The sequence below is a fragment of the Tyto alba genome, unplaced genomic scaffold (genome assembly GCF_018691265.1).
Source record: "Tyto alba isolate M040663 unplaced genomic scaffold, T.alba_DEE_v4.0 Super-Scaffold_38, whole genome shotgun sequence".
In the NCBI taxonomy this organism is placed as follows: domain Eukaryota; kingdom Metazoa; phylum Chordata; class Aves; order Strigiformes; family Tytonidae; genus Tyto; species Tyto alba.
This window is the reverse complement of record NW_024881313.1, coordinates 27148762-27437119: the sequence shown is the minus strand read 5'-3', so window position 1 is coordinate 27437119 and position 288358 is coordinate 27148762. Positions and strand designations below refer to the sequence as shown.

Genomic DNA, 288358 nt, shown 5'->3' with positions numbered 1-288358 from the left:
CCGCTCCACATCTGAGACTCTATGACAATTCTGCAGCACAAAAGCAAAAAATCCAAAAAAGTATGCTATAAAATCCTTTCATCTGACATCTTTCTCCAGAATACTGCTATTGTTTATGTAAAGATTGCCATTTTGGGACCAAATAAAGACCATTTTTATAAATGCTTAGTGTATAAATATTTTAGAACATCTGCACACAGGTGGTGGCATAGTCCTGACATTTAAAAGATCATAAAAACAAAGCAAACAATACCCCCCTCAAAAAAAAAAAACCAACCACCAAAAAAACCACTGAGCTGGATTTCGGTTTAGTTTGAAAAATTTTTAGTCTTTGGAAGCATCCTCTGCAAAGAAGTACAGAGAATCTAAAGCTTAAATATTTTTCCAAGCAAAAGGAAAGAGCACACTGTTGCTAGTACACCATTAGCTGAAGGTTGCTTACAGATGAGAACAAAGTTCAGTCCCTTGGAAGAGACAGCCCAAGAGCAGTCATACTAGAGCCAACTGTACGGTCATCCTGCAGTGCAGCTCACAAACAAGTCAGGGCAACACAGCTAAGGGATCAGACCCAGGTCTAGTTGTAGCTGTAACTGCTGGAAACATTATTTTCCAAAACAAAACTGAAGTAAATTATCAGCTGGAGCAGAGGGCCAACTACACCAAGAATGATTAATATTTTCATGTGTAAAAAGCTGAAGGAAAGTTCCCAGAGTCTGCTAAAGACAACCACTTCTTATGACTGATAATATCAGGGACACAAAGTGCAGGAAAGTATTTAAGGAATTACTCTCATGAGGCCAAATCTACACACCTTTGCCCTCCACATTTTTATGAAACTTGTAAGGAGCTTCTGCTGCTTTCAAGGTAAAAGCTCTCCAAAGGCTCTGCTGTTCTCTTGGTAGATCCTCCATAACCACAGGCTCTTGCTTCTCTTTAGGGGAGATTTTCTGAGTTACAGATGGGAGGTACATGACCAATTCCCATTATCCCCCAAAGACAATTACATGTTTAACTGCTCTCTGTGCCTTTTATAACCTTCCCATTTAGAGTCAGTTGTTCATGATTACATAGATTATCTACAATAGGTTTCACAACAGCACTACTTTGAGTTACTTCTTCAAAATGCTATTGGAAGTTTTGACAACATACACAAAATATGGAGTAATGATCATGTAGTCTATGCATTGTTTGTTTTAAGAAGCTGAGATTTTCGTGCTAAAATGGGATACATTTTTAAGGAAACATACCCTCAGTCTAAAATACATGTAATTATGGTTTATTCTGTTGCTCCAGTGGATTAAAACATTCATTATACAAGCCACAGATAAGATATAATCTGGGAGGTTGATGACTTTTTGCAACATCACAGAAAATTAAAGGGGAGATTTTGTTGTATACTTGGTGAGTTTGCAGTAGAAAATTATGTCCACTATGTGGTAAAGGGGTTGCCGTCACTTTTGGGTCTGGCCTTGCTTTACTTTATTTTTCTTAGTCTAGCTGGCTGTAAATCTTTGAAATTGCATAATGCCAATTAAGAAAAATAAAGAGCAAATTGAGATACCAGAATTCATAGAGGAGTGCTGTTGGCTGGGGACCCAGATATTTTTTATGTCTCCAGTGATTTGTCTGTAACTGTTCCAGGAAGTTTGGGAAAAGCTTTGCATTGACATCATGCTGCAAGTGCTGGAAAATCTTTACCCTGGGAAAGATTTGAGGCCTAGTTCAATGTCCTGGGTAAACTATCCTATGACTTCTATAGACATTCTCAAGGTTAATGAATTTAGCAGAAATCTAACCCATCTCTCCTGCACCATCCCCCTAACCCCACCACCACTCTTTTCAAAGCTGTTTTACTGAAGGGAAAGTTAACTAATTATTTCTGTGTTATTTTTCTCCCAATTTCTCTCTTCTCAAAGTCTTGGAGTTTTGTTTTTGATTTAGTTTTGTTTGTTTTTTTTTTTTTTTTTTCCTCTCAAAGCAGCTGCTCCTATGAACCACTTAAAGGGAAAAAACTTAGTACTACCTTGTTTTTTTAAAAAATAATTTTAATGCCCACAGTAGTTATTCTCACTACCAAAATAAACAGAATAAAGATGACTTTCCATTTCCTAATTCATGGGTTTAGGACTTGTTTCTTTCCTTCTACAAATGAAAAACAGGAAACAAGACAACAGAAACAAATAAAAAGTAATCCTGGAAAACAGCAAAACCAGAAAGTCATTTAACTTCAGTTCAGGAAGGTGATCACTGCAGAAGGATAAGCCATGTAATTGTTAGCTTCTGATAGGGGCAGAAAGCATCCAATGACTGTTATGTTCAGCACTTAATCCCTCAGTAAAAGATTCAGTGGAATTACTGTTTTGAGTGAGGTTTTGTTTTCTATGAATTCATGTATGTACTTTCACTTGTCAGCGACTGGTTGGGCTCTTCTGACCTAGACTGAGTCAGAAGTTGGGTGATCCAGTCTCCACAGATGTATCAAAGACCTGGAAGTTGTACTGCTCTTCTCAAGGTGCTTGTCTCTCTCTTTGACTACAAGAGCTAGCTGACTAGTTTGAACTAGAATCTTTATTTTTAGATGACCAAACTTAGTCAAAGGAAAAGGTCAACTAAATAAATTCTAATATTTGTATTGCTCTTCATTTCCAAGTTAAATCTAGCAGTACAAAACATGTATAAAAGCTGTAAAAAATTTTGTGAGAAGCAGCAATCATTTTTTTCTGATAAAGACTGGGAAAAAACAGGAAATAGAATGACCTTGAATGATGACAAGAAATGAACTTCTATTGCATTTGTTTCTAAATGTGCCAGTTTTTCTGACTTCTTATTCTTGAAGTACATTTTCTTCATAAATATGTTGTATGGGAAAATTGTTTTTATAACCTCTCACATTTGGCAAATTGAAACCTCAGTGTCTCATTTTGCTTTGCTGATATTTCACAGACAAGGGTAAGTAACATCTTAGAAACAATACTAAGACTGTGTGTACTTGTTGTTTTTAATAAAACTGTCAAGTACTAAGACCCTGTGAGTGCATAGGTATATTTATAGGTTGTTTCTCTCCAAATGGATAGGAAGAATTATTTTTAAAACCACATTCCCAAAGGTAAAAAAAAATAATTAATTATATAAAATATTATAAATAAATTAATGCATATGTCGGATAGAGGTAGAACAGAACACAAACTATTGAGTAGGCTCAATAGAAGTTATTCATTCAAAATTTTATTTAAAGAAAACCTGTAAATTGTATTCTAAAAATAATTTCATTCTAAGCAAGAGAAGTAAAAAATTAACTATTAGAAACTATTTTGTTTCATTTTGGTTTTGGTGTAATTTCTACTGTTGTATCAACTTTATTCAAGACACATAGTCTACTATTAACACTTCAGAGTATATCATAACCCTTACTGGACTTCAAAAATACAGATAAGCATTGCTTATTTCTTTATACAGGTAAGCAAACTCAGATATAGACAGATAATGCCCAATACCATAAATTCAAGCACTTCCATCTAGCACACAAGCACTTAAAGTCACTTTCAGAGGTATAGACTATGAAAATCTGAGTTATTTTAGCCAGGAGGAGAGTGCAGGGGTTAGATCTGCAAAAGTATTTAGGCCACTAAATCACATCAGCTATTTTAGTGGAAGTTGGATGCTTAAATACATTTAAGGATATGACAATAAAACTGGAAGAACATATTAAGTACTGTATTTCTTAAGCATCCAGATATTTTGTAAAAATAGCTGGTCCTAATTAGTTAGTCAAATTTACTCTATAAGCCTGCAACAGAAGAAATACTTTGGGACAGTTTTTAATAGATGTACAGAAACCATCAAATTAATCAAGCATTACCTGAAACTGAAAGTGTCAAAGAAAGGTCATTTCAGTCCTATCCTTGAAACAAATCTAGCTCATATCCTCAGAAAGGATTTTAAAGTTTGGGTAATATCTTAGAGTCAGAAACCCAAATCAAGTTAGCCCTTTTCCTTCACATAATAAGGTAATTTTCTGCATTTATCAAATCTGAAACCCTCATACTATGATCCTTGTAGACAATCAGTAAACCCATACATCTTACACAGAGCCCAAGACATGCTTTCTTGCTCCATATCAACTCCACAAATGCTAGGAGTCAGGACCTAAACCATACACTTCATTGTGGTTCTTCTGAAAGGTTCAACTAATACCTCTATCTGACCTTCATTTAGATATTGGTGGCTATAAGAAGCTTACAATGCTCAGCTCAAGGCTGAAGATTCTCATAGACTTTAAGGACACTTCAGCTTTAAGAGTAGAAATAATCTGGTTTATTGTAGATGTCAACACAATTAATCATCCTGGGTTCCCCTGACAGTCAATGGAGATCTATTCAGTGTAGACAGTGGAGTTCAGGTTGTGATTCATGTCATCCTAAAGTACACACTTAAAATAGGTCAGAGAAACCATGCCCTAATAAGGCCTGTTTCTCTTCATAGACTACAGATGGATCTTAAAATTATGAACTCAACTGAAGATAGCTGAAGCTAAAAATAATCTGTGCCTGTATTATGCAATGCAACCTTTGTGGATGTAGTCTATCACACTCAGTGTTCTGTTTTCCAAAGAGGATGAAGAAAAAGAATATTCAAGTATAAATATATCTAAGCCTAGACTCTTGCAGGTTTACCTGTAAAACATATCCCCAAACTTTAACTTATCTATTTTAAGGTTCTAGTAAAAATTACTGTAAAACAATCTGAAGAATCAAGGTCTTCAAAGAAAAAAATAAGTAGAAATTAGACATGGGATTTCAAAAGCAAAGGGATTTGTATGTCTGATAGAAATTGAGCAAGCATATCCCTTGGGTTTCTTTGAAAGCCTAAATATTAGTAAAAGGAAAATTAGATCAAGAAAATGTTGGCATTTCTTACCGTTTTTTTTACTGAAAGGGGAATGCAGCAAAAATAGCTAGCTCTCTTTTAGCAAATGTGTTAACGTAAAGTCGTTCTTTCATTCGTTCCATCATATTTTATGCCTGGAGAAAGAACATTCCAGTAGTCACATTTTATTCACTTCAGATTCTTTCAGTGCACATGAATCCACATTTATGCAACCTCTGACCACTGATTTTGAAAAATAAAACTCACAGGAATCCTGTGAGCATAGCTCTTTTTCAAAAGCACCATTTAAAACCTTAAAAATAATTGCCTGTGTTCCACTCCAACTACACAATATTAGGCTCTGTCCATTAAGAAGTTTCTAAAGAGATTTTGATAGGAATACTTATAATGAATACCTTGACTAATAAAAACCCCAAAAAGCATATGTATTTATCTTTACATTAGTCTGTCTCTTTCAGCAGGAAATGTTATAGAACTGTGATTACCAGGCACTGAGGGGTTTTTTAACGGGTAAAATAGAGAAGAGAGGGGACAAGCTGTGGTGAGGAAAATGCAACCATTGTACAACTCACCAGACCTCCTGTCCCAGAGAGATTTATTTATTGGAAATTATGGCAAGAGGAAAAAGACTAAATAACTCTAAGTCCCTAGTTATTATGTCATATGTAGCTCCATAGTACAATATAGCCACAATGTGCTGTTTTGTAAACTGAGCTGTCAAACACTTGTTATTTTAAAGCTGCAGCTTTTCAAGGTCCTCTGACAGCCAGTGGTCCCAGCTCTCAGCCTGATTCATGGCTGGCTCTGAGACAGAGGAAGTTCGCGTCTGCTATAATCTAAACACTTTGCAAATGGAGCACTGGAACAGTGGTGAAAGGAGAAAATAGCCTAAACCCTATAACCCAGACAAGAATCCTGCAAAGCTTCTGGGGAGAAGAGAAAGGAAATAAGTACAACAGCATAGTCTGCAAGATCAGCAAATGTATTCACATGATTTTATTTCAAAAACTCTCAGACTTTCAGGCAGGGGGAAGAAGTTGATTTTAAGCCACTTAGCTGAAAAGCAGCGAAAATTAGTCTCTCTCAAAAATATGGAAACAATGTCCCAGATGTGTACTTCGGCAACATCTGTATTTTCCATTTCAAGTGTAAATACAAAAAGGTTGGCTGTAAGAGGATTTCTCCTTCTCCTCCCCTCCCTCCCACCCCTGAGAGTTGTGTCTAGCCCTTAAATCCAGATCAGTGGAGGATTATAAAGCATAAAGAAATGTGGATAATTTCCACTGCACTGAACTCTAGATCTCCTGTTTCAGAGGCATTATGCAGACAGTAAAGGGAAGATGTATTCCTGGGCTGTGATAATGAACCCCTGTAATACTGAGATAATGAAATCAAGACACATCTACTGCTTATTCATTCTTAAAGGAAACAAATGTCTAAATCCAAGGAAAAATATTTTTAAAGTTCAATAATTAATTAATGAAAAGCATTGTATGATATATCAACCTAGAATTAATTTCCCGTTTTGCCCTAATTACAGTTCTCCCACATCTGCAGTCTTTCTTATCTCCAGTATACGTTTGCTACCTGTCTAAGCCTCATTCTCTGTTCCTCTCCTACTAAGTTGCATAAAACAACCTTCATCAACACATTCTGCCAGGATATAAAAGAGGCCTTCCATCTGTCCCTTTACAGACTGATTTGATCAAGTGTAGAAGATGTTTATATTAATTACTTATATATTCCTTGATAGACATATATGTAACATCAGGATAGCATTCTAGCTACAAGTTTCTCTCAACTGTCAGGAAAAAATATGTTTCTAGATGAAAACTCGGTAATTCTGTCCTACCAGACCTCATGACAGCATAAATCAAAAGTATTTTTGTAGTATGGTGACTTACAGCTCACTGCATTAGCATTCATTTTATAGACAGTAACACAATACAGCAGGAATTGCTGCAAAAGGGAAGAATTTATGAGAAGAAATAGTAGAATAATTTGTATACATTCTGTGCAGAAAGACACCATACTGAAGATTTTGGCAACTTTCTTGAAATGTTTATAAATAACATAATACTTGCCTTTCAAAAAAAATATTTATGGACAACTGGAATTTACACACATTTTTTGGAATCTGTGGAAGAATCTATATGGTGGTTCATGGCCTTCAGAAAGCTGGATGCCTTAAAGCTGAGCTATGGAGAACGTGGAAAGTAGGCTCACAAAATATCTGCTAATTCATGCCAGTATTATTGCCTTTGTCATCAAGCAACGGAAAGGCTTTTCTAGTTAAACTGAAGTAATTAAATCTCCCCGCTCTCATTAAAAAAAAATACAACTGTCTGCTCTTGGTCTGAAGAATTGCACCAAATGAATGTAAATTTTAATTTCATGGTGCAAGTGTTAAATTATTGCCATCTAAGCTGCCTGCCAATATTACATGAAATCCCACCACATTTTAATAATTCTCCTTTTGTTTTGAATGGAAATACCACGTGTTATGATTTGGAAGTTTTTATGTGCAATTAGAGCCCTGAGAACTACAACAACATAACCACATTCAGTTCACCTAATTGGCCTGAGAGGAAACTATCATTTCTGAAATGGTTTGTGTCCTTTTGTGCATCTGTGAGCATGCACATGTGCTAACAAAATGAAACTTATTTTCTCCTTCATCCTGTGTTAAAATATGAGAAACTCCTTGAAATTTAAATTGAACATATAGCCGTGTGTTCTAAATTAATCTCAAAACAATTGTTGGAGTGCATATAAATACAAATCTGTCCTTCTGAACCCCAGAATTCCTTCCTTTCATTTTCTTTGTTATCTCTGATGACACTAATATGGATTTGTTATTGATTCCCTCTCTTTACAGTGCACTGGATGAGATTTTTTCAGATTCCCAAACTATACAAAATAGAGTCATCCTCTTTACTGCAGAAATAAGTACTGATTTTTCTTTCAGGAGTGCAGAACTAATGACAAACCTGACAATGTTCATAAGATCACATTGCTGTAAGTTGTATTATCAAAGATAACCACATAGAGATGTTTTCAGTTCAAATGCTTTTAAAGGTATTTATAAACTTATAGAGAGAAATGAGAAAAGCAATAGGTGAGTCTGAAATCCTTATGAAACAATCAAAAATATTTCTGTGAAAATGCACATAGCATGAGGAATAAACAAAAGGAGTTAGAGACATACGCACGCCTGCAGGGCTACAATATTACTGGCATCACAGAGATGTGGTGAGATGGATTCTATGACTGGAGTGTTGGAATGGAAAGATACAGCCTTTTTTAGGAAGGACAGGAAGGGGAGATAAGGAGGGGGGGGTCACCCCTATGTCAGTAATCAATTGGAGTGCATGGAGTTCTGCCTGGGGATGGATGAGGAGCTAACCAAGAGTTTATGGGTCAGGATTAAAAGGAGGGCATGAGAATGAAGAAGCACCCACTGTAGAAAAAGATCAGGTTTGAGATCATCTAAAGAACCTGAAGGTACAAAAAGTCCATGAAACCTGATGAGATGTGTCCTGAGGGAACTGGCAGATCAAGTGTCTATGCCACTATCCATCATATTAGAGAAGTTTTGTCAGTCCGATGAAGTTGCCACTGACCGTAAAAGGGGAAACATAGCACCCATTTTTAAAAAGAGAAAAAAAGATGACCCAGGGAGCTAAAGGCCAGTCAGTCTCACCTCTGTGCCTGGCAAGATCATGGAACAGATCCTTCTGGAAACTATGCTAGGGCATATGGAAAATAAGGAGATAATTGGTGACAGTCAACGTGGCTTCACTAAGGACATGTCATGTCTGACAAATTTGGTGGCCTTCTACGATGGGGTTACAGCATTCGTGGATAAGGGAAGAGCAACTGACATCATTTACCTGGACTCGTGTAAAGAATTTGACACTGCCCCCCCACACAACATCCTTGTTTCTAAATTGGAGAGACATGGACTCGATGGATGGACCATTCAGTGGATAAGAAATGGACTGGATGGTTGCACTAAAAGATTTATGGTCAGTGGCTTGATGTCCAAGTGGAGATTAGTGATGAGAGGTGTTTTTCAGGGGTCAGTATTGAGACCAGCATTGTTTAATATCTTCGTTGGCAACATGGACAGTGAGATCAAGTTCACCCTCAGCAAGTTTGCCAGTGACACCGAGCTGTGTTGTGCAGTCGACATGCTGGAGAGAAGGAATGCCATCCAGAAGGACTTTGACAGGCTTAAGAGGTGGGCCTATGCAAACCTCATGAAGTTCAACAAGGCCAAGTGCAAGGTCCTGTACATGAGTCAAGGCAACCCTAAGCACAGATACAGGCTGCACAGAGACTGGATTGAGAGGAGGTCTGTGAAGAAAGACTTGGGGTTAGTAGTGGATGGAAAACTGGTTATGAGCCAGCAATATCCACTCACAACCCAGAAAGCCAACAGTATCCTGGGCTGCATCAAGACAAGTGTGGCTAGCAGGTCAAGGGAGGTGATTATCCCCCACTATTCTGCTTTCATTGAGACCCCACCTGGAGTACTGTGTTCAGATCTGGGGCCTCCAACATAAGAAGGACATGGATCTGGTGGACCAAGTTCAGAGGAGGCCATGAAGATGATCAAGGGGGTGGAACACTTGCCTTATGAGGACAGGCTGAGAGAGTTGGGGTTGTTCAACCTAGAGAAGAGAAGATTATGGGGAGACCCTATAGTGGCCTTCCAGTACTGTAAAGGGGACCTACAGGAAAGATGGGAAGGGACTCTCTATCAGGTAGTATAGTGATAGGACAAGTGGTAGTGATTTTAAACTACAAGAATGTAGATTTAGATTAGATTAGAGAATAAATCCTATATTGTGGGGATGGTGAGACACTGTAATGGGTTGCCCAGAGAAATTGTAGATGCCCCCTCCCTGGAAGGGTTCAAGACCCAGCTGGATGAGTCTTTGAACAACCTGGTCTAGTGGAAAGTGTCCCTGCCCATGGCAGGTGATTTGAAAGTAGATGATCTTTAAGGTCCCTTTCAATCCAAACCATTCTATGACTCTATAATAATTTCTATATAGGATTTTTCTGAAACGAAACAAAAGAAAACACAGAGGGTTTCATTTTTCTTACATAAAGACCACTAAGGTCCATTTGATAATATTGCACTAATATTTCTACGTGGCCAGTGTCTCACTAGTTCAGCATGATCTGTGGCACTGGACACCCCTAGTCAACAAGTTATTTAGTGTATTTATATCATACATGCTTGAACAAACAGGCCTATTCTCTCTGGCCCCACAAAATTAAAGCTGGCACAAATGTCATTGAGTTGAAATCTAGTCAAGACAGAGAGATGCCACTAACTCTGCTCTTCTCTGACTTTCTGATTTCTGCCCAGAAGGTAAGCAAGAATTGCAAATCCAACCAGTTACGTTTCCAAGTCCTGTTTCAGCACCTAAGCTTCCCTCAAAATCCATGAGCTGGGAACACAGAGGAAATTTAAGAGCTCATCTACCTTTGGGAGTCTGACCTTTCTTTCAAGAAAGCAGAAATGGAGCCATTGAGTTTTTCCTTTCCTTTTCCCTCCTATTGGTGAATAGGAAAGTTACCTAGGCTGTAGAAAAGTAGGGTTCAGCTCCCTCTTTTGCCAAAGGAGTTTGAGTCCCACACTGTATGCTAATAATATACCTTAAATCATCTGGCATCAAAAGGTCACCAATGGCAGCAGACTCTCTTGATAGAGCTACTCCACTGTTTTATTTTCTAAGCAAAGACTGAGAGTTACGTTTTTAAGCATTATATCAGTGAATATTTTTCTGAGAGAATATCCCCTTTGTTTCCCTATGCAGATTTTATTATTCAGCAATACACTGACAGCAGCTGAAACCTTGAGGTTTGGAGAGTCCTCTGACAACACAGAGGAAATCACCTCACTGAAAAGCTACTGGAGAAACATTGAGGTACCACAATCCTCTCTTCCAAATCACTGCAGACATGGACAGTTCTGTGCATGCTTAGCAGCTCACTCTTGGAGAAATTTAATGACATAAAATTAAACATTGATGGGATAAAATAGAAATTAGGAAGGAATCTTAAAAATCAGGAAGACCCAACAAAATCCTGTTTATCTTACCTAGACATCTGAGATGCCTACAAGTATCCAAGATTTATGTCTTTAACCAAAATTGTTTTACTAAGCCAGTCTTGCCCCAATCCCTTCAGTTGCTAAGGTGACTGAACATATAACTCCCGTCTTATCTTTCTCTGCAATTCCTCTGACCACACATAGGTGCCCACTTTATAGTAAGCCAACCATCTCTCTACTCTCTTGTTAACTATCAGGTTGATACTGTTGTCTAGACTTACATTCCTAGTGCCATTTGAAGCACATGTAAAGCTGACAGAAAGAACATGGGACTCTCTCTAACTGAGATTTCCTGGTGTGGCAGCTGGAGGCAAAGGAGGTATCTTAGGACATTTCAAATGGTCTTGTGATTCAACAGCCCATCTGAACCCTGCATGGGAAACAATCCATATATAGACACCTTAGAGGTGTACACCTAAATTTTGTGTTCAGTGAGTGGCAATGAATACTACTCAAGAGTCACAGACTCTGAATCTGGGACATAACCCAGACGAGTCCCTCGGGATCCACTCAAGACTCCTTTCTTCCTTTACAGGGGCTGTTTATGGATTCAGTAATTGTAGGGAGGAAAGAATAAAACCCCAAGAGAAGATACTTGGAAAGTTATTCCCTATCCAGACTGCAAGAGCAAAGTGGTAATGGTAGTGGTTCTTAATGTTTTACATCAAATAAATTACCTTGTTAGGTTTAAATGTTTTAGAACCAACATTGGCAGTGATTTCACATGTATAGCCTGAAAAATCTGTCTAGTCACAGAGCATATTGCAAACAAGGTTTACTAGTGAAGGCCTAACCTTGTAAACAAGCCTTGTTTACACAAGAAGACAATTGGACTCTTCTTTTGTTTCAGAGTTTACATGTTCAGAAGCTGAGATCATTATTTTTGAAATGTGATGATGGGAAGACACAGTAAGTACCCTTGTGAAGTTTTTACAATGAATCCTGTAAATAAAGCCCACAGCAAAAATGCATAGTGTCTCCAAAGAAACAGTTATGATGTATTGTGTTTTAGTAATGACTCACAGTGTTTTATCATCATCTGTTTACATAATAAGTCATAATAACTTTTCAAAATATGGTGTATGCGTTTTTATGATTGTCTTAAGTGCACAGAGGGGAATTGCCAGAGCCTAACATCATAAACTTTGTAAACCTTTCCTGGAGACTGCTTTTTTATTCCCATCCTCTTCTGCTCAAACAAAAATGTGAAGGAAACAGAACACACAAATAAAACTGCATTAAAATAGTCCCATGTGTCTGGCTAAAACAAAAGACAGGAAATTCTTAAAATTGTGGTTATAAACTGGAAAATGCCTGTAAACATGGCTTCCTAGTGTCCTAGGTTTGTGTATTCATAATTATTTCACTATCAATATTTTCTTTGTTTATATATATATAAATGGCATTGGTCTAAGTGCCAAGACCACATTTTTAGTCTGAGATCTGGAACACAAACCCCACTGCTGCTGGCTTCTACTTCAGCATTAAAGATGAAACTGAATGAAGTTCCTAGATTTCAGCTCCTGGAAGCTTTATGATTTAAGCATATTTCTAACCTTTAGTCATATTTCATTGTGAAGACTGAAGTCCAGATTCAGCTTTCAAGAATTACATGGTAAATCTCAATGAACTCCAGAGGTGTCAGGAAGACAAAAGGCACTGAAGTTCCAGCAAATGTGCTCAGCACTTTCCAAGTGCTCCAACAAGGGACCTTGTTGCCCACAGGAAGATCCAGAAAGGGGATGAAGTACTCATAAACCCAGGCAATGCAACATCTGTCTAGATTTCGGGCATCTAATCCATAAAATAGAATCCAAACACAAGATTAGATATTTGTTACAGAAAACATATGCCAGCTTAAGTGTCTGAGGGCGCTGACTCAAAGAAAATGCAATCATTGCAGAGGTATCTAACTCACAATTCTGAAATTTATGATGTCACCCTATCGAGTTTAGGCACTCAGTGTCACAGCTGAAAACTGTGGCTGTTCCATCCAGTTAAGATCCACAAATCATTAGGGGCATTCATCTGTTCTTCAGAGGTTCAAGCTTTTTGTAAAACTGTCAAAGATGAGATGGTAACAATAATACACAGGATTATTCCTAGTTCTACCATTTAATGAAAAATAGACATAAAAGTTTTGTGGGGTAAAGGCCACAAACCAACTTGCTTCATACAGTTTCCTTCTTATCTATCTTCGTGAATCTTAGTCACTTTTGCAGCTGGAGTGCACACCACCCTCCCAGCTAGGTAGGCTAGACTGAAAGCCTGTAAGGTATGTTCCTCAGAAATGAAACTTTTAAATACCTGAGATCGAAGCAGATGTAAAAAAAAAAAAAAAAAAAAAAAAAAAAAAAAAAAAATCTACTTCTGAAAAGTTCTCAGTTTTATTGAAGCATATTCATAGAATAGCTTGAGTAGGAAGGGACCTTCAAAGATCACCCCTCTGCCATGGGCAGAAACATCCTTCTCCAGATGTGGTTGTTCAAAGCCCTGTCCAACCTGACTTTAAACACTTCCGGTGATGAGGCATCCACAAATTCTCTAGACAACTTGTTCCAGTGCCTCACCACTCCCATTGTAAAAAATTTCTTCCTTATATACAATCTAAATCTACCCTCTTTCAGTTTAAAACCCTTGCCCTTTGTCCTGTCACTGCAGGCTCTGGTAAAAAAGTCTTTCTTCATCTTTCTTATAAGTCCCTTTTATATACTGAATGGTGGCAACAAGGTGTTTCCAGATACTTCTGTTCTCCAGGCTACACAACCCCAGATCTCTCAGCCTATTAAATTATATGGGTCTGAGCACATTTCCCAGGTCTCAGCTATAAGCGAGACACCTCACTTATCTTCAGGATCTCCGAAGTGCTTAAATCAGATGGCATTACCTGCCTGGTTAGTCTTTCTGCGAATGGCCAGAAACAAAATATTGCATGCCCTGGAAAAGCTTCAGAGCAAACACAGAAGTCTATAATTTTTAAATTACACTGAGGTTAGGCACCCAATGAATGCAAAGTTTTGAAGTCACAAGTTCAATGTCAAGCCTTAAACCTCACTGTGTCCTATTTTAGTTTAGTTTTATTGATCCTAACCTGTTACTGATTTGAGAAATGGGAAAGTATGCAGATATATTTCCCATGTCTGATGTTGCTTCTGCATTACTTATGAAAACATAAGCAACTACAATTAAATTTTGCACTAAATGAACACAGCTACAGCTCAAAGCCTGTTCCAGTTCCAAAAGGGCCTTTTAGTTTTCATGGAACATTTCTGAATTCTTCTTTTTTTTTCTTTTTTTCAGAAAGACTTTCTGACATGTATCCTTTGCTTTAAAGTTTATTAATGTATTTCTCATGCAGTTGCATTCTTAAAGCAAAAAGATCAAAAGGATAGATAGGTTCAGAGCACAAGCTGTAAACTAGTTAGATTTCAAGATGATTGACAATATTTGAATCCTGTTCTGACAAACTATACAAATTACTAAAGAAGAAGGATTCTTCAGTTGAATCTTTTAAACAAATTTCTAACACAGGACCAGACATATCCTATGACAAAGGGGAGGTTTGGCCTCTGCACAGCTATACATCCATGATTGTGTCTCACAAAGCAAAAGCCTGTACACCACTTTGAACACAGCTTCTTTTTCTTCCTTCCAGTAAATACAGGTGCATGGTCCTACAACTACTCTTCTACCCCAGTTCAGTTTCTATCCACTTGGCCTTTGTGTGGATCCTTTCCTCCAGCCATGTAATCTCCTGATATTTCTCCAGCATAGTTAATGTGGGAATAGAAATACCATTCATGGCCATATAAGTGGAGTCTATGCACAGTGTTGGAACACATAATTTATGTTTCTTATATGATGGCAACTGTCTTGATATAGAAATTCCTTTTGCTTAATTATTAAAAGCTCTACAATGCATCAAGACATGCAGCAGTTTGTCAGTAAACTTTTTTCTCTGGCCAGCAGTTACTTAGATGCTTGCAGAGCATCCGATTTATACATGAAAAGGAACTAGTTTGTCTTCTTAGGTTAACAAGATGATCACTTCACCTGTCAGGGTCTTTCATAATGGTATATTTTATTTTATTGTGGGAAAAGAAAAAAAATTCACAAAAACTAAAATCCCTCATCTATTTAATGTTGAGTGTGTCATATTATTTTATAGAATTTTATATGGTGGTTCAAAAGGTTACACAGCTCTTATCATTCAGTATTGAAACCTACAGTGTTTTTTAACAATTTCTGTGAGACTCTTTTGGCTTCACGCCTCTTACAATGTATAAACCTTACCTTTCAGCTTCAGTTCTCTAGTAGCATGTAAGTCTTCCCTGGCAACACCAAAGAAAAGTGATACATAGATTTAATGCCAGAATATTTTCCCCATTGAAATTTACCCAAATATTAATTTCCTCTCTATTATTGGTGTTTACATACATGAAATATTTGAAGACAGTTATGTTCCTTCTTATATATCACTAAGTTAACTTACAGTATAGATATATTTCTCCTTTAATCTTTCTTTATAAATCAATTTCTCTGTACCCCTTAATCATGCCTGTTAGCCCTCTCTGAACTCCTTCAAATATCAAAACCTTTTGTTTATTCTTTCAGATCCTTTGTTTCAAAAAGTTCATAATTTTAAATTTATTTAGGCTCACAAGAGAAATGCCAAAAATAATATAACAACATTTGATACAAATTAATAATAATATTTCTTACTTTCCGGTGTGTTTCAGCATATAGCAAACATACCCAAATAAAGCTAATGTATATTACAAATTATTCCCCCTTTTCTTTTGCAATTTGTGTTGGATTTTCATAGTGCAACACAATGTAACTTTACTGCACTAAAAGACAGAATGTCATTTATTTTACCTAACATTCAAATTCTGCAATTTTCTAATCTCAATACTTAGAGCCCAATTGGCCTATTTTAGATTGCTACTTCATAGCATTGACTACACTGACTATGAAGAGTATAAGACACTCAGAACCCAAGCTCACATGAACCTACGCTATCAGAGGTCTGCATAAACAGGCTTCTGTATTTAACCAGATGAATCCCACCCTCATGTCATCTTCACATCACATTACTTGAAAAAATATGTGAAAACCAAAGGAAGTTCAATAATCTATTAGCATGAAATAGTTCTTCCTCTGAGTCAGGGTAGTCAGAATAGTGGTTTTATCTGGGAATCTCAAGGTTTTTTGGTGTAAAATGCAGCTTTGTGTCTAACTGCAGTCTAGACAATGCAGAGATGGGAAAGTTCTCAGTAATTAGATATCAAGACCCCCAAGGCATTATATCATTCTCTCAAGGAACAGAGTACTTGCAAAGTTAGCATCAGTCAAAATTTACAGAGACATATACAATATAATTAGAAGATTAAGGTAAAATTAAGACACTGCGCCTTTGGGAACATCTTTTCTTAATCAACAGAAAGATGATTAAACCTGACATATCAGATACTTTTGTTAAATTGGAGATCTTAAGAGGATGAGAATTAAAAATAGAAGTTTGTTTTCTTGATTCCTAAAGAAGAGCCAATAAACTGGTAAATTTATTGTCAAAAACATCATGATCAAAAAACTGCTGCTTTTAATGAGTCCCTCCAAAAATCTTGAGGTAGGTTTTCCTTCTTAATATAGCACATTGCTCCTTATAGAAATAGGTACTTCTTTGGACCTTCTGTCAAAGATACTTTTTCCTAACTGAGGAGCATGAGAATTCCAAATGGAAGTGATCTACAAAACATTTACATGTCTTGTAATGAGTGCATGTCCATTAGCTGTAATTAGCGGAGACACCTCATTCCAACCTCAGCAGTTTGGAAGAGCTGCTCCTCTGCAGGGTTGTGCTCCTGGAAGCACAGGGAGACTGGAGAAGTCACCAAACGTCCACAGGACTCGAGAAGTAGTGCTACCACTTCTCTGGAGCTCAGGGTCAAATACAGCACTTCCTTGGAAGATCTTTTGAAATATCACTGTGAGCTTCTGAGGGAACTGCAGCAACATAATGAAAGATGCTCAAGTCATGCCTGTGAACAGCAGGGAGTAAGCTCAGTGAGCAGTGGTAGGCCTTACTTTCCTGGTAAAGTATTTTCCTCAAGAAAAATAAAGGGTTTTTTCCCTTCAACAGTATAAGACTATGAATTCTGCACATGATAAAGCAATTGGTAGTACAAAAATATTCAGTGTTCATTCAGATATTTGTACATCTGATATGTAGGTTTCAATGTTACTTCTTTTGTTGGACTTTAAATTATCCACTTTTCTAACAGTAGAGACAATCAGCTATTGATCTCCACATGTAAGATACTGCCTTTTTCTTCTTTTTTTTTTTCTTTTGTAACCAGTGAAGCTATTTATGTAATAAATGACAGCAAGTTAGACCATTTATTTGAAACAAAATGTCAGTTTTAAAGTTTTTCATAGATAGATAGGAATAAACATAATATTTTGAAATATAGACTTGTGCTTCTTTTCCATGTCTGCTTTAAGACTAAAGAAAAACAGGCAGAAAAATTGAGACAAGAAGTACAAATGATAACCCTCCAATATTCATAAGACCATGGAAGTTTTAAAAAAGTTTCACAAGAACATTCCAGTTCCTATAAAAATAAAGCATAGTAGCAAAAAAAAAAAAAAAAAAGTAAGAGAAACATAATTAGCCTTACTATAGATATTTCCCTTTCTATTTTACTATTTTCCATCATAAAATCAGGACCTTTATAATAACTTAATTTCTTTAAATTGTCCCCTATAAGTTAGCCTTGAAATATTCTTTCTCACACAGTTTCAGAACTGAACAATTTTTCACCATATCATCTGTTGTCAGGCAAGTCCTCAGTTTCCAATACTTTAAAGATGCTTAATTTCCCTCCTGCATTCTTTCATCTGCAGTTTTGTTCTTCATTCTAGTGTCACAGTGAGAGTTGTGCTCTGTGTCAGTGCTGACTAAAGTGCCATCCTAAAGAATGGGTCTGTCAGCACACAAAATGTCCTACACTGGGTGTGTTGCACCATGCAGTGAATCTGGGTTTGTACTAACCCACCAAACAACTTGATTTCACCTGCCACTATTTGAACTAGATAACATTTCAGATTCTATGTACGACTGGGACAAACCAAAGAATTGCATCAAATGTAGCTGGTGAATATTAGAATATACAAACACAGTTTAGAAAAATCTTTACTTCCCATTTTCTCTGCTGTGGCAACACACATGAATTAAAAAACACAAGTATGGCAATCAAGTAGTGGTTTGATACAGAGAAAAAACTGACCCTGAGAGTCAGGAATTTGTTTTCTTTTCTGCAAGGACATAGAGTCATATATAAAAAATAAACCTTTTAAAGAGTTTTTCATTATCATCATAAAAAGGTTGGCAAAAATAAAAGCACACTTTGCTTTTGAACAGGGCAGAGCTAGCAGTTTACAACTGGAGTTATGCTGTAGCATAGCATAGAAATGCATACTACAGTAAAGAAAGAATAAAGTGAGATAAAAATACATGTTGAGCGTACATCAAGAACACTTAGAACTTTATCACACTTAATTCTAAGTGTTCAAGAATAGTAAATAGTTAACAGTGATGCAGAAGGAAATATTAGAAGAGCAAACAAAAAGGACTCCTAAAGGATTAAACAAAAAAATAAATAAATCAGAAGACTAAAAATCAGATAAGAGCAAAATAAAGATAATTACAGATTATGAAATTACAAAATGCTTTCAAATATATAAGAACAAAAGGTCACTGAACAACACAGTAATGACTAAAGAGGATCATTTTTTAAGGGATGAGGCAGATACTGCTAGAAAATTTAAATAAATTTTTCACATTGCTTATCAGAAAGAAAAAATATAGGCAGATGGCAGACCTGTACACATACAGGTATAACCTTCCTGCGGCACAGAGAAGGAAAGAAGTCTGATGTAAACAGAGAATGTATCTGACATATTACAGATGACAATCTTAGCATGTATCAAATGAAAGAGTTCCTCAGTGTTAAGTCATATCCACTTCAGAATTCACAGAAAAGGACAAAACCAGCACCACTCTTCACAAAAGTAATTTAAATCATTTCACTCTTCAAATAACTTTTTTCTTCTATAAGACATCACTTCAGAATCAACAGGGTTGTTCACATAAGTGACAGCAGTGGGAGTATGGAGAAAGGGATGTTTTAGTGGATTTAAAGAAAAACTAGTGGAGCTATGCAAGAAAGGTTCTGGTGTAACACTTCTCACAGTATGTCTCTAAAGAAGCAAGGACTATATTCAACGCTGATAAATACTGTCTCTTTCCGGCATATTTTAGTGATAATCTTTTATTCAGGAAAATAATTTTCTTTAAACCCAAACATAGAAATACATGCTTATAGGACTGTTATAGTACAAAAACAATAGACCATAACTAAATTCAGTAAATTATGGAGCTATTGCTATCACAGTGAAAGTGAGAGAATCTTCTAATGAAAACCAGAAGTTTCATCTCTGAAAAAAGTGAACTCTTCTAGCCTGGATTTGAGAGTAAACTCCTACAAGTAACCACCATTCTATATTCAAGGTAACCATCTGTCATATTTTTAGCTACAACTATATAGGAGATCTGTAACTTCAGTCTAAAACATTCAAAACATAGACATATTTTCAGCCAAAACAAAGCCAAAGTCAGCAGTAATGTTAATTGTCTTCACTAAATATTGTTTTGGCCATGAGAGTATGTGTAAAATGGATGTGGTTGTAGCCACAATGGCCCAGGGATGTATAGGGTTATAGGGTGAACAAGTTGCTGAGGAAGAGTTCACATATCTAAAAGATTGTGTTTTCTTCCAGCTGTAGTGTTTTCTTTAGCAAAAGTATTTCTCTCTCCTTCCTTATCTTACTCTTACCTAAAAAGCTTAGGTTGGGAAGCAACAGGACAGATCTGAAGTCCTCCATGAAAGAAGTTCCAGCAGAGTGTAAACTAGAGCAATTCAACTTTGGGTCCCTGAGGAGACAGGAGTTTTGGAAACCCCTCCCTGCTCTGCATCTCTGCCGGAACCCTGCTATCTCCTGGCCTGGGCAAGAGTCAGCTCTGCTTTCTGGATGAAGACAGGTCAGGTAAGGCACATGGATGTTTGCTTTCTGCTTGTTGCCTGAAATCCTCTGGGGAGAGGATGCACATGTTGGCTGGATGCATCTCTCTGCATCTATGGAGAGACATTGAAAGGGGCTGCCTGGAAAATGCCTGCATGCTGGGAGGTGGGAAACTGGCTCAGGCTATTTGATTTCACCTCTGTTCAAAGAAATATGGCTTTGAACTTTCTTATAAGCAGAGTTACTTCAAAGAGAGATGACTCCACCATCAATCTTTCCACCAGAGGAATAACCCAAACTTCCAAACTTTTAACCAGACAATTGTATCAAGAGCAGTCCAAAAACAAAGGGTAAGGCGGTGATTACAAACAACTATTAAGATATTAACTGTACACAAGGTCTGCCACCCTATAGGTCAGTTTTAACCTAACACTTTTTAAATCCTTGGTGTTGATCAAAATAACTTGCAAACACAATCGTTGCAGAGCAAATAAATACCTATGAATAACTGTGTGTCTTCTGTCCACTCAGATGCATGAAATATGTGTTTCTAGTCTGTGAAGTAAAACAGTGATAACTACAAACTGTGTGTTTACAAATAGACAAACATTATTCAGAGGAAGCATTGTTAAAGTAGTCTGCATTATTATTAAAAGCCATTCCCAATTAAAAAAAAAAAAAATCAAGTCAACAGCTCTACCTCCAGAGCCATCTGAAGACGATAACAAAATTTTTAAAGATCAAACTAAACTAATATTTCCCTTTGCAGGCTGTTAGCAAGTCAGTTGATCTGTAAAGGATAACTGTATGTCTAAAAACTATAGCAATAAAAACTACCAAGACAAGGGTCTTTCATCAGCCTAAGCCAAAAAATTCAGATGAAACATTTCTTAATGATAAGTGCTTGAAACGAAACAAAATTAAAAGCTGACACTATCAAACAATCCATTTTGGTACATCTGATATACTTTTTTTTTCTATATACTTTTCAGGACAGATTCACAAGAGGTCTAAAACACCATTTTAGAAAACTAAGAAAAGGCAATTGCCTCCTTTTACTCAGTATATCCCAGGAGTTACACACTTAACTGAATAAATTCCCATGTATTGCATTCCCATGCATTGGAAGTTGATGCTTGAAGCTAGCTCCACCTCCTTCATCTGAATACTACTCGGTTTTCAAAAGTAAATTTCTCTGTATCTCACGCACTGCAGACAATTCTTTTCATACAAATAACTAATGGAGTAGAAAGATAATGTACGTACAATAGGTTGAAAATTCACCTCACCAAGAGACTACTTGGCTTTATTCCTTAGAATCATCATTTTTATTTCTATAGAAATTCACTTCTGCACAGGGACTGAAACTCACTATTTCTGTGGAGGGAGGACAAAGAAATATTTGATTATTTCTTTTTGACCCAGACTTTCTGTGAATGCCCTCATTACTGAAATAAGAGACTACTAGCTCTTCCTCCTATGCCAGTTAGTGAAATTTTCTTCATCCCACCCCATTTATACACCATCTCATTGCTATCTAGTTGTATTTTCTTTGATTTAATACAATAGTTTCTGCTAGAATTTCACTTACAGCTTGATTATGTTGTTGTAGGTTTTTTTTAATTTGACAAAAATCTGAGAATAAAAGACATTTGGGGTCACTGTGTAAATAGTTTATGCAACTGTCAATGAACAGAAAAGAAACAGATGCTCTATGGAGAACTAACCTGATCTGTACCATACCCCTTTCTTCATCTTAATTGTTCTTCCTGTTCTACTGCAAGTTTTTAGTAAAAACACTGTTAATATAGAATGAGTATATTGCATTATGAGCAGAGGTAAAAGTTTGTTCAATTAGAAAGCTGTTTCTTAACTCACCTGTTAATTAAGGCTACTAAGTAGCTCTTCATGAACTCTTCATGCCCTGCTAAAAGGGAAGGTTGAAATTGGGAGATAAGTTGCACTTGTTAGTGGGCATTTTTGGTTTTTCCATTGGTTTAAAAGCTTTCTGTCTGCCTAATTGTATCTAATTAGTACCATTCAGGGGACACAGCAAAGAAGTCATGATTTTCTCCTTCACTGAATGGTCACAGAGTTTGTGGGGAAGACCAAAGCCTGGAAAGATATTTGTGATTGTGATCCATTCTCATTATCTGTTTCCATTATAAGTAACATCAGTAAATAGTTTCATATTATGTGAATGAATATTTAAAGTGAAATTATATCTTTCATTGGCAAATTACAACTAGATATGACCAAGAGAAAATTAAGCCCATCATTTTGCTTAAGAGCTTAGATGGTTGGAGTAATTGGATGATAGCTGTAGGGCATCCTTTTGGTCTATAATTAGGTCATTTCTTTCTCATCCCCTCACAATGTGTATAATTACAAATTAATTTGAAATCCCACTGTGAGTAAAGAAAATCAGTTTAATATAATGGAAGTGCAAAAGCCATAGGATATTATTTTTTAAAAGATTTTTAGTCTGGCCCAAAGCCATATCCCTACAGAGGGCATGACTCTTTTGGTTTCTTTCTTAACTTTTATATGGATATGGATAAATTTTCTCCCTTAAAATAAACGATATTTCATAGCTCCACACTTTGCTTCAGGATCTGTCAGCAGGTGTCAACAGCACAAAATGTTGGGGGGGAAAAACTGACAACCAGTCATAACAGTTTTGAGAGGTAACGGTACCGTCAGAGGACTTACAGGCAGTTCCAAACAAGGTGGTGTAGTCAGCCATTTTATTCTTTAGGCCTGCCATTATTTGCTTGCCATTTGGAATGTTCTTTTCTGCTTCTATCGTGAAAGCATTAAGTGTTGCACCGCCCCAGCTAGCATACCTGTGTGCTGCTGGAACTCACCCGTTTCATCTCCCGGCTGAGGTATGCTGCTGGCAAGTTCCGCTTCCCTTCCTTTATCACGACACTGTGGTCGGATGAGTTAGACCTCCTGCCTGCCTTAATGCCAATACAGGTAAAAACATGCACTCCTGACAAATGGATAACCCCAACCAGATCCACAGAGACAATGTTTTGACTTGCTGAACTTCCTGTTTTACTCAAGGGACAAATGTGTTTTCATCTCTTCCCAGGAATCTTGAAAGGGGTCGGTAAGAGGGTCCCAGGTGTGATCTGAGCACTGGGGATGTCGCCAGCAAGCCAGGGGCCGCATGGGGTGTGCAATTAGGGGGAAGAGAAGAAGAAAAGACTGTCGGTGCAGAGAACAAGGGTATTAAGATTTGATCGTATTTGTAGATGTGTTGTAAAAACTGTAGAACATCCCATGCCGTTAGCATGATAAGATTAGACTTTTGGCAGAAAAAAAAGAAAAAAGAAAAAAGACAAAAAAAAAAAAAAAGTAACTGCTTAGATATAAGTTTCAAAGTTCATTAAGAGGGTTCTTTATTGCATAGCTCCAAAGCTAAGATGTGCTGGGGCATGTGGAAAAAGAAGGAGGTGTTTAAAAGCTACTGAACTTCTTAGTTTTCAAAAACAGTTCAAAGTCCTAGTCTTGGATTATTCATACTGTGACCTCCAGGCCTATTTGAGATGCCATAAAAACTGTATTCAGGAAGGAAGGAAGAGATTATCAAAAAGGAAATAACTTCTTTTTAATCTAATAATGTCTTGATAGCAATGATCTTTTACATAAAAGCTTTCATTTGAGGATCTCTACATATTTTTTAGAATAAAATGAAAAATAAATAAGAATTGCATCAACACGGGAAAAACCTGGAGCAACCAGCTAGAAAGAAGAGCTAGAGAAAGACACTTGGATGCACTTACTGCTTACAGGAGAGATATGAGAAAATAAGGTAACCTAGACTTCTTATCCAAGAAAAAAAAAAAAGAAAACATGCTAATAGGATATATCCATTACAGTGTTTCTGTAATGTTCACATCACTGTAATTTTTGAAACCAGAAGTAGTTTAAAATTTCCATATGAAACTGAATAGGTAAAACATTTATTTTTACATTTTCATTAAAAAGTATTCTTTTTTAATTCGAAGAAAAAAAATAAAAATTATATTTTTTTCAAGTAAATCTCATTTTCTACTTAGAAAATTTTCAAATTCCTCTACGTAGCTTCTAGGCCAGAAGGTGCACATGAAGGTTATATGGAAAGCAGATAAATATGTAGATAAAAAAATTATCCACTCTAATTGTACTTTTTCTTGCTATTATAATTAAAACACTATATTAATTAAAAATAGATTTTATGTCTGCCATACAAATAATATATTTGGGTGATTAGTCTTCTATATGGAAAAATGTACCATACAGAACTATTACCTATAGGTATTCACTTGACTTGCTATGACTTTTAGAATAAATTATTCTGATTAACTGGAGGCTATCAGTGAGAGTTCTTATACAGAAATAAATACAGGGGCCAAAACAGAATAATTATTGGGTTGTTCAAACTCAATCTCTTAAGAATTTTTAATCTCTCTAAACCACAATTAAAAAATGAGTGGTCTCAAATTAGCTTCTAGATAATAGAATTTAAATTATGTGAGTAGTGAATTAACACATTTCCCTCTAAGCCTTTACAACTCTTTGTTTGCTGTGTAAATAATTCATGACATTTTATTTAGATCAGATCAGTGGGAAATAGAAACCCATAATATGGTATTTTCCTTCTTTCCTATTATTCTCTATGTCTTAATGCTAACAACAAAAAATATTTCATTGACATATGCAATTTAAGATAGAAAAACATTTATCCCTACTGTAAAACTGCCCTATAATCATTCTCCTGTTGAAGAATATACAAATGCTCTTAGAGCCAATAAATCCTCCTCGTAGTTTGCCTGTACTCCACCCGTGGGGATGCTACCGGAGCAGTGCAACATTCACCTCAAAGCTCAAAACCACTCGAATAAAACCTTGGTTTGATGTATTCCTGACCCTCAGGCCATGCTTACAACAGTTCATGAATGCAACTTGAGGTTTTGTATGCATCTGGGAAACCTGTGTTCCCTCAACCCTTAAAGTTTCCCAGGTGGTATTCTTCCCACTTCCTTCCACCTTTGTTTGGTTCAGATGCCTGGGGAAAAAGGATGACTATGGTAATTTAGAAACACAGCTCCTAAAAATGTTCTGATGTGGTAAGGAGTAAGAGAACTTCACAAAAAAGAGATGAATGGAGGATAGCAATTCCATTTGCAGCAAATGTAAAACATGTTAAATACCTTTGTGTTCCATATTAGAGTTAAAAATCCTTATGAACGTTATTCATAAAATACAAGATTGTAGTAGATATCAGTTTTCTTTTCAACACCTGATATAAGGAAGCATATAACCTGATATAACGAAGGAGGTCTAAAAGTGCAGGAGGCCCAGCTACAAGTCCCTGATCTGCTTGGTATGAATGGTTATCTTCAGTGTATATCTGTCTGAACCAGGATTTTTTCCATTCACAGCACTGTCTTAAGAAACCACTGTAAATCCTGGGCATTTGTCCTTGCTTCAGTGGAATCCCTTTCTCAGAACTATTTACCTTTTGGTACATGTTACTTCTCCAGACACTCTCTCTATTCTGTTATGAGGCAGAATTTCTACAGCATTTCTAGCTGGAACCATTTCAAGAAACTACTCAAAGAATTAAACCAGATTTAAAGAGAGTGAAGTTGATTTTCCAGCTTACAAGTCATGATAGTAACCTCTGTGATGATATCCTGAAACCTCATTAAAAGTTTGATTCCTTAGGAGTGAAACAGAATTTACTGGTCCAGCATCACAGATGCTAGAGGTCATAACACTTTCCTAGGAGATGTGAGTTTAAACACACATTTAATTTCAAGTGCTTGAAATTAAATATTTCTCAATGAGCTAGGTGGTCAGTTCCTGTTAGTGTATTTTATGTTCAGTTTTACATTTCATTGTGGGAATGTTATTCTCTTTCAGTAACATGCTATTCATCTTTGCCATGGGCCCCTTAACCTATTATTCTATACCAGGAACATAAAGGAAGAGATCCGCTCCTTCTGTCATCTTCTTGCAGGTGGTAATATGGTAAAATGTATGTGATGCGATGCCTCGCTATGCCTTACAGAAAGAAGGATCTTTGCCCATTATTGTATTTGATCTACTCATAAGAATATTGGAGGTAGGTAATGAACACTTGTAAGTTTGTATGAGTGCAGAGTACCCTCAGAACCAATACATATTTGATACGGCTGATTTCCGATTAAATAAATCTAATGTCAGATAAAGCTACTATCCTTGTCAATGTCCCATATGATTAATACTCAATCTTTGCTCTGAGGTAAAATTTTAGGTATTCTAAAATTATTTTTAAAATTATGATTCAAAACTGATACTCAGACCACCTCTGCCATTTCCTCCAGGCTTAGATCTATCAAAGTGTCTTTTCATAAGCATGAAAGTGGCATGCTTGTGTTTGCCAACAGAAACACTTCCCTGTATTCTATATAGAATGTTCTCTATAGAATATTCTATACAGAAGCAAGAGCTTCTATGTTCTTTTTTTCATTGTAGAAATGATTAGTAGAGTACCTAGACATTCTTGCTTTTCAGCTGTAGTAATATGTAGTAATTTTGACTTCAAGCAGGAGTGACTTCGGTTTCCAGATCTTATGGCTGCAAATGAACATAACTTCAATTGTGATCTTGGGATTAGACAAGGTTTGGGATGCAGCTAAAACTTAACTAAAAGTTTTCCTAAGCATATTCTTAATCTCCAAAGAAGATAAATAAAAAAGAAACTACTAGAAAAAGCAGGCTGGATTGAGCCTACCACTATTGTTTAATGAAGTCCAATTTGTAGATTTAAACTCAGAAATGGCCATCCTGTCTGACCTCAAGTATATCAAAGGTCATAGATTTTCACCCAAGAATTTCATCCCTCCAGTCAGTAACTCAGAGTTGAGTTGATGTGATCTTTTACAAAAACATGCAGTCTCTATTGGAAGTGATGAGGACTTTATCCCTCCTCACCAGCAGCCTGACAGATAATATTGCATACAAGCGGTTGTCACACTTCTAAGGTTACTCAGTCACTGACAGGAAAATCCATTTAAGAAACAAATCTATCCTGAACAAACAGGCCTTTAATCTCTTGCATTATCTTCATTGAAGGTGATTTTATTCTGGGATCCTGAGGAAAAAAGGCTTCTATAATTACACTGCCTGCATATGAATGTCTGCTCAATGACTTTTTAACCCATTAACTAGCCATGGGATAACAATCTCAAAGAAATATATTTCCCAGAAATAGGTAGCTAGATAAAAAGAGTCTACTAGTGTCCTGGTGGACTTAAATATTAGACACTGGAAAATCTGCATAGGAAAAAGAGGTTATAAATGTTCCAACTACAGAAAAGCTCCATCTGAAGACTGCAATATCATAGGCACCACAGAATTTCTAACCCACCAACTCTGTCAATGAGAGTGTACAACCATTCCTCTGAAGAACCTAGGAAATGTGGATCACCATCAGAGGATGCTGAGAAACCCAGCTCACTTTGGCTGAGTCATTTGGTTGCTGAGCTTTTGGTCAGCTTGTCTTTGCTTTTCTTCCAGTTCTGTGAATCTGTCCTTCTTTTTCTTTTATTTTTTCCTCCAACTCTCTAAAAAACACTTCCTACTTCAGTAAATGGAAGCATCCTGCTGAACAAAATATTTTTTTTCTTCGTTTTCTTTCAGTGTAGAAAAAATAAAACCTGTAAGCTTGATTTAATTTCAACTAGGTTTTGCCTTTATGGCTCAGCTGCTGGCCCAACACCAATCATTAGTTGCATGGTTATATCTCAGTGAAGGCACATTCTCACTTCCCCTGTGAAGCTGGACACTGAACTAGTGTCAGATAGGGACAATCCCTGCCTGAAAGACCTAAGAAAAATTTAATCATGCATGGAACTGAATGTATAGAGAGAGCTAAAGTAATATATGAAAAGCCACTTATGGATGAACAGGAGCAAGGAAATGGTCTTCTAAGTCCAGCTGCACCTAATCCCCCTGTAACTGACATGTTTAGCAGTAGTATAGTTGGATTCATTTTGTAAGGGTTTATTTCAGCCAAACCAGACAACACACAGCTCTAAATGGCAGAATTCATTCTGCAATAGCAGGAACCCATTTTGAAGATGCAAGGCCAAATGCTCTGATGTCAGTTGTGTGGAAATCAAAGAGTAGGATAAATTGTGCTGTTTATAAGGAAGAACAGTATACTGAACTATAGAGAATTATAAGCAGGACAGTAACAATATCAAAAGGATTCTAAGTAAATAAAAATAATTCAGGAAAGCCTCTTCCCCATTTATTCATGCCTAGTGAAAATAACCAAACCTACTGAGCATGGAGTTGCCATCATGGGGCTTCCCCTCCTCATCCCATGCCAAACCAAGACCCATACATATAAAGGAAGCTGAAAATAGTCCTCTTTATGTGAGGTGATCCATTCTATAGGCCTATATCAAAAGTTCGAGATTTTAATGGGTAATCAGCCAGATTGAGAAATTCCTTTGAGGTGCCTGCATATTTTGATTACAGAAGAACTCAACACTACAGTTCTGCTTCTCAGGCTGATCTCTCTGTGTCTAGTACCTTATATTATTAGACATATATTTTGTATTAATTTATACCTTGGGGAATTACGGCACATTAGTTTCCAACTTGGAGAAATCACCTGTCTCTTTGAATTGACATCAGGTGAGGCTCCTACAGTCACATAGTAAAATCTTCCTCACATACACATATAAGAAACGGTCTCTCTCAGGGACCAAAAGGTGACAAATATGGCCTTCCACAGCTGAAGCATTGCCAGCTCTTGGCATTCAGGTGTCACAATTAAAACTTTAAAAATGCATGAAAACAGGCATCAACCTTGCTTGTCTTCAGTTCCCTCCTTCCCTTCCTTCCTTCCCTTCCTTCCCTTCTTTCCCTTCCTTCCCTTCTTTCCCTTCTTTCCCTTCTTTCCCTTCTTTCCTTCCCTCCCTTCTTTCTTTCCCTCCCTTCTTTCCTTCCCTCCCTTCTTTCCTTCCCTCCCTTCTTTCCTTCCCTCCCTTCTTTCCTTCCTTCCCTTCTTTTCTTCCCTCCCTTCTTTTCTTCTTTCTAACATTTCCTCTGTCACCATGAGGACTTGAGAACTTCAAATCCTTTAAAACTAAACACAGTGCTTTTCATTCAACCACATTACTCTAGTATATGATGTTTTAAGAAAACCTTCAAATATTGCAAGGCTCACTAATAAAATCATAACAGCTGACAACATGGCTGAATGAACAATTCAACCTTGTTGAAACATTGTAAGAGAGCTTCTCAAAAACCTGTTCTCAGTCCTTAGATTTCAGTTCCTTTCTTAATTTAAATCCTCAGAGGATTCTTAAATATAAACCTGAAAATACAGACCTTATGTTCATGGATATTCTTGTAACATTTGCTTGAGCCTGATAAATCCATTTGCTTGAATTGATCCAAACATTTTATTGGTAGATATTTTAATTTTTTCTTTGGTTAAAGGAAAAGTTATTTTTTTTTTTTATAAAACTGGTATCCTATTATTAGTGAAATACTCAGAAGTGATTTGTACTTGCATTTGCTAAACATTATGGGTTGGTTCCTGATACCGAATTAAAAGTATCATGGAAGACTTTGGATCTAATATTACGAAAAGCTCTTACTTCATAAGTCTAGTAGACATATAATTTAATAATATGGGGAAAAAAATATAAGATTTTCCTATTTCAAATGGAAGTTTTATTTAATTAATAAACTTCTCATGGCTATTTTGTGTCATCACCTCTAGAAAATTAATTCCAAATTTATTAAAACACATATGAAGATTTGAAACTCTAGACCACTGAAGAGTGGAAAATTTTAAGCACACTGGGTCCTGAAGGCAATTTTTCCTACAGGAAAAGCAAAAACAATACAGAGGTGGAAACAAGTTATGACAGGCTGTGCATCGACATTGCTAATGATGTGTGCCTTTGACTCTCTACATTTTCTGAAATTTGTTTAGCCTTAATTTGTCAATTTATTTTGGTATATTCAAGTGGTATATTTTTCCTCTACACTACCAAAACTCTGACAGATTTATGTAATACCTGACTTTTAAAAAAATGTTTTCTGGGCAGCTAATAGCTCTCTACATTGAAACCCTATTCAAAAGCTGCCAGAGTGTCTCTGCAGACACATCTGTCAAGGGCTAGCCCCTACAGCAAACAGACTGTTGCTGGTTTGAGAAAGCAGGCACACTCAGGCTTAGCTATTTTCCCCTACTCCCAGGTAGGCACAGGCACGGTCATGCTTCAAGCCCATGCCACGTGTTGTCGCAGGGCCCTGTAGACTCCAGTGTGGTTACTGATGGTGGGTGGTGCATGTGGATGTGCTGTTTGAGCTGCAGCTAAGTTGCTCAGAGAGGTTACTACCTCTTCTGCTTCCCTTCTCCAGCATGCTGAAAGAAGCTAACCTCTCTGTGCAGTCACTTCCTAACCTGCCAAAATGATCTTGCTTAGCCTAACTATGTTTAAAAGCAGTGGTGCTATTTACAGAACCTGCTTAGAGAGCAAACATGTTGGAAGAACAAGAGCGACAGTATAACCAGATATGGGGATGGTGAAGCTCCAGAGACATGGAGACTTCCATGTCTGAAGGCAGCTGAGCTGTGGTTGGAACAGCAAATTGGATTGCAGCTGGAGAGGTCTGCAGCCATGCAGATAAATAGTAGCACATCCTTATGGAAATGTCTAAAACCACTCAATTTCAAAATAATCCTAATGACCTGTGATTCCTCCTGGGGACTTCTGTGCAATTTAACTGTGGTTATAGTGGACTGGCACTGACTACGGATGGCTGATGTGTGGTAATACCTGTTTGTTTGTGGCGAGTGGTGGTGGTGATTCAGCCTGATGTCTAGCGTATGCCAAATAGCATTAATCCCACAAATACGGAAGGAAAGCAACATTTGGAGAATAGGTTTAAAATAGACAGGGTAGCAGTTTTCTAGAGGGAGTGTGGTACACAGAAGAGGAAATCTGAGGAATGGAATACAAAAAAAGGTAATCTGGTGAAAGCATTTAATTCATAAAAGAATATAGTCTCAGCTGACAACTATAAATCAGAGATGGGAGGAAACAAAGCAGATTGAAGAGGAAAAGAAAAGAAAGCAGGTGACAGAAAGCCTGTGGAAAGCCTGTTGACCAGACAGCCTGCCATCTTCAATTCCACCCCACAGCTGCCTGTCAGCCCCATAATCTGCTGACTGAAATGACTATCTGATCACACTGTCACAACCACACTAACCTACCTCAGTCAAAATGAATAAAATCAGCCTAAATAGAAGACCTTTGCTGACTGAAACTATTTCAGAACTATTCACAAAAGCAGTTTACCTTCTATTTTGGAAAAGGCTAACGTATCCCAGAAATAATAAGATAATGAGGGCAGTAATATTATTTGATATAAATGCAACCACACAATGATGTGTGTCTAATCACAGCTGTCATCATTCAGCAGATATCCAGCTATGCCTACTTAGTGGGGTGTGTCTGCGCAGTGGTGCTCAGAAGCACAGCCAGATGACTAGACCAAATTGGCCAAGGGCACAGTTTTTCACAGCATTGCTCAAAGCAGAAGCACATGAGCTTGAAATATAAGTCCTCTCACTAATATGTACTGGAAAATAATTAATATGTAAAGAGAAAAGAATACTCCAGAAATTCTGACAGATCATGCAGAAGAATGAGAAAAGGAAGGATCACATCACTTATGCCATCCTTTCCATACACCTACTTAAGCAATCACTTCAGACCACTTTCAGAAATGGGATCTCAGGCCAGATGGACTTTGCACATGAGGAGGATTGCAGGCTTTGAAGTTCTTGAGGGCCCGTATACATTCATACAGAAATGATCAGCCATAGTCATGCAGCAGCATCCACAAGCTCCTCATAACTCTGATCGCAAGTGTTTCCACACTGAGGTTCCACACTATTTTCCTGAATAAGCTAAGCAAGGACCTTGTTTTTAGAATTGTTTTTGAGAATACTTTAGCAGTGGACAGTAGACATTAACAATAGATTGGGCAGGCAAGAAAGGATAAAAAACCTGGGCAGCTAAACTAGGTGAAGTTCCAGAAATGAGTCAAACCATGTGCATGTTCCAGAAAGATGGTTGTCAGACAAGCAGAGGCAGTGGGCAGCCACACAAACTATGTGTGATATACAATACAATACAGTAAGTTAAATTGCTAACACATTTTGAGAGATGTGAGGGTGACATCCTAGCATTGCTTCTACCTGCTGCACCTCTGAATTTTATAACTGGCTATTCCTCTTAGAGATGGGCCATGAAGTCAGCCATCAGCATAAATAGCTAGTATGGGCATAGAACAGCAATGTACTAGCTACCTTCTTTCTACAACAGATATTTAATGAATTTAAACAGTAATTTCTACCTTTGCAGTAGATTTTGAATCACAGTCTTCCATCTACCCTCTCGCACATCTGTAACATTTTGGTTGAGGTCTGCCTAATTTCTTATATCTAAATAAATTTTATCTATTCGGAGGAACAATAATTTATACAAACAAACAAACACTCAGCTTCTGTCCAAGGGTGTTATTTTCATTGACATTATAAAAGAGTGAAAGAACAGTAGCAAGAAACTGCAAACATAAGAATACAATCAAGTCAGCAAAAAGCACTGATGAGAGGGACTATGACTGCTGCTTATAAATACATCAGGGAGTAAAGCTGCAGTAAGGGAGACCAGTACCAGGTCTCTCCAAGTGCTGACAGACACCAGCTGGTAGGCTGTGCTGGGATATGACCTTGCCTGTGGCAAACGAGACCCATCCTTCAACCTAGTAAGTTAGCATTAATATACTTCCAGCAAACAGTCTGCACTGTATACCAAACTGTTCACTAGGATGGCCAAAGTACAATTGTGCTTTCTGCAGTATATGATGTGTGGACAGGGCTCATCAGCAAAGGGTGACGTGAACATCTAGCCGCAGCTGCCTAAATCATAGTGGCAAAATCTGGGTATTTGTCATTCTTATCAAAGTCCTTTGTTATGAGCATGTGAGGAGAAAAAGGCCTCTCTGCTCCTCTTAGTTTTCACCACCTTTAGGTTTTATACACAAAGGTCTTAAGCTCCCTCTGTTTTAATTTTGGTGGGGTGTCCTCTCCCTGCTAATATCTACTGGCACCACCAGCACCAGCCTCCTCAGTGAGAAGTATTATTAGAAAAAATCTAGGAAAATGCAGCCTGCATACTAAAAAATGTAAAACTAGGTACTCAGGGTCATTGAGTCTAACTATATAGACATCGAAGGGGTAATAAACCTTTAACTAATAAATACTAGTAACCTCTAAACATGACTTAATAGCTTCAATGTAATGACTTTGGGCTATATTCAATGACAGAGTTAGAGTCCCAAAAGTTTTAGGTGACTGGTCTCCAGCATGGAGTCTGATTTATGTGCCAATATTCCCCAAAGGGACAGCTAACACCTCAAAATGGGACCCAAAACAATCAGCTCAGCAGGGAGCTACTGCACTCCAAGAGGAGCTGAGAGGTGGGTTTCTGTCTTCGTGAGACACAGAGCCCACAATCCTCTTCTAAACTTAATATTTTTTCTTTGAAGGAACAGCATGAAGTTACTCTTTGATTTTCACAATTGTAAAGGAAGCAGAAAAAACTGTCTTAAGGTCTGGTGATTGCCATCTTCATGAAAGAGGTGAGGGTCAATTTCTTTAGAGCACACACATGCTAGGAGGAATGCCTGAACATCAAGGCAGAGAAAGAAGATGGAAATGTTTTTCTTCAAAAATGTGATTTAGGGTTTTGTTTTTTTAAAAAAATAATGGTGTATGTTAGAAGCAGCTAAAAATCTGACTGCTAATTAATTGGTTCTGGTGAAAACAAACTAGTGAGAAAGTGCAATTCAGACAATTATATGGCTCTGCATTATATTACATGGCTCTCATAACTTTATATGATATATGTGTGAATAATTAAAAACTCGAGGCTGCTGTGTTTAGGTTAGAAACAGGATATTTGAATCCTGATATATAATATCTAAAAGCAGATAGTTATCAGTCACATCAAAAATTATTTGTGTGTAATCTATGTAAATGAAAAAATTAAGAATACAACATGTAATTCCCAAAAGTGAAAGGCAAGCAGGCTCAAGTCAGCAATTTTATTTTCTCCTTCATGAGTGTAGTTGAGAATACAGTTAACTTAGTCAAGAATCTTCTTTGTTATTCACCTTTTTTTCTGACGGGGGTTTCACTCCCTCCACTGAAGGAAACTAAACCCAGAGAACTTTACAGGCATTTCTATTGACTCTATGAATAATCTTGACTCTACAGATTATCCTCAAGCAGCTGTGGAGAACACAAAAGCTTTCCCCAGAACACAGGAAAAAGAATACTGATGTAGCCTGGGGCAGGTTTTTTTTTCCTCAGCTCTCAAGTGATTTTTAAGAGCCAGCCAGTCTGGAAAACCATGAATTTGTTTGTATGAAAGGTAAACACTGCCAAAATCAACAAGTTCCTTCCTTAGGGGCCTGTAGAGCAAATTGGTCCACAGATTAAGACAGTTCAGTCAAGTCATGTTGGGGCTGACATGAACCCTTCAGGCTCCCTAGCTTTTACCCCAGAAAATATGAAGAGAAGTGATAAATTTCTTATGGAGGAATTGTATATTGTAGGCTCAGAAAAATGAAATAAAATAAAATTGATGTCCTCTATAAATATCCTGACACAGGATTTGGGGAGCTTAACTGAGACGGCTGGTAGGTTTCCTAGTAGTTTCCTTTGCACTGGGTCAAATAGGCTCTGTCTTGACTCGCTAGACTGGTATCGGTGAAGGATTTAATGGTGATTAGAGCTGAGTAAAATGATCTCATATGTTGTCACCTGCCAAAGAAATTTCAGTAGGTAAAGCCTAACCCTATTCACAAGTAATTTTTCCAACCTAAGCCAGGAAATGTGTTAAAGAAGCAGAGCCACAGTGTCTTACAGAGGTGGATTTCATCTTCATGAATGCACAGGATGTGTGTGACAGACAAAGTGAGATGGGAAAACACAGCATCTTACAATCAGCTTTGCACTTTCCCAGCACTTTCCATTTCAAATGGATTAAAGAATTAAGACAAACTGTTTTTTTTAATTCTGGTAAGACACAAAAACATTCATCACTTCAATTTCAGAGACCAAGAAAGAGAGGGAAATAGAAACTCAGTGCTCACGCCAGTTCTGGTGCAATAAATCATAAGAAAATTTTATCAGAAACAGTGTAATAGGAAGCTAAGGCAAAGTTTTCAAATTATTCTACAAAGCAGAGGTGCCTGAAACTTCAGCAAGCAGTTCTGAATACTTTGGCTGGCTGTAGCTGACATGGCCAGGTCATGCACAGTTCAGTCAGACTTTATTGGCATGACAACATCTTCACACACAGCTACAGGAAATCAGCAATACAGCTGGGAGGGAACCCAGGCCTCCTGACTAGCAATTCTGTCTATTAACGACAGTACTCTGCTTCCTAGTCCCTTATATCCTCACAGCATTTTTCAACCATTAACTAATGCATCAGTGAGGTTTGTTTGAGATGGAGATGCAACAAGCAATCTCAAAATGAAAAGCATGTAGGGCCACTATTTCAGTGGGAAAAGGTTAACTCACTCTAATTAAATCCCACAGAGCCTCTCTGTTCAGAAACCACCACATTTTAAAGGCAATGAAGGTTAACATCTCATTAATGGGGAGACTGGTTACTGCAAGGCTACTATATAAAGATTTTTGATACTTAGTTCTGCTGGAAATCAGTGTAGGGGAATATTATATTCAAAAGTCTTTGTCAGAACGGTTAAAGAACTGTTAATCACTGCAGTTAGTTACACTCTCATTTTGACCTACATTAACATAGCTCTGCAGACTTTTCCTTTTTCTGCACCTCCATGCATGAGATCCTACACTCTGTGTGACATAATTGAAGGGAACACGCACAGGTACATCAGGTCATATGACAGACACCCTCTGTCTTAGGACAGAGCTGTTGTGCTTGCTGACACCAAAGTGAAACATCAAGCGTGCCCACAGTGGATGTAGTGATGTATTACACAGAAGCCCCTCACTGTGCAGTCTCCTGTGAACCCAATTCTCTGTCCTGCTCCAGAAGTGCAGGCACCAATACTAAGCACCAGCGGGTATAAATACCATGGATATTCCTCAGCTGCATGAGACACAGATACCACAGTGTCAGCACAGCCTGAGCCTTGTTCACAAAGGGTGCCAAGTATGGATCTGGCATGTAGCAATGATCCCTGCCTTTTACTGAACATAAACTACTTTGCATTGGTCCTACCATCATAGGACCTCTCCTGACTATGTTTTCCATTTATCATTGCCACAGAGAAAAAAAGTTTTCTCATGTTTGGTATATGTGGATATAGTAAAACTTTGCCTACTCTTTGAAAGATCATTGATTTATATTAATGAGGTGCTATTTAGGTAGTGAGTGACTGAATAAGAAACATTAATTAGGTAAAGTGAAACCCAAGGAAATATGCACCTCATATATGACTCATAGCCAAGGAAGAGGGAGAACTTATGCCAGATAGAAGAAAATTGCAAACAAACAGCCTATGAGTTGTTAGCAATTCAAAAATATATTCCACAACCTTACCCACTGAAGGGTAAATTCACAATGTCTGCCATGGTTAGATGAGAGCAGAGCTTATTTCTAACATAGCCATAAGTAAATAACTTTAGATAGCTTCTCATACAACTGAAAGGCAGCAACAAGCATCATTGTTGTTACTGCCACATGGTGGTAACAGAATTCAGTGGATTCCAGAGAAAAATACTTAAAATGTCAAAACATAAGATTAACTGAATAAAAAGCTGAAGTGTGAGCCCAACCCAGAGAATGGAAAAGTACTGGATAAAACATTGGAAAATATACTGCAGGAAACAATCCCACTTTGGCAGTGGGATAGACTAAATGACCTAATACAACTTTTCCATCCCTAATTTATACAATTCTATGATTCAACAAAAACAAACGGTGATATTAAAAACTGAAGCAAGTCTATAACCTGGCTACTATATTTTATAAATGTATATATACACAATTCTATAGGTGTTTAAAATAGTGACTCTCTTGGCACTAGTACTACAGAAGATATATGCAGACTGTCAGATTTCCTCTTAAAACATTCATCTGGCTGCCAGGCTGAACAGACGCCAGCAGCCTAAAAGATAGACCTAAGCATAACCCTGAAGACACTCTGAAAAGAAATAATTGCTAAAACTGAAAAGGTCAATTATGTTGACCACTATGGGCTAAAACTCTGGTTTCATTGTGAAAATGAAGGCAAAGACCAAAAAAAAAAAAAAAAAACAGGAACACCAGGAAAGCTGGGTCCTCAATGGGAGTGTCTCTGTTTGAGAATGGATGCTCTTAGACACTTACTGTTATTTAATATGTTGCACTTCTCCTCTGTGGAAACAGGAGCAGTGTTAGGTGTTGTAGGAAAGTCATTATAGTGCATTGTTCATAAAAATACAGCTCAAGACCTTTACAAATGAAGTTCTACAGCTGAATTGACAGTTAGTAAGTAGGCTGATCAGAACATATAACATTCAATTCTTCTCCTTACTGTGTAGATGCACATCATAAAAAAAAATAATAAAATATGGAATACATCCAAGACACTGCTCTTTTTTTTTTTTTTTTTTTTCTATGATCTTGCTTTAAAGGAAATCACTACTCTCAAAAGGCTGCAAAGTGAGATTTATATATTTAGGTTCTCTTAGCTTAATATAGAAGTATTCCAAATGAGAATATGCATTAACAAAGATTGTCCTGTTTTCTGAAAAGGGAAATACTGACTTTCAAATGTGCTTCCTCATGCAGAGAATCCTGTGACCACAGAAATTCCTGCAGTTGTAAATAATTTGAGACCACCTGGACATGTCTAATACAGACAGCCTGGGGAAATAAGTCATTCAAAAAGAAAAACTAAGTCTTCTTATTTGAGTCCCTCAGTACAGACCTGTAGCTCTAAGGCTAATCAATTAGCTCCAAGAAGAAGAATGAGTGGCTCTGTTCTGGAATACCAGCCTCAGTGCTTTCCAAACAGTGGAAGATCCCTGTCATCCTGCTTTATATAAGGAACAAGCTTCACCACTGAGGAGGACAAAAACATGGTTTAAACAAATAGTTTATTAAAGGAGCAATTGTAAAATAAGAGATTCATCCTTTTCTTTAAGGCGTATTTGTTCCATCTGAGAAAAATAGCTACTGTGAATTGCTTTTCCACAACAGTGAGCTTTCAATTATTAAAGATTTCTTTTTTTACTCCAAAAAAAAAAAAAAATAAAAAACATGAGAAGTGTTGAGAAAAGCAAATGCTGGACAGACCATAGTCAAGGAGATGATTACCACTGGAGCTGGATAAAACAAATTTACCTGGGAAGGTGGCTTAGCAGTTTCCTGTTGGTAGAATAGGTCCATAAAACTGCAGGCTACTTCAGCTGCTTTTAAACTTTTAAACTCTTTTAAAACTGCGTTATTCTTTACCCTCCCACTTCTCACATCTGCTTTAGCCTTTATTCTACAGCAGATGTTAACATAGCAGTCAAATCCTTACAGAATCTCACATCTCATGACATAAGAATATTTTCAATAGCCTCTGAGATATTTGGAAGGCAATACTACCGATTTTCAGTGAGGTTCGGGCTCCCGGGACAAGATTCACAACTTGGTTTAGAGAATTTCTATTCTAAGAGTCAGAGTTCCCACTGCTCTGTCCCAGCTCAGTAGCCTGAAACAGGCTGCACAAGACCAGCAGAATCCCTGAGAAAGAATTTGATGTGAAAGGTGGAAATGTCATAGCTTGTCCCCTTATTTAAAGTTAGCTTGGTTTGTCTATCTGCAACCCGTTGCATTTGTTTCATTACGGCAATAATATTCAGTTGCAGATACGTCAATACCGTAAGTTATACCTAGCTTTACAAGTTTGGATTTATTGACTTTCACGGATCTGTTATCTATTAAATAGCTTCTCAACTTGAGCAATTCCTTTGTACAATTCATGGTACGGTGCATAACACAAACACCTCCCCAGTAAAACTGCAGCCACATAGAAGAGAAGTGCTCCACAAAGATGAGCCAGAGGACATTTTGTGGGTTTAGCTCTAACTCACAAGGCAAGCTAATCTCCTGGCTCCACTTGTGTTTCACAGCCATGAACTTTGCAGAGCTCGGGAGCTAAGTCTTCCACAGAAAACTGAAGGGAAAGAACGGAAAGGTAGAAACAAAAAGGTTCCCTTTTAGTGTTATGATTAGGGCATTTATTTCAAAGATCTACAATCATATCCCTCTTTGGGTAATTGAAGCTGAGCCCAAGCTTCTCTATGCATATGCTTTTGGGTATCTGGGGACAATGTTTCTCAATTCCTCAGATCTTTTCCTTTCCATTAATTAAGTAGTCTGCACTTTAGGGTAGAGAGAGGAAAGTGAGAAATTAAGTGAAGGAAAAAATACCCTCTAACGTTCCAAACAGAACATTTTCCTGAGAAGTAGGACACCTGGAGCTGAAACAAAGTTGGATGCACCCCAATCTCCAGAGCTACAATCACTAACCAGGCCATTCTGCTGCAGCTGAGAGATGATAGAAAACATATAGGAAATTTGAGACTGGACTGAGCGCATCTACCCAGCAGAAAAAAATAAGATACATTTAAGGATGAGCTACATGGACCAAAGTACTACTACTGCAAGGATTTTAAATAGTTCTATACACCAGAAGAAAAACAGAGAGGATTTTAATAGTGATGCACAGACAGCTAATATAGCACTTAGTCTTCGGATTTGGAAGAAACAGGCTGGTGATGTGGATCTATACTTTAATCGCAAGGGTTTAGATAAGGTCCCTTTGGAAAATGAGCCTCCAGGAATCTAGAGTTTTTTTGAAATGGGACATAGGTGCTTCTGAGCTTGCCATCATTGTGTAGCAAAACAGTGTGCAGAGATAGCACAAAGAGTACTAGACCTGGAAGTGCTATAGATATGCTAAGAGGGTCCAAGGGTCTTTGGCTCCAAGAACACTGGGCTTCATGGATGCCCCAACTTGGGCCAACATGGCTCAAATTCTGTTTTCTGTTTATGATGATTAATTACTACTTTTTATGCCTATATATAAAATCTAGCCCTCACGTACCTCTTAGTTATGCTTCACAGTATGGTTTTCACACATGGAAAATATTAACCACAATCCTTCTTTAGTCTTTCATATCCATCTTCCCTATAAGTTGCTTATGGCTATTTGGTGCAATACACACAGATAGCCTGAGTAACTATAGTAGGAAATTTGGAGGAACATGCAGTTCTTTTGTAAACAAAACATTTGGCAAAAAAAGGGAAAATTCTCAGTGTTGCAATATCTTATTTTAAAAAAAATATTTTTTGTTATTTATTATCTTAAAGGATAAAAAGTTTATAATAAAAAACAACAACACTTAACTGACTTTTTCCCCTCAGAAAAATATTAAACTCTGGGAGTTTGGCCCCACTTGGAACAATGCCAAATTTTAGAAAACTTGAGATATTTTACAGAATGGAATGTCAGTTTTCCTTGTACTTATAGCAATATGCAATTTAGGCCCCTAGCTGCAGTGAACTATCTGGTTTTATGGGATCTGCCCAGATAGTCTAGATTCCTTGGTTCTGAATCTGCAAATGTTTTTACCCATGCTCAACTTTCCTACTGTGTGTGGTCTCACTGAAATCAATAGGACTCCTCATAGTGGTTAAATTAAACATGAGTGTGAGTATTTGAGTGTGAGTGTCTCATGGCCTGAGACTGCATATTCCCAAGGCAAAGCGCATGTTATCTGGGAAGGGGGAAGGTCATCTGAATTACCTTACACACCTATCATTCTGTGTAAACAATGCTAATGAAAATAATAATGTCACGTTTTCAAGATCAAACTCCAGGTCTTGGGGACTTCCCTATATGATGCCAAGAATCATAATAAGTCAAGAACCTTAGACTAGGCAATAAGTGTTTCAAATTATTCCTTTATTTTCTTAAGTAGACTGGACAGGGATTTTTTACATGGCTTTTAATTTATTAACTTTCATAATAAGGAATGGTACTGCAGAAATATACCATTATGGAATATTGCTGAACATATTATTAAATCTAAACATGGTAAATGGATTTCCTTTCCAAAATCATATGGTTCTGTCTATCTTTCTCCAAGATATTTGGATAACTGGTAGTTTAATTCTTCATACATTTCAAGCTCTATTAATTATGTTATGAAAAGTTCTTTACAAAATAGGTGCTCTGTTGTGTTGGCACTGCTTCTGGGTAGAGGGGGGTAACTAATGCTGAAATAGAGGGACCATACTGCTGCTGAGAAATTCCAATCGTTCAGGCTTTTATGTTCATCTCAAATGAGACAAAAAGTCTACTTTTTTAAGAATTATTAGTATCAAGAATACTGTTCCTTTTTATTAGTGTTTGGGTTTTAAATAGCACCAGCTTTAAAACAGTCATCCTTTTTATTTTACCATTGGAAAAAAAAATCACAGACTCACACAGAATCAAGTTTAGTACAAAGTAATGACTGGTCCCAAACCTCGCATTATACAGAGGAAAATTCTGTAGTCAAATAACAGCTGCCAGCTGTGACTCTGAGCCAAAACAACAGCTTTTCTCAGCACTGTGCTGGAAGGTATCTCCGAAGTGTGTGGGATGGTGTACGGCACTCAACGGGAATAGGCTGTCACTTCTGTGATGAGCTGAACACAGCAAAGGAAAGTAGAAGCAGAACGACAAGGACAAAAATAAGTACCTGTGCCCTGGATTGCCTTAGTGTAACCCAGAGAATCTAAATCATCTGCATTGCAGACATTTTTAGGATTTTTACCCTCTTTTCACTACCAGGATGGAGTGGCAGTTTAGGCAAGTGTGTCTTAGGTCCAAAAGGAGAGAGGAGAGAGAGCAGGGGCAGCCGTACAGCCCAGCCACTAACAAAAATGCTTCCAACAGTCCCTCACACAGACAGCTGTTCAATATCTCATGACATGTGTTAGGCACTGCTTTCCTGCCAACCTACTAGACTGCACAGCACATTCTCCTCAGCTTACTTTAGTTTATTAGATTGTGAATTAGGAAGCATTATTCTCTTTGCTCAGCAGACAACTTCCCTTACCAGTGACTCACTGCTGCTCTTGTAGCCCTCAGGTACCCTCAGCACCACCCAGGCCATAATTTGTCTTAATATATCAAGTAGTGCCAGGTGCCTGGGAATGTAGTCTGATATGTTATATCCAAGTAAACCAAACTTTTGTCTTATGCATATATATGTGCTAAACAGATCACTCCCAATGATGACAAAGCTAAATTTGTCACCGTTTTGTTTGGAAATTTATTTTGTCTGCTTGCATGGAAAGTTTCCGTTTGCTGCTATTGTGACTTTCAGGGATTTAAAGCCAAGTGAAAAAAGTAGATCCTGGATGTCTCTGCTCATTGAGAGCAAGCCCCTTGCACCCTGACATAGCCCCAGTCTGTTTGTGAGATGCTACACAAGCACACAACATGCAGAAGAGTGCAAGTCCAGCAGGATCCAAACAGTATCAACAATTGTTAATCTGCAGGGTGTTTTAATAAAGTAATGAAAGACAAACAAATACTCTATGTGATCAAGATGAATATACAAATAAGATTCATGAGGAATAATTCAAAGGAAGTTATCAGTAATTTTCTGCTGTTTGGATTAGTTAGTCCAAATAAAAATTTCTTTATTCACAGTCTTAAATCCAGGTTAGCACTGAAGGCCTGTTCCACAGGGCTCAATCTCCCATATAACTGAAGTTTGGAGAATGGGTTCAACATATCTCAGAGAAAATTTTTTTACTCACCCTTTAGTATGCAAAGCATCATTACAGGCCAAATCTGCAAACTCTTCTCTAAGTAGCCTCTTCTTTTACTGACTTTAATGCAGATTGTTTTCACTCAGAACACTGAAAATAGAAGGTAATAATTCCTTGGTTAGTCAAACTGAAACTCTCTGAATTATTAAACAGTCTCTTAGCCAAGGTCCAAGACCACCTATGAGTCTAACAGAAGCTCATACATAACATGGAGGAAGGGCGTAGTTTTGGAGATCTATGACCTCCAATTTTTAGCTTATGGTGTAATAGTTACATTTACTGGTAATGGGGAAAATGAGTGCCCTGAAAAATATGGACGGCAGCTTCTCTTGCCTAGGCTGCAGCTGCTCACCATCTCAGGTTGTTGAGAAGGAGTCCTTATTTCTGCCACAGCCACAATGAATATGGGGAGACACATACCAGTCTCACCACACAAGCCAAAGCATTAACCAAAAGATGACTATAATGAATGTCAGGAAGATCAAATTAGGGTCAAGATAGCTTGATGTCCTGCTTGCTTGCTACTTACCCAGAAATAATTTCCTCTTTATGTAAGTTATTTGCTCAAATGAGGTTTGTAAGAGCCCTTATCTGACTCAGCCTTCAGGCAATGATGTCTGCCTCTCTGGGTCAAATCACGCAGCCACTGAAATCAATGGGAACATTCCTTATGATTTCAAATGGAGGCAAAGCCTAACTTATCATATACCATAGTATATATTTTCCTAAAACCATATCAAGAAATTGATGATTTATTATATTAACCAGATTGATTCAGGTTTCGAAAGAGTTCTGCTGAGTTTTCAATCCCTTTTAGACTTGCATTTATCTATGAGTTTTGGTTTTCCTGTCTGAGTTTGGAGCCACTCACAGAAAGACAGAAGGAATCCTGTATCTAATGTGACACATGACATATAAATAAACTTCCATTTGTATTGTAAACTCATAGTGTCCCACTTTTCCATCATCCTCAAGATGATTTTAGATTAGTTTGTTTATATATAAATTCCTTTTTTAAAAAACATTCTGCTTTTCTTTCTCCATTTCATTACTTTTTGGGTTCTCCATTAGCCTTCAGATATAAGTGTCTTACCTAATTTTATAAGACTATGGAATAAGCATCATCTGAACTTTCTGATCTTCGTATATATACCATTTTCATTCATTAGTAGATGTTGACAATATGTTCAATACTTCATACTGAAGCCTGCAGTCTTTTAGTTTTGCTCACAAAAACGCCCAGTGGTTTCTGCAGTAAGCCTCACTGAAGCAGTTATGTCAGTGGCACCCGAATAAATTAAGCTGGCAGAACAGCGCCCCAGCTGAGAACCCTGTTTTCTAGCTTGAATCTCCATTAACAAGGTTGCTTTCTCTTCATTACATTCCTTCTCACATTCTTGATACATGCCTATCTTCCTTCCACACACAAACCTTGCTCACATCAGATTAACTCATAGATCTTTCCTCTTCCTGAACAGACTTTGTTGATTTCATGCTGTTCTCTTCCACCATCTATGCAATCCACCTTTTGTTATTTTGTGTTTTAAAAGTGCCTTGCTTTTACAGTAGTCATGCATGGTGGAATTCTTCCTTGGGAGGGACTGTGCTGCAGGATCATTGACAGGACAACAGCAGAAAGGAAAGCTGCAAGTGCTGCTACTGAAAAGCTACGTACAAAATGCAACCTAAATAAAAATTCTCCTCCTCCAGGACAGTTTTGCATTTCTGCCAAGGCAGAGATAGTGGTACCAGCCCAGTTCACCTGGTCCAACCAACCTGGTTTGATGCAGTCCAATGCTTATATAAATGTGCTTTACTAATTTTTTCTTTACACAGAGACATAAATAATGACCACCTATTAAAACCTCAGTCCCTAAAGAGTTAATAAAGAACAGATACCATAGAATTCTGCTTTTTTTTGGGGGGGTGTGTGGGGGGGGGTGTGCTGTTTTTTTTTTTCACTCAATGACTAGCCATCACTGCAGGAAAATCCAAATTCCTTTTAGCCTCAGAATTTAATTCTTTATTCACCCTATGTTCCTCAATAAATATGTTCATTTGTAGTGCTAGTTTTATCCAGCCAATACCCAACTGCTGCTGAGTTAATCAAACAGAAGCAGCAAGGAGGCAAAGGCAGAGAACAGACCTGCTACTTACATGCTTTGCAGCCACTGATGGGCAGGCACCCAGCTTTGCTTCAAATAAACAGCTCAAAAATTAGATCCTTATCCAGACTACATTTCTGTCTTTCTGTCTGGAAAAAAAAAAAAAAATAATAAAAGGACTAAAAAACTTGAGTAATGAGACTTCAAAGCAACATTTTGGAAATATAAAAACCCCACCAAAAACACTCACAAAAAAAAAAAAAAATCCAGAAAAAAAAAATACTATCCATTCCCAACAAAGAGATGCAGAGGCATAACGCACACTTTTATAAGTTTCTGCTTTGCCTCTCCCCACCTTCCCTTCATTTCTATCCAACTCCTAAATTATTTTGTTAGAGGTAGAAAAAAGGTGAAATGAATTTTCCATAGAAACGGAATTTCTTAGAGAAGTGATTACACACTGACCTAAAACATGTCACAGAAGGACCTCTCTGTGCATGAAATTCAGTCTGACTATGAGCATGCTTCTGGAAGGTTTGAGGCTTCCTGAAGCTCTGCTGAGACTCACAGGTTACAGTGTTCAAGCAGCCTTATTCAAACTCAAGACAGAGCTTTCACATTCCCTGGCCATCTGATTCTCCATCCTGCTCAATTTCTATCACTCTTTAGAGAAGAAATGAAAAGGGCACTATTTCATTCAGCAGTTTCTACAATCAGATAGAGTTTACAGAGGCAACTTCAAACAATGTTGCTGTCACTATTGTTGAAAGTACCTCTTTCACAAAAGTCTTTTTTGTAATTCTCTTCCATATAGTCCTGGAATAAGATTTCCAAGTACTGAAGCTTCCTCTGGACCATAAATTCTAATTTTTAGTCATCTGTGGGTAAAAGTGATTCACAGTCAAATGCAAAATCTGTCTGTTCTAATTAAGTGATGGAGTTCGCGTCTGCCTGTTTCTCACCCTTTTTCTATTCAGTCCTGTGCAAGATGGAATAGAAAACTTAACCCTAGATGTTGGAGACCAGTAAACTGAATAGCTGTTAAAGAAATCAGGCAGTCCTCTTAAAGCAATTTTCCTTCCATGAGACAAAATCTTATGCAATGGAGACCCACTAAATGAATACCTGAGGAAACTGGACTCTAGTGCATCCAGCACAATGGATAAAAGATCAGTGTTAAATTAATTTTCAGCAAATCAAACCAAAATATATTTCATATCATGTGATAGCCTGTTTAAATTAATATCACTCACACAAGAGAACGGCTAAAGTATTTTGGTGCAATGTGGATACATATTTAATAGTTTTATACTTCAGATGTAATAACCCTTTAGAGATTTACCATGCTTATGGCATCAAATTCAGACCATAAGACTACTGACTACTAATAGGGACTTTATTCATGTCTTTTCCTGTGCAGAATAGTAGTGTAGTACACTGGTATTGACACTCACAGCTCTGACTACTCTATGTACATGTTTTTTCTTGGTTTTGGGGGACTTCTAACATCATTGTATTTCTTATACAAAGCCAGTAGAGCTGTCACCGAAGGGACTTTGGGAAGTCTAAAGGCTATTTTAAAAAGAAACTAAGTGTCTATTAAAAAAAATTTTTTTACACTTTTTCCTTTCTGAATGAAATTGTTTGGGATAAAAGCATGATTCTAGTGTGAATGGGACTTCTGTAACATTGAGTGTACTAATTTTAAAAAATTTGTAAATTACAAGTTCCCTAAACTCCTCTGTAATGTCCAAAGTACTTCATATCAGTCAGTAATCAATATATCAGCTAACATTCCATCTTCTACAAATTATGTGCATATCTTTTCTGAAGAAAGTTCTTGAAAACAGAGATTCTCTGAACAGGATTACTCTCAGACCCGCTGGAGGACAACATTCAGATCCTCTCCTGGAGACACCCCATCACAGTCATCTGTAAAGCCAATCACTCAGATGAAATTACGTCAAGTTAGCTGACCTCTCCTGTCAAGAAGGAATGAAAAAGAGAAGCAGCCTCTTAATTAGGAAGGGTCCAAATCATATACAAATTCATAAATCAATGGCAATCACTCAGAAGCTGATAGGGAACCAGACACTTATCAGTAAATTAACGTAACTTACTTCATTCAGCTGCCAGTCTCAAACAATTTCTGTCACACATTTTGCACCAACTTTCAGGTATGAAGCATATTGCATGATGCAGTTTGGAAATCCCAGGAGTATGGATAACTGTAGCATCATTAGAGATTGCAGATGACTTTCATATTTATATTAATCATTCTTTTCCTAACCTTAGCACAATTAAAAGATAGAGCAGTCTTCAAAAGGTACATCTCTCCCACACAAAACTCACATTCTGAAAAAAATATACAAACCTGATTTAGAGCAGAATTACATTTTGAAATATTTTCACAATAAGGAATTTCCTGAAAAAGAAATAAGGAAAAAATGTGTCTTTGTTTTCTGGTTGATAAAAGTTTTCCATAGCAAATGAAAATGGCAAAGCCTGTTCATATGGGAAGTCAGAGAATTATGAAATTCTTTTTTCTGTGAAAAAATATTGATTTTGAAAAAAGAAGAATTCTCTTTCAGATAGTCACTTCAACAGAATATTAATGCTCAGCCCCTGTTAAGTACAATAAGTTATCCAGATTCTCTAAAATGATGGCATGATTTTGTCCATTTCATTGTAACACAAAATGTCTTATTATTGTTCTGTAGTGATCAGCAGTACATTCTTGACTTAGAGGAGAAAGGCAATGTAGAAGAGAATGTTCAGTAAAACATATTTAGGAACTATGGATACCATGAGGCAATGTTTCCTGGATATACTGACATAAAATATAGTGAAACTTGCTATTTCAGCAATGTCAGAACTTCTTCCCTCACAAAATGCTGAAATCTCAGCAAAATACATAGGATTTTGAAGTGTGTTTACTTTTCACTTGAAAAATAAAATGGATAGGATAAGTGTTTCGAGAGAAGTTCTGCTAAAGAATGGAAATGGTTGCCAGAAGTTCAATTCTAAGACTGTTGCTTGTCCCTTTGGGACACATATCTACCATTACAGAAGCAGACATTCTCCAGATCTGATCTGCGAAAGCAGTAAAAGCTCATCACAGTGAGAATAATCTGACTTTGCTCCCAAAGAGAGAAAACACAGATTCACCAAGCTATATACCACCTGGAAGGGCTTTACAGGTCAAATTTCAAATATATTCAATGAGAGAAGAGTTTATTTTCTTTTTACCTCCAAGAAGCTCCTTATTAAAAATAGCTCTGTTTGTGAGATTTATTGCACCTATAACCATTGACAGAGTCTACACAAAGCTACTTGTGTGTTGTGAGGCCATTAGATATGTTGTTAGATTAAGGTACAAAGAAGACATCATCTGTGCAATACATTTCTTCACCCAACTGATGGTATTTCATTGTTTCCCCATTTGGAGACAGAATGAATATGTCAAGGATCTTAGGAAATAACCCTATGAGATAAGATATAAGGGAGCTTTTTCCAGCTTAAACCAATACAAGGTATGGTGATATTTTCCAGCTGGAAGTTGTTTTTTCTGCCTCTTACATGTGCACTCGTAGCCAATGTGTGAATTTGTCATCAGGCTCTAACGAATTGTTATTTGTTTTGCAGACTGCCTATGTCATCCCCAGCAGGAATAAGCAGAGTGCGGAGCAAGAGGCATTGCAGCTGGTGCGGCAGGCCCCACTGACAGACATGAGACAACTGCTGGGATTTAGCATCCCTCTTCGCCCCACACAGGCTGATCCTGCATTACAAACTTGCAGCCACATCTATTCAGACTGTTTTGCATGTATGTGCACTGTAACCCTGGGTTTGGGAGAGATGCCTTGTTTATGGCTACAATTGCTCAGTCCTAGCAGAGAGCCAGGCAGCCTATCCAGAAATAACCTGATATTACCAAAACCCTCATAGGTAAAACCATCTTGCATGTGACAGAACTGTGCTACTCTACCGACACACATGTAATCAATGACAAATATTCATTTTTTTATAAGGTAGTATTAAGAGATTGTATTACACAGGTTGTAGAGGTGTTGTCATTCTTTCAATTTCTCAGACTACAATGGGAGTAATCTCCATAGAGCAGCAAATTATGATAGATGAGTAACCTAAACCAGATTTCTGTTGTTTCAGGAAGATCACTGAAAGGGCTTTCCCTAGCTATAAGAGCATAGGTTGTTTTTTGCTTTCTCAAGAAATACATATATATTTGTCCCTTATATATCTCAGGAACATCTCCACAAGGAGGAGGTCCTTCTGTTCTCTGTTGCTTCCCATTCATCTGGCAGTCGTCAGCAGTCTTCTCTCCCCTCCTCCAACTCAGTATACATATTCACCTAACAAGACCCCCCCCCCTTCCATTTTTTTCAGCTGAAGGCAAACTTTATCATGGAGGAGTGGAGATCTAAAGGGAGCCATAAATAGACTCTCTCCTTTTTTAAATCACTAGCTTCTATTTCACTTAGGCGAGCCATGATGATGTCCCAGTCCAGTCTCTCACAGGCAGATCTCAGTGCCTCATATGGTCTAAACATCACCAGATTCATCTGACAGACCAAGAATGAAATAGTGATGCTTTACCATCTCTTTCTCCGTCAGAACTATAGACCAAGCGCTTACATGACAGAGCCATAGGAAGAGGTGTTCTCTCTTTCCTTAGCATTTTAGAAAATGCTGAGTCCACTGGAAGAAATAAAAATTCTGCAGTGTAAGTTTCCTGGTGCTCAGTACAAGATGAAATTAGGTGACCCCATAAGCACAAACATACCTTTACCCACCCTGACTATAAAGAAAACACAGAGGGAGAAATATTTTTCTGCTGCAAAATAAAATGTCCCATACATCGCCTTTTACATTAACAGTTTACCAAACACAATTATGTGGCAGATCATTTCAATGATTTTCTTAGTGATCCTTAAAGGAAAGAATTAGTTCTGTAAAATGAAATTAAAATCTTGCATGCATCCCTGAAAACAGTCTTCCTTCTCTCAAGGTGCCTCTCTACCTTCCCTGCCCAGCCCTCAGGAAAGAGAGGAAGCCTCACCTCATGTTTGCATCACTAGGCAATGAAGCTGTATGGTAGATATGGGATTCTGAATCTCAACTCTCCGGTAACTTTCTGCAAAATGAACCTATCGGCAAACTCAACAACATATTTTGAGAAAATTCTTCATAGCAGTCTTTATCCTGAAAGATTTCCAGGCAGACATAAGAACAAAGGAAATCTTAACTGAGCAGCTAAAACTACCTTCAGGAAACTACAAGGTACATAAGCAGCTTTCTTCTGGCTGTCCACAGGTACTTGCAACTCCCCCGAGTTGCAATTTATTGCTATCAGAGAACCGAGCAGCAACTGGGCCCAGCTGAGTAAACGCTCTGTGTAGGAGTAACCTGCATCACATCACCAGAGTGGACAAAATGTAAGGTGTAGCCTGTCTGCTCCCCAACTAATGCAGATTGTAGCCATCAGTTTTACTGTCTCATATCCCACTCTAGAGGAAGGGACAAGAAAAATAACAGTCTGCCAGGTAAATATCTCATGTTTCTCCTAAGAAGAAACTACTGAAACTTGGAGAGGAGTAACTGAGTTCTGTCATCTGCCTTGAATGTGACTATTTTTGTCTCTTCATCTTCATCTTTTGGGGTTTCTTTATCATTGCAAGCAGTCAGAATTTGCCTTGGGACATGATCAGTTTCAAGTCTCTGGGTTTTGGGGGATAAGAGGGATCAGAGAAACAGAGTTTAGGTCATTGGCTACTGTTGACTAAATCTTCCCATTGAAAACCAGAGGGGAATTTGCCTGGACATAGGACTGAAGGTGAGGGGGAAATAAAAAGTATATGTGTATCTACATGAGTTAACAGGTAGGATTACCCCCAGATGTGAGCCTGCATACTGACCAGCTGCCCTGGCAGCCAAATGGCCCTACTGCAGCCAGGTGATCCTTTTTGCAGCCAGGGGAGAGAGGAGGTCTACAAATTAATTTCTTTTAAAGCCAGGACATCCTTTTACCTCGGTCAGGTGAAAGACAGCAAGGATCTTATTGCTGTTCCTTACCCAAGTTTTTCTTTTAATTAACCAGGTTTTCCTGTTTCCATCTTGCATTTTACAAATTCTCCAAATGAAGGAGAATGATTTCTGCCTTAAGGCTCCTTCCTGAGTTATACAACATGAATTTAATGCAAGAAAAAAAGTTATGTCTTGTCAAAAAAAAAAAGAAACAAGGAACATCAGAGATTCAGACAATGCAATGTATTGACTTTATGACTCTTAAAATAAAATAAAAAATCCAGACAGCACATTGTTTCTTGGGTCATTTAAAATCAGTGCCATTTTCATTCTCAGCTAAGCATCCTGCCCTGAATCTACAGTAACTGCTGTCATGACTTTTTATTCTTAAATCTCTGTGAATAATTACAAAGATGGAAGCTGCTCCACTTCTCCAGCCTTACTACCTTCAGATTTATTCCATTTCCATCACTATTATCTCTCTTCGTTTTGTTTTGTTTGTTTTTTTTTTTTTTTTTTAATCCACTAATCTACTCTTCTTTGCTGTCCCCTTCAGCTCCCCACTTCCTTCCCAATCACTTTCAGATCTGCCCACTGGTCTCTGTTCCTCTCAACTTCATGTTTACATCAAATGTCTTTCCCTTTCCCTGCCTTCTTATTCTGCTCCATGTAGCTCACCTGTGTTTTCTTGCTCCACAACAGCAACTTTACCTGCTGGATTAGAGCAATATCTAACACTGAACTATGTTTCACATTGAGTGTAACACGATGTTAGACCTCACAGAGATCCTAGGACCTCTGTTATACGCACAGGCTTGAACTGTTCATGGACATTTTTGTTCTGATATAGTGTAAGTGGAAGAACAGTTAAAAAGGAGTAATTATAGTGTGTCAATGAAAAAATTAGATGTGAGATTTAGAAAAAGTGTGGAAGGAACAGATATAAATAGAATATCTGGACATCAGAAAATAAAATAAAAATAGATTTTATAAGACCGTCTTTAGAGAGTGGTAAAAGGATGGCAACAACAACAAAAAAAAAATAGAGGCAAAGGGGAAGAAATAGAGACAGAAGAAAAAGGTAATACTAGAAAACAATTTTTTTTTTTTTTTCAGACCAAGAGAAAAATCAACAAAAGAGAGGAGTCTCAAGAAAGTGTTCCCCATAGCATCACTATAATAATTTGAAAATACTCGGCCTCCTTAAAGGAAGCAATCTGGTACAGAGCCAGCATTACTAGTGTCACAGTGACAGAACCAAAGAAAGAAGCTGGAAACCCTTGTAACAGATTGTCTGATGGAGACAGGTGAAGAAAGGATAAATATTATTAAATACAAGTAAGAAGACAGAAAGAAAAGCACATCAAAAACTAGGTCTAGGATTGATTTTATGGGACATTGTCTTGAATTTGTCAGCTATGATTCTAAAATAATAATGGGGTTTCATCCTGTTTGTGACTTTTAGGGTCCAACTACTACATCAGTTTCTGAAGAACAGTGATAACAGGCAGGGTACAACAGTAGCCACCTGATCCTCACCGACATTCATTGAAATCAGATGCTTTTCCACCAACTTCTACATGAACTGGATTGGACCCTAAAAGAAAGTAATCTGTGGTAATGGCAGTAATGCTGGTTGGGTATTTTGCAGGGAAACTGCTTTTTTCAGAGAATGGTGATTCATCAGAACAGACTCTTGCTGCAACTACACTGAGTATTGAAAAGGTGGCATTTCCAAGATCAAAAAGAGAGAAATCTTAATAGACTGTTTGTTAAGACAAGTGACCATTCCACTGATCCAGACTCAGCTCTTGTCTGGCTGCCTAAAACAAGTCATTTGTATCCTCATATTCACCATATCAGGAGCTTGAACCTTCATTTCCCACATTTAGGTATGCCCTGGTAAAGGTGCTTATAATATCTTGCTTCACAACTTGAAAGAACAGACACTTCAGGTGGCTTCAGGAAGAGTAAACAAAGGAAGAGGGACAGATAATCTATGGTTGTATTTGGGCAGATTTCAGGGGTAAACATAGCAGAAAACTCTTGCTGTACTGGTATCTCCTAAAATTTCAGGTGACTGAAGTTGCAGGTTAATCATCACTTGCTCGAAGGTTGTGCTGTTCTTGTTCTCAAACCAAATGTTTATATAGTCACATCTTTGTCATGACAGGAAATACTCTCAAGACGTGTTTCTTCCCTTCTCTGATTTGTCTTGGCAAGAATACTAAAACCACCTCATTATAAATATTTTAATTATTCACATTTTCCATTGAAAATGTATCTTTGGAGTTTTCCTTATCATATGAAGGGGTGCATGAAAGCTAACAGCATTTCTTGCTGGCTAGAAGAGTATTACAAAACAAAATAATCTTCTCTAATGAATAAGCTGCCTGACCTTGTTACTGTAGTAGTGCCAGAAGCACGGCTGGTTTAAAGATACATTTTCTCAACTTTTCAATGGAGTGCTATGGTAGATGCCAAAAGGAACAACCCAGAGGAAGAAGCTCTGTTTACCTACCATCAAGAAGGCACAGGGGATCATAGGCTTCCCCACAGTGTTTGGTAACCCTGCCCTTGGAGTATTACCTCTAGATACAGGGTGTCAAATCAGTTTCTGTGCTCATTAATTCCATGACCTCTCTGCTGAGACAATACTTTGGGCGTACTTACTCTAGGAACATGCTAGCATGCATCAAAAACCTTCACTTCTCCAGCTTCAGATGAACTGTAACCAGTAGGTTGATGTTCCTCAGTGATGAGATAAAATGTCAACAGCAAGAGCTTTAAGGCTCTCTGGCTGATAAAGGGCTGGTGCTGTGAATACTTCCCACAAAGGGCTGTGCAGCCCAAGTGCTCCCTGGCCTCAGTGGGAAATGACTGTGCAGATCACCAGTAGAATGAGGTTTGAAAAGCAAAAGTGTCTGTTGGAGCTAAGAGCACACAGGGCGCTTCTGCAGCTTCCCTTTAGCACAAGATCCTTCCTAGGATTTGATAATACCATGAAACACTTCCTGAGAGGACCATTTAGTTAAATTGTACATATTTTTAACTGCAAAATATTCTCTCATTGCCTAACCAGACAAGATTTTAGCTGCTCATTTGCCCTCTCTGATTGAGTGGGAAGGTGCATTGCATGTGGAGTCTCAAGTTCAGCAAAAAGACCATAAACAGCAAAGGATACCTTTTCCCATCCTCATAATAAAAATCTGCAAATGAAATTCTGTGTGTTAGCTGTGTAGTGTTATGTTCATTTTTTAATGACTGACATTTGACCAATATCTTCATCCTGCCAATCCCACTTCTCTTTATTCAGTAATAAAATGCACTCAGCATTTTTGTTTAACAGGGATACATTCTGGAAAAAAAAAAAAAAAAAAAAAAAAAAAAAGGCTACATTTTGAATGGAAATATTTTTGAAAACACTGCTTATTTTTTATTATAAAATGTAAAGGATGACATTATCAACCTCACTGTCCTGGGTTGAGTGAGTGGTGGAGTTTTTTGGTGGCAGGGGAGGGGGCTATAGGGGCGTCCCCCTGTGAGAAGCTTCTTGAAGCTCCCCCAGATCCAAGTCAGCTCCACTTCTGTTTGGAAACTGAGCCAATCAGCTGCGCCTCTGCGATAACGTATTTAAGAAGGGACGTGGTGACGAGCAGTCGGACTTGTGAGGAGGAGTTGCTGCAGCTGTGTGAACACCAAGGTCAGTGGAGGAACGGAGGAAGAAAGGAGGGGGGAGGTGTGCCGGAGCAGAGACCCCCCTGTATCCTGTGGTGAGACGGCAGGGCGGACCCCTCTGCCACACATGAAGATCTACGGTGGAGCAGACAGTGATTTATGGCCTGTTGCTCCTGCTCCACTGATCAAGGTTCTGTGCCCGAAGAAGGCCGGGGTCTCATGCGAAAAGGTAGCCCTGCTTCTGTAATTCAGTGCTGGGAGGATTGCAGCATGCGAGGGAGTCCCACGCCGGAGCAGCTCGGGAACGGCTGCAGCCGTGGGAGGGAATCCAGTCGGAGGAAGTTAGTGACCCATGACAGAGCAGTGTGGGGAACGCTGCGGCCCATGGGAGGAATTCAAGTCGGAGAAAGTATGTGGAGGGCTGTCTCCTGTGAGAGGGGGACCACGATGGAGCAGGAGGAACAAGTTTCGGACACTCCCCTCACCGAAGATGAAGGAAGTGGCAGAGCTGACTGCACCCCCCACTCTCTGCCCCTGCGCCACTGGGGGAGGAGGTAGAGATATCGGGAGCAGAACTGAGCCCGGGAAGAAGGGAGGGGTGGGTGGAAGGTGTTCTCAAGATGTGGCAGTGCTTCTCACTGTCCTACTCTGTTATGTGTTGTGTCTGTAATAAATGTCTGTTCTTTTTTTCTTCCCCTAATGAGTCTGCCTTTTGCTCATGATCATAAAGGGGAATTTTTCCCCATCCCAGTCCTATCTCGAACCCCAAGCCTGGCTCTCTGTCCCTTCTTATTGCCGGAGGAGAAGGGAGAGAGAGCTGCTGCATTGTGGTTGGCTGCCAACCAGGCCCAAACCACGACACTCACTTTGAATTAAGTTGGCGTTACTTTCAGGAAAACAGTTCGGTCTTCAAGTTCATTGTATGACACGGATGATGATATCACTGGCAGAGTTTGTGGAGAGGTACAACCCTCTCAGCTTCAATGTTAAATCCAGTCAGGATTTAAGTCAGTTAAATTCTTTTGATATATATTCATCATATATATTCATGCTGGACCACCCAAACTGAAATTAGTCAATATAATATTGTATGCACATGAATGTTGTTCTGAAAAAAAAGCATGCTATGGACAGCAGCTATTTTTCTTAACCTAAATCCAGCATTTTTGATGAGTGACACATTCTACCTTCTGTTTACTGAAATCAAACATGGAACCTAAACTTTCCAAAAATCTCAATGTGGTCTGAATTTCATGACTCAAGCCATTTCTGATATTAACTGATCTTGAGGAAAACTCACATCCACTTAAAAAATAATGTCAATTCATGTCAAATTATTGACATCCTTCTCAAAGAACAAGGAATGGCTCTGAAGTTCTGAGACATATATATCACACACACCCCAATATAATAATTATTGGGAAATTTTACAAAACAATTCTACAAAATCACCACGTTCCCTATATTTTCTTCCAAAAAAACCACAGCAAATGATGATATTTCCTTTGCCACTGGCCTTGGTTCATACACTATGGTTCAAATTTTGCACTACTAGACATAAGTGCTATTGTGCTAACCTCATTTTACACTAGCAGAGACTTTAGCTAAACACATTAGAAATTCTTACACTTTGATCAAACTTTCTGCTGCTCTTAGAAAAATATATTTTTCTGAATAAATACATGCATTATGCCATGTAAAAAATATTCTTTCTTGTTATTCAGTACAGAAGGAGTTAAGCCAGGACAAAAATGTACTCTCTGAATCAGAGAAGTATTTTTGGAGACACAGCTTTGGAAAGGAGAAAACTTGCTTGGTTTTTGTTTAAACTAAAACCAGTGTTGTATTGACATGTCTGGATTTCAATGCATTTTTCCAACCTGTTGGACACCTTCCACAAATTATAAAAAGACACCACAAACAGAAGTGAAGAGAAAGAGAATGTTATTTTTGTGCACAAATTTTTCCCTAGGGCTTTTTAAAGAGGGTCTGTACACATTTTTGTGTAAAGACACAGGACAAATTTATTACAAGAGAGAGGAGCAGTAAAAACAAATTTATTATCATTTTTATAATTCCTGGCAGCTATTCCAGCAGACATCCCAGGTCTGTGAACTGTGTAAGGCTTTTCTGTGGCTCAGAACTTCTACATCCAAGCAGGCAGGAACTGAAATTTACTGCTCCTCTCAAACTAGTCTATAAGAATCAGCCACCTCTTCTAGCACATGTTGTGTTCCTGCACACAAAATCTTAGAAAGAGAGGATCTGGGGGAGGATTGCTTTGTCCAGAAGCAAAATAAATTTCCTTTCCTAGTGAGTTTAACTGAAGAACTAGATAGTTTAGTATGGGGTGGTTTGTTGTTTTGTTTTGTTGTTTGGGTTTGGTTTGTTTTTTTTTTTTTTTTTTTTAATTCCTAGTTGCCTTTCCTTGGATTGAAGATTCTTTTCCTGTCTGTTAACTCTGGCTCATTTTTATTCAGTGCCACTGACATAACAGCTCAATGTCTGAGGACAGGTGTTGGGAGGTAACAGCAGTTTCACAAAAAGCAGGATCCTCTGAGTCAATCATTGTTCCAGAAGCAGCAAGCCCAGTGATTCGCACTGTTGTCACACAACATTCCTGCAATATCTTCTTCACTCTAAATAAGCCAGTCACAAATTCGCTAAGAACTGAAGAAACACCCTCTGTCCTTGGAATGAGAAATATCCAGAAAAAAAAACAGCATTCTATTATTATCCCTGATCTGATCTGCAGTAATTTCTGATCTATTCTTCATGGATCCAACAGAAAACGTGTAACACTGAGTATGGCGGCTCATAAAACTGTGTTTTTATGCAATTCAGGAGTGAGGGGTTTCAGTAAAGAGTTAAAACATATCTCTATTAGAAAACAGTATCTTTCTAAAATCAGCATTGGTTCTGTAACAGATCAGAGGATTCAGTCTCCTTTTCCATGCTGACCAAATTCTGCTCTTTTATTTGGAGTATAAGATTTACTTGCTCTTTACCGTTAAATGACACCATCCCATTTCAGCTTCAGTGCTCCTAAGTAACCACAAAGAATTACCCAGCAGATTCAACAGTCCCCTCTCATACCTCCACAGTGCCTGGGGAATGATGTAGTAGGTTTATTCCAATGACTTTCCTTCCCACAGCCACACAAAATGAACACTTTCATCTGGGACTTAACCCTAGAAGAGATACAAAAGGGCCCAAGATGTTCAATTGCTACATCCCTTCCAAATTAACAAAAAAAAAAAAAAAAAAAAAAGCCTTCTTTCTGTCTTTTATGAGTATGCCATATTGTAACACCCCCAATTTGGTGCTCAGATCTCAGATTCCATCCATAGCTGAAAACAGACATGTCAGGTGACACTTTAAAAAGGTGAATTATAAAACAAATGGGCCTAGAAGGAAGGAAATGAACATGACTAAATATAACTAACTAAACTTATAATTAAAATCTGACAATTCCAGAATTTACCCCAAACTCCTAAACTTAAGAAGTGCTTTCCACTTGGCTTCAATAATCTTTGGATATGACTGTTTACAAAATTTATTAAAGTGAGTTTCATTACAGTATTCTCCAGCTTTCCTACAGAGGAAATATACACAAGTGAATTGCTTCTGACTTGAATCTTCACCAACACTGTCTATCTTCTGGTGGTCTGGGAATGCAACCATAATATTACACTACTGTTTTCAAACTCTCTCTGAATTCAGAAACTATTATTTTTCCACAATCTTCTAAATCATCGACAATTAAGTAAACTCTTATTTTTCAAAACAAGCCCTACTAGAGTTCACTTAATAACATAAGTAATGAGACATGACTTTGAAACTTTTCTACTTAGCAAAGAGAGAGATGATGCTGGCAGGAAAATCAAAAAGCATCAAGGATGCCTGAATATGATGGCATTTTTACTTCAGCTACGAAACCATTAAGATCACAGATCTCTTCTGGATTCATAAGTTTCAGAAAGCATTTGAGTTTTCTCACAGGGATGTGAGTCCCTTTCACTGAGGATGAAACTGAAGATACAGTGCAGTACCTATCTGCAGTATGATACTTAACTGTAACAAATTGGACTCCTCCACTCATTTCCCTGCACCTGATAAACATCCTGCATGAAATCTGGGGCAACAGAGCACTCCCCATACATGAGACAATGCTTGAAAACTTCGATTCACATTTTATTCCTCCTTCAGAAAATAACCTTTGTTAAGAATTACCGTGTCTGTGAAAGAGAAAACAAAACCAAATAAATAACAACGTCTGCATCAAGGATTAAGAAAGTCCATGAGCAAATTAATGAGTTTCTTTTGTACTGATCACCATGATTACATGTTAGTGTATGCACTGGATATGAAAATAATTCATACCAATAATTTTTTGAGAACATTTGCAAGGTCTTTAGAGGAACTTAGAAACTGGACTAAATTCAGAGAACAGAAAAAAATGCCAAATTTGAAGGATTTTTACAGGCAGTTCATGCATGGAAGGAAAGAAAGCCTCCTACGACTTGCTGAAAACATTCAAGGAGAATCCTCATTCTAACTAATTGCTATTTTTGTTAAAAATGTAAGCATTTGTCATGACACATCATAAATTACTGATAACATATCACCAGTGAACATTTGTGAGATAAATGCAGAAAGTATTTATACTGCTTCTATACCAATTAACACTCTGACACCATTCACCACCCAAGTTTGTTGGTATTTGAGTTATTGACAAACTGAAGTTTCTTCTCTTTAAATAATCTTTGCTGTTGTAGGGTATTACTATCCCAGACGTACTGCAGTATTCAAAATTCTAGTCAGTTATGAAATTCTCCCTTGGCTCTCTCAAAAGGGGCCCTTGTTGATTTCTCAAGTACTTCGGCAGCCAGCGCCCGCAGTTGCTCTATGGAAAGACGTGACTCATGCCCAATTCATTCATTTAAAATTCTCTCCAGCTCAATAACTTTTGGCAGTCATTACAGCCCATTCTCTGGGCGTCAGAAAAACAGGCTGTTTTAGCTGGATGTTCTCTCTGACTTGTTAAATGGAGGAGCTGGATTATCATTACATTCCTATCAATCAGGTGCTGTTCACCAAAGATTACAGATGAGCCAAGAAAGAAGTGTGGGTTTATTTAACACTGAAAAGCAGTACACTGTTTTTACTGCTGTAATGTTGTTTTATACTAGCTGACCATTCAGCCATTATGCAGTAATTTACTGGAAATGAGGGAATTTTAAGGCACAACTTCAGTAAGTTTCTATAGCACAAATAATTTCTGAACTATTCTAACCTAGGGTCACTCAACTCAATCCTTGAACTTGTATTCCAAGAACTCTCCCTTTTTTAACAAACTCAGAAAACCCATCAAATATTATTGCCTGAGACTGCTTTTTGGAAAGGTAAGTCTGTGTCCTCCAGCAACCACACTGTTTCTTACAACTTCCTTAATGTACACATGGCTTCTCCTGAGAAATGCCAGGCAATGAACAGCTTTATCATTAATGTTCAAGCACAACAGCCCTTTGGCTCTGGAAGAATCTATGTCCACAAGACTGCAGACTGAACTGTCCTTAAAAGTCCCCTGAAGATAAAGGCGGTGCAGACGAGTCAAGAACTGAAAATGGAGTAAGACATGTTTTCTGCCATTCCCACTCACATCCTGTACTACCAGCCTGCAAAACTGCTCACTGGTCCAAGGCATATCAGAAGCAGACGTCTAAAGATGGGGATACATCTGAATGGGGAGAGGACAGCAAGCCAGAGCTGCTAGATCTGATCCAGCTCCCACTGAAATAATATTCTTATTCTGTTCACAATATTCATTGAACTAATTCAAAACCAATCTACCTCCTATCATTCACTGCAGCAAAATGCCATAACTTGCCACTGTCTTCTAGATAGAGAAAAATAGTAAGATAACATTCATCCAAATGGCATGCCTTTAAATTTTCACAGCCTTTGAGACAGAGTGTCCTAAAGTGCCTTCTCAGATCCACAGACAGGGAATGTTTTGACACTAATTTGAATACATTAATAACACATTACTAAGGCTGTGGAAAAAATACATAAGCTGCAATTTTATTGTGCTTTCTATTTCCAATGCCTCTGCTCATCTCTCTGCTAAAAATTTTTAATGGCCCAGGCAAAACTCAAAAGCAGGACAATCTCCCACACTCAAAATTCAAGACATTCTTTTAGGTTTTTTATAAGACCCACATATTTTTAATTTTTAAAATAATACTATTGGATATACAGAAAGAATACTGATGATCTTTGTCCACTTCTTTAATATTTTTTTGCAAAAATGACAATGCACTCTAATCACTTAGGATTATCCTGAAACCCTACGCAGATGGAAGGACACACATCTGACCTACACCCATGCTTAACATAGTCATCTATCTGAACATAATTTTGACAATTTGTCGTCCGCACCTTTTTTTATTATTTGTTTAATGCTCATATGGAAATGGTTCATTAGTGGATTCCAAAGTTAATTGTAAATGGCTCTTTAAAGATAGTTCAAGTGAGAACAAAACTTGCAAAAAATTTTACAAACTTAATTTTTCAAAATTTACAGTTTAGCCCTCTTAATACCTTTTAGCTGGAATTCACCATACCTGTCTCTAGCCATCCTGAAGTTGACTGCTTCACCTAAGCTAAGTATCTCTTCTTTTGGTCAATGAAAAGATACAGTCAATCTACCTTGGGCCTACAATTCAATTAAAGATTTTGTATTCTTTCTGAGACTGACAATAGAGTCAGAAGAGCTTTCCAGAGGATCGCAAGGCACCTGTGATTCAAAATCCCTATAAAACTAAGTGTGAGCTGGGACACAGCTGTATTTATTGGTGAAGTGACTCAGGCATTTAAAGGCCAGTGCTTCTTTTTAAAATATTCCCTTTTTGTTTACTGTAGTTTTCACATTGTGATATCAGAAATTGCACCGCTAAAAGACATAACTTTTTTAAAGAAAAAATGCATTCTCTTAAAAGATACTTTTAAAAGATACCCAGCAAAGCCCTTTCAGAGTGCACGAACTCCTTACTCTGGATATAGCCCAATAACATTACATAGAAACAGCAAGATCCGAGTCATGCAGTTGTCTGCAACTTTACTCATTTCAGCCACAACAAAGCTTTTTATCTATGCAGGAGTCACTCAAGCTCCACTCATGGCATTCACAGGGAACAATAATATTGCACTTCAGGGTATTGTTCAGGTAGAAGTAACGTGCAATCAGTAAGTAACATTCAATAGTGTTTTCTATTAAGCACTGACTTCCTCTTTGATTGTTTCTCATAGATACAAGCTATTGATTGCCACCAACAACTCAGATTAGTGTGTAGATTTTTGCTTGGTATTAGACAGGTGTTAACACTGCCTAAGAATCAGAGCATTACTAATTAGGAAATCCTGGTATGTGGACTGATTTCGATTCCTATTGATTTTGGTTTTAATTTTCCTCCTTTTAGAAGAAACCTGGGTATGCAGCTTGGGCACGGGTGTGTTATGAAAGGCAGGGAAAAAAATTAAGTAGTGAGTGTTTATTGTTGCTTCTGTACTTTCTCAAGGATGAACTTAAATAGATTGTTTGGAGGAAGGTTAATGAATTTAGATCAGGGTTTACAACAGCTGCCAGCAGATGGGGAGAGACTGGGGTGAACAATCTGCCTGAGGTGAAGAGAGGCTCTTAGAGGAGCAGGAAAGCACATGCTGAGAATTCTGACTTTTTGACAGGTCAAGTAAAGTGCAATTTATGAGATCAATAAACAGACCTGCCATTATTATGGATTAACCAGGCTTTTCTTTATCTAGTGACTTCTGCAGTACTGGAGAAAATATATAGGATTCTTGGACCTTCTGAAATAGGCAGTTTTAGGGGGGAATGTACAGGGAAAGGGGAGAAAGGAAGACAGAGAATCACCACAGAAATTCAGTTTTTCCTACCCTCTGTTTCATCAAAATATTTCTATACTTAAGCCTTGATAAGAAGGTTTTCCTTTTTTCCAATACTAAACTCATTCATCACACAAAGCTCCTAATGTGACCAGCCCACAGGAAAAACAAAACAAAACAAAACAAAAAAAAAAAAAACAAAAAAAAACCACAAAACCTGAAGGTCTGTTTTTTTATCCTTAGAGAGAGTTTTCTTCATGACCTCTCCATTAAGTTCTATCCCACCTAACTCTTAGACATGTGTCAGCCTGTTCAGCTCTACATTAAAATGATGAAACAGGTGAGGGCCTCATGCATCTTTACTTTTGATGGTGCTGTGCCCTCCTGCAGGTCTCCTATTGTCTGGCTGGGACTGGTTAGTATGCCCTCTCAGAGATGCAATCATGTTCCTTGGCAAGCCTAGGACATGGTAGTACTGGAATAATGGAACTGGCACAATAGCAGTGTTGAGCAGCCAAATGATGAACACATAGCAAGTTCCCTATGTGAGAGTATGATAAAGTTTACAGGAGGACATTATCTTCATTGAGAAGTAGTATATAGGGGTGTATGAAACCAATTACCACTAAAATTACAAACTTACAAGAATGGCATATCTTTTGCTCTGTATTTGTGAAACATTAAGAATCACACAGCATCAATCTTGACTGAGATTTCTAAGAGCTACAATAATACCAATAATAAAGAATCTTATTGCTTAATTTTCTAGAACATAATCCCATATGAAAAAATAGTGCTGCCTTTCTTGAAATCAACCAAACAGTTTAGATTTGGAGAATAGATATTATCAACAGAGATAGAATAAACCAAAAATGACAGCTCTTGCTTCAGACCAGAAACCAAACCATCATTGCTTATAAGTTTGTTGTTAGGTAGGACAAGGCATGAACCTCATGGCAGTGTTTGATTTCAAATATAAGAATAGGAAATATTTTCTTGTGAAGATTTTGGTTCAAGCAAAAAAGTCTTCTGTAAAGAAAAGAGAAACAGAACCACTTGAAATCTCCTAAATCTTATATTATATTTATATGTACATATACACACATTTAATTTTGTGCTACAAGATTCTTGTCCATGTGTATTTATGGGGAAAATTCTACTACCTGAAAAGTAAGAGAGAGAGAAACAATATGTAAATGTCAGTAAACATTTTTACAGCTATTTTAAGTAACTATTCTGTGTTGCTGAAATGTTAATTATTTGTTTAAGGAAAATGAAAAATAGTAAATTTTTTAATTAAATAAATTTTAGTTTCAAAAAATATCAAGATCACACACACCATCTGGCTTGACTTATTCAGGTATACTATTCATTTACTTTCATCCAAATTTATCTGAGAGATCAGATGCCACCATAATCTGAGTATAAATATGACTATATAAGTATTCTTGTGTATTTACATATTTTCACAAGTGCCGGTACAACTATTGTGAACATTTTGTGGCCTAAGCAGTTCTTTATTTTTGGCCTGTCTCATTGAGCACTTCAACAGACCAAACACCAAGAAAATAAAATATGCAATTTGAAAAAGTCACACGATTTTAAGATGTAGTATTTTCTTGCTATTTTTGCAATGGTAGGCATGCAGGCTACTACAGGCATCATAAGATGCTAGAAGGAGTTTTCCAAGCTTACAGCCAGGTGTTGTACTTTTATTCTCCTTATACTCCTAGCCCCAAGGCTCCGATCTTCACACACTCATATTCCCATATCTGCAATACTGGGTAGCTACTTCCCTTGCCTAGTGCAATATTTATATGTATCTTATTTTCCCCACAATAAAAACCTCTACCCAAAAGTCTTTCCACATTTCAGTGCCCAACATTGTGCTCTTTAGCTCCCCATCAAAACCCTAATTTTTTCCCCTACAGACTCACCTCCATTCACAGAATCCCAGTTTACATCATCTAGAAAGGATAAATTTTTGACAAGAATAAATATGCAGAATGGAAGACTCAGATGGGTTTCTGTCCCCAAGTCAGGTACAGTTCATTGTTGTTTAGACAGTTCTCCAGTGTAGGAGGTGTGGTGGCAGATTTAAGACAGCTTTAATCTTATCTCAGTATTGTACTGACAATGCAGTGACACAAAATTGAGTGCAAGCTGGCCATCAGCTAAAGGTCTACAGTTTTAGTGGCTACCACATCCTTGTTTTAATGATCAAGTGATACGAGAGCTATCTCCTACAGACTCTGCATCATATTCTGTTTGCAGCGTTACATGCTTTGCAAAAGGCAGTCTGCAGACACAGTGGTGGTGTTAAGTCACTTCATCTTTCTGCAGTCCAGGTTGTGATTTCTGTGTTACACCACTTAAGGTATGCCATAATGCATTCAGAACAACAATATACTTGTACAGATGTTTAAATTAACTTTAGTCTTGGCACAAAGCTAATTGTGGTAATGTAGATCTCAGCAGGATAGTAAAAACCATCTGAGAATTATTCTGGGCTATTTGCCTGTCCTGAGTCCCAGATCACTACACCTGCTGCAAGTATCCCAGGGAACTAATCACTGTGAGTCAGGCCCTGTACCATGCACAGTTTGGAAGTTACTGTACAACAGAAAAAAGCACAACATATAATACTTCTCAATAAAAGAATTATCAGGAACAGTGCAATAAGAAAAAAATATGTGATCACAACTAGCTCTGGCCTCATTATTAGTCTAGGGGACCGATGTATCCTGCAGATTTAAAAACTTGTTTTTAAATGTATTTGCTATAAATGCCACATCTCAGGTCACTCAACAATAAGCTCAAGTGTAGCTGCAGCATGGTATATTGTCATCTGATAGACAGGAAATGCTGTGAGGAAAAAAGCTGTACACTTTTTAAAAAAAAAAAAAATAATGTAAGTTAAATAATTCCCTACCTGTGCTGGTATGTTATTTCTTTCTGGGATTTTTATGGGCTATTTTCCCTCTCTTTTCTATGGAGCTATTTTTAAAGTTGAGTCACTTACATACCACATTGTTTTAAATGCAGAAATATGATCTCAGTTATGAATGTTTTCCCAAGTGGTAGATAGTGTTGCTCTTAGTTATTCATGCATGTGTTTTACAACAAGTTTTTGTCTGAGGCTGAGGACTACAGGCCTGTTTTGTTCTTCACAGTGTAAAGCTGAAATTCTTCAATGAATGATCTTATAACACAGTTTAAAAGGCTAATGAATGGTGAGGAGACAGTGGGTGGTGTGAGAAGAACTGGACTATCCTTCATCTAAATATGCAGCACTGCCTATCTAATAGATTCTTGTGTTATCTATTCACGCTGTTACTTCAAACCACCTTGCAAAAATCATGTCAGTGTGTGTACTTTCACCAGCCTATGGATTTTGAAACTGAGAGAGAATGAGAGGGAGAGCCTGTGGAATCTCAAGACAGGCAGCAATTCCTTCAGAGCTAAAATTTGCTGGTGGAAGTAGTCTTACAACACTTAGATGTTAATGAACTGAAAACAACTAGTTGTCACAGGCTGCTCCAGTACTAGAACAGCCACCATGAAAAGAGCCCAGCTGCTGTGCAGTTAGATAGCAAAAATGTCTAACAGTTAGAAGGCTAGAGATCCTTTCCTCTCTCTTCCACTGTTGTTTTACTCCGCATTTTGTTTCAACTCTTCCAAAAGGAAATGTTTCAGCTTCATCATTTGAAATGGTTTTCCATTTCATAATTATGCTGTGTTATTATAAAGGTTAAAAAAGAGGAGAGGAAAACTGTCAGTGTTTCATTCAATCCAAAGCACTTTTTTCTGGTTTGATGTTATGTCATTACATTGAGAAGAGTTGTAAAGATTTGTTATCCAAATAAAAAATCAGTTACTAATGAATATAAATAAATGCGTAACTAAAATTAACTAAATGCAAGTAAGCAATAATCTTTTTGAGTTATTGAATAAAGTAAAAAAAAAAAATTTTTCAAAAGTTTGTTACATAATCCATACTTAAAACTACAGCTGCAGATAAAATTTCATAAATTTAGGTACCTAGAAGAGGACTGCCCTTATTGATCTACTCTTATGTGCTCCTAGAAGCTAGTATGAATAAAGTTTCCCAACTCAGGGAGCAGGGAGTTGTTTTTCCATGATTATTTCACCCTACAAATTTGGATAGTCTGCTTCTTTAATATTCATAATCTTCCTACCATGCATAGTCTAAGATGTATGATATAAAAAGAAGGAGGAGTTCCTCGCCAGCAGAGAAGAATGTTTCTCCAGGCTTCACTTATTGTTAGCATCTGAAAGTTCACCATTCAGTCTAAAGCTACTCGATAGGATCCCTCAATACCAATATAAACATCTCTGGAGTGAAATTCATCCACCTGAAGACATCCAAATCATGTCATCTGAATTACCCACAATTCATTACAGAGGAGCCTAGCTAATACATTGTGAACTTCTGGAAATCAAACTTAAGGTGAAACTAATTGTGTCTCTTGCTGTGTAATGTTTGTCTTCAGCAACATGAAAATAAGCATGAGATTCAAGCAGCAAAATCCCTTCATTTTCTATAGTTGCTTAGAGTTCCTGGGTTAAAATGTGTTGACAAAAATTAACGGAAGTATATATCAGTGATGTTCAGAAATTTCTTCATATACACAGTTAATGTCAATGACCAGGTTTCTAGACTGCAAGTATAGATTAAACTATTCCCTTTATTATTATACTTGATTCTTAACTGTAAGATTTTTTTCTACAGCTCCAAGAATTCAAAAAGTAACACTATCTTGTCAGAAACTTAAAACAGTTTTTCTGTTCTTACAAACTTTCAGTGACAGGATCTGTGTGATGCATCTTCTTATGGTAAACAAATACACAAAAAAATAGTCTTCTAGTACTCCACCTTAAAACATAGACATTGCCATGGTACTTCCTTTTAGAGGCTGAGTTTTCATAGTCACACTTAGATCAGTCATCCTGTGCAGGTTCCACATTACCTCCCTGCCTTCTTCCACTTAAAAAAACCTGATGTGCTCATTGAATTATTAAGATTTCCATCCAGATCAGTCCACTATACTTACAACAATATTACATAATTGAAAAATGGTTTAGAAACAGGCTATGAGTAGAAAAAATCAACAGACCTTGATAATGAGATCTGCCCTACATGTTCCTAATCAATTATTTAAAAAAAAAAAAAAGTATATTACAGGAGGTGCTGCACATGTTGCTAATCTTGCAAGCCGATGTTTTGTATTCCTATTTTAATAATAAGGTCTTGTGAGGAAGGGTGAACTCTGTTTAAACTATCATTCATCTTCATTTCATATCCTGACAAGTTCCTAAGCAAGGCCAGAAGGGCATGAAGCTTTTGTGAAATAATAAACTATTCCTTAGTCAGAACACTGATTTTATTATCTCCACTGGTAGAGTATCTGCTTTCTACCTCATTAATTGCAAACATTAAAATGCTATAAACACTGTTCTTGAATCTAAAAGAAACAATATTTAGCTTATTTTGGTCTTATCTTTTTGACAAGTTCTGTTCTGCCTACTGTAATGGTTGAATTGTTTTCCCTTCATGTCCTTATAATTCAGTATATCTACACATAATTCAGGAATATATACAAAGTAATTTTTGACTCTTCTTTTGATCAGATTATTTTGCTTTTGAAGAAACAAACTCCATTGACATGCAGATTAGATAGATTCTCTGTGACAGTAATATTCTTTTTATTTTTACTAAGTCTTTTAATACACAAGAAGAACACCTGGGGTAACAATATGCCATGCAGACCTTGACCTGTGCTGGATGTATTAGTATTGTACTGCCTTAAGAGAAGCAACATAGGAGGAAATTCTGAAACCTCAACCTGAAAGACATGTTTGATTCCCCTTTACTCTGGTGTCCCCAGTAACAAAGTTAGAGATACATTATTAATTTCTGCAGTCCACAAGATAATTCATCTTCCTCTCAAAATGATATAAAGTAATTTACTTTCTAAATGTAGTCAGAAATGCAGGTAGTTATCATCATGAATACAAAGAGAAGAGACTTTTCTAACAATTCAGCACATTTTTCTCTCAATTTTTTAGTCACATTTCAACCGTACAAGACTTCAGGTATAGTAAGTCATGTGCGATATCTGACAAAGAAGTAACAGAGATCATGGCAGGTTTCTGAATAGGTGATAGCATTTATTCAGATGCATCATATGATTTACAAAGTTCTGAGTATGCTGAATTTGAAGCTGTTATTCTTTATCAGCACAATGATAAATATTTTTAAAGATTCCTTAGAAGGTTAGTGGTAGGGATTTTTAAATGCCTTGAAATGTCTGTTAATTTAGGTTATAATCCAATCTCTAGAAGTACTGATTACTTAACTGAAAGCTATAACTACAATAAGAGTCCAGTTGTCAGCGATCAACTCATTCTTCTATGAGGCCTATGTCTTTTATACAGGAAGGCAAATGATTTATAATAAAGGTGAACAGTTGGAGAATGAACCTGGTCCTTTTTTCGACTTCTCTTAATCCATGTTTCTTCACATTTGTTATGATGTCAAAGCTTTGGATATAAAGGTACACCAACAAAGACATAAAAAATATGGAGTGATTTGCAATTAATGGCAGCCATAGGAAATGCTATGAAAGAGGATACAAGATCAGCCTTGAGAAACAGAGAGACTCAATAAAAAAAAATCCTAAAATTGTAGCTGATCAAGAAATTGCAAAATCACATGATTAATGATGCATGTTTTGGAGTGGTTTAATGGCAATTTCATTTTATTTTTGTTCTGGATTCTCAATTATTAGCATGGATTTGGATGAATCTTTCAAAACTTCTCCACAAGAGGAGGGCTAGAAACTAGCTTTGCTAACAGTATCTGCAATTCAGCATCTACCACGGGGGCTTGTAAAAACCATCAAATACTGAGGAGACTGGTAAGAAAAGTCAAATGAGTTGGCAACACCACCCACAAAAAGTTGTTCTCCAAGTGACCAAAGTTGATACCACAAAAAAAAAAAAAAAAGAAACATCGAATTCAAAAATATAATTTTTATGGAGTCATTTTCACACACTCAAAGTTTTACAGCTAGCTCTTATTTCATTTGAGTGAAGTCTGTTCTTGTCATTTTGACTGAAATGAACTGACCTCATTATCTTTATAATCATCAGTTTGCGTACCACAGCTTGCAAAGTTCACAGCAGTGCTCATGTCAATAACTAAGTTGATTACCAACTTTTAGAGGTCATCTTCCTTGTGCTCTTATCTTTCATTCTGAATGTTGGCTCTCTTGATTAAGTAATTAGGAACTTTATGTAGTCAGTGATTGAACTAGCCAGTGGTAAGTTCTTAAAGCAATTAAAGATGACCAGGAGAGGCTAAGTCATTTTTTCAATGCAAACAATTCTGTTACTGAAAGTCAATCCAACCTCATGAGTTGAGTCAAAGGGACAATTCAGACAGAGCTAAATATGTATTTATTTGACCATCTAATGTATTAGACATAAGCACAGTAATATATATGGAAAACTGCATCAATTATGAATTCAGAATAATTCTCATACAACCCAGACAGTGATAAGCAAGACTTGTTTCTGTAGCACAGTCATAAACAGAGCCCAAAGTGCCATCCATGGTAAAGGCAATTCTGTTCCAGTTCAGATTCTCATCTCATGACCAGCACTGAGCTTTATACGAATCATTTATGCTGATATCAATTTCTGCAGTATTGCCTCTCATGTGCTGAGTTGCTGAGTCTGTGCATGGGCAGACCAAATAGGCCTTCATGCAGGATTCATAGCATTCCCAACACTTTTCAGCAGAGAGCATGCAGGTGCTATAACAATGCACTAGGATGAACAGTCTAAATTTAGGTGAGCTAAAACAGCTACCAAACTGTTGTATAATATTATGTGGCCAAATGAGTTATAATGAAGAAAAAGGGGGCTCCTTTTCCTGCCTATGTGGAAAGCAAATAGAAAGGTATAGCTCAAGTTAGAGTTCACTCGTAGTGTTGGACCACACAAGTCCCCTGATCAGATCATAAATTATCAAAACTGAGCAAACAGATGATGATGACTTCAACCTCAGAATCTTTAAGTAAAGCACCAGACACCTTATCTTTGGCCTTCCTTTCTGTTTATGTCTCTGTTGTTAAAGTTTGGCATTTTAACCTCATGATGTCATCTCTGCTTTGAGGAGGGCCACAGTAACACACCTGTCCATGGGCTAGGAAATCCTGGTCTGGTTGATGATTACCATCCTATTTTTGCTTTCTCATACCAAAGTTATACCCAAAAAGAATTAGCACATGAACAACTGCAGGGATCTTGAACACATTTTGCTTTGCTACGCACATATTAATTTGGCTCAGTAGCCCAGAGCTGAGATAACACTTTGAAAATTGCTGAGTGCTCTAACCTTGCCCTGTGATACAGTGAAGATGATGGAAATAACTTTTGCTGATAAATTATTTTGATTATCATTCTCTTCAGCCAAGTACCCAAAGTATTGGGGACAAGAATAAGTTATTACATAGGGAAATCATTTTTCAATTAATTATAAATCCAGATAGAAAGATTAATTGAGTTGATGTAAATATTTGACCAAGGCCATTTAGAAAGCCCCAAGGTATCTCTCAAACCAATAGCTGGGTATCACAAAATTAAAACTGCAGAGTGCAATTGATTTGGTTCTGGAACTATTCCCAGCCCTGCCTTGCATAACAAATAGGTGTAGTTAATAGCACATGTTTACATAATGTTTTATATCTTAGGATTACAAAGTAATATGAGTTAGCCTTTCCAATAATCCAGAAATGTGAGCAGTTGTTAGACCTGTAAATACTGAGAGATTGAGAGGATTGGCCAAAACCCTTTGCAAGACATGGAATAAAGAGCTTGAAAAAAGTCTCATTTATGACACTCGAGCATGGAACTTTAATATAAGTTCATCTTTTTACTCAACTAAATGTAAATACACACTCCTTTTGAAGCAGTAGTATATTCTAAAACTCTACTCCTTTAGGCCTTCTGTTAGTCAACATTTAAGAATGTCTTTGAAAGCACTGGGTTTGACCATAAACTGCAGGGACAGCAAGGCAGAATTGTGTGTTCAATTCTGCTCTAGAGCTGTATGGCCATGTTAGCCTAGCAGTACACCGTAGCAAATGTCTCCAGTCTCACACAGCTTTGATAAAGTTGTGTGCAGACATACATGCTGCCAGCAGCTCTCACTGGAGGGGTGCAAGCCTGCTCTGATCCAAATGCTGTTCAGCCACACTGGCTTGACCCAGCTAATCTTCACGTCCTCCCAGCGCTGCCTGAGGAGTAGGCACAGCTCTATGCAAACCTAACAACAGAGTTTGTAGCTCAGTACTGCCTTGTGTCCTGAGCTGCCTGAGCAGAGGTCTACACAGCTGGGTGATATTTCTGCTTTGGACAACCAGCTAAGATAGTGATAACCACAGGGACAGTGGTCCCCAGATCATCCTTTAAATTTTCATACCCAAAGTTTGCTTCTGTAATTAATGCTTTCTACACCTCAAAACTTTTCCTCTCTCATTTGTTAAACCAAGGTGCCATTAAGGAACTGTGTAATGCCCACAACCAGTATCCTTGGATTCATAATGTATATTATATTCTTTATTAAGTAATGCTGAACATGTCTATAAATGTAAACTCATGAAAAGGGAAGCTCCTGCCCCACTGCATATTTCCAGATTTCTGCAAAGCTATCATTATCTCACAGAACATTTCACATCACAACAAATATTTCTGGCTCATAGGAGTTTCTGGAACAAGAAAGAACATGTAGGTGTTGTGAAAGTCTCTCAGTGTTCTGTACAACTAACAAAGAAATGTGTCCTCTTACTGAAATCTCTGTCCCATGGCTGGACAAATAGTGCTTGCACGCCAAACATTGCAACAGTTGGAATCCTGCAGTATTCTTGTCACCACCAGCTCTACAAACCAAAACCAAAGCAAAAATGAGGCTCCTCCTGGCTAAACTGGTTGGAGTTATGCTATGCTGTTCTCAGTACAGAACTGACAATCAGTAATTCCCAAATGCTGATAATAACAGCAATAAAAAGAGTGACAGTAATCACAATAGAAATAATAATAATAATAATAATAATAATAATAATAATAATAATAATAATAATAATAATAATAATAATAATAATAAGTAATATATATAATAATAATAATATAGCTACATACCTCAAGCTACATTTAAAATAGCTTAAACAGAATAAAACTGATAAAACCAGATTCAGCATGTTAGAGTCTGATGCATCCGCCCAGGAAATTCAGAAACACTTAGCTCACCGCAAAGCAGAGAGACAACAATGAAAACACTTGCAACAGATTCTTGTTAATGGGATATTTATGAGCCAGTGCTTAAACTGGAAAAATGAAGAAGCCAGGAGTACTGATTATTGTTCTTTAAAAGTTAGTGTTGTTTTTCAGTGTTTCAAAATTATGACACTGAAAAGTTTAGTGGAAGCTATAATCTAATAGTAATCACATAAATGGGACATTAAAATAAACCCGCCAAGCTGAAGGAAAGTCTCAGCCAGTGTAAATTAGCAAAGTTATACTGACATCAATGGAATTATATCAAATTACACCCACCAAGCATTTTGCAAAAAGAGCAAGGAGGAAATAAAATGCAATTGTATATACAGAGATGCCTGAAAGCTAAAGAAAGACAATTTTAAAATACTGTATGGGATATATAAAACCAGAAAATTCATGATTATTTCAAACTGGAGGAGGAAAATGTTGTAGAATAAAATTTACGAAAACAGATTTGGTACCTAGGACTGTTAGACAGAATTCAAGTTCTCACATTGGCTGCTGAGGTATGGATAATATTTTCTATTACATGGAAGTTATCTAGTCATTTCACTTCAATGTAAGAAAAATTTCACCCAGATGAATCAGTGGAACTATTTTTTTATTATTCTGCATTCAAGCTTCTGGCTCCCAGGATTCCTGAGATCCACTCTTATAGAACATACAAACAAATGTTCAGGAGAATTAGAAATACAAGAAAAATAAGCCATTCTATTAAGCTACTTACGCAAACACTATCAAGAAACAGTATCTCTTAAGCTTGAAAGACAGCTTGTTCTTCAAAATGTTTTTGCCAACAATTTTCAAAACACTGTACGTTCACTTAGTTGTTTTATTACTAGATTTTCATCAGGGTGAGATTCATGTCATGTGACTTTCGATGTCTATAATGTATGTATCTAGCTTGCAGAGTGTTTCACTCAGGCTGACATGGTCAGTCCAGAAGAGCATGGTTCTTCCAGAATATCAACCAGCTTCATGTGGATGTCCCAGATACCCTACTGCACCTGAAATAGTACCTAATATTTATATTTAGCAATCTAAACTGCACTCCCATGATCAGATTCAACTCACAGATTCAGACACCTACCTCTGGGGGGGAGGTGAGTGAGTTGTGCACCTACGCCATCATGACTGAGGAGCGGTGAGTGCTCTCGAATGGGATTTGATAATTAAAGATATGCATCTAATACTGTTTGAGATGGTATGGGATACCTCAAAATTTCCATACTGGAGTGGCAGATTTGACAAAGACATCAGGGTGAATAGCTTTATTTTTGGACAAGCACCTGGAAATCAGCTAAAACATCCTTTTTTTGTTTTTATGTGCCATGGGATGCTAGTCTTGCATGTCTAAATCTCAACTCAAGCAAATGCAGTCCGTAGAGACTTGAAGGCAGTTCAACTGCCAGCATGTAGGAGTCTGTCTTGTGGTGAACCAACTCCAAAGCTCCATATGCTTCAGATTAAAATTCCACTGTCTGTAACAGAAGTTTATAAGCCCATTTTACAGGTGAACACACTCATGCTCCTACATTTAGGTGTCTGAATCTGCAAGATCATTCTTCACTCCATGGTCAATGGAAAAAAACAGGCACTACCACACAGCATCTATCTGATCTCCTTTAGACCATAAAGCAGCATTACAGTGAACTTTTTTCAAGCAGAAACATTTTAATGGGAAATTATACTCAGTGTCGTGGTTTGAACCTGGTTGGCAGCCAACCACCACGCAGACACTCTCTCTCCCTTCTCTTCTGGCAATAAGAAGGGACAGAGAGCCAGGCTTGGGGTTTGAGATAGGACTGGGATGGGGAAAAATGCCTCTTTATGGGCACGAGCAAAATGCAGACTCGTTAGGATAAGAAAAAAAGAACATACATTTATTACAGACACTAACAACACGTAACAGAGTAGGACAGTGAGAAGCATTGCCACATCTTGAGAACACCTTCCCCCCACCCCTCCCTTCTTCCCAGGCTCAGTTCTGCTCCCGATATCTCTACCTCTTCCCCCCAGTGGTGCAGGGGCAGGGAATGGGGGGTGCAGTCAGTGTTGCCGCTTCTCCCATCTTCGGTGAGGGGAGTTTCTGGAACTTGTTCCCCCTGCTCCATCATGGTCCCCCTCTCACAGGAGACAGACCTCCACAAACTTCCTCCAACGTGAGTTTCTCCCATGGGCCGCAGCATTCCCCACACTGCTCCATTGTGGGTCACTAACTTTCTCCGACTGGATTCCCTCCCACGGCTGCAGCCGTTCCCGAGCTGCTCCGGCGTGGGACTCCCCCGCATGCTGCAATCCTCCCAGTGCTGAATTACAGCAGCGGGGCTACCTTTTCCCATGAGACCCCGGGCTTCTTCGGGCACAGAACCTTGATTATCCGAGCAGGAACAACAGGCCATAAATCAATGTCTGCTCCACCGTAGATCTTCATGGGTGGCAGGGGGGGGCCGCCCTGCCATCTCACCACAGGATACAGGGGGGTCTCTGCTCCGGCACACCTCCCCCCTCCTTTCTTCCTCCGTTCCTCCACTGACCTTGGTGTTCACGCAGCTGCAGCAACTCCTCCTCACAAGTCCAACTGCATGTCACCACGTCCCTTCTTAAATATGTTATTGCAGAGGTGCAGCTAATTGGCTCAGTTTCCAGAGTTGGAGCTGACTTGGATCTGGGGGAGCTTCGAGAAGCTTCTCACAGGGGGCTGCCCCTATAGGCCCCTCCTCTGTCACCAAAAAAAAAAAAAAAAAAAACACTCACTGAACCCAGGACACTCAGTTAAAAAATTAACATTTTCTTTTTAATCCAGAATGGAGACAAATTTCTAATTCTAAAGCCCTTTTCCAAAATGGAACACCAATCTTAAATGTTCAGTGCATTCATTTTCAATATGTGTTCATTTAAGCAATATGCTTAAATGTTCCGTACATTATTTGATCAGTTTTCTTTTGTCTTCAACTTCCTTTTCATAAGGGGGCATAAGTCTACAGAAATGTTGAAAACAGCTTTCATTTTTGTGGACACATGACTTTCAACTCTCCCAGTAACTGTAAGAAATAAAACATATTTTCATAGGTAATGGGCTGGTACTGTGAGGGGGAAGTCACTAAGGAAGACTGAAGCGCACAAACACTATGTCTCACAAAAATATGTTTCCACTTAGATGTGACTGAATATCCCATTTGTCTGCTCTTTTTCTCCTGAAATATCAAATTCTTTACTGCATCTGAATGCTTTGGATCACAATATCTTTTAGCATTAAAAATAAAGGGTCTCCACAGCTGGCTTTTCTTTTGTGCCTTTCTCTGAATTCTCTTCACTTCCCTCATCCCTCTTCCTCATTTTCCCCCAAACCAAATCCCACCTAATGGAGCCTCATTTTTTTTCAAAGGCTGACTTCAGAAATATGTTTCACTCAGAAGGTGAGCAGGAGCCAAGTGTAGGTATCTTCCCCCTTTACACAAACAATGGCATAAAGGCAAAACTCACATGTTTTGCAGTGCCCATGCATCTCACACAGTTCCAGCCTCAATGAGGTGGAGTTCCCCATCCCCTTGTGCTTACGCCACCATTTCAACGACACGAAGCTGATAATTTTCAGTACTGCAGACTGGTGCCTGAGGCTTGTTTTAGTTTCTTGATCACTGCCACACAAACTCATTCTGTCCCTTGCAGTCGTAGTACTGTTTTCTGTTTTGATGACACTAATCCTCTTGGACCATTTTGCCTGATTTCCTCTATATCAATGCTTCTCCATGCAGAGGTCCTTATCCCTCCCTGAGACTGGGGGCAACAGCTTGCTCAGTGTTTCTGGTGGCTGCCCCAGAGGCACCTGAATCTGCCAGGTCACCAGTGTGGCAGTGCTTCTCCATCAATCTCCATACTGTTCAGTGTCCACTCACCACATTGTCTAAGGAGCCCAAAGGTGCTGCAGAACCAGACAAAAATGTAATGGAGGAGATTCTTACATTAAAGTCTCCCTAGTGGAGTCTGGGATAGACTCCTAAGTCTACTCTTGTTTCATGATTCCTTTTCATCAGATACAGGATCTAAAGATCTTATTGTATAACAACCAAACAGGCCTTTGCGCAGTCACTCTTTTAAGTCCAACTCCACTTCCACAAGCCCCGTTAAGACTACAGGTGATTTGCCTAAGCAGAAGAAAGATAAAGAGAGAGAGAAAATTCTCTCCTTTTTCATCTGCTTTGAATTGCCATTACTGCTTGTACCAGGCATATTTTTTCCTCGTGTCACCACTTCTCCCTGGTAGTTTGTAGCCCTTGTAACATGTAGAGGCTTAGTATGAGCACTCTCCAAAATGATAAGGTGAGATGAATTGACTCCTGTTGTTGTGGTTACACACTTGAATAGAAAATTGTAAGTAAGACTTTCTTGTAAATATACTTGTATTTCCTGCTTTCAGTCTTGGCTGCAACCCAGAAAAACAGAGATGTATGAGAAAATTAAAAAAAAATATCTTGTTTAGTGAGAAGAAAGGATTACTTCTCTATATCTTAAAAAAAAAAACATCATTATTCTCACATTTTACTTTTTTTTCAAATTGTTATACAGTTCTTTATTGGACGTTAGCTTGTTTTTCTCTCAGGACATGCCTCAGAACAGAAGCAATGAGATTTGGACCACCACAGTACTTAGAAGCCACTGTCCTGAACCAGCCTCCATTTGTGCTAGGTAATGCAGAAACACTTTCAACACGCCTCACACCAAGATTTTGTAATCTAAGGACTAGCAAGGAGTAGTGTAGCCAGCTTTGTTTCAGCTGCTGTTTTAGCCACTCCATAAAGTAGCACCTCTTTGACAGTAATTGCCAAATTTTAATCACTTAATAGTTGTAGAGAAGAACTAGGGTGACAAACCAGTTCTCAGTCTGCGCTGTAAAGGTGAACACACATCTGCAGAGCCATTCCTTGTTTCATGCCACAGAGTATGCACTATACCAGGTGACATTAATGCATGAAGCTTCATAGATAGCCAGATTGATTAAATTCAACTACTACTTTTCTGCTTTAATTTACCCCAAGCAAATTAAGCATGTGGCCAATCATCTTTGATAGAAGTTTTTTTCAATTTGACCATCTAGTAATCTGTGTAAAAGGTGGGCAACTACAATATTTATCAGCACTTAACCTCAGAGTTGAAGAAGATGCAGCATAAACCAAGAAGAGGCAAACAGATCAGTCTCTGTTGAAGATTTATCCAAAAAGACGCTACATGCTGGAAAAAGAAGTCCTGTCAAACATTCTGCAACTTACAGTAATTTTATTTACCATTTTTGATTCAATGATCTGTGTCATCACTCTTAAAGCTTCTTCTGCTGGAGCTATTAATTTTATTGTCTACTTACTAATGGAATTTTATTTAATCATATGTTCAGTCACATTATTTTCCTTTTGGGGATAGGCCTTAAACTATTTCACCTTGGTCTCAGGAAACTAAGTTTGTGCAGATTCATTAATTTAATATCTTGGAGCAGAAACACTTTTTTATCATTTTTATAATTTCTTCTTTTCCTATTAACAGCTTCTGTGTTCCTGCGTATTTCCTATGGCACTCATACCTTCTTGTACTGCATAAATCCTTCTTTTAAATCCTTTACTCTAAATTTATTATATAAAAAAATATAGAAGAGCCCACTAGATATTTCCTTTTTCTGTGTGAGTCTGGTTTTTGCTAAAGTGCTGTAAGAGGAAGCATGAAGTGCCTAATCTTAGTCCCAAATTACACATTATGGAATTCATTATGGGATTTATACGGGAGAAGGTTTTATTACTACATTAATAGGCCTCATTTTCCCTCCAGAAATTCAGTGTTCTTTATTAGAGTTTGAAGAACAAAGTGCACAGAAATTAACATGAACAATGAAAGAACTGCAGCAATAGAGAAAAAAAATATTTTCATCTAAAAATTGAGTACCTTACTTTGCCAAAGGACTGTACTGTTTGAGAAGCAGAGGCCTCAGAGAGTGCAGAGCAGTTAATGAGAAGCAACTTAATACAAATCATCCTTTACAAAATGTTTATAAATATTATTAATTTGAAGCCTAGAAGAACTGTTATGATTATCCTATCTGATACTTGCATATCAAGGGAGCAGATCTTCACCTGGTAATTTCTGCAGCAACTCCATAGTGTTTGTCTGTATTAAAGCCTTTATTAAAAAGACACCCACTCATAACTTTAAAATATTCCTAGTGATAGATAATCTGCCACAACTCACACAATATTAACCAGGTGTTTACTTACTCTCACTGTTAATATTTTCAGTTCTACTCTAGTTCTTTCATCAATCTTTTGATTTGAGGAAAGTTTCTTACCCTTAGTTCTCTTCCCACTATTGTCACCAGACTTGGATATTTCTTATAACTAGATTTCTCCTCCTTCATGAAAATACTGGTAGATGCAATAAAATAATCTCTTCCCCTTGTTTTGCACATATAGATCTCATGTGTCTTATGAGACAGAGGATCACCATTGTGGCTCTTCCAACCCCATCCTTCCTTTTAATTTCTTTCCTACAACATAGATGCACTAATGGGACTCAGAATCACGGCAGGGATGCTACTTATTATATTTGCCGAATACCATTCCCTGTTCCTGCCTAACTTTCTCTAATCTTATTCAATGATATCTTTTTCCTTGTAGCATCATGGTAAAATCATATTCAGGCAGGTCTTTACCCAAGTCTGGAAGGCCTTTCTTACCTTCCAGAACGTTGGCAACATACTGTAAAACTGATCTGTGTTTTTTCTCCCCAGATGTGTGACATTTCATTTGGCAGTATCAAAAGCAATATTTTCAGTGTCACTTAGCCAAATAATTCACATTGATCTGTATTATTTATTTATCCAACCTATTAATAACTTCTCTACTAGTATTTTTGTCTTACTAGCATTTATTTTGTAATTTCATATTGTTGACAGAAGTATTAAATAGTATTTGGCCTAAAAATGCATCACAGGATGATGAATTCCCATATGTAACACAGAGATCTATCAGTAAACAAGTTTTTTTATTTCATTTATAGAGTACTATAGTATGTTAATCATTCATTTCTTCTTGACAGTTTCCATACCTCCATGTACTGTCTACATCACTTTTACCTTCTTTTGTGGCTGAAAAAAAGCTATAAATAACTTCTGTTTGAAAGCCATGAATCTAAAAATAGAGTAGAGTGTAGTTGAATATTTTAAGACACAACACACCTTGTTATTTTGCTAAGTGGGTGTAGACGTGGAACATAAGTCTAAAATGTATTTGAACATTTTCTCAAAACTTCCTGATTTAAAAGAGATCTGAAAGGCCTGAATGATTTGTGAAATATCCAAATGTCTAATCTACTTAACATAAGATTCCAGTTTGTGTCTAGTAACCACTACTTCTACAGTGTCTTCATAGTTATAGTAGAGACAGTATCTATGAAGGAAGGGAGATCCTGCCTAAGTCAGGAGCTAAATTTCTCTCTTGAAACTGGATATCAAGACTAAAAGAGTTTTCTAGGCTCCCTAGGCAAGGAAGGGGAGATGTGTACCTTCAGACCATTTTAGATACCCTACTTCAGATAATAATTTTAGAACGGGATTAATTGTCTTCTGAAAGCAACCATGTCTCTCTGTAGAAGCCTAGACCACTAGGTTGTATCAAACAATTGTTTATGAATGTTGAGATGAATACAGATGTAGGTGCTTAAACTTTGATGCATGACAATTTCTATTAGAGCCTTAGAAAGGATCCTACCTCCTTCCGCTATTACATAGATAGAAAGGTGCTCACAATCTTCACCAAGTACTTCACTAAAATATATGCACAACTGAGACGCCTGCATTAGACAAGACATTTACTTTCATCCGGTATCACTGCAATGTGATTAAATAAATTTCAAGTTTTACATCTACTATTTTTCATCTTGCCAATTGCATTATTTTTTACCATCATTTATTGTTTTCCAGTTTAACCTTTCCACAGTTTTGCCAAAGATCAGTGACTTCTCTCTCATAACTAATCAATATCAGAATGTTTCACTGATTTCTGAAAGATTCTTGAAGTTCCTCAATGTTGCAAGATTTGCAGGCAAGTGAAACAAATTCAATCTCCTCACTTTGATTCCTTTGGCACACAAAGGTGCCAGTCCTGCTGATTTCAGAAAAAGTATTTAAATTTAATTGTTTATGTTTATGTTTATGGTCCTCCCTATCTGCTGGCTCAGTAGAAAGTATTTCCTTAACACTTTATCATAGAAATATAACATCCTGCTTTCCTTCAGGAACAGAACAAAAAATATTTGTTGAACAATTCTATGTAGTGATTACTACTCTTATCTAGTGTCAAACTGGTACAACTGTTGAATTATTGTTTGTTCCTGACACATTTAAGAAATTTACTGGATTTCTCTGGTTGTCTGCTTTTCCAGTGATATTTATTAACATTTTATTAATATCAGCTTAAACGTCTTTTCTTAACCTGTCTAGAATATTTTGAAAACTAGAATACTTTGAGCTGTTGGATCTAAATATCTTTATTGCATTGGTGCAGAAATGGTAATGTGGGGAACCCCTGGTAAATACAGATATAACAGTCAAAGAACAGACAAAACACAGAAGAGACAAAGAAGGAACCTGTCTTGTAACTCCGCTCCATTGCAATTTTGTGTAACACCCCAACTGGATGGGTTCTCTCGTTCTTTTGACATAACTCCTTGTGACTAAGATTGCCTCCCTGTATTTACAGCATCTCAATATTTGTTGCATAACTACAGTTGAACTTTAATTGCAGTTATAAAATATAAGTAGCACAAAAATATCAGCAAAAATATGTCTTGATGCTGAGCCTCCCTTAGTTTCCTCCTGCTGCTTTACACCATCTCTTTCCTGCACTCTTGTATATTACAAACTTGTTGTCATTTTACTTTTCAACTAGGATTTATTTTTTCCTTCCTTCTTCCTTTCATTCTTCCTTTCTTCCTCTTCCTTTCCTTTCCTTTCCTTTCCTTTCCTTTCCTTTCCTTTCCTTTCCTTTCCTTTCCTTTCCTTTCCTTTCCTTTCCTTTCCTTTCCTTTCCTTTCCTTTCCTTTCCTTTCCTTTCCTTTCCTTTCCTTTCCTTTCCTTTCCTTTCCTTTCCTTTCCTTTCCTTTCCTTTCCTTTCCTTTCCTTTCCTTTCCTTTCCTTTCCTTTCCTTTCCTTTCCTTTCCTTTCCTTTCCTTTCCTTTCCTTTCCTTCCCTTCCCTTCCCTTCCCTTCCCTTCCCTTCCCTTCCCTTCCCTTCCCTTCCCTTCCCTTCCCTTTCCTTCCCTTTCCTTCCCTTTCCTTTCCCTTTCTTCTTTCTTTCTTCTTGTGGCCATGGCTGCAATATATCAAAATGTCAGCTTTCTATTCAGAAAACAACCAGAAGTTTGCAAAGTTCCTACTGTTTATTTTTCTTAAAACAGATTTTGCTGTTATAACAAGCTGGCACAATGCTGAGAAATAATGTCAGTCAGCAGTCTGCATTTCAGTTTTTTCCTTTCAGTTTATCACAGCTGCTCACATGTCAATCAAAACCACTTGTTATGAATAGATTTGATGCCTACAGAGATTTACAAATCCAGACCCCATGATGCAATCCAGAGACCCCAGTGGAAGGATATAACATATGGAAGCCAGGTTTTGGTGAACCATAACAGCTCTGCCTACCCCATCCAGATGTTTGCAGGGACACAGATATGTCAGACTCTTCCATATCTCAGCGTATCATATTGTCAAATAGAAAAGTCTATGAGAAAAACTAGTCCCATATGCCTGTAACCTTTCTGAAGCCAGATAATGCCAAGAATACACAGATTTACAGTCCACTTTCAAATTCAAATATGAGTCTGCCATTTATTTACTCTGTAAGACTACATGAGATTCTGACTTGTATATTCCAAATGCAAAAGAAAATGTACATGTATTTTTACAGGACTTACTTATAAACAACTTCTAACCCTCACCTCAAGAGTTGCTTATCCTGCTAACACCCTTACTCCTGTATATATATGATATGACTTTATGGAAACTTTCATATTCAGGGAATCAAAGTGAGAGCAGGGAATGAAGTGTAGGTTCATTACAGAAGAGGAGAATTAGGAGGATTTTCATAGTACTAAAATTTTTAAAAAGACCAGTTCTTTTCTAATTGTCACAGATGTTTTAAGTTTAAAATATAGTAAAAATAAAAAAACTGAGTGAGATTATTATACATCCATGTCTGTGGTGAGCAGCTCACGGGTCCTCCAGTTAATGGAGACAGAGAAACACCTCTAGAAGGGTAATTCTATTTATTCTAACAGGGAAGTTCAAGATTATATTTGCCTCCTGTGAGTACACAAAGAAAGTTTAGGATAACTCATTCAGAAAGATGCATCTATTTACAGGCAGACAAACACATTCAGCTTTAGCTGAGATGAACCTTACCTTTATTTTCCAACTTTCCATTACTTTTATCCTATTTGTTTCCCTCACATTTCTCTTCCATATTCTTGGCTACCCTCTGAATAACCCACATTCCAAAACAATGCCATATATTTGACCTTCAGTCTCTTCTTGGGGTGGTTCCCTTCCATTCCAGAGCTTTCCCCAAAGACATTTTAGTCCTCATATCATTCATTCTTTCTTCAAAGCAGGAGTCAGTTCCACCAAACACATACCTACAGAGGGGAGGAAGACATTACGGAGCAGTCACCCTATTAGCATTGGTTCCTGTTGCGCAGATACTCTTCCTCCCATCTACATCACAACTGTGGTATGAACTGTAAAGTACTGTACAAGGAATTTGTTCTAACAATTGTAAGTGACTAGTATTGCACCATTCTAAATAACAAAGAGGTAGAGAGTTTCTCCATCCAGTTAACAAAAGTCCACATTCTATATCATACTGGCCTCAAAAACATGAAAAAATTGAAACCAATCCCTACATAGAAAGGTCCTTCTAAAATATTAGATAAAGTGCTGTCTGGGTTGCATGCAGGTACAAACTCCCAAGAACACTTACGAAGATGATATCACTGTTTTATTTAATAAGCTTCTTTTTAACTGTTAATTTTGCTGGTTTATTTTATTAGAAAATTGTCCAAAGGAGAGCTGGCAACATGTTAGCTATTATTGCCTCACCTTCTCAGAAAAGTCCTATTTTTCTGCTTATGACTTTCCTGAACTTTACCACACCAGCCAGTATTTTCTATGCTAGGAGTATACATTCAGATGCATGTGGAATGGAGGGAGAGCACAAAGGAAGGAGGTAGGAAAAAGAGAAGTCTCTGCCATCGCTACATATCAATTTCCTTGAATGAAGGTAAGAGAAAAATAAGTTCTTTTTGCCAGGTCAAAATGCTCATACAACTGATTCCTTGATAAAGGTTTGTGCTTCTGTACTTTGAAGCAGTGTTGGGAAGTTTGCAAGAGGAGGAGAGATCAGTATGTCAGGTATATAAACCTGCCATCCCTATAAGAAAATCTCAATGCTGAGTCTTTCTAAAATGTCAATATTCACACACTATTGTTTTTAAAACATGGAAGAAAAAATATTGTAAGGTTCTGTTCTAGTCTGTGTGTGCTGCTGCAGATAGTCTAAGACTTCAGGTAAGAGCAGGGATGGTTCTGCAAACAATATTCAGTCTGCTGATGGTGATGTGAGCCTCTGTAGGGAAGTAGTCTGTGCCTAAATACCTGCCTTTCACCCATCATACACACATTGAAACGCAGGCAATGTGAAGCTTAAGATGAAAAATCGTTGTTAATTAAACATCAATGGAGTGATAGGAGTCGACAAGAGGGTGGTAAATTAGAATCAGATGGAGATTTACTTAAAAAAAATATATATATAAATGTTGCTGCCCACCATGATCTTAAACCCAAGACTAAACAAAAAATATTGAGTTTGGTAGTAATCACATGGAAATCTTTTGATATAGGCACATCTTACTTCTATTACCTCCAGTGAGACCTTATGGTGGTCCTTATATGAAGGGGCCTTATAAGAAAGATGGAGGGAGACTTTTTACCAGGGCCTGAAGTGACAGGAGAAGGGGCAATGGTTTTAAACAGAAAGAGGGTAGATCTAGATTGGATATTATGAAAAATTTTTTCATTATAAGGGTGGTGAGACACTGGAACATCTTGCCCAGAGAAACTGTGGATGCCCCATCATTGGAAATATTCAAGACCAGATTGGACAGGCTTTGAGCAACCTGATCTAGTGATGCTGCCCATGGTGGTGAGGTTAGACTAGATGATCTTTAAAGGTCCCTTCTAACCCAAGCTATTCTATGATTCTATAATTTGATGTCTGGTCCAAATGACAAGCTCCTGGTAGACCTGTTGGTAATGGTAGATTTACCAGATTGACCTGTGTTGCCCACCTATATGTCTCAGAGCTTTCAGTGATCAACAGCACAGTTATGGAATTTCTGTTTCAGGTGCCTATTCTGCCTCAATTTGCTGCTCTGCATATATGTCTGCTGACAGAGTCTTGAATTGTATGATTATTTTCCATTCAGTGTGTGAATCAGCAGGATAAATGAGTCAATATTTTAATTTTCCTCTCAGCATTCATGGTGCAGTTTTAAGCCCCCTTTACTGGGAATCATCCAAACCTTGCACAGAAGATAGAATCAGTCATTACCTTATGAGCATTTCTATGGGAACGCCTATACCATACAATGAAGAGTGGTGTTAAGACTCTTTGGAGAGTGCTACCTGAGCCAGCTCTTGAACCAGAAGTTGTGTTGCCACATCAGCAGGGTGATGCAACTGAACTAATTATCTTCATTGAAGCCAGAGCTAACTAGTATGGGTGCAGTATGGTATCAACATGGCTTTTTTTTTTTTTTTTGATACCTGCATAGCTATCCATGGTATGAATATTTTGGCAATCTCATAGCTAGCTGGAGCAGCTTTTCTCCATACTCTATTGTGACGTAAATATGTCTAATGATTCTTATTACCACAACACCAAGTAAGATATACACATATACAGGGGCAAAGCACTTTCAAGATTGAATCTTGCCACTTCACCATTCTTTTAAACTCATTTTTAGAATCACTGGCCAATTCTTTGCAGTTGCTCCTTCCCACAAATGAACCTAAAAGCACTTCCCTTCAGAAAAATTAAATTAATTTAGAAAGTTTAGACTAAGCTATTCTGGAGACTAAAGAATAAGTTAAAAACATTTTCAGAAATGATCAAGCAAATTTTCAAGATATTAAGCTTCCACTAAAACAAATCTTTGCTTTCTTTATTTTTTTTTTTTTTGCTTATTGTGAGATTAATATACCTCTCAAAAATTTTAGTGATATCATTTCCTTTCTGAAAAAAGTTGAAGTTCTAAGGACTGTGGTGATTAACGCTAGCTTTAACTATCACTACACTATAAGAAAACCATATAGGCAAATATATGAAGATATCAATTATTACAGACAACGTCTGTACTTTAGAATTTAGTATTTATGTGGCAGTGTGACTAACAGATAGATTGTGCCCATGCCATATACTACCAAAACACATTAGAGCTTTTCTATTAGAGACAGAAATTAGTCATGAGCCAGCAGGTTTGAGAAACACAAAGAGGTAAATTACAAAGCAATATGCAAGGATTTAGCTGCATGACTCCCATTAACATCAATGGGATTTAACTGTGTGACTCCCTGTGCACCACTTTGCAAATTTACCCTAAATTGACTAGCGTAGTAATTCCTGGACAGCATGTAGTGGGGAAGTGACTGCTTCTGTAAACACAAAGGATGGTTGATTCTCAAATATCTCTATGCTGCACTCAACAAAGAAACATTTAAAAAAATATTTTATTCCCTACATCACAGGAGGACAGGAAATAAAGACACAAACTCAGAACTGCTCCATAGGGGACTCCAGTTCCAAAAATGTCATTTAGGGAAAATAGAACTCTGTTAATGATCTCTGATACTGTCAGGTTCCTGACCTGCTGAGCCTAAAAAATCTGATCCACTGGTACCACATAGGAACTGAGGCAGCAAATACAGGTAATTCCTTAGTACTAAAGGGGTTCAAAAATGCAAAAGAACATATGATTCAAGTATTCTCTTTAAGATTGTTCAAACTTCTTTTATTCTTTCATTATTAGGTAGCTAAAGGTTTCATTATTAGGTAGCTAAAGCTAGCTCACATTTTATTATCTTTGCATACTAGCTTGAACAGTTGTATTCTTGTCTGAATAAAAGAGTACAGATCTTGACTGTATCATGTATTTCCCAAAGCAGAGCACACAAGTTAAATAAATACAAGAAACACACAGTATGTGGGACAGCAGAATATTAGCATGCAGGTGCTGTTCATTCATGATTTGAAGGGGATGGAGATACTCGATGGAAGCATTTGGAAAAGTGTTAGAAGTCATATTGGAAGCAAAACTTATATCCCTTTGTTCTAACTGAGAAGTTATTTTTAGATTTTCAGATTTACCTTTAGTTTTCTGTTCTATAAAAACAAAACCGTATCTCTCCTTGTTTTTTCATTCACCTCCAGTAACACAGACAAAAGCAGTCTCGCGGCTGTTTCATTCCTCTGGCTTTATGTTTTCCAAGTGTTCAACAGTAGCTGGATTTTTCAGATCTGGCTGTTGGAGAGACCTGTGAAAGGCCTACTGGCATGGTGAGGGCAGTCATACATGTATACGCCTATAGTGTCACAGGAATATGTGTATATTCATCTGTGTAAAATTTAAGTTCTATTGAAGATTGTGGCTTTGCAAATCTGAGGTGGAAGTGACCACAGCATCCATTCAGTTCAGTATGAGCCATGGAAAATAGTTTTCCAAGATACTTCCTGGACCACAGTTTCTCTTAGAAGAAAGTAGTGTTTGAAAGTCAAGGCTGAGTCCTGCAAATTTTTCCATCACCCCTGTATTTGACCCACAGCTCATGCCAAATCACTGTGAAAAAATCCACCCAAATATCATTGGCAACCTGACCATATCAAATTTGTTTGAAATCAGCCCTCTAGTCAAATCTTGGTCCCAGCTAACTCTAGCACACAGGGCTTTTAAAAGCTACCTCTTCAAGAAAGATAGAACTTGAAGACTGAGGAGTCAAGTAGACAGAATTAACTCAGATAGATAGCATGAAAATGCCCTCTTTTGCTCTGAAATTATGGGAAAATAAGTAGATTTTGTTTCATTATTTGAAACAGAGTTTAAAGCTTTTAAAATTACATTTTCAAGCATATGCAATTTTGTTTCCATATGTAGTCTTTAATTTGTTGCTTGGCACCACCCAGGAATTTCAGAAAAAAATCAAGCCAGTACCTACTTTCTCTGAGGAAGTCTGGATCTGAATTTTCGTCTTCAGTATCTGAGTCTTTGCTGTGATACAGAAAGAATATGAAGGAAAGAAAAATGTCTGAGTGAAGGGGATATTCATTGTTTTCATGTGTATTTCTGACCATTCCCTAGGACATAGCAGAGATTTTCAATCACCTTAATCTGATTCCATTTCAAACTTATTCTTCTGGTCACCAGTAAAACCAGTGATTAAGAGCTGAAAGAGAGTAGAAAAGGAGAAAAAAACCCACACTGAATATGAAAAAGAAAATTACTGCTGCATAGTTTGTGGTATTCAAATATTCTTTTCTTTTGACAGAAGAAAGAAGACATTGATGACATCTCCCCATCTTTTAACATATAATTCATCTGATTCATACCAAGGACATGCTTTACACAAAGTGATCCAGATGTGCTCTTCTACTGTATGTGTAAATGTTGTTGCTGCCAATGACCCTACTCCTCAATAGGCAATCTGATAAAAGTCAATTTGAAGATAGTAATGTTCTTGGAGAGGCAGTACTGTAAATAATAAATAGGACTGAATCCAATTGTCCCATTATTTATTTTAAGAGAGTAGTTTCAATTTTCTTCTGAAATGTGGGATTCTTAAGGCCAAACATTCCTGAAGAAAGTATCAGAAGGTTTTTTTATATTTTTTTTTTCTTTCTTTCAGGAGATGTTTTTTTCAGCTACTCATGCAACATCAATATCACTGCCATAAATCTCATTCTATATAAAGCTTGCTGAGCAGTTCTAAACTGTGGCAGGTACTTTTCAGTACCCTTGGTAAGAACCAGCAGAGGCATATGAGGTGAGATGAAGTACCTCACAGAACGATGTTGTAAACCTCTTGCACAAATGCAAGAACAAAGGAAAGCGGAGAAAAACAAAGCTAAGATATTCTGGTTGCATTACTCTTTCTGGTAAATTTTCATTATGTTGCTGCTTATATCGTACCAGTTTCCAAGAGTCCCAGTAAGAATCTGGCCAATCTCTTGGTACAACATTAAGATGGATATGAAGCCAAAAACCCCAAAAGAAGGGGCTTAGAACTGTGTAATAAAATGTATAGATGTAAAAAGCCACAGACACAGATACGTACAAGTTATGTCTAAGCATGCATCATTACTAGCCTGTTGCACATTTTGTAGAGCTCTCCACTCTATAAAATAATTGTTTCAACAGGAAGATCCAATTTCCTCTTAAAACAAATTTTCTAGTCCTTCAATATTCTCAGAGTGAGAATATGGAGTTCAGGTCCACTGAAATGAATGAAAAAAAGCTGATAAATTACAGACTTATATGGCATCAGCTTCCTTCCATGCTCTTCTTTCAGTCTTTTTTGGAGCCTCGGGGAAGATCAGCAGGTATCTATTTCCACCCTGTATTATCTAAGGATTCTCATTTTCATCTTCCCATTTGAGAAGTAAGTAATACTTCTGTATCACTTAGCTCCTCTATTAGCACTGAATCTCCTGAGCCCCTTTAAAGTGGATTCTCAGATTAAAATCAGCTGTCCTCACAGTCTCTTCATTCAAAATGCACTGAAAAGCACTGAGAGGGAACTGTATGTTGGATAATTATCCTGATATCTCAGCACAGTGAAAGGATACACGTATCCCTTTCATGTCTGTGTCATTCAAAGGGGTTAGCAGTTCAAGACTGCTCACTGATTCTGATGCTAAAAGCGAACCTATCCCAGACTTGCTGTTTTTCAAAAAAACTTAAAAAAAAAACCCAAAACTTAGTGTATCTTTATTAGTATAACATCACTGGGAAAATATATAAAAACAAAAACAATTCATCCACCACTCAAAATACAACTCCTGTTGAAAGAATATTCCTTTTTTCCCAAGCATCTTCCTTCCCCAATAAAAACACTCCAGTTGACACTGGAATGACCAGTATAAACCCTACATTCACTTCTGCTGATAAATTGGTGTGATGCAGCATGTGCGTAAGCACATGCACACACGTGTATGGGTATGTGTATACATAATCAGGCACTTCAATGTCACTTTCCATTCTGAAACTTAAGGTGCAAGAATGTATGCTGTGGATATTTAGTTACGCCCAAGGTTTTCCATAAATCCAAGCTGATTTCCATTGTCAGCAAGTCCTTCTACTGTCCTTTGTCTGGCCAGTGATGTGTAGCCAAGTGTATTAATTTTAATGGCAAGCCTCGTTATGACCAGCTTTGTACTTAGAGCCCTCATTCCTGGATTAATGCAGTTACAAAAGACATTCTGCTTTATTTCTTTATTTTTCCTGAGTGTTTCTAGTCTTCATGCAAAGAGCAATTTGGAGGGAAAAACTGAAAATGTGTTTCCAAGAGGTTGAAAAGCATAAATATGAATATCACCTACTTAGCTGAAAGTAGTCTTTGAAATGTTGTAATTAGTTGCTATATCTAAACAATTAGCTTGTTGTATTGATAGTCATTCTTTAGCCATGCTATGATCTATTGAAAACCTGGCCTCTGACTTCTGAACACTTGCAGCTGCAGAATATGTATAAAACCATATGGAAGTCAAATCAATCCAGAACATCTTATGTTTAACTGCAAGCAAGAGGATTCCTGGATTTCAGCTTTTCTCAGCTAATTGATTAAAAAATTCTATACTTGTTTTAAATGTCCCCTCTTCTTTGCTGTGACTTACTATACCTTTCTTGTGTAAGAAATACATTTGTTTAAACCTGGCCATAGAAGAATGACACACTCAAAATTTAGTTTTCTGTACCATCAGACAGGTGCCTTGTTTCTTGTGGTAGAGAACTCACACTGCTTGTTCATAGAGCTGGGTTACAGTTAATGAATACTTTCTCACCACCTGATCAGCAGTAGGTACAAGAGAAACTGGCTCCCTACCAGCTTCCTCATTTTTATTTCCTCCCTCCTTCCCCATTGCCTCCTCACTGTCTATTGTCACAAGGAATTAAGTAAGTTCCAAAAAAACAAGCTCAGCAGTCTCCAGCAGGAACTGAACCCAGTCATGGGCAAGAGCTTGAGCTCCCAGGGATGCACCAATCTGCAACCCTGTTGCAGCAGGAGGATGCTGGGGACCTTACCCTGTACTGATAACAGACAGCCCATCCACTTGACAAATGACTTTGAATATGGTGGTATAAGCATCATCTGACTTATAGAAATATAAACTGAATATGTAGTTAACCCTTTTATGGGCTGGGATTAGCAATAAAGATACATTGAGATATACTCCTAAACATCACTGTTCCTAGATCTCCAGACCAAAGGCTTATTTCTCAGTCAAAGCCATTGGCACCTAGAAACTACATATATTTTTAAAATGTATTTTGGGAAAGCAAGACTGGATTTCTACAGCCAGTCACAAAACAAATATAGTATGATGGAAACCCATCCTTGAGCTGTTTATGTATTATATATGCCTCATTTTTCACAGAATATATCTGCTGTCAAAAATCAAGAGTTCAGTCTATTATAAACCTATTGAAGTATTCTGTCTTTTCCCTAGTAAGACTACCACGAAGTACTGTACACCATGTGTGGCAACTGTTTTGAGACATAGAGACCTGTTGACCAGAAATTCAAGTAAAATATTTCAAATTCACCAATTTATAAATTTCAGATAAGAACAAAAATTAATGATAAAAACAAGTGAACACTATTGTTAATAGATTCAAATCTTCCACCATGGATTTACATATCTTTTTATTATAGCTGTGCCAATTCCTCAACAAGAACTTAGAAATTATCTTTCTTTTCAGTTTCTGGAGTCTTTCAGTAGCATCATGAAAACTCTAAAACAAGGACTTCTGTATCTACTTTATAAAAAGTTATTTGGCAAGTGTCTTTCAGTAGCAGGAAATAACTGTTAGCTGATAGCAGAAAATCAACATGCCTAGTGTTCTGGTCACAAAAATTACTATGGTATTCATCAGGTAGGAGAAAAAGAATTCATTTGTGCTAGTAACTATGCCAAAAACAGTTGATACTGTAAAGTCTGAAGGAGCACACACTGTATGCATAGCTTTTATTTCCCTGGAAAAGTTACAATCAGATAAAATATATTCATTGGCTTTAAATCTCACAGAAAGCTATCCAAGACAGTCATTGTAAATCTATCATTCAGTGATGTCTGTTATATTTTACCGAGACTTTGATTTTCATATCCATATACAGCTTCAGGTGGAGACATTTTGGCTAGCATTAATGTGATAACATTAATAGCCTTCTTGCACCATTTTTGACTGCCTAACAAAATAATTTATTACTTAACTTCAGGAAGTTATAACACAGAGAACAAACTTGTAAGTTACAATCCATTAAAGCTTTGTACAAGTGTTTGGATTTCTCAAATCATGGGCTGAGTATCCAAAGCAAGGAAAAAGACAACAACCTATCTGCTTGAAACAAGAGAACTTTTATCATTAGAATGATGGTGAAACTTCCAGCACTGACATCACAGATCACTGCTGCCTTCATGCATTTCAATCAAAAAAAAAAAAAAAAAAAAAGAGAGCACAATAGGAAGATAAACCAGAAAGTAACTTGCCTGACTGACACCCATAGTAATGAAATGATAAATAATAATTCACCGGGTGTGTTGAAAGATTACTGTAATATTCAGTGCCCTATATGCTACCTTCAGCATAGAAGTGGGCCAAAAATTATGAGGTGCAGTATATTGGTAGCCAAGTATTTATGTCCTGTGCTGTTGATGGAACTTTTGAGCTGCCTCCACTGCTTTGAGACAAGCTTTGACAGATGCAAGCCACAGCTGTACACAGAAGTGCTGCTACTGAGCTTGGAAATTTTTCTAACACAGATTCTGCCAGCTTCAAAAAAACAAGGTTCATTTATGGAGAAACAAAGCCATCTGTGTCATACAGTGTACTGGGGCTGGTCTGTAAAATTTTCTTCCATCAACTACCTCAGTACTCTACAAGTTGTAAACTAGTCTCTAGAAAGACTAACCTCTTTGCCAAGGTTACATCTCTGAGCTTTATGAGAGAAAGAAAGATTCCTTCCATTGTGAACTGTCATGTTTTGCAATTGCTAATTTATGACTCTTCTGGGTATGTTGCCATAATTCTCCCATCCCATATTTGCCTAATTTAGCACTCCTGACTTAAGCAAATGTTCATTCTACTTCCTGTAGTAGTTCTGCCTGAGAAAAGAGGCCTGAGTAGGTCCCAGGAAAAAAAAAAAAAAAAAAATAGCAATAACGTAAATCTCACTATGATGGAAAGGCTACATTCCTTCCACACTAAAACTAATCAGCTGAAAACTACTTTAGTGTGCATTGCACTTGAGAGTGTTTCATGTGTGAACTTGAAAAGCTGCCTGACAGTGGTCAGAAATATGTTTTGAGACATCAGCTCTGTGAAGTAACAGAATTATGTGAAATTGTGGCTGGAACAGCAAAGCAGATAAGAATACCCTTGAACTTGGCTAACTTCTGAAGTAGCTACTCATGCCAAACAATCCCAGCTGGTTTTACTGCTTCAGAACTATTGTAAAATATATATTTTGAAAAATCTTTATTTAGGGAAAAAATCCAACTAGACAATGACTTCTGCATTTCAAGAAGTTTAAATCTTCTGGTGATGCTCCTGGTCTCTCAAATGAAGAAATCCTCAACATATTTACATCTAAGAGAGAAGATAATCATGAAACTGCCAAATTTTAAGTTCATTTTTAGTTAGTCAACAGTTTTCAAATCTCATTTTTACTAGGACACATGTTTAAAAAAATTTTCAAAAGGAATTCAAGGAAAATTAATTGTATTTTAATTAACTTAGTTTTGCCTCTTCAAGACAGCTATAGCGTAGATAAAAGTTATGGATTTATTCTCTAATTATAAGACTGAAGACAGAACTTTTGTCAATTCTGGAGAAATATTGGAAAGTTTAAGCAAGCAGATTTTCAGTGAAATATTCACTCTTTGTTAGACCCTTACATCTCAACGGGTTACAAGCAGACAACAAATACAGCCTCTGCCAAACAAAACTTAAAAGCCACAAAGTCACATTTCAAATCCAACAACAGCACCCTTTGCAGGGAATTGTTCCTGTAATAGCCTCTAACATCAGCCAGTTGGCACAGGCTGAAACAGTATGCAATGGCTTATTTTACACAATTTTGAATGAAAAGACAGCACTCAGACTCCATGACTCTGAGTGATTACTTGTGGGCTCAGGTTAAGGCTGTCTGGTCCTCTAATAACTACCAAAAGCTTACAAAGTGCTAGAAAATTATTTCTTACAGCTTGTGTTACCATTAACTACATCTCAGGATATGAATAAAACAGTAATATTGAGGCAAAATAAAGCTTTGTGAGATGGATCATGCAGAAAAAAAAGCCCTGGAGAAACTAAGACATAACAACATTTAGTCCAAAGTTTAAGTTTTGTTGCCATTTAAATCAACTCCTCTGAGCAAAAGACTCATTAAGAAATTGATACAAAATATAAGTAAATTCAGAACAAGCCCACAGTGTATCCCATTAGTCTTTTAAATGCTTAGAGATTAGACTAGGAAAACTTCAAATTTCCCCTTTTTTTAAGGGAGAAAAAAAAAACAAATGAGGGCCTACTGGAGACCCTATAAAGCCCCTGATTTCCACATCTATAGTTACAGCTGGTGACAGCAGTGCAGGTGAGAAAAAAATGTTTGGTTTGGGGGTTGTTGGGTTGTGGGTTTTTTTCCCAAATGCTTTCTTTTATATCTGAATAAGATAACTTTTAACAAGAAACCCTTTTAGAGACAACATATTGGTTACAATTTACTATTTATCAGTGAGGATTGTCAAATCCAGAAGGAAACTCCACTGAAGAGTGAGAGACTGCAGAACCGGCTAGCATGTGAGAGCATGTTTTTCCACATACTCACACAGTGTGCACCTTTATTCCCATACTTTTACAGTATATTTATGAAAAAGCCTTTGCAGCAGACATTTTGTTCTTGTAAATCCTGAGGAAAATAAGAGATGTTTACTCAAGCATTCTCCAAGGCTTTACTTTCCTCTCTTCTCATTGTCTTCTTTAATTTAAAATAAATATTTATTGTGAGAAAATGTAACAGTGTATCACAGATTTTGCAACAGATCTGAACTACATGAAAAATTTTTTTTATCATAACACTAACGGCACTTGTCTCTGGTTAAGGAAGTAACTGATGTCTCTGTGGGATCCATATAATAGAGATCCCTCCAGGAACAACTGGAAGGCAGGTGACTACCACTCCAACTGTTTATGACAGGTCATAATTATTCAAGGAAGGAAGATAGAACAAGAAATCTCTTCCTTCCCAAACTTGTCCCAGGAAAAAAAAAAAAAAATTAAAAAAAAATATTGGCTATTATCTTCAGACAGGAGCAAAGATTTGGCTTCAGATAGGCAAAACACTGCCTGTCACCCTCACGAGGAATAATGATTGTGCAAAACCACCTACATGTCTACAGTCATTTTCTGCATAGTATCAAATGATGCAACACACTGAGTTTTTGCAAGTTCTTTTCTCAGGGACCCAAGAAATCTGACTCAGTAAATTGCTATTCAGTTAAATCAGTCAAAATCACAACCAGTGAGTGCTAAATAAGAGAGCTGTCTAGGAACTTCTCCATATTTTACCAACTTTTCCTTGCCTTTCCTTGCAATTTCCACTGTCACCATTTTTATTCTTTTATAAAAATCCTTGAGAATGAAACCCCACCTAAATTCATATTTTTGCATGCTTATCTCTTCTATGTAACTGGTTTTAAGCAAACTTTCCACTGCAAGAAGGTTTTAATACTGACAGTCTTTCTGAGGATGGACACTGTGACAGGAGGGTAGATAATAAGTTGGCTGCAAGCCCACCCTGTCTGGGTGGTGAGAGGCAGAAATGCTAAGCAAACACGCCCTGCAGTGTGATGAACAGGAATACATGACATAAAGATAAGCTCAACCAGGCAAGTATGCAGGCACTTGGGCTTTCAGGATTTGTTCAGCTGGGGTCAGAATCATGACCTTGTTCAAAAGTACTCAGATGTCAATTCACCGAGAACAGACACATATAGAGGACCAGACAGTGATCTGTCTGTATAAGAATACAAGAGTGTAGAATTTCTCATGGGCATAGAGACAAGTCATTATTAAAACAGAACTATCATGATTACATGCCAAGAAAGGAAATATTTGGATGTCTTAAAGAGTCTAGCACTTTTTCACACATACAGAAAGAGCCATTTTAAATAATGCTTCCAGTAGCTGTTGGACATCCACAACCCCAAGTATCGGTCTCTCTCATCTGTCCTCTGGCCTTACAAAACATCAGTTACCTGAGGTTGCACCCCCTACTTTTTATCCCAAACTTGCAATACTACTGTATAATTCTCCTCTATCAGTAGCATAGAAGAGCAGATATAGAATATCCAAACAGCAAGACCATAAAGGACATTAGTATCAAGGAACATATTTATATAGTAATTCTAATGTACAAGTCTTGAATACATGACAAAGTTGTATCACCTGCTGTGTTGACTGCCCCTATGTGTATTCTGAAAACAAAATAAATAATTAAGTTTGCCATAGGTCCCAGCATGTTATGCTCAACTAAATCACCTGACATATAATGTAGGTTTTGACTGTACAGACTGTTTAGGCTGAAGCATCCTTACCTCATGTATTAGAGTTTGTTAAGCCATGTTAACTTCATCATGAGCCTAAAAATCCTGGGTCCAGACCATGTTGTGAAGAAAGCTGTTTGCTTACAGTATTTAACACTGTATTCATAAAGGCCTTGTACTGACACATTTAACAATGGCAATCAGATTTTTGTTCTGTGATTAGTCCCTAAAATTCATTAAGGCAGAGCATGGAGCAAGATACTACAGATCGCAAAGTGTAGCAGAATCTAGCTCACTTTGATAGATAAATTGACCAAATACAGCATCATTGTAAGTCTGCTCCCAAGTCATCTTAAGAAGAGTTGGATTTGCTGCAGTATGGCAGATGATAACTTTTTACACTCGTGAACATGAGTCACTGCTCTTTCTGCGACACTCTCTCTCACCAGGAGTTGCTGAGAGCACTCCCAATCTATGCTGTTAGCTGATATACATCAAGCAGCAGCCTGACCTTTTGTGCCTTTTCCCTCCCCCAAGAAGCATTCTGTGCCCCCCCACACAAAGAAACACAGGAGCCCAAAGGACAAAAATAACAAAACATCCCAGGGAAGAGCAGACAAGAACCTCACACAGTGATCACCTTACTTTGATCAGAGCTTCATGCACCACTTACAGATGCCTAAAGCCAGTGTGTGTTTGTGACCCCCATATCTATTCACAGTTACTCAGCAGCACACAGTTTTATCCTGCAGTGGTCAAGAGGACAACACGTATTTGCCCACTTTCTCTGACTTGGGCTTTTGCCTTTATTGATTATGATCAGCTGTAAAGCCTGTGAATTCTGGGTGCTCCAGGGGTTTTCTTGACAGCTAACTAAGCCTGAGGCAAACACAGACTCATGCAGCTCCAAACAATCCTACCTGGGTTTCTTCCTCCTCCCCCTTCCACCATGCACTGCATTTAATGGTAATTGTTTATGATAAGGAGATTGTAATTAGGAACATGCACTGGCATAAGTGTCCAGCATTGCATATGCCGAGCATGTGCCACCAGCACAGTCAAGATACCTCCAAAGATTCTTTTAAATTTTTATGATTTTCTTACAGCAGATAAAGAATGCCCTTCCCCCTATGCACAAATACATTTATGCAGCTTAACTCCACTTTCTTGTGACAGCTGATTCAAATACATTCCAAGTTACTAATGCTGCACAAACAAACAAAGTTGTTGGTTCTTTCCCAGTACATAGGAGACAAATGTCACAGAACTCAGCACAGTGAACTTTTAAAATAGCAGTCAAGCAAAGAAATTTAGGGCTGAGCATATGCACAGACAGCTAGCCAATGTCTCATTCCCAGCTCAGTGTTCATCTGTGGATGAGAGACAGTGTGCTGATCTTGCCTTTGTAATTGCTGTACATGCTGCATAGATCATTAAAGGATTTCAGAATATATATAATATAGGAATATAAGGAGAAGATATGCAGATTATAGCATTCCCTTACAAGCAGACACAAAGAAGACAACACCCCTGTAAGAAGCGGAGTTTCGGGTTTATAAAAGACAGAAGTGGGAATGGTAATTTGAGTTTTGTTAACACTCTTTCTTTAAAAGTTGCTTATTCATTCAATATATCAACATGTTGACTCATTCCTGCTTGGCTAGAGGTAATAGCTGTACTCTCCCATGCGTTCAGATTTCAACCAAATTAGAGCGCAAGTTAGGAATCTTTGCCCCTGGCTGACAGTCTTACACAGCTGTCAAGACAGCAGAAGGCTTTCTCCAGGTAAATGAGAGATCTGAATTGCTATGGCACAGTTCCTGCTAATCTTTTATCTGATGCTGCCATCAGTGAGACCCACCAAGGAAGAAATACATGCCATGGCCACAATTATACATACTCCGTTATTTGAGTTTCCTTGCAAAATAATAAGCTTCTAGGGAAAAAAAAATGCTTTATGCAACTGACAGAATTAATGCCTCAGCCATTTGGATCTCACTGTAAATATAAAGAACAAAACCACTCCAGTTGCATATTTTATGGGATCAAGAGAAGAAAAAAAGCCTTTTTCTAAGCTACAGGCACTTGTATAAACATTTTTTACAGTTATTGATTGATCTGAAAGATGGCTACTCCCCTCCATCAAACAGATGCAATCACCATTTGGAAGAGGATGGATTTCACAACAAACTATCAGGCAGTTACAACCTCAAAATTTTGTCATTCTACCTAACTAAATGTAGCTCAGTAAACATACGTGTCGGAGAACCTCAAAGGCAGACTGTGCATTACTCAGTCTTTATCTACCAACCTATTCCATGTCATATAGAGAAACCTAGCCAAGAGCCTAGAAATGCAAAGAAGCCTTTTAGGATTTCCATAAAGATCAGGAGGCTTGTGATATTTCAAGTCCACAAAACATAGAGAAAGATCCCAGAAAGGTTTCTGGGCAGTACTGCACAGTCTTCATGGCAATGTCTGAAATAGCAGGTGAGCACACTTCTGTACAATATCATTGTCCCAAATCTATCCCCAGCCAGGAGACATGACAGAAGAGAAGAATTTGCACTGAAGCTTCAGATGATATGCTGTAGTGGCCAAGCAGTTGGTTTTCAGATGGCTTTTCACCATGTGTGAGTTTGGAAAATGCTGAAGCAGAAGAAATATATCAAGAATATGTTTATTAACTACATTATGATTACCTTTTTCCCCTCTAGCAATGTTACTTAATTTATCAATCAGCTAGTGTGCTCCAATAAAATGTTCATTTTCAAGATAGCAGAAAATGCATGCACCTGTTGAAGGTTATGAGAAGAACAGTATTTTGAATTTACTTAGATACAACTCAAAACAGCATGAGAGGTGTATGACACTTACATTGAAGTACCAGTTGCTGTCATCAAAACAAAAGTTTCTCCTATCTGCATATAGGATATTTGCTTGAAACAAAGTGAATTGATCATCTTGCAGTGCAATGTCTGAGAACTAGATTTCATCTCTTGAAGTGCTCTGTTGTGGAGATTAAAGTGCACATAGGCATAGATTCACCCCACAATTTCAGGCTCTTAAACTATGCATGTAAATTGAAAGCTCAGTTGCCCACAACTTTTACTAAGAAAGGAAAATGCCAGAAATTAATTTTGACCTTTTGCTAGCTGACTTCATCTTCTAGAGGTACCTGTATTCTAGCCTAACAATTAGACCTCTAATTTAGGCATCTTGTGTTTGGAAAGTCATCAAGCACCTGGAAAGAAGGAGGATGAAACTGGTCTACATTGAACTTATGTTAAAATACTACAAAACTTCTTCCAGCATGCCTTTTCTGCTGTGAAGATCAGTAAAGAATGATTTGGTGCACATCATACAACCTTTTGCCTCTGTGTTTCCCTCAACTACCAAGGCATTAACAGTAGTCATCTCTCACTTCAGAGCAGAGCTGTGGTTCCCTGCTTCTCTCTACACACTAAGATAACAGTTTCAACCAATCCAGCTCTTACAGCAGAGTTTTTCATCAAGACAGTCAATACAGGTTTGCCTTCCTTGGCGGGGGGGGGGGGGGGGGGGGGGGGGCAGAAATCAATCTTAGCTATTATGAGAAGTAATGTCTAAGCCATGATAAACAGCATTACATAATAGAAGCAACCTTAATGTTTAGGTTGCTATTCAATTATGAAAGATTATGACCTTTTCCTGAGATAGCTTTACAATGGAAGCCTTTGCTGCAGACCTTTGAAATTCATCAGAGAAAGCCTTTGAGCTGAAAAAGTGCTTTCCCCTCTGTCTTATAAATTTCATTCAATCTTATCTGCAATCTCAACTGTTAAAAAAAAATAACAAAAATCACATTTCCTTTCTTTCCCTTGCATTCACCAGAACATAAGAACAGCTGCACTAAGTCAGCCTAAAGGTCAATCTAGCTCAGTTTCCTGCCACTCTGACAGTGGCCAGTAGCAGATGTTTAGGGAGAACTTATAAAATACGGGACTTACAAACAGTGATATTCCCCTGTAAACCTCCCAGCTTCTGACAGTCAGCAGTTTAGGAACTTCCTAAGCCTAATTTAAAGCCCACCATTCTATATATATAATTAGACAGTATATTCCCCATACAGTTTGCATCTATCAACATGAATTCTGTTTGCCCAGTCATTCAGTTCTGCAGTTCTTTAGACTCCTTTTTTTTTTTTTAATGACTCTGAACAATTTTGTAACATCGTCAGTCCTTGTCAAGTCACACTTGTCCCTTTCCCACACTATTTTGTATAATACCTTAAGTGCTACAAGTTCTGGAACAAGTCTCTGCGAGACTCAACCAGTAATCCCATGCCATTCTAAAAAAAAATGACCATTTATGCTCATTCTTAACTTTCTTGATAATTTTCATCCCATGATAGCTTTATTTCTTTAACAAGCTTTAGTAAGGACTCTTGAAAAAGTTTGGTTTTAAATCTTCATACACAAGATCAACCAGGGCAACCCTATCCACATGATCCTTTCACCTTCAAAGAGCTCAAATGGATTTGTGAGGAGACACTTTATTTTTTCGAAGGCTGTGGTGGCTCTTTCCCATTGAATCTGTGTGTGTACTCACTCTTCATTTTGTTATTGTTTACACCGGTTTTCCTAGTACAGAAAACAGACTTAATGACTCTTAACTGTCTAGAATCCATTTTAGATACTGCTGCCATGTTTGCATTCCTTATCTGAGATCCTTTAGAGCTTGTGAGTGCACTGTTATGACAATTTGCTACCATTCTTTGTAGTATTCCACAATGAAACGTCTCCTGTTAACACATTATTTTCAGATATTTCCCCCAAGTCACTCTACATAAAAGATCTCCCTTGTGTCTGATCAGTGTCCTGCTCTCCTCTAACTCATGGTCAGCAGGGTCCCAGACTGCACACATGCCTCCACCTGAAGATTTTCGTAGGTGAAATAAAACAGTGACTAGGTTGTGTCCTGTGAACTTCTATGATTTATCTCACTTCTAAAGTTATCACTGGGGACCAGTTTAGGAGCACTAAGCTCTGAAGGGTATTTAAAAGCTTTTAAATGTCATTATGAAATACACACTTTGTGATTTTAAAGTCAATTGCAAATTAAACACTTTTTCAAATTCTGCCTAATTAGGGGATCAAAAAACAGGGATGTCAGTTTTCTAAGCTACAAATAATGTTCATAAACTACCAGCTGCTGTTTATACCCTTTACACATTGCAAAATTACTCTAGCCGTTTGTTTCAAGAAATACCTGCACAACTGTTTTGTGTTTGAAAGCAGCTGGAGGGTGAAAGCATCTTTGGTTTGAGCATGGCTGGCTTGTTTACTTCTGCTGCCTGATCAGTCTGTAAAGTACTATAAATTCTCTCTTTTTCACTGATACAGCCTCTGGACAGTCATAATAAGGTGTCTGCCAAACAAAAGGATTCCCTTTGGCATTTATTGCAGGGGACACAAGACTTGAGTGTAATAAATAAAGGGGATATTTTTATTCAGACTGCTGAGCTGAGGCACAACCTACAATCTTCACTGGCTCTTTCATTTCTAGACCAAACAACACAGACTGCACCATAACTAGTGAGCTGATGATTAATCTTCATTTTAATGTGTTAGTTTTTCAACACTGAATTCATGCACACGGATGACCCCGCAACCAGAATAGGAAAATAAATTATTATTTGGAACTACATGTCAGTGAGTGCCATTAAAATTCTTATTCTATCATTCAATATTTTCAGCTTACTATATATCCTCATATTGAAAAGTCTGTTTGTATACAGAAACTGGCTAGGTAAAGCTTGCATGTTTGAGAAAGTCGACAGAGATATGAGGCAGCTGAAACTCTTGATTTAAAGAGCACATGATTATTTTTGGCAACTAAAAAATAAAGCTTTTTGGCAGAAATAGGGGCAGCTGTGACCAGCTTTAAATTTAGAGGAGAAGCACCCATATGTGCTATATCTTACATGTATGACACAACATATTAGCCTGAGAAATCTACTAAAATAAGTAACTATGGATTTTATGAAGTCTAGAAGTTAAAAATAAGAAATAAGCACTTATTTACTAAAGTGTCAGCAGGGTGGATAACCCAGTACTTCATGACTCTCAATCCATAGGCATACTGAAAACTATATCAGTCTTTGCAACATTAAGTTCCGAGCATACAGAGTTTGCAACTAAGGCCTGGATTTTGCTCAGCTAACACCTCTAACCCAGATCCGCGGTCTTGGATCACACCTATCAGATGCAGACTTTGAACAATAAACACATAGGTAATTACGATTTTTTATTCCACACCAGTGTTGTTAGGGTATTCAGCTGAAAACTGTAATGTCAATCTGGTCCTTGTTCTAAATTGGATAAAACTTCAAAAACCTCTGCCCCTTCACTGGTGCAGGATGGTGGCAGTGCTTAGGCACAGATGGGCAAGAGAACTTTTTTTTTTTTCTTGGAAAGGAGCTGGTCTGCTTTAAGTCCTTAAAATCACCAGAAGGGTGAGGATAGCCCAGATTGCAATCTTACATGGAGGTGGGTTCACAAAAGTCTCCACAGGTTCTGAAAGAAACTTCGTAGCTAATTAGCACATTGTAATAAATTATTAATATTATCCTTAGCTAGGAGATATTATTTCTATAACTCCTGGTTTCCTTGGTAAAGATTTCACTGGCAAGCAAGGCAACAGCTGTACAGTTCATTTGTCAATGATTCCTTATGCCCAGTAGGCAGGTTGAAGCTGCTGGGCAATCTGTTGCCCCATATTCAAAAACCACAGAACAAAAGTCTTCAAGAAATTCAGGTGAACACTCAAAATCCAAGCTGAATGAAGATCTGTCCAAATTATTCCTTATTAGGCACTGCAAAATTAGAGAGTTTATAAGTAAATTTGGACTATAGAGTTAAGAATATATTTCTCAGTGTTTAGCTTTATCATCTTTACCTGGCTGTGAAAAAAAATCTAGGTCACCCAATTCTACAACCATGATCTCTGAGATAGCCACATGGCACAATTTGTCTTTCTAGTCAAACCCCAGCTGTGTGCAAAAGAAGAAAGGATGAGACAGCAAAAATGGCATCATTTCTAAACCTGGTTTGAGTGATGAAGAAAGATCAGGTTTTTTACCCAAAATCTAAACCATTTATTTTTTCTCAAAATATTAAGTAAATAAATACAAATATTTAGCTTAGTTGCCGATGCTCCTAAATTTATCAGCATTATAAACTTACCTGAGTGTAAACCGTAAAAATAAGTCAAAAATGTGCTTACTCCAAATGATGATCTGCTCTGAATTTGCTATGTTTATATATTGTAAGTTGCAACTGTCAAAATACTGGGGTGCTGGAAGTTTTAACAAACCAGACATTTAATTTGTGTTATTATTCACTGTGCTTAACTATTTGAGAGACAGATTCAGTAACAGAAATCAGCGAGCAGTACATGAGCAGTCAGCCCTTGCACTATACCTTGCTCACCTCAGAAACACTTCATGGACTTTACGTACCAAACATTCACCAAACCCACCATTCACATGCCGGACTCTCTGTGCAATAGTGAACAGATCATCTGTTGCATTTAGGTTATGTTTCACGAGGGCTGGACATCTCTATGGTTAATGCCCAGTGAAGCCTGAACTGGCACCCACCACCCTCCCCCAAGCTCCTGGGCTCCATCTACGTGTGACACCGCTGCAGTTCCTGCTCCCTTCCAGCCCCACTAACACTGACCACACCACACCAGCCCCTTAGCTGGTCCCCCAGGTAGAAGTTAGCTGAAATACAGATGCTATGCCTGTATGCCTCTCCTCAGAAGGGCTATTTTAGGCAACAACACAGCTCCTTTAATCCCACACTGAATCACAGATTCCCCCTTGGACAGACAGGGGGTATGTATATGGGGGATTAAGGTACCTAATTAAAAACTAGCATTCATACAGCACAGCAACAGACATGTTATGGGATGCCCAAGCTTACAGATTTAGCTTAGTGTCCAAATTTTACAGTAATTTTATCATGTTTTATATTTCATATGTATTTGATATTAAATATAAAGTAATTGGATTATCTAGTAGCTCAAACAGGTGGCACTGCACAACTACACAGTTCAAAAATCACTTTGGATCCCCAAGGTTAGAAAAGATTCCACTCAACTCCACTCCCCCTTCAGTGAAATCCAAGTTGCTGGAACACAATTACGTTGCAAATTCAGAAGAGCTACAATACATGTTAATGTGTATTCAATACATAGACTTCCTTTAAACTGAACTATTTAAAAATAAATACTAGAGAATTATTTACATTTTTTTCACAACACTAAAGAGAAAAACTTAAATATTCATACATTCCATCCTCATTTTCCATGGAACTCTTCCAATCTTCATTTTCATTCCTTCTTTAATGTTGGCAAGGAGAAATTAATTGCATTAATTCCCTAATTCTTCAATGAAGGAATCTAACTTTGATTTTTAAGATATGGCAGGCAGTTTCCTAATTAATTTTATTTGAGAACTTTCTTCCTTGAAAAAGAACTTCAGGCAAGGTTATATGTAACTACATATTTTGCCTTTGTTTAGAATCCTTATAGCACTAAATTTTTTTTTAGCACTTTCAAAGTAATTAATGAAGTCAAAAAGTCTCTTGTGACATCACATTCCAGCCATGCTAAAGCCTCCTGCTTTAATCTCCACTCTGAGCCTGAAGTAAATAAGTGGCACTTAGCTTAGCTCAGTGAAATAAATTAGCACTGAGAAAAATCATGTCCATGATGTGTTTTATTCTATAGTCTTACACACTTTCATGAAACTTCATGCCAGTGGTGTACCTCTCCCAAGATAAATGTAACAGTATTCTATAAAACTGCAAAAATGTTAAAGTGAGGCAAAAAAATCTGGCTTTTTGCCAATTTCAAACAGCACAGAAATATGTTATTCTCATCCACTCCAAATTTACAAATTTTGCTGTGAGCAAAACACATTTTTGCTGCATCCTTCCCTAAGTAATTTTCCCAGGGTAGAATAGGGTTCTTCCTTGAAGAATTCTGATTTGCAAAAAAACTGCTAGAACTTTTTTTCTTATTAAAAGCAGTTTTGTGGAGTATATTACAATGAAACACCCTCTCCTAACCACCTAATTATTCCAGCATTTATAGAAATCAGAAACAGGCAGTGGCAAAATAACAGTTCTAAATTCTTCCCTAAAGGTTTCTTTTCTCTGCACTTCCTCAGCCTGCTGGAGCACATGCTAGCCAAGTTGCTCAGAGACATTCACCTGAAGATGCCAGAAGATTCTTCTTTTTGGACTACAAGTGAGTGAACAAATCATCATTCTTTTTGGTGAGATATAAAAATTCTCAAACCACCTTTCTAAAGATATTTATTAACATTGCACAGTCCAAGCTATTATGTTATTCTTTAGCAACACTGCGGCTAGCTCAATGGTCTGGGAACACAGAAAAAAAAAAACCTTCTGTCTTCCAACTGCTAATTCACTGCAACTGGAGCACCTCCTGGAGCAGGCCAATTACATGCCATTCCTTACACAAAATAGGAGCAGATGCTTTTTCTAGTCCCATGTGAATGACATGAGAAAAGACTCTTCTTCATGCTACTGAAGGATGTCTATACCACAGGTCATGTAGTTATCTTCAAGCTAACTAGTTCATATAGCCCAAGTATCACAGGCATAGTAGCACAGAGTTCAACATGGGCAACAAAAGTCCCTAAAATAGAAACTGTAACAAATAAAGTAAATATTCAACAGTTAGGGAAAAAAGAGCTCCTGTAGCTGCTATGGACAAAGTGCTACTGGGCCTTAGGCTAGGTTACTTAAAGGTGCTGAAGAATGTCTTAATTTATAGGCCACATCCCTAGCATTCCTCAAAAGTTCTTTTTCTTTTCTGCTCCACCCTGACTGGATGCAGATCCAACAAGGCACTGCAGATTTACTTTTTTGTATGAAGTTGGCAAAATCATGTATGTCCAGTAGCTAGATTCTTCCTCTATATCTTGTTCCTTCCACACCAGTGGGGAGGATTTTTTGTTCCCTCATCTGACATTCTGTAATGTTTACTTTCTTTGCTTTTTTGTTTAGATTACACAAATTAAATGCAATCAGATCTCATGCTTGTGATCTAAAGTGCTCACCAGTATATCCTACTTTGGTGTGTATAAATCACTTTACAGATGCAGAGAGAACAGAGAGTGAAAGGGGGCGTCTTCCTCTGTAATAGCTGTTATGGAGGCTGGACTTGGTAAATCAGTGGCTTAATCTATTATAGTAAATAAGATGCTTTTCTATGCAGTCCTCAGAACACAGACTTAAAAACCTAATGCAGGAGAGGTAAATAAAGTATAAAAATGGTTCTTCTCAGCAGAGCCAAGATGCATTTAAAACCTGCTGCATTTAAAAAAAAAAAAAAAAATCAATTACTTTTTCCCAAGTGATCATAGAAAAATAGCACATGTTAATGCATCTCATCAGATGAATAAACATAAGGAAACTGTGGCTAAAAGAAGAGTTGAGGGCCAAGGCTCCAAAGCTAACACTGACTCCTGGTTGTCACAAAAATAATCAGTGCTGGTACAGGAGGATCGAACTGCTAGAAGAGAGTTTAAAGCTGAGCTGTTTTGTGCTTCGGTACTGGTCTCACAGACCTCAGAGGGTGTGTCTGGGTTATTTCAGAGTCCTCCTTGTGAGCTGTGAGCCTCCTAAGGATTACTTTTACCTAATTCTACCTCCAGCACATGATTTCAAAGGCTTGATCTCAGGCCAACACAGCTGAATATGCCTCTGCACTCACAAATCTGATGGCTTTTTATCTTAGATTTAACCTGAGGCCACCAGAACAGCAGGCATGCATCTATACAGTTAGAAGGACTGGCAAGGTTATGAGGTAGAGACCATAATCAGCTTACACACCTTGTACAGTCAGAGTGGAATATTTAGCACATACTCGTTGATGGGTTACACATGACCCGTTGACTTCAGCCTAACTCTACACTTACCTGGGAGACCACCCACACATGTGCAATGTATCAGAACTAAAGTTTAAAACTCATGGTTGACCAGGACAATTTTGTTCTTTTATATAATGGAAAACTAGACATGCCTTACATGCATGTTGAATCCCAGAAGTAAATCCTTTAAGATATAGTGTTGCTGAAAATTTCAGAGTTGAATATACTTTGGCAAACTACATACAGACTTTATATGGACTCTATGAACCTTCTCCTGCTGAACAAAATCATGCTTTCCAACTATTTCAGAAATGAAAATACCCCATACAGGTTACAGTAAAATATGTGAAAGTGTATAAAATGTATGCACAGTCAAATGCAAAATCTAGCGTCAAAAGCAGCATTGAGGTTGCTCAATCAACCACTCAGATCAGGAAATTCCAAAAGTTAATGGTCCATGGTCTTCTCTTCTATAACTCCATTGAAGCTATTTTGCATTCCCAAAACTCACTGACATAAAACATATGAAGCATTTCCATTCATTTTAATTTATTAATGTTCGTGTTAATTCACAGTTGAGACTAGTAAGAGATTCTATCTGGACAAGTTATCATGATAAAACTGAGCTAAATCCAGTCTGGGTGTATAATCTTTGCATGAAAAACCTGAAATCAAGACAAAGTGGTCCAAAAACTTGGCAGCTCAGGAGTTAGTTTAATTCCCTATCTTCCTACATATTTCTGTGCAACCTTTAGCAAATCACCTAATTGTCAGTATAATGTTAATTCATTCCCATATTAGTATATTTAATATATAATAACTTCATTTCAACTTGAGCTACTTTATTTCCTTCTGCATGGACAATGAACTAAGCCAAGCTTGAAGTTGGCATAAGTCACATTTTTTATTAATTTGAACATTTATTTTTAAATCATATCAAAAGGAGCATATCTTTCTCACACTGTCATAACATAAGTAGCCACTATAATGCTTTATGAAAATTCAAAACAGACTCACTAGTCATGGAAAATGTCAACTTGAAAGGACTTTTAGAGAGGCAAGACTGACTTAAATAGGATTAGAACTGAAGTTTGAGGGAAATTTGGACAATTATCCCATTGAATTCTCTGTTGTTAAGATATCACCTAAGACTTGTGTTATGTTAGCTGACTGCTACATTGAACATCCATTGGGAAGAAATGCACATATTTTCTGAAAAATATTGAAAATTTTTATGAGGGGCTGTGTGGTGCTTGATTTCTGGCTGGGGTTAAACCATGCAAATTGGTAATTTCCAATGATTTCTTATCAAGAAATAAGAAATGAAGGAACCCTTTCTGTTGGATTTTAGTTCCTGCCATTCTGTTCTATTACATTTCCCCCTACTATTGCAAAGGTTGAGTGGGGAATGCTTAATGGTTTTATATTTTTTTCATTTAAAATATACTTTGAAATAATAATATGTAAAATATGCTTTTAGGTATTTGAAAAATACTTCTTACTTTTCCCTTAACCTAGTTTCCTAGTGAAAAAAAGCTGATCAAGTCTGTTTAAACAAGTCATTGTCTGAGCTGATTAAAGAATTTGCAATTTTAGGGGAGTATCTTTTGTTTTTGATTACAGAAGTTAAGCTGAAACATACTGCCAGTGCCAAAAAGCTATAGGTACTGTTGACTTGTATTACAAACAAATTTGTCCTATCATTTTTATTATTATTTTCATGTTTCTTTATGATTAAATATTTCATATACCTCCACATATTTCTTTTCACCTTTTCTAAGAGGTAAAAAATACATATAGACCTCTTAGTGTAGAGTTTCATTTTTCTAAAATGCAGAACATACTTGTTGATTTTAAAGATCACATAATACCTTTCATCTGTACTCACAGCATCATTGAGTTTCACTGTAGTATTACGAAATGTATGTATTTACTACAGGAGGTGGTTTCACACGTGTTTAGAAAGATGGCAAAACTTTGATGTCATAATGTTGTTACATATTTAGACAGCCAAAATATGCATATGATATCCCTCTTCTTCAAGTATATATGATAGATCTTGTTATAGATTCTCTACTTTCCCTTTCAGAAGCCATTTCTATTCTAGTGTAAACACAGAATTAAAAATGTTGTAAAATAAATGGAAAAACACCACTGATATTTCTCAGCCCTGGAGTATGAAGTTTTAGAGATGTCAGATTTCACATTCTCTTTGTGCTCAGAGAGATTTTCTCATCTTTAGAATTGTCAACATGTGGCTAAAAAAATGCGAAGAGCATTCGCAAGGCTGTCATGTACAAAAATAACTGGTTAAACTGTTTTTCAGGAAAATAACTGGTGGAAAACTGTCCCCCAATGTATCAGTGAAATAGGACTAATTTCACTGGAAATGTCATGTATGCTCTGTAATTGAGGAAAAAATATCAGGAATTAAGACTCTGTTGCTTTGCAGATCCAAGTTGCCCCAAGAAAGTGCCACAAATCCAAAGAATACTCCCGAGTGCTACATTTTATACAGGAATCTCTAATTTAGCAGACAGATGTGAAAAAGCACATGTAGCCAGAAAACTCCCTAATGACAATATAGGGGGATGGAAAAGAGCACATATATTACAACTAAGGCCAGTATTAATTTGTGCTTGAAATTAAAAACTATACTCAAGAAAAAAAAAATATTAGTATCGTTAATCAAATGAACTTTATAAGAGTTAAGAAGCCCTTGTTCATCTGTAAAAAATTAGTCATAAATAACGTTATTGTTGCCAAGTTTTAGAATCATCTGATGTACAAAAACAACTTTAACTTGACCTTTTATTTTATATTTCTTGCTAGGAGTATGTGCTATGCTGTGGGTTCACTAAATATGTCCCCAGACTGTCCCACTCAGAGGTACCTCTGTTAACAGAAGTCTTCTGCTGCTGCTTCTGCAAAGAGTGGCAACTAGGATCAAGTAAGTCCTCCTGATTCCCTAGCCCACAACTGTCCACTGGTTCTCCTTACATGACTTTCAGTGGTCTGAAAAAAGATTGGTTTTTATCCATGAAGGAAAAGACAAAGTAACCCACAGTTTGGGGGAACAAGGACCGGAAATTAGGTTTTCTTCTTTCCCAAGGAAGTAACAGCCTGAGTGGCTGTCAGGTAAATAATCATTCCACGCAAACCTCAGTGCAACACAGGGATGTAGGGTCCCTAGAAATTCCTTAAAACACTGGGATATAATTGTTTATGCTACATGTAAATCGCAGATGAGAAAGTTCCAAATTGACTGGAGATATGGAGAAGTGATAAGTGTCAGGCCATTCCTGACAGATTCAGACATATCACTGCTAGAGAGAATGCTTCAATTTCCCAGCTTTTCTCAGCTAAAACTACAGTCAAAGCAGAAATAAGAATGCATAGTCACCAAGATGACAGTTGACTTATTTAGTCCCCAAAATTGTCTTCCTTTGAATTAAAAATGCTTTCTGAGAAATAAAAAGACCTAATATTTTTCTGCATTTTTAATTTTAAAAAATAACAACATCCAAGTATTATGACATTCTTTTAGACTGGCTTTTCATTTGCTCATTTTTTTGGTTCTTTAATTATAAAATACATGGCAGTCCCTTATTCTTTCACTGTAATACACCATCTCTCAGAAACAAACACATTAATTGGGCGCACACTTCTGTATTGAGCAACATGTCTAGTCAACTCCCAAAGCAGATAAATGCAGTTGCATATACAACACGTTTGAGTAAAAATATGAAAGCTGTAGGGGAGGGTATTTACAAAGGCCATCTTTGGCCTCAGGGACTAACCTCCTTATGCAATGTCTCCTGGCTACTGCTTTGAAATAGCCTCTGTGGGAACCTCACTTGCTACAAAGCACAGGGACAGCTTCAGACAAAAAAACCCCAAGGCTAAATTAGCCATTGTGAAGACCCCACTTCTAAACATGCAGGATTTTTTCATTAAAAGATTAAAGTGCAGGTACATTGTAAATTTATCATATGCTCACTGACTGGAGTCTTCATGCTGTCTCCAAACCCTTGTGCAGCTTATGCTCCTCTCACTAAATTTCATGCAAGTACCCCACAAAAAATTCAGTACATTCTACCTGTGTTCAAACCCCAGCAACACACAGCCTTCTTGAAGTCTGCAGGATGAGCAAATACTACAAACCTAAAGTTAATCATAGAAAATGTAATGCTTGATGTAACATGTACAGATTTAATGAATGCTCTAAAAGATCATTCCCAGGCTCACAGGGTGGACAGACTCGGTCTAGTTTCCCATGATAGTGATAGAAATATTCCAGAATTCACATTTTGCATGCACATGCAAATACTCCGTAGTGAGAGTTATACTTTCTGAAGCATGAATATGAAATAAAGAAGCTTTTGGTGGAAAAATATATATGTTTTCATCAGTATTTTTCATTGAAATATTCTTGCAGGCTAATCAGAGCCATTATTTAGAACATAAACTCATGCTTCTCTTGGATTTGAGTTCATGAACTCTGCACAGAAAGGGCTATGGTATCCATAAAAAACATCAGTCCAGAAATTGCTCCACATGGGGTAAACTCTGACCTTCTGTCTGGCTCCCAGTGAAATTAAGGGGGTCTTTTAACTATGGGCATCTCAAAATTTGGGCTGATAAAGTCTGAAAGAAAAGATCAATATTTAGGTTAGCAGATACCTCTCCAGAGGGCCCAACCCTTTTTACAGTTGCCATCCATTTCCACCAGAAAGCAGTTTCACATTGAATGAAGAGCAATAAATCTTATGAAAGTACAAAAGTAAAGGGAATGAACTTAGTCTAAAAGCCATCCAAAACAATACACAAAATGCATTCTTGAGAGGCAACAGGAATATCTGTATGGACATAAGCCACAAAACACTGTGCCAGAAATCCGACAACTAAGGATAGGAAGAAAAGACATATGCAAGTGTTCAGACCACATTTATGAAGAAAACTTCTAAAATGTGAAAGCCACAAATTCTGTAATATCCCTATTCCCTTATTTTTTGTCATGTTAGCCAATATCACCTGCAGCAAAATGGCTAAAAATGGTCTTATATCATTCGACATCTGTTGGAGTGTCCCATGATAAAGAGTCACTTCAGTCTACATGTTATTCTAATACCTAGATAAGCCACATTCTTCATTTTCTCTAGTACCTAAATAGAATCTGGAAGAGGGAAAATATATTTTGCAAACCTACTTTTTGAAAGTTCATATGAGTAGAAGTATATCATGCTGCCTTCTAATTTCTCTGAAAAGGATTAAGAAAACAAAAAATTCCTCAGAAATGCCCAGAGATACAAGGAAAGATATGGCAACTTTACTCATATGCCACCCATGGAGTAAAGGACTACTTAACACAAGTGCAGTTTGTAGGTTCTACCTTTATAAAGCTAATGGAAAATTGGGTCATTTTATTTGCACCTCATGAAATGTAAAAATGGTAAATAATATAAGACAATACTTTAAGAACCTGTTTGTTTCTTTCTTTCACATTGTTAGTTAACACCAAGAGTTGTTAATACTCTGTTTTTTTATTAGGGGTTTTTTTTTTTTTTTTTTAAGAGTGTGGAGTCCTAGGCTCCTATGAGCTGTGACTTTTGGCTTATGTTGATTAACTTCCTTATTTCTAGTATGTTCATTCTCGCTGTCATACTCAAATCCGGTTTTCAAGGGGATGCCAAGTCCTTGAAGAAAACAGCTTTTCATTACATCCTAACCAATAGACTGGAAGTAGACTTAACTCATATGGGAATAATCAATCACAGTTTACATTTAGGCCACTCAGCACATTTAATACTCACTCACACACACAACCTATAAAAAGATATATGCTATTAAAAGCATTGTTTTGACACAATTCAAGAAAATATAGATTCAAAGTATTCTAGGTCATTTGGACACATCTTTCTTCCATTAATTTTAATGGAAGAGATGGACCAGATTTGTAGTTGGCTTGCAGTAATACAATTTCACAGAAGTCAGTTGGACAATACTGATTTACTTTTACTAAGAGTCAGGGTGTAGATCTCCCAAAAGAAAATCAGTTTGTGAATGAAAATGATACTAAATTGGAAAAATTCAGAAGTACTCTCTTTTGGTGAAGACATATTTATTAAAAAACCTGAGTTACAACCTTTCTTTCAAATGTTTCATTCTTACTGGCTTCACCATGTATGACCACCAAAATATTTAACTCCTTTTCAAAATGAAATATTTCATAAATAAGGGCTCCTAGATAAGCAATTTGCAAGTTAGCTTTTTTGAAAGATTTTTGAGAAAATTGATATCCACAGAAAATACCACTGTTGAAAACCAAACTTCCCTCAGAAATGTGTTCACTTTTGGTAGTACTTTGTTTCAGCAAAATACCCAAGCAAATATGCTTCAATAACATCAAATTGTACCAACACTGTAAGAATGTTAAATGATTTTTAAAATTTACTTTCTATGTAAAACATCATAAAATACACTATAACATAAAAGACCTCAAAATCATAAAATGGTTTTCGTTGGAAGGGACCTTAAAAATCATCTAGTTCCAACCCCCCTGCCATGGGCAGGGACACCTTCCACTAGACCAGGTTGCTCAAAGCCCCATCCAACCTGGCCTTGAACCCTTCCAGGGAGGGGGCAGCCACAACCTCTCTGGGAAACCTGTTCCAGTGTCTCACCACCCTCACAGTAAAGAATTTCCTCCTTATATCTAATGTAAATCTACCGTCTTTCAGTTTAAAACCATTACCCCTTCTCCTCTCATTACACTCCCTGATAAAGGGTCCCTCCTCATCTCTCCTGTAGCCCCCTTTAAGCACTGGAAAGCTGCTATAAGGCCTTCCTGGAGCCTCCTCTTCTCCAGGCTGAACAACCTCAACTGTCCCGGCCTGTCCTCACAGGAGAGGTGCTCCAGCTCCCTGATCATCTTTATGGCCTCCTCTGGACTCACTCCAACAGGTCCATGTTCTTATACTGAGGGCCCCAGAGTTCGACACAGTACTGCAAGTGGGGATTCAGAGCAAAGATGGAGAATCCCCTCCCTTGACATGCTGGCCACACTGCTCTTGATGCAGCCCAGGACACGGGTGGCTTTCTGGGCTCTGAGAGCACATTGCTGGCTCATGGTCAGTTTTCCATCCACTAATACCCGCAAAAGGAAAAATGTTCATTCACTAAGAGATTTTTTTAAATACATTCTTTCGTATGCATAAATATACTGCAGCATAAGGTATTTCTTAAGATACGTAGGTCTCAACATAATTAGTTGGTATACATTTCAAATTATTTCACCACTAACGGCTTAGGTTGATCAACTACATAGATACACGTTACTGTACTCCATAAAATTAATACAGAGGTATTAATTCATGAGATGATGCAAACTATGGACAAATTACAGTCTATTATTCACTGTAACTTTTTGTCTTCAGAGAAGGTGATTTCAACTACACAAGCAAAGCTATTGTGAATCAAATCTAAATGGGAATATAAACTACAGTTTAAAAAATCCACTTTTGTCAGCTTTTTTTCTTTTTCATCCTTAAATAACATGCTTTAAAAAAATAAGTCAATCACAAACTTAAAAAAAAAAAAAAAATCAGACATTCATGACAGGATAGTTTCTCAAATTATATGATTCTCCAAGAAATACAGGGAAAAACAAGAATTTTTTCCAGGATACAAGGCAAGACAATTTTTATAAACTCCTCCTTCATATGAGAAACATGATGAGAAGATTTCTGAGTAAAGGAGAAAGCTACATGAGAAATTTGGGACTGGCTGTTCAATCTGGACTGAGGTAGGAGATACTGAACTAAACCTTCCATGCTGCCCTCTAGGCACATTTCAATAAGAAGAACCACGAATTATATGTAAATTAAAAATACAGTACAACCTACAATCAGAAAAATCTCTATTACTCTGGATACAAATCCTTCACAATGATGATTTTAAAACTTTCCTAAAGAACTTCCCTACTCAAAACCCTGTTCACAGTTACGAATGGATGCACTATTGTCTAAACCTGCACCGAAGTTTATTAGAACACAAGATGTGTCTCTCTACAGACTTTAATATTATCCTCTTGTGTTCTCTAATACAATAATTCTAACAATACAGAATTGATGGCATAAAACTAAGAATGTGAAAACTTATGATACCATCTGCTAGAATTCAGTATAGGTTTGTATTATTGTATTAAGCCAGTGTGATTTTAGAAAACAGAACTGAAGTGCATAGAGTTATATTTCCTTCTCATAAGCAATATAAACTGGAAAAAATCAGAAAATGAAAGAATTGAAAGGTTAAATGCAACAGAGTTAGAAAAGAATTACATTTTTACCCCTTTTCTGTCACTAGGAACAGCATTCTATTTTATCACGTCTTTCAGGTCTTCCCACTGCGTTATTTTGGACAATGGTCTCTTTCTAGTTATTCACTCTAGTTATTCCAGTCAGCAGTCAGATCATATCTTTGTTTTGCAAATACTTTTTGCTTCTCATCTGCACAAGAATTAACATAAGGATATTCTCCACTCTCCTGACCATGTTTCTGATGCCACAAAGCATAAGTTATTAATTTCCACCCTGTGCTCACTAATTCCTGGCTTTGTCTTTTACATTCCCACCCAGTCGGGAGTATTTCAGGTCCAATATTTGCTTTTATTTTCACTGTGGGACAACTAACAGTCTTGCCAGTGAAAGTTATTTTGTGCACCATTAAGTATACCTTTGCCAATCCTTTATACTGCTCATTTTTCTGCATTTATACTTGTGGACAGGCTATTAAATTAATATATGAAGTGCCACTGGTGCATTCCAACTATTTGCTATATAGGCCAATTTCTCAAGGACAGACTAGCAGAATTTTCACTCTAGGAACACAAAAAAAGCATTGGCCAACAATGTGTTGGGAGAATCACATTTGAATGATACAGTAAATTATTTGATTGAGGCCCTGCTGTGTGTGCAAATACAAAAGCAAAGAGCAGTTCACAAAAAGTGTCATGCAGTGGCACCCAACTGTTCACATGAGACCAGTGCAGACAGTTTGTTTCAAATATCAGGCACCATGATACCACATAGTTTACCCCTACTGTATCAAAGTTGCCCCACACTACTCAGGTGAGCTGGGCTTGTGAATAAGCAATTTGAAGCTTACAGAAAATCTTCCAGTTACTGGTATGGACCTCCTATGAAATCAAACACACACAACATGGTTGGGAAAAAAAAAAAAATGTCAATGGGATTCTCAGCTTCTGATTTACCTGTTCCTGTATCTTTCGGCTACAGAGAACCAGTACATATAATAACTGCACAGGTAATACTGTGCAGTTCTGAAGAGCATCTTGAACATAGAGACAAGTTCACCTATGACAATACAAAAATCATGTGCACAAAGATTCAACCATTTACATATTTTGTTCATATATTGTATGAACATGTTATAGTTATAAAGTTGTAACTATTAATATACAGATAATACTAAGACATTACACCTCTTTTTTAACCTGTTGCAAGAGTAAACCACTATTCTGGAATACCTGGAATGTTTTTTGAGGTTAACTCAGAAAATAGAGACATACACCAAAGATTTTAGTGCCTTCCTAGAAATGACATTATAGTGATTCATTTGGAGTGCTAATGGCAGGTTATCACTGTTTTAAAAATATTTGCATGTCAATATATAATTATAGAATAAATAAGTTAAAAAACTCCAATTCCTGCTCAAAATAGGGCCCACTGTAAATGCCATCCACGGGGCTGAGTCATATTGAACAGTACGCCATTCCTATTTAGGTAGAGGCAATTCTTAAAAAATTAAACAGGCCCTGGTCACTGATGAACTATTAGACAATGCAACAGTTCAGAAAGGATCCTTGTAAGCATGATGGGTTTGCAACAGTGAAGTTAAGGGACACAAGAATACCTGAAGCGGTCACCTCCATGCCCCACATATCAGCCTTAATGAGTAGTCACTCTTACATATTTGCTTTTTTGTGGACTGTGGAATTCTGTGGACATACCGCGCTGATGTGTTGCAGGTTTCAAAAATGTCTGATGTGTGGAGCTGTTTCTTTTTTTAACATATTTTGCTGTTGTTGTGCTTCTAGCAACAGCATATGGATAATCCTTCTGGAATATCAAGCCTTATTATATTGGGTAAAGGCTGAATTTTTTGCCAAATAAAATATAAATGTAAATATAAATCTGTGTGGAGGCTAATCTGGAGACAAGCAGTATTATTTAATTGGCTTGTGCTGATAGCTTGCTATTTTTTCTATTTTAATAAAACATCATAGCACAGTTGTGACTTTTTATCTCCTTAGTTAAGTGGAGAATAACATATGCTTTAACAAACATAGACTATTTTTTTTTTTACTTACAAATCTGTGTAAGTCAGAGTTTGCAAACAAGACAGTAAGATATTCTTCCCGCTAATAACAAGTTGAAAAGCTTTGTAATCTCTAAAATAAGAGGGGCAAAGAGAAAAAAAAAAAAAAAAAAAAAAAAAAAAAAAAAAACTACAACAACAAAAAAACTACAGGGTGCCTCAGGAAGAGTTGTTGTTTCAGTTTACAGCTGTAATCCTTTTATTTTCCTTTTCCCTCCTACATTTTACTATATGTTCTCGTGGTGTGCAGTGATTGCCATCTATAGTGGCTAGAGCAATGTATTTCCTTCTTGCAGGGGACCTTTGTTATTTTCTGCATTGTAAAGACGACCCTTCCAGAGAAAAGGGCATTGAGAGGTAATGAATTTGGCACAGAAAAGACATCACAATGCAAAGTTGTAATATTGGGATACTGCTAGAACACTCATTAATCTCATCTCATTATAACTGCTTGAGATATTTCATATGCACCCAGGCTTGCAACCATTTCCTGGACTATTTTCTTTTAACACCTTGCTCCTTTCTGTGTGTACCTCTAGCACTCCCACTTCTTATCTCATCAACCATGAACTCCTCACCTTTGCCTTCAAGAGCCTGCTCCTGCTAGCTCTCAGTGACTAACAAAATGTTGCCTACATCTTAAATTCACAAATAAGCATTTTTGTATTTCAAGTCCCTGACAGTGGCTACGCAGCCAGTGCCCCCTGAGATCACTGCCACACCTGCAGCTCTGCATTGCCTCGCTGTTTCTTTGTCCTTCCTCTGGTTACAATGGATCTACCAGTTGTGTCTGTCCTGTACTTAAAAGTTGCGAGTTGTGTGGTGAAGGATTTTCTTCCATCTGAGTCTTTGCAGAACATGTAGTACAGTTGGGTCACGGACCACCGTTACTGCAATAGTAATATACAACCAAGGGGCAATGGGAAAATATTTGCTCACAGAAGCCAATAAATATAATGTTTATTACCTATCCTCTTCTGTAAAAACAATGAAAAGTACTTAAGACAATAAGACTCACTTTGCATATTTGTTAATAGAATTTTAAAAACTGATAGACCTGCCTGTCATTTATTTGCTAACATTACCTTGAATCAGAAATTGCTTGTTATGAACACTGATGAATCCAGCCAATTATTAATTTATAGGGTTGCATAGCTTTAAATGGATTTATGTATAGAAATGCTTAAAAAATGAAAGAATATTTACAAAAGTATTGTCCATAAAGTCTTTATTTGCATAACACTGTGTCCTCTATGAGGGATGTGTAGTGTAGTCTGGTACTCAGTGATTTATTGCTGTTCATTTAAATGACACTTGCTGAATTCTGAAGGACTTTCTCTGACATATAGCATTTCTTTTCTAGTCTTTAAATACATGCACATTCACACACAAAAAAGCATTGAACAAGACAGATGTATTAACATTTGTTAGCAGGTCAAACTAAAACATTATCAAGGATGCAGTATTCTCTTTGACCTGCTAACACTTAAGCAAGCTGCAACAGCCCTGTATAATTCAGATTGTAATATGCTTTACTTAACCTTTGTTAACTAACACATGAAGGAACAGCTTTTCCTTTTAGTGAGGACAAAGCACGGTATCTCAAAAGGGCTTATGTGAGTTGAGAGTAAGGCTCTGTACATAGCTAAATCTTCCATTTGACTGCTGAACTCATTCTTTCCCCCTTCCACCCAAATCCACATGGAAACAACAAAAAAATAGGAAAAAAATGCCAGAATTGAAACTACTTTGAATTATTTTCCATACAAAACCGAATAATTAAGACATCTTTTCCCACTTGTACAAGATGTTCCCTATGAGACAAAAAGAAACATCTTAATGCAATTGTTAGGAAAGACCAAGGAAATTAAGAAGTCTCTTCACAAATCTATTGCAAGAAAAGCTGCATTGGTTTAGCCACTGACTCAATCACTGGAGCACATCCTATAATGTCCAAACTACAGATCTTGCCTGGGCTTATGGTATTTGAGGTCAAACTTTTCTGACAATCCTCAGCAGAGCATGCCCTCACCAGAGTGCTGTAGAGTACTCTAGGGTATTTCTCAGAGTACTCAGAGACCCAGGTAAACATCCTCATCACCACACTGGAGTGTAACTCCTCTCCTGGCTCTGTTTCCGGGGTCATTTAAGCACCCTGCAAACTCTTCAGCAGCTTCTGCTACAGGGATTGTCAGAGCTCTACCCCACAAGAATAGTCATCCATTTGGAGAAAAAATTAATTCAGACCCACTCTTTGCCTAACACAGGTCTCTTCCATCTGGATTCAGTAGCCCAGTCACCACTTTTATAACTTCTTCTAAGCCTTTTGAGCCTCCTAAGCCTTTTCACTGTGGTCTGTGATTGCACTTGACCTTTCTATAGGAAACACAGAGTGGGGGAAGGAAAGGGTCCTGTCAGACACAGGCTATCTTTAACAAAAATATCAGTAAAAACAAAGTTACCTTCACCCTCCCTACACTGTTCCTATATTTTCAGGAAACAGAGCCTTTTTTCTCAAAGGCTGCAGAAATGAGTGGTAGGTGTGAGAGTTATATATATCTGTGAAAAAGATTTATTAAGTAACTGATATTCTGTACACAAAATTGCTAAACACTTTCTGCAATGCTGAAAAAATGTGCTTCTATTTTCTAATTACTTTAACAATGCAAGAAACATTACAATTCATAAATAGATTTTAATTTTCAAATCAGCTCAGCCACAAGCAAGGTGATCTCATAGTTATTCTTTGGTTACCTGGTTTTCCTATGATCTCAGACAGAGTCATGTTCTCTAAGTCCACTGCTGCTTTAAGGAAAGATTTCAGTTTGGATTAAATATGTGGCTGGCTTTTTCAAGACCACCTGATTTTAGACAACCCGGCAATTACATCCATGATTGCAGCAACTAATAATCCCTTATCCTGTTGCATCAGGAGGCCTTTGGGAAGCCATCTTGGCATTTATAAAGGGACTGACCAACAGGAACGGATATTATGTGCTGAAGATTTTAAGTAGATAAAGGCTTCAGCTCATAAAGTTTTCTATGCAGAAACGTTGTAATATGCATAAACAAACTTCTCAAGGTGTCCCTAATTTCAAGTGTCGATCAAGGTTTTCAAACATGGTTCTAAACTGTGTGGCTAAAACCACGGAGTATTATACCAGTGCTTGCACCAGTGATAAGGGAGTGTTAAATCCACACCTGATCAAAGACCCTCACATCACCTCCAAGAGATAAGCAGACAAGTACCCAGGTGAGTCAAATGAAAAATGTGACATTAACACTAGTAAATGAAAGAGCCTAGGGAGAGCTCAGTGTCCCTGAGGTTAGAGTTCAGCTCATGTCCCTACAGCTCTTACTTATTGGCATAGCCGTAGAGATTAAGCAAACTGCCAAACATACAGAGATACATCAGAAAGACAGCTTAGGGCATGGATAATTTGTTTTCTGCATGACAAGCTTACTTGACTATCCTTCACCTCCAAATCACCCTACTTCTTTCCAGGAACTCAGTATATGGAGCCAAAGGAAATGAGAAATTCCCTACAAAGCTCATGCTAAATATATTCTTTAAGGCAAGCAGACTGAATCCCTGCAGGTGGAAAGCATCATCCTGGTGAATCTAGAAAATTTGGGGGAACATCAGAGATAAAAAGCTATTATCACAGAGCCCTTATGTCCCATATCTGTCAGGTGGTCTGGGGAACATTCTTCCACACCCTCACTATAGTCACCTGCTGTGTAGACTGCAGACATGGTTCTTAGTTCCACAGTCTATTAGTTTTCCAACACCTTCCCTCTTGGCACTTGGAAGTAAATCAATCTCCTCTCTTAGCCTGTATCCAAATCTCCATGTGTAGAAAAACAGGTCTTCACAGGGTATAATTTTGAAATGTAAAATTACAACTAGATACTTCAGATGATCTAACTTGACTGATCTAATGCCAGTAATCTATTTGAAGAAATTGGTAAGAGATAAACCCCAAAATTTCTTTTCTGTTTTCAACAACAGAGTTAATTGCAGGATTGGGAGTACTGAATGGCTCATGGCATTGGGTAAGAGGACAGTTGTAGATATACTTGTCTTGGATCATATCTTTGATCTTCAGATCTAGTTTTGGACAATTTTGGGACTTCATACTAGTTTGCTGACTGGAACAACAATTTCAGAAATAACCCATACCACAACTTAGACTTAACTTAAAGCACTCCAGACTTGTAGGCAAATTTGACTTTACAGTGTCAGTAAAATGGATTCTGCTAGGGAAGACCTCAGAGAAGCAGTGAGATTTCTGGTGAGAGCCTACGAACTGAAACACTGGGATTTTAGGAGGTAGATGAGAATGAGTGCCTGGGAGGAGATTCTGCAGTTTGAAGGGGCTCAGGAATCTGTGGCCACAACCTTCCTCTCTTCCCACTGCTCACTGCTTCCCTATCACTTTCTTTCTGCATACAGTCAAACCACTGAAAAGTTAATAAAAAAATCACTCCAATGTGGACCAGAATTGTGAAATAGACTGAGAAACCATCATCTTCTGTTTACTTTCTTTTCCAGCATTAATCCCCAGGAGGGCTACAGCACAATCTCACTTTGTGATGCAACCTGTCACTGGCTTGAAAGCAGGCAAAGCAAGGAAAGAGGAGGAGGTAAGAGATGTAAAAGATGAAGAAATTTCTCAAGACCCTCCCCTGGAGGCCCTGAAGGTGTTAACATAAGGTCTCCTAGTGGCACGGGCTAGTGCTAGAGACAGATTAGCAATAATAAAATAATCTTTAGAATAATAAAAACTGAGAGAGCTTGTGTAACTCATCATGTCGCCATTTTAAAATTGCCAGTATGAAAGGGCTAAATAAAAGACCCTCAGTCTTCTTATTTGAATAAAAGACTTACAAAATATATCAATACCAAAGGGATGCCTGGTTTATGGTCCAAAAGTAACATTTTTTCTAAAGGACTTTCTAAAGTGAAGGTGGTCATTGGAGAATATATGTTATTGTTCTACATGTGAAAATTCTGGTTCATGATGGGCTTAAAACACTCTCCAGCACAATTGTTGTTTCCTTCCTCGGGGTGTTCGGAACAATGGTGACTGCATGCAAGGAGGTTTCCATATCTGAAATACAGCCTGTGTTCACAAAGTAAATAGTTTTCTTAGCATCTACAATCTCTCCTTCCCAACTCCCCTGTCTTACCGAGGAAATAATTGACAAAACTAAGCTAAACGAGGAAGACTTAAAGAAGATAGACCATGTAAAAGCACATCCTAGGAAAAGTCTTTTCAGGTAAAGACTGAAATTACTGAGAGATCTCTGATATTCAGCATAGCCAGAATTTCCTCCTCTAGCTTTCAGCCCTTCTTCAATGTATAAGATGACTTATCATATAACATTAAACTAATTACTTAATTTCTTGGTCAGAGCTCCTTATATGTGACATGGGGAAAGTAACAATATCTATTCTTATCTGTGATTATGTGTTTCTGGTGCTTTATGTATCAACATCTATAAACACTTAGTCATCATTATATCCAGCAGTTTACATTCTGAATTTATGTACGTTTTTTCTTTAACTCTGTCAGGAATTACTATCACGAGGAAAAGTACAATTCAGAAAAAAAAAATCTTTTATGACAACATATCACAATATTTATCCCAATAAAAGCCATCAACTTGCTTTTTTGTTGCTGTGTTGCAATAGCTATTTGATATTCCCAGTTTTAGGTACAAATTGTAATTCTATTGTGAATTTATGAGATATCTCATTAATGTTTTCAGCCTAAACAAAAGCACATGATTAAAAAGATAATGTGTGCATTATTACTCATAAAATTGATTTGTTTGTTTGGTTCTTTAGGTCATAGTTTTTTTCGGTGTCACTCTATCATATTACTAAATATTCAGCACCTGAATTTTTTCAAAGGAATATGTTTTCCTTAATTGCCTCTCTGCCACCTTCTCCATGTCTGAAAATGCAGTAGTCACTATATGCTAGGCAGTATTTTACATTACAACTGTTCTCTTAAGGTCACTGCACATTCAAATACCCTAGATATCATCTCGATCTCCACAACGTGTTTGAAAAGGAGCATGAGAGAAGTGGGAAGGTATATTTCCAATATTCCCAGATTCCTCCTTTTCAAATGCATGAATAAGCATTTCTGCTTTCAAGATGTGCCCTGTGAATCCTTGCTTTAATTCCTCTGCAAATCTACCCCAGGATAGACAGGCTGAGCTCCAGCACCCTAAGGACACTATTAACAGTCCAAGGCTACTGCCTCTGTGCTGGCTTTCCTGTTTTTCCTCACTGTGCAGGGAAGGAGCCAAAGAGGTGGGGGACTATACCTTTCCTACACAACTTCACCTGTCATGGATTTGGCACCAATATCTACAACACATCCAGCCTGAACCTAAGACTTTCCAACAGGCTTTGAAACTGCACATGTCAAAAACACTTTCCTGTGAGAAGATATATCATGTTTTTATTTGGGGTGGGGGGGATTTCTATTATTTTATTAGACTATTGCACAACTTTGATTACACTGTGTCTGTTTTAATCAACTACTTTGGTCTTTGATACTGCTCAAGGAAAAGAAAAAAGAAAAAAAAAAAAAAGGAATATCAATTTCTCCTTAAATCTATCATCAAGAGCACCGACTCCAGTCTTAATAAACTTTTGTTGAAGACACAAGTTTTGCCAATCTCAAAGGCTCTCATCTCTGAGGTACATTGAACTAATCAGTAATTTAACAGAAGTAGAAGGAAAAAAGTTCACTTCAGGCACTTTGGTAGACAGAGGCAAAGAACAAAGTTCCTTCATCTGTATTAATACTTTAAAAAATAGAATTAATGACCTGAAGCTAAGACAGTACCTGGGATGATTTTATGGAGTCAGTGTTTAATTTGAAAACATTCATACACTGAAAATATTTAATGAAACTACCTAGAAACCACATTAGTTTCCTTTCAGTGGAAGGAAAACAATATTAATAAGTAATCTTAATGTATGTATTATAACAAAGCCAGTATTAAACTCATCAGGATCCCAGACAGAGGCTAAAGCATGGCAATATCTGCCTCCCACCAACAAAATGGGTTATTCACACCGGTATGTACTGTGGCCAAGTCCGTCTCCATCCCCACCCCAACTGCAGGCAGCCACTTCATTTGGCCCAAAGTCTATTTCACTACTCTGTTGCACTTGTTGCTGCCTTACTGATGGAGGGTCTGCTTATTTTCCTAGGGAAATTGGGCAATCCCACTATAAGAATATTTTGTTTTCAAGTGCAGAACACAGGTCCATGACATTTCTGAAGCCAGGGTGGACAATCGTTCGCATGGTTCTCAAGCAGAGCAGGACAGGATCAACTATTTCAGGTGTATTCGAGGGAAGAAAACAAAATCTTCCATTTCATATATACCCACCTCCCAGATCAGCTCATGGCTAGTAGCCCTGAACTGTGACAATCTGTGCCCTCTAAATCAAAGCTGTATCAAATTAGGTATCTATACCACAGCCCTAAATTGTACAACATATCTTGACATTTCCCAGCAGGCTTCTCGTCCACCTAGCTTGAATTTCTTGTCTCCAGTAGTCCAATTGCATTGAGAGTAGGGCATTTTCTATAGCAATATTTGTGTAAGATTTTTTTTTTATTGGTTTATACATATGATAAATTACATATCAAAAATCAGTATCCAGCTAGTCATCATTGCCTATGATGTGTTACAGCTACATGAATAAAATCAAAAGAATAAACATATAAAATGGTTTTTATATATTAGAAAGAAGGGAAAAATATCCCAAGAGTGATTAAATGTATCCTATTGTTCTTTACTTTTTATCTTTAGATTTTCAAACAAGAAGTTTTCATGATGAGACCTTTCAAGCCTTCTGCAAATTCCTAGACAATTAGGAAATTATTCTGTGAGCTGATAAAAATTGTCTGGGTTTTGGGACTCTGTAAGTCCATTGGTTGAAGATCACCACCTTGAATTGCGATGCAAGGTATTTTTACATATAATTAAGTAATAAGCATTGGTATTTTGGTGACACTTGATGAAAAAATTGGTATTACAGGTGCACATTTGCATGGCTCAATCTTTTTTTTAAGTATCTAAAACAAATATAAAATCACTGCACATTTCACCCAATCGCACAGCACAGTTCACTTACTATTTTTAAGGTAATTTCTCCACTTTAATGTCATAACCATGTTGTTACCTCTTGTAGGAACCAAAATGTCTATAGCAAATTGTATATGAATGCAGCGAAGGGATTTAATTGTTTTTTTCCATATTTATATGTGATTCATCTCGCCTCTTTTGGATGTTATTGACTGTGTATAGAAGTCCTTACCTGATAGACAGCTGGTAGAAAATTGATAGTCAGAAAGGAATTTTTATTCCTGAGGGAGTTTTTTGCCACATAGCCACAGCATAAGGCATTTTTGTACTAACTACTTGAAGTATAAATAGACAAAGCAAAATACAAAATGAAGGAAAGAAAAATGTTGTTTCCAGTGTCAAAACTTTCCATGTGTGCTGGAGCTGGGCACTCCTCTGGGTCGCAGACCCTTGCAACACCTGTAATCCAGCTGTAAGGGATAATGACTGCATAAAGAGGAAGCACCTAGCGAGTTTTTGCAAAAGTAGCTAGATTTCTAAATGTGTTTAGTAAAACCTTAGTGTCAAATGAGTTGTCTAAAATGACACAGATGCTTTTCAAAAGAAGATGGTATCCTCTGAGTCCCAGAAAAATGTTTTAATTACCTCAACATTCTTTCTTATAGAGAGCTGTAAGGCAATAGAATAATTTCATAATAACAGTGCTTAAAAGCTCATCATTTGGACCATGCAAAGTGAACTGAATTGTAAACTGACATATGTAAAGCTGACCTGAATGGAAAGTAGATATCTTTTTCAGTCACTTATTCTCTGAGCTGGAAAATTTGAATTCCAAACTACAGATAAATGTAACCACTGGCAACTATTATTTTAAAAATACCTTAAAAAAGATGAATAAATGCGTTTTCCTCTGGCTGGGGATACTAGTACTAAAATGGGATGATATAATTTAAAAACACTCTGAAACAAGTAAAGTCACATCTTACTTCAGTTTCTTAATTTTACTTGTAAATTTTCACCAACATGCCATAAGTAAAATGCTTACAGGATACTTTAATCATTTACCAGTCACAGTCAAATAAGTGAGATTCTGGGTAGGCCATTTGCCTTGGATTTGAATCCAAATGACAGAATTATTTGGATGTAACACAATTAAGTCTGTCCAGTTATGATGGCCATTTAATGAGCTTCAGCAAGGCAGAAGGGAGTTAGCTCCACCTGTCTAAGCAGGGTTTTAATATGCCATAAAGCTAACATAATAAATAATTTAAGTGCTGAAATATTACAAAGCTAAGACTTTCCCAGTTAGTGATATGGATTGTCACGCATGGAGACAGCCATTAGAAATCTAACCAATAACAAAGTGAAAAAGAGTAGATCACAATATTTGACTGCTAAAGAGTTAAAAATGTCCTGTTTCTCTTCATAGGAATGCATTATGGTTTGAGATAGTTGTAACTTGCATGACAGACATTTTTGTGGCTCTGCCTATAGGTCTGCTCTCCTGTGTCATGTTGCTAGAAGGCACAGTCCTGGGGAAGAGTGAATGAATGAATGAAGACAAGGAGCATCTCATAGAGTTGTATAAGAAATCATACGCTGCCCTATTTTAAACAGAAAACCCAAATGATTTCTATCAGACACTAAATTAACCCAGCGGGGATTTCTGACTGTTCCAGGCAAAAAAACTACTTTAGTCATAAGAATAATTGGATATTCAAGAGATCGTCATGTTCATGTTTCATATCGTGAGTTCTAAATGTCATCTCACACGTAAAGGATTACCATGGGGTCTGTCTGTCTTTACCAAGGCAATTATGCAGTTGGTTAAGTTCAGCAATGCCCCGAATCCTAGCTTTAGGACAGAGTCAAGGTCCTAAACCAACAGTGCCTTTTCAGTGTTGAGCAGGAATTAAGTTGGCAGCACTGCACTGGGAGCCTCCTCTGTCACTTATGACACTGACCAGCTAAAAGGAAATGGAAATGATGCTAGAAATGGTGAAACACTCGAAGAAGAGGGATAAAAGGACCGTCCACCTTTAAGAAGGAAATGTGAAAATTAGCCTTGAGTTATGGTCCTCCAGGAATTAAGGGAAGGTATGATTTTTACATCTGCTAAATTTTCCAAGTCGTCTCTTCTTTTCGGTGACAAAAATACATAATTCAAAGACAAAACATTTTTCCACCACCGTAAAAAGTTCACAAGTTATGAGGTAATTGCATTAGCACGCTGAGAAAAGAGTATGCAAGAAATCCTGATTGGCGTTTCTCTGTTTAAAAAGGAATTATTTTCCAATACCTGAGCATGCCCAGAGGAGCTAGTCTCTGAGCAGCTGTGAAACAGAACCTTTTTACTTCAGGGTTAGTGCAGGGAGCTCATTAGCACAGCCTCAACCCTCAGCTAAACAGCCTTGTTTGCATATTGAAGCAATAGAATGTGAAGGTGTTAAAAAGGAAGAATTGCAGCCGCTACTCCTGACTGACATGTCTATCTGGGCTCTTGTGTTTACAAGAGAATAACGAAGCTGCCCCAAAGCCCCTACTGGGCCTGATTATTATGCAGAGGCTTCTTAGATTATGTATAATTGATATCCATTTTCCCTCCAGCTAACCAATGGCAGCTCTCAGGAGTAATGCTCACTCTCCTGCATCTTACCAACCAAGCAAACACTGGAAATTGCTATCTTTTACTGGGCTTAATAATTTTTAAAGACCAAAAATTGACATTTACATTTCTCAGAAGCACAGATAACTGCACTGTTGGTGGGGTTTTCCTGCTAATAACAATCAAACAATATTTGAGGGTGATGCTGGTCTGGGGATATGTTTGTGTATCATTTCTATATATTTATACACACACATTCAGTGGACTCTGTGCATAATGTGTGTATATGTCCCAGTTTTTCCATACATTAACAACATCATAACAAAAAGCAAGGACAAGTTCTGAAAGCTTATTTTCTGCCATTTTTGTGAAAGATTTGCAAAGTGAGTTATGCAGGGAAGGACATTCCTTCAATTACATTTACTGGTACCTTTCTGTACTTCCAATAGTTATCTTCATCCTTACAATTTAGGCCAAATTTTCAACTCCTAAACCTGACACAGGCATGAAATTGAGTAGTGCAATGCTCATTTTTTATTGCTCAAACAGTTATCTGTTCATCCAAGAGAATATCCCATTGGACTTTTTCCTCAAAAATGAGATACTACATTTGGCCTTTAAAATACAAAGCAGTTATGAGAAGGGAGGGAGGGGTGTATTTCATCCGTTGATTTTTTTTTTTTTTTTTTTGGTCTGGTTCAGAGCTTTTGAAATAACATTTGTGGAGGAGGATTGGGCGTGATAATTTTTAAACTTTTGTCAATAAACAGCTGATCTTGAAAATGAAATGCTAATAGCTTGAGATGAACAGTCTGTATAACCCTCTCAACGTACTATACTTCGACCCTGACCTTCAGCCTTTTTGTTGTTTTGGTCCTAGATATATCTTCACCACAAACTGTCGGTTGCATGGAGATTTTTTTATCCATACGAATAGTTGCCAGAATAAAGATGTGTCCAGTCCAATCATTTGCAGGTCACCTTTCTCTCTAGAGGTGAAGACCTAGCTCACTAATCCTTTCTGCTACCTAACCTTGACAGAATTTTAATTTTAATATGCTCTCTGAGGAGATGCACAAGAAAATGCAAGGAATATTAATACATGGGCTGAACTGGGCTGAATGTGAAAAGGTGATCACTCTTCCAGTCACTTAGATACCCATTTAAAAGTATAGCCATTATGACTGCACTAAACCCACTCTTTCCACAGAATATGTCAAACCAGGAGAAAAGAAGACCCTGAGTTAACTGAACCACTTATATTACCTGAATCACTACCAGAAATCTACATACTGCTTCCATTCACTGAAGAGCCTGAGCAAAACTAGATAATAATAAGCAAGGAGCATACAACCTTTACATAGCCAGTTTTTGTTCCGACAACTTTTCAGAAATCAGAGGGCAGTCACAAAAAAACTGAACAGTTTTCAGCTGTCCTTATCTTAGCATAACTGCCTTTATGCTACAGAAACATAGACAGAAACTGACTGTAACAAAAAAATTTCTGCCTAAAGAAAAGGCAAGTCTCAATAGGCAGTCATTCACATAATGATCTCCTGACCTGTATTTAACAAAAGCTATACACTAGTACTAAAAACAAGTGAAGTCAGATAGTCATTTCAGAGTTGCACCTTTGGCCAGTGGACCACAAGACTGCAGTATGCACTATCACATAAGGATTTCAGGCCACATAATTACATTCCAAGTAGTATTAGTCCTGCATTGACCACGTAGATCAGTTAAGAGACAAAATAGTTCTTCTATTTCATAATGTAAACTCCTGGTTTTTATGTAAGTCTCTGAAAAGTGGTCACTGCTGTTCTGCAGAGCGCTAACTGGTCACATATGCCTGTCTCTCCACTTCCTTTCAGGTGTTAACTTTCATTAAAAGAAGATTTAATTAAATATTAATTTATTACTTATTTATTACATAGTGCTTTTTCTTGCCAAGAACTGCTGAGCTTTCCATACAGATATTATTTGATCTCTGGGAGGAAAGGAAAAATTCTCTGTCTGTGGAGGGGGGCATGATCTATACCGAGATGCAGCCCACACTGTGAAAGACTCAGGGTCATATCCAGTATTTACTATAAAGCTCAAGACTGTCTCTATTATAAGGCATATTCATGATGTTCACACCTTTTGAGATGTTCCTTGAAAGTATTTGTGGCATTTTGTCATCATCTTTCTTTGGAAAAAAAGTTATCAGGAGGATAGTTACACCTTTGCTTTCACATTCACCCTTACAAACACAGAACAAGCCTTCTTTGATTTCCACCAGTGTCCAAGATAGGCTATGATACTTTCTTTTTCTTCAGAAATATAGAACCACCTCACTGCTTTGGGTTTGGGGTCATCTTCTGCAGGTCTCTCTCATGAAGAGGGAGCATGCCTGGTCTGATTTGCCAAGTACTTGTAGAAGCTATCAATAGAAATAGGACCTGGCTTTAATAACAAAAAATCTGGACTCTCTCTCAGGAGGACGTGATTCTTCTCCTTCTTTCTTTTGTTCTATAAACCTAAAATAAAGACATAAACCACCCTTCTGGAGAGCAGACCCTGTTTCTCAGTATGCTTTTCCTGAGGAACAATATAATGAATACTGAACATTTTTCTTTTATAATATAAAATAGTTTCTAAAGTCCATTTACCATCACCACAGGGAGAAAAACCGTGCTGACTATCTGACAAAGGTCATAATCAGGGAATATGCAAGGTCATATACAGCCTATAGCTTTGGTCCAGTTTACTAGATGATCCATCAATAATAATTAAGAAACAATCATCAAGGTTTTGTCCAGGAAAGCATTTAAGTATCAACTTATATATACAGACATATCAAGTTTAAAAGGTTGACTAAGAACCTCAAATGAACTTTTTCATTTTATTTCCATTTGCTTCTAGTTTACACCAGATTTTTCTCACCCTGGGTTGGTAATTCTTTTCCCAGATCCAGAGGAAACCAAGGCATGCAGCCACACATGAAACTCTATATTTTAAATCAGCTCTGCAACACATTTTTCTATTTATTCTCTACTTATCATTTTCATTGGCAGTAACAGGGGTCTTTTGAGTCACAGCTTCTGTGCCACACTGATGGCACATGGCACACAAATGAAGCCACAGCATGAAAAAGACTGCAGGACATGATTATAGCAAAGAATAATTGAAGGCCCAGGAACCTATGGTCCAGAAAAAATTTTAACCTGCCAGTCAATGTGTTCTGCATTCATTACTATTCAGTGGAAGTGCCATACACAAAAACAACAAAAAGTTTACTCCTGGCACTAGAAATTCTCACCCACCAGAAGGCAAAGCAGTCCAAACTGGAGACAGAATAACTGCTGGAATGAATATTTAATGACTGCTTCAAGAGGTTAGCACAGGGAGGGAGGAGAACAAAGTCTGCCCTTCAAAGACTGCTCTTGTGTAAGGTCAGTGCAATTTGTTTTACAACTCTATTGAAATATCACATAAATTCCTTCTTTATTAGAGAGATAGGTCTTTGCTTTAGTTTGTTGCTGCTACCAGACTGACACTGAAACATCTGAAACTTTCTGTATCCTAAAGAAACAGACTATATTTTGTTATAAATACAGAAATATTGATAGTCTCTTTAGTAGCCAAAACTCTTATTGTTCCACATTGCTTCCTACTTCAACAGAGGAATTTAACACAATCAGTCTGCACAAGTCAGTGCCCAGGATCTACCTCAGATTTTCATTTTCTCTGTACCTTGCTGGGCTATAGGTACTGCACATTTATTTGAATATTACTGATCTTAGTGCCTTGCAAAATGTTCTTGTGAAATTAAGTGCTTCAGAACTGACATAATTTTGTTTACAGGAATCACAAAGACAGTATCAGGAGATAAAGCAATGCTCTTTGGAAAGACAATAAAAGTATCACTACATAAGACCATCACCTCTCCCAACTCAGTGCATTAAAATTCCAAGTCCTAAAAATCTGATTATGTCCATAAAACCATAAGTCCAAAAGTTTTCTAGGTGCTATAAAGAACAGTCCCTTATTTATTTTTAAGTCTGTTAATCTTTATATCTTTCATGTCTATCACTAGATTTCTCTTAATTTCCTTCCAGAGCAGCTATATGCATAGAATACTGCAGAGACAAAAGAAAACTTCCACATTAAAGCACGATTCGCTTGTGCTGCTTTGTTCCTCAGAAGCCCTTTTTCAGGCCGCACCTCATTGCTGCAACAAATTAATCACTAAAGCCCTGGTCTGGTAATGAAGTGCTATAGATTTGCAAAAGCTCGAAAGGCATTACATCTATTACCTGAAAGAAAAATGAGGTGAGTCCTCAGCACTGGAAAATTAGCACAGCAGTGCTGTCAGAGGCCCATCTTCCTCTGGAGCACTTACTAGTGAAATGAATAAAGTCCCAAAACTCTGATGGTCCTTTTTTGGCCTGGGCCAAATATTCATCTTTACATTTGTACTTGAAATCTAAAGCAAAGATAGATTTTGCAACAGAGCTGCATGGATCTTGGGTTGGTATTTTTCCACAGGTTTAGTGAAACAAACAGTTCTCAAAGACTAGCACTAGCCTGATCTTTGTTAGTACTCACAGAGACTTAGATTCAAATATAAATTACTCATTAGCCTGTTTTCATCCTCCCTCTTTCCAAGACTATCATAACTTTTATTGTGTTCTGAAGGATGCTTATGCTATTATTCAAGTAGGTAAGTTAATTAGGTTCTACTTAATCTCAAAACAGTTTTGCATTTTGCCGCTGATGACAGTTCTGTAAAATGAGACAGACATCATCTTCAGGCGGTAACACGGACAGATGTCTTCGGCTTTAAGCTATAACAAGAGGATGGGGAAAACACTATAAATGCATAACTATGGCATTTCCCGAGTCCCACTGAAACCGCCCTGAAGAAACATTCAGCATATGTCTCCTCTGACACTTAAAGTTCAATCCAAGCCTGTTATAACAATCAGTCTCTTAATGCTATGCTGAGAGACCTCCTCCGCTCAAGCTCCACACACAGCTCTTTGGAGAGGGAGAATCAGCAATCCCTCAGCAATGTACTGTTGTTGGTCCAAGCTCTTACTTGTGGAAATGGATCAAGCACAAGAAACCATCTACCACCAAATACACCAGCTCAGTTCTTGCAGAATAGATACTTTGAGACCGAGCCAGAGCTTGACTGCTTGCAGTGCAGACATCACCGCAGGAGCTCAGTCATGACAATGCTGCTCTGATTCCACCAAAGTCATTGAAGTTACTCTAATTTTCTTTCAATTGCAATTAATGAAGTTGAAAGCAGAATCAGTGCCGAGTAGATTGTATTGTCCATACAGAGAGCTTGGGAGCTCAACAGCAAAAATGGTCAGGGGATGACCTCACCTTTTATTGGAAATTCACCCCCTAGCAATACAGAAGGGGAGAAAATGAAGAGTGTACGGTGAGGTTTCCTACTAAAGCATCACCAAGCATGCCAAGTGCTGAACACATATTGTACATAAACGCATACAAAGACAATCTCTGCCCCTCAGATTTTTCTAAACCAAGACATTCTCCTGTTTCTCCAGGCAATATATGTCCTTTCTTTCAGCACAGTAAAATTGCTTAGAGTTCACGGCCTTTTTCAGGACTGTAATATGAGCCATTAAGCAAAACATATCCATTCAAGATTTCCCATTTATAAAATAATTTACAATATCAGAACCATGTCTCTGCATGATTACAGGATGTCTTTTAACAAATCTTAGCTGGGTAAACAAGGGACATATTTCATTTGGTTTCCCTCACATTGCAGATACCTGTAAATATACATACAAAGAAAGTATAAAACGTAACTATATTGTTATGAAGCATACTCCATTTAAAAACGTGGACTCTGAAGTTATGGTAGTTCAAAAGACAGCACACATCATCCTACCATAGGTGTCTAAGTGTAATGAGGCTGAGATGGCTCAGTCTAAGTGTCTAACATTAAGGTGGTTGAAATTAGAGAAGACCCACTGTAGTGATGTGCAGCAGAACAAGGCAGCAAAGCCTTTGGGCCAATGTGGGAGCACTGGAGCCACTTGTATGAACCAATTTTTGTTACAGACTTCAAAGGAGATGTAATTCCACCTGTAATTCATGGATAATGAAGTTCTCTGATCACAAAACATAATTTGTCTGATGACAAAATATAATTGTAACAGAAGAATATATTGTTGTACATTTAATGGATTAATTACTTTGAGAGATCTTGTATAACACTCCATTGCACTGATTCCTCCTCCTATGACAAATAAGGTACTGTATGAAATTTAGAAATTAGGACCTATTGAATCTAAAGCTATGGAAAGAGCAATTTGTAGGAATGTGGGGCAGCAGCAGACTTTCAGCAATAGATTGATCCCATCCCCCAAACATGAGAATTTTCTTTATCAAAATCACCTTTGCATATCACACCTGCACCCAAGCCTCACCACACTGACCTTCTCAGTATCTCTCATTTTGTAGGTTAGGATTTATTCATATGTGTTAAATCAGAAATCTATAAACTTTTGGTATTAAAAAGTCTGAGCTGGCCTTTCTCTAAGCCCTTTGAAGACTGCCATAGAGAGAAATAGCCATAATCATTAAACAGATAGGACAGCCACTTAAAACAAAACACAGCTGCACATTTTTACACTGAATGTCAGAAAATCTTATACATTTTTAAAATGTAAGTTTCACCAGAAGAGGAATTTTGGAAAAATACAAAATAAAAATAATGATAAAAAAAAAGATCCCTCATACTGTGATCCAGAAATTAAGAGTCTGGGCATGGTCAAGAATCTGCTAGCTGTGGAGCATTCACTCCATGAGAACTAACAAGCAGACTAAATTTAAAAATTATCATAGATAGCAAGGTCTCCCCTGAATTCAAGGTAACAAAACACCTTTATGTAGGGAACTAGTAATCTTTTTAACCATCAGTCATCAATTAATTCACAGTTGCTGTAGCAGAAAGCAACTGAAATATTTCAGAGTGTCATTTCAGAACTGCTTCCAGAAATTGGAGATTAAGGTTTTGGATTATGAGCACAGAAAACACAAATCTGGCATAGACCTAGTATAAACTAACAGTAGCAAGGAAAATGAGAGGTTGAAGATCCAATGACATTTTTGTGCCATTCCACCCTGCTTTGATATTGTAGTTCCTAAGTTTGCATCACTGGAAACAAAAGTTGGTCCCTTGCCTTAGAGTTAGTGTTTGTCTGGCATCCAGCAAAATAACAGCTTGACCTGTGGTTACACTTCTAGGCATTATAATACAAATGAGTAAGCAGTAAATATAATCATTCATTAAAGGCATAATCTTTCCATAAATCTTTTCTTATGAAATAGGTCTTTCTCTCAGTAACATTTTCTGTATCTGCTAGCTAGAGATTTCATTAAAAATACAAAATATATGAGGAAGACTAAATCAACAAATACTTCCGTGTATATCCTACTTAGTAAAAAGAACCATTAACAACCAGCTCTAAAAGGAATGTTTGGCCCTCATAATCTGTACTTGCAACACAAAATTTAGAAACTTCTTTTTTCATGTTAAAAAGCAGTTAGAAGAGTTATGGTGGTCTACAGATGGAAGTTAGGATGGTCTACATATACAAGCATGACAAGTTTTGTAAAGGAAAATTACTTTCTTCCATTATATCAATTTATATAATTATAAAAAAATAGATGAGTTCTCCTGCATATAAACTTTTTGTCAGGTTCTTCAGAATGCAGTGTTATTCTTTGTGGTTACAAATCATATTGCATTATCACTTTCTGTTCTTCTTAGTTACTTCCATAGAGCATAAATATTTATCCCATTGGCTATTCCAGCTCCTTGAGAATGAATGCCATCTACTATGTAAAAAACTTTGCTTATAGAATATGTTTTGCTTCTAACAGCACAAATTTCTTTTTTTAGTTCTATTACAATAGGCATATTATGTCTTTTCTGTAGTGTTGTTCCCTAATGAAACTCTTCCCAAAATTGTGCCATGCACTCTAAACCACAGCAAGAACCATTCTTTCATTAAAAGCTTTGTTACCTAAATAAAGAAAACAGAGGAAGAATGAAAAGGAGGGCATGTTACAGATGAGGAACTAAGACACAGACTGATTTCCTCAAAAGTATTTTCCAAAGGCATACTATAAACCAGTGGCAGAAGGTCTTGATCCTTTATTTCCTATTCAGTCTCAAACTTTCCTTTTATTTACTCTTCCATGTGATATTACCTACCCAAACACATGAGCAAGGTATGTACAACAACGATGATGCTATTCTCTTATATAGCACTAAGGACGAATAAAAATGCGAGCTATAGAATATATCAGTTTTATACTGTGTGTTCAAATGTCACAGATCTCCACTCATAACAGTACTGCATCACCGTTTCCATAGTAACAAGATAACATGAGTCACTTTGGTGTACATTACTGTGTCTGAAAGAGTCCAACCTCAAGATGAGAATACCATATTGGACTTTGTAAATGAATTCTGATTTGTACTTTTTATGCAAAATATATCCCTGAATGATGTACCAACTTGAATAGTGCAGTTATTTAATTGTATGATAGCAAAGACATTATAAATAGAAAAGAAAACAGGTTTTCAGGTGTGACAATGAGCTGAAAATGTTTTTCTTTTTAGATACCAGGAGCTACAAGGCAACAGATTCTCATGACAAATTAAAAAAATATTTATATTAAATTGACAGGAAGGAATTATGGGACGGTAGAGACATCTAAGTTCCATCAAAAGACTGTAGAGATTTTTTAAAATCGAGTAGTCCCCAAAATACACCTGATTGCTGAGGAAAAGGTCTGATATGAGCTCACTCATAGTACAAGTATAATGGTAGCAAGCCAGGTGTCTGTACATTCTAGCAGTTGAGATCTGGGAGATGATAGACAAGGGAAGTAAAAGAGCCCAACAGGAGGACAGCAAGCTACAGTGGAGCCGAAAAATAGCAGCAGGTACAACAGACAAGGAACTGACTTGTGTGAAGTGACCCAAAACCTGCTGGGAATACTTAGATGGAGATTGTAGGATGGAAGTGAAAGGGAATGGTACTGCAAAGATAGGTAAGAAAAAAATCACTTACAAGGTGCAGACAAATCACACCCATACAGCTCTTGGAACCATTTCCACCACTCCTAAAAATCTGACCTGAGGTAGGGCAATCCCACACAAACCTCTTCCCACTGCTGAGATACAAAGCCCACCACATAAGCTCATTTACTTATCTCATTTTTTTAATGTTTTTCAGGATATGAGTTGTTTCATAAAATAGTTTGAAGTGTAAAATGCATATAATGGATTATAAAACATGGGAAATTCTCTGACTGGCTCCCTATGTAGCAGGAATAGGATTGAAATACTGTAACATGATGCATTCTTATAATTCAATTACTTTTTCCATATATTTTGGCTGTTTATATCCTTTGTCTACCTTTTGATGTCTAAAAATTAAATTAATTCTAAAGGTCTGTGCAATTAGAAGAGCCTCCCTCTGACTTCCAGAGATGTGCATGGCTGGGTTTGTATTCTCCTACCAATATGTATCTCTTCTAATGGTTCAAACTTCAAGGGATTGACAGCATTTATTAATTTGATCTGTAGCCTGAACAGTTGCTCTGTGCTCTAGCGTGTACAATGTAAGGGGCCAGGACCTCTCTCAAAAAAAGGAAGACAAAGTCACTTCTTTCCACAGCAGTCCTGCACGCCAGCTCTTCATTTGCGTTGAATGTCACTAAATCTAGATGGGAGCTCCACACTGCCATGCTGAAGCAGCAGCAGTCCCTCACCGATGAGGTCAGCAGCCACAGGAAAGCACAAAAGGGGCCTTTAATCAGTCAGTCCATAACCAGTCAAGGAGAGACTAAATTTCCTCCACTAAAACACTGGCCAACCCTCACCACAAGGAAAGTCTTCAGTTAAGTGGTCTTTTCTTCTCTCAAAACTTTGCTTCATATGATTTGTGAGAGGAACCTGGGGAAACCTTTGTAAAATCATGAGAGCAGGGGATAGACTTGTGTGAAAGTATGAAATTGTAGATGTATGGTCTACTGTGCAATAGTTTTCTCCATAAAATAACCTATTACCCTATTCCTGTTTCATTCAGACTGATGGGGACTCAGGTGGCTCTAATGAGACAAGCATGAGTGAAAGACAGACACGTAGACTGTGAACTGAGTTCCAGCAATAATATTTCTCAGGAACTGGTTGTGCTCCTGCATTTTAAACACCACTCACTTATTGAAGGAAGATAACTGAAGTGAAGATGAGTATAAACATGTAGCTGAACAAAAGTGAGATCTGCACCAAGTCATCCAGTGATCTCACTCCTCTCTCAGTGAACCAGTCCTCTGACCTGCCCTGTGAGAGCTTTTCTTCCTCCCTCACTGCCAGCTCCAAGTGTCCTTTTCATCCAGAGGTCTCTGCCACTTCAGATCACCTGGTCTACAGCTGACTTTTGCTCTAGCACTGCTCAGGTTTCTAGGGAGTTCAGAAATGACCTTAGGTTTTACAGAATTCATTCAAACTTTCAAACACAGCAATAAATTTCAGCAACTATTGTATATAATATCTATCTGCCCATAATATGACATGCCACAAAACTTCACTCCCTATCTGCAGAATATACAGCTGAAAGGTATTTAACCTTCAGCACATACAAGAGCAATAGACAACTAGAACTTTGCCTCATAGTAAGGACATGAGAAATGTGAAAATCTGTTAAATGGTTACGGAATAAAACTTTCAGTAGAAAAGTGACATAGGCAGTCTTTATGGTAATGCTGATAAATAGACTATTATTATAGGTGTTGGGTTGTATTATATGAGACCCTTCCCCCTTTGCCTTTCAAACGAACTTGATAGAAGATACCAACAGGACTCCAGCCTCTAACCCTAAGCTTGATTTAACCCCACAACAACAAAATATAACAATATTCTTTAAACGGAGACTACTCAGATTTGCTGGGTAAGATAGGTAAAACAAAAGCTTTGGAAATTATTTCACTCCTTCACAGGGAGAGTTTGAAGGGGATGCTTTTGTAGAGAGTTTTGTTTGACTTAGGGGTTTTTTGGGACAGTCCTTATTTGCAAGCCAGCAAGTCTCAGTGACTTCCGGTATTACATTGACTCTATTTCGCTTGGTCCCCAGACATTTATTCTTCTCTTCATCCCCTCTAAATGCTAGTTTGGGATCTATTCTTTGCTGCAGATCAGACCTCTGCACTACTGCCCCAACTTCTTGCTTGCTTATTACCTGTGTTTCATCCCTTTCTGTTAGGGGAAAGAATAATTTTTATTTTCTTCCCAAATGCTCCAGCTGCAGGCAGGATAAAATAAAGTAGCTTTCGTCTTTATTATTACAGTACATAGGAAGTGCACAACAGACTGGAACAAACAAATCAAGTGGCTGTATCAGAGTCCCTGGTATGGAACAAGATAATCTCTGCCTTTCGTCAGGATTCCCACTTGTGACTTCACATTGTCTGTGAAATCTGGATAAAAAGTTTGCACTGTTAGATGTCTGCAATGTAGTAGTGGGAGGGAGATGGATACCAAAAGGTTTTATTAATAATCAGCTAGAAAGAAACAGGCTTCTTAGGGTGAAATTCATTTAACAAATTTTAAATGCTTGGTCTAGGATGAGATGAGTAAAATCTTACTCTTCAGAGCGTGAGGTTTTGGGGGACCAGGATGTTGTGTGAAGGCAGTACATAGACTTGATTTCCCCAAAGCAGCCCAGACATAAATGGATCAAAAGTAGAAAATATATGGCAGACATTTACTTCTAGAAGACTTAAAAAATTGGGGGTTTAGTTCCTCCTCTTGATCATAAGAGAGTTATATTAATTGACAAAATTGTTTAGGGCACAGTCCTCTAGCAGAAATAACACCATGCGATGAAAAATACCATCAGTAAGTGAAGAATGTACTAGGGAACACAGTAAAAGAATAAGAAAGTTATTTTAGGACATACTTTAAACCCTGCAGGTTATGGAAAACAAATTACTCATAATCTTTATATGCTTCATGTTCTTCTTCAATCATACCATCTTCTTTTCTAATCAGAACAAGCAAAATATTCAACTAAAGACAACAAGAAATTGCCTACCCAACTCTTTTTATTTACCCTTCCTGAAACTGAGAGTCATTGTGTTGGATAGCTGGGAATTTTCCACTCACCAAAGGCTCTGTAACCTCATGTAAGTAATCCTCTACAGAAAACAGAATAATTCCTCACAAAGACTATACCGATCCTCAGATTACAGAAGAATCCGCATGCCTATTTTCCTGCAAGTCTGTTGGAAACTAGTACTATCTATCTCATAAGTGGGTTTATTGAATAAGGAAGAGTAGGGAAATATTTGTATTGAGTTTCTTGGAAGTTTTGCCGGATATAGTTTATAACTTGTTGTAGATCTCTTTGTAATGTCATACTGGGATCTTCCTAAATCATTCTGTACCACACAGAAAGATGTTATAGGCCTGAAGCTGTTAATATCATAATATCACATTAAACTGCAAAGAGAGAAATACAAAGAGGTATCATAAATACTCACCCTATATTCCTGTTTCTCTTGCCTCAAAAGTATCAGTTTCAAAAATCTTAATTTCAGAAAAAGTCTCAAGCATGATGTGCATTGCTGTGTTGATTAGGAAAGTTAGACTTACACCTAACCAGCTCTTTAGCCAAACACTTGTTAGAGACACATATTACCTCATTAATCTACCAGTTCAGAGAATATGGTCAACTTGCAAGCAGGAGAGTACCTCTATGTACCTAAGAGGAAATCAGTTTTCAAAATCCTTTAAGATGTAGGAATGCTCCAGAGTAACAAACTGTCAAAGTACCAAAGGAGGCTGTGCTGTCCAAACTTTACACTGGATGTCACTTATCCCCAGCTCCTCTCTGACAACACAGAGGAAAGCATTCACACCAGCCCTCAGGACTCTGCAGCACATGCCTGAGAACTGGCAGCTCAGGGGTAACTCACACTGCTCGGGTCGTCTGCTCACTTCCCCCGAGGAACGTAACTCCCTGCAGCTCACTCAAAGATCACCTTGACTACTGGATAAGATGCAGAAAAAATAACAACTCTTATATTTATACTATCAAGATAAAATATTAAAGCAGATTATTATGATATTGGAAAAAAAAAAAAAAAAGATAAAAGTACTATTAAGCATCCTCCCTAGCCTGTATATTGTATCAGCTACCACGGAGGGCTAGAAACCTAACCTTTTGCCCTAAAAGAACTTCCTCTGGGTGTTTTGTTAAAAGCAGAGTTTCTCTTCAGATATTACAACTTAATTGCAGACTCAGTTCTCCTTAATGCCTGCTGAATTTGTGAATTTCCTGTGTCTTTTCTAAAAATAGGTCTTTACAGTATTGGTAGGTACAGTCTGTGCCAGCTGCTTCTCATAGTGTCCCACCATGCTGCACCTGGAATCTGCTGATACATGATTCAGTTTTCTTCACAACATGTACAGGGGAACGGAGGCTCGCAAAGAGCAAATGAGCAGCTTAAGGAAAGAGTATGAGAAACAGATCAAGTACAAGAGTAATCCTTTGATAAATTCTCTCAGCATTTGGCACATAGAGGTTTAGAATTTTCCTCTACTGAAGGCTAAATCATGACAATCATATCTAAGAGATGTATATGTATAAATATGTACACCTATGTATAAATACATGTGTGTGTGAGTGTATGTGTCCATATATACATCAAAAAAATATAAAATCCACTTACATTTTTGGTCTCTGTAACACTTTGTGACAAAAAGTTCCGTGTATTGTTTTGCCTGCTTCTTGCTACATGATAATTTCCATACTTTACCTTGTTCTTGTATTGTGAAAAGTGGTGGAATATGATTCCCCATCACCTTCTCTGTTTATGACTTTCTAGCCCTCTCTCATATCCCTACTGCCTCTAATGGAATGTCTCTTCTCTGAAATAAAAGGTCTTAATCTATTAGGTATATCTTCACGTAGAGAACTGTTTCATATTGATTGTGCAACCTCTTGCTCTTCTGTCTAAATATTCTTGCTGCTTTTTCAGAGGGGTTATCAAAACCATTAGCAATTTTTAAGATGTGGGTTCACCACCAATTTACAAAAAAACATAGGTCTGTGTTCTGATCTTCTGGTCTCTGCTTCCTCCCTGACAGTGTGAAATCATCACAAAAGCAGCATTCTTAGGAGGATCTGCTCAGAGATAGCTGATAGGAAATGCTCAGAACAAGGAGATGCCACCACTAAATCCTACCCTTCTCTGGGGTTTTACAAGCCCCAGAAAAGGATTACAAAACACAAAACCTTCCCATGAGGAACACGCCATGGCATCATATACAATATATCACATTGTATGCAGAGCACTCACTGGATCTGGGAGAGCTCTCATCCAATTTAACACTTTCTATTGGTAATGATTCAAAACTGCCCTTGGCTCCAGAGGAGTATTCATAAAGCTGAACTTAAAGGTGAGTCTCCTCGTAAGTGACAGCTTGACTGGTGGGGGAAGTATCCAAACCTCCTCTGGTTCAGTGGGTCCTGGAGGGTTTTTCATAAGTAGAACAGCTTTAAAAGAAGGGATAAAGAGTGTCCTCTCTTCAGACCAGAGCAGTAAAAGAGCACTTTCTTCAAAGGTAAGAAACATGGATATAAATCCACAGAACTAAGGAACTAAACTGTAGTTTTCCGCATGCTGCTCAAAAGCTCCAACAAGTGAGCTGCTATACAAAGGGGAAAGAGTGCTCATACTTTCCAGCTTTGTTAAAAGGTGGGGAAAAAAAGCCAAAGTAAAAACAGTTGCTCCATTTTTACAGTCCCTGAGCTATCAGACTCTTTGTGATAATAGGGACTTTATAAAGTGTCTTAAGCTGAAACATTGGAGTACTCAAAATTTATTATTCACTCTTGAAATTCTCATCTTAAAAGCCTAATTTTTGTAAATGTGGAAATAAAAAGGGACAATTGTACACTATGCAGTGACACTCTTTCAAGAACAGAAAAATAAGACATTCTTTCCTATTTTTCCTAGCATACACAGGCTTCAGAACTGAGATTTCTACCACAGTATAGCAGCAAGAAAAGAGGGGAGTTTTATCCAACCTGACAAATTGCAGAGTCTAGCAACAGTGAAAGACAGGAATTTTTTTTGCCTTTCCTTTTCCTTTGCTTTGTTTGTAATTTTTTCCTCTATCTATTGGAAATGAACAGAGCAAAAGGAAAGGTGGGCTTGAATTCAGAAGAAATGAGGCTTTGATCTTGAAGAGGTAAAAATGAGAGCACAGAGACTACACATATCACTAGGTCAGGGGAAGTGATGTCACACTCATAATGAGCAACAACAATATTTCTGAAAAAAAACTTCAAAAAATGCCTCCTCAATATTAAATCAAGGGGTATGTTTGCATGTTAACTGCCTCCAAGCAATCTTTTATATTAAACTACTTTACGTGCAAGACTTCCAGATCATTTACAGGGCAAGTGTTTAGGAAAATAGGGGCTTTCCAAGGGCCTGAAAAGATTGTCTGACTGATTGTCTGTCTACAGGTTTTCTTTTAAAGCTATTTTAAGTATATGATCCCATCCCAGCTATTTAACTCAGGAACCTGTCAATTACATGCTGCCTAATTGAACTCTGGGATACTGTAGGATTGCAAGCCACAAAGCATATGAACGAAAATGTGAAGAAAGGGTTTTCTGCTGTGATTTGATTTTTCAAACACAATTTGAAAAGGTCAGATTTCAGATTGCACAACCCCATTGAGACTTAGGGACTAAACTGGGACAATCACAAAAAAAAAAAAAAAGCTAATTTTTTCTTCCCCCTTTGAAAGGCAAGAGGAGGTCTTTAATACCAGTTACTTGCTGGGGCTGATAGCAAGGTCTGAGGGTGGGGAGAGGACAATGAAAATTGAAAAAAGGAGACATATGAGTCAGTTTTTGTACTGCTGAGCTAATAAATGGATGAATGACTGACTGTGTGACATCTCCTTCAGAGACACTTTGCAATCCTTCTTTCTCTTGTTTGATTTATTTACTTCAAAGAGAAAATATGGGATACCAAACAGATTTAGGGGTTAAATAAGGAAAAATACCACTGAAATCAATTTTACAAAAAGTTAGAAATAAATTGTGTATTTCACAACAGCTGGACTGTGGTTCTGAGCCAAAGCCCCCTGTGGTTAAATGAAAACCTCCCTGATTTCAACAGGCTTTGTGTTAGAACCTAAACCATAGTGTTTTACAGAAATGACAGTGGCAGTATCTATCTTGATATGCATTAAATGAATTTTAAATACCTATTTAATCACCACATAAATGGATTTACATTGTCTCCATGTTTATTGATTGACTGCATAAACAAATGTGACCTCAGCTGGTGTAAATCCTTAGGACTCCACCAACTCCAGTAGAACAGTGACAGTTTATGTCAGCAGGGAGATCTCAACGAAAAAAAATAGGAAGGGACTTTACACAGTATATGACCATCCATGCTCTTAAATAGTATGAAATATGACTGAGTGAGCTCATAATTTTAACTGATGAACAGTTACTCTAAGGAAAAAAAAAACATCTAACCACATATGCTTGTATAGCAGGTGGTTTGCAATTATGATCATCCTGAAACACTGTCAGGACTATGCTTGGTACCCTCTTTGATATTTAAGGGGTAATTGAGTGTTAATTCTATTGACCTTATTTGTAGAACCTCTTCCATCCTGGGAGCATTAATGACTGTCAGGCAGCACACTTTACATTGCTGTCTACTGAATCTTTTTCTTTTTAGTGATTTTTTTTCTTTACCTGAGGCATTTCAGTCATGTAACTTCAGCAATCAATTTTGGCCCAAAGCAGCACAGGCCTCAGTCACAGAGAAGCAAGTATTTGCATGCACGTTTGCTGTTAAAGCACCAGGGAGAAGAGTGAGTCCATAAAAGCTTAAGAAATGTGAATCTGAGTTGAATCATCACACAGTCAGATAAATTACTGGCCCTGTAATTAGCCTTTTTGGAGGACTCTTACATTGTTAATCCCTTTGCTGGATATAATTGCTTTATTGAATCTAAATTAATCCAGTGTTTTAAGAAATAATCATACAATTCTAATGGCTACATAAAATTAACAAAAAAAAAAAAATGGAAACTACTTTGTTTTTGAGACCTAATTTAGATTAAACTCTGCTGAAACAATCAGTCTTGGGAATGGTATTTTTTTCATAATTTTATTGTGGCAGGTTTGAGTATGACATTAATGGACGGTTAATATTTTATTTACACAGTGAATGCAAAGTAGTTGCATTTAAAAATTCACTAGATTGGGAGTATTCACTGCATATGGATGGTGAGTCAGTGCCAGATCAGAACTGGATCCATGCCACAAAAGAGAGCCAGGGGTTAGACATCTGTAAAGTGTTGGATGGGATGGAAGACAAACCTAAAACACTTCTGTTCATTACACATCTAGGCTATTTCCTAGCCATTCATCTAGATCTGAATTTCCAGACCAAAATCACTGTCTCTAAAAATGGACATTTGCATATTTAGCAGTGCACAGAAACTTTACTGGGTCCCAGAAGGACGAACTTAACCTGAACATATACCACTGAAATACCCAAGGGTAATCAGGTCTTATCTGACCCAGTCTGGGATAGAAATATATCATCCAGGTGTCTGGGACTTCCAACACTACCAGGAATTACCTCATTGTCCTACAGCACTCGCTTCATCAGATAAAGAAAAGGATGGGGGGAAGGACGTGGAAACACGAGAAGAAGAGCAGATAAAAGGTAGCTAGGGAGAAGAAAAAACATGTTGAGTCTTAATTGAGCTTGGATAGGAAGCAGGAGGAGAAAAACATCGTTGGCTGGGTTATGATTTATTCTCTCTAGTGATCTATGTTTGCAGTGGATTGAAACATGATCTTGTTCTTAATATATATTTTATACCTTGTTTATCAAGTGTGAAGTCAAAGATGAACGAGTTTTAGTTATGGGCAAAGTACGATGCTCCTTTAGAGCCAATCTAATCAGGAATTACTTTGTAAAGCCCAGTGAGCATGTTAACATTTTCTGAGCTGTTAGAGCTGATTCTATTCTGAGCCCCAGCTTAAGGAATATGTTGTTCTAGTGTGCTACAATAAACATTTAAATGCATTGTACTTTATATAATCCCTAATATGCATAGTGTGTAGTGTAAACTTTACAAGAAACCAAAAGTAAATATATTAAAATAGAAACTATTAGCATCCTTACTCCTCCTTCCAGAATATTAGTCCTCAGGTCTCATTTACTTCAAGTTCTTTTTTCAACTGCAAGCACTTCTTGAAATCTTCACCCTTAGCTTCAGCTGAGGAGCTCATCCTACACTAGGCATAGCCATTAGCATCAGTATCACTTTAGATACTTCCATTTGAAGGAAACGTATGAAGTGTTCTAAGGCACTGGTCTGGCATGCATTCCTCATTGATCCAATACCCAGGAAAGACACATAAAAAATGAATAATTGAACTGATTATGTGAATTATCACAAAACTACTGAAGAATAGCACAAACTCATAGGAGAAAAACTTCTATGGGCTCAGGAACATAACCGTGACAGAATTTAAAAGGGAAATAAAGCATCATGAGAAAAACTTTTAAGTACACTATTAACAAGAGAAATATTGAAGAAGGTAATAGTAACAAAATATAGTTGGTTACTAGCACATGGGCTAAAATGTTGACTCTGAGACAGGATTTGGAGAGAAAAGTGATATCTTTTGATTAGACTGACTAATTTAGTAGTTAAAAAAAATATATATATATAAGTCTTGTCCTGGGTTTCAGTGAGTGGTGAGTTACCTGGTAGCAGGGGAGGGGGATACAGTGGTAGCCCCTGTGAGAAGTTTCTTGAAGCTGTGCCTCTGTGATAACATATTTAAGAAGGAACCTGGGAGGAGGACTTGGAGTTCTGAGGAGGAGTTGCGACATCTGTGTGAACACCAAGGCCAGTAGAAGAATGGAGGAGGAAAGAGGGGTGGAGAGGTGCGCCAGAGCAGTGACCCTCCCTGTATCTTGTGGTGAGATGGCAGAGTGTCCCCCCCTGTCACCCATGGAGGTCTACAGTGGAGCAGATGTCGACATGCGGCCTGTGGTGGGCCCCACACTGTCTCAGGTGATTGAACCTGAAGGAGGCCAGGATCCTGTGGGAAGAAGCAGCCCCCGCTGTTGTAGGTCAATGAAGGGAGGATTGGTGTCCCAAGCTCGAGCAGCTCGGGAAGGGCTGCATCTCGTGGGAGGGACTCAAGTTGGAGAAAGTTTGCGGAGGACTGTCTCCTGTGAGATGGGGACCATGCTGGATATGGGGAAGAAGTTCCAGAAGTTCCCCCTACCAAACATGGAAGAAGCAGCAGCACTGACTGCATCGCCTACTCCCTGCCCCTGCATCACTGGGTGGGAGGAGGTAGAGATATCAGTAGCAAAGCTGAGCCTGGGAAGACGGGAGGGGTGGGATAAGGTATTTTCAAGATGTGGTTATGCTTCTCATTGTCTTAACGTGTTTGTTAAGTGTTGCTGTTAGTGTCTGTATTAAATTTATGTTCTTTTTTTCTTCCCCTAATGAGTCTGTCTTTTGCCCATGACCATAATGGGTGATTCATCCCTCCCTGTCCTAATCTTGAATCCTAAATCCTTGCTTATTTTCTCCTTCTCAGCACTGGGGATAAAAGGGGGAGTGAGCAGCTGCATGGTGCTCAGTTGCCCTCTGAGCTGAAACCACAGGTCTTCAGGAACACAAACACAGAGGCAGATGCTTGTCTATTTTCCATCTCTATCCATTGGTCTAGTAAAAGACATTTTCTTTTCCTCACAACTTTTCCTTGTTTATATTCTTGCCACCGTATCTTGAAAGTGTTCAATGATCTTTTTGCTTCAGCCTTTGCTTAAAAGATCAGTTCTAATGTCATAGACAATCCTATTAAAATCATAAAGAGAAGGGTGGAAAACAGGCTAGAGAAAGGAAAGAATAATGGTAGAATCTATATAGATAATGTAGATTTCAAGTTGGCTAGGCCTGATGTAATTCAGCACTAAAAACACAGTAAGTAGTTTTCAGTCATCAGCAATTATCTTTAGCAATAAGGAATAGAGATTTCAGAAGACTAGAAAGGGCAAACACTTACTTCTAAAATGTCAAAAAGGAGAAGAGACCATAACTTCAAACACCAGAAAAATACCAGAACAAATATAATAATTAAAAGGTCTATTTTTAAGAATCTGGAATATAACCAGGATGTAAGAGCCACGATGAACTTCTAATAAATAAATCATCTCAGGACAAACCTATTTCTTTCTATGACAGGCAACAAGCTTTAAGGATAGATACTGACATGCATCTAGATTTTGGGATTTGACATCTCACAGGACATTCCCATAGACAAGCAGATTTGAGGTAGTTAGACAGTGAGTTGAGAAATCCTATTCAAAGAATAGTTATCAGTGATTCATTTTCAAACGAGCAAGATTCACCAGGTCAGCTTCTGCAATAATCTGTGTGTATGACATATTCATCAATGAACTGGTAGACAGATTAAAATGCTCTTTGCATTTGAAAATGCCATTAAGCTAAATAAGCTTCAAAACTTTAGGAGTGTAGAAAGCACATTTTAAATTATCTTGGTGAACAGCAGAAATGTGAATTCAGCTAACAATTAAATGAATTCATGTGAGCATGCGCAAGAAAAATTATCTGCACAAATAAAAGCTGGAGAATGATTGGCAAGACAAGCACGGTGTAGAAAAGAACCTAACAATTAGAATAGATCACAAACAAGCGGTAAAATCACACCATTGCATAAGAAGCAGTCATGCTGGGTTAAGGAAAAGGGGAACGTTTTATGTTAAACACACAAAACATTCCTTCGACTTTACTCAGAGTTCGTAATCCTTCATATGTATACCTGTGACCACTGCAGGTTATCACATGTCAAGGAATGCATTGACCAGCTGGAGAGAATTCCAAAAACAGAAACGAGAATGAACTTCAAAAAAAAGGTGATATAGCATAAGACTTTGCAAGAACTGGGCTTGCTTAATCCAGGAGGGGGAAGACTAGGAGAAGATTTGAAAATTTTTCAAATTTTCAGAAAGATTCTTTGTGAGAGAAGATAATGAATTGCTTTCCATAACCTTTGAAAAGAGAAAGGAGTACAATAAAGGAGAATTACGTTAAAGGTGAGAGAAATATTTCAGTGTGAAAGGCCAACTAAGCAATGAGTAACAGACCTACAGAGCTTTTTCCTGCTTGTTAGAAATTTTAAGGAGGAGTAAGCCAAACAACAGTGAGGACTGGTTTTCTATATTGATCTTCTTAGGAGCACACTTTTGAATTAGTAGATCTCATAAATATTGCACGGAGATTATTATTATCAAACAGCATGCAACTTTCTACCCTTGCTCTATTGCACAGACTGTGCTGCTAAACATATATCTCTATTAAGAACAATATAATGTAAGTCAAATATGAAAACTTAAAGTAAAATGATTGTAATAAACAATGATACAAAATCCCTTTAACTAAGAAGCATGATACTGACTACAGCAGAGGCATGACAACTGGAGATATATATGCTTTTCACAGATTTTTCACAGTACAACTCTACTTTCTGTCCAAATATTTCATTGTTCCAAAAAGATCAGTTTAATTATTAATTACACCCACAAAATGTGAATGCCTTTGTGAGTTTTTTATTTCTTCTCATTAAAAAGTACATAAAATAAAATCAATTCCTATATCCTTCAACTCTTAGCTCTGATATATCCATTATTTCAGAAATATCAATTCTTACAGTTTCTTTTCCACTCTGAATTTTTCAGTAGGTCATCATTTATGTAATACTGTTGATGATATTTACATCATATCAGAATGATTATGGGCAAACCTATAGTTTTAATATATGTATCAGTATATCATATGGAGGCAAAGCCTTTAAGCAGTCTAGAAGATTGTGCTAGTTTTGGCTGGAATAGAGTTAATTTTCTTCATAGCAGCTAATATAGGGGTATGGTTTGTATTTGTGCTGAGAAGAGTGTTGATAATTCAGGAAAGTTTTCCTTATTGCTGAGCAGTGCTTACACAGAGTCAAGGCCTTTTCTGCCTCTCACTCCACCTCACAAGCAAGGAGAATGGGGGTGCACAAGGGGTTGGGAGGAGACACAGCCCGTTCAGCTGACCCCAACTGACCAAAGGAACATCCCATACTGTATGGCGTCATGCTCAGCATATAAAGCTGGGGGAAGAAAAAGGAAGGGAGGGGATGTTCAGAGTGATGGTGTTTGTCTTCTCAAGTCACCGTGACGTATGATGGAGCCCAGCTGTCCTGGAGATGGCTGAGCCCCTGCCTGTCCACAGTAAGTGGCAAATGAATTCCTTGTTTTCCTTTGCTTGTGCACTCTGGTTTTGCTTTACCTATTGAACTTTCTTTATCTGAACCCATGAGTTTTCTCACTTTCACTCTTCTGATTCTCTCCCCCATCCCACTGTGAGGTGAGTGAACGAGCGGCTGTGTGGGGCTGAGCTGCTAGCTGGGGTTAAACCATGACAGGTATATTCCTCTAAGTTTCTCAGAGAGCTGAAATAATGAAAACTATATCTTGGGCCATTAAGAGGCAAGGTGGTCTCTGGTGTCACAGACATAATTCAATCCAAAGATTCTCTACCTTGCTGTAGCCTCTAAGTCTTTGTCACTTCTTACCTTAATTTTGAGAGAAATAACATAGGGATGTTTTATTAAGTCTGTGATGTCCTTCATCTCCAGCTCTTTATAGTGTCTTAATAGCACACATGCAATATTAAATGGACCTCTCCATCTGGGTGGTGAAGTACCACCAAGGACAATAGAAATTCTGCACACAAACATGGGGAGGACCAAGTCCAAGAACAGTGAGAAGACAACGTGCTAGGCTTACCCTCACTACTCAGAACTACGTCTGAAAGTCCTTCTCATCCATAAAACACTTTTTCTGTTCTTGAAAATAATGCGGAATAACAAAGCATAACTTATGTTAAAAGCAGCTAACATTTTACCTGTCCCTATTGCTGTGCACTCAAAACTCACAAGTCATTCACATAACTTTACTTACATGGGTAGATGTATGCTAGAAAAAACATTCACAAGATCATACTTGTCAGTATAGATTCTTGTACTTAGAACAAATCTATGTATATACATCTCTTCTAATATAAGTGAGATACTAGGGACTCATTTTCTCCTCATAAAATGTAACATTATGAGAAAATAATATTTTAGAAATTTTTTTTTAGTTCATTGGCAGGATTTCTCCATCATCAGTGTCATCAAAAATAATAGAGAGAGGTTTTAAAGCTATTTTTAAAAACAAATACACATACTTTCTGACAGGAAAGAGAAAGCTTGTGGTGAGCTGTACAAAACCACAACCTACTGCTGCTCTGATCATTATTCCCTGTTCCCAGTTACTGGACCACATGCCAAAGCAGCTAAGACGACAGGGTCCAGGAATAATTGTGTTGGAGCTTTATAGCTGCCTCTGGGTCTGTCACATTGTTAGACTGCCCCTGTGCTGCTTGTCTTCCTCATCTTCCTGAATGCCATTTCCTTTCCTTTCAACATTTTTTCCTATAATTTGTCTCTATTTCATCCATTCACGAATAACATTCCACTCAAACCCTATATACATCCTGCTATACACAATGTGTATATAACAGACCTTCAAGCTGTGAATGCAGGTTTTGCTCAGGTGGGCAGATAGATTTAAGAAGCACATGCCTGCTGGCCTCAGAAATGCATACCTGAAGCCCTTCTGCTGAAATGCAGCCTGCAGACAACCAGCCTGTTTGGTTTTCTCTGAAGCTTTCACAAATACATACCACACCCCAGTAGTCAAGCACCCATTTCCTATTATAAACAAGATGTTCTTTTTTTTTTTTTTTTTTTCCTACCTAGATCCTGGCTCAATTTGGAAAACTCAGACTTGGCTTCAGAATTCATGTGCCCTGTTCAGCTCAGGAAAATTTATTCTGCTGTCTGGAAGCAACTTAAGGATATCCAGAGTTGGATTCGGTTTGAATTTTGTATTCTGCCACTAAGATAAAAATGGAACCATGATTTATAGGGAGTGCCTGTGTCTACATTGCTCAGTCAGAAAGCTCCTGAGCGTGTCCGGAATATCGTGTGTGCCTCCACACTAAAGGTGTTTGAATCACTCCCAGCATATCTAGCTGTACCTCCTATGGGCATGCACAAAGAAAAACTTGGACCACAGGTTTTGTGGCATGCAATTAGTCATCTATCACTCAGCCTCCTATTTTTCCAAACTATGCAGATGTTATGACTCTACCATGCAACCCTACATAAGGCACAGGGTCTCATAGCAAATGACAGGGGAGGAAGAGAAGAAACCAGGGTCATGGTCAGATATAGGCTCCATGCTTTCCATCCCTCCCTGCTGGTTCCCAAGTGTTAACATTGTCTGAACTTGTAAATAGAGGCTGCGCCTTCACATGGAGGAAGGATAAGGTGGCACAGAGATGCTCGTTGGTGCAGGGACCCCTTACTAGTCAAACTGTGGAGATGCCACCACTGCCAGCCCAGTCACTGAGTGTCTGCAAGCCTGAAGGTGAGAGCAGGCCTGCGTACAGCATGAGGGTCCCTGGAACAGCAGTGATACAGCCCTTACAGCTACAGGGCACACCTTGGAGACCAAGTCAGGGATGTAACCTCTCTCACAGGGGGTTTTCAGCACCCCTCTGATCATGCTGCAAGATGTGGGAGGGTGGACACTCAGGGCAGTTAGCCTTGGTAATGCCTTCAACAGTGCTGCAAGACATCAGCATTTGAGGTCCAGCTATCATGCCAACTATCTCAATTACCCCATTTGTAAACCAGTATTACAACATCCTGTATAAATCAGAGTTTGTCAGCAAGAGTAAGAACCTTTAGGGCGAAGCTGCGGCTAATGCTTGCATGGTGTGCTGCAAGCAAGGTGCTGGGCCTCCCTCTCCTGCTGTCCTTGTGTAGTGCTTTGTCAAAATGGTCATTGCTGCCCCACTGGGAATACAGGCACTGTGTACCAAAGGGGAGGAAGAAACCCCAGGTAGGCAGTAAGGACGAAGGAGACGGCCTAACCTGGCTTCCTACGCTCTTTGCCTCAGTTTTGATCCATGGATCACAATGTAGTGTGATTGGTGATCCATGGAGCTAAGGAACCAGCCTGCATTCTCCCTTATTTGGACACAGGACACATACCTAGAAGATCGAAGGGAAGGTACTACATCTTTTCCAAGCTCCATTCAAGTAGCTCCACACCATCCATTGCCAGCTTGCATTTCACAAGCACAGACTTTCTCCAGTGATAAGAAACGTTTACACCGTAAGTTCCTTAAGGCCCAGTTTTTTCACCAAGAACAAGACTGTGCCTTTTTAGGAATGTTAGAAATTACTATGAATGTATTGATAGATTGAAAAATAGTAACAAATTGCCTTCTCAAAAATATTAAAAATGTGCATTAGGAACCATTATGAAAAGACACTAATACCATACACTACAGATGACCTGAATCTATCTTTATTCAGTACTTTCATGAAGATAGAGCAATCTCTGGGGACTTCACTGATCACAAAGAGGCAAAATGATGTGTCCACAGTAAGTAAAACAGTGATTCAGAAACGTCCTTCTTCAACCCATTACTATATCTGTTAATATTTCTTCACTTTGTTAACATGCTAAGAAATCATAAGAATTAATCACTGTGATTAACTGTGTTTATAGTAAAATGTATATCACAGTTTGTGTTTATTACATCTGGGGTTGGGGAGAAATCATACATTGCATCGAATGACTGTGTCAGTTCTGCAGCGAGCACATTTCTCACGGCTCAGCTATAAATAGTGCTCACAACACATGCGAAAATGATCATGCTTCATTCTGAGGTGGGAAATTGCTGAAGAAAACTTCTGGTAAACAAGGCCTTCCTGATGTCTGTCTGAATAATTGGCAGTGAGCACAACTCCTGGATCGTTCTGCTGACAAAAACTGCCTGGGCTCCTCCCTGCTACTAAAACAATGCTGTGTGTCAGGGAAAGCTGAGACAACTAATACAGAAACAGGAGTCTTGGTGATGGCCTTTGAAAAACCCAGCCAAAACTGCACTCTATAGCAGACCATCTCCTGGGTATGGCCCAGGTGTTCACTGCAGCTCCCATCTCAGCTGTTGATGCCACCATCTCCCCGGCAGCACTCACCACAGACTCAATGGTGGCTCATCATCACATGGCAGACACAACAGACATGTTTTGCCAAGTTAGAGATTCTCAAGGATGACAATTTCACAGCCTCCACGCAGCCTCTTTCAATACTTCTTGGAAAGGCTTTTTTTGTACCTCACTGAAGTCTTCTCTGCTACGTGTTTTTCTGTACTATCCACCAAGAGTATGAAGAACAAACTATCCTCTTTTGCACACTTTTGGGTTTATTTTTGAACATCATAGACAAGGTCACTATACCTGATAACAATATTTGACATAGCTAAGACTGTTAAGTGTTTGTATATCACCCTGTTCCAGAAAGTACGTGTAACTTAGCAGGACTGCTGTATTTAATCATTTGATGGAGAGCATGTTTAAGGGATCACAGACCTCTGCTCTGTTGAGCAGTGTCTCACATCATCTCCAGCACATGCAGCACACAGCATTTAATGGTCTATTTTCCCCTGTTCACCAATCACATGCACAGTGCTAACAGCAACTATGTCCCATGTTCCATGAAGTATCCCCATCAGGGAGCATGGGAATCTTTTCCATTTCATGCATTAAGCCATATTTACATGAGCATAAAATATGGCAGCTGATTGCTGGCATAAACATGCTGACATAGCAAACATACCATGAAACTGATGGAAATATTGTTTGTCAGATATATTTAGTCTGCAAGCAAACACAATGGGGCATATTCATGCCATTCCCCTTGACAGCTTGCACAAGTCACCCTTCAGAGGTGCCCACCCTTTTCACCGACTCTTTGAGGAACACAGGCTCCTAAATTTTGGTGCACTAGATTGTATCTCAGTCTGATATCTAAAGCAGACAGTGAGTCAATCTTGCATCAGCACCAACATAGTTGGTTATCTCAGCATAGCACTTTCATAGCACTTTTGGTGTATGCAATATTTGAACAAGATCATACACAATAGACCTCCCATAAGCACTCAGGCTGGCAAAATTCAATGCCTCAAATACTTCCAAAAGAAGCAGCCCAGTCCTGACTGAAATGAATTTGTTTTCAAATATAAGTGAATGCACAGGAAATATTTTGCAATCTTCAGTCTAATAAATACAATGAGGCATCTAAAGCAAAATACTTCATTTTGAGTCACTGGTTAGCATATACATCCTTTACATGGTTAATATGCAGTTTCACAGTATAGATAACATGTTTCAAACTTCTTTGGAGATACAGATCTTCACAGAGAGAACCTATTTAGTTACTGTTGACATTTAGAATATGCTACTTGTTTTTCTTCTTCTTTACATTTGACAGTTACTGCTTAAGAAAGGACTTTGACATAGCCCGTGACATACCTGAGGGTATTTTTAAAAAGCAGTTTGGGGGAAGAGGAAGAGAATGAATACACAAAAATAAAGCCTGATTTAAATTAGTAAATTACATGTTCCCAGATGTTTCCTTCTTGAAATCTTGCATAGAGCAACTGCATTAGGACACCTGTAGTTTAAAATTTTCAGTTGTCACAAAATCTTTCCTCCTTTTCCATAAGCTGATCTCATATTTTTCAGAGCAATGTTGGTTTTACTTCACGTCATCTGTACAAACGAATGCAGTATTCCCTCCCTCACAAACACAAGCACATACTCATGCATACTCCTCTCTTTGGTCTGCGTACAGTAGCTTGGCACCAAAAAGATATGTGATTAAGTTTTAACAAGTGTCAAAGCCAAGTGTCTCACAGACACTTACCTGGAGATCAGAATGTGGTTTAGGTGCTTTCTGAAATTCAAATTAGCAAATGTCATTCTTCCTGCCTTCTACCACACTTCAGGGAATGTTTGATCTGCAGAGAGAGAATGAGACACAGAAAATGAGCAAGAGAAACCCCCAGGATCCAGGGGCTCAGACTTCCCACTCCCAACCACTGCCACTGTCTCTGAGAGCATGTGAATAATGAAGGTTACTCTTGCTTACATGGACATAATGCAGGGCACTAATGTCGTGTACTGTAGAACCGATTCCCTCATAAATATTTAGGTCAAGGATTTCAGCATAGAACAACAATATGATTAACAATTCAGAATGTTACTACCAAAAGTTATTTTTGACACTATCAACTGGAAGTGAGCATACATGCCTTTGTTAAGTTACAATGTAGCCTATCATTTGTAATATAATATCAATGCAAAAACAATTCCTCAGAGCACTGAACATAAATTTCATAATCTTTATTTTTTCACTAATATATATATTTTATAAAGGCTCCTATGGTCTCATGTTACTGCCATGTAACTCAGAAATAAAAGACATTGCAAGGGAAGGAAGGAGATCTAACATCTCATGACCTACATTGATTCTTTATTGTTAAAAATGCTAAATTTAGGTAGTTCCTGTACAAGAAAATAATGAAATAGATTGATATACAGAAAATGTATTGTATACATCAAATTCAGTATGAATTTTACACTACACATAATGGTCAGGATTAATGTATCAATGTTTACCTACATTTACCCCTCAAACTTCTCTAATACACTATTACACAAGTGCTTAAAAAAATACGCCAACAATACAAACACAATAGAGTTAACATAACAGATTGCAGTGTATGAACAAGAATGACTCTTTTCTCTTTTTTTTTTTTTTTTAACTGAAAACTATTAAGAATTAAGTCCAGTGAACTATAAGGACCTACATCCCTTGTCCACCTCAGTATCCCATTAAGCTGCAGCTGATATATTGCAAAGGGAAAAAATGATAAAATGAAAAAGAAACAAAGTGTAAGGAAAAGAGGAACTATCTAAGAAGCAAGGTTTTCCTCTGGCTTGAGTTCGGTCAGCCCTGTACCGTCAGTCCTCGTCTACCTTCACAGGTTTTATGTTTGCACGGCCAAAGCTGAACAGCCCATCCTCCAACCTCACACTGCACTGGGACCTGAGTTTTAACCAGACTGCATACACTGCCATTTTGTCCATTTACACACAATTTAATTACTGACTCCCTTCTCTTCCCACAGGATAGAAAAAAAAAGCATGACATCTAGGTTTATACTGACTTGTCAAACGGGATTAATCCTTTCCTGGATATTGACGTAATTTGGAGTATTGACATAAGCAATGTAAAAAGTACAGGGGACAGGGTAAGAAAAACTTGTAAGATCAAGGCACTGTGAAATCTTTATCTTTTCTGTGTGTTTTTTCTGTAATTCCCCCCTTTGATTTCAATCCCTTGCCAAATGGCACAATGACCTGCTACACCAAGTTCTTGCAGAGAAAGCAGTGGTGTGGGCATGCAACATACACATAGCAAACAGAAGAGGAACCCCTTTGCAGTGATTCTTCCTAGGTGAAAGATGGACTAAATGCAGCCCTGTCAGAGCATGCTCTTGACTGCGTCTATTTCTCAAGTGACCTGTTTTCCTACTCAGAGCAGTGCGAGGTAAGGACAAATATGTTTGAAAACATAAATTCCTCTCATTATTAATAAGAGACTACTTACATATATAGAAGAGGCACAAATGCTAAGTCTTATTAACAAAAAATCAACTATCCCACCCTGTGACTTGCTAAACAGTTTTATATGTACCTATGAGTACAGGATGTGCTGTGTACCTTAAAATCTTTGAGATGATCCTCTAACTTGTCTTTGAGTGCTGCTAATTTTAATGTGGCTATTTTTTTGTAGGCAGCAGATAAGATCTGAGTGCTTTCTGAAAATGCAAGAGGACTTGAAAGGATGAAGGGTCCAGATCTGAAGACATTCTTTTTACTCTATTTTACTTTTGTTCTTTGGCATATTCGACAATCTATTCTTTTAGACTGATGCAATCAGTTCAGAAAAGGTATCATAGCAGCAAGCCTGAATTGCAGCATGAAAAAACAACAAAGAAATCACTCTGTTCACCTTGTCCTAAAGAGTTTTTCCAACTATATATATACACACACATACATAAATGCCTTTATTTATAGCTCTGTTGAACTATAGAAGTGAAGAAAGAGAAAATCATTGAATAATTCATCAAATTTTCTTCCTTTATCACTCAGGTCCAATTTTCCCACATAAACATAAAATAAAAAACTGTATTCTATAAAATTATTAATGTTAAAGATGCAACTTCAGAATTCTATCCCAACAACAGCAACAACAAAACAAAGTCTTGCGAGTCAGCATTGGTAGGGTTTCTGTGCCTTCAGCTAGAGACAGGCATCTAGATCTGAACCAGTCATCCTCATCTCTGTGAATAGTCAAAATGTAGATGACAGAGTCCAGGATCTAAGACATCTCATCCTAAGAAGAGACCTAAAACAAACCACGTGAATACACTACAACAGTATCTACTTCTCCAGCTGAAAATAAGAGGAGTCCAGAACAATTCACTCAGGTGTAGACACCTATGACACAGATGTTTAAAGTCACAAGAGATTAAACATTCACTGTGTCCAGTTTCTAACAAACCTTAAACAAACCAACCCATTAAAGCTGAATTATGATGACAGGAACTGTGTCACACAAATACATATCAATATCCAGAAATATTCCAAATATAGTTACCTTCAAGTCACTGCAGGTAAGTCCAGTTAAAATGTGCTCTCCAGGAATACCCAAGCACACCTCTTGCAGAGTCTATATGTCAGTAAAACACTCTCCTATGGCAGCAGAGTTTTGACTTGACTTTAGTGAAACTGGGCCTTATGCAGAGAATATCCTTCCTATAGTGTTTACTGATTTAGCTTGCAAAGCTGTGTTCAGAGGGATGTTAAGCGTTAACCAGCATGTTCTCTACTTGTGGATTATGTGTGTAATTCCCCACACTGAAAGATGAGTGTATATATATATATATATATATATAAAAATAAAGCTCCATACACAGTATCCCAGTAGACAATTGCTTACTCATTTAAAATGTATGTTTACTTAAAATTTTGTTCCCTGGGATGGCCTTATGAAATATACATTTCATTTTAGCAGGGATTCCCAAAGGAGTCAGCTGCCAGGCAGCCTTTTTCTAGCTCCTTCAGTACAAACTATGTAAAGCAGGACACTAAATCTGCAATAGCAGGCAACACTCAGGAATTAGAGTTTCAGCTCAGTTCCTGCTGACAGTGCCTGAAGAGCACCTGGATCTGAACAATTCTGTTACCACATTGGATAATTCATTCCCAGCAATTCATTACCTGACATTAATTTAACACAAAACCATGATATCTGAACATGCTCCACATAAAATCATTTTTAGGAAAGTCAGCGGCTAATAGGAAATGAATGACTGAGTGATGCTTCCCTAGTTATGAATGCTTTCAATATTTTTGCATCCTAAACTCCTGCTAGATGCTCCCAGAGCAACTGTAGCTGCTTTTGTATTAGTCAATGGAAATCTGGAAATCTTCCTTAAATTCTGTCCCACATTTTGAAAACATAAAGAAATATGAGGGAAAAAAAACAAACCAAACCACAACAACAACAACAACAACAACAACAACAACAAAAACAAAAACAAAAACAAAACAGAGCTAAGAAAACAAGAATTGTTATTAAATTCAGAATCAGGTCCTGCTCAGTCCTTCAGCCCTGTCAGATTTGCTGCACAGACATCTATATCAAAATACATTGAAAACATAGAATAAGAAAACATAGCATATTTTTAAAATTTTCTACAATTGATCAGGGCTCATAACAAGGGAACTATTAATTATAAAAAGAAATTTAAAGGGTGTAGGTTAGAAATCAGATAGGAAAACAGGTAAGAAAATCATTAAAATCTTTCACTCAACTGTAAGCAAATTAATTTTCAAAAAAATTTACAAACTCTGGCTTTTTGTAGTATAAATAAGTTATTTACAGAAACCCTAGAGTTCAGGACAATTTGACATGTAAAGAGGAAATGGACTATTAGTTTTGAAAGAGAACATCAAATCCAACACACAACATGGTCCATCATTAGCAAGTTATATGAGAATCATTTTACAGATTTGAAATGTTGAACACTGATATACACAACAGCACACTTTTGTTTTAAATCAATACAAGAAACTTTCTGGCTCTTTTACAAAACAGATAGCTGAAGCAATACCAGCCCCCAGCTTCACCACGTGTCATATTCAATTTCCTGCAGAGATAGAGAGTAATATTAACTATGCAAGTTTAGGCTAAGAAAGGAAACAATTCCTCAAGCTTCACCAGCAGGTGGGTAGATATTGTACCAGCCTCCCCCAAGGTGACAGCTATCAGCACTCACATCTTTCCCCAGGACAGCCAACAGAAAAATCTATCTGTCTCCTAATTAGAGTATTTATCACCTCAGTAAAAAGATGAAGAGATTTTGTTAGTAGAATTCTTACCCTCCTGACTGAAAAAGGATTTACAAGACTGAACTGTAGTTGTTTCATAGACACTGGTTCCTTACAGCTGTGGTACCACTCTCTACGTTACTTACATAAAAACATTTATTTCTTCTTAGCTGCAATCAGTCCTCCTTTTTTTCTCTACTGAGGCTTCAGTCTGAGAGTGTTGAGGTGACATGGTCATCAGAAAAAAAAGAGACCTTAGCTTCTCTTTCCCTGCTGTGGCCCTTATTTCCAGCTCCACACTACCCCAGGCTGTGCAAGTGGTGACACCGTTTATTTTCCCAAAGTATCAGCTCTTCAATCCAATCCACCAAGCAGCTGCAGCAGGTCAGAGGGTGCAGAGCTAATGCAACGGGCAGGAGGGGACAGGAGGCAGTCGGGGCAGGGTTACTCTCTCTAGCAGCCGTGGTGGTGCAAATGCCCCACAAACTACAACTGCTCGCCCGAACACCTTAGTTCAGTTTGATGGCACTCTCCCATAAGAGGCCTAAATAATTAGAGACTTGAGATTTACAGTTGTGTGTAGTAATAGCTTTGCAAAAACACAGGTAACAAAAGGTGTCACAACAATTCATTTATAAGTTTATTAGATTTATGACTGAAATTTCACTGAAAGAGCAGACAAAGGGAAAAGTGTTAAAAGAACTATGCCTATAGCTTTACTAAATAAACATGTGCATATCTACTGTCACTGTGTATCTACTGTTTACTAAAACTGCCAAGGTACTCTTATGTTGTCTCTTATATTAAAAAACAAACCTTCACTGCTAGCTCTTCTGCTTATCTTAATAGATATATAAACATCTAAATTAAATTTGTCCATTAAATCACCACTTAAAAGAAAAAAGCTTCTGCTATTAAGCTTTACCCCTACTAAGTTTTGCTGGATTGCTCTACTCTTCATTATTGTTGTCTCTCAAAATATCACCTTGACTTCAGCTGTAAATAGCCCAGGAAAATAGTTCAAACTTTAAAGGAAAACTTCCAAAGAAAAGATTTTTTTTTTTTCCCCTTATAGCTGAGACCTTTCCCAAGGGAACAGGCCACTTTTGGAGGTGTTAGTGCTTCATGTTTGTAGCAATGGAAAACAAGTATATAGAAATAATGGGTTGGCTGAGTATATTATGAAAGGATTGCTTCTATTAGGGGATTCAGGGCAAATAAGAGTCAAGATAAAACAAAGTTATTGTGGAAAGCTTGGAGAATTTGTACTAGTTTCAATATCTTTGCTTCCATCTTCTAAATTACCAATTGTCAAACGTCATTACTGGTCAGGCTGCTAGCTGCTTATTTGATTACAGGGTAGCCCCTTTTCTAGAGCTTCAGTATGTTCATGTATAAAATCATAAAACGTGCTTGTGCAGGTGCAAAAGCTCAGGAAAGCATGAAGATGATAATTACAGATATTTTGTTGCATTTTTAATACATACATCTACAACAAAACACAGTAATACTAAGCTGTTTGCTTCTATTTGTACTTAAAGAATTTGTGACTGCATATACTTCAGTAGTTGACAATGGTTCTTGCAGTTTTAATACTAATTTATGATGAAGCGTATCAAATGAACCACAAGTTATTTAAGAAAATGAAATAAGGAAACTTTTGAGGTTTTAGCAGGAAAACAGACTGGAGTGAGAGTAGTCTGATGTAAATGAACAGACGGCTTCAATGTAAATGAAAGAGGAGAAAACTCCCTCCTGGGGTTCATTATGCCTCTTGAGCTGTTGGTAGTAAAGTTAATTTTTAAATGCTTTGAGGCGATTAAGAACTCAGGCATCACTCTAAATGTAAATAAGTCCTGTTTCATTTCCTTGCAGTTAACTGATTGCAGCAGTCACCAGCTACTTAGCTTGCTGATGTATTTGAGATCCGTAGTCTAGTTCATAATTAACCCTCTTCATATGAAGCGAAAATGCTATCAAGGCTGGTTTTGAATGTATATAATCAGGATGTGACATACTCACTCACTAGAGAAAAACAATGTTTATATTTGTAAATAATTAGGGCACTATTTGAAGCAAAAGTATAACAGAATGAAAATCAACATATAAATGAAAAGTTTGCCTCTGCTCACACTGAATGCAACTTAAAAACACAACCAAAATATACGCAGTTTAGAAACTTCAGCTTAAATAGATTAATTATTTATAGAAAAATTTGGAAAACCATTACAGATGGACTGCTTCCTCCCCATCAGGTCTAGTCAACAGAAAATTTCAACAATCTGTATATGAATATCACATACAAATGAAAAATCTCAGATGATAAACCATTCTTGTAATGCATATATACAAGCAATTAAGATTTAACCGCAATAATCTTGTTCAAGGCTGGGACCTCTGAAATATGTATTCTCATTCCAAGTCTGTCTCAAGATTGTTTCATGGCTAGGCAAATGTTTCAGAAGTGGATAATGCTGTGCACCAGTTTGTAATTACCTAGCCCAGGACATGCTAAACCATAAACAAACAAAATATCTCTACTAGATATAGAAATACTGAGGCAACCAACACTCACTTCACAAAATACTGGCCTTAAAATTCCCTACACTTACAAAAGGACAACTACATCTCTCTTTCTTAGAAGACTGAGGCTAAATCCTTTCACAATTCTGAAATATTTTAGTAATTCATTTTTAGTAGAGGTTATTTGTGTCTGTCCTACTTCAACCTTGATAATTCTTGTGATATAAACTAAAAAAAGCGTGCCAATCAGGTCTGAATTCAGGACATCTACACTTCTATACTTTCAAATGAAATGAAACTGTAGTTAAACAGCACTTTTATTTCCTTCCTAACATCAGTCTGTCAGGGATTCTCCACATTCCACCAGGTAAATAGAGATTGTCATTTGGTCCAAAGATCAGCTTGTTTAATGCCAGCCCAAGAGTGGCTGGTATCAAAATCAAGAAGCTCCCAAGAGTGATATGATCAGGGATATCCTTCCTACTACGAGTCACAAAGATACCTGGTTACATCCCCCCGTCTTTGTAGTTCTGATATGATGGCAGGAGAAGATGCAGTTTCTCAAGAAATTAAGTTTAAAACTCTGAGAGATTTGTGAACCTGCACTTGTGTTTCCAGCTCGTCCAAGGAAACAACAGGCAGCTAATGCCACAGACAGAAATTCTGTGCATCCTGCACTTCTGTTATTTGTCCTAGCTAATAGGAATCTCCATATTCCACATCAGTTGTTTCAATCTGAATTAAGATGATATCATGTATATACTTCACTCCAATGGTAGTCTGTTCAGATTGGATATTAGGAAAAAGTTCTGCACTGAGAAGGTAATCCAAGCACTGGAACAAGCTCCCCAGGGAGGTGGTCATGGCCCCAAGCCTCTCTGTGTTCAAGAAGTATTCAGACAACTCTCTTAGATATATGGTTTAACTTTTAGTTTGCCCTGTGTGGAGTCAGAAGTTGGACATGATGATCCTCATGGATCCCTTCCAATTCAGGACATTTTATGATTCTACCATTCTAAAAAAAGCAAAGGTACTGGTTTTATTAACAATACAGGTATCCAAGACGAAAGATGCAGCATTGCCTTTGTTAAAGTAATAGTCCAAAGCCCAGCAACCATGGGTTTAGCTCCTAGCCCCAAACTCTTGTAGCGAAACATATTTCTCACCTGCTGCCAAGTTTCTTTATGACCCACAAAGGCATCTGACATTTTTCCAAACATACTATAAATACTGAAAATGTTTCAAGGCAAGGGGCAACCTGTAGAGATGTCCATTTTAATATCTACCTGCAAAGTAAGTAATTTCACATGTTTAGTCAAACCAGATTTAATTTTTTTTTAACTTAATTTCCTTTTATTCACTTGAATACCAGAGGGATTGCAGGAGGAAAATATGCATAAAATAGACATGAAGTTTTCATAGTCCTCCTCTAAATCAAAAAGCCAAAAATATCTCATAACTGTTGGGTACACCTCTATGTTGCAGAGAAAGAGAGACTGTGTATCTAACTACAGCAGATCTAGAAAGAACAAATAAGGAAAGTAAGATTCATCAGCCAGTGAACTAGCAAGAACCTGGTAATTTCCAAATGAAGAACAAAATGCTAAAATCATTATAAATAAATTCTACAAAAATGTAGTTTCTCTTTCCCAGCACTGACATTTAACCCCAGGTGGCTAAACTGGAAAAAAGAGTAGTGTCCTAAACTGGTCAAGATATAGACTTCCTAAAACAGTGCTTAGCTCAGCACTGCCTCAGCTAGAATCTTATTTCTGCTCCCAGATCATCACAAATTATTAATAAATTTGCTGAAATAAATTTCACTCCACCCATTTTGGAAACAAGATCTTTCCAGTGACTTTTGCTCCGATTTTCCATTCTCACACTGAAAAGAAGTTCTACGTAATGTTGTTTTCAGGTTAAATATTTCATTACAGCTTTATCATATAAACATCTTGAATATAAATGAACAGCTGGATTGCTAATGCCTTCCTTCCAGAAAAGACAGCACAATATAGTAATATCTGTCTGATGAGTAAGTCTTTCACTGCATTTTAACTCTTAGCTTTTACACAAGTTAAGAGAAGTTTCTCTTCTCCCCTGCATTTCTCCCACTTTTAAACCAAGTTACAACAAGTATTACTCATGACTTACTTTCTCTACTTCATATTGTAGCTGGAAAAAGATAGGGAGGTGATAGAGGTTGATCTAGTCATTTATTAATGTCAGGGAGCTTCAGGCTAGACTTATTCGGTGGGGGGAGAAACATTGTTATTGTTCCCAGTAAATTGAGGCAGGTCCCGTCAGTCTTGCAAACAGAAATTCTGCAGTTGTTCACATTTGCTAAATAAAGGTTCTTTGGTCAGCTGCCTGCTGACAGCCACTGAAAGACAGCAGCAAGAAACATTGTACATCTCTAGAGCACCCGCAGGGAAAGCAATGTTGCCCCATATGAAGGTTCACAGAATTTCCAAGTAGCAAACAAAAAGGCACAGAGGAGCCACTAGAAAGCACATATTGAAACAGGTGTCTGATTGTACAGTTATATAAATATATTATTTATAAGGAGAAGCTGGCAGTAGCATCTCCAGCAGGCAAGGAGGTTTTTTTTTTCTTTTCTTTCTTTCTCTTTTCTTTTTCCATTTTCTAAATATGATTGACCTCAGAATTTGTTTTTAAAATTATGTCAAACTTTGGAAGTTAGTCTTGAATATTCCTATACATGGTGTAAGTGCATTCAATGATTGTGAAGATGCAAATTAATCTATGATTATAACTAGTCTTTGAAAATAACTCTCAAAGCAAGGTAATACCTGCCAGACAGCACATTTCAATATTCATTTTTGCAAGCATAGCAGCTACCTACTTCTATGTTTGAAACTCAGGCCCTCTGCACAGTACTTTAACCATCACTTGAGAATTCTACATCAATGCCCTTATTTGACTTGCAGCCACACTATTAGCAGGTGGAAGTTCTCTCAAAAGTCACAGCCATAACAAGCCCATAATATTACCAAATAATAAATGTGGATTTAGAAAAGTAATTTCTGTTATATCCTGCTTACCAGGGATCTGATAAAAACTCTCAGCAGCTGTAGCACCCCATGAGAAGTTATGCAGGCAAAAAGCAGGTTATTTTGTTCCTTTTGTTCTTAATCTTTCATCATGCTTCACTTGTGTGTGCTAAATGAGGACAGTTTCTTTGAATGGAGGTTCACCACCCCTCACCTCTCCTCCACCTGCCATGACACCTGTCCCCACAGATGACAGGTCACCTTCACTGGTCTCCTTCCCTCTGGGGCAAAAGGGAAGCTAAAAGTCTTCTCATCTCACTGACTGGCCATGGCAAAAGTATCAGAAATCCTGGCAGGCCTTTCCACCCATCCTGATGATCAGCCAAAAGCAGAAGCAGCCAGGAAGCCAGAGCAGTTGGGTGGACACAAGAAGAGTGAGGTCCTCTCCACAGAGTGGAGCAGGTGGCTGTGGTCCTGTGGCACGTGTGCTGCCTGGCCCTTACAGCTGAACACCCAGCAGGACACAGCCACATACCAATTAGGAGCAGGGGACTTTATCCTCACTACTCACTGAAAGCAAACAGTCAACCCCAAAATAATACATTTATTTTAAGCCTTTAGATTTTTAAAATAATCTCATTGTCTTTCATGGCAGTGAAAAAGAGGTCTAACCAGTTTAGAACATTTGCAAATGGCAAACAGTATTAACTGTATAAAACCACAGTAAGTGCTGGCACATTGGTGTGGTTAAATGAGAGGTTCTTTCACAATATTTAGGCATGGATTACAGTTTTCTTCATTGTACCACTTCATTAATGCAACCTTTCCCATGCCTTACCTGTCTACGGTAAGAACAAGTGCTTCATCAGAGGAGTAACGCAGAAAATAATATCAAAATGCATACAGCATCACAAACAGTAAGTGTAATGTCCCTTTAGCAGGACAGAAGTGCACAGTCTTGATGTGGTGCGCAAGCCTGGTTTCCCCAAGTGAAACTCTAGAGGAAGCTCAGCCTCAGCAACCCTGAAGTACAGAGCATGAGTGATTGCTCAGCACCTGTCAGAGGATGAGAAAGACTGAACAGTCCCAGCCCATGCTGACAGTCCGAATGATTTTCACATCTTATTCTCAAAGCTTTTCAAACCCTGTTCCTAGAGAGGTCACGGGAGACTTTATTTTCCATACTTCTCAAACTCAACTTAATTTAGTTGCCCCTCTCTCTCAAATGAAGTCAAGGACTTAGAGGGATCTGGGGAGAAATACAATCTTCTTTCATTAAAAGCAGAGTCTTATCACAGATCTTCGTGATTTGTATTGTCCTGGCAATAGGGGAGATCATGTAACTGGGAGTGTTTATTTTCTGCGAGGCAGTTAAGGTTGAAAGATATGTTTGTAATTCTGTGTGCTTACTTGCAAAACTATGTACTCACTTACACCTGGGCTGGGCCTGGTCATTCTGGCACCAGTTGCCAAAGTTATTTGTATGTGCACATATCAAGGGCTTTGCGAGGTCAAAGAGAGACCATTCCATTGAGGCTCGAAAAAACTTGTTAGCGTAAACAAAATTCTTATCATTTTGAGAGGAATATTGATTTTTATATCACATTTCCCTTTTTCCATCAAATCTACAAAGATGTATCACAGAAGACTCATTATTACATTTGAACTACTCTTCTCTGCAATTCAGAAAGTTGTCCTCTTTTAAGTTTTTTTTTCTTATGTTAAATAATTATTCACCTGAATTCATACCCCCTTTTATCCTTGACCATGCTGGTCCCCCAGTTCTAAACTTGCAAACAATTCACAATTCTAGGTTGCATTGGAATCAGTTCTTACTATTCAAGCTTATTGGGCATACTTTCTTCCACAGATTAGGGAAATGCACCACTTCTAGCCACTGAAAAAAGCTACAGCCTGTTTTAATATCTCCTGAGTAAAAAAAAAAAGAAGGAAAAAAATATATACATATATATACATACAGAACAGAGAGAAGGTTGCCTGGACAAGCTGGACAAGGCTATGACTTGCCAAGTAATGACAGCCACAGCCAGTGATTACAAAAATGCAGTTTTCTGTTGTGACTGGGGACAAGCCCTTCCAGTAAAATATGATGTCAATTAGCATTTACTGTAGGTCAAAAAGACTGGTTCTTAACCTTCTCTGACACTAGAAAGAGCAGATGATGCCCAAGTTAGTCATATGATATATGGATACTCAGTTAATCATCTAGCACAAGCAGCCTCCTCAGGTAATCACCCATGAACTGATAATTATGAAAAGAATAGATTATACTGCAGGAAACATGTTTTTAAACTTCTGTCCTGGACAAGGTGATTTCTTCCCTTTTCTTATCCCTCAAGCAAAGACTGAATGTAATAAACATTGGTATTTTCCTCCACCAGCTTGCTATCCTCAGCTACATCTAATCTCTCACACCTGTTCAGACTCATTAACCATTAAAATTACAAATCCTGCAGAATGATACTCTCTTAATGAACTTCAATATTAACTTCACAATCATAAAATTAGGAAGAATTTGGTACGAAAGTTGGTTCTTAATCACTTTCATTTATACTCCCTAAAATCTGATATAGATTGACCCATGTCTTTCCCGGTCAGTGTCCAGTTCCTGCTTACCTGAGTTCTCCCACCCTCAATAACTTGTACCTAAAGACCAGCAAGATGAAGCTGATCCCATTGAAGACTTTGGTGACAAGAACAAAACATTTTTAGCCCTAGCGCGTTCTCTTTAGGACAGAGGACTTATTCTACTGCTGAATTAGTATGTCCTGAGTTCATCCATGTCATTAAACTCCCATTTAACATCACCTTCAATGTACGAAGAGTACTTAAACCTGATCAGCCGCAAGTTGTCCTCAAGCTCCAGTACAGGTATTGTCCTGCAGTATCAGAAATATTCACAGAATCTAAAAATTTTGTACTGTATCTTACAATGTGTAACAAGAAATACTACATGTATATCAGACTTGTTTGCCAGATTCTACAGTAGCATCCCAGGGAATATTCAATACAGATAAAAATATTAAATTATATGTTAGAGGTAACTTATGGCTGATATTTAGATGATTGATTAAGACTTCTGAATAAAGATTATGGGCAAAACTATCACTGACCTGGCACATTGGGATTTCCACCATAAGGGTAAATTTTGAGGGCTAAAACAAGACTGCAAGATAAAACTCTCAAAAGCCTGACTACCTCCTGCTACCTTATCTTTTCACACAGCTAGTAACACATGTGCATATATGTAGGGATACTCATATACTCCCAAAAAATCATTTCAAAACACTTTATTGCACAAGCTTATTCCACTTTGGGAAAAAAATGAATCCAGATGCAGCAGGTGTTAGTTACGTTGGATAATGTGGCTCTGGAAGGCAGGATGTTGTGTGGCATAAGAACCCATAGGATGCAAAGACTAAATGGAAATGAGATTAGCAGGGTCTGTCTCTAGAGACAAAGTGATTATTCAGTCAAAATTATTATTCAAAAAGAGCAGTCTCTGACAAAGGAAAAAAGGATAGAGTGAGGGTCACTGGGAGACAGTGTGCATTGTTCAAATATTGATAAACAAGCAGAATGGAAGCGGGTAGAGCATAAAGTATCAATCACAGCAACTAGACTTACCAGATGTTGAGAATTACCAAGGTGAAAATCTACTGGGAATGGACAGGACATAAGAATACAGAAAAACGAACAGACCCATGTAGAAAACTCAGGAACGTCCTGATAGGGTTGGAGCAATAAGCTGCCATCTCCAGATTTACAGGCAGTAGGAAAGGAGCAGCACTGATCAGTCAGAACCCCTTTTTACTGATCAAATTAAGGTTTAACAGACTAGGGGGTGGAGGTGGGGTCTTTAAATTTAAAGAGGATTACATTAGAATTGCTGTTCATGTCTTGTAATTACGAAGTTGGGGTTCCATTCTTATTGCAGTGTCCTAAGTTTTCCAGCACACTGTTATCTACAACTACTGGTGAATAATAATGTGTTTTACAAAGTGGCCCAGATACAAGAAGCCATGACTAAATGTTCCTACTAAATTAGCCTCTTGTGTATTAGTCACTCTTCGCTCACAGGAAAAATAGAGCTTGACTCTTCTCTCATGTTTACACCTATTTTGAATTGATGTAAATCTAGCATCTTACTGCATCTATGTGTGATCTACCTTTGCATGTGGGAGAAGATTCCGATCTGCTGTTTCAATTAACTTTTCAAGACACATATTTCCCTCCAAATATTAATGATATGCAGAACATAAAAAATTACTAAGTGATGTTTATAATGCCGCATTTTAAAAGAATGGATGATTTAACTAATGTAAGCATAAGAATAAACTTTGCCTACTTACCATTATGCAGTAGATGAATGCAGGAGTATAAGGGAATTTTCACGTATATTTTTATGTGCATAGCATTACAGGTATGCATTGACCTTGACATTTCTGTAAATAACATAACTTTTCTTACGATCACAGAGAATAAAGAAAAAAAAATGGTCAATAAAATATTTTGCCTCCCTCTCCAGCCCAATTCAATCCCAATACAGAGAGTAAGAGGGGATGGGTGAAGAACCTTATTCAAATAGGTTAGAATACATACTTTTTTTTTAGTATGGTTAACTCTTACTATAGAAGTGCCATAAAACTTGTCAGCTGCATATATACTAGCTATAAAATGTTCGCCTTTATAGTGATATCATTAATTTCATTTGGAAGAATTCTGTTGACCTCGCCTTTGCATTAGAATTTTCTTTCTCTCATAGAAGAAGATAGAAGTGAACGGTGCATACAGGAGAAGGCAGACAGTTGTGTTATTTTCTGTCTGCACAGCACAGTGGAGTTATTACCACTTTGCAAAATGTCAGCAAACTGCAGGAGATTTCTCTTCCCCCCTTACAGTAAAATGATAGCAGATTTGCACCACCAGATTACATCTTTCTATTGGAGTAGACATCGAAAGTTTTAATCAGCTGTTATCTCTCACATATTCAAGATATTAATTGGTAAGGCTGACTGGGAAAAATTTAATGCCATAGGACTTTTTTAATGACAGCAGGGCAGACTGAACTGTCATTATGAAACTGCAGTATTAGGATATTTTTTAAAATTTATGTTAATCAGTTGTGTCAGTGAAGGAGGAAAAATATGCAAAGGACTATTAACTAAAATCACCTGCAAAGTGTTTGCATTCCCAGCTGATACTGTTCCCAGATGAAGCTCTGAGCTGAGCATCATCCCTTACTGATATTCACAACATAACTCTGGGCTCCCTCTCTTCTCATAGGGAGACAATGGTTTTCAGTGCTCCTCCTCTTCTAGCATCTCTGGGATTTTACTTTATTCTATTTCAGAATAAATGAAGTTCATTAATGTAATATCTTGCACTGTGACTTCATATTAAAGAAGCACCCAGAAAAACACCATAGCTTAAACAGAAATATAAGTAGGACTGTAAAAATAATACTTCCTCCTAACTGTTCTCTCTTCCTTTCTAAAATGATGAAGAGAATACCTATTTGAAGAAATTAATATAGCAGAGGGACAGTTAGCCTTCTGTGCATATAAATTGACTAGTTGAGTAAGAAATGTTTCAAAGACCTTGAGTGCAAGTCTTTGTTTATTGAGAATAAGCAATCACTCAGTCAGAGCACACAACAAGATCTTATTCAAACAATGAATAATGATGAGTGCCTCAGTCACATAACTGAGATTGGACAAGTAAGCCTGACATTACCAGCAAAAAAGGCAAAGTCAACAGCATAAAAGTTAGAGAATAAGAGAGTTCAGGGAGGTCCCAAGCATAGGAATGTTAACATACATTCAAATGGACAGAGGGCTTTCTTGAGATTTCTCTTAAACAAAATGTTTACTATTCAAAGCTATGAAAACTCGCCTTGGACACTAGATTAAATAAATTCCCCACATTCATAATCTCTATGATTTAAGGCCCACTTCTGTTAAATTAACTTTCATGAGATTAATAGTATCAAGATTATTTTTTCTTCCTGTATATATTTGTATATGCTTTCCAGATTTCATTTACAGCAATCACTCCTGTTTATAAGGTTCACTGAAAGTAGGCCAAATATGAACAACACAGAAGAGAAACAGTCCACATCATTAAGAAAAAAAATAATGGAAAATCTAGTGCAAAACAAGAACTAATTATTTGGTGAAATACATCTCTTTCTACTCCTCTTTCCAGCAGTTTCTCAAATATGTCTTTCCATATTTCAAATGAAATTATAAGAACTTCCAAATTTTGCAGCCAGTAGATCTGACAGTCTTCTGATTACCTGGTGATGGATGAACTTACACTATTTACACAGGAATGGAGGGATGTCTGGTGAGAGAAGAGAGACCAGATATGCAGAATGATTTCACTTCCTTAGGTTAATGAACAGTAACGAGATGAAAATGTCATTTGGTTCATCAGCCTGCAAAGTATATTTGAAAACAGAACTTGGTTCAACATAAAATTTATGGGTCTGTTTTACTTGATGTTAACTGCAAATCCTAGCATACAAGGTCTTCATTCTCCCACATTTTCTGGGAAGGTAGTGGAAATCTTCAGATAAGTAAGACTATTTATGTGAGAGAGTTTACAAGACCATAAGACCATGTCAGATGTAGTGATAACCCAGGCTGTTACTGCTAACCATTTCTGCACCGCATTCCAACAGCCCATTCCTCAAATCTTTAGCTGATCATGTAAGTTGATTTTCCTTGAGCCCCTGAAGAACTACTCAGTTCAAAATTTCTCTGTTATGTGGCTACTGAAATTCATGTATTTATCTTATTTATATAAAAAGTTAACAAAGAACTTAGTTGTTGCCAATGGAAATTTTTTTAAGAGAATCTAGTAGATCTTTCATTTTTGATAAACTAAGCATTCCTGCAGCTACACAGAGGCCATTGCATCTCCGTAAATAAGTATCAGTCTTATCTCATTTATTTCCACATGCACATGAGAGACAAATGCTGGAAATGGAAGTCTGAAGTATATTGCACAGTGGACAGAACCAGGATGCACTTCCTTCTCCTGTGCTGCACTTGGACGAGGGCCCTCCAAGCCCTCTGTCTCTGTTGTGGCTATGAAACATTCATTTTGCACAGGTAGAAAGAAACTAAATTACACACTGACCACTGTATTCAACTGCTCCTTTTGCCCAACAGGGAAAACATTGTGCTGAATTTTAAATTAAGTGAATTTGGTAGACTTTCAGAGTATGAACTGTTTGATGCCTTCAGCACCCCAGGGGCTGCAGAAAGGCAACAGGTTTTTGGCTGTCCGAGGTTTCAGGGGGTGAAGGGAAAAAGCAATGAAAACTGACTTTTTGCTGTGCTAATTTTCCTCCATTTAGAAAAAAAAAATATATACACACAAAGAAGTTACTGCTTATGATAAAGTCTAGGCAATTTCTTGTTAAATGTGTGCTGACCTTTACTTATTTTGAAGCATTCCGTAGATTGAAATACAGAAATATACACACGCAAAAGGATTCTATTCACTCAAGCACCAAGGATACACATCTTTTCTTAAGATACTTTTTTTTAAGGCAACTTTTTTATTCTAAGCTTGTTATTGTTATTATTTTAAGCTATTAGACTAATTTTGGTGAGATACTATTAATTTGATCCATAACCAACTCTCCAGGAATTTTCCACAATTATAGAGGAAAACTTTGGCTAAATATTTTCAATTTCAGCCCTCTTTACTTCTAGCTGGTTATAGGGCTTCCCCAAAGGATTAGCATGGCATACTGTAGCAAGTAGGTCACCTACAATGTGGTAGTTGAAGACTTGGCTAGACTCAAAGGGTAGCGGTCAACAGTTCAAAGTCTAAGTGGTGGCTAGTTAGTGGTAGTGTTCCTGAGGAGCCAATATGTGGGCTATTTAATATCTTCATCAATGAGCACAGATGAAGGAATGGGAAGGCTCGTGGCTGATGTCAAGCTAAGGGGAAGAGTTTCTACACAGGAGAGTGGCATTGCCATGCAGAGGGACTTCAACAACTGGAGAGATGGACAGACAGGAAACACATGAAGTTCAGCAAAGACAAATGCCAATTCTTGCCCTGGAATTGGAAATGCCCCTTGCAGCAGTACCATCTGGGGACAGACTGTCTGGATCATAGCTCTGCAAGAGGCGCCTGGGCAAAGGGTTCAGAATAACACATATAGTGCTGCATTATCAGAAGAACGGCCAGAAAGACAAGGAGAATACCGTTCCTACTCAGCACTTGTAAGGCTGCATCTGTGTCCACTTTCGGGTTACCAATAGGTGAGATATATTTGCAAACTGGAAAGTCTAGAGAAAGGCCATTTAGCTGGGGGCTGGAACAGATTAAATGCAAGGAAAGACTGGTAGAACATGTTTGTTCAGCCTGGAAAAGAGTATAAGAGAACCTAATTGCAGCCTTCTGCTACAGAAACAGAAGTTCTCATGAGGGTGGAGTCAAACTCTTCTCTGAGGTGCTCAACAAGAGGCAACAGTCTCAACAAGTTTCAGCAAGACAAGTTCTAATTGGACATAATAGGAAAAATATTTAAACTGAGAGTGATTAAGCACTGAAAGAGGTTGTCCAGGGACATGGTAGAATCTGTCTTGGGAGATTTTTGAAACGTGACTGGACAAGGTCCTGAGTAACCTGATTTCAATCTGAAGTCATTCTCACTTTGGGTTGGACTAGATGACCTCTGGAGGTTTCTTCTAACTTGTCTCTTTGATACAAACTCATCCTTATGGGCCCAGCCATGTCAAAAGGACAGAGATGGACTGGGGTCCCTCTGCCACATCAAATGAAAGCACAAGAGATGTCCACCTTCAGGAGACTGGATGCAGCAGCAGCATGCAGCAACACACTTGGAGGATCAGCTAGGCTAGCGTTCTTCCATACATCCACTCTCTACTGCAGTATCTGAAAAGCACTGAACATTGTTGCAGTTTGTGTAGAGCCCAGAAGAGTCTATTATGCGCAGAAGAGAACCAGGACAGCAAAATAGTTTGACCAGGAGACCTGTGTTCTTGTATCCTGCCCTGCTGTCACAAGCTTCATTCAATAAACTCACTGAATCTCTCTGAAAAGTCACAATGAAACAGTCTTCAGATTTACTTAGAGCACAGACCACTGAGGTCCAAGTCCTTTGAACAGCTTTATAAGATAAATATTTATTAATTTGAGTTACTTTAATACAAAAGTGTTTACTGTCTGTGAGAATTGCTTCCTTTAGTTCTCCTCCCTGCAATTTTCTACAGCTGGAAGTTGTTCTTTCCTTCACACTGCCTGAATGCCCTCTGAACTCCCCCTCACCTCTCTCAATCCTTCCTGTTCAACTGGCATTAGACTCTAATCTCAGTTCATTTTACCACTCTGCTACTACTTCATCCACTCCATCCTTAGCACGGCCAGCCTGGAATAACACTGACTTGCTCTTTTTATGGATTTCACGTCATCTGTCATTCTTATCATTCCTGCTATCACTTTCTGCATTGTTTTGCTTTGTCTGTTTGGATATTGTGTCAGACCAGGTGCTTGGGTACTCATGGGAACGGGTGTGGTGAATAAGATGTATAGCTTATGGTAACGGGAACTTTGTAACAGAACTCTGAATATCTGCGGTTAGGTGAGTACAAACTCTGCAGGAATTCACAGGACCAGGCAAGAATTGTGTGATGGGGTAGGCATGAGCTGAAGCTGAAACTTTCTGCACAATGGAGACGTTCATAAATTTTCTCTCTTGTGATTTTCCTGATATTTCATGAGGAGTAAGGTTATCTTGTGATGTGCCAAAGCACAAGTACAGTTAGTCCCTTTCTTCTGCCTACCCACTTAGTTTCACAAAACTTGTATAAAATTATTTGGTTTTGTCAATTTTACTCTCTGGCCAAACTCAGGTGAGATCAGCTACCTCTTCAGGCACCACTGTAGGACACCCAGATATAAATGCACGTGGTGTACACAGACACGCACATATAGATGATGAGTACATAAGCACCATTATCTTCTGTCAGTGGTTATAATCACAGCAACTTTTTGAACAATAAACCTCTAAAAACATCCATCTTGTAGATTTTGAAATAAATACAACAGGATGTTAATAAACTCCAGGAAAAAAAAAATCATGTTCTTAACTCCTACACATGTTCACAGTTGTATTTTTAGGTTATATATAATAGACAGCAATCTTTGTTTGGAAGCCAATACACACTTCCCCAGTGAACTGCAGGATACACATAAATAATCAGGGCTGGAAAAAGGTCATCACAGGGCTAGGACTGGTGTTAGCAGCAGCATCGTGTAAACCAGTTGTTCAGAAAGCCTTAAGCAAAGCAAATCAAGCTAAGTGCAACATGACTGACTGTGCTGAAAGCTGAAAAGACTTAATCTTAGAGATGAGCCAGCCTTGAATGTTATCGTTCAACAAATTTTATTAAGAATCGACAAATAGTAAGGAAAGATACACAGATAAGCTATAGCTCAAGGGAATAAGAGTGCAAAAACAAGATGAGGAGCATTTAATAAGGTCCAAGGACCACCAGCTGATCTCACAAGAATCAATAATTAAGAGCTTGGTCCCAAGGTCTCCTTATTGCTGCAGTAGAGAACATATTAATGATATATATTGACTTGCAATTAGGGATTCCTGAAAATGTTTCCCTTTTAACTTTTGCAACATAAAATTTAGTAACAGCAAATGAAAAAATATATTGATAAGCTGTGTCAAATTCTCATCAGGAAAAAAAAAAATATAGATTTCATCAAGACCTACTTGTCTGAAAACTCAATTTTTGTATCTGAAAATTGAGTTGCTTTAATTTCAATGCACTTGGGCACTATCTTGTGGTCATGGCATGGTCTCATTTACTTCATTGGGCCAGAATCCCTAGACAGATTTACCTGCACTATACCTTATGCCTAGGGACTCCTATACTGCAAGCAAGAGAGTCTCTGCCCGAAAGTGGGAATTGTCTCATGTAAGATGCAGGTATTTCCATAAAGAATGAACCCCTTATTGGAGCCCACAAATTGTGCACAGAGTATATAGCATGTTAAGAGTCACTGCGTGTCAGGAGGAAAGGTGACAGAGGAAAAAGCAGGAGATTCAGACATCTTATAAACTTTGCAACTGAATTGTTATATACTTTAAACACAGCTTCACAACACTAACTAGGAAGCTAAGCCCAGTGATTTCCTGATGGATTCCTAAATATCTTAGAAAATCCCTCAGGAAGAAATGTAAAATGCAGGAACTCCACAACTGGACCGTAACTAAACAGACTGAGTTTTGAATATCACTCCAATCTGTCCACAAAGTCTGCTTTCTATCTGGAATTTCTTCTGTATGTTCTTCTGTATGTTCCATTTGTTTTTCTTTTCTCTCAAAACATTCCTGTAAACCAGGTAAGGCATCTTGCTTTGAATTCTGAAGGCATTTTAAATTAATAGTTCATACTTAATCTTAACTTGCTTTTTGGTTTGGGTTTTGGGGTTTGGTTTTTTTTTTTTTTTTTTGGTCTGGGAGCTACATTTCATGGGATGAAGCAGTTGTACAATCATACTGATTAACTGATCCTTGCTGTTACGGGAATATTATGAATCTTAACTGAAAGCTGTTTCAGTTTAAGAAATAGGCTTTAGGATTAGAAAATGGAAGAACATCTGATAAAATGATGTATAGGAAAACTACAAAACAGAGGATCTACGCAAATCTTAGGTAGATGAACATGAGCATTTGTAGCTTCTCTAACAGAATTAGAGTGGTTGGATATGTACTGGAGCCTGATCTCATTTACCTGAGCTGCATTCGTGGGAGCTGATTTACACCAACATAAACAAGACCCAAATCAAGCCACGCAATACCTCTAAGGGTATGCTTAGAATGAGAAAAAAAAGGAAAGAGCTCCACACTAGATAAACCCACCAACCCAGGGGAATCCCTGATTTTAACTACTTGCTATATGACAATTGCCAGTCCTCTGGCAAAACTTCTGCTTGGTATGTACAAATCCTTACAGTCATGAAGAAGAACATTTCTCTTCCACAGAGGATCTATAAAGTCAGTGTCTGGGGAGGGGCAATGTCTATCACAGTCAGAAACAATGATCTGGTAAAAGCAATTCTTCCTTCCTCATCAGCTGGATTAATTTTCTGTATGCTTAAAACAAATCTGCTTATTTTACCAACAAAAGAGGCTTTTTATTAGTTACCTGAAAGCTGGTTGTTCTTTCAAGACAAATCTGAAGCACAAGGTGAATCTTTTCTTACATCCTCAACAATGCTCTTAGTGAAGCTTCACTCACAGCCCACACAGCAGCTGCAGAAGTTGTGATGGGATTACAGCCTAGCTGGATGTGAAGAACATAATTGCACTTTAAGATGTATTTGCAGCTCTTGAATAAAAATTCAATCTGCACGTGTCTGATGGAAAGGTCACTCCAAAACAGATATACATGCCAGCAACATACTTTCTAAGGTAACTTCAAAGTATGTTCTGTGCCATGCAGGACAGAATCCATCGAGGAGCTGTGAAGAACAGCAAACCTAAATGAGGAAAGTTTGCAAGGAGGCTTACAGCCCACACAGGTCCAGCTGGTTCCTGGTCTGCTGTTTGACACAGATCCCTCTTTAGCATTTAATCTGCAGTTTTCAAGTGAGTATTCACTTAGTTCTTATCACCTGTATCAGCACTTCTTCCCTCAATATCTGTATGTGACAGAGAAGAGTATTTACTAATTCTTCCCATTGCACCTGCAACACTGACAAATTCCTCTGCCAGAAAAGTAACCAGCCAGGGAGGAATTTATGAACAATGAAGGAGTGCCAGGAGCACAGCCCAAGTGATCACAATAAGACCAAGGTAAGATTCCCTGCTTGCTATAATTTTATTTTCTCTACATTGAAAGGAAATCAGTTTTCCTTTATCTCTCCATTTTCTTGTATTTTCTAATGCAGTAATTTAAGGTGTGGTGTTTTAGACACTCACCTAAAACCCCCTGAAACAGAGATGGAATAATCAACATACAAGCAGTTCTAAAATGGAGCAGAATATCTAGAGACAGGTTCTCCAGATTATTCCCCTCGGGTTAGAAAGTAAGGTTTCCAATTCTTTCAGAATTTGGGTATTGTTTCTTTTTTCCTAAAACTCCCCTGGTTTGTCATTAGCCTCACCAAACTGTGAATACAACTGAACATAATATTCTTGAAATGAAAATATAAGTGCCAGATATAGTGTCTCTTCTCCTACTTACATAAAGACTATGGTAGTCCTGTTTGCCAAGAAATTATCCTAGCAGTTAATATCCATCTTATCATCAGCCAGACTCTCCCCCAGTTGTCATCAGAGTGACTGTCTCTGGGACAATTCCTCCTCTGACAGTTTTGGCTTCTATTCTTTCTTCCAAGATAAAGTTGCCTCTTTCCAAATTTTTGAGATCTGTCTGTATCGTTTCTGTTCTTCACTTGGCATATTCCCATCTTTGAGCTATCTGCAAATTTTATTAATGATAATTTAATTTTTCCTTTCAGAATATATGAAAAAAACAAACAGAATAGGGCATGAATTAATCCCAGCAGGGGCCCAATGTAAGTATCTTTCCCTGCTAAGGATTTTTCACTTACAGTTATAACTTGAAACATAGTGTTCAAGCTTAATAATTTCTCCTTTCTTCATCAGAATGTCATTGAGTACTAAGCAACACTCATTTCAGAAATCTATCAATCAAAATTGTAATCCTATTAAAAACAAAAATTATTTTGAGAGTATTTCCAGGCTGCCAGTCCATGTTAACTACACTGATTTCATTATTTTCCCTGTTTATTTGCTGACTGATGCACTCTAACAAATCCATCTGGTAATGAATTCAGGCATGAAGTAACCTAGATTTCTAAACACCGAGAAACAGTACTTAAATATCATTTTAAAATATTTCAAATCTTGCAGTCCTTTGAAACTTTCCCACTAGACTAAAACATATCACTGTTAATGACTGAAAAACTTCCTCAGCCTCGTCTTTTTAAAATCTTGGATATAGAAAATGAGTTCATAAGAACCAAACTCAGTAACTACTCTCCCTCAACATCTGCCAAATTACTAAGGAAATTGAAAGTATTTTTAATTGTGAGATGATATGAATTCATTAACCTGCTTTTTCACCAATATGGACAAATACATCTTTTTCTTTCCTGTGCCACTTTTCTATTATGGATAACTGTACCACCTCACTTAGTAATAGACCAACAATATTTTTTAGGATTCTTTTTGTTATATAAATCTTCAGTTTTCTATAAATTTAAATATCTACTTTGTATTCAATGATACCAGCTTCTTCTCTACACCATGTGGGGTTTTCGTTTGTTCTTAAGATACAACCTTCTTTCTAAGCTGTAGAAATGGTTTTTGGGGGTTCTCATAGAGTTTTCTTAAATTCCCCAGCTCTCTTCTTCATTAGCTGACTAGTGGCCCTTTTTACACATGAATATGCATAAGCACAGGTCACAGTATACATGTTTCTACTTATTTAACATACATATCTAAATACAGTAGTAAAATTTTATTCTTTTCTCATAAAACAAATGCAGCTCAACTTTAAAAAAATCACTGATGATGAGATGTCATAATTTCCTCTTTAATTTTTAGAGAAAGTTCTAATATAAGATTTCTCTATTGTGGGTACAATATCATTTTGGTGCAGAAATGACAATTTTAAAGTTTTTTGGAAAATCCAGATATTTCATTTTTATATTATGATGTTTCCAACACAGTACTCACATTAAAGTCTGCCAGGATAATACAATGTATTTTGCTTTATTAAAAAGTACTCATTAGGGACTTTGCTGTAATTGAAGCAAGGTGGAAGCAAAACAGGGACAGATTTGTATCTCACTCCCTTCTAATTTCCCACAGTCTTCATACTTCCCACCTTTCGCTCTTTGTGGAGTTGGTGAAGCCAACTTTTATCAGCACAAATATGTGGGGTAGGCCAGACTTCTTTGCATAACTTGCTTACTGTTCACAACAATCTTTCTTTGTATCTAAGATGTGATATAATGTGGCTCTGATTACACTTGCACAGCTGTAAATCTATTTGCTTCAACAGAATTATTCCTGACATTACACAAATGTCAGAGCAGTAAACCCCATAATTTCATAGCATAGCAAATCACTTTAGCTAAAGTAGGATTTTATTATTATTTCATAAAAATAATAATAATGTTTTTATTCTGACCTAGATAAGAATCTCTTTGCCCTCCCTCCTTAAGACAACTACGAAAATGAGATTGTAAATCTCCTATGGAGAAGAGACTTGGACAAATCAATAATGTATGTTATGATTTTGAGAGACTTTCACCTTGAGGAAGTGCCAGCCCTATCGTAATTCTGTAGATCTTGTTTGAAAATGTTTTCCATTACTAATCAAGAGACTATTTTTTATTATTATTATTATTTATACAAGACTTCTTTGATTTTCAGTGTGTGACACTTCAGAATGAAAATGGTGTCTGCATTAATTAAAAACAAAGATGAGGGCTCTTACTTTTCTTCCCCCTCACTTAAAAACCAAGTAAAATGCTGGCAGGCAACACTCAGCATGTAGTGTTCTACTTCCAGCCATGCACCTCTTCTGTAGATTTCTGTCATTTTGGCTGCTTCTGGCTAAAATCACTGGTTATAACAGTGAGTTGGAAAGAAAAATGAGCAGAAAGTTAAGAGCAAAACAGGGGATAGGTACAAGTGGCAATTAAATAAGCCTTCTACAAATCTCAGGCAGAGAGCATGTCAGTCATACTTCTCCTAAACAAGACCCTGGTAGTGCAAGGTTCATGCTGAGGCCTTTGGGGGAGAAAAACTTATGAGTTTATGCCAAACCATCTTTCTTTTGACCTCCAGAGCTTTGTCAAGTGCAGACTACCATGTCAACAACTCACTTCCCCAAATCTCCCATTGTTTCAACAAATCTTAGTTAGGACTTGTAGCAGCATGTTTGAACCACTTGCTTGCTTCCTTCCACAGGATCTCTTAGAGATTAGATAAGATTATTAATTGTCACCCATTCTTACCCAGTGCGCCATAAATCAAAACCACTCACTTAAAGTGAGGTTGCATGGCTAGGTATGACCACATATATACATATATTGTACATATACACATATATTGTACATATACAAGTGCTCCTGGAGTGGCATAAACAACAGCAGGGCTGGGACAAGTCTCCTGGTAGAAGTTCCACATTTCCATCTCAGCTACTGCAAGCAGCTGTGACATTTCTGAACCTTACCTAGAGACATCCGATGATCTTCAGAATAAATCACTTGTATTCTGAAACTTAGATAATTCTTCTGGCTAAACAAGGAGAATTATTTGAAATTAATCAAAGGACTGTAATTCTTCTACCATAGAATGGGATGGGACATGCCATTTAAAATGTCAGGGCATCCAGGACATTTTGGTATGCCATCAGAGGTCTTAAAAATGTGACATAAGAAGTGAGCTTCCACCTTAGCAGTCAGCAACTAGAAACTTCACTGCCTTTAGAAGATTGTTGTAACAATTATTCATCTTGGCTTCCAGAACTGAAGGGATGATGTGACTATTTTGCAGAATGTAAAACCAAAAAAATGTGCCATCATTTATCATACCTTTTTTATTTCACCTGTCTGTTCATTATCATAAAAGTGATTTTTGTGCAGCCTCTTTAAGGGTGACAGAGAATGGGGTTTTATTTGTCAGTGGTGCATGATGAGTATTCATATAGGAAACTACAGGTATATTAGAAATACTCATTCAGAAACCTCACAGATTGCTGCGTTTGAGTACTGACTATGAAGTGCAACCACTAACTTATTTAAATAAAATTAAAAAAAAAAGTAACTGTATACAATTTGTATCCAATTCCAGTCAGTCTGGCAAGATGGTCGATACTAATAAAGTTGGGCAGATATCTCAAAACTTCAGCATTTGCAAACCTTAGGTTTCAGAAGCAATACTCAGCATAAAGTTTGACAAGAATTACGTTTGCATTAAAGTCTTCAGATAATTTTGAATTGACACATTCCTCATAATTCCCAGCCATGTAAATTTGGAAACAGCTAAACAAAACTGGTATAAAAAAATAATCTATTGATGCATTTGACCCATCTCTTCCAACTAATAATTCAACTTCAGAAGTTTCACTGTTGTTTTTATAATGTATGCTTTTTTTTTCACCCAGGTCATTTCTTACCCATGTGAAAGCTCTCTCACTTCTTGCCTTCAACAGTTTGAAAACTTTAGAGAAATCATTAATATTAAGAAGAATGCAAAAGACTATAGTTTTCTCATCTTGTCTTTGTTTCTCTTTTCCTCTGGGCCACATAAGGATGTTCAAGTCAGCAGAGACAGTGTTGTTCTTTAAAAAAACTGCTGATTTAATATTTAGTAGGTGATGGATTCCACCTCAACAATCAGACTCAGGAATAAAAATAGTTTGAATCCCACTCATTGCCATGCACAGATCCATAGATAGAAACCCAAAGTATTGTACAGCACAACATTTCCTGCTCAGTAAGCTAGAGACAAGCTGCTGTGATTCCCTATATATACACATATATTCTGAGCTGATGCCTGTCAAACCAGCCCCTGGTTAAGTGGCAAGCATAATATAGCTTCCTTTCCCTAGAGGTAACTGTCCTCATTACTGAAGCGAACGAACCTCTAGGTGTATAATAGAATCTTCTTTAAAATATTCATCATATGACAGCTGATATTTCAGCCATATTTGGCTAGAACGCTACATTTTGGGGAATTTAGGACTCCATAGTCAATTAAATTAGTATTTTGCTCACCATCCGATTTTTTTTTATCATAAATCATTAAACATTTATGTTAGTATGTAACTTGTTACTCTCCTATTCAGGACTGAGCAAGACATGCAGACAAGGGTTTCCCTATTGCAGCAACGTCCATTAAAACATCCGGACTAGCAAGGCTGAAACTTTCCGCTTTCACTCAGCCAGAAAACACCAACTTCTCCAAGATGAGTCACACCATCCAGCATGGCTCTCTTTCCTTCACACTTCTCCGAATCAACACTGCAGGCTGTGAAAACCTCCCTCTGCCAGCAGGTCTCAGGAACACCAAGGGCAGGCAGGGAGAAATAAAACAGGGACCAGAATACTCCACCAGAAATCAAAACAAAGAAGCTATGTAGGGAGAGCAAGAGAGACAAATGCAGCAGCAGGTTATTCAGGCCAAAAATTTCCATCCTCAAATATCAAATGATCCTTTTCTTTTTGCCTCTCTATTCTTACTTCTTTCTTAAAAAATACTGCCATTTTCCCTGCCCTCTCCTCCCATTTGTTTCTCCACCTGTTCTTAATTACAGCCAAAAACTTCAATAGGTCCTATTCCACCTGTCCTTCCACTGTACCCACTCCCAGCGCAAGTACCTGCTGCCTCTTCAATTTAACCTTTCACAACCCTTCCCAGTTCTGGTTTCATGCATGGCATGTAATGCAGGTACACAAATAAGCCCTGCCAGTGTGGAGGGAGGGTGTCACAGACAAGCAATGCTGTGCAGGAAGTTTACACAGCACTTGTTCACACTCTGCAAGCCTTCCAGACACCAACACACCATTCCAGCACACTGGTATTATTCTAAAGTGATTTCTCATGTGATTAGGGCTGTCTCTCTGTTCCCACATGCTACTCAAACACTGGTGGCAAAAAATTCATCCTTACTCTCATCAGGACTTGTTTGTCATCAGAATTTCTCTTTAGTTTTAGTCATTTGCTTAGTCTTAATCTACTGATCTCATTATGCTGGTCTAATTAAAATCATTTGCTGACGAATATTGTCAGTAATGTTACAGTTGGCTAAATTAACACTGGCTTAGCCTTCGCTTTTTTATCAGCTTAACTATGCAGCACTGATTGATGAGCATTTAAAAGCAGGAATTCCTTTCTTCAGGTCAAAGGCATAAAAGTTGGAGATTTGAATGTGATACATCAGCAAGTATTACCAAAGAAAGTCTGATATGGCTGTGAAGAAGGCAAAACAAATGCACCTCTCCACAACTTCCCTGCAAGCTAGGTCATATCAACAAAGATGCATTTGGCCCAACCTGTTAAAACAGCAGAAGCAGAGCTTAAGATCTTGCTCTAAAATTGCTGTTATAAGCAACATATCTTGTTGTCTGACTCTCATTTACTTTTTTTTTTGGCATAAATTGTGAATTTCTAGACCATAAGTATTCCTACAGACAAAAATTAATTGCAGCATTCATCACCATATATGTCTAAAAGATAGGGATGCTGGAGTGCTTTACAGTGAAAACACATCCAATTTTAATGAAGTTCAAGAGAAGAAATGTTTATTTATGGATTAAAGTACACAAAGATCTGCTGCTCACACTTTCTGAAATACTGACAGCTTTTTCTTTTTTTTTTTTCAAGAGAGAAAGAGAGAGAGAGTGCAAGGCAAGGAAAGACTTCACATCTTGTGCGTAGTTGTGGTGAGTGGATCAATGTTCCCAGTAGACAGGCAGAAAGCTCCTGGGTCTTTTGACACTAGTTGAGAAAAGATGATATACAACTGAAGTCTGAAGACAAAGTTGCCTCTAAGAGGTTGCCTCTGGTGAAAGGGTGGAGACATTGTGCTGATAGCCCATTACAGCTGCAGGGGGATGTCTCAACATGTCTTGAGAAAGACTGCATATTTCTCTGTTTGGGACTCAGCTTTGCTACTATTCAAATTCAGTGACATCATTTTAACACTCCTAAGGTTATTCTGCAGAAAAGAGGTGGAATCCAAATTAGAATAATATCCTGGAGAAATTTATTTTCTATTTAGTAGGTTCTTAAGAGAAAAGAGCATAATTACATATCTAAAAATAGACCATCTACTGAAGACCTAAATAAAAACAACTTTAAGAGAAGATGTGAAGGCCTCAGTGTGACATGTAAATATAACAGAACTATGGAAAAAAAAAATAAATATAGAGAAAAATCCAGCTCTTGGATAACATTCCCAGAATGCTCTTCCTCACTTTAGGAACTTGCCTATTGAAGGAGAGCTGCTGGTGGTGGTCTTCAGAATAATCAATTAACTGATGGTGTGCAGAAATATTACTAAGGGGAATACCGGCCTCCCCAAAGTACAGATACAGCCTACTTGGGGTCAGATGTTGGGAAAGAAAATTCTAACACCACTAGAAAAGTGTGGCTGTGCATGACCTTTACACTACTCCACTGGATCAACAAGAATCCAGGTTTGCACAGGCTCCAACAAGTAACTAATGCAAGAAATCTTGATTATTTTTTTTTAACAAGTTTTTCTTTGATTTCTCTGTTCAGGCTGGCTATCCAGATAATTCATTTTTGGGAAGGGCATAAAGGGGAAAAAGAAAATATGACAGGCAGGTAATCCTTACTGCTCTGAGAATCACTGCTAACACTGACCTGCTGTCAGATCATCCAAAGACAAGGAAAAATACAATCTGTGGCCATTATTACAGTCCAAATCCTCTATGGATTCAACCACAGGAAAACAGTAAGTCCAGAGTTAGAGCTTAACTTACACTACATGGACAGAGAAAGGGAAAAAAAAGACAAACAATTTTTGCTAAGCCAGCTAACAGCATGCTGCTTCAACACTCTGCCTCAGGCCATGCAGGCTCAGCTGCACCATCTGCCCTGGAAAGACTCCAGAGAGGAAGGAGCAGCTGAAAGTGCAACAAGTCAAGGATCCAGTGAAACCATGACAGTTCTGTGCTATGAGTTCACCTGAAACCTCACCTCCCCCAATCCTATTTCTTGTTCTCAGACACCTACTTTGTTAAATTGTTATTTTTGATGTGTCCTTCTCTATTCAGCTGTCTTAATTACTTATTTCCCTGTAAGTACTGGTTTCATATGCCTTTCCAGGGTGTAACCTTCTCCCTGAATTCAGAAGGGACAGCATCCTGGGTAGCAGCTACAGTGAAATTTCAGTTATGATGGAGGTATTAGACATCAGAAATAAAACACAAGATGAGATTTTTGTAAAAGCAATAAAACCCCTCCAAAGTCTTGGTGATATCAATCAGAGATAGCGGTAAAATACTTTTACCTTACTTTTTACTCCTATATTCAGCAGCAAAATTCCCACTGACTTCAACACTGCAGGTTATGTCCCTGTGCACTGAAACAAATCATCTATATATGAATGCAGAGAGGAAGAGGTGGCCTCCAGCAAAGCAATTTTTTATCTTTTGGTTCTGAGGAGTAATAGTAAAAAAGTGTCTCCCTTCAATCTGTATCTCGGTGAAGTCACCCACGAAGAGATGTAACATTTTGGAACACACTCTTGTTTTCCTCCCCTTGACATCTTACCATGCTTCCCATTTTGTTTATACATTTCCTTTTTAATCTTGACATGCAAAAGTGCATGACTTCATATGAGGCCATAATGCAAAGATACTTGTGCTTCCTGAGGGTAGATAGTGTGACCTAAGGAATAAAATTCAATCGTCTCCTACAGGGAAGAAACAAGAAGGCGGTATGAACCATCTGCAGACATTGGTGTGAAAACCTCCATTTTGGCTAGCAGGTCAGGGAGCAGATTGGTGATAGTTAGGTTGTAAAGTGCAAGTCTACAAATTCAACTGGAGAAGGTGACTATCTTGCTGGTTATGCAATGACACACACCCTTTGCAACTCTTGTTCACAGGAAAGAAAGAATAAAAAAAGGGCAACTCACAAGCTGTGCTGCCTCAACCTGCAGAGCAGAGGAGCAGCACCTGTCCCCTTGTTACATGCCTGTACACCCCAAGTCACCTTCTGCTGACTGTGGGAGCAGAACTTCCCATGGGGTATCTCCACATTGGGCCAGAAAACACTCATGGCAGTGCAGGAACCATTCTCCTAAAAACTCTCCATGCTCCTGCAGCTGTACAGAGGTCTATGTGACAGGGATGGATCCCCCATACTGAGGTCTGAGTGTATGCAATAACTGAAATGTTTTTCTACTGTCTTCATCACATCAGTGCTAAATCTTACATTGCTACTATCTTCATCACATCAATGCTAAATCTTACATTGCCTTGAGCAGGAGCAGGGCAGGAACCTTGCATGGCATAAGATGAGTTGCTGAATGGAAAATGCACATTACCTGGAAACTGTCTTCAAAACTCATTTTAAAGAGAGCCTTTGGAAAAATCTGCCATAATTTTCACTTTTAGAGATGGATCTAAAAAGACACCTGCAAATAATTTTGAAAGCTGTCTATGTTTCTTTCACATGCATACAAATTATTTTCTGCTTATGTTTTTCAATACCTGAATCCTGATTATTTCCAGTGGTCTTACTGCTCTGCAGGAAAGCACTGCTTCTCTGCTGCTAGCCTCTCACATCCCCAAGATAAGGACAGAACCTGTTCTCACTTGTTGAAAATTACTTTGTTGTCTAGAGCACAGAGCAGAATTTAATGATCAGAAAAGTACATATTACATAGGTAACTGCAAACAGCTCAGTGTTTAGGGTTTTGAAGGAGGTTATTTGTATAGCACAGTTATGTGGAATGTTTTCTGAAATATTCACATGTATATTTGAATCCATCCTTGGGGCCTGGATGTACAGCAGATGGATTACAAAATCTGACTTGCAACTTTTTTATTATCACCGCTTATTGCTGCCAAAGCTATTTCCTTTGATATCTCTGATATAATCCTATCATCACCTCAGGGAATACAAAGTGATACCCAGCAGACTAGGTAAGGGTAGAAGTGTTCAAAAACTACAGGAGAAGTCACATTTCCTAGGCCAGAGAAGAATGTAAGGAGAGGTGAAGGAGAAGGGATGAGGAAAATGTCCTCTTCACTCACTGCAGTAGGTTCACATGTGTGTGTGTACATCTCCCCCTTGCATTCACATTCAGTTCTGATTGAAGTCACTGTTATCTCCTTTCTGCTCATAGAGAGGCACACACAGCTGCATGTGACCTCTGTCAATGAACACCAAACACACTGTGAGGCTCAGACAGGCAGTTGTAGAAAAAAAGAAGGAAAAGCAGGGCAAAAACACTCTCTAAAGACAGAACAGGTCAGAAGAGCTGTCACAGGATGTAGATCCAGTCATTCCATTCATTGTTAGTCTTCACCCAGTGCAGTATTTACCACCTGAGGGCCCTGTGGTAGCTTAGGTTGAAGTAAATATTTGTTGCAGTCCATATCCAGGGACCATCCATCAGTTCCATACTACCACCACACTAGCACCAGCTGGGATTGTTTTGCCTGTATCATAAAGCAGAAGAGCGAACCAGGCAGGGAGATTTCAATTTTATTCCTTAAAGGGAGAGGACTAGGACACATTAGGACAGAAAGGAAAAGCTACTTGTAATGACTCTGTCCTTAGCATAAATGGAGGGGCTTACAAGGCTATTACTTTCCATAAACCCATTTAGAGGGAGAAGGTTACCTGTTCAGCACATTTTGCCACTTGTGTGACCTATTTATATTCCATTGTATTTTCCACAAGTGTAAATGTACAAAAGGCAAACATCTGCCCATCCAAACAAAGACAGTAAGACAGAGCTGTCCTGTGATACCTCAGGATACTCCTCAGCAAAACCTATAGTAGGAGGTTCAGAGACAAGTAAGGAGAAGGACACCCCTGCTCACAGGACACTTGCTTTCCTCTCCTGTGGTCATACCAGAACATCACAGCCTGTGTCTATGCTAAGATGTCTTTCCGTGCATGGAAAAAACAATGCCAAGGAATCTTTTAAGATAACAGTCTCACCTACAATTGCAGTCATGAGCTTAATGAAGATAGCTTTTACAAATCAAGTGAAGAGCTCTGGACACAATCCAAAAGAGGATATTGAGAAGCAAATTACTGCACTGACAATAAATTGGGTTCCTACGTCCAAATATTAAAGTATGTAATTGTATTGAATTTTGTAGCTATCTACCTCTGTAACAGCCAAGAAAGATGAAGGGACTCTGGACAAATTTATAGTATTGCTTTACAGACTGTATCTGGAACTCCCATTTTCCACATTTACATCCTTACCATTGACATTCACAGTCCCAAATCCTTCCATGAAATTACTAACCAATATAACGCAATTGCAGTTAGTATAAGCAGTGTAACGCACTCTATACAAGTTTAGCTACAATACAAAACATATTACATTTAATAATATGTACCTGATTCTTTTAAACTTATCTAGTCATCTTAAATGTACAGCGTTAGTCAACTACCTAAATTTAAAAAACAATACTACCCATGACACAAATAGTAGTACTTGGATTATGACAGGCACTGAAATTTGTGATCCAGGTTTCCAGGTTCTTACAGGTAGAGATCAGTGGGGTCAGCCAGACACGGCAAGACTTTGCACAGAGTACAACCACAGGATGAGTAAGCTTTCCTATTCTTAGATGACCTTTTACATCTGTCTATTCCTTCAGGATCTATGTTTTTAAAGACAAATGTCATTCTACTTGAGAGACAAACTATACTTCTCCCTAATAGGAATAATTTGTAGCATCCGCTTGTCACCTTTTTAAGAGCTGCCCATTCAAAGGTATGTTGCAGAGACTCACATTAATTGTATGAAAAAATACATTCTGTAGTAAACTCTGACATATTGCAAATGCTCTAAATGCTTGACATTTTTATGATTATGCTAATATTGTGACATTTGATGTGCTTGTTTTTGAAGAAACATAGTGCAATTAAGTTCTCTGAAAGAAAAACAAAAAGAAACAAATCAATCACTGAGAAGGTATGAAGAATGAAAACTGCTTCTACCAGTTTCAGAAACAAATGCCTGCTAGTCAATGGCAAACAACACGTTTGAACTTGATATTTCAGAAGACTTGTCAGTTTTACTCTGAAAGTAAAGAGCACTGATAGGGTGACTTTCAATTTTTAGCACAAGTACTGGCTTGACTTTCACCTGTTCCCTCCACCTTCAAAGTATATTAGCAGTTGTTGTAAAATTACTCCTTCCATCACTGAGAGAATCAAAAAAAAAACTGGTTCCTCTTAGACAACTTCTAACTATGGATAACCCAGTTATCATGGAACCTTGTTTTTAATTGCATCCCATTATAAACAGATTTCCTGCTTCAGTTATACCCCAACTTAAATTAGGGGAGGAATAAGATCTATAACGATCAATATAAATAATTTTATAATTCCTCTCCCCCACCTACAAACCACGAGATTAACAAGAAGAACCAGAGAACTGAATGAGGCACTACTGGAACAGCACAGTACTTCACAGCAGGAAGGCTAAATGGATCAGTGCTGTGGAGGCAAGAAGAAACACAGAAGAGCACCTTTGGCAAAGGATTCAGGGAACAGATGATCAGCAAAGTACCTGAGGAAGTCAGAGTGAGAAATCCCCAAATGCCTGGAGAATGTGCTATTCAACCCATGGACTACCTTAACATCCGAGTGTGGATAGGGAATTCTGCAGAGCTCTAGCAGAATCTTCAGAAGAGAAAGAGGCAAGTTTCTGATAAATCACAAAAAACCTACATCAGAGATTACTAAAGTCCCACCAACATCTATTCTTAACACTGCAGCAGACACTGGAGAAGAACCAAAAGGGGGAACAAATTGCATATTTTTGGTACAAAGCTACAGGAGACATAAGAAATGGTTACAGCTTGATTACAGCAGTGTTAAGAAGCAAGATCCATCTCCCCTGCCAGGTACTTGAAAGTAATAGCTCACTGAAAATAGTGAAGTAATTTAGTAGCAACTTTGGAAGCAAATTAAAAGAACATTCATAACCTCCAGGACTGTATACATTTAATCTCTTGTTAAAGACAAATACTAGCTAGACTGAGTTTAATAAGGCCAACTTAATGGAGACTTATTATTGATGAAATCAAGAATCATCTTAATTCCCAGAGATCCAATTCCTTACATAATACACAGTCAAGGCAACCATAATAAGCTGCAGAAAGTGACTAAAAAAAGGGGTTTGATAAAAAAAATTGAACCCAGTTAATTATCAGTGAATCCTCAGTTAAGCTCTGAAAATAGAGTTATAAAGAGGAAGAAACTAGTTAACTGTAGGAGAAGTTTCAGATCTTTCCATGAGACATTGCAAGGTAGCAGATTTAAGTTAAAGAATTGGTCTGGAATTCAAGGGGAGAAACAAAAATATTATTCAAAACTAAAAGGAATGAACCAGCATAACACAAAGCCTAAGAAAATAATCCTTTCAGTACACAGGATTAAGGAGTCAGAAACTCCTATAACCTTTTCTGTTCGTAATAAAATATGTACACCTAAACTTTGTTACTGTTCTCAGTATTTGTTTTTTTCAGATACGTGCATGCTCAGATTAATAATGTAGAGCCACTTGACCTACAGAAAGAGCTCCTTATATAATTGGCGTGGTAACAGATGCAGCATTTCTTTAACAGAAGTGACAATTAGTGGGTACCCCTTCTGACACTCATCTAGTATGACATTAACCCTTTCTGAGTTACTGTCCTACACTGTAAAATTAAACCCAAAGCTTGGGACAGCTCAATGCCCCATATATTTCTTTCCTTGGGCTTAATCTCTAACAAACACTTTCTGCTTTTGCTGTCTGCAAAACCTTTGAGAAAGTTAACCCATTGGTCAGTGGTGGTCAGCAGGGAAGAAAAATCTGGAGGCAGTTAGTATTTCTTTCTACTGAACTTAGTTCTTTGAGTAGGTCTGCACCAACATGTAAGCCCAAATACAAACACACTGCTTACCTTCAGGTATGCACTCAGACAGAAAGTTATCCCAAAATCTTAAGCCTTTAAAGATGGCAATTAGCTTTTCAGTACAACTAGTATCTCAGCCACATGTCCTGGAAAGACTAAGACTGATCCAGACCAAACATACTACAGGCGATTTTATCCACCTGGGATCAGCTAATTCCACGCTGTGAATATTTTGGGTGGGCTTCATCTCATCCTATTTTAATCACCTAGAGTGTAGATGTCTTTCTCTGAGCTAGTCAATTTAGGCTTTTTTTAAAGAAGAAGAATAAGCATTTCAAGATGATTCATTTGCCCTATTTTAGTTGATCTACTGTACAATGAGATTGATCACACCTTACATTTTATTAAGTTGACTGATTCAGTCTGTCTGATTTGGCAAATGGAGCATAACTACTGGCAAAGATATTTTGAACATACAATACAACACCTTCTGCTGACAATGGAGACAAGACACATCCAGGTTACTAGAATCAATATATCTAAATTCTTCTTCTCTTAGCACTCCACATATACCCTACAAAGAAGGTGTGAGTCCTCCATTTCATTTCGCTTTCTACCAGCAAACAGGATCTTTGGCTTTCTACATCTTAGCTCCCTTATATTACTATTGTAATGCAGAAGAGTAAAAAGGTATTTTGCTTTACTATTTTCCTCAACCTTTGGGAATCAAAATCAGAAAAGGAAGTGTGTCTAAGGCATTTACTTCTGAATAACTGGATATCTCAGAGTCTACTAGATACAGAAAAGTGTCAAATTCTGAAGCTCGGTTTGAATTAATTTTCCTAGCCAAGTTCTACCAGTAGAAATAAAACAGGATCTCATGTAGTAGAATATGAATCTTTAGGCCCACCATGAACTGTTTTTAAACCCCAAACCCGAATAACATGTTTTTTTTCAAAACCCAAACTCATTATAATTAAATGTAATTACAATCCCCACAGCTTTAAATCAAGGTTTGCTCAGAATGGAAACAACTTCTGCTAAATTAATTTTTTTTTCCCTGTAGGTAGCATGGTAAAAGTCAAACTAAATAAGGGAAGCATATAAAGATAATGAACAAACAAGCTCAAGGATATATATATACATTATATATATATGCATTTTCTTAAGTCAATGGCATTGTAAACACTAATTAATGAAGTAGCCATAATTATTACAGTAAAGTCAAAGAACTAAAATTTAGAATAAGACCATCACTTTCCAAACTGTCTGAGATTTTGGCTACCTCTACGTTTTCATCATCAGGTGTGAAAAGCCAGATCCCCCATTTCAAAGTGCTGAATTCACTACCATGAAACCTACCAACAGCTGGAGTTACCCAACATCTCTGAATATTAGATCCAGGATGCCACACCTTCTTCCAAATTTAGAAACTTCTTTTGACAATATTTGCCAAAGTAGTTTCCTGTTATACTATACAACTCCTCAAACTACCAACAAGGCAGTCCTTAGACCAAAAAGGTCAAACCTCAGTTACATTGAATGCAGAGGGAGTTCTGACACTAATCGCAGTAAGGTAAAAATTAGCTTCTGGTGCAGAAATAAATGGGGTGGGTGTCTGGGTATATGAAGTTATTTGTTGCATTTCTTATATGGACTCATCCTTACCTTTGAGTCATTCTATAATAAATACCACATCATTGCTCAGTTGTACGGAAATGGTGATTAGTAGTTCTGCAAATGTTTTGTTTGGGATTTGCATTTTCTCATCAAAGGATACTTCTCTGTCTTCATTTGCTGTCAGGCTCTTTCAGATGAGACAGTTCAGCACAGAGATGCCTCAACTATATTAGAAAGAGAAAAAAAACGTATTAATCCACAAAAAATGTACAAGTTAAACAGACAGACTCTGAGTTCAGCCACAAGGGCTCAGAAGTGGAGGGAGCGGTGGCAAAATATTTTGGGTTTACTAAATATAATGACTCAAAATTTAAGCTACTGGCAGTTCTTCAAAAAGAAATTCTAGAGACTAAGACAGAATGCAAACCAGCAAGGAATTTTAGCTTCCTCTCCCAATTTCTGACTTTAAAATATTTTTACTTTAAGATATTTTACAATTTAAACTTTGGTGGTTCTGTATAGTTTAAACAGCTGTCAAATACCTGTGCTGTAGACCCTCAGTTATGAGAGAGTGGTTGATAATGGGGAAGGGATAATAGAGTGGGGCCACCATCCGTTTCAGAGCTCCTGAGGTAGTCCTGGTATTTAATAAGTCTCTCCCGCCATGCCAGCATGGTTTAGGAGCTCCAAATTGATTTGAGTTGTGAGGATCTTGTTGAGTAGATAGATAGAAAAGATAAGTCTATCTTGTCTTAGACCATCCAGACAGGGTTTGGTTGGTTGGGTTTAACTTTTTTTTTTTTTTTTTTTTTTAAAGGGGGCGGTGCAGGGACAGGAGAGTTCACCTTCTATATTTTCTTGAGCTTTAAACTAAATCTAAGAAGTTCTGAATTCATTAGGGTACCCAAAACCATAAGACAGTTCTTTGGGTTGAATTGGTTTTGCTAAGGGGAATTTCTCACAGATTTACTGCTGGCTATCACCATAATGCTATGACAGAAATATCCATTTGTAATGCTTTTAAGTCTTATGAAAGACAACAAAACCAATTGCTGCTGCTGTTCTTTCAGCATGACTAAAACTGTAAATCTGCAATAACTCATCATATCCTTTGTATAAACATTTATTTAAACTACTTTTAAATATACATTGTGTAGCCAGTATGATCATTACAGCACTTTGAAATTAATGGACTTTAACTGCCATTAATTCTGAATGGATACCACTGTGAGCGTTATAAATGTGAAGCACACCTTGCAGTTGAGGAACCTGGTGTTCATACAGGACTGAGCCACAGATTCGGGCTATGGGACACTCCTGATGTGAAAAAACTCATTTAGAACTCATTGCTTATTTAGGTATGCAGTATAACATCATTAACAGTAACCATCTGAAAAATGTTGGTTTGCCTTTGTAGAAGCCAAGGCTTCAGTTTTGTGATTTATGACGTATAAAAATTTTTGGAGAATCTAACAATTAAACAAGATTATTGATTTATTCTTTCTGTGAAATGATTGCTCTGGACTGATGACTCTACAGGATGACATCCCATACTCAAAATATAACATAAACAATGGGTGTGCTTTGGTCTTTAAAATGGAGGACAAATTAACACAATGCTGAATATTCTAATACCAGATCTAAGTCTGAGAACACCAGTAAGGGTGTCATCTGGAGCTAACGGAGATGTAAATTTACATTTTAAGGATACCTGTCTATTAGGGATGAGGTGAGCCCAGAAACTCATTCCATGGCACAGATGTGAAGTAATAACATCCTTAGTCACTAAGCTAGGCTAAAACTAGCAGCCCAGCATCCACACACTGCATATTCTTTTGCTTAGTGTTTCCTTTTCCACTTAAGTCTTGGGCAACTATTTTATTTCACACGATAAACAAATGGCTGCTCAAACAACATTCTGTACTGATATAGCCTACATTTGATATCACTGGATCCACTGCTTACAAGTCTAGAAAACAAATACTGCACACATTCAGAACCAGAGAATGGTTGAGGTTGGAAGAGACTTGTGAAGGTCATCCAGTTCAACCCCACTGCTCAAGCAGTGCAACCTACATCCAGTTGCCCAGGATCATGACCAGATGGTTTTTTAATATCTCCAAGAACAGAGACTCCACCAGCTTCCTGGTCCACCTGTGCCAGTGCTCAGTCACCGTCACAAGTGAAAAACTGTTTCCTGATGTTCAGAGGCAACCTCCTATGTTTCAGGTGGTGCCCAATTCCTCCTTGTCTTGTTACTGCGCACCACTGAAAAGAGGCTGGCTCTGTTTTCTTTGCATCTTCCCTGCAGGTATTTACTTACGTGGATAATATCCTTTCTGAACATTCTCTTCCCTAGGCTAAACAGTCCCAGCTCCATCACCTTTCCTCAGAGAAGAGATGCTCAAGTCCCTTAATCATCTTCATGGCCCTTCCCTGGATGCACTCTAGTATGTCCATGTCTCTCTTGTACTGGGGAGACCAGAACTGGACACAGCACTCTAGGAGTGGCCTCATCAGTGCTAAAGGAGAAAGATCACTTGCCTCAACCTGCTGGCAACACCTCTAATACAGCCCAGGATACCTTTTAGCCTTTGTTGCAAGGGCATGTTGCTGTCTCATGATCAACTTGGCATCCACCAGGACGCCCGGGTTCTTTTCTGCAAAGCTTCTTTCCAGCCAGTTAGCCCCCAGTGTATACTGGTGCACGGGGTTGTTCCTCTGCAGGCTGCAGGGCCTAGCACTTCTCTTTGTTGAACTTTATAAGGTTCCTGTCCGTCCATTTCTCCAGCCTCATAAGGTCTCTCTGGATGGCAGCAACACCCTTTGATGTATCAGAAGATAAACTTGTGCTTGAAGTATAAAACTTGGGACAGCTTCCTCATAATTTCTTCCAGGTTCTACAAACACAAGGCCTTGGGACTGGTCTTCAGTTGAACCAGACCTCTCTTTCTCAGGGGAAGTATAGGATACCCAGGTTCACCAGGTACACCCGCCCAGTTCTGTGCTCACTCCAACAGTACAAGGGATAGCTGCATTTTACAGATAACCTCTTAATTAGGCAAATTACATTCCTCATTAGAATGACATCTTTAAGGCACTGAAGTAAAACAGGATTGTGCCTCGCACTAACTTATTGACAGCAGTTTCCGTTCTACCAAAACAAGCCTCATAAAGAGATCCTTTCTCAAATGTGCCAGCAGGTTTTTTAAGAGAAAACAAAAAACAATATTTGAACAGGAAAAAAAAAATGGTAGATTTTTAAGAAAAGTGAGGATTTTTTTTCTGTTAATGAAAAATATTGGAAATATTGAAAAATACTGGTGTCAGAAGGTTCAAGCATTTAAAAATATTATGTTTATTGCCCGAATGAAATTCATTATTAAAAAATGTTATTTGTGGGAACAGATGAAAACCCTTGCCAAATAGTAACATAAAAAATTAAAGCTTTGATTTTTGCTAGCAAACAAAATAAATAATTTGGCTTAATACTCTGAGGCTCACCCCACATCTTCTTTACAGCTTTTCATTAAATTTCATTAATTTATGATCAAATCCTGAGGTATATTTAAATTTACTGACTTCAGGAATGATTCCAACAGCACCAGACTAACGAGAGAATCAGGCCCTAAGAGTTACTTGTATAAATACTGTCACACCTTTACATAGCAACTATTTCCTTTTTTTTTATTATATTTAAGTGGGAGGGATCTTGCAGGCTACATATTCCTCACTCATCACTGCCACTTTGTACAACGTGAGGCTGTGATTGAAATCAATTTTTCACATTTGCCTGTATATTGTAGGCAAAGAACTTGTGGAATACAGTAGTGTGAATGACTGCAATACATCAGTCTGCAAACAGGGCTCCAAAATTAGAAAGATGACCAAATACTCAAAGGAAAGTGTAACTTTACTGTGCCCAAAGAGAAGATTTTATGAGCTCTAGAGGAGACACTATATCAAGACAAATTGAATTCATCCAAAATTTATTTAACAAGGCTGGACTGATATGACTTTTCTACAGCTTCACAGCTGTTAATCATTAAATACATTTTAGACAATTATCTGATATTCATTTTACATGCAATAATATTTGTATTGAAGTTAACATAATTGTACATCTTAAGAACTTTGTTGAAAATGTTCCCTTAGGAAAAAAATTATCTGCAAAGTAACACGATGAGTTGTGTGCCTCATGGGTTAGCCAATTTTGTAAATACACGTGAGGTGAATGCATATCATTATGAAATTATTCTGATGCCATACATACACTTTAGTATGTATAGTAAATATTTTGCCTAGTGTGTTTTGTGAATATCACTGTTTTACTCATTCTAGAGAGGTCAAGAGAGGAAATACAGTTATTTTAGGCTACTATTTTATAGGTATCTTATTATACAGTTATTCTTATTCTTTTTTTAATTTTTTTCTGCACCCCTAAGATCCATCTCTTTATTTCAACTAAACTCCTTCCAGAAAAATTACTTTGGCCCTAATCCTGGAAGTTGATCTTTGTCAACGGACATACACAATATTCCACTGAACTCAGTGGAGCTCAATATGAACATGAGGGTTTTTTGGATTTAGAACGAAGAGCAAAGTAAAATTCAAAGGTTTTCCAAAGGAAGGTCTATGTTTATGTCAACAGTGATTAACTGGCTAGTGGTTAGCCTCAAGTTATGCTAGCCTACTTTCCTAGTGAAATGTAACAGGAATCCAAGAACAACAATAAAAATATCTCAAATTCTCACCAATAATTTTCGTTACTGTAATTATATTAATTTCAGTGACTTTCTGACAATTTTGTTTCTAAAAATATTTCAAAATGAGCTTATGGAAATAGATTTTTTTTTTTTTTAAACACTTTTTCTCCAAATTACCCAATTTTAAGTTACACAGAAAGAAACACTCCTAGCTAACGCTTTGCCTGAAAATTCTGGTTATTCTGGTGAAGAACCTCATTAATCAGAACTCCAGTAATGGTGAATTGCATGTACGTGCTCAGAGATGATTCTTAACAAAATCCTAGCCCAGTTTTAAAGCTTCTTTAAGAAGAAATCTAATAAACCTGTAGCCACAAAAAGCTGAAGTTTTTCAAAGACTTTAACAAGCTGCTTTTAATTTTTTTCTGACTTATTGAAGGAAAGGGAGTCAAGAGGAAAATTCCAATAAAACTGTATGTAAGCCAAAGGTTTGTTTATGTTTGTGTGGATTAGCATTCACACGTTTCCTGTTACTAGACTTCCTATTAGTGATGTTTAACTTTAACCACATATCCTGGGTTAAGGAAGAACTCCTAAAGTCAATTTCCTGATTAGGCTATGAAAGGTCAAAGGTTAATTTTGCAGCCACATGGTTAAACTACCAACAGCTACTGCATAGCCTTGTTTTAGCATATAAAGTTACTGCAAATATTAGCTAAAGGAGGTGGCACGCTCTGGTGATCACACAAAGTTGTTGGGAAAAAATGATCCTAGAGGCTTATTCACTCTAAGTGAAATTTACTCTCTTTACATGCACACACAAAATACACATCAGTGGAGACATCTTACAAATATGGTGAGGCCAACTTAGCAAATACAAACATGTACATCCTTTTAAACATGGCTGTGTGACCACTACTAGAGCCCAAGTTTCATCCAAGAAACTTCCCACTGTACACCCTATTATAGACTTTCTTCATACACTTGCTACAGACCTTCAAGAAGAAAGAAGTTTTAATGGTAATATAGGAATCCACAAATTTACATTTGTCACAGTCTTTAACAAGAAGTACAAGTATTTCTGCTTCCTTAGAAGAAAAGCTGATGGACGATGAATTTGCAAACAGCATTGCAGCAGATATTCCTATTGTACCTAATCAACAGAAATTAATGGATTAGTATTTCTTCCATTTAAATATTAAAGTGAACAACCCTCTCCCCAAATACTGCAGATGAAACAAGATGTATCTGAAAAAGTTTCTGGGGTTTCTGCCTGGAGGGATAATTGTGTTCAACAATAAAATCCATTTTTTTTAATACTGACATGAGTAACAACAGCATATTGAGACATATCAAAAATAACGAGGAAATCTAGAGTTAAAGCTGATAATCCAGATTCATTCACACTGCACAGCATTCTCTTTCCCTGGTGAGTTCTCATCTACAAATTACTTCGTCCTGATTTAGTTTTGGTAACCTAGCCAGCACAGAAGATGACAGTCAAATTCATGCAATCCCATGTACTGACATCATAATCTCTTTAGATCTGTGAGACAGATGGTGGGGAAATTTGACATTGGATTTAGTGAAGTTAGTCTCAGTAATTAGTTACGTCATTACAACTATCGTAGACTAAAACAGAAGGCTCACAAGTAACTAAGTAACTCATGTTAATAGTCACAGTTTTAAAAGTGAAACTTTGTTAGACTCTTACCCAAGGCCTAAAACTGCTAATACAACCACATCTCTTTTAGGATGCATTCTCTGTTGCTGTCTCTCTCATGTTATCATTTATATTTGCATGTGTGGCGGCATTTTACACTTGTTTTGCACAGTGAAGGCCTCTAGATAAGATGCAAGATAGCTGAGACAATCAGTCATCAGTCTTTACTCAGGATTTCCTGACTGCATGTGAACAATAATAAAATCTACTCTTTTGTAAAAACTAATGCATTTGAATATATTTAGCAATAGAGAACATCTGTTTCTTATGCTTAAATCTGGTTAAATTCCAGTCACAAAGAACTGGTTCAGTTTGCACATTTAGGCTGTTTGTAAGACAATTTTTGTGAATCATTCATACTCCTTTAGCATTCGCTGCTTATAAACAAAGCAAATGTAAGTGGATGAACATGAGGTGTTTTTTATTCACCTGTGGACTTAACATTTGGAATTCACTTTTCCAGCCACATGACAGGTTCTACCAGTCAGACAGTACAACTTCTGTTCTCTGACTAGATTTCTTAAACTTTGTAAACAGGCATAGCACTTGAAAAACATGTTCCACCATCCAATAAAAACAATGAAGATTATCTGAGAAATAGCAGCTTTAGACAGAAAGAATAGTCTAATGAAATTTGTTATATTTATGAAATCTTCATTCAGTCTTTTGTGCTGAGGGATATTTCTGTCTGGCTAAAGGTATACATTTCAGATTTTAAAATACTCTTTTTCTTCCCTAACATGCAGTGGAGCAGGAGAGAAGGACAAAAGATAACAATCAGATTTATTGGCTGGAATTCTCTTGTCACATTCACATCAACTCATCACTACAAATGCAGTTTTACTGTCCACTCAGGAGCTGCCACATTACTGACCTGCTCCTCCTTCCTCTCCACATCTCCCCTCATTTAGTTTAGCTTGATGGTTCTTTCCAATCAACAGCTTTGACATTTTATCAGTTGATTTTGGTTAGTTATCCCAAAACACGAAGATCTAGGACTGTTTATATTTTACATTGTAAACTCTTTTGTAGAACATGTGATGATATTTGAGCAGCAGAAGGTCCTCTGATGTAAATCTTCCTGTTCCAATATTTGACTACACAGCATGTATAAATTCTCTGTGTTCTTCAGCTGGAATACAGGAAGGTCTATGGCCAAGGAATCTCTTTCTACAGTGCATTTTCCCTGTTTTTCTTTATTATTGGGAATGCCTGTACTACGGTACCTTGAAAAATCACTTCATTTTTCAGTCTTTTGTTTCCTTACTGACTATAATACCTGCATACACATATTCAGCAGATACAGAATTATTGGGTAAATGACTCCAATAAAAATACAATCTTTGGCAGACAAATTCACAAATGTCCTGTGCCATGTGTCTAATAGGTACCCCACAAAAATGATAGATGCCACTGTGTTCTGATCCTGCAACACAACAAATGGACATAAATATTTTGATCATAAAGTTTCTAGTTTCTGTCACTGCTTTTCTTGGTGAGGGAGAGTTGAGGAACTAACACAAGTTCATTCATGTAGAAATATTTCACACCTCTCAACTCTATTTCTCTGAAATCTCAGACAAATGGCCACTGCTCATGAATGGTGGGACTGTCCACCACGTGTGCAGTGAGGTAGATTATCTATTTCTCTCCTCTGAGAAGACATATTTCACACTTTTAACACCGATGGAAAAATTGTCACTGCCGTTGCTTTAAATAGCAGTGGAGGAAATAAAGCATATAATCAGATCCTGGGAGACTTGGTTAATATGTTTTCCTGAGATAAAAGGTGTTCATGTCCTGTTTTCAAAGAAAGTGCCTTAACTGCTAAATTAAAGCTTGATCAAAGTGTTCTATTATGGCACTGCACTGCATCACAGAGGAATACATGAACATCTACAGAATACACCAAGAACCTGCATCTGATTTTAGTTTCCCATTTGGAGATGAAGGGAGAAATCTGGCCTGTGGTTAGATATCACTATTCAAGATTTCCTAGAATATATACTAACTATATTCCTCATTAATGATTCTCTACTTCTGTCAAGATAATACCACTGTAACTCCAATGAAGTTACAACACATTTACAGTAGCACAGCAAAACTTGGCTCGATATCCTCAAATATAAATGGATATTTTATCTGTTTAGTGCATGCTGTTTCTTTTATTGAGACTGAAACACTGAAACAAAAGTCTTCTGGAAGAGACCAAAAGAAATTTAAATATGTATTTTTTTCTAAGCATATGAATATTTTATGATCTATGGATTCCATGGTGGTTATTTACTTAGTGGTTATTTGTTTGTCCAACATTTTGAATTGTCAGAATAGGCATTAGACAGAGCAACAGCAGAAAAATTGAAAATAAGTCAGCAACAGAGTTCTTACATTTTTCCTTAGGACACAGACATGAGGAAATGCCCACTATGAACACATTGCAAGTAATATATTAATTGTTCATTTGGTCCAAACTTAAACCAAGACTTCAACAATCCCAGAAAGTATTTAATACAGAATTTGAAAATTATTCTGATCATATTAAAACGTAGAAAAGACTCAGTAAAAATAATCATAGAAGGAGAAGCCAAATCAGGTATATTTTAAAAATTAAAAAGTGCCTTCAGCACAATCAGTTTATCAGATTAGCAAATTTCTTATTAATATCTATAATGAGATATTTTCAAGCCACTTGTGAAAATAGTTTCAGAAAAGGTTAAAGATATCAGGGATTTTTTAAAAATCCATATTATTATAATTGCCTTCATTTATTATTCTTTCTTCATGAGAATGAAATCCCTATTTGCACTTAGAATTTTGGTATTGGTTTTAAATGCATCAAAAGTTGCTTCTTCCTTTCAGGTAATAATGGAGTAGGAAATAGCAAAGAACAGCTTGCCTGGGACATGTACAATACTTTTGATGTGTCTTTTCCAAACTCTGTGTTGTATTCCAGTGAAGAGCAAACAGAACTATTTAGATTACTTAATAGCCTCACAAGCCTCTACCTAAACTTCCTTCAGTCACACTCTACTTTCGGTGAACCTCCACAACAACACAAACCAAAAACTTTCTTTGTTATCCTGGTCTAAGACACCTGAACAGTGCCAAACAAGACTAAGTTAATTCAGAGCTGATAGGGAAAGGATTTCTTTCTCCAACTCCTCCTCAATACCAAATAAATAAAAAACAAGCCTTTTTTTTTTCCTCTCAGTATTAACTAGCAGCAGAGGCAATAAAAATATCATCTCCTTGAAATGACGATTTACATCCACTCAGCTTTCTCTTTTTTCATATTTCTTCTAGTCTCCATTTGATTTCTCATGGTTATTATTCATCTACATAAAGGCGTTACCTCTTATGGTATGAAGTGGGTTTATGTGGAATTCTTGTAATGCAACAACTCATAACCATAATGTAGGCCAAAATGTGTTACTTAAATTGCTGTGGTTTCAAAATTTACAAAAATGTATTTCCTAGAGCAATCTAACTTCTCCTTTTACCACAACAACAAAGTAAACCCATTAGGAAGACTATGAGTTTGAGCAATTAATTACACACTTAATAATATTTTATAGCTTTCTAAAGACTTTAAAGTTCTTTCCAAACTTTATGATTCAGATCCTGCCACCATTCCTCACACAGACTAGGAAAATAAATGCAAGTACTCCAAAAGCAAATAATATTTAGATTCTGGAAAAACTTGCGTTCTGATTCAATATTTTTTTTCTAACAATTCAGTGGAACAATTTTGATGGTATGCATTTTGCAGAAAGGGAAATGGAAACACAGACATTAAGCCAAGTTTTCTTTCTTTTAGGAAAAAGCCTTGACTCTGAGTACCTCACAGAGGTGAAGAGTTCCAAAGGCAAGTAAGGTGGTCAGCCACGGTCAGCCACATAATCATTACAGAAAGCCTCAGAGCTGGATCCTAGCTCACATTTTGCTCCCCTTGCTGTGTTACTGCACCATAAGAACATAAAGAATTAATAACTAACTATTGTTTAGAGTTTTGTGTTTATTACATAACTACTGCCATAATCATATCAAGAAGATAGATAAATTAAAAGAGTACAATCATAAAATCCAAAAATCTTAAACATTTCAAGTGTACCATTGGCATGACAAAGACTTCAACAGCCACTCAAATCACATCGTTTGCAAAGGTATCCTTTGTCAAACAAAATAATTAAAATTGAGGTTCAAAGAAGAAAATACAAGGGCAAATATACTAGTTCTTATATACCTGAGTTAGAATTTTTTAAATATTAGGCAAGTATTAGTGATTTAAAGATGTTGATTCACAGAATATTAGCTATTTACTGTATGTTTAATAAAGTCAGCTACAAATTAAAAAACTCGATATGTATTTCTCAATTCTGCATAGAAATCCTCAGTTTGGTTGTTGGAACCATGTCAAATCAAATTTTTACTAGATTTAAAAAAACTTGCATATATTCATGGTTTCCACAGACTACTCAAGAGCTTGAAATATTGGTCTTGACTACCTAGTCAAGACCAATTCTTTCCACAGGAAAGTAATTCTCAGAGGAAATTATTTGTCACACTACTTCCAATCTGAAGATCTAAACACAATCTTTCCTCTAGCCTATGGCACAACCCATAATAATTGGACCATAGGAGAGAGCAACAGAAATGCGGATCCACAAGATGCATGCCAAACATCACTACCAGCTCAATCATTTGCTTTCTCACTCTTCCCCCCATCAGGAATAATCAGTAGCTGAAGTATTACATGACATGTCATACTCATACACTGATGGAGGAGCAAGACAGAATGACATATTCTGCTGATCATTTATAGCTATTGGTTGTTATAGGGTATTAACTTGCAATACACAGCCCTGTTTGAATTTCAGATGAGCAGATGGCCAGATGGATTAGCTTGTAAAATTAATATTCCAATCCATACACAACAGGACTTTGTATGGGTACTGACTGCTTCAAAATCCATTAAGTCAGTTTAGTGGATTTTATTTTTCAGGCCTTGCTTATTATTTCTTCTACAAATGCTGAAACCTGCAACAGCAAAAGACAATTCTGGAATACTTCAGTATTTTGGTGCCATGACTTCCTTGAATATTTCTTTCACAATGCCAGGAACACTCATTTCCAGTGCACACCTGGCGAAAAGACCAAAATTCATTTATCCAGCTTACATGTAAATATTTGTATATCCCTATTGTACAATGAGGTACATGGGACCTATAGATATTAGGTGTCTACTTTTGGCAAAAGGTTTCAGCAAAACTATTGAAATAATTCTCCAATAAACTTCTCAGTGCTTTTCAGAATGACTCATGGCCTCCCCCTCTTTAGTCTGCAAAAAACTGTATGTGTACAGATACCTGGCAGACATCATCCACGACTCCCAAACTGACTAGAACACTAATGCAGATGTGCTGAAACAGAAGGGAGCAACCCACTTACTGGCATTCGTAGTGACAGAGGCTGCAGTTAGCAATTGCAGCCTTGGAGAAGGTGACAAGTTCAATCTACTAAAAACTGCAAATTTGTCATGTCACCTGGACGTTTCTGAAAAGCTTACCTCAACTTCAATCAGTCTGCCTTGGCCTCTGACCCATTGCAGATGAACATAATACAAGTCTTGAGGGAAACTGCTGTATTTTAGAGACACCAGCTTGATTACTATTGATTATCTACTTGCCTTGATGGTAATTTCCCTTTCACAGTAGCATTTCTGCCTGACTGCTCCTTCTGGGACTTGGGTTTTCTGTTTTTTATCCTTTTTTTTTTTTTTTTTTTTTTTTTTTTTTTTTTTTTTCCCCAGATTGGTTCCAAGAAATATATTTTGATTATTGTTTTGGGCAGAGCAAGGGAGGTAATAGAAGGGGAGGGCTCAGCTCTAATTGCAGCAGGAACTTATTAAAGAAATCCCTCATTGTTCCAGGGTAACCGAGAAGGTAACTAGTTTTGAAAATTAGACTCTCATGAGGTAAGTTTTCCTTTTCCCCTTTGATGGAGAAAAAATAAATCATTTAAAATAAATAATATATGAGACATTAGAATACTCCTATACAGTTATAATTTCACTAGATAATGTGAGGACTGAAAGGATTCCTACAGTTAAATTCTGCTGTGCTGGAAAACTAAGTTGGGAGGTGACTCTCAGATATGATGACCCCGTTGAGTGGTTCAGTAACAATGACATTGGGCCTCCAAGTGGCAGATGAGGCTTTTGTTTTATTTGTTTCACAGTAAATATCTGGCCTGTTGCTTAGCAGCCATACACAGAAACAAAGGCGTTTCCAAACAAAATAAACTACATTACAGCAGGTAAATCTTTCACAGAAATTACCAAATGGAAATGAGAACTGGACTGATCATTGCAAAACAACACAACACCTTTGTTTCCTGCAGATGTTTTAAACACACAAATGGCAATTTGGGATGTCTTGATAGCAGTGTGAGAAGATTTCATATATTAAAAAAAGAGTATGATGATTTTGCAAAATGATATGCTGAAAGTCCTAGAAACGGAGACCAAAGTTTTCAAACTTCTGTCAGCTGTTAAATCCATATTTAAGTACATTAAATAACCAGATTTGCTTTCAGAGACAATGAGCATTTACAACTGTTGCCAAATTCCAGGGAATTTTCACATGCCCTAGGAGCCTTGCATTCATCTGGAACTGAAATACAAATAACGGAGCACCAAAGACTGAAAAGCTTTTATGGATGTTTTAATAATTTGATATTAATTCTATCAAGCCTTATTTCTACTTTTGCTGACAAAAATGCATCCTCACACCCCAAGTTCTTGAGCCAAACCTCATGCGTGTCACCTATCCTTGTATGCTTCATTTCTATGCAAATGTCTTTGGCTTTTGTAGGACTCACCTCCTATACCTTAAAAAAGGAAATGCCAAAGCTACTCTTGCGTATCGCAGCTGTACAGCTTTAAGGCAGGTATTTCACTGAGAAAGCAACACTTAGCCTCACTGAGCAAACAGAAAGGGCCAAATTCTGCTCTCAGTTACCCTGGGGAATTCCACTACCAGAAGGAATCTGCATGTGAATGACCTAAAGAAGAAATGCATTTCCAGACACTTGAGCTTAAAGGCTAAAAAAATGCTGGTGTGAATTCTATCATGTTATATTTTCACTGAGAGTTTTTTGAGCTGTGTTGTGTTTTACCCTCAGAGTTGATCCACAGGGCATTGTCATTATGTTGCTGTCTCACCTTTCAGTTGATAGACAGACTTCCTGCTGGAGAGACATTATTATTTAACTGGATCCACTCATCCTGCCACTGATTTGTTTTACTTTTGTTCCTGGCAAAGAACAGAAACTCTAGGTAATGTTTCTTTTCTCATTTGGCTCATTCCTTCAGAACACTTTAGTAAATTAACCCCATGTAGTTCACTTAGTAAACACAGGATCTCCTGAAAGGATTTATAAAACTAAATTACTTCAGAATTTCCAGATAATCTTTGTTTCTCTTTCATTTTGTCTGATACAAGCTTAAGAAAAGACTCAGGAAGTAAATGTGAATGTTTAATTCCTCATCACATACGAGCTGTAAACTCAGCATGAGAGAATGAAGGCAAAAAGGAGGGGTTTAATAAACAATATAGATGAAGACATGCCAACTCTGTTTCTGGAGTAGAGTTATTATCAATATTTCTATCTACAATAGTCTGTTTTTAATTACATCAATCTTTTCTAGCAAGGGTTATCCTTTAGCATTTGTAATCCCTCTGGAAATTCACATCTTCAATTTGACCACAAGCAAATTCTCATTTATTAAGTTTAAGCTACATGCACATATATTTGTGTATGTATATTTATGATACACTCTGTACTGTATACCAATGCTCAAAGAGAAGTAATAGGCTTCTTAAAAATATTACCAAGTAAAATTTTGTCATCTCAATAACATCAAGGCAGACAATCATAGTAGTCTCTTACATTCATCTACAAATGTATTAAGAAAACATATTCAGCATAGCTGTGTTCAGCAGAATATTCTCCCTCCCACATTGACAGCGTTTAAAAACTTCTATCAGTTGGTAAAAAAGCTTTAAAATATTAAGTTGTAGGTGGTATTTATAAAGCCTTCCTTAAGGATCCAGTACCAATTTATGTAGCAGACAATGAAAATATTCCAGTTAACCTAAACAGGTCTTGGTCTGTACTGTAGAGTGACTCAGTTACTCATACATGTTTTCTGCTTTATAACTACAATTAGGAACACAGTTTGCTCAGTGGTGCCTGCATCTTAAACGAAAGATTTCTCTTCACTACAGTGAGCCAAATGGATCTCAGACATACAAAGGAATCACAGGATGATGAAATCATCAGAGTGATACAATTGGCTCTGCATGATGCCAGCACATTCAGCACCTCATCCCCCCACTGGCATGGAACATGACAATACCACAGCAGTACTGTGGGGGTTCCCTGGCAAAAATGTGTACCCTCTGGCTGGACTGCAGTTATTTTATAATCATCCATACATTTTCATCTGCAAGAAAGTTAACATGACCGAGTCTTATGAACTTATCAAAAATACATCCACACTTGCTGAATATTCCCACACAGCCCTTTTGAATAGTCTTTAATTCCTCGATCGACAGAGGAATCAGTTATTCTGTCCAGCAGAAGAAATAATAGCGTTTGTTCTCAAGTAGTTAACAGCAAGTAAACAGACAAAATAACTTGTGAATAAGACATAGATTAAAGTATGTTTGTAAAAAAATCATTTGTGTAATTCAGATAATTGTTTGAAAAAAACAGGACCTACTGGAATACAGTAGGTGAACACAATAAAGTGCTGTGTAACCTGAACATGATAGCTCTGAATCATTTGTGCTGACTGTATTCAGGCTAGGGAGCTGGAGACCCAAGGACTGATTTTTCACAAGGGAAACGTGGAAATCTGCAGAATTAACTGAAATGGAATTATCTATGGGGAGATTTGTGCAAAGGTCTGAGATAAATATACAAATCACTTTCTTCTTGCCTCCCCACTCCCCAAATGCTCCAAGAATCACCAAGACAACAGGACACCTTCCAAAGTTTTCATTAATGCAGACAAAAATAAATAAATAAATAGATAGATAGACTAGAGATGGATAGACGGATAGATAAATAAGGGATTTCTGCCCTAACCCAGAGCATTGTGGTAATTATTAGACACATGGGCACAAGGGAGGAATCCACAGATTGACAGGCTTAGGGACATACTTTATATCAGAAAAAATGAGATGCCTCTGATTGTTAGAAGCTAGGCAGGAATATTTTCAGGCTCTTCAGTTAGGATTTAAACACATAAAGGGGACAGGAGAGGATCACAAATGTACATCTAACCTACTTGCAGTCTGAAAATATATAAAGCAGATTTTAAAAACCTAGTACAAATACTAAGAACAGTTTGGCTCCAGAGAACAGAACTCTGCAAGCTAACTTGGTGATGACAACATTAACCTGCTCAAAGCTCTAAACTGGATTAAACTTTGCACAGAAATTAGCTTAATTAATATCAGTTTAGATACCTCAACACTCACTTTCTTATAGTCCATCCACCTTGGAGAATACCTTAAAAGCTTTACCTGGCAAAGGTGGCAGCAAGCACTCAGTCCAGAATAGTTACAAAATGGAGAAAGGATTTCTCAAGAAGAGTTAATATATTAATGTCAAAGTAGCATTAGCAAAAACCATCAGCTCCGCACAAAAAGCAAATTGAAGTAGAAGCAGATGGGAGCAAGTACTGCAGGCCTGTAAAACCATCCTGCTCTGGAAGAGCCATACACTACAGGGCGTATGGCTAGGCCTGACTAGGAAAAAAGTGTTTCCTAGAAGCTTTTAAGACCAGTGGGGCAGTGTTGACTCTGCATTAGCTCCTTCTAAGTGAATATTTTTAATATATTGACCAAAGATGCAAACAAAAACATTAAAAATAATGTCTCTGAAGTCCCTTGTCACGTTAGCTGCCCGGGCTCCCTGTCTGTTCTGTATATACTGTCCCAGATCTCCCATAATTTGCTTAGAAAACTCCTTCCCTTTCATATCACTGCAAATGCTCCTTCCAGCTGAGCTGAGCTTCTTTACAGTGACCAATCCAGAGCCACTCATCAGCACTTTGGCAAACCCAGGATGTGGCAAATCCAAGCCAAAAATGCATAGTAGTAAATTAAGCACGAGCTCCCAGCCAAAACTGGTGTATGGGTAAAACTGTGCTTAGGAACCCACACTATAGTGGATACTCGTTCGACCTCACCATTAATTGTTGTCAATAGCCAAAGAAATTCCAACAGTGCAACCTAGCACCAGTAAATCCTCTCTGCAAACAGCAATAAATCCATATAGGTGTTCTTTATTTCTCATAAATACTCTGTCTCAGTGTACTTAAAACTGTGAAGACATGAAGTTAATAGGTTTTGACTTCAATCCATAGGCAGTACAGGATCAATTTCCTAATTATGTATATAAAAATCTGTTTCCTCTCATCAGAAGAAAAAAATAATAATGAGCTGATATAGCCATAATAACACACAGACATTTATTTATAATGAAGTCAGGACATTCAAACAAGAGAGGTTTACAGCAGGATTTTTTGTTAAGTATAAACTCCAGTTCCCTTCACTTTCAGTGTTCCTGCCACAGTTAAAAATTATTACACTTAAATCCAAAGCTGTTTTGAAGGAGAAAAAGAACTGGAACAGCCAGAACAGAGGCTTAGATATGCAGTTAATAATTTAGTAGCAGCAACCCATCAGGATATATCAGTGTACATTCCTCCTTTTCCCCACAGAAACATCTTCTTCATGAGGGAATTTCTTTGGGAGGTCACTGCTAGAGAAGAGAGTGGACAGCACTATCTGCAAGCAAATATCTATTCCAGGCTCCAAGAATTAATCTGGATAACTTGCACAGACTTCTTTAAATTAATGGTAGTAATATTTTTTAAGAATACCATAGAATTCTTTTGCCACATTGCAGCATTTTATCTGATTTGAAAATAATCTAGTTCTTGTCCTTGTGCAGGCCTATCACGAGATTCATATAAAGCATGAAAATGAAAAGAAAAAAGTATAATTAAGCTCTTCACAATCTAAGTTTTAAGTTTAGCTAGAACAAGATTGAGAGTGAAGTATATCCAAAACCTGATGTCAAATTCTGGGCTGCTGAAAAGATCCCATTCTTTTCTTGTTATAAAATAATGTTCCTTCACATGCATTATTATTGTCTATTAAATATTCCTCAATTTTTTCAGGACTTTACAGCTGCCAATGCAGGTAAATAGTACCATTACTTCTATTTCTCCTTAAGAGAGTCATCCAAATCAAACAATATTTCTGCAGAGCATCATCAAATATGATATACTCATCAACTATGATATATAAATGGAAATTTCTAACATCAGACTATAAAAATATGCTCAAAAGTAATAAAGGTGGTACAAATGAAAATCAGCTGGGGAAAAAAAAAAAAAAACCAAAAACCCAATATTCTATGCTTTAACTCATCTGCTTAGCCAAGCAAGCTAAGGCACTTGTCAAAGTAAGTTTTAGTGATCAACTCTCCAAATTAAAAATACACCTTTCTAATTTCTACACTCTTATGTTCTTCTGCATACTTTTTTTTTTGCTATGTACAGGAGAGAAAATTGAGGAAGTTTTATTTCACTGAGATCTAAATTCATCTCACAAACTGCAGGAATTTCTCTGGGGTGCCTAATTAAGAGCCCCATTAACAAAGGTTACCTATATACGTCAATGCTGAGAGACAGCTTTAAAGGATAATTCAGTGTTGTTACTCTAAAATTGCCTCTTCTTATGGGCTATAGAACAGGGCTCCTAATCTCAGCTGGATATTACAATTAGTTGAAATTAATTCTTGCCCCAGTCCCTAGGGTTCCTTCAGTAAAAGAGCTTTCCTTTTTTCTCTTCATTCTCAAAAAACATTTCTACTCACAAACCCAAGAAACACATAGGACAGATGATCCTGTCTTTCATTTGGCCCTGCAGGCTTCTGGCAACCTATGAAAAATACCATTCTCACAGGTGCCATGGCTTCAGAGAGTCATAAACACTGCCACTGCCTTAAACTGCGTCCAGTGTTCCTCAGACAATTCTAGCAAGCTTTCTTGAGGTTCAAATTCACTACATTTCTAAGTCACTGCAATCCCCAGGAAGGATCTTCAACAGTATAAGGTAGAATAAAATATACAATGACATAGTTCCCAACTGCAAACCTGTGGTGGATTTGAACACAGATGGAGAAGTCAAACAGAGGCCGGAGTAACTCTTTGCATTCATGACCCAGGAATCAGTCTAGCCTGGAGTCCTGAGGGCATCCAGGATACACAGCTCTCACATGCGTACTTTGCTCTGTAAGAAACCTGCTTGTGAATTTGACACAGGAAGAACACAGAGACATGATAGGGAAAAAATTATCAGATCAATGTATTTATGTAACTTCTTCTCAAGATATGCTTTACCACAGTCAAGGGACACAGCCTTGCAGAACCCCATTCCAAGTTCCATGAACTCAGCCAAGTTCAATATTCTTTCGATAAATCGGGTAAAAAAAATCCAGGCTAGTGACATGCCAACAAAGTAAGGGTCATTTATGAATGCTAAATGAGAATATTCAGCTGTCTCAGGTTTGGATTGGGGTGGAGGAGAGACAAAACTATATTTCCCTATGCCTTTTTCCTTGAGAGACTAATTTTTTTTTCCCTTTTTCCTTTACCAAGATGCCTTGTTAAGGAAAAAACCAATGATTTCTTATCCTTACATACTGTTCTATATGATATATGAAAAACTACAGGGAAGAATCAAGAAGGTGGTTTTACAGTCAAAATTAATGTCTGTGTACTCTGGAAAGGCTGTAGTAACTGAAAAATTTATGAAATTATGATGTGAGAAAAAAGAAACAGAAAACAGAAAACCTTACAGAAATAGAGATTGTGTTGTCTTCTTGTGTTGTCCTTCAGCCAAGATTTTCAAGAATGACTAATGATTTTGGCTGTTACAATGCTTGAATCGCCTTTGTGGGGATTCATTTCCAGAAAGTGCCGAGTATCTTTCCTCTGAAAATGAAGCCTCTTAAAACTGTGTATAGCTGGGAAACCAAAAAAGGAGGCATGGAAAACTTTCTTTAAATTTAGAATATTTTTTTAAAACACCCACTTAACTACAATTCCCAAAACACACTTGGAAAAAATAATGTAATTGTTAAGGGATTGAATTGTCTGCTATATAGTTACATTATCGCAATATATACCCCCGAGATATTCAAGCAGTTCATGAGGAAAACTAGGGATGATAATGTATTATCTGAGACATGAAGAGTTTAAAAATAGGCAAAAATAATGCCTCCAGACGTTTTTTCTTTGCTATACCAAGACTGATATTTCTAAAGTATTTTTTTATATTTACTAGACATTGAATTTACCACATTAGTGATCAGCCATAATTTAAACTAATCTGAATCTGTTTCAAAAGTGTTTTTGCAGAAATTAGTGGGGTTTTTTTTCCAAATGTAGACACTCTCATCCACGGTCTTGAAATATACACCTTGAAAGGTGTATATCTATATGTAGTATAGTATACACACATGAAGCCTGCAGAAACTGATAGATCTGATTTGCATTTAAGAGTTCATATAACTATCAGGCCAAATGGGACTACACAGATGATTTCAGTGAAGCATGGTCTTGGCTGTCTGTTTAGGATTAGGACCTTGTCCATGTAGCATGACCTTCACATATTCAAACATCCAGATATCCTAATATCTGAACATTTACTACAATTCACTTAAAAATACAACACAGCACACAAAAGTTATTATATGCTACAGGATACCATTACTTAGTTTCCAATTTCACTGGGAATTTACAAATTCCCAGCAAATTACAATATGCAAACAGCTGCACACAAGATTAGATCTCCTACCAGCAGTTTTACAAAAGTTTTGCACGATATACGTTCATTACACAAAGCTAAGTGCCCACCAATCAAACTATGAATGCCCCCAAACTGGTAATCTCTTTAGAAGATAAAGTGTGCTGTTTATATAACTTATTAAAAATTGCACCCTTGTATTCCTTTTTTCAGATAAAAAGTGTGAGGGCACTGCTTTATCACTTTAACTATGTGTTTCTTTGAACATATTTGTGCTTTAAAGTAAACACCAATGCTAGTTTTTTTACGACTACTAAAATCAAAACACATCTTTCCAAACTAATCTGTACAATGGTTGGGAAGAGCCTTTGATTTGGTACCGTAATTATAAACAGGCACTTAAGTCAGACATACTAAAAGAGCATCAGTCATTTAAAATCAAATTAACAGTTTGATTAATCAAACACCAGACTGTCAAGTCAGATAACATACCTGATGGCTTTGTTCAGTTACCAAAGAGGGCTTCCACTTTAAACACCACAGATTTCATCAGCAAAACAAAATTTACTCAAGTAGAAAATGTTGGTCTCCTTTAAATGTGCTCTATAGTATTACTCTCATGAGAAGCCAAATTCTGCTTCACTTTCATGTGGTCATACGGCAAGAGTTGAGAGACTTTACAGATATATCTCCTGCCTCTTTGAGCCCCACTTTTCAGGCAGAAACATGCAGTGGGATTCAGGAGGATGTACATTAATAGAATCAGGTCACACTTGTGAGGTGTACCAAAGTGGTAGAAAAATAGTTTATCAGCTAATTTGTGAAAGTTAGGGATTATATGCTAAAATAAGTATGAGAGGCCTGCACATGGCATATGATACATTGCATGCATTTTCACACCTGAATTCTTCTCCCCTTTCTGTTCCTAGCATACAATATAGAGTCTGAAGACCAGTCTTCTCTACAAAATTTTGGAAAGACCCTTTGCATTAGAGACTATATAATTGCTGCCATGATGTTAAAAACACAAAATGGAAAAAGGTCATGCTATGTCACTATTCCCCTACAGTAGACTGGAATATATCATGCTAAAACAGCCACACATCTGTAGAACTGTTACGGAAAACGCCAAACCTGTGCCACAAAGCAGAGTATTACTCTGTACTATTGGGATCCCCTAAAATCAAAAAAGTGAAAGTGAAGAATTGTCTTCTGAAGTGAGGTAACTCATCATTGATCCACTGCAAGAACAACACACGGCAGCGTGTCTGGCAGGAGGCGTCTCCACATAGGTTGTATTTGATTTGTGAAGAAAAACTATGTTAGTCAATACACAGAGAAGGCATATACTTTAATTGACCAGAAAGGTCTCAAAGAAAAAGAGAGAGAAAACACTTTCTTCTGCAATATCCAATGTTCCTGATGTTGGATGGAAGCAATCAGTCCCAGATTCTGTGTGCTCCAGAATCAAAGCTTTCAATCCCTTGGCCTTCACAAATAGCTTGAAAACATCTAAGAAAGTAAAGCTATAGAGAGAGTTTCTTACTATATCACTTCACCAACTATTATTAGACACTGAAAGATTGCACCTATGACAACCACTCTGAGTTGTGAAGCAGCATCAAGATGCAGATGTGTGCTCCTGGGAATAGGCCCATTTTCAAAAGAATGATTGTAAATCCATGTCCTTCGTAATGTCTGATCCAGAGCCCATTTCCGGCATGGCAATGAAGGATAAAATGGAAGTATGCCAAGTATACCAACATAAAACCTCTAAATTCATAGCAGAAAATTAAAATGAGTGGGAATAGGGACCAATTCCAGATTAAACAGCAGCAAAGGAAAAACTTGAAGAAAAAGACCCCACAACCTCATACACCAAAGATCTTTCTGTCATGATTCAGTATGCAGCCTGCATAGTATCTATGGATATGTAACCAAAGAAAAAATCAAAACTGCCTCTTGTAAATGATGTTTTGAAAAACTGATAAATTCTTGGCTTCATTCCACCACTGTTTTTGATACTCATTCATTTATGATTATGATTCAAACTTTAAGTGCCTCTATGCTTTCAACCTAAAATACATATTATTTGCTAGTTGCATTCTAAATGACAGTTCTTTCAGGGAGGTTTCTGCCTATGGGGTCATCTGGGGGCTGAAGAGTCTAATTCAACTTCGTGCATTTTAATGTTCAATGCTGTCCACTGATACGCTGTGACTACCGAATACGAGAGACCTAAAGACATGCAGAAACTAATTGGCCAGTGGGATATTCCTCCCTGCCCCCCAACATTACAAGAAAAATCCCTAAAACTGTGTTAAAAAAAAAAAAAAAAAAAAGAAAACAACTTTTAACCCACTGCTTAAGTGTGTTAAGAGTGAAACAAAGATCATGGGTTATAGGAAAGCTAAAGGCTTGTGGTAAAAGCATTTCTCTTGCTTACATTGGCATAAAGACAAAAGGTTTGAAAAAAAAAATGTATGTGTTTTTTGCCAATTCATTACAGCATTTCTGCTAAAAAGAATTTCCAGTACAGGTCAAAATCCAGCGATATATGAACCACAATGTCTTCTGAGGTTTGGATCAGGTATGTCCTGAAAATTATGACTGCTTATCTAATCTCTGCAACTTCCTTTCTTCCTTTTCTCTCCAGTCTCAATCTCTCCTTCCACAGCCTCATCACAATTTACTACTACTTATACCAGTCCTTCTTAATGTTTTAAAAATATCACGTGTAAATCCAACCAAAACCTTTTTTGATTCTTCTAACTGCAAATATCGGTCTGATGGCTGTTTCAGATATCAGATCTCAGAAAAATAAAAGTGGTAATGTATTGCAACTGCAAGATTCAAATCCTGTATCTGGTGGACTGAATTATTCTTTTATACCTACAGGCGTTTCCTCAGGATTGAATGAACTAGAACTCACCACCTCCATCCCACAACACAACTGCAAAGATATGCCCTTAAGATCTATTGTATATACTGTATACGAAAATTCACCTATGCATTTGCACAACTGTATAGGCAATTTTTTATTCAATCCCATTACACCTGGAATTGATAGTTTGCTGTTGGTCTTCCTTAAGGTGAGGAAGTAACTTCTTTTTAATGCAAAATGCTTGATCTTCAGGCTAGATGGATCAGCAGATAATGATGACTAATGATGGCTATGTATTGTTTCACCTTTAATCCTCATTGATATTAATGGAGACCCAATTTTCAAAATGGGGCACCTAATAGCAGGCAACAACCTGTTCACTTCAGGTTTGAAATATCTACCATACTGATATAAGAACATTTTAGATCAAAGAAAATTTGATCAGGTACTCTTCTCTGGAAAAAAACAATTTTAACAAAACCCAAGATTTTCATCCATTTTGATGAAATCTTAGATGTTGTAGTTTCTAATGAACAATTTCTGTTGTATTTTGTTAATTTACATTTTATTTCTACTTCATCACTTCATTTATTTTGTACCTTTGCCTTAAAATGCTGATCTGTAGCATGCTTCAGTGATAACAAAGCAAAATCCCTCAAGTATCATGTTACAATGATTCAACATTTTGAAAATGAAATTTCTCAGAATTCCCATCCCATGGAAAACCCCAAGTTTTGCTCCAAGTTAGAACAAAAAGAAAGACTTCAACATTTTTATCCTGAACATAAAAATATAATTTTCAACCAGCAATACAATAGCTAATTTAGGAATCTAATTTTAATGTCCTTATATGAAAATGAAAATGCTTAAGATAGATAAGGGCTTCGTTTTCAGAAAAACTCAGAAACAAAAAATAATGATTAATGCTCAGGACTGAATTCTTAAGCACTTGGATTTCTTATTTTTCTTCTCCCTTTTTATAAAAAAAGAAAGAAAGAAAGAAACAAAAACCTTTCCCAACAGTATAGTCTCAGCTACAGGCAGAGAAGAATCATTTCCTTCCATATTCTAATGGACATTTGGCTCTGTCCCTGCACCCTGTCAATCTTGGCACTCATATAGGAAATTTCAGTATAAAAGCAAAATAGGGATGAACTAACCTCTTTAACCTTAGCATCTTGACCACATGAAGATTCAGACCAACATATTTTGTCATCCCTGTTCCAGAATATCTTCCTGTATGGACACAATATCCTGGAACAACACAGGAGGACTGCACTGTAAAACTAACAATTTTGCCCATAAACTAACAAATTTTATTCAGTAACAGAAATCCCCACATAGGAAGCTATACAGGAATAACTGCAATAAAATAGCTTATTTTCCTAGACTTTTGTTGGATAGTTAACCCAAATTCCATAGAGGTCACTTTTAACTGGTGTCCAGGCAAATCATTAGCACACAAACACCTGCATGACCACTAAAAACAGTAGTACCTGACTCAGTTTTTAACTTCATATTTTGCCCAAACCCTAAAGTCACTTAAAAAAAGAAAAAAATATAAATATTTATCACATTTCATAGCTTTTCAACATCATATTGTCTTAAAGTACAAGCATCTGAAATGAACAACAGAATGGAGAAGTTCAGACAATTGAGTAAATTCATGTCCCTCCCCTCATTCGTTGTAGACAAAGATTAGTTTCTTAAAATCTGTTGAAGATTCAGATAAAACTAATTCAGAGTGAATCAGTTCAATCTCTTGCTCTCAAGCATCTGATTAATAAAACAGGGGTTTAAAAATATCAGAAAGACAATTAACTTCTCCAGAAGGCCATCTCAGCCAAAATCTACGCTAAAATTTCATTTGTTTTAATCTGGCATATATAACATATATATGTCATCTGGCACACTGAAGTATATATTCCTCACTATTCACAAGAATTTGTAGGAGTCTGGACCATTTCCTTCATAAATCTTAGGGGTGTAATAAAGAGAAGTCTTTCACAGTATGTCACTGTGATTCTAATTCCATTAAAAACTTTTTTTCAATAGAAACTGTGGCCATCCAGATATGTGCTCTTGAGACTGCAGGATTTTCTTTTCCCCTTTGCATTAGTTTTAAATACAGGCACATACAACTCTACATAATAATAGCACTCAAATGAAAAAAAAAAAAAAAAAAAAAAAAAACCAAACAAAAAAAAAACCCACCTACCAACTATTATAGAAGGAGTTGTAACCAGCAAAATTCCAGAAAAAGGAAAGAAATAGTTGGATTATTTTAATAGCTTTTTCATATTGGTACTTGTTGTATCTTTAGGAAAAAAAATCGTGGAAATTAAATCAAGACTTTCTCAGACTTCCTGCTTCCTTTGCAACATTCTCTCCTTTTTTGGTCTACATACTACAAAATAGATTTAGTTCCCTGTTCACTTGCCACCTTTAGATCATGCTATCCAAATGGCATTTCAAGGAGAACTGCACCTAATTCAGTCAGCCCAGCGGCACCAAACTGCATAGGGTAAGAAGCTCTTCCCACAGCAAATAAACTGTGCCATACTATTCTTTATATTTTTAATTATAGCTGGTATTTCTCAGACACTAATCAAAGGACAGCTCGGTCATCTGCATGAGAAGTTACACTGTTGTAACTTATTAAACATCTGAAAGGTCAATACCAATAAAAATATGTGCTCACAGTGAGAAGTTCCCTTATTTGACATCAGCTGCCCAACACATCTTGCTTCTGTCCAAACACTATCCTGTCTCAACCCAGAAACTGGAAACAGATTAGCTACTGTCTCAACAAGTACAGTGGTATTCACCCCTTTTTTCCACTTTTTGCTTGCTGCACTATGAATAGCCACAGTTAAAGTAGCACTTGACCACAGTCTCTTGGAGTCATATCTGAATTCACTTGCTCATTTCCAGGGCAGTTTTCCCTGACTGCGGACTTGAGGAAGACAACCTGATAGATTGTCAAATTCAGTCCTCTTTTCTTGTATAGTCACCAAGAGACAACAATCCAGGGCCACGCCTACTTTCCTGCCAGCAGAGATTCAGAAAAGAGAGTATATTATTTAAACAAAAGAATGAATTATTTATTCCTTTGCTAGCAAAACTCTACCTTACACTTTTGCAGACTTACATAAATGTCTATGATCTGGAAAGAGAAGGTACATCTCAAGCAGACTGCATAGCCTCTCAGAAAAACTGGCTCCTACCACCTCAGTTTATAATACTGCTCATGGGTGTGATACAGCAACATCTAAAGACTTCAAATAAACTTGGGAGTCCTTGCGTTAGGTGCTTCAGCTATAAATGCTAGGGGATATTGCTACAAAGAACGTATTATTAAAAACAAACAAACAAATTAACAACAACAAAGACGATGAGAAAATATGTTTATTTCTAGAGGCACACACACATAAGGCTACACTGTAAGGGTATAGAGAGTTGTCGTTTGAGCCTACTCAGCAGCTAAACGCCCCACAGTCGCTCACCCACCCTCCCCCCACTTGGGAATGGGGAGGGAATCAGAGGGGCAAAGGGAGACTCACGGGTTGAGATAAAAAACAGCTTAATAATAGTAACAGAATAATACACTGACAGCAGTATCAACGAGTATTGTACAATACAGCTGCTCACCAACCGACACCCACCTGCTCCCAGCCAGCAATCCCCAACACAAAGGCACCACAGCAACACTCCCAGAAGTGGCAGCCCCTCCCAGCCCACTCCTGCCTTTATATAGTGAGCACAAGGTCACATGACATGGACTATCGGCCAATCGGGGCCCAGCCCTCCAGCTGTGCTCCCCCCACCCCCGCGCACAGGTGAGGGCACTGGGACCTGGGGAGCCCCTGGGGTCTCTGTGTGCTGCAGCTCCTCCCGCTGCCGAACCAACGGGAACTCTAGTCCAGCCCCAACCAGGACAAAGAGTTAAGTATAACACCCATCAAAGTATCTCATATTGCTGAATCACAAGGTAACAATTTCTTTGTTACTCCAAAACCTCTTAGAATATGTGAACATATATAATTTACTTCTTCTGAGTAGGGCTGTATATCCAGTGGATTTTCCTATTTCTGGACAGCACAACATTCCTTGGAATTACTCCAAACCTGAATAACAGTGTTTTAAAATTAAGTCTAGTCACAGTTCCATTCATCCTCAGTCATGATCCAGCCCTGTAAGGGGCTGGAGATCAAAACCACCCATGATCACATGTATTCTTACATAAGAATGGCCATGCCGGGTCAGACCAAAGGCCCATCTGGTTGGATATCCTGGCTCTGACAGTGGCCAGTAGCAGATGCCTAAGGAAAAGTATCTGAGCAAAGCAAGCATGCAGTGATCCTTCCCCTGGTTACAATTCCAGCATCCTGCAGTTTCATGGTTTCCTGAGCCAGCAGCTCTGACAGCAGTTTTATAAACTGAATTACAGGACTCAAATCCCCAGCCCTTTACTTCGTACAACAACAGGAGAAAGAACTATTTTGAAGTTAATTAATTCATGTGATAAGCAAGATCTGTTTTTTTAGCCTCAACACAATTTAAGTGCTCCTGCTGAAAAATTACATTTGTTTAGGCACATTTCCATGTCACACATCTAGACACGAATTTCATCGATCTTTGCATTTCATTTGCTGTTTGAAGTTGCAAAGAATCCACAGTTTGTCCATAAAAGATGCCAAAAGCCTAGAAACTTATTACACACTGCTCACAGTGTGGTTTCAGATACATTATCAGCATAAAAAGAAAAAGGCAAATTAGGCCACAGTAGGAGAACACATTTTTAATATTACAGTCTGCAGCTTGCATCTCTAATTCAATGCTGCTGTTTCCCAAAGTTATGCTGCATCCTTCTAGGTTGCTGAATTGAAGAGATGAGAGTGAGCAAGTGGGCAATGCAGATAGCCACTTGACTTGATGAATTCCAGAGAAACCTTCAGGACCAAAGTGAATGAAACATTTTCAAAGAATGCTTTAGGCATTCATATTGACAGAAATTAGGTATGAATATGTTCGGTGTATCAAACTTGGGAAAAAGGGAGATTCTAGTGCATTGTTCCAAAATAACATAAAGGAAAAACACTGAGCACCTGTAAGCAAAATGCATATACCCTCTTTAAGCTGTAAATGCTCAGTCCTGTTAGTTAAATACACAGACCACACACAAACATCACATAAATCATTGCTAACCAAGATGATTATCTGTGCCATTATGGCTTCTCTCTGGACCTGACAGAGAGTTATCTTTTACATGACATCTACTGTTTACTCCAGCTACACCAGAAATCTTGAAAGTAGATATCAAAGAATATGAAAGAAATACAGTCAGCAAGAAAAAATAAGTTGCAGAACTTGCAGTTTCATGATGCATCTTCCCAAGATTCTGGGGCAACTACATTTTGCTTAATTTTAAGTCTCCTTTATGGAGAATCTCCCAACTAAGGATTATATAACTGATATTGGAGGATACCCCAGAGACAATGAAACTTTAAGTTATGTTATTTTTATGAAGTTATAGGAAGAAAAATATCAGACAGCTCATATATATGGAAAGTTTTGACCTGGTCAGGTGGAAGCAGAAAGGCAAAAGCCTAGCACCTGCTGACTTTAAGCTAAATATAAGTTTCTAATATTAGACAGGTTCAATTTTAACAGTTCCAGTACCCTCAAATTTTGCAATACCATTTAGAGGAGACAGGCTCATCAGAGCTTATCCACTAAAATTACTGCCAAAGGATGATGAGTTCCTGCCTTGAACATTTACTTTATAACATTCAGAGGATGCACATGCATGCACCACAAAACCAGACAAGAATGAACACCATGTCTGCTCTGGGTGCTAGCTACCAAATGGCAGGCACAGTAGAAAATTACTCAGAATTGTAATTATTCTCATGATTATTCAGCCGGTATTTCATTTAAGATACTTACAGTAGGTCATTTTATGTTGTCCAAAATAAGCAGTCTGCTACCATTAGATATTTCCCTAGTGTAAACTAAAGAATTCACAGTACAGAGGGATTTCAAAAGCACTACGTAATAGTAAATTTTCATGTCAGCAAATGGTTATCAAAAAATGGCAAAAAACTAACTGTTCTTCATGATGGATATTCAACATGTTTGGGCCTCTTCTACATTTCTTGGATTGCTCTGGGGAATTAATGGTTTGAGACCTTTTGGTCTCTATTATAATCCAAAGTATTGTGTTACTTGAGCAAACAAATTAAACACAACAATTAACTGGGAAGAAGGTGTCTGTAATTCTTGATACCCTGAAGTGGAATTAAGTTAGCACTGGCACTCACATATCGAACATAATATTACTGTTAGATGTTTATTCAGCAACACTGCAGGGCATCTGAACCTTTAAATTAAATTTACATGGCCAGTTTTTAAATAGAGATTCGACAGTGCCATATGTCTGTAGTGTTTGAGATATGCATGGTTTGCTGGACTGAATATTAGGCAAGCTTTTAATTGCCATTTTTATCACTATTTTTTCAGGAAAATATATAAGAAGATAGGAAATGTTTAAAGATATCAGACCCATTTGTCTCACTCAGGAAGAAATCAAGATCAATTATTGGAAATACCAGATGTGTGAAAAAAACATATAGTTGTTTCAGGCCTAACCTAATCTACAAAAAGAGCTTCTTAAGATGTGTATTTTCGAGATATCAGCCTGAAATACAGCAAAGTTGGTGAGCTCTGAGTAACAGAGGAAATAGTGGAATAGTGAATTGACAGGGTTCAGCAACAACTTCCAGACAAAAAGGTCTGTAAATTAATTAGTAAAAGTAAGAAACCTTCTACACAGTCTCCACAGACTTCAGACAGAAACAGTCACTGTAACTACCAGACTGTTTTCCCCATTTCAGTAGTCTTACAAATCAAGAAAATATGCAAGAGCACACTTGACTCATAAGAATATAAAATTGGCCAAACACAGTCAGACTGAACGTCTACCTCATACCAGAAGGTGGACAGCACAAGATACTCAAGGAAAGACTATAGAAACCAAACAAGAATTTCTTCTATGGTACCCTTCCAGTTTTAGAAACCTGCAGTTTAGGGATAGCCTGGCCCAAAAGCTATATCCACCCACTCCTTTATGTTTAGCAGTTCATCGTCAACTTTTATTAAATTATTTATAAATATGTTGAGTAGTTCAGGTTGTACTGTATGGGAAAACAGATCACCCCTTCATGAAAACATGTAATTTTTCCTACCCCCTGTTTTTAATCCTTATTAGTTATTACTCTATAAGAAGGCAACACATTTTAATACTATTCATTCCTTTAATAATGAGGCTGATTAGAACATAAATTCCACACTGTAGCTAATAATTTAACAATTCCATATCTGAGTTCCTCTAGAACTCCTGCAATGGCACTGTGAATCCTGGGACACAATTCATCTCATCCTGCTGATCTGTCATTTGCACTTCTGAGTAGTATCTTGTTGCTGTACTGCTGGCCAAGCTGGTTTTAGAAAAAGGTTCTTTTTAAAATTTGTTCTTTGATAGGTGCTACATTTTTACTCTGAGCCTCTAATGTAGGGTCTTTAATCATTTTACCCTGTTGGCTGCTCTTTTAAATTTCTTTTCAAGAAGATATCTCATTTTTATGTGTTTTCCCTTTTTGAAGTTAAATATTACTACAGAGGTGGGTTTTTTCCTTCCATGCAATGAAAACTTTGAATTTGTCCTGATCTCTTCAGCCTGACAAGTAATAATATCTTGAACTACTCTGTATGCCATGGCGAGGATTTATTCAGACATCACCTCTCCTTTCTTTGATTTTTGACTCAGCACTAATAGAGGAAAACTTTCTAGAAAATACCAAAGATGGTTCTTCTTAGTGGCAAAATTGCAAGCCTGAACTGATTGTGATACATTAGAGAAATTCCTATGCCACAGAGTCAACCTCTGTGAGTATAAGTTTGTCACAAATCACGAATCATAGGTTGCCAATGAATGAAGTCCATAAATGTCTTTCATACTATGTGGCAATATTTTTTATGTACAAAAAGCAAGAATTGTTTAAACTGCTTGCTTGTAATCATGATTTTGCTGCATAATACTAAGATTTCCTAGTTTTTTATATAAAACAGCCATAAAGTTATTCCATCGTGCTTATATTTTGAGTACTTATGTAAGGATAGTCAAGTGCAGCTTCATACTCAGCTTCCAAGAAAGCCCTCAATGGCTGGTTATTTTGCAAAGTAGCAACTAGAATCCCAAGAAAATGAAACAAAACAGAAGACTTGCCTACAACTGAAACTTTCACTGCTATAGCTTTGTTAAAAGTAGGAAAGAATTATGGTAGACCAATAAAAATCCAGGCATAACTGAAGTGGTATCATCCCTCCAAAAAAAAATATATATTTTTCATTAATTCAACAGTCAAAATGAGCTTTGATAAAATGGTTCTCATTTGCAGCTGCAATTATGGAATTTTCAGTCTTCATTATGGAAATTTGTAAGCATAGCGCAACCAGTAAACCTTGCATAGATAAATACAGCTTTAGCCACATCCATAAAATAGAAATTAGCAGTATAGTGTTTCCTAAACACAAGTAGAGCAAAGGGTAATACTGGTTTAGCACCAAGTCCAAGGATCTGTGTGCATGAAAACAAGTATGATGTAATTTGTATTGCAATGACTACTACTGCAAATTAATTTTGAGACATTCTGGAAAGACTAATTTTAAACACTAAAGGCAACTTCATTTTCAGAAATGTGTGGTATTTTAATTTAATTAAACATTAGTTCTTACATTGTTTGGAACTGACCTATGTTTGTGTGTCTAAAGCCACAAAATACATAAAAAACTACAGTAGCCCATGTGTTATTTAGTTCGTATTAAATCCCCGACGTTAGGATGCGTAAATGACATGTAGAATTGGAATAAAAATACTGACTGCATGTTTCTGCTAAACTGGTTATCAGTAAAAATTACCAGGGTTGCTATTTAAAAGCTAGATTTTCAAGAAAACTCAGCATTCAACATTTGGACACCTAACTCAGCAGACATACTTTCAAAATAACTTTGTCCCCATTTTGGCACTGAAATGTATTAATTAGACTTCCAAGGAATCAGGCATTCTGGCTCTGCAGCAGTGAAGCACTTCACAACACGTTTAAAGCAACCATGTAAATGGTCCCACAGAAATCATGGGGCTATTTTCACACTTAAAAGCCCTCACACAATCTATCGCGCTGCCGGCTCAGGTCCAGAGTTTTCAGCACCTCACAAGAGTGACCCCAAAATTAGCAATGAGGCCTGGACACATTTGAAAATCTGCCATGGGTTCTGAGGCTTGATTAAACTATGTTTGTTGCCCATTTGCTAGTAGTTAGGGCCTTGCTCACTTGCTTCTATTTGGAGCAGGAAAGAATGTATACAAAGTCCTGTTTTATTGAACAAAAAGAAAGAAAGCAATACCAAAGGTGAATATAATTGTTTTGAAAGCTAATTCTGCCCTCCCACTACATACGGTACATACAAGCTCTGCAAACATCTCTACATTCCCTGTTGTCATCTCTGCTTCTCTATTAATTTAACTTTCTGTTCACTGATGTCCCTCATCCACAGACACCTGCAAATCAATTGAACTGGTAAGCATTTCCTATGAAATTTCTTATCCCATTGGTTTTAGTTTGTGTTTGGCTTTTCCAGAGTCTTGGACATTGGATTCTTATTGTTTCTACCATCACCACATAAAGGCATAGTTCACTGTCCTTTCCCTTTAGCTCAAGTGGAAAGTGACTATCACTGGTAAAGAGCAGCTGGGCAGATGCCACCTTTAACAGACACAAAATAAAATGCTGCACAGAAATTGCCCTAAGGGCTGTCATAACATCAGCGTAAACCATCAGTCATAACTGGATCTGTGATCACTCTACAGATTAGAGATGGCAGATGTTACTGACAACATGAGAGGTCCACTCCTATGCTACGTGATCATACTTCTTCCCTCAAGTCTCCATAGCCACAGGAGTTCTGTGACAACGGGCCTGCTCCTGCATTGCTTACCCATATGCATCAGCCATATGAGCCATACCATCTGGCTTTACAGTTTATATTACATTAGTAGCACTGTAACAGCATTTGCAACTGCTTCTGTGGGACGTTTGCTTTGGTTTCTATGAAGCCTGACATCCTCCCAACTGCAGCTCCTCTCTAATGTACAGTGAGGACTGGTCAGGGATGCCAAGATGATAATGTCAGTTCCAGCACTACATCTGATGGCATCTTTCTGCTACCATGTGCAAAACTTCACACAGCCTTTTATCCCAAGTCTGTGGTTTACACACACACATATACAGCTGTTAAAATTGCCAGCATTCTTCGCCAAAAGGATGTTAACTCCTATGAATTTATCACTTTTACAGAAAGCTTTCTGGATAAAGGGAGTTAAAACTGTTCTTCAAAATGACGCACATTCCTATTATGTGTAGTAAACATCACGCTGAAAGGGGAAAAAAAGCTAAAAAAGAGCATTCCATGTAGCCAGCAGCTGTCAAGCATCAAAGATTTCATTTCAACATATGTCAAAAATCACAATGCTTTAAGGCTTGTCAAAACATGAGTACATCTCCAAGGCAGATGTCTTGACTCCTGAGGCTGTTGAATGGCTGGATTATAGAAAACTTATCAAAAAAAAAAAGAAAAGGAGAAAAAAAATAGCACTCACCCACAGACCTGAAATTTTTAAGAAAGAAAAAGCCTCCATACAAACACAACAATAACAGTTAGCCTTACTTTTGGATACCTTTCTAATTTGTCACCTGCATCTACAACATCTAGCACTCCTTTTTTCAGCTGCTGAGGGCCTTTTGAAGTGTCTTAGTATACTCACTTGGTTCTGACTTCCCTTGCTCTCCAGCTCTAAGCAATTGTTACTGCTTTTCAGTGGCATTTTTTCTCATTTGTCTGTGTTGGTCATGCAGATTTTTATATATGTTAAAATATACATTAATAGACTCTTCAAGAACATATCAGGCTAAGGAAAAAAAATTCATATAGGTAACAAAACAAAACAAAAATAAAATTAAAAAAGAAAATAAATTGTGTTTAATTTAACCTTGGTCTAAGCTAACATGTTACTAAGCATTCTGTTTCTCAGAGTCTGTTATATACCTGTGCTCTAAAACTAAACAGTGAAAAAATAATGTTCTCCAGAACTCAGAGATTCAAATAGGTGAATTCTTCAATTCCAGTGTCTTTACTGTGGCCTCAGCACCATTTGAAATGGCTAGAAAAGCCAGCAGCAGAAGTGTTAAAGATATAAAAGATGTATTAATTTCAAAAAGATATATAAAACCAGATCATATTGGATTTATGAACCAAATTACATCAAAACATCTTATTAACTTCATGGATCTAGGGGAAATAGCCATTGACACAAAATACAGCAGCAACAGATATCTAGACTCTCAGAAAGCCTTTGACAATTTTTCACTTGATGGATTAGTGCATACAGTATTAAATATAAGCTGCCTTAAGGAAAATTTTGACACTGGATAAGGAAAATTATAAGACTAAATAATTGGTTTATAGACAGAAAGCAGAAGATCAGAATTTAAAATATCCATTCACCATAACATGGCAAGATTTGTTTTGCATGGGATTTATATCAGATAACTATTCTTAATATTTTGATTAGCAATTTACAGAAAAGAATTAAAAGATTAAATCCATCTATTGACATCAGCATCAGAGGTTAGGAACTGGTTAAAATGTGAAGAAATATTTACATTTTTATTAAAATACGAGCTCAAGGTGATATGGGAATTTTAAGTTCCACATGTAGAATGATGCACCCAGAAATGGTAATTCTTTAATTAAGTACAGGTCAAGTAACAGAAAAACAGTGTAATGGAGAATGTGATCTAATTAGGCATGGTCACAGTTTTTACATTCAGTCTAACACAAAGCAGAAATTTAAATGTATTCTGCTTTTCTCAGAAAGGTTTTTTTGTAAGAGAGAAATCCTCATGAAAATCCATGGGAGTTTCCCAATAATTTCAATGGGTCATAGTTTCAAAGTGTCTACCATTGTAGAGTCTATCTAAATAAAGAAGGAAAATGTCACCTGGGTAAGTGGTGAGGTTAAATGCAACAGGAAAGCTTTTCCACATGAGAGAAAATTGGAACAAGTGCAGATGAGGTGGGTAAATTTACCCTGATGAATTTACTTGACTAACTTAAGAACTTACTTTCTGTAAATTATACACACAGTCAGACACATCAGATGCAAATGGGCCTGTCTGAAATTACTTAACAAATGGTTCCTGTAAATATACATTACACACTAGGAAAGTTTCCTCTCCTATCATGCTTCTGGCCCACACCCACCTCTTCCCTTTGTGTGCAGAAATTAAGTCTATCACCTTGTGGATTGTTTCCTGAAGGTCAACAGAAAATTTAGATGAGTCTCAGTTTCTGCAATGAAGATGCTCTCTCCTTGAGCCTCAAAGATAAAAATACAAAGGAGGTCATTAAATTATAACTGGGTTTTTCAATTGCACTGGAGCTGCTGCTGAAAGACATATCCCTATTTACTGGGGAGATGGGGAGCATGGAGAGGGATAGAGGTTTGTCCTTGAAGTACATCACATTGAGGTATAACCTCACAGACAAAAAAAGGGATTTCATACAAAAACTCAAGAGATTTCCTCAGAAGATCCAATTCACTGCTACCTTACACCATGGTGTTCCAGAGCTAGCATAGGAACTGTAGTCCCCACGTGACTATCACTTATTCTTCATGCCAAGCTAGAGTATTTTGTTTGAATTGTTTCCAGCTTGCAAATTCTGACAGATTTAGGTACAAAATCAAAACAAATCGCTGCCTCAATTTCCATCCCACCTACAGTAGGAACAGAAGTTTCATGAGGTCACTCAGCCACCACAACTCACTATTCAGCGAACTTTCTCTCACATGTACCTTCATTCTCCTTATACACACTCACTTGCCCCATGTGATATACCACATACTAACTCCAAGTTTAACTGGAACTGAAAAATCATGGAATTTTAGAGTCCACACTACAGTGAAGTTGAAAGCACGATAGAAATCACCGTTTTGGTGATATTCCAACTACAATTTACACAGTGATTATTTTCTTAAAAATTATAGAAAATAAAACTACTCTAGGAGACCTGGAAAATTTCATGGTGTTCTAGAGGCTACATAAATATATCAATCAGAACATAAGTCTGAACACCTTCTCCTGTGACAACAGAAGCCCTGGTGACCCTGGTCCTGATTCATCCCACAGAAGACTGGCATTTAACTGAGGTGCTTAAATAAGTAGTCTCTCATCTCAGGAGCCTTCTGCTATCACAGAAAGACACAGGAATACATTAGACATGCTGATTGACTTTCTGGGTAATCCTGATCCACGGGCGTCTAATTGCAGAGAGAGGACAAACCAGAATATCCTTAGCAGTGATACCTCAGTCTAGTGCTAGAATTAGCTGTGATAAACCCAGGTTATAGCATCTTGCCTTAAACATCTACTAGCAAGCATTGTAACTCCAGGAAAATGTTAACATTATTGACTCCCTTTGAGCCTGTTTATGTTTTAACTTGGATTAAAAGAGCATATGAATTTTCAGTGACTATTACGAACAACTAGGAATAACCAAGAGTATACTGACGTGTAGTTGGAATAAATACATATAGGCACACACAATTATTCAGAAAGAATTCTGGAGCGACTATTCTTGGCTAGCTCAATACATAGTCAAGCCCTCAGTCAATGGTTTGCTAGATCAGGAGGACATAAAGATGGACATGTTTCTTAACAGAGAAATTCAGTATTGTAGACTATCAGCCTTGGTCAGCTGACTTGTCCTCTGGAGGTGCTCATCTATCATTAGGAGTTACCTATGCACTCATCTAGTATGCTTTGGCAAAATATATAAAGTTATATGAAATAAACTGTGGTCATATCAGCCTCAGAAGAGTCTGGAGCAACTGGGAAGAGAAAAAATTATTAATCGACATTTTTAATTACTTGACACAATCTCAAAGTTAATTCGTCCTTCATGGGATATTCTCGTTTCAACAGAATCAGAAGTTGCTCCACATAACTCACCCTCTGCTTGACAGCCCACCGAGATGGCTCATTTAAAGAGAAAGAACATGTGGCCATGGGAGGATGTTCCTTGACACTTCTGAAATCTACACAGACCTCCGAAAAAAAGACAAAAGTGGAAGTATTGTTACAGATGATCTATTCATAGATTATGAACAAAGAAAATCATACTAGAATCGATTAAAATAAGTTGGAAGAGTAAAACTAAGATTGCATGGTGAACAGGGGAATAATTAACTACCAGGAAGAAGTGGCAAAATTGTTACCAGTGTATGTAAGCACAAGAGTGGCTAACATGAGTGGTGTTCAGCATGTTTGAGGAGTATCCATCAATTCAGCATCCACAAAAGACATTTTGCCTTTCTGCGACTCACTGGTGATTTTGGATTGGTCATATAGTTCCTCTGTAATAATGGCTATGAACTGCTCTGGTGTTCTTTCAGTCTTCACCACACGGTTTGTGATGTTTATCCTGCTTTGAGCAGGGGTTTGGACTAGATGAATGACAAAGATCCCTTCTAATCTAAATTATTCTATGACTCTAGAATGCTTTTAACACTCAGAATTTCACAAATCAATCAGGCTGAGACATTTAACTTACCTTCCCAGAAATTAAAAGCTCCTTGGACCACATTGCATATTGGGTTAATATAATGCACTGCCCCACTGAAGCCAATGTTTCCAGTAAAGGACAATGGCTTCATAAATGCATTGCCCAGAAGCTACAGCCAGCCCCATAAGAATGTTAGCAGTGGCTGTGAAAAGAAAAAGCCTTTGGTTTATGTGGAGTTCTATAGAGAATGAAACTTCCTACCTAAAGGCTCTGTCTCAGGGACAGAAGTGTTTGTAAACACTTTACTTCTCGGTAAATTACAGGTAATCCCCTATGTGATACTGCATTATTCTGTTTTGGTGCAAAAAGGCCTCAGGTAACCAATTCCAGATCACCTATTCTTCTTACGTAAAAATGGTTATTAAGCGTTGCTGTTACCTGAAAATTGCCAATGATCATTATTAAAGGTTAATCACAATTAAAATCTGTACATGTGTGTAATTTTTTTGTTGTTTTTCACTTTCATTATCAGACACTTTATGTAAAATGTATTCATGCAGGCAAAAATGAACCTCTTTTCCAAGAAAGAGTAAAAGATTAACAAAAATATTAAAAATATTTTTAAAAATATATACATTATCTTTTTAATGCTGATCTCATTATGTAACAGCTCTTACAATGTGTTCCTAGAATCATCTGCGTTAGGAAAAATTTCAGTCTGTAGGATTTCAAAGGCTATCTAAATCCAAGCCTCCTGCAGCATAATTTCACTAATCCTACACCACCCCTGACAGATAAGCATCTTGTTGAGTCTTGCATATTCCAGTGATACTGGTTACAAAACAGCCCTTGGCAGCCTTTGCTATTGCATAATTACTTCTACAAGGGCTGAGTTGACTTAGTAGAGTTTGAAATTTGGCAAATATTTTATCCTCTTTTTTGAGGAGTCACAAAAATAAAATCTAAATTTGGGATCCATTTTTCTTATAATGGAAACTGATTCTTACCAGCCATGAAAAAACTAGGCTACCTTAGGTTGGTAATTAATATTTTGAATACATGGAATATTTCTGCTGTGAAGCCACTGTGTTCTTCCACTATATCTTTATTTCTGAAATTAGGCCATTCTTTGCTCTTTTTTACTTCAGTCTTCCCTTCATAGCTCCTCCATACAAAAAGCAGATTCAGTGGTTGAACCCTCAACCTGACAATGAATTCAAACTCAGAAGGGACAAATTTGTCTATTCACATTTTCCACCACCAGAGTGAAAAGCTTTCCGATTATTCTTAAAATAAGGGTTTTCTCCCTCCTGCTGAAGTTTAAGGCTATTCATTATTGTTGTTTTCTTATTAAGAAATAGGAATAACTGATGACAGTAATCAACAGATAATCCTTTGAATGCTCACAGACATAATCGGCTCTATTTCATTACATATATCTAGATTTCAGCATGTAGTGACAGCATCTGTAACATTTTCTTAGCTCGGTGCATACGATTTCATTTTCTACAATCAAAGCAATAAACACTCCTCAGACTAGAAGGGGACAGTGCCATCCACAGCAACGTTCATACTACAGGCGCTCATTCAGATTAAATGACAGGGTACAACTCATGAGTGATTTGAATTAATAACACTCTCAGGGGGCAGAAGCTACTGCCCCCTAGAACCTGTCTTCTTACTATGAAATATATTCCAGTTTTAGCTACAACTTTAGTAAGAGTTGTTAACTTGACTGCTGGAAACATTTGACTAGTGTTAGGAACATTTAAATTTCAATGCTTATAGAAACCATTTTTACCCCTCTGGAATATTAAAAATGTCTAATGAAGGTTCAGTTGTTATTTGCAATTTGTAGACTGTGAGTGAATTAATGTTTCATAGTGTTTTATTGGTGAACTTCAGAACTTCAGTGAGCATAATTAAGAAGGAGTAATGAGTAAAGATCCAAACAAAAAAAGGCTGCTGCTCTGAGCCAACATTTTTTTCTGCCCTTGAATACAGGGAAAAAGTCACCAACACATGGGAAAAAAAACGCTTTTACCTGCACAGTACACAACAGTCTTTGTTGATTCTTAGATCTTTCTCCTGTGCTTCCTAATAACATGAGCTGTCAATATTTGCTCTAATGCTTAGATCAGGTCTGCAAATATATGATGAATTAACAAGAAGAATTCAAGGACATTTATCACAATAAATATCATATATACCCCCAAACTCCTGAATCTGTTTCAATGTCATGACATTTGGAAATGTAATTATTCAATTAAAACATTGTTGAAATTATGCCCTGCTCCATTCTAAAGAAAATTAATCTTAAACTAAAGCTTAAGGTATTATTTTGGTGATCTGAGTTTTTTCCTCCCTCATTTGATCAAATCCCTGGTCGAAGAGCTTACTCTCCAGAAGGATACAGGAGACCTGGTTACCCAGGACATGGAGAAGGCTAAGGTACTCAATGACTTTTTTGCCTCAGTCTTTACCAGCCAGTGCTACAGCCACATCACCCAAGTCACAGAAGATGAAGGCAGGGATGGAGAGAATGAAGAACCACTTTCTAGAAGAAGATCAGGTTCAAGACCACCTAAGGAACCTTAAGGTGCACAAGCCCATGGGACCTGATGAGATGCATCTGCAGGTCTTGAGGGAACTGGCAGATGAAGTATCTAAGCCACGGTGCATCATATTTGAGAAGCCATGGCAGTCCAGTGAAGTTCCCACTGACTGAAAATCAGCAAACACAAACCACATTTTTAAAAAGGGGAAAAAAAGAAGACCCAGGGAACTACAGGTCAGTCTGTCACACCTCTGTACCTGGCAAGATCATGGAGTGGATCCTCCTGGAAACTATGTTAGAGCATATGGAAAGTAAGGAGGTGACTTGTGACAGTCAGCATGGCTTCACTAAGGGTATATCATGACTGACAAATTTGGTGGCCTTCTACAATGGGGTTTCAGCATTGGTGGATAAGGGAAGAGCAACTGGCATCATACACCTGGACTCGTGCAAAGCATTTGACACTGTACTGCATGACATTCTTGTCTCTAAATTGGAGAGACATGGACTTGACAGATGGACATTATAGCAGCCTTCCAGTACGTAAAGAGGGCCTACAGGAAAGATGGGGAAAGACTCTTTATCAGGGAGTGTAGTGATAGGATGAAGGGTAACAGTTTTAAACTGAAAGAAGGTAGATTTACATTAGATATAAGGAAGAAATTCTTTACTGTGAGGGTGGTGAGACACTGGCACAGGTTTCCCAGAGAGGTTGTGGATGACCCTTCCCTGGAAGGGTTCAAGGCCAGGTTGGACGGGGCTTTGAGCAACCCGGTATAGTAGAAGGTGTCCCTGTCCATGGCAGGGGGTTTGGAACTAGATGATCATTAAGGTCCCTTCCAACTGAAACCACTGTATGGTTTTAAGTTAAAAAGCAGCACAGAATTTGCAATCAGAAAACTATGTTAATATTTAACTTCAACTAGAAGAATTCCCTGTGTGTTGGTGGAATCAATGCACAGTGACTAGAAGAGTTGGTACTGAAAATATCTATCAACCTAGAATAAGACCTCAAAAAACTGTTGTAGTGACCAGGCAGCATACTGCAATTAAAATCTCTTCCAGTTTAAGCTAATACTTCTGGCAGCTGATGAAAATGAGGCATTTCTCATAAATGCTTTTTACAGGCTTCTTATTACTCACAAACATTTAAGAAGTTAATTTTAATTTGACAAAGCTGAATTTCTCTCTGATACTTGTCTACTTAATGAACAGTGATGCTGTTATTCTAACGGTGCAAAACCTGTATAAGATGTCCATATCAATGTCAATTATATGTGAGAGAAACCGAAGCAGAAATAAAAACAAAATGTTGGAGCACTTTTTGAAGACTCCACAAGGTATTTATCAAATTCCATAGAAGATGTAGGACCAGCATATTTTTGCAAAATGCATTCTTTAAAAAACTTCTCAGTCCTTGACTCAGTAACAAAATGAAAAGATGGGAGACAAGCATTACCTGAAACCTTACCATGATGACCCAGTTCTCTGTTCTATTGTCAGTCATCATGACCAGCTCCCAAGTCATTGTACAGAGGCAAGTTTCATCCTGATTCTTCATGGAAGTCAAATATGTTCCTGCTCTCAATAAAGTTTTTATATTCATGGCAAGAAACAGAACTCTGCCCTACATCACCATGCTTCAACATACCTATCTATAAATAAACATCTAGTGAGCTAAAGAATTCAATTAAGTTTTAATTTCTCTCAGTCAACTACAGATCACAGAGGAAGCTACAATGACAGCAAAGACAGATGATGAAAACCTGATCAATTGCTATCACTTCAATTTAGATAAAAAGTCACTCACTTTTCAGCTCTGCTTGGTGCCTGGAAAAGATTAGATTAAAACTAAATCAAGAGGAAAATAAAATCTAAACAACAGCCAAAGAAACCTTTTCCAGCTCTTGTAAGTGTCCTCAGTTAATCCTACCACGTAAAGTCAGGCTACCAGCAATGGTTAAAAGCAAATTCCAGAAGGCTTTTGAAAGTTTTCAGTACTATTGAGCCTTTAGAGAAAACCAGCATGAAAAGTTAAACTACCTGTTTGCTAAAGTTGTCCCCCCTCCATACTGGATTTTGGACTACATTAGAGAACTTTCTAGAACACGATTGGGGTAAACATCACAAATCCTTGTGTCTGTATTACCCACTACTGTGTACAGCCATGCTATGTGTGATTCCAAGAATTTCTGGTGTTATTCAATTGTTATAAAGTCTCTGTAGAAATTTGCTAAGATCTGCCTATCACACCCTGATTTATTTCAGTTTTGTGAAATGTAGATAAAGCACTGAGATGCAGGATCAGCAACTGATACCTTAATTTTTATTGAAAACAGTTTTGCAAGTGGTTTCATAAAGCACAATACAAAGAACATTAATTTAGTTCATTGTTACAAACAGAACACAAGTAAGAGGAGAAGACATCTATTTCACCACAACGATGTTGTCATCATATATAGGAGTCTGTAAAGCAACAGAAGTAAAAAAACTTGACTTTACTAAAAAAATAACACTATGCTTTATTTAAAAGCTGAAGTATTATCCTTGGTTCATCCTACCAATTTCTGTATACAGTAGCAGTTCAGTTATGAATAGCATATCTCAGCAGACAGAATTAGTACCAAAAGAAACATTTTAACAACAACTATTAAACCTAGATTTTATCTTTCTTCTGTCAAAATGAGTCACTAGCACAAATCATGCAGTTACTTAACCCATTGTCTCATGATGCCCAACCCTGTGGCTGCAACACATATCAAAGCCATCTACCACAGCCTTAGTCCCTCTTTGGAACCAAGCATGTTGCCAACATATGAGCATGCACCCCACAGTGAGAGCCCCATAGAAATGTATATATATCATCACATGACTGAATATATCCCTCTTACACAGCTGGGCTTACCAACCCCATTTTAGGCTTTAATGTACATCCCAGGCACTAAAAGAGCTACACTAAGGAGTAAAGCAAGGAGGGGGCTGCAGGCACTCAGGACAGGTTATACATTGGCAGCCAGTACAGCTGAGAGGCCCCTGGAGAGTAAGGGAAGTACAAATTAGATCAGAGACTATGTCAACTATTCTGCTGGGCTGTATTAAAACTGCTATTGCCACCTCCACATGATATGACTTAAATTCTCTTCTCTAGCTGTCAACAATCAGCATAGTAAAAGATAATCAGAATTTTTCTGTAGTCAAAAAGGACCTGAATTTTTTAAGTACCATAAAGTATCTTTCTTCTTTGAAAAGTCTAGTGTAGCATGACTTTGCCAAATTACCTCATAACACCCCATGTTGGCTCAAAGTTGAGGGCACTAATAAAACTGAGAGAAAAACTGGAACGCTTTTCTGCCTCAGGTGCTAAAATAAAACTGGTTTTCCTTCAAGTCGTCTATTATTTAACTCATGCAGTGCCCGCACCTTGGTCAGTTTTTTTGAGAGTAGGTAAAGAAAGACAGAGAGCAACAAGCATATCAGTGAAGAGACACCACACAACATGTGTAAGTGCTGGCTGTGTACTTTCATATTAAGACGGAAGAAAAATGGGAAGGAAAATTTACACTAGACCAATCAAGTAAAACAGTGGTAGCCTGAAAATCTAGCAGGCAGAAAGAGGATATAAAGTTAAATGGCAGAAGCCTTCACATCTCATGGAAGCTACACACCTTCCAAACAATTCAGAGGTCCTAAAACTGACTTGAGTATTGAGGCAGCCCATTCAGAATCCTCCTTCCCTCCTTTTTGCTGGCTGAGGCCACTTTCATTAACCATTTGTCATATAAACTGTCAATTAACATTGTTAACACGTTTTTTGCCTATTTGGACAATAAAGTCCAAATCTTAGCTCAGGACTGAGAAACTTCATGCAAAAAGTAAAAAGCTTGATTGCACAGTATCCAGGGCTTACATCCCTCTCCGCATCATCATATATACACAGAAGTTTTCTTGGCATGATGACCATTGGACATTAGGTGGTCACACAAGCAAGCAGTAGAAATCATCCAACAAATTTTTGCAGGATTTCCCTGGGCAGACTGGATAGATGCACAAACAGTGCTTTTAGTAGGGAATACCTTTATACTCAAACGATTTCTCTCAACTCAGTCAACATCTCGACACTTCTAAAGCTGTATGCCACTTGATATGATTCACAACAAAAGTTAGCTGGCTGACATGTACCACACTAGTGTAAAGGGATTTAAGTCAATCAGCTACAAGTATGGGCAAGCCTTAAACTTCCCAATTATACAGACACTTGCAAGAACATTGTTTGGCTGTGGGGTTTTTGGTAGTGGTTTTAATATTCTTGTACACATTATTAGTGAACTACAACAAGAACATGGAAATGGTACAATGTCTCAAGTAAGGCAGGAAAAGGGGATGTGTAGGTCCAATGGTTAAATTTTCACTGAAGCACTTCATGCCAGAAAACATTAGTTTAGGAAGCTGTTTGTTGAGTTTTGTTTTGTTTTGTTTTTTACCCTGGAAACCACCTCTATTAAAAAACATTTCTCACTTAAAATGTGAGGACTGTTTCTTTTATTCCAAAAATTGCTGGCATTATGTTCTGAGATTTACTTTAATTTTTATCCTGTTATTATTCTAACATGGATTCATAAAAGCACTGTACAGTGCCATGGCTACTAGAGAAAAATGAGGAAATAATGAAAACATAAAAATCAAAACACACATCATTATAAATACTCATTTGGAAATTAGATTATTAATTGTTATTTTGGAAAAATACAGTAACCCTACCCTCAAAGGGACACCCATCAATTATATTCTCATTGTTTCCATTCCAGAGGAAGACTGGAGAATTTTACTGTAACAAGAAGTAGAAGAGACAATATTTCCCACAAACAAAATTTATTATTTTACCCAATCATATACTGGCAGCATCTCACCTTCAAACTACATTTTCTCCCATTCCTCTCCCCTCCTCTCCACAGATACATGGGAGGGATGAAACCTATCTGCAGAGTTCACCATAAACAACAGCTTCCATATTTATGAAGACCCAGCAGCTAATGTAAGCTTATTGCTGAGATTACAGTTGTATCTAAACAGAGGAAACACAGGAAAAAAGGAGAGAAAAGGGATGAAACAGAATAGAAAGACTAGCTCAATAATAGCTTCTTAGATCTTCTCAGAAGAGCAAATGAAGACAGAATATGGGCTAACTAAGCCTTGTCTAAACTAAGGCTGCTTAGAGGGTATCTGGTAGCAGACCTGTGAAACCTTAGGTTTTTTACAGCAGTGAAGCAAAGGGCACACACATCACAGCGTGATTTTGCATTATGAGGAACATCTACCACATAAAACCAGTTCTGCTCGGTTCTGTGATTATATGTGGGATTCTGGTATTTATTCAGCTTTGTTATGAACAAATATTGCTATATTATTTTTCAGAGACATTTCTTTTCCTAGATGCCCAATCAGCATTTCATTGATTAGTATGTTTTTTCTGGTTTATCCACTAAGTTGATTTGAACAATTCAATTGTTAATATAGTGAAAAACATGTTCAAGATTACAAATTGTTTAACAAGTCTTGACAAACAAGCCCCTTGGTGGTCTTGAAGTTTCTCAGAAGCAGATGGATGAGGTACAATTTTATAGATTCTCCTATTTGTGTAAAGCTGTAAGGTCTGAAATAGGCTTTAGTGCAAACAAGGGGCATTGTCAGACAATAAAGAGACAATTGCCTGTGTTAGCACAACAATTAATTTATTTGCAGAGAACCACTCAGTCTATTTGTTACCAGAAATGTGCTAATTATTCCCACTAATTACATGCAAAACCTTCATTATCACCTATATGAGGAAGAGGACCCCTCAGGTTTCGGTGACAAATTAATTACTGTGTTTTCCTTCTGAATGTACTTCTAGACAGTCCCTGTTATCTGAAAAAGAAATTGGCTAACAGGAAGCTTGTCTCTCAGAGACATTCTGCAAACTAAAAGCAAACATACCAATACCATATCAAGTTACTACTGCTATTTTTTTCAGGCAGGTATACCCTGAAGCTCTCAGAACTACTATATTCATTTACAAGGTCTTAATCCTAATAAAATACACCATGCACTGCTAAATTCCAATATGTAACTGCTTTCAGAGCCCTTTACACATCCATAAAACAATATAGATAATGGATAATATAGCAGGCATTAAGTTTGAAAAATACAGCAAATAAACCCAGTGTAAACTACACAATCAGTACAACATAGATATCATTTCAGTGAATAAATATGATTTAAAATTCATAACAGCTGAAGTGAAAAGGACAACAAGGTGGCTGAATTACACAGTCGTTCATTATCATCATTCTAATTCAACACATAGGACACTTGACACCAAGTCCTTGCAATGCATGTCGGGGTAGGGGAAGTTTCATGCACAAGGGTGAGGAAGAAGCAGCACGCAGGATCAAAGTCTTGGTTTGGAAGGCAGGAAAAATGGTGAGCAAAGGAGTTACAACGCAATGAATCTGGCAGAGAGATGAAAGGAGAGGCTCCAGAGAATTCTCAACACACAGGCAGATAAATCAACTATCCTTAAAAACTGTTTTAAAATCTCTTATATTTTGCTTAGAACTCCTAGGTAAGTTTCAGTCATTCCTGTATGACACCTTGTCAACATCCTGCATCTAATTCCATTAGACGGTGCTCTGGAGTACAGTACCCACTGTCCATCCTGCTTATAGTTACTCGAGGCCTCCTCAATTTCTGTTTGGCACAGTGGAACATCAATACCTTAACAATTCAGTGTATCAGCAGCATCCATTAATGGGAACACAAACATCATCGTACAATTCCAGAATGTGGACTTCAACCACAACTTTAGCAGCACTAACAGCACTACATTGTACAAAGCAACAGCTAATCCGTGGCTGGATACAAGTTGTGCAGCCTTGGCAATAAGGCAGGGATGGGATAGAGTAGCTCAGCTACAGTTACTGAAAGGTTAGAAATACATTTTCATGGTGAATCAGGTGGTGATTAGCACCCACACAAAGTCATATTTCAACACCACTCTACCTTATGAAGATAAAGCAGGAGTGGAGGACTGGATTCAAAATCTGTATGTCTACAAGGCACAGCCCCACCTCTCCAGACCATCAGCACAGAAAGGCAATGCCCAAGAGCGCTGAACCTAGCCTTGGAGACTAGCCCATCCACAACTCACTGGACCTACGCTCTTCCTTCACTTTAATCTGAGTATCATTTGTCATACAGTCCTGTCTACTACATAAAAAGTAAGATACTTATCTTCATCTTTACTTGCATTTGTGGCTCACTCCTCAGACCCTTGTATCCATTTTGTATATCAAGAGACTGACTTAGGATAATTCACCCATGATACCACCTTCCATGCTTACTTGTCTGTTTTTCAGTAACTGTGTTGGTGCTTTCTGCAATTTTCTCCCTCAGAGGCAGGAAAGCCCCATAAATAACTATGCAGCAACTTCATTATTCTTCATGTCTACCTTCATCCTCTCCTTTCACTTGAGGCCTTCAAAAACTTCAGAGACAATAATGCTAATGATATGCTCAGCTTCCATATGCTGTACTACTGAATAGAGTTTCACTGCAGTTTCCATCCATATGCCTTGGCTTGTCTCTTATGTCAGAGGGTAGGTTCTGAAAAGCAAGAGTCATCTCTTTGGTGTATTCTCGTAATAGTTGGCACATCTTAAACACTACTTAACTAAAATTAATAATAATAGAATTGGTAGTAGCAGCAGTAAGAGAAGGAGGAAGAAGCACAGTGAAAGTTTTCCAAACCAGAAATGCAGGGAAATATTCAATATTTAGAAGCCAATACTACTTTTGTCATTATTACAAAAACAATTGTTAAAGGTAAATGGCAGACTAGCAAAGAAAACATGCCAACTGGCATGTAACCACAGCTTCATACACTTATAATTTTTATTTTCATTTTAGTCTATAATCCAAACTGACAAACATGCACTATGTTTGTGTTGCTAGCTCAATACCCACCTCCACTCAAATAAATCAAAATGAAAACAAGTGGACAAAAAGAAGGAGTACTGTACTGCATCTGAGTGCAGTAGTTTTTTGATTATTTTTAAGTCAGAGACATTCATGTAAAAGTTAGAATGTATATGCTTTTATTTCCCCAAAATAATAACTCATAAAGTTATGCCTAAAGCTAAGACCCTACCACCAGCATAGCAGCTATTTTGTTGATATATTAGTCCAGTCCATAATGACAATAAAACAAATTTTTATATATGAAAAATTCTTACCTCCAAATCCTAGCTTATTACCGGGTTTTCTGTTCCAAAAGAACACAGGAAGGTTCCCTTGGCACAAGCAAAAAATCCCTTTCCTGAAATTTAGGACACACTTTTTTAACCAGAATATCACTCTGTACAACTGAAAAAGTGAAAAGAGAACAGAATAATTTGCATTGCTTCTAGGCCTCTGACAAGTGGTCTCCAACCTGTTGTACCCAAAAGTAGTTCAGATCCACAAAATGTAAAATTAACCTACAATGAATCCACTGAAAATTGGTCTCAACAAGCAAGAGTTTAGCAGCAGAATGCAAAAGCAGGGCACAACTAACTTATGACAGAAAGACCTTTTTTCCTTTTATTATAGCCAGGTTGCTCACCAGATCCTTTTATCTGTCAATAACATCAACATTTGACTGACTTTGAGAGGTAGCTGGCAACAGGGAGGCCATGTGGCAATGAGAATAGGAGGATTCTAAATTTGAATGGAAAGTGATGGAGGAGGGGAATTGATCTTAAAAATAGAGGTGCATGAAGAGAGTTGGATGGCATCAAAAATTATTGAGAGCTGGAAGTGAAGGGGAAGATGGAAAGTCAGGTAATTTCAACCTATTTTTGCTATGACACAGAGGAGGAACAAGACATTGCTTTCACACTGAAACATCTGAGCAATAAAATCATGGGTTTGCCTTCTAGGCAAACCCTTTCAAATGGGCCTTAATATCTTCTAATTTGCCTGGACTGAATTATGAGGACATATTTTTGGCCTGGTCTATATCACAAAATATGAGTAGGATTAAGAGCATTCAAAGTATCTGACAAGATGCTGAAGCGGAAGAGAACCTTCCTGCAGAGACTAGAAAGTAGGGGTCAGCAGCAGATTAGCCAACACATACACTCATCTTGTTTTCCAGTGTCTTAATCGCTTCACTTAAACCTATCAACATGTAAAAGTAGCAATAGAAAAAAATTATAAACTCTTTGTCATAGCTGGAGAGAGCAACTATGTGACAAGGAATGACTCAGTAGTATTTCTTGCTTCTTTCCTATGTATGAAGTTTTTAGAGATTACCTCCTCTCTTCTTATTCCTTCCCATCTAATACTAAGATAAGAATTTCGGTAATCAGAATTGTTACAATTATAACAGTTTAGTAGTAAGGGCAATTTTTTCAAGTGTAGGAGCCTAGAGACATACATCTACAGCTACAAAGGATCCGGATCCACTCTTCCTGATGGTACCAACACTGGCCTATCAAGCTCTGCAAGAGAAGTATCAAATACTGAAGTTGGAAAGAACTGATCTAACTCAGAATTATAATACTACTATGATTTATTTTATTTAAATCCATGTACACTAAAATACCAAATAATTTTAAACTCTTTTATATTTGGCGGGGAGAGGGAAGTTTTGTTGGGTATGGGATTTTTTTAGATGTACATTTTCCCTCAGGTTTTCACATGCTCCTGAATAAACATTTCCTGGCTCAATATTGTGTTTGCTCACACCACAGTTCTTCCACAGAGACATTTACTTCCTGCTGCAAAGAAGGGGGAGGGAGGCAGTGTACAGTGTAACTCCATTTATACTTTTCAGACAAGGTTTGATTTAGAAAAGAACCAGCCACAACTTGCTGGGTACCAGGAGCCAAATAAATTATATTACTGTTTGATTACCCACATCATTCAAAAACAGTATAAGTGGCAATTGGCTTGCTTCCTGTCATGCTGAGACCTGGGTTGCACAGCAAGTTTGTCTTGCACAGAAACACTAGGTTTCTGGAGTTGAAAGTCTCCTGAAACTGTTAGTTTTCAATTATTTCGTCTTGGACGGAGCACCTTAACTCCTCCCTGTTCTTTAGCACAGCAGCTAAAATGGAGCCATCCTGCTGGAGCCTGCACAGCCAGCAGCTTCCCTAGGGACCCCCACACCCTTCCCCTCACACTAATGAGTAGCTAACTAACAGAATAAATAGAAATAAATTAGCAACTAACTTATCCTCGTAGAAATCAAGGAAGAAGAGAATCGCAAAGAGGAATTTAAACAGGGAAAAAGATGCGAGAGCTTTACAGTTCAGCATAAGAGCACTTGCATAAGATACTGCATGTAAGAAAATTAAAAAATGGTTTTAAACAAAATAGAAAGTAAGTCTCCAAGGCTTACACCACTAATGGAATTGAGAAGAGGGATAAAAAATGTTAGTATTATCTCTGGCTCAGGAAGTCCCAAAGCCATGATTCAGTAGAAGGTAGGAGAGTATACCAAGAAAGGATCATTACATGCTTGACATTTTCTTATACGCTCCCCCAGGCTGCTGTCAGAAACAGGATACCCGGCTAGACAGATGTTTAGTCTGATCCTGTATGACTGTTCTTACTTTGTGATAGTAAGACATAAATGTGGATAGGAAGAAAGTTATGTGCAACTCAGGGAGATCACATGAAACTTGAAGTTGGTGCAGGCATAGCAGCCAATGGTGACGGAATGCAAACTGAGTGGTGTCAGCTCTGGGCAAATTCCAATCACTATAGACTTCACCCCTGGGAGAAGTCCATACTGTTCAAAATCCTTCTCGTACATTTCAGGACTTGTCTTTAGGACATGGGGCACCTTTGTAATCAAACCACTTCCCCTAACCTCCTCTTTCAAAAAAAAAAAGTTGCCTTCCTCTCTGTCTATAAGTTAGTAACTGTCATCATACTACTGCCAATGTGGACATTTTCTGCTCTGCATTTTCTATGTCTACACAAGAAAACAAATCTTCACAGTGTCACTAGTCCTTCTCATATGCAAGTCAAAACATAGTCACTAAGAATAGTGTCCATTATCCCTCCAGCAGGCCTTCGGGAGTAAAAGCAGATATGCAGAGAAATTTTGCAATGTAATAACAATGTCACGATGTCAACGATAATTTCTAAGTTGTACACAGATGGCCCAAATCATCACAGTTCAAACACAGTTGGAACAATGGGTAAGGAAGGGTTTTATTTCCAACTTTAGTATAGACTACAGCGAAATGAGGAGCAACAGTCACAAGAAATCTTCTTTCAGCCCAGCCATCGGAAAGACTACCTTTTCTTGCTCCTAGCCATTTTAATTCAGGCTTTTGTTACAGTCAGGCAGGCTTGCTAAAGAAACTGTATATAGAAAATGTTATACAACAGTTGCAGCAAGTAGTCTATACAGCAGCTTATTTGCTGTGACAAATTGCTCAGAACATGCCACACACCAATGCTCCATATTCTCTTCTGGGTCACTGAATTGATTCTGGTTCAAATTCCAGCCAAACCATTTCATATGCAAAGCCATTAAAGGACTAGAACTATTTTCTTTTGCTAGCTCAGACTAGCCTCTACTCTAGGAGCTAGGGTAGTCTGCAAGGCAATACACACCATGGATGCAAGCCCACTCAAGACATTTCTTGGATGACTATCCAGCCACTATAATGTTATCTAAAATGAGAGCTGCACCATCCTTCTCCCAGTGGTAGTAGATGTCACCGCATTTTATGAGGAGATGAAGCTCTCCACAGCTGTTGTGTGCAATGGGAACATTTACCAGATCAGCTCTCCCAGGTAATACTGATCCCAGATCATCTGCTTCCTGAATCCCAGCCAAGTTTAAGGAGCAGGGAAAGGAGCTCTGCCGAAACAGGGCTGTTTTGGACCTCACCTACAACAGCATGTCAGGCACCATGGAATGGTAAAGTTGCTCATGGAGTTTAGGTGTCTCCAGGGTTAGACTGCAATTAAGGAGACACTCTTACAGTCACATTTTTGAACTTAAATTGCTTACTCTTCCAAATCTCATTTTAGGCAAAAAAAGAGGGGGACTACAGTGATCTATTTCTCTCAGCAGTATTGTACGCTCTACAAATTTATTCCTTAACTGATTGAGAAAATTACTTACTGTTTGTGTGCACCACAGCCTGATCCCTAAGATGAGTCTTCAGGACAGAAATGCTGTATAAATAATATATGAAATACTTATAATGAAATTACTTTCACTATGGAAGTATACACTTCATTTCAGCCACCTTTTAAAAAACAGTATTTTCTTAATTATCTAGGATGTCTTTCATAAAGGAGGGTGATTTGGTGACAATTCCAGCTTAAGCAGCAACTTCAACAAGGTCAGACCAACCACTTAAAACATATAAATACTCATGAACAAACTTTAAAACAGATGGGACAACTGGCCAGAGAGCAATACTTTCTCTCTGTTCTGACAACAGATAAAGAAGCATAGACAACTAGCTTAAATTAGAGAGCAACGTCCATGTGTTTATGTTATGATAGTCAATGACATCTTGTACCTGAAGAAACAGAACACATACAGAAGGGTTTATTTAAAGCTAATGCATGTTAAAATACAGAGATACTACATTTTTAGTTAGCAACTATAAACCTTTTCCGCTCTGGGATTGTTGCAGAAATGAGACTTGCACAACAGGCCAGGTACACTGGATAAGATTCACACTATACTATGGAAGAGAAAAAGAGAAGTTCTCAAAACAGCAATAGAGTTCTGTAATCTACCTTACCCTACACTGTCCATCAGAGTGACACTAGTTTTACTGCTACGTAAAAATGTAAAATATGTGTCTATGTAAAAAGATGGATATTCTGTTAATTTAAAAGAAGGTTAAAGACCTTTAATCAATCCTTACATATTAAAGAATGTTTATCTTTTCTATCATAACACCTATTCCAGTCATAATATTGTGCTCTTATGGAAGACCACAGTTAATCTGCTACCTCCCCAATTAATATTTCAGTGACATACTTAAGACCCCTTCCAGATCAATAGCCCCCATGACTAAACCTGTGTTTCAACAGGAAAAACTTCACTGGGGGAAAAAAAAAAAAAGGCAATTGCTGTTAAACCTGTAATGCTTATCAGTGATACTGAGCAGCAACCTTTTTGATGCTGACACAAGATGAGAAATCACTTCCTAATTAAATGGAAAAGTAGCATATATATGAGGTAAGATCCAGAATGTGGAAGTACCATTTTCTCATTTTCCAGAGTAAGTCTGCCCTGCTTCCTCAAAAGAAGACACAGTAAAGGAAAATATGACCTTGGAAAGATTTGCTATGTATGGTGTACAAAAATTGTTATTCCCAAGATTCCACAGCCCCTAAGTGTTGCAAAAACAGGCACAGAAGAATGAAAAACCAGCCGGATGACAATGATGGCATCAGCAAAACACCTCATGCCTCACTCAAGTATTTTATATTCAAGGCACAAGTTACAACTCATAAATTTCATTAAAACTACCTAATTTATACTAGAATCCATTGCTTCTTTGTATTTCAAGGGAACAGAAATACATGAGATATTGTGGACAAAACTGATATTTCTTGTGGGAATAAAATCCAAACAGAAAAAGAGAGAGACTTAGGCTTAATCTCCCTTATTATTTGATAAGAAGCATTTTCTGAGTAAAGGTACAAGTCATTTGTGGTTCTGATCACTCCAGTACGCTGTGCCATACCTAAGCGTAGAAAATGTTTCAAATATTTAACAAATCAGGCCTAATTATATAGAATAATTGAATCCTTAATATAAAGCCTGAGAGACTTTATTCTTCTAACGTTACTTGCTGCTGATGTGAATACCATGAGAAGAGATAAAGCTACAGACCTGTTAATACAAAGATGACAGTAAAAAATTACTTTCCGTTTTGAGAAAAATGCTAGGCTCTGGATGTAAGTTAATTATTAACGTTCAATTCCCTTTTCTTTCCCCCCAAAAAGTTATTTTAATTACTGCTTTTTTATGCCAAGTGTCTGTTTTACTTAAGAGAATAAATTACTTTCTATTTGAAGCAATGCCTGCTAGAAATAAGAGTTACTCAAGGGCAGTGTTTTATTGATAAAGCCTTTTTCTTTATAATCACCATATGTCATAACATTTCACAGGATTCATGAGGTTCATATTTTTTCAAAGGCAGAAACAACTGGAAGTTCTGATCTGGAGCTAACAAAAAAACCCAAAGCACTGTCTAGAATTGGAGTAATTTTTGCATTTTAAATTCTAGATATAGTAAAAGACAGGGCTTCATAAAAGTAGGAAAGGTTATTTGTTACCGTAAGAGCTACCACTTTTAAACTGTTATGAGTATTTGCATACATTTACATGCACTGAAAGCCCAGCCATTCAGAACAAACAAGACTCATTATAAAGACAAACATGTAGAGTATGACTGAGTGACAATCTACACAATGGCTGATTTAAACTTTATCGGTCTCCTCATTCACCGACCATTTTTCTGACGAGGAGGAACAGCTAAGGATGCCTTACATCTCTTTGGCCACATTTTATTTTTGATAAACCCTGGGGCTGCCTCTGGTAAGGTGACAGAATAAGCAGTCTGTTCAGTCTGTTGAAATGCCCAATATGGTCTCTGACTTCTAACAGGCAACCTTAAATGAATCTCTCAAGTAGTGGAATAGGTAGGAAAACTGGTTTAGCAAAAAGACATACACAGTTCCCTTAAACAGTTCAACTTTAAGGCATGTCTGCATGCATTCCTACTGCCTGTGACAATAGTAACACTTCCTTTCAGCCTAATAGGTCCTGAGCCCCATCCTTTGTCTGCTGATTAACTGCTCTATTCATTGACCAGACCACTAATTGCATGCTCCTTATAGTTACCCTACATTACTGTAAGAATTAATGAGACACAATTACAGCTCCCAGAAATCTCAGGCCTAGCCAACTGCAAAGCACTCCAACTGAATAAGAACTCCCCAAGAATAAAGAGAAAAATTCAGCCCATTGTTCACAGGAAGCAGAATGTTTTTTGTTAAAAAATTGTATTTATTTGAAGCTGTTTCATAATTAGGCCCTGGAGAAAAAAAAAAAAAAAAAAAGAAAAAAAAAAAGGACAGAATAGAGAAAGAACTTGGGAACCAGCATTCACTGAGAAATCACAGTGGATGCAAAGAGACACACAGACAGTTCAGATATGAGGAGAAAAAACATAAGGGATGGACTGCATGAAAAAATAGTGCTATGAATACTACAAACATCTAGAAACAATCAGCTGTTTAAACAGAGCATGTCCCACTGCATGGGAATTGCCACTAATGCAATCTTATATTTGGCTAATACAACTTCAATATTGAACAAATTAAAATAAGCAAATGGCATGCTTTTGCACTCATGTGTCTATTAGGAAACGGAGGAATAGGAATTTAATTTCTCACTCCCAGAATTTAATATGCATTAGAAGTCAGTGTCATTAGCCATGAAAGTCAAAAGGAAGGACAGAAAATGAGTTTTTCTGAAAATCAGCCATATTGAAAACTGCACTCACATTTAATCTGTGCAATCAACAGCCACAGCTCTTCAAAGTCTTAGTGACTATAATCACTACCTATTAGCCTGTAACTAGTTCAAAAGCTATTATTCTCACTTGAACAATTTTCCAATACACAAGAAACAGCATTAAGTTAATGAAGTTAATATGCAAAGTCAATATTCGTTGTTACAAAGTCATCTTCTTCCATTGGTTCATCTTCAACATATTTTCACCATATAAATGTGATTTCAATTACACATATAGTTTGACAAAGACACTGGTACTTAAAATAGAGCTTGAATTGCAGCACTATACTTTATAGTCCTGGTAACCATTTTCCAGGGTACAATTTATAGCAGCCACTGAGACCCCTAACTAAGAATGTCATAGACTGGCACTTCTACATTCCAGAATCAACATCTTTGGACAGAGACAACATTTTTTGTACAACTCTACAGGGATTCTCAATAATTGCACCTAACTGCTGTAATAGTTTAAATTCATGGAAAATGGTTGTTCTTCTGATACTATCGCTCACTGATATCACAGCAGAACACTTTCCTGCATGAAGCAGACAGTTACCACCATGTGGTGCTGAATCTCAAGCAGGAAACAAGACACGAATATGGATCAGAGACCTTTGTGTTCAATGTATAATAAGTCCAATATCCTTGTCATAGAACAGCAATCATTAACTCAGGGATCTTTTGTTAAATGGTCCCTGTGGCTGGACTGGTAACAGCAGGGATTGAATTTGCAATTTCTGTATCTCAAAATATCTCCTTTTTATGATTACGATCGCATCCAATGACATAGTTATATCTCTACTTACCATCCTGAAGACAAGATTGATCTGTCAAGGAGACTGCAAAACTACAAATTCGTGCGTTTCCAAAGTAAGTCTCTGGGACTTGAAGTGAAAATACCAATTTCAATTAACCTTGGGTGATTAATCAACTGCAGTGCAGGACCACAGAGCTTACATATGCAGCTTTGGATCTGGCAATATTATTTGAAATGGGCTTTCTACATCTCTTGAAAAAACCTCTGGGGAAAAATGAAACCTTTGTCTCAAATAAAACATCACCTAGTTCATTCAAGCTATTCCTGTTTCAGGACCAAAAATAGAATAGGTCCAAATTCCTGCAGAGCATGATGTGAAATTATTTCTGCTAGTGCAAATAATGTATTCCAGTATCTGGTCCAGCCTTCAATTCTGATGTTATGAAATAACTTGAACAAATACAAAATATGCATACGCTTGAGGTTAGCTGTAATTTCTAGTTAGGGTCTCTCTTTGCACAAGAGAAAAGAGAGCCCTTCCTGCAGACAAAAGCTAAGAGACCACTCTTTAGGTCATCAATTCCAACTAAGGTAGAACATCTAAATGAAAGATAATTCGAGGCATACAGGAACTGCATCTTAAGAGTCAAGGCAAAGTTTCAAGTCATTAGGGTTCACTCACATCATTTCTACTCTCCTGTTCCACTACCAGTTTCTTTAGAACTCCTTGTGATTGAAGGTGCTGCATGTAAGATCAGCAAAAGACAATCCTGATCCACCAGGTGATTCCACATGCTTTTTTCTTCTGGAACTGATTCACCCAAAGGAGCTTCCACTTTTTTACTTCTCATCCTTTGGTTTGTGTTGCACATCACAAGCTTCACTGCTAGGGAGGTTCCTTCTTTCCTTTTCATTGTTATATCTGTATCCAGTCTCCTTTCTTCCTGCAAGTAGTTCAGTTAAACAATGGCTATGCCTATACTGTCTCCTAAGTACTAAAACTACCTTCAGGACTAGAACCACCAACAGGACAGGTGCTAAACATGAAAATTCATGGATTGCCAGGCATTATTCATGCAACTTGCAGCTGTAAGACAACCCTGTAGACAGAAGATGAACAGGAGATACATGAACAGGAGATGAACAGATGATATATCATCTCTGTGTGCAATGATAAACTTGCATATCAGTCCCTACAGGATGAGGCCTACAGTTGATTTACACTAGAAAGGTTAATATAGAAATTATACTAACAAGACTTCTCTTCCCAAGCAACTTATAACTACCCCTCAGAGAAGTAAAATGTACAGGTAAAAGAATTTCTTATATAGCTTCTTCACTAGAGTTTTTGCTGGCATAGCTATGTCAGCAAAAAAAATCATAACCCTCCCTGACAGGCCTCCTTGATAACACTTTTAAGTGCAAACCAGGTGTCAGTATTTCAGTTATGACAGAAAAAGTTCTACACTAGTCATGAGCTGAATATGTAGCCTTTCGTGACCTGGAAAGGCCCTTGCTTCCAAGGGCAGATCCCATGATCATGTTTTCCACTAGCATAATCTCTCATGAGCACTGATTAATACAGTACTAATATGGTACTGTATTAACACACACAGAGTAGGTAAAAATATCATATCAGTCAACAAGCCACTTACACTCTGCATTTCCATCTAGAAAATGTTTATTTACATTACATTAAAGCCATAAAAAAATCCAGTGCATGGGAGGCACCAAAACTTCTATGTAAAAATGTGCTGTGATTTTTGCATTAGACTAAAAATAATTTTAAATCTATTAATCTCTGGACATTTCAGTTGGTTGCATTTTGCATTCAGAAAGATTTAGATGACTCTAAGAAATGATTCTACAGATTGAGCTCCCAGACGTATCTGATCATGAAACAAGATGACCAAGTACAAACATCTTTCATTTTAATCACCATTGTTAGGTAGAAAGTTAACAATACTGGTTTGAGAGCAGCTAGATAGCTTTTAAATACAAGGTTCATAATTAAATACATAGACCTAACATATCGCATTAGACAACAAACCCACAGCAAAAGAGAAGATTGGAAGAAGCCATGCTGCCAACATTGTACCTGTTCCTAACCTAGTTTACCATATTCTCATTATCTCCAGTTCAGTTTCTCTCTGATCCTATGAGGTTATTTTTGGAATATCTTTAGGCCTTGCAGTAATGTGGCAATAGATAAGGCCCTTTGAAAGCACTCCTCACTGAGGTGGAGTGCAAGGCTATGGTCCACCTGGGGTGTTCCTCAGTACAAGCAATGATGCCCTGTGATAAAACTCAGCATGAATAAAACAAAGTGTGTCTAACTACTTACACATGCAACACTCATGGCCATCAATCAGCCAAGCAGCATGAATCTCTGAGCTACAAGTAACAGTTGTTCACATAAGTTTAATTAATTAATTAATGTTCTTTTATTGAATATACAGAAACAAGTTTCACAATCAAAAAGCAGTCTGTGATATACAAGTACTTAAATCACTAGTGCAAACTGTATCCTACTCCTAAAACTTTTTCTTTTACTGCTTTAGCATTTTTCTATAATCCACTAAGATTACTCATAGCCAGAACTGTGGCAAAAACTGGGATTGTATGAAAACTGTTCACATACCACCAGCTGAGAAAAACACTGGTATTCGTCCAGAAACCGATTTACTCTCATATATCAGCTTTACTCTTGCAAACAACACTGAAGAGAAACAATTTTGCAATGAGGCAACACCAACACTGAGCACATGTCCCCTTCCATCCTTACCTTATTCACTGCCCTTCCAACACTCTTCCATCCACTTAGCTGCACCACCCAAAAATCCTATCACCCTGGACACCAGTCCTTGACAGGGCAATTTCCTCTCTCCTATGTGGTCGGTGGCCTATGTACCCTCAGCACTCTGTGCTCTTAGGCTTTCTCTGTCAAAGTCCATAAGCCACACAGGTAAGAAAACACTGTCATCCCACTCGGGCTGGAAACCTTGCATTCTCCTTCCCCTGGCATAACTTCACTCACCTTTTAAAAAAGGAGTGTGGTACAATACCAACTGTGTTGAAAGAATCAGGATCCCGCACCTCCACCTGGTCACCCTTTCCCTTCTCCTCCCAAGTCTAGAAGCTTTCTCTTTCCCTCACCATTGCCCCTAGAGCAGCCACTGACACATGTCTAGCTCATATTTGGGCAGCAGAAGCCAAAATCTGTAAGTTACTTGCTTTCTTCCAGTCACTTTCATCTACAAGGACACAGGACAAGGGATCCCTCTTGCTGATGACCACTGTGGTCCTGAGGAAAACTTGGTTCATGATCACATGAAGAAAGATGGACTCCGATTGAATGATGGTAGATTTTACAGAGCATTCTTTAACACCAGAGTCCTTGTTTATGTCTGTTTTCATTCCTTTCCACTTCTGCTATACTTTAAGGAAAATTGTACTGTAGAAGTTAAGAATCTGGCATTGGAACAAAGCGCTTTGGTTTCACTGTGCACTTCAGTTAGAGATAACCTGTGTAGTGAACTAAAGAATGGAGAAGTCAGATCATACACAGCCAGAGGAAAGATTGATTTATGCCCTGATTTACTAGTACTAGTTTCAGAAGAGCAACAGGCAGTCATTTCAGTGACAAAAGCACTGGACTGACATAAAGTTTTGCATTATTTAACTACCTGTAGCACATACCCTAGCCCTTCCCTTTTTGTCAGTCAAACGAAGTAGAATTTGTCTAACATGCAACTTGCATATTGGGCATGTGTTGGTCGAAAAAACAGATTACAAAATAGTCAAATCCCTGCCAATTTTGAGCCTTAATGATTCCTTTTATAGCAGCTTTACAAGGTGGCTAGCTCTATTAATACCAAAGGTCTTACGTTTCATACATGCCAATATGAGAGGTAATCAAATCACTGGAAATTAAGTGTCTTGGTGCCTTTATTAGGTAGACAAAGTGTAGGAGTGGAAAGAGCTGAAAAGGAACAGACAGTCCAAAGAAATACAGGATAAGACCAGGAAGAAACATATCCCAAAACAGAAGCATAATTAAGCATCCAAATTGCCAATTAACAGTAAATAGCCAACAAGGAACATGTATGGAAGAACGCAGGGATGTGTGGAGAATTAAGGGGCTATATTGCAACCAAGCTTTATTCATGGAGAATTCCAAGGTGTTTAGGCTCCTAAATCCTACTTAGGAACTTAAATTCCCACTCAGTTCTACAGGAAATTAGCCACCTCCACATCTCTCAGGATTCAGGCTCAAGGATCATTACCAGAAGGCATCAGTGTACCTGCCTCTCTGGTGTTTGTCTCTATGTATTAGGTAACCAGAAGAACATTATGAAGAAACTGTTGATGCACCAGTGACTCAGAACAAAACTCCCACTCTACCATAAATACATTTAATGTCCTATGCATAGGAACATTTAATGAGACTCAGTAAAACCATTAGAAGACCAGCTGTATTGTAGAAATGCAGAGTATGGGGGAAGGGAAGTTACAGGCAATTGCTTATCCTGAACCTACCTACAGGTTCAGAAATTTCCTCTATAAAGCTGCCAGCCTTTCTTCACAAACAATTATCATATACTATTTGTATTACTGTAGAATCTACAAGCTCAGGTGATGGATCAGTCCTACACAGATGCAAAGAAAAAAAAAAAAAAATGCCTACACATCTGATGAAAGTCATGCAACCCAAATATTAGTCATAACACAATTTTAAAAATTTTATTGGCTTAGAGTAAATCTAGTTGCTATCATCCACTGTAGAATTATCATAAAAACATTCTTCATATTAGTTGAACAGGCTTAGAAAGGAGAAATATGCATTGAACCACAAAGAGGAATACAGGTTGTTACACTATTACATATACTCTAGGTAGGCACTTCTTTGCATGCAGTGTTTTTTTTATATAGATAGCCAGATAAAATGTAATCCATGTAAATGACTTATAAAAACTGAAGAAATAGGAATCACTCCAGTAATTAAAACCTTGACGAGTTTTCTGTTACAAACATGACAGTATGTTTGTATATCTTTGTAACACTTATTCCCCAGCAATAGCTTACCCTTCTGCTCAGCAACATTGTGTAAAGATACTTCACTGTTACCACACACAAAAATCAAAATAAATTATGAGAAAGTAACAAAGGAAATTTTTATCTTTCAGGCAACCTGATACTAATATCTTTATAGGGTAAACTATAATGAGGATATTCTCAGTAATACCTGTGTTTATACTTTTTTTTTTCTTCACATTTGCATTTTATTTAATTTATGTCACAATCTACCTTGCAAGTTCAAGAAATGCATCATTTATTCACGACCTCTACTTTCTCTCAGATCCCCTCAGTTACACAGATGACCAGGTTAAAGAAAAATCAAGTGGTGTCTGATAACAGTGTCAAAACAAACCATATACATTGTATTTCTGTTAGCTGAAGTAATCATTACAAAAAAAAAAAAACAAAACAAAAACAAAACAACAACAACAACAAAATAACAACCTAAAAAACAGCGCTTGTTCTACTTTACCTTTTTCCAGAATAAACTCTCGTAATTAAACTTTCCACTTTTCCAAGTAGCTGACTATGTATTCCTGCACAGCGGGAGGTTTTCTCCACAGATATACTGACTTGGACAATAAACAAAGCAGAAATCCCTGACTGGAATTCACAGCTAAATTTAACCATGTATATTGTTAGTAAAATTTGCATATCTGTCTTTCAATGTTAAGAAAAAATAAAAGTTCAAATTCAATTGATCTGGGCACTGCACTGCTTTGTGAGAAAAAAAAATGAGATTTAAGCTGTAATTTCCATAATTATTGAGACTGTATGTCAAAGGAAATCTGTGCAAAAAAATCTTGGTCGTCCTCTTGATGAAATCTGAAAGATGACAGCATACTAATAGTAAAGGAGCTTCTCCTTAACAAAGATGGTTTAAACAGTACCTATAAAATACTGAATTCCAGAAAACCTTTCCAGCATCTCTTCTCCCTCTGTCTGTCCTTCAACCACAAAATACACAGCAGCAGTGAACATGCTTTGAAGAAATATCACCCAACTTTTCCCCCCCAGTGTCAACATTCCCCATGAAACATTAACACATCAGTCATCATTGGCTTCTTACAATTAAAGATGGCAGAAACTTTCACTGATATTTTTTCATTGATTTTTTGTCACAACACTGCATCACCACAAACCCTCCAAAGCCATGAGCCATCAGTAGCAAATATTCACCTTTTCTTTTTTGATTTTTTTGTCTCTTGTCACAACATCCTGGACACCTGGATATCTTAAGAATTTGATTTAAAGAAATTTGGGTTTCTAACTCCTTTAGATCTAAGTTACTTCAACTGGGTCTACCTATCCACAAAATTAGACATTGGGATGCAGTTGTGCCAGCAAAGAATGTTTTAGATCAGCACAAATACTTCCACACTAAAGAGAGAAAGCCATACTACTTTGAGGTACTTTTCCAGTATAAAAGTTGGAGGTATTCCAGGGATTATACTGTTGGTTTGATGTTTTTTTTTTTTTTTTTTCATTATTATTATTGCTTTTTTTAAAAAACTGAAGCAGTGAATATTTATCAGTAAATCTCTCATTAAATTATTAAAATGCTCACACACTATCACAGTGTGAGCTTTATGGCTTTCCATACTTGCAGTTGCTGTGGGCAGGATTTCAAGGTCACCTGTAACCTATGCTTAGGTCTTTCGAGTTTGGCTACTCCTCCGCTGGAGGATGGAGAAAGAATAAATGGCATTCTAGCAAAAGTGAGGAACTTGGTCATCACTTTACTTACACCTGTCTGTACAGATAAGTGGCCCAGTCTTTCTTTTCTTACATTTTAGATTAAATAAACACAACCATTAACACTGAAACGAGGAGATTTCTAACACCCCAGAGCAATGCACAGATCAGCTCACACCTCTCACAGTACTTCTAGCATACGTTGTAGACTTGGGCAGGAGATCTCTGAATCATGCTCCTAATTTTTTCCTGCAAATATAACTGCAACTTTTATCCTTTTCTAATAAACAAGCTGTGCTGTGAGGGAACTGCACTACAACCACCATATCTAGCATTCAGGCTGTGGCTATAAACAGCTTCGTATCATCACAAGGTGCTCCTAACTGAGGTTGGTGAGACTCTATAAAGTAGTATGGTTCCCTACAGAGTACCCCCTTGTGACATCCAGACATTGCACCATTAGATCAGATTTTTTGCAAAATGTTGCATTCAGATTGTGAGCAACAGAGATAGCTGAGGAAGTGGAGGAGTAATTTTATTCTGCAAAAATGCAATGCAAACGAGGTAAATAGCCTCAGTGATATAAACCATTTACCTGGAAGTCATCAATGAACTATCTGCGTTCAGGTCCAACCATAGCAAACCAAAAAACTACAAGAAAATATTTCCAGTGAGGTAACCACAAGATGCTGGCAGTTCACTGGGATGTGTTCATGACATTGAAGTCAACAGGATTCAAGGCCCACAGTTCTCCAAATACAAATTGCTGAGTAGGAAACCAAGCCAGCAGTTAAACATTCCAGAATCAGGCACTGAAATTAATGAGTTAAAGATTAATTCACTCACAGACTGTGTATACATGGTCACCTCATGGGGCCATCACCAGGAAGACAAGAGAGCTTCTTAGAAGAACTGGCTCTACCTGAGGCTAATTAACAGATATACTGACTGTAAATAAAAGCAGGAGGTGGTAAACAGAAAAGAATAGGAAGTTTGATGGGGCTCCCAACTGATGCTGTGTGTCAATAAACGTCAGCTGAAACTTGGATGCTGCTTTTGTACTCTGTTAAGGAAATCATTATTATCACATTATTTTGTAACACAGTCTAACCTAATCTCCATTCATCATACTAGGGAAGATATTTTTGATGAACTCTACATTTTTTAATTACAAAACCAAACATATTGAAGTTATTCTGTTTTATAAACAGACTGAAGCAGCTTATTTATTTAAAAGTGCAAATCATGGTATTCAGCTTTACTACTCATAAAACTAACAATTATCTCTCATATCCCAATCAAAATTAGTGACCCTTGTAAAAATACTGTTTGTTTCAAAAACAACGGTGAGATAGCACAAACAGCTGTAAAGAACAGACAAGAGACTGATATACACAACGACAATTAGGCATTTTAAGCACAGAAACAATTTTTAATTTACCTTCATCATTTCCTAAACCTGTAGAAGATATATATAAAAAAAAATAATTACAAAACAAAACATATTGTAGTTTTTTTTGGTTTACAAACAGAATGAAGCAGCTTATTTAAACTTAACTCTCTGGGTTTTGGCATAAGATTCTTTATATGTATTTTACCATACCATTTCCTTCCACTGACTCTTTCACAAACATTCTGCCAACAGAGGATTATCTGTAAGAAAAACAGTTTTGATAGTATTGGACATGGAAAAGATGGTGATATTCATTGTCCATTCTCTGCCCCATACCCCCGAAAGTTAACTCCCACTGTAAATTGGATTTTGGTTTTTGTTTCCTAATCCCCTCTCCCATTTAAAGACCTGATTTGACAAACCATTTCTCAAGCAAGCAGACACTTTAAAGTAACCAGGATCACTGACTTGAAGATAGACTATCTTGCATAAAATTTTGCAGGATGTAATCTTCTCTTTTCCTCAACGTTTAAGTAGTTACTACCTACTACTTAAATGCAAGAAATGTAATAGTCTCAGTCCAATTACTTGTGTACATATATTTATTTCGCACCCAATTACTTCCCACAATTCTTCCAGTTTCAAAAGAGTGGACAGATTTGGCAACTCTACTTGCTTCTCACTTCTTGACACTATCATTAAGATTCACATTAAGACATGCAAATGATGTGAGAAAGGTTGCACTATTCTTGCTATTCTTGACACACTTTAAAGACAGGATTACAATCTCTCCTCTCACTTCACAAATTTTCTAAATTCATTTTAAAATAATTTACATGTTTTCACTACATTTTTAGGAAAACATGGACAGATTTTTTTTGCTACTTTTTCCAACTCCTTAATTCTAATGTACTAAAATTTCTTCCTTATACAACGATTACTTCAAGTAAAGCTAATTGACTGTAGCATTATGCTTCAAAATGTATTTGGATTCCACCTATCAGCACCAGGAAAGTCATACCATAGGAGCTGAATCTTATACTTCAATATTGTGCTTTCCTTTCTCTGTCCTCTTTTCCAACACAACTTTGGTACTACAATGTTTAATCTCCTTCTCAACAATACTCAAACTATTGCTTCTTTTCAAACAATGTCTGGCTATTATCTTTACTCGCAAATATTCATGTAAAATAATTCTAAATAATAACAGGGAAGAGGGATATTACTGGTCAGCTACTGACAATGTACTATAATCAAATTCTTCTGATAGAAATTTGAAGGAAAAATATATAACCTGTCAGGAAAATAAATAAAAAGAACATCATCCATTTTGGTCAATATAACTACCAAGTAAACTTAAGTTCACAGGAGTATAACTAGATCTATCTGCTTTCACATAATCATAAAACTTCTGAAGAGTTTATTAAAGATATAGAAAAAAATTAGCTACTATCTTACAAAACTAAGCATATGATCATTTACAGATTTGATCATTAATGCCTATGAAGGCTAAAAAAGTATACTATTTCTTAGCAGTCATGAAGTGATCTAAAATAAATTGCCATGAAAACAAAGTTAAAAATATGTGGAAAGATACCTCTGTAAGAGTGCTAAAATGCAAAACAAGCAGTAAAGAATAACAATCAACTTTTGCTTAAGAAACACCACATGTTGCCAGTTGCTGATATATTCTGGCTACAAACTGCATTCTAACACTGAACTGATGACAAAATATAACACATACTAAAACTAATGTAGGTCATTAACAATTTTCTTCTCTGAATTTCAATATTCACTTTGTTTTCTCTTCTTGTCTTAATACAAAGTCCAGTGAACTCTGCAGGCGTCTTACACTAATGTTCTATCCACCAGCTTTGTAAAAACACCCAAAAAGGCTCACAGTTGTATTTAAGACACAGTTGCAGCAAATCCTTACTGCTACAAGAAGAAATGAAAGATAAATGGAAACTGCAAAAGGAAAACAAACAAACAAAAAAATCAACAGAAAGCTTGAGACTCCAGAATCACAACCTATTCAGATGAAAATCTCTATCCTCATGCTCATATCTTTTGTGATTGGCTTACATTTTTCTTGGAGGAAAGAGTTTCATTTCTGATAAATTTTGCTGAATTCCAGATTGCCAAAGCTCACACTTACTCATTTATCAGTGTACTTCTCCTTACCCAAGGATGGCTATGCCAATTCAGATCAAAGGTCCATTTAGTTCAGTATCCTGCTTCCCAAAGCAGCCACGAGTCAGAGCCAAGGGAAGAGAGCATGAGCAAAGAAATCAAATACAGTATTTTCCCAAAATAACTCCCCAGCCTTCAACTATATTCTACTCAGGAATTGCTGACACTGATGTGATTTATCTGTTTAGGTTGCCTAGTGGGTCTTCTCTTTCAAGCACTTAGCCCATTACCCCAAACTCACATATATTGTTTGCAGTCCACAACATCCCAGAGCAAGGCTCCCTTGGGCAAAGAAGTAAGAACTGTATCGCATTGATGCTCTGTTTTGTGCATATTCAGTGTTCAGTGGATATAGTTACTCACATTTACTTATTAAAACCCAGCCAAAATAAAAAAAACAAGATTGATGCACCTCTTGGAAGAAACTTTGAGTTTGCACATATCCCACCAAGCTGAGTCCAGTGGGAACTAGCATTCTGAGCACAGTAAAATGCTGCAGTAGCAAGAATTATAACAAGGTTGGATATAGCTGGAAAAGAAGGCAGATGTCATGAGTGAAAAAACAGGCACCCTAACAAAAGCAGCAAAAAACCTCCTTGAGCCTCCCTCAGTCCAACAACTGAATTTTGATCCAAGGAGGTTAAATATAGGACTGCTTGAAAATTTTCCACTGCATCTATTTTTGATGAGAAACGAGGTTTTCAGCTAAACACTATTTGGTTGTTCTTTTTTTTTTTTTTTTTGGCTTGTCTAAGTACGAGCTTCTGCAAACATACTTTTCTTACCAAAAAGCCAAACTTACAAACCAAAATATTATGATCGAAAACAAAAAATGTTATTAAGAAATGCTAGTGTAGTATCTCATTAAATCTGTGGCTTACCTGCTTTATGGGGCAGATCTCCTCTATCAATTAGATTTACCATTTAAATGACAGCTCTGATAAAAGATCACTTTGAGGGATTCCCTACTTCCAGCACTCCATTCAGAGGAACGATCATGGCACAGTGTCGAAGGTGGTAGGCAGCCTCAGCCTTGCAGAATAGGACCAACAGGAGTACAGATTATAATGTTGGAGGAGTACTACAGTAATATTTTTCAAATCAGTAAGTTTTAGTTTTCAGACAAAGCCTTCCAGTCCTCTGAATTCTGTCAAAGTACGTAGGTTTTCCTGGAAAATTAACACAAAAATGAAAAAAACACAATTCATTGGAATAACTGAAAGCCTCTCATCCAGAAATAGGCCCTGACCAGACCAAGACAGAGAAGCACTCAACTAATACTACCAGGAACAATGTTAGAACTAAATTTCTAATATCCCTCTCTTCCCTTGTGGCTGTTTCCTGCCATACAATTGCATCCCCCCACCCCAAGGGCAAAATAAATGTATAAATAAAAGAAATAAAAGACAAGAAATCAATCAAGACTGCATCTTTTGTAACACTGTTGTGAGCCCACAAAAGACCACTGCAAAACATCTCATACCAGTGGGGTACTATTTTCTTTTCCCCCATCACACTCACAGAGGACTATTACTGCCATCATTATCACCAACTAAGAACCAGGAAAATTCAAAGGAACTGGCAAAGCAATATCCTTATTAAAAATTCCGTGGGTAAAAATAAAGGAAGGACATTTTGCTATTACAGTGAAATTCCTCTCAACAATTTGATTTTCAATCACACCATTCTTTTACTAAAATAAAAAGAGAGAAAGGTTTTTATGAGCAAGTTTCTGCTGAGAGTAGGCACCTGAGAGTTCCCTGTAAGTAGATCCAAACACTGCCTAATGCTGATTCCCTGCATAGAGTTAACATCTTTGACTGGTATAAATGTCTAATGTTATAAAGTGAAAAGTGCTAGCACGACTTGTCATTCTTAAGGCAAATTTATTCATCAAAATTAGCGTAAGCCCAAGCCTACCATCCTTATTCATATTTGGAATCATCAGCCAATTATGTGTTGTCCCAGCAAAATTAGCACAGTGAAGGATTAGTCAGGATATAACCCTAGAGATAAAAAAATTGTTTAGAGAAAGTGAAATACAAAGAATAAATATTCAAAATGAGTGATGAAAGATATGTTTGTTATTTCCATTTTAATTCCAGGGCAATAAGTAATTTCAGTAGGAATTTCTCAGTGTGATTTTTATTGTTCAATATTTTAAAAATTACTGCTGCGCATACTCCACCAAAAGTTGGGACTGGAAACAGTGATGACCACTTTGAACTTGTATGCAAAACATCACTCCCTTAAATTACGCTATTACTGATTTACAAAATGCAAAAAGTCAAGTCAGAATTTATGAACAACTTTGTATTGTTCAAAGATTTAATGACACACATTCCTCTTCAAATCAGTTACACAAAGTTTCACTTTCTCATATCTGGGTTTTATCTTTATTTATGCCTTTCAACACGAAGTGTCATTTTTTCTTCAGATCACTTCTTACTCATAAGTACATCACCTCATTAATTTCTCATTTAAGCTACAGCATGTGAGAGAGCATACCTGTAAGCTAATGTCTCCATATAATTTATGCAAAAGTTAGTAAGTCAAAATGGACTACACTGCCTGATCTTGTCTCTGTATCAACTCAGATAGCCCAGACTAGCTACTGCAGATGGGGCATCCTTAGCTCAAAGCCTTCGTATCTACTTCTTTCATGTCTACTTTCACCAGACTGGGTCAGCTAGTACAAATCTGCGCACAGGCTGGGCAAGATTTCTTGCCAGGAGTCCGACGGCTCGTTGCAGCGTGGCTGGCCACTGAGCCACTCCAACTCTGGTTTACAGTATACAAGAGAGAACCCTGCACTCCCCAGCTTCTTCCTTATACATTGTCAGCATCAATACTCAGAGTTGGTAACAGTTACTTGTGCTATAACCCTGTCCACTATCACTTAACCCAAATACAGATGCCACAAAGTAAGGCCAAGTTAATAGACAGAGCCCTCTTAATTCCTCCGGTAGATCTGACATCAAAGACCAGATACATGTACGCCATACCTTCTAAAGGCCAGATTGCAATTTTTATTTGGAAGCCACCCATCTCAAATGGCTAGGGCTCAGTCAGGTAAGCCAGGTGGAAATGCCACAGCAGTGGATATTTATCAGAAGCTTTGCAGAGGCTTATACCCAAGTTGCTAAAACTGAGGTCTCCAAAACTGAAGACTGACCAAATGGACTTCTCAACCCATGCTGGGAGTAACAACGGTGCATGTGCCGTTTGAGCATTTATGAGCATCAACATTTTGATGTAGCATGGAGAGAGAATCACAAATATGACCACAAAAGTGGTGTGCTACAGGTCTGGACAAGCTTTGACTTTTAGGAGAGAGTAGTGCATGTATATATTCTCATATTATTCCCAGAGACCAAACTTCTCCTTGCCAGCTTGGATCCACATAACCTTGGAAGGTTCAACAGTGCATTTACATACTAATGTTGCCAGAAAGTAAATTAATGGTTACCTGGGCAATAAGAGGAAGACAACGCTACTCACTGTCTCCATACATACTTAATATGGTTAGAAATTTAACTTCATGCCATTCATACTACCCTCCAAATACAGTGACAGTGAATCAATGGACTGTTTTAACGCAGGACAATTTGTCTTCAAAAGCCACATGATTTGTCATGTGTGAAACACCACACCATGAGGCATTACAATCTGTAGCACAGGTAGATTATAAATAAAGCTTGCTAAATAATGGGCAAAAATGAAAAAATATTAAGGAAAATTAAAAAGATTGCCCTCAAGCACACTTATTTTCTTTCATAATCCTTATAATCCCTATTTTTTTCCATTCCTTCCTCCTGCATTCTTTCACTAATGAGAAATGAAGACATGTACGATTACACTGAGCGAGCCAATACACTGCAGCCCAATCATCAACCACATAGTGTGGGATAATAAAGGTAAGATTGATCTTACGTTGCCCTCATGCTAAACTGCTGTTCCCACTGACTTCTTACGCTCGTTCTGCTGCTTGTGCTGCTTCTCTACATATCCAAAGCAGCCTCAGGAAGAAGTCTAATCATGGTCTGCTCCTCCGTTCAGCAGAAAATCCTCCAGCCACATTCAGGGCCACAACCTGCAGCTTCACTGTTGGAGCAATTCGCAGAACACAGCAGTGATCAATCACTTTGTCATCCTCCTTTATAGTAAAGAGACAGCAAAGTACTCTTCCAGCAGTTCCTTCTCTGCCACCTGCTCACTGCACTCCAGAAGTAGCTACTGCAGCAGACTGTATTCAGTCTATTTTCTTTTTGCCTAAAGGCTCTCACACCTCACTGACCAACAGCAGCATCATGATACTGTGCCCATCCACAATCAGATCTGACATCCCTGAAAAGATGTAAGCAGAACATTGTTCTTCTTGTCTACAAAAAGTTCTCATGAATCACAGTAAAAGACAGGCTGCCTCAGGAGATGTGTCAATGCCATTTAATTTTTTTGTGAAAGGAAAAATATCTATCAAAATGTAAGATACATATGCACGCTGTACTCTCCCATCCATATTTCTTTGCAGGTTTCACAATGCTGGATTTTCACTCATAATTTCTGTTTTGCAGACTTGCAGAAGTACAAATCAATGAGTTCCTTCCCGTAATTGGACTGCCCATCATGTTTCTCAGCTTTGGACTGCATGTGGCATGCAAGAGAAAAGGATGGTTTGGAAAAAGTTTACTTTTAACTGGTACTTTTTAGGGAACAGCTGAACGTAGTAAGATGCCACAACTCAAACTTATGCTGTCTACCAACTTGACTGTAAAAATACCCCTTCTTCCTGTTTCCATTTAACCTGTCCTCAAAAAGTTCCAGTTTCTGGTTTCATGGTGTTGTTCAATGTATTGGCCACGCAAAGTCCCCTATGTCTTGTAGCCAACCAGTACCTGCGCAGACGGTCTCTGGATAAAGCTCTGCGGCCTGTGATAGGAAGAAGGCCAGCCTAGACAGCCCCTTCTGGGTTCAATCCATAAAATTACTGCCTTCAGTAAAGGCTTCATTCTAACAGGATTATTTGAACAATTTCCATGGACTGAGGAGCTCTTCTCAAACATTTCTATAAAAGCACCATTCATTGATCTATCCAATGCAGACAGAGCCGCACTAAAATTTACTGGAGAACATTAGGTGGGAATTAAAAAGCAATTTTCCAATCTTATAAACTAAACATCTGTATTTTTAAATAAACAATATCCGATATTGAATCCTAGATTTTATATGGTGCTTTTCTTTCCAGTAAAAAAAAAAAAAATCAAGAGCCAATTTACTAATCTCAAATTAAAATGCCCTGTAGTTATCATCACCTGGTTTGGTGTGATCTGTATAATCCCAAGTGCAAAGACTAAGTTGCACACAAAAATTAAGTTTATGTTAGAGGGCTAGTGACAAACCTAAATGTTTTAATAAAAGAGACATGAACATCTGTGGCAACAATGACTTGTAGAAATGTTACATACTTGTCAAATCTATACATTTGCAAAAGGTCATAGTAGCTGTAACGTTCTTGCCAGCTTTATATTTCTGCATGATTTTGATGACTGCACATCTGTTTTGAAATCCCTGCAAAAAGTGCTCTGAATTAATCTGTATTGTTATAGCAAAGCTCAGCTTTTCAGAAAAGGTTGCTGCTGTCTTTTCCGAAATAAACACACAAACTGTTTTAAAGACTTGACCCTTGATTCCTTCATCTCAGTACTTCTACGGACTTCAGGGAAGTCTCAGTGTATGAGGAACACACAATGGGCTGTGGTTCCACAGCCCTGAACTGTCCAGGCTGCTTCTCCATCATATAAAGTAAAGCAGCCTCCCCACAGCTGTGCTGGTTTATATACCTGAGAGACAATTTCAAAAATTATCATGGTCTTGCTCGGGAATTTGGATACACAGTCATTACTAAATTGCCATAAAGTTCCATATTACCAATTCTGTCATTACTGAACAGCTTCAAGACACACGGTATCTTTGTGCTGCATCTCTTTTCATGCTGGAAGAAAACAAGAGCATATGAACGACAGTAAAAATGAAGCCAAGTGTACTGTTGAGAAACTTGGTATTCTCTTATTTCTAGGAGAGTTATAGTGCAATTCTAAACTGTAGCATTCAGCATGTCTCCTGAGTTTCCTTGCTGAAATATTGCAATGGAAATTTTACAGCATCTGTGTTGCTTTTGGAAGCCATCACCTCACATCTGCTGTCTCTGTAGTGCAGAGCTTAAGTTCAGTGTAAAAAGGTACTTTGTAATAGGCAATAGGAATCCTGACAGAGCGGTAATTTACAGACTCACCCAGCTCTCCTGACTAGACTCACTCATTTTTACATTCTGTATAGATTTTAAAATGAGGTACTCTTCAAGCAACCACCAGCATAACAGTCACTTCTTAAAATGGAGCATCACATCCAGGACTGCAAAGAGACTTTTTAAACCTCTGTCAGTCACAGAGATCTCAGCCAGACGACGAATTTTTCATTCCGTTTTCTTCACTGGTCATTGTTCAATATCCTAACACTTTTCAGTAGGGTATTAACTAAATTAGCACTAAAATCACCATCTGCTACTTTTGGAAAAGTTCTGATTTTGACCTGAAATAATACTACATATGTCTCAGTGATGTCACAGCCCGGGATGTGAAACCTGGAGGAGGACGGCCAGGTCCCTCCACCACTTGTGTCACGTCTGAACGCAAACCCTCCCCTCGGGTGGGCGCTGGGGTCGAGAGAGGGGGATGGCAAATCACCGCAATGATTACACACCAGACGTGTTTATTGCCCCATTATCGCCCATTTCCTCCTGACTGGAGAATCCGCGCCTTCACTTAAACAGAGCGTCAGACCGGAGCGGAGAGGATCCTGTTAGCATAGCCAACAACACTGGGGTGGCTTTTGTGTTTTGCCTCACGCGTTTAATTCCCTCCCGGCGCCTGCCCCGCCGCTCCCCCACCGCCCCTGTTTGAAACCCGGCGAGTCACAAAATTTCACGCCGCCCCGAGACAAACCACGCCGCGCCGCCGGCTCCCCGAGCGGCGCGTTCCCGAGATTACAGCCACCGCAGCCCCGGCGTGAGCTCCGCACCAGCGCGTCAATCCGCAAACAAACGCCCCGTCCGGGGAGGACAGCACCCCCCGGGACGGCACGGCCCCGCCGCGCACCCCACCCGCGCCCGCCGCCGCTCCCCCTTAAGGTGGTCCGGCGGCGGAGGGGCCGCCCAAACTCCCGCCCCCTTCGCCGAGGCGGCCGGCGGAAAACAGCGGGTGCCCCCGGGGCCGGCCCCCGGGAGCGGCGGGCGGCGGCCTCCGCCCCGCCGTGCAGCGGGACAGGAGGCGGCCGTGCGCGGCGGCGCTTGCGCGGGGAGCGAGGCGCCTCGGCCAACCGCCCCCCCCCCCGCCCCAGCTGCCCTCGGCGCGGCCCCAGCGCCGGGTCCCCGCGGGAGTCAGGGCGCAGCGGCTGCTCGGCCGCCGGCGTTGCTCCCTCGGAAGCCGGCCCGGGCGCGCCACGCTGCTCTGGCCGCTCCTTGGCGACTCACCGCCTCCGGCGCCGGGCTGGCGCGGCGAGCCGCGGCCCAGCCACGCTACCGGCCGCCCGGAGCTCCGGCTGGGTCGCAGGAACGGCCGCGGGTGCGCCCACCGTCGGCCGCCCAGCGGGACCCCGCTCCCGGGCTCCAGGGGCACCAGCCCGGGTCGAAACGCTCAGCTGCCGCGGCGCGGGGCTGCTCCGTGGAGCCCCACGGGGGCCGCTCAGCTGGCAGCCGCTGCGCGGGGCACGCAGAGGGCTGGCGCAGAGTCTCGGCAGCACGCGTGTGCGTGCGCCCGCTGGCTGCGCGGGGAGCGCTCCCGCACTCGCCGCTGACGGCGCTGCAGGAGCCCCGTGTCATTAACCTCGGCGTTCCCCACGGCTGTTTGGTGGCAGCCGTGACCCCCAGCCGGACACCACCAACGCTTCCACTTCAGACCGTGTGTTGTACACGCGTGGGGCGACCGGAGACGCGGGGGGAAGTAAGGCCAGCGGTGGGGCCTCGCCGCTTGCCGCCGCCGCCAGCCCGAGCGTGGTTTTTGCACCGCGGCGCCGGGCGCCCAGCCCACGCCGCGAGACCACCCAGCGTTTGCCACACTCAGGCCAGCGTGGGCTGAGCACTCCCGCGGACCCCAAAGATTTGTCAGAAAACCGCTTCCGAGGAGGCTGCGGGCAGCTGCTGGAACGCTGCTGCTCCCGGAGCGAACCTGACGCGGCCGGGAACCCTTGCGAGGGGAAAGAAGCGCCCTGCAGCCGCGCGGACCGGCGCTTGCCTGCCGCAGCCCACGCACTCGGCGGGGAGCGTTGCGCGGTGCAGCACCGCACCTTTCCGTACGGACGGGAGCCCCTACCACGCAGAGTTAAAAAAAAAAATATCTGTATACCGCCACGTCCCGCCATGGCTGAGAAGGACCGGCGGCCGCGCCGCAGATCGGGGCGCCGGCTCCACCTTAAGGCGGGCTGGGTCCGGCCCCCCCGCCCTCCGCTGGGGCCCGAGCGATAGGCGGCCGAGGCGACGGGGGCGGGGCCTGGCGGCGCTCGCTATAAATATTCATGAGAGCGCGGCGGCCGGAGCGGCGCTGCCGGGGCCGGGGAGCGAGAAGTTGCGCGGAGGCGCTGCCGCGCTCGCCCCGCGGCTCAGGTGGCTCAGTGGCGGCCAGCGGCGCCCGGCTCGCCCCGCCGGCAGCAGCGAGGGAGGCGGAGAGCAAGTACCGGTCGGCTGGCGGTCGCCTGCCCGCCCGCAGAGCCGGGCGGGCGGCAGGAGGAGCCGCTCCGGCCGCCCCAGCAGCAGCCCCGCCGCTGCCCCGCCGCTCGGGGCGGCGGGAGCCCGGCGCCGCGGGGCGCACCGCCTGGTCCCCGGGACGCCTCAGCCATCTTGACCGCGCCGCGCGGGGGGGGGCTGACGACGAAACTTCGCCGCCGCCGCTCCGTGCCCGGCCGGCGCCGGAGCAGCGGCGACACCTCCCCGCCCCCTCCCCCCGCGCAGCCAGCCCCGCGAGGAGCGATGCGAAGGCGGCTGAGGGGCCTTCCTTGAGCGGAGCCCCCTTCTCCGGCGGCTCCCCCTCACCGGGTGCCCGCGGGGCCGCCTCCCCCCCCCCCCGGGCGACGGAGACCCGCGGGGGCTGCCAGCCCTCTCACCTGCGGCCGGCACGGCGGGGGCCGCCCTCCGCCCCGCAGAGGGGTAGCCGGGGCGGGGGGGTGCTGTGGCGCCGCGTTCCCCGCGGCTGCCGAGCGGGACGGGAGAGGAGCCGGGGCCGCCGCCCGCCGCCGAGCATGGAGTGGAGTTACCTGTTGGAAATCGCCTCGCTGCTCGCTGCCCTGTCCCTGCTGCAGCGCGCCGGCTGCGCCGCCGCCTCGGCCGCCGCCGCCGCCGCCTCCTCCTCGTCGGCCAAGGAGCTGTCGTGCCAGGAGATCACCGTGCCCCTCTGCAAGGGCATCGGCTACAACTACACCTACATGCCCAACCAGTTCAACCACGACACGCAGGACGAGGCCGGGCTGGAGGTGCACCAGTTCTGGCCGCTGGTGGAGATCCAGTGCTCCAGCGACCTGCGCTTCTTCCTCTGCAGCATGTACACCCCCATCTGCCTGGAGGACTACAAGAAGCCGCTGCCGCCCTGCCGCAGCGTCTGCGAGCGGGCCAAGGCCGGCTGCGCCCCGCTCATGCGCCAGTACGGCTTTGCCTGGCCCGACAGGATGCGCTGCGACCGCCTCCCCGAGCAGGGCAGCCCGGACACGCTCTGCATGGACTACAACCGCACAGACCTCACCACGGCGGCCCCGCCGCCCGCCAAGCCCCCGCTCCGCGGCGCCAAGCCCGGCGGCCCCGCCAAGGCCCCCCCCGCCGCCGCCGCCCCGCCGGCCGAGGCCCCGCGCAAGCCGCGGCCGCCGCCGCCCTGCGAGCCGGGCTGCCAGTGCCGGGCGCCCATGGTGTCGGTGTCCAGCGAGCGGCACCCGCTCTACAACCGCGTCAAGACGGGGCAGATCGCCAACTGCGCCCTGCCCTGCCACAACCCCTACTTCAGCCCCGACGAGCGCGCCTTCACCGCCTTCTGGATCGGGCTCTGGTCCGTGCTCTGCTTCCTCTCCACCTTCGCCACCGTCTCCACCTTCCTCATCGACATGGAGCGCTTCAAGTACCCCGAGCGCCCCATCATCTTCCTGGCTGCCTGCTACCTCTTCGTCTCCCTCGGCTACCTGGTGCGCTTGGTGGCCGGCCACGAGAAGGTGGCGTGCAGCGGCGGGGCGGGGGCGGGCGGCGCGGGGGCCGGGGCGGCGGGGGCGGGCGGCGGCGCGGCGGCAGGGGCGGCGGCGGCGGGGGGGCGCGGCGCGGCGGGCGGCGCGGCCGAGCTGCAGCCGGAGCTGGCGGTGGCCGAGCACGTGCGGTACGAGAGCACCGGCCCGGCCCTCTGCACCGTGGTCTTCCTCCTCGTCTACTTCTTCGGCATGGCCAGCTCCATCTGGTGGGTCATCCTCTCCCTCACCTGGTTCCTGGCCGCCGGCATGAAGTGGGGCAACGAGGCCATCGCCGGCTACGCGCAGTATTTCCACCTGGCCGCCTGGCTGCTCCCCAGCGTCAAGTCCATCGCCGTGCTGGCGCTCAGCTCCGTGGACGGGGACCCCGTGGCTGGCATCTGCTACGTGGGCAACCAGAGCCTGGAGAACTTGCGGGGCTTCGTGCTGGCGCCGCTGCTCATCTACTTGGCCATTGGCTCCATGTTCCTGCTCGCCGGCTTCGTCTCGCTCTTCCGCATCCGCAGCGTCATCAAGCAGCAGGGCGGCCCCACCAAGACCCACAAGCTGGAGAAGCTGATGATACGCCTGGGGCTCTTCACGGTGCTCTACACCGTGCCGGCTGCCAGCGTGGTCGCCTGCCTCTTCTACGAGCAGCACAACCGGCCCCGCTGGGAGGCCACGCACAACTGCCCCTGCTTGCGCGACCAGCAGCCCGATCAGGCCCGCCGCCCCGACTACGCCGTCTTCATGCTTAAGTACTTCATGTGCCTGGTGGTGGGCATCACCTCCGGTGTCTGGGTCTGGTCAGGCAAGACCCTGGAGTCCTGGAGGGCCCTCTGCACCCGTTGCTGCTGGGCCAGCAAAGGTGCTGCCGTGGCTGGAGGCACAGGGGCCGGGGCGGGCGGGCAGGCAGCAATCGCCGCAGCAGGAGGACTCGGGGCTGGGGGCGGTGGCTCCCTCTACAGCGATGTCAGCACCGGCCTGACGTGGAGGTCGGGCACCGCCAGCTCTGTCTCCTACCCCAAGCAGATGCCCCTGTCTCAAGTGTGAGGAGGGAGAAAGAGGCCAAAGGTTAGGGAATGGGGGACACTGGCCTGCCTAAAATGCCCCCTCACTGTTTGGTGCCATTAATGAACCTCTAATGGTCCTTATTAGCCACAGCTTGTATAGAACAATGCAGCTGGCAGAGGCCCCAGGCTCCAGCCCCCTCCTCCTTCCCCTCCATTCATATGCAGGGAGCATGTACTTCAAGGAGCCAGCTTATTATTTTGCTGGCAGAGGAGGGTAGGGGCTCACCCGTGTCTCGCAGAGGGCAAGGCACAGCGGCTTCTTATTCACTCTGGACTAACAGCAGCTCTTCGCTCATGGGAAGGGAGGGTCTTCCTCCCCCCATCCTGAGGTGGGAGTCTGCTGGGACTGCAGGTTTTTGGGATATTGATGACCAGGCAAATGCCTTACAATACAGACTGAATCAAAACATGTCTTAATTATACACCCCAGCTAAATACGGGTTTCCTACATTAAAGGATGTATTTATATAATTATTTGTTACCTTGTACAGATGTGTAAAATATGTATATATCCAAAGCTATACAGTCTGTAAATTTTTTTGTAAAAAAGTTTAGAGGCTACCCCTGTAAGAGCAAATATGAGTATTCTATTTTGTCAATAAAATGACTTTTGATAAATGATTTTTTCAAGCTTCCCCCCTACTCCTGCCCTGGTTATTCCAGCTGCCATGTCTTCAGGTGGCTCTAGAAGCTACAAACTACATTTGTGCTCTAGTCATTGCTGTATAATAGATGGCTGCCTCTGTTAAAGCAGTGAGATGCATAGATACAAGGAAAACAAGTCATTCAACAAGTTGTTCTGAAAAAGTGTTTGCCAAAACTGGGAGGTGCCTTACCATAGTTCTCTGCTTTTTGAAAGATGACAGTGTCTTTAAACTGAGCCTTTACAAAAGAGTCATCTCACATGGCATGTTAAGTATCCTTTTAAAATGGGTGTTATTTTAGGAATGCACGCACACACACACCTCTCATCTGTTGTCGACAATTCTGTAAGCACCTGCCTTTCCAGGGATGCATACTGAAGTGTAAAAGGTTAATGTTTTAAATTCATAGATCACGTACTACAGTGGAACAGCAAGTTGAGATTTGTTAGATCAATCTCTTCTTAACAGATTAAGCTAACATCTTAACTTTTGTATATCAAATATGGTCCTTTTTCAAGAGAAAAGGTATTGTTCTTCTGTCAGGACTAAGCTAATTTATTTGAGCAGAAGGCTGTTGAATTAACAGAAGAATGCTTTGGCAATTGTTGAACTTTTTACCTGTCTGCCCAGTGGCTCAGAACATCATTCCTTTAAGAGGAGCTAAATGAATAGGGTTAATCTGTAGGGAACTTGGTTTCTTTTGAGTTTGGGAAAACTTTGATCTTTTCTCTTCACCAAACGTGATGTATAGTCTGAAGTTTCTTTCCCTGCTGCCTGGTTCCTCTTGTTGCAGACCAATTGGCCACCATGGAGCCTTAAAGTTCTTCAATTAAAGGGACGTGGGACTTTTTTTTTTTTTTTTTTTTTTTTTTTTATTTTAAGAGGAAGACTTGTAACAGTTAGTGAACACCAGAGGGAAAAGGGAGAACAGCCTTTTAAACAGCTTTTCCCTGCATTGTTAGCCAGACTGCAGGCAGCAAGGCATGGCTTGGAGCATTATAGAAAAGAGCTATGAATGCCCTACAGGTGGTCTGCTCACATAATCTCCCCAATTTAAAACATTTTCCTTTACAGGACAATTGCATTACAAAACTCCCTTCTCTTTTGCTCCTAATTGAACCAAAGAACAACTACAAGATTTTCTTTAAAAACTGAGTGTCTAAGAAAAATAAAATCTATTAACTACCTTCTAAACTGTTTTCTAAAATGGGATTGCTCAGAATACCAGGAGTAAAAACTGCATTAGACATTATTCCAGATATTTTTATGTCTTCTGCTTATATTCTGTCAAATTAGCAATCATTTAAAAGCAATTGGTTAGGTTGTGTGCTAGCAGTGAAAAGATAGCCCCAGGTCCCTTATTAACCTGTCAATCATGATAAGAGATGGGCAGCTACCCTACTAATGACACAGATATCAGTCATGATTTGTGGGAAAAACCTTGTTCCATTGAGCACTGACTTGATTATTGGTGTCCCTTTCAAAGATCCTGTAACTTAATAGACGCCTCCACTTCTACAAAGTTACCGGGATCATGAAAAGGAGGAATTTAAAGTGCCAATCTCTAACTCCTTGGAGGGGAAAATAATTTTAACTTCTCAAATGGAAAGGGTGTTTCACTTGGATTTGTGCATGGTGCCTATTTATACACCAGTTGACCCGGATCAGAATACTGACATACCTGTAAATTTAGAAGGCCCTGGTATTTTCCTGTATTGCTGGAAAAATTTTGTAACAGTTGTTGAAACATTTAAATCAACATGGCAATTTTCCCTGCTGTCAGTGGGGTAGAGGTCTTCTTCCTGCTGGGGAAGCCCCACCTATGGAAGCACAATTAGTTCAGATAAAAATCTGTGTTCCTCCCCCTGAAGCAGGTTCTAGCAAGGAAGAACAAGGAGGGTATAGCCACAACTATTATGTGAGAATTTGTTTAGATAGGTCTCTCACAGACTGCTGGTGCAGGTTGCTAGTGCTGAGATAAAAGCATTTTTAGTAAAAGATAGGAAGTAGCCCTGTGACGTAACCTACCCTGGAATGAGCTAAGAGGTGCTGCAGGTGGACTTAGTCAGCAAAGCAGTCTCAAAGCTGGTTAGGCTAACAAGATACCTTCTTTGGAAGTGACTGAGTAATAATGCAAAGGTGAAACAAAAAATGAGACAAAATTCAAATCACTAGGAACACAAACCTGGGAAAATGATGCTAGAGCAGTTAATTTGCAAGTGCAGATTCTTGTGAATCAACATAAAATTTGTGTCTAGGGAAAAAAAAATCAGAAAACCCAACAGCAAGGCATTTAGGTATACAAGAAATAAAAATACACACCTACATGGAACTTCACATTACTATGATACCCTTTCGCAGACTTAAAAGATAAATTTACTATGAAAAGTCACAAAATAACAGTGAGGTGGTAGGAGTTACATGTTAGCTTTCAAGGTCTGATGATAAACTGCCTTCTCCCTAAATCTACCAGAGAGCTACTAAAAATACTCTGAGCAGACCAGTGGCTCAAGCCCTTGACTGTGGAGCATGAGTGCCCTCGGCATCCCTCCTGGCATCGGCTCGCCCGTGGGCAGGGGCAGCACCCACACACCCCAGCAGCCACACTAGCTCTGGAGGGCTGAAGGAAAGCTTTATTATCACTGATGTGGCTTCATAGCACAACTTGTATAGCAACTTTTGGAGAGCTGGAGAGATGGCAACTAAGAGCCTCCAGCAGCTCACAGAAAGGTCTAACTGCTCTGTTCAGGAGTGTGACTAAATTGGCAGTGGAATATGGTTCAGGATTTTTTTCTTCTCTAGTAAGCAACTTACCTTTAGAGCGTTCCTTTTCCTTCCAGGACCCCTCCCTGCTTTACATGTTCCTGTTTCAAAAGGAAATCCTATGGCTTATTCTCCTTCTGCTGTAATGATGGAACAAACCTGCAGCCTCCCAAGGGGCTGATGCAGCTGCCAGTGGGCCTTTTAAGACGAGGCAGAGCAGTGCAGGTGTGCTACAGAGCCTTGGGAGGGACCCCATGCTGCCCAGCTGCTGAGCCCCAGGGGGCTACCTGGAAATGTCCTGGACATGTTCTGCAACCTGCTCCAAAGTTTTCCCTGTGCAGAGGAAGCTTCCCTGGGAGCTCTGATAATCAGTCATGGAAGGGAAGGGACTTCAGGCAGGAAGGAACTGGGAAATTTCTATATATTGAAATATTATTAATGTGGCCAGGATTTCTGGGAAGTCTATGAAGGCTAAGACTGGCACACAAATAATATTTTTTCCCTCTTTCTTCCATTATATTTTAAAATCAAAGTATTGGGGTGTTCACACATCAAAAAGTTCTTCACATGTGCTTGACTAGCCCTAAAAAGTCTCTCGGGTGGTGTAGGAAGGCTGGAGGCAGGGGGGCCTCTGTACACACACTATCCAATGTGCTTCACCCCTGCTTCAGAGCTCAGGCTTTCTCCAGATTCACCCAGGCAGACACCTCGCTAGACACCTGAAGGTGGCTTGTAGGAAAAATCGACAAGAGTTTTTCACAAGAGGAAACCAGTACTGGGAGCCAAAGCAGAATGCCCAAATTTAAAAAGGAATCAGTAGCTGAGAAAGAAATACCAGAGTCCTTGGGAAAATTCCAAGTCTACTTTTAAATATAAAAACTTCAAGACAAGTAAGACCGTTGTTTTATGCCAGTGACTGTGCTCAACATACTTCTTTCACAAGCACTGCATGCAGTGCAAAAGCTAAACCACGCCTGCCCAGTAAGTTAACCTTCTTAACCAATAAAGACATGGAATTTTATATGGGATAGACAGGCCACCTAGTATGGAGAAAAAATGAACTGGAGATAATGAATGTTGAAAAATGACAAAAGATGCTGCTGGAGCAAAAACTTAGCTACAGTCAAGATCATGCTGGAGGAAAGCTCAATGTGGGCCAGTCAAACCAGCTTGCAGAATCACAACCAGTTTCCAAAGTGCCTGTTACAACCTGCCTGCAGCATGCCCTGCTCCTGCACCCCATTTCCAGAGCCACACGGCCTGTGTTTCTCTAGGCACACACTTCTACTCCCACCCACCACAGCCAACCCAGCTTCTCACCCAACACGGAAGCAGGTGAGGAACAATCTCTCTCCAATGCCCATCCTGGCCATCTTCCTTCTCTTTTTGCCCTGCATACAAAAACCGGATGGTATGGAAAATGTAGCATACCTCTTTCCTAGAATTAAAGAGGCTGGGCAACAAAGGTCTGAAAATAACAGGATGAGCCTAAGAAGAATAAAGGAAGTGAAATACAGATGATGGTCCAAGGATGAAATATTAAACAGGGGAGGCTCCCTGAATGTGGTCATGATGAGTTCTAGGCAGCCTTTAAGAGAACTCACTTAGAAACGTTCAGACAGCTCTATTTATTTAAGCTTTTATAAATGCCCATCATTACTGTAATCAGGTATATGACTTTCACTAGTTCAGCAGAAAGGATCACACATCATAAGTGCTATGGTGGTATGGAAATAACTGGTGTCTGGTATTTAAATGTGGAGCCATAATCTGAGGTGACTAAGGATAGTCAAATCACTTCAGAAACTAGTACCTAAGGTAAAATGCTGAACCAAGCTTTTTGAAGGCTGAGATAATACTTTTTTACTCCTACAAGTCTCTTATCTATGATCTCAAAACACTTTACATCCACCTGTGAATTAATAGTCAATTTTCTTCTTGGGAGACAGAAATTGCAGTAGTAATACCCAGACTAACAAAATTTAAGTGCAAGACTACAGGAAGAACCTGGATTTCCCAACGCTGTTCTGTGTTTTCAGTAACGCTCCATTTATGAGCACTCTCTCACACTTATGCCCTCCCCACCAGTTTCCCCTGAGAACCCCCAAAAGCCCATAGTCCCCCAGACCCGGAGTGTGTGCAGTTTCCCAGGCACAGCACCAAATCTACCACCAATTTTCAATAAAGCCGTCACTCTCAAACACCAATCCCACTGCTGCCTTCACAATTTATAAAGTACCCTAGTCCTTATGTGGGGCTAGAGAGATGTGATCTTCTTCACCAGGAAGACATGGGGAGATTTGGGGCCATCACGTTGGGTTTACCAAGCCAAATCGGGGCTATGCAGGCTGACGGGCTAAAAAAGCAGCTTTGAAAAGACTGGTGGAAAATGACTCGTTCTTCCCAGTCTCTGAGGCAGGCAGGTGCGGAAAATAGGATTTACAACAGTTTTGGAGGTGCATCGGGCAAGAAAGCCCGGTGAAGGGAGGAACCCCGGTAGGACGGGGCGGCAGGGCGCGGGAGCTCGCCATCCAGCAGTGCCCTCAGCTGGGAGAGACGGGGAATTTCACCCCCAGGCCCTCCCCTGGCCCCCGCCGCTAACGTTTGCAACCTTGCTCGCACTTTCTCCCCTCGGTGGCGAGGCCCGCAGCGTGGGCGATGCGGCCGCCCCGCCGCTGTTCGCGCGTGGAGGCCCCACGGCCCCGGGAGCCGCTGGGACCCTGCGCAGCGGCGACCGTCACTGCAGCCCCCAGGGAAAGATGTAGAACTCGGTCTGATGCCCTTTTTTAAAAGAGAGCTTTCCAAGAAAATACAGATTTAGTCAGAAGGATGTGGGCAAGTTACTATATATACCCAATCTGTCGTAAAGGGGAAAGCTGGGCTATCTCTCGTGGATACTATCTGATTTTTTAATGTGTTGCAGAAAAATAATGGTTCTTTCCCAGTCATTTTTGCCTTATGTGTGACTTGTTAGATGCTTTCATGTATGTTTTAAATGTGTTAGCTAGATGTTCTTTCCTCCAAACATTTGTCGCTGCTAAATTATACCTAACATTTTTCTCAAAGAAGAGTAAGTCTCAATTCTTTTTTCTTTTTTTTTTTTTTTTTTTTCAGAAAGTAAACCTGTGACTAGAATGTCCCATTTTTCACATCTTCTGAAACTAGAAAGAATGATTTTCATGCTATGAACTGACTTGAATCAAAATATATGATGTTAGATTTGATGCCCTCATCATTTCTCAGTGGTTGAAATCTAACTGGCCTCTTTCGATGTCAGTCAGAAGCTGTGGCAATCATGCAGGCTTATGAAACAAACGACTCGCTTTGGCTTTCTGTCCAAAATGTAGGGTGCGAATAAAATAAAATCTGACTTTTTGGAAGGGAAGGGGAAATGTTTCCCACCCAGCTACAGAGCCTGCAGCTTTGGGGGGACGTGTGTTCCGTACATTGCTGCCATCTGGAGCTGCAGCCCCCCATGCCGTGGGGAGGGAGCCCAGCCACTCAACAGGCAGCTGTGATACTTTCTTTCCCCAAACCTGCGGGGCAGAAACCACATTTGCTGTTGTGATTTTTAAGCTGAAGTTACTTTTATTTTGCAAAACACTAGGGAAGCGATATTTTTCCCATAACAATTTGGAAAATCATAGTTTTCCAGGCTATGGAGCAGGGCATTAGGAATAGTCAGATCAGGAAACCACAGAGACCCACGAGGAGCTTCATTGCTGCCATCCTCTAGCTCATTAGTGTACAAGAATTGTGTGTGTTGTTTTTAGCAGCTAAAGAGTTATTTATGGCTTCTATGTTCTCAAGCCAAAGTGAGTGAGGGGTGCAACCAGGGCAAACGCATCAGAGCAATGCAAATCACTGACAAGGCATCATGAATGCAAGCTGAGCAGAATTTAAATACAATCCATGAATGAGAGGAAAGATTTGCATGAGGCAAAGAATCATTAGAATCTGATTTAACAAGCAGTATATAAAATGGGCCTTTGCAGCTTAAAATGAAGCAAAGCACATTCACATTATACATTCTTAATGAAAAAAAAAGCAAAATCACAAAAAACCTAATTTATTAGTAGAGCTTGGAATAGAAATGGTTTTCACAGAATACCTTTAGATCCTGATTCAGAAACTTGTGCTTGATTGCTTTCTTGAATAGAAGTGGATCATAAGCATGTAGGGTGGTAAGGACTATTTAAGTGCATGCCAAAGTCCTATTGATTTCAGTGAGATTTTTTAAGATGCTTAAAGTAAGTGTATGCGTAAATGTTTGCCTGAACAGAGTGCTTTTCCGAATTAGGGTTTAACTCATGAATTTACACAGTTCTTTCAAACATAATTCTTTCTGGGAAAATAGGATAGATGAGAATACTATATATATATATATATATATATATTTCTGTATGTCTTAAAAGAAGGTAATGTATTCAGGGTAGAATTTTCTGTAAGGTCCAAAAGCCAACAGTGAAAAATCTGTGGAAGTTGAAAGTGAGTAATGTTTATAGAGCAAATTTCACAGACCCTCTGCTGGTTTCATCCCAACTAAATTATGGAAGATTTTGAATACAAGCTATTATATAAATAATGGCAGTTTCTGGAGGAAAAGGGATATGTTATTATACATTAAGTGATATATATTCTGTCTTTGAAAAAAAGTAAGATAATTGCTTTTAAGAAACTCCTGCCTTTTTTCATTTCCAGTCAATTGTCACAAACACTGGGCAGAACAAATGTCTCCTAAAATGCAACGTGTCTACCTTTAAATATCTTGTCTTTCTAAGCAATGGCCGAGGTGGCAGATTCTGATGTGCTGTGTCTTCTGATAATAAGAGATCATATATCTCTGTCCATACGGGACAATTTTTTTGTTTCTATTGAAGCATTGGTCCAGCTGTGTATTTACATCTCCTAGCATATTCCTGTGGAACTACAGTACAGTGCTTCTTTTTATGCACTTCTTTTAAGTCATTAGCAACAACACACACAAATTAAAAGAGCTCAGTCTTCAGCTGTGTGGCCATATAGACTGTATTTGTGTCAATTTTTCTATTGGCATTTTAGAAGATTTCAGTGTTGCAGTGGTGACTTGCAAGATGTCTTTTTGAAATCTATGAAAGGCATGACCAGTGTGGTTTATTTTTTTCTGCTCTTTTTCTAAATATTTCTACTGTGAAAATCATAGAATGGTTTGGGGACCTTAAATACCATCTAGTTCCAACCCCCCCTGCCATGGGCAGGGACACCTTCCACTAGACCAGGTTGCCCAAAGCCCCGTCCAACCTGGCCTTGAACCCTTCCAGGGAAGGGGCAGCCACAGCTTCCCTGGGCAACGTGTGCCAGCGCCTCACCACCTTCACTGTGAAGAATTTCTTCCTTACATCTAATCTAAATCTGCCCTCTTTCAATTCAAAGCCATTACCTCTTGTTGTATCACTACATGTTCTTTCAAAAAGTCCCTGTCCTGCTATCCTGTAGCCTCCTTTAAGTACTGGAAGGCCACTATAAGGTCTCCCTGGAGCCTTCTCTTCTCCAGGCTGAACAACCCCAACTCTCTCAGCCTGTCGTCATAGGAGGGGTGTTCCAGCCCCCGATCATCAGTGTTTGCCATCATGTGATATTCCAAGTCAATAGCAATACTGTTCTCCTGACTTTGCTTTCTCTGTCTCTTTTGTTGAGCAAAACTAATATCACATTTGGTGGAAGGTATCACCCTCTACAGTAGTACTTCTCCTGCTGTGATCATTGCTTAAATATTTCTTGACATTTTCATACTTTCATTTTTTCTTTCTTCTTTTTTCTCTCCCTTGCAAGTACCATGTTCAGGTGAAGGCTGAGGTTCAGCTGAAGACTAGGGCATCTGAATGCAGGTAGGTACCTAAATATGTTTTTTTTAAAGATAAGCTATTACAGAAACTTCTATTGCAGCCAATAGAGTGTTAGTAACGCAGACAGTGGGTCCTGGAAGGTGAGTCTATTCCCTCTAAAGTAAACTTGTGGGCCTTAATTAAATTGCCCAGACATAGGCTCCAGGTGGCCCTGGAGACTCCTACCCAGTTTCTACCTGCTTCTCCAAAAGAGCATAGGACTCCTGTAATTTTCTGTCATTTCTGAAATCCCTAGGTGAATATCTCAGTTACCTTCTGGCAACTCTAATAATATGGGATACATTTTGTGGACAATTGATTGGAGCCCAGAGCTGAATTTGATCAGATCTCTTTGGAGAGCAGTGGGAGTTTGGACACCTACCTCACAGCTCTGTGGCAAGACATAGGAGACTTAATCTTGAGCTGAACCCTGCCAAGAGAGTCTGGTGAGTCTTTTTATAATCACTCACATCTCTGTTGCAGGATTTCAGTATTCTTTCAGTGTTGTATTCTTTAACTGCTGCTTCCTCAAGTTTTAGACTTTTTGCTGGACTCTATCATGTCTTTGTATAAGCTGATACAATTTATAGTTTTCACTGTTCAATAAGGAGTTGTTTCTTATCCACTGATCTGGCCTCTCTGACCCCCTCAAAAGCACTCTGCACATTGTCTGCTAAGGATTTTCAAGGGGTTATTCTTGACAAGGCCTTTGACTGGTATAATCATAATTTATTCAGTATAGTCATAATTAATTGAAAAGGTGTTATTTTAGTATCACCTCTTTTAGCAGTCCCCTCACCTGTAATGGTACCTATGTCCTTTCTTCTACCATTTTGTGGTATATAAACTTTTCTGCTCTTTACTTTAAAATTTATTTTGTTGCTGCTTCCTTTCCTGGCATCGTTTTAGAGAGGATATTGTTTACTTTGGTTTGCTTCCTTTCTTCAGTTTTCTTCTTTTATCTAGATTTTAGGGCAGCTTATGGATAACCATGTATCCTTAAACCATGCAAGTTCCATCAGCTCCTCTAGAGAGCAGCAAATATGTTCAAATAAAATAGCAACATGATTCAACCTAATGTTCCCTGAAACACAACCTTTATTAACTAAGCTAGCTAAGTACTGATAAAAGAGCATAGAAGTATGAGGAATGGAGGTCCTATACCCGAGTCTGGCATTTTCAGATATTGTTTGAGAACTGTCCTAGCCCTGGCACTTAGTGTGGGTGCAGCCTCCTACCCTCTCTAAAAGCCCTGCTTGAGCCCAGCCCCAAGTCACCAAGGTCTGATGGCAATGAGGAGAAAGAAGTCAATGGGGGTGCAGTCTGGGCCAGGGACCAGACTTGGATGCTCACCAGATCTGTGGGTTGTAGAGCTTCCCGTCCTTACTTGCACAGGACTCAGCCAAGAGGAAGCACTCACTTTCTGTAAAACACCCACAAGTTCTCTGTTCCTCATGGCCATCAGTGGGCGTTTGACAGATGGGGCTCTGTCTCCTGGTGTGCACTAGGGTTTAAGGGAACTTGGCATCTGACAATGAGCCACAATTATTTTTTTAAGAAGAAAAATAGGCAAAGTACTGAAAAGTCTTCCCAGCTGTAGACCTACTCAGACTAACACCACAATATGTTTGGACCTAAATAATACATAAATCTTCAAAACAGGACAAAGATCCCTATGTTCTTCAAGATCAGTCTCCAAAACAAGATTGACAGCTGCCTGCTTAAGCACTCAGAGCTGACACAGACCTAACAGCAAGGCAAACTTATTCCAATGCGAAAATCCATTAAAAAAGGCTTTCAAAAACACACTCGTGTTTGCAGGCCTGTCTCTGGTAAGGTTTTCTGCTAGTAAAGCTTCTTGGCCTATGCTCAAATTTGTATCAACTGTCTAAAGCAGTTTTTGTGAAGGTTTTTCTCTCAGATATAATAAGCCTGGCCAATTAAGCCAACTTCACTCACCCCAGATCTGCAGGAGACCTATTGCTGCAAGCAGAGCATCTTTTCCTCACAGTTTTTTGTGACCCTTACTACTTTTCATCACCACTACCAACCCTTCTAGTGGTAGTTGCTTCAAATTATCAGGTATCAAGGTACAAATGGGAAACACCTTCCCCAAAATAACCACCTGGGCTCTGGTATATGCAAGGGGCACTAAGAAACAGCTCTGAACAGACAGAAAACATTGCCAGTGTAAGAGCTACTGCCAAGGCCACATGGAAGCAAGAGGCTGAAATCCCTTCTGGAAAATGGATTTACCGTGGGTTGGGGCATACAGGGGCTAGGCCAGGGTACAGATGGGCTGGCCTGTAACAAAGCCAGAGGGAGCTGGAAGAGCTGGGAAGTGGATAGTGCCTGTATACATCTTCCATTGGTTACCTCAAGGATGCTCACCTGTCCTGGTATGGTAGCACAATGTGGGGGAAAAGGGTCATGGCAGGCAAAGAGGGGAAATACAGCAAGAGGGAATGCTCCATATGCAGCTAAAGACCATGTTTATCACTTCATTTTTCCCTATTCTTGGGTCATCTTTCATACCAGGATCCTGCCTCTTCAGTAACTAGATGGCACTGGCTAGCTTCTGCTGGTAGGCTGGAAAGTAAAGGCATTTGCAGTCAGATACAACTAATACAGCAACACAGGCAGTCTGGTCAGCAAGTTCTGCCTCATTTTTGGAAACACACTTTGCCAAAGATCCTGAAAATGTTGGAAGCCGTACTCCAGGGTGGGTGGTGGATGCTGTACTTTGCTGCTTTTTGAGATGCGTGCTGGCAGCTGGAGCAGTTCCACGTGGAGTGCAGCCGGTGTACTGGAAAACCACAGCCTTCTGCACCATGAGGCCTCACATGGCATTGAGGCAGACAGAATATAAAGAGACTGGCAAAACTAGAAGAAGCTGACACTCACTAGCGCTTTCTTTTTACAAACTAACTCCTACAAACACTTACATGCACATTGCATGGTGGTGTGCCAAATTGCAGGGAAGACTCAACCAAGAGAGCTCAGTCCCCACTGAAATGATCGGTGAGGTCTCCTGTCAGATGCTGACTGAGGCACCCATACCCTCATGATATTCTTATATAGTTCAGATTCAAGGAAGATCCTGCTGATTCTTCAGCCCAAATAAATTTATCTATAGTTAACTTTGCAGACACAGAGGTGTGCATGCAACTGTATTATATATTTACTGAAGGGTTGCTCTGCAAGGTGGCCTTAACTTTGCAGCAGTTTCTCAATGTAACCCTACAACATTGGATTCCTTTCAACTAATCTACTATTTTCTCCTGAAACAGCAGAAGCAGGACTCCATGTTTAAGGTGTTCAGTCTGTATTGGCAGAGGCCTGCAGGCTGCCTGCGAGGATGAAGTGGGCAGCTCTGTAGGTACTGGGAAGTCCTGAAAGCCCTATTTTGGTGCCCCAGCTGAACTATTCTTATGATTCCTGAGCATATACTCCAAAACCAGGGCAAAATTTGTGTACAGTTTGGTGTCAGAAGCAGTGTGGGACAATATTTAAACTGAGCTGGTGCCCAGATTCTAGTAGTCTGGACTCCAGGTCCCACTCAACAAGAATATTACACAGGTATCAACAAGCATTTCAACAGAAGTGAACAGCCTAAATGTTTTGCTGAAGTCTTTATCTTTAACTCATGGGATCTTTGGGCTATACCAGAAAAACTTCTCAAAAGGTAAAGTGTGTTCTGCTAAATTGTTTCTGGAAGGGAGCCTTGTAAGAATATTTTAGGAATCTCATGTAAGAATAAAACAGCTGTTTGGATGTTTTAATCAACTCTGTTTCTTGTTTTGTTTTGTTTTGTTTTGTTTTGTTTTTTTATGTCAGAGCAGTACTGTCCTGAGGAGGAATGAAATGTCAGCTATCAAGTTTAAACTGTGCTAGTACCGTTTTAAGGATTTTTGCTGAAGTACAGAGAGCTAGCTAAATAGGAAACATAAGACTGTTGTTCTAAGGGGTTATTAATACTTCTGTCCAGAAGTCATGAAATATGTTTCTCAGACATGGGCAATTTGAAGAAACTAATTCCTATTTATCTGCACATTTCAGTCTCTATTGCTATAGACTCAGAAAATTGAGATAGATTTATTCTAAATTGAAGTAACTCTGTGTTTCACATAACTCCAGGCCATGAGGTAGATAATTGTTACTCACTCCATCCATCCATCCATCCATCCATCCATCCATCCATCCATCCATCCATCCATCCATCCATCCATCCATCCATCCATCCATCCATCCATCCATCCATCCATCCATCCATCCATCCAATCTCTCTATCTTCATTATAAAAAAAAAAAAAAATTAAAAAATCTATGTTTAGATCATTCCTCAATTTAGGGTCATCTTTTGAACTTCATGTGAGTTTGATCTCTGGAATCAGTTCTGAGTGACTGATGGGAGACAAGAGTGGACTGCAATGCAAACTCTGTGGTTTTCTCCAGTCATTCAAAGATCAGGATCCTTTCCAGACTGTACACCAAGACGTATATGAAAGTCTCTGGTGAATCTGTATGAACAGGTATCTACCAATGCATCTTATTTGGTAAACTGTGTTACAGCTATTTCATTTTTATGTTCCAGAAAAAATGTTTTAGAAAGAGGCTTGCTGAAGCAGAAAAGAAGCTTGGATTTGTAAGCCAATGTATACATGTGACGTCCATCTCCCCACCTTTGAATATCTCCACTAGGCCTTCAAAGATAGCAGAAAACTTTAGGAAAAAGCAGGTACAGGAAAGAAGGAGCTAATTGCACTCTATATGGTCTGTCAGAAGTAAGACTCACTCACAGTGACTTCAAGAGAAATGAGCAGAAAGAGTGGGAGTCTAAGTGGGTGTCTAATTTGTCAGAACAAGGAAGACATTGCTTAACAAGCCTAGTGGGGCTCTAAAAGCATCTTATTCTGGTTTCTCAAAAAAAAAAAAAAAAAAAAAAAAAGCACTGCCTATCTTCAGTATGAGGAAAAGGCAGAAAATCATGGAGGAAAATACAAAAATTCATTCTGCTAAATCAAAATCTTCTGTTTCCTTCCATTATTGTTATTTCTTTGCCAAGAATAACATA

At 38.3% G+C, this 288358-nt stretch overlaps 1 protein-coding gene and 1 long non-coding RNA gene across 2 annotated transcripts; one reads left to right on the top strand and one right to left on the bottom strand.

Annotated features, from left to right (window-relative positions):
- Positions 1 to 82468: 82468 nt before the first annotated feature.
- On the bottom strand, positions 82469 to 268634 carry LOC116959066. The gene is made up of 7 exons (XR_004405618.1): positions 268622 to 268634; positions 263575 to 263862; positions 195589 to 195764; positions 157143 to 157236; positions 88607 to 88667; positions 88440 to 88492; positions 82469 to 83806 (listed from the first exon to the last, which is right to left on the bottom strand). It is a non-coding gene; the product is annotated as an uncharacterized LOC116959066 (long non-coding RNA).
- A 2634-nt stretch (positions 268635 to 271268) lies between these two features.
- On the top strand, positions 271269 to 274632 carry FZD8 (frizzled class receptor 8). Its single transcript, XM_042801927.1, has one exon. The coding sequence runs from the start codon at positions 271982 to 271984 to the stop codon at positions 273992 to 273994; it is 2013 nt and encodes a 670-aa protein (XP_042657861.1). The 5' UTR covers positions 271269 to 271981; the 3' UTR covers positions 273995 to 274632.
- The last annotated feature ends 13726 nt before the right edge of the window (positions 274633 to 288358 follow it).

What these genes read in the sequence shown, in the direction of transcription:
- FZD8 (XM_042801927.1), top strand. Translation starts at nt 271,982, where the DNA reads ATGGAGTGGAGTTACCTGTTGGAAATCGCCTCGCTGCTCGCTGCCCTG.